Source organism: Lygodium microphyllum, chromosome 1 (assembly GCF_053477565.2).
Source record: "Lygodium microphyllum isolate KBCC chromosome 1, Lygodium_microphyllum_v1.1.10, whole genome shotgun sequence".
Lineage (NCBI taxonomy): Eukaryota > Viridiplantae > Streptophyta > Polypodiopsida > Schizaeales > Lygodiaceae > Lygodium > Lygodium microphyllum.
Genome location: NC_141135.1, coordinates 70,864,590 through 71,152,947, shown reverse-complemented (window position 1 = coordinate 71,152,947; position 288,358 = coordinate 70,864,590). Strand labels below are relative to the sequence as shown.

Here is a 288,358-nt window from a genome sequence, read left to right as displayed (position 1 = left end):
GAGGAGGCACGGCGCGTGACGCAAAGCATCACAATTGCTAAGCCACCCCCTCTTGATACCTCTATGGATCCTGAATGTGGATCAGCTCCATCAACACCTGGAAGTTTTGCATCATCACCATTATTTTCAGCCCTTGGTTCACCTAGAGGTAGCCTTATTTTAATTTATGCTGCCACTGCCACTGCAGTAGTAGCTTGCAATGATTCCTTGGAAATTGTGATTTCATGCTGGCCTTGTGATGCAGGTGGTTTGGAATCAGATCCGTCAACGCCTGGGGCTGCTTGTTCTCCATCGTCTCGATTTGCAGGCAATTATATTCTCCTATCTGCTTATTTCAATCTGATTAGGTCTTTCTGGAATGTAGTGGAATGCATACTAGGGACTGTGGTAACCTCAGTTTTATATATTACATAAACCTTAAAGCATTTCTGATTGTGTTTTGCTTGCAAATCCTTGTGACCAGCGTTACGCCCTGGAAACAAGAAAGTGTTGCAGAAATTTGCTTCAGAGAGGTTTGAAAAAACTTCTGCACCAGCGGCTAAACCAGTGCTGCAGAAAGTTGGATCAGAGAAGCTTGAGAAGGCCTCTCCCAGCTCCCCAACTGTTTATGATTGGTGAGCAAGGCATTTGCTTAGCTGAGTGTTCACACCCCAGTTCTTCAGTGCATCGCTGTAGGAGCCACTGAATCCTAAAAGAATGAACCCCTTTGAATCAAAGTGTAACCTTCTTTTCCTCACTTCCTATGCATTATCTTACATTCATATATTCAAACTTGCAGGGTATTGCTGAGTGCCTTGGACAGATGAACAAATCTGCCTGATGGTGCACCATGCAGTTGATGCTACCTGGCAATGAGTTCTTATGGTGTGTGGCTTCACATGGTTGCACCATATATGTATAGTATCCTTGATCAAAAGATGGGCAGGAGAGGCTCACTTATATCTATGTGAATGACCTATGCGAATGTTCTTATGTCTTTGTAAGATATGGATGTGTGGATATATGCCATGAGGCCTGAGCGAAGGTTACAATGAGGTGTGGATGTGGAAGTTTTGAGAGTTGATACACACTCTGGATGGTACCGCTGTGTATTATATCAGTGGCCAAAGAGCAGTTTTGTAATATAACTGAAGTATACCTGCAGTGGAGGCAGAAGCCACATAATGTCTATTCCTTCTTGAGTTCTGACCTACCAGAGGCCTGCCTGTAGTTGTGTCCATAGTCATGAAGTCTATGGTCGTGAAGTCTAATGTGATGTTGCTGGCTGCCAGCAAGTGCTGTTTTGGTCATGACGGATGCTACCAACTGCTGTTTGTTACAAGACTTTTTAGCTTCTATGCTACTTAATGCAAGACTTTTTAGCTTCTATGCTTCTTAATGCTTTTCCTTTGTCTCTGCTTCCTATGTGGAGTAAATACTTGCTCCTAATGTATAATTGAAGTCACTTGCACCTGACAAATAGTGAATTGCATTCAATTGTGGCTTCTACCGAATGTATTATACACCAACCTTTATTGCAAACTTTTTATTCAAATCTCTTGTAGCACACCTTATAATTGCGAGTTGCATTGAATGTGTGGCTTCTACCAGAATGTATGACATACCAATCTTTGTACCTTCCTGAACCTTGGTTTCTCATTTGCACTTCTTCTATTCACGTGGACATTGTACATTTTGTATTTTCTCTACTGGAGGTACTAAGATAGTACCTCACCTGAAATATGTCCCCAAATTCATCTGATGAGCTGACTTTTGTGTCTGCTACATTCAGAAATCTCTCTCTTTTCAAATCAAAGCTGCAGTCTGCACGTCCTCTTTATTATTCACATGGATATTGTACATTTTGTAAATATGTCCTCGTTTTCATCTGATGACCTGACTTTACTCCTCCTCCGTTCAGAAATCTTTCTTTTTTCTAATGCAAAAGGAAGGATATGTAATAAAGGTCCAAAGAGAGTCTCAGAATTTGCTTCTTAAGTTTGGCCCTACTCCTCATCTTTAACACAAAGACTCTACCTACAAAAACCAAGGTTGGGGCCAGCACCCCATTAATCGTGACCATTTTGCCAATTCTAGGCTGAGTGGAAGTTGGACTGATTTGCGAGATAGTGCTAATTTTAGCCCTAAGCCAATCGTTCCTTTGTTTAGAGGTGATTCCATGGCTGGGTCTCCTAGGTATCTAAACATTTCTCCCACATTCTTTTGAAGTGTTGAATCGAAGATCTCACTTTTCATCACTAATGTTGAGTGGTATTTCAGTTTTGTTTGTGATTATGACTGAGCCAGACAAAGGCTGCAAATTGAGCATAGGTTCAACATAATTACCTTCAAGGACTTCATCGGTGCTGTAACTTTTGTCTCAAGAAAGACTCTCCATCTGGGAGACCCGACATCCGTCTCAAGAAAGGCGGTGTCCATCTAGGAGTCTCCGGCCTCTGATCTCTCCTCCTGCAACGTTTGCCTCCAAATTTCTGAACAGTGGATCTGTTACCAGCACAAATAGGAGTGGACCTATGGGGCAACTCTGTTGGACAGATGGTTTTAGACTAAATGATTAATGTGAGGTGACTATTCTTTTAGATTTTCGAGGCTGCAGTGCTGGATAATGGGTCAAAGCGACAGAGCATTGTCAAAATTACGTAAGCTTTGGCTGCAAGTTTCCCAGTTGGGTTTGGAAAACTTCAAGTGACTGCCAAGGACCTCCGGTTTCACTTCTAATGAGAAGGGATGGTCCCGATTTAGGACCATGCAAGCATCTAATCTAGCATCTACACACCATATGAACTCTGCAAGCAGGGTGTCGTAATGCCGAGGCAATGTGTTCATGGAACACTGCTGCAATTTCATCAGTGTGTACCAGTTATCCATTCCTGTCTTGCACCAAGACCATTCCCTCTTTTTCTTTGCTTTCCTGTTAGTGCGTTATGGTAGAACGTGAAAGGAGAATGTGTTCATGGAACACTGCTGCAATTTCATCAGTGTGTACCAGTTATCCATTCCTGTCTTGCACCAAGACCATTCCCTCTTTTTCTTTGCTTTCCTGTTAGTGCGTTATGGTAGAACGTGAAAGGAGCATCCCCCTTCAAGTCCCAGTACGCACTCATCGAACTTTGATACCTCGAAGAAGACCAATCGATTCTCGATCCTGCAAGTGACATTCAAAGTTTTGAAGGAGCCTAAGAAGCACATCATCATGAGGAGCCAAAGCAAGAGCGAGTAGAAAGCATCGTCTTTCCTTCAGTGGCCCCAGAGATGGACATCCTCTTAGCCACCTTCCTTTTGCTATACTCCCCGGGGGCTATCCTGATTGCCTCGATCGCGGCAGCCCATTAGGCAGGCAATGCTTGCTAAATCTAGATTTCTTTGTTCTTCCACAAAGGTGGTATTTAGCTGATCAAAAAGGGGGGGTGGCCCTGCGTCAGCTTTACAGGTAGTAATGATCCTAAACAATTGTTATACTGGTGAATCCAACCTCAGGATTTGCCCGACAAAGGTGTGGCTATGTCAGCTAATTGGTGTTTTGAGGACTAATGACTCCTATCATAGCCTTGTAGATAGTGGCGTCGGATCCATGCCTCCTACTCACCCTTAGTCATTGTCATATTCCAGTCGCCCGATACGAAGGTAAGACCATAACGTACTACTAAGTCCTTCATAGCCTCCCATTTTCTAGCTCTATCCATTGACTTGTTTGAAACAATGATGATGGAATCAAGGGAGCTGTTTCCGTGGGGGCCCCACCATTGCCGAGTCTATTGAGAGGTGAGAGGTGCTTCGCTACGTCGGCCCTTGCTGCCTACTTATATATTTGTAGCGTTGCACTGGCCATCTCCAGTTTGGGGTAATTGATCCTCCATCCATCCCTGTCTCGTACATCACCATCCACAGTTCGGGATAGGTCTTGCAGCAGTGTCTGTAGATCGAGAGAGTGTCCATAGTTTGGAGAATCCTGTAAGCTTCTACTATTAATGGTAGAGCTCGTGTGATATTTGGGTCTTTCTGGGTTCATAGTTCAGGAAAATTCTTACAGTGGCATCCATAGATCGAGACATGGATCCATCTTCTTCTTCTCTGGCCTTCATTTCAACAATCTGAGAGAGAGAGAGAGAGAGAGAGAGAGAGAGCAGTTCGTTGTTCTAACAAATCGATAAAAGAAGTGAAAACGCCGTGAGAGGCCAGAGATATGCCGGTGGCTTTTTTGTGAGTTAAGGGAAAGTGACTTATTATGTTGTTTTTTGATTCGAGGGGGGTTGGGGTTTCCAAAACCCCCTATGTGGCCTAAATACTAATTCGAAAACCGGTTTCCATGCTGAAAACTATTCCCAGGTGGGCACCCTAACGGGAACAGCTCCTAAGCCTATGTAGCCCCATATGGCTATGCGGTTGCATCTCATCCATCCACCACAAAGTTGGCCGAGGTTCCTCTTTGATGAGAAGCATACATCCCTCCTCTCCTTGAACTCTTTTTTTCCCCTTAAGCTTAGCTACCTTGGTAGCTCTCTCCGGTAAATCTCCTCTCCAGTCTCATGTTCTTGTACCTAAATGTTGTTTGTGTTAGCTCCTCACAATTATCATGCATTGCAATCTCTAGTCTTTGGAGTAAAGACCCCTTCATATACTATCTATGGAGAGAGAATAAAGCATTTATCATCTTCAAAACCATGGAGAGGCACATAAACATTCCTTTCCTCCAAGGGTCTTCTAGCTAGTTTTGGGAGAGAGACCTTGGCTTTCCCTTCGTCTGTGTGTCACTTTCTTCCCTTGATACCTTGTTCTCTGTATCATTAGTGCCTTTAGCACTCTACTAGGCAAAACACTTTTTTTTTTTTTTTGGTAAACTCTCTAGTTTTTTAGATGAGGGCTAACCTTGGTGGTCTTTTCAAACCTTCTTTCCATTCATAAACTTTGGGGAATTTGTTATGCGAGGGGTCTTGATTTATGTAGTCAACATCATGTCTTTGAACATTGCTGCTAGCATAGGTAGGTCAATCTTGTTCAAAGAGAGGGGAAGAGACGAACAAGAATGGGAGCCATGAGCAGAGAGCAGTGTAATCTCTCTTCTTCCATTATTCATTCATTGTGTAACACACAAAAGATTCCAAGTCTAATTTACACATACAATGTATGCAACTAGGTCACTAATTGACCAAACATCTCTAACTTAAGTCTGACTGACTCATTATTATGCCACACATGATTGGTAAAAGCTAGCTATAGTTGTACTAAGTAGAGTCAATGTCAATACAATTGATGAGCTTGATTTTCAAAACTCCCCCCTCAAGCTCAAGTCAACTACTATACTCCAAGTAGCTCCTTGAAGTAAACAAACTTATCTCTACCAAGTGATTCGGTAAAGATGCTAGGTACTTGGTGTTCAGTCTTCACATGAAGCAAATCTATCTTTCTTGCAAGTACCATTTTCGTGATGAAGTGATAGTGAACTTTTATGTGCTTTGATCTAGCAGGGTAAACTGGGTTGCTAATGAAGTGATAATGAATTTCTATGTGCTTTGATCTAGCATGGTAAACGAGGTTGCTAACCAACAACGCACTACTCATGTTGTCACAATGCAACGTAAACTTATTGTCCATTTGTATACCCAAGTCATGTAATAGTTTCAAGAGCCAAACTGCTTCACATGCAACTAAGTCTACACCTCTATACTTTGCCTTTGTGTTAGAGGGAGCAAATGTAGGTTGCTTTTTGCTACTCTAGAGCTGACTATATTACTTCCAACAAGACTAAAAGCATAACCACTAGTTGATCATCTGTCATATGCACATCTAACCCAATCAACATCTGTATATCCTATCAAATCAAGTGGCTTTTCAAACTCATAAAACAACCCATAAACAGAAGTACCCTTCACATATCGCATAATCCTCTTAATTTCATCTAAGTGAGATTTACATGGCTCTGTATAAACTGACTAATTAGCCCCATTGAACAACTAAGATCAAGATGAGTAATGGGAAGATACATCAACTGTCGACCATCTGTCCATACATTGTAACATTCTCCATCTCACTGTCAACATCAACTCCAAGCTTTACATTCTCATCTAGCGGTGTTTCCATGGGCTTACAATCCATCATTTCATACTTGATTAGCATATTATGTGCAAACTGTTTTGGTAGCAACCAATTTCCTTTAGGTATAGTCATTATCTCAATGCCAAGGAAATATTTCAACTCTCCCAAGTCTTTCACTTTAAACTTTGCCCGTAACATGGATTTAATTTCAGCAATACTATGGTCACCATTCCCAGTAATGATCAAGTCATCTATAAAAAAAATGAAGACCACATACCTTGTCTCTGTTTGCTTCGTGAACAAACTATGATATGCATTTTTCATATGAAGTCCAGGTTACTGTAAATATGAGCTGATCCGAGCATTCATGCTCTCGGTGTCACTTTTAACCTATAAAGTATTTTTTTTCAACCTACACAAATGATTTAGATAATCAAGCTGTACATAATCCTCGGGCTATTTCATATACATTTTCTCAATCAAATCTCCATTCAAAAATGCATTTTTGACATCCATCTACCAAAGCTTCCATCCCTTAGACACTACCAAAGCAATGATAGTTCTCATGGTTGCCATTTTTGCAATTGGGCCAGGTGTGCTTTGTATCTCTCCAAAGATCCATTCGCTTTACATTTCACTTTGTAAATGCATTTACAACCAATGGGTTTTTTGCCTTCAAGCAACTTGACCAAATCCCAAGTGTCATTTTTTGCCAATGCTACTTATTTCTCATCAATGGCTGTGCACAAATTCTCATCACCAATTGCTTCATTGAACTTTGTAGGCTCTTTGTGATCCATCACTTTAGTCATGTAAGCAAAGTCTTTGGTTGAATACCCACGATAAATCAGCCTATCAATAGGCTTTCTGACTCTCTTTGACATTAATTGTAGTGCACTATGCAATTCCCTCTCATAGGTGGTACATGCTTACTTTGTTTGACTCTAGGCATAGTAACAGATGGTATACCAAGTTCACTGTCAAGACTATCATTGCCAGGTGACTCATAACTAGAAGTAAGTGGCCTATTAACATCTTCCCTTTGCCTTTATCTAATCTCTCTCTCATTGACATATTTGTTGATTGGTAAGCTAGCATGCAATCCAGCAGCAAAATTCAAGCCACTCCAAGATCTTTTAAAAGAACCAAGGTGGCAATGGGCCAAGGTGCATGACCTTAACCTTAGATACAATTGGGCCCTGGTCCCCGATCAAATACACGAGATATACCAAGACCTATGAGACGACAAGCGCTCAGACGAAGATGCTTCCAATGACGAATACAAGGATTGCCGCTACTATAGTGATGAGAGTGAGGACTAGATAGATACCATAGAATACGACACCGAATGACGAGTAATAGAACATATATGGGCAGATTCCAGGCTAAAGAGAAAGAACACCTTCAGGATAGAGCAAAGGGTCATACGCGTGGATTGTGACCGTGCTTGGTTGGAACGTGTAAGAGCCATAGATCTGGAGCAAGCAGGCTTAACCCAACCAATGTAACACGCTAATGCTTAGAACAGAGTCACCATCTGAGCTGCACCACCAGGGGAGACTACCTCATCCAGCAAAGATGGGGAGTTCGATTTCAAGTTGGAAGTGAGTTCAAAAAGTGATCTAGAAATACCGAGGCATCCAAGACTAGACGTACCAAGGGGGACCTGCCCGTCCACCTGAGGCACAGACGCTTGAAAGAAGAGAGGGTAGAACAATCTAAGGATGCAAGAGCGGACAAACAACAAAAACCACATGACCTCCCCAAGAGATTTACGAAGTTTAAAAAGGGCAATAGGGTAGTGATCCTGCTGGGTGCCAAACGTCAAGGGCAAATAAGTGAACCCATAGAGGGACCCGCCAAGGAGGTGAACCTGGCCCAGAAAGGAGAGGTACCCCGATTTGTCTTTATTGCCGATGACCTGACGGAGGAAGAGGAGACATGTTTCGTTGTCCTCTTACGAGAGTATATAGACATGTTTGCCTGGTCCTTAAAAGAACTCAAGGAGGTGGATCCAAGTGTAGTGACTCATAACATACCCATGATGCCAGATGCCACGCCAGCCAAGTAGCAACCGTACCCCATGAATCCAAAACACGCTCATGTGGTCAAGAAAGAGATTGACAAGCTGATGAGAGCGGGATTCATCTGTGAAATTGAGCACACAGATTGGGTATCACCCATAGTCATTGTAATGAAGAAGAATAGAAAGATTAGGATGTGCGTCAATTACAAGAAGGTGAATGCTGCAACTAAGAGGGACAACTACCCATTTTCGTACACCGAGCATATGCTCGAGAGAGTGGCAAGAAAAGAGGCCTACAGTTTTCTGGACGGCTTCTCTGGATACAATTAAGTGCAGGTGCATCCTGACGATAGGCACAAGACTGCATTCGCCATTGAGTGGGGTATCTTTGCCTACATAGTCATGCCCTTCGGGTTGAGGAACGCTTCAGCCACCTTTCAATGCCTTATGTGCACTATATTTAAAGACATTCTCAGGAAAGAGAGGTCTTCATAGATGACTTGTGTGTTCACTCGACTTGGAGAGAACATTTAGACTCCGAGCGGTCTTTGAACGGTGTCGCCTATATCACCTTTCTCTGAATCCCTTAAAGTGCCAGTTCTAGGTAAAGCACTGATGTATCCTAGGGCATGCGGCGTCAAAAAATGGCATTGCCACATACTTTTCAAAAGTCAGGGTCATCGTTGATCTTCCACCAACTATAAGGGAGTGCAATGCTTCTTAGGCCATACGGGATATTATCGGCGGGGTTGGTGCTGAAATATGCATTGATTGCTAGACCTTTGTACAAGCTATTGATTATATTCGAATGGATTGAGAAATGCCAACATGCATATGAAAAACTAAAAAAAACTCTGATCACAGCACCGATTCTATGAGCCCCAGATTGGACCATTACCTTCCATGTGCATATTGATGCTTCGAAATTCGCTGTAGGGGCAGTGTTGTGCCAACTTGGCGAATACAATCTCGACTATCCAATGAGCTTTGCTAGCAGACAACTCACTCAGACCGAGATGAACTATTCGACAATAGAAATAGAAGGTCTAGCCATGGTATTTTTCGTGAAGAAATTTCAATATTATTTGTTAGCCACTTCTTTCACATGCTTTGTGGACCATCAAGCCTTGCTATATTTAGTAAACAAATCTTGTGCTACAGGCCGCATAGCTCAGTGGCTCCTTTTGCTTTTGGAATTCAATTTCTCCATGGTTGTACAAAAAGGGAAACAACACTACATGGTCGACCACATGTCACACATCCCCACAAGAGAGGCTATTGGATGAGGCATCGTGGATGATTTGCCAGATGCACACTTGTTTAGCCTATCTAGCGAGAGAGATTTCTTTCGAGCCGACTTGATGCCATATTGGACAGACGACATAGTCTAAGTGCTTAAGCATGAATTACCTGAACAACCAATAGAGAAATCCCAACTTAGACGGCTCATCCTCAAGATCCATCCCTATCAATTGATAGCACGTCAACTGTATAGGCTAGGGCAAGACAGATTGTTGCACAGATGCGTATGCGAGTATGAGATGCATGGGGTGCTCTCCGAAGCACACAATGGACTCGCTGGAGAACACTTTAGCGGAGAAACAACAGCCCTCAAGGTGTTGCAGTCTCAACTGTGGTGGCCCACACTCTTTCGCAATGCGGCACAATTCGTTAAGCACTGTGACGAGTGCCAATAGACAAAGGTCTCAATTTGCAAGGATCAAATGGAGCTTACCCTGATAATTGCATGAAAACCCTTCGAGAAGTGGAGAATTGACTTTGTAGGACTTATTAGTCCTGTATGGCACAATACTCTCAAGCCAAGTATATCATTGTAGCCACTGACTAGCTGCCCCATCGAACTGGTTAGCGACCAAGGCACACACTTCATTAATGAAGTGATCGTGCATCTTCTATCCACCTTTCTAATTATCCATCGGAAATCCTTGCCATACTACCCTCAGGCAAACAGCCAGGCAGGATCCACCAATAAAATTCTAGTAAACGTCTTGACCAAGGTAGTCTCTGCTTCGCGCAGTGACTGGGATAACAAATTGATGGCAGCCTTGTGGGCTTACCGCACATCCTACAAGATTGCTGTAGACTAGACACCTTTTAGGTTGACCTATGAAACTAAAGCAATTCTACCTGTAGAGTTCTTCATTCCTAGCTTGAGGATCACACTTCATGAATGATGGGAAGGGAATGAAGCATGGACAAAATGTCTAATTGAACTCGAACGGCTCTTAGAAACTCGCCTCCTAGCTACCCATGTGCTCATATGTGAGAAAGCACAATGCAAATGCTGGTTTGACAAGCATGTCAAGTAGCACAACTTTGAACAAGGTGACTTAATGCTCCTGTACTCTATTAAGGGGCATAAACAGAAAATGAAGTTTAAAGGTCTAAGGCCCTTCAAGGTTTGTGCCATCAATCGAACCGATAATGTCGAACTCGAGACTTTGGAAGGCGAGGGCGTAGGCTTCTTCAATGGTAGTCGCATCAAGGAGTATTACCCCCCCACGCATCCCTTGCACGAACCACCAATGTTAGAACCACTGGTCAAAGTATTGGTAGCCACAATCATAGAGATTGACAACGAAAATGAGAAAACTGTAGAACTTGCCTACCTCCGCATCGCAATCACTGCAAAGCAAACATGCACTGTCAATGCCTTGATCAATGAGGGAGCATGCTTCAATGTCTTAACCCACGATCGTTGGACCCATATTGGCAAACCACAACTACAACCCACTACCGCCAAACTGAGCCCATATGAGGGTCGATCATACACGCTCCTAGGGAAATGCAAGGTCGCAATTTCTATTGCGTTTGAGAGTATACCAATGACATTTTATGTGTTACCGAACGCTGAAAATGCAGGCACCGAATCGCTATTGGGTTGAACCTTTAAAAAACAAGCTCACTGCAATGTCGATTATGAGTCGCAACATATAGCCATTGGCAATTTCCACATAGTGGCAGCTTTCAGCTAGGGTTGCGCGACTCCCACCAGAGTCGCAACACCACCGATAGACACACATTCAGCCAAGCCCAAGGAGGAGAGTTGTGATTTGCTACACCCTTCCAAGCCTCTATGCCAGCAACCTGCTGGAACCAAGGTCAATGCCCATGAACCCCAATTAAGGTGGGTGCCTAAACATCAGAGCCTACCGTCACCGAAAAGCAATCGGCCACGCCTTCGCAAGGCTAACAACACAACCTCAAAACCTAGAAGGCCAAAACAAAGCTAAAAAAACAGTGACGTGTAGTCAAAGCCGCGATGGGTTCCTAAGAGCCTATTGCAAGTGCAAGGTTATTATGAGGGTAATGCTTGGATATGGATCCCTAAGTATAAAAAAACCAAGAGCACTGATCAAATGCCACCCTCACATGTAACCATACCCCACCATACAACGTGTCAAGGCCTAACGCCGCAGAAGACTCGAGACACAAGCACATTGACTCACAACTGATTATGCACATGGAGACCGACTAGGTCTACTAGCCCAAATCTTAGCCTATTGTTCCCAAACTAGTCCTACGCAACTCAATCAAGAATGAAGAGGCCGCATCCACAAGTAGTGATGCCCCATTCGTAGTCCAGTTGTCCCAGCCCGCTGAGCAAGCGACCCAACCTCAATCTCAGGAACAACCGAACCTGCAAGGATCTATTGCCAAACTCTCTAGTTCTGTCAAACCTCAACCACCCGCAAGCCCTAGACCCTCCTATGAGCAAAAATCATTCTTGTCACTGGCTGCAGATCTCGCCAAAGACATAGGGGATGACGTCATTGCTTGCCTCAGACGCTTAGATACCACATTCATGTCGCTGGCTCTGAGCTATGACCGTTTGGACTTGGACTTGTTGCAAGAGCCCTTTGCGACAGAAGTTCGTACAATGCCTTGTTCATGGGACACACTAGAATTTGCATTCGTCAAAGCACCCCACTCAGCTGTGCAGAGTTTCTCCGCACTGAGATATCTACAGAGCAAGCCATCAAACATCGGCTCATCACGTCATACGATAAGCGAGCCTCTTCTGCTATCACTGATCGAGAATTAGAGGAGTTGAAAAAGCTTGCTGAAATCGAATCCCCATTCTTACGGAGCTGGTACGCTCTTCGATTGCAATGGGAACTCAAAGGATGCCAAATAATGACCAATGTTGAGCAGCGATGCACCATCAAGACATCGGAATACGACCTAACTTATGTCGCTCCAACTTCATATAGGGTGTTAACAACTATTTGTGGACCAACCCCTAAAAAAGCACACCAAAGGACACCCTTATCTTGACCGCCTATACTGACAGAGGAAGAGTTACATATTGCTAGTCGCATCAATTTCGGTGATGTCTTGACAGATGTCCTTACTTACATCACACACGTAGGTAACCGATCCTTCAATCTAGACCGCAACGCTTAGTTGGAGTACAATCGAGACTTCTATGCTTGGCTCATGTGAAAGTAAACACTTGACCATAAGCTGATAGCCCTGGGCCTGCTACCTTTCAATCCTAGGAAGGATTCTCCCCAAATCTGGAAGGGGAGGGGATAAGGTAAGGTGGGTGAGTCAAATCAGAACCAATCAAAATCAAGCAAATGCATAAACACATGAGAAAAAACACACCGTTGTGAAAACCTCAGTCAATATTTAAACGCAGGAAGAAAAGAAACACATTAATTTGCGATTGAGGAAAAATGCCACGAAAATGTTGAATTAAAGGGTGAAAAGTCTGAAAGGAAAGTTTATGTTGGAGCTTAAATGTTTTCATTCAACAAACACGAAGCCTATCTTTTCAGCAAATAACTCTTTCGAAAGCACTAATGGGAATGATGGTTCATGATATGAATGAAAGATGTCGCAACAAGATCACGCTCATCGACTCCCTTTCACGGAGGAGGACAGAACACAGTATGGCATTAGCTTAGAAAAATGTGCTTATAGTCAGCTGAAATTCCGCAGCATTCACAACCTTGAGAAGGTGGTAGCCAAGGAGCAGGCCACAAGAAGAGTAGTGGAATAGTGTAACCTCTCCAAGTACCTAGAGAAGTTTGCACAGAAACCTTACCACACGAAGTATATGGAATTTCTGAGAACATACAACTCCGTCCAAGAATGCGGAACGGTGACTATGGGAAGAGGGGACAATGCTCAACAGGTGCATGTGCCATTAAACTAGGCCTTGGTGGAGAAGGCACTAGGGTTGGAACCTAAGGTGGAGAAGAAATGTAAGAGAGATGTGTATGCTATGCTAAAGATGAAGAGGGAGGATGTTTTCACAAACGACGGCATCAGCATACAGGATATTCCCGATGCTGAGATCCACATGTAGGCAAAATTGATGCACTCACTTTTCTCCAGCCAACGTTATAACTCCCTCATGCACCGAATCAGTGTGCCTGTGCTGGAGAATGTGGTAGCCCACACCTTGGATGAGGTGGACTGGAATGGCTACGTGCGCAAGACTATAGACCAAGCAGCCAAAGCACTAGCCGTGGGCAACAAACAGGCAGGTGGAGAATCCCCAACCTATAAAAACACGGAGAGGAAAAAATCTTTCTCGAAAGCCTCCTTCATCGGGTATGAAAGTGTGCTGATGGCCATCATCTAAGAGGCTATGAAAGAAGCCTAACAAGGAAATGAAGGAGCAGATGAGACCCTAGATAGGTCGCCAATCCACCAAGGGAAAGATCCATCGAGCGACAGGACATAAATTGAGATAGAGAAGAAGGAGCAGGAGGTTTAATCCAGATGGAAAAAAAACAAAGAAGCTCACTAAAAAGATAGCTCAGAAAAAGAAACAAAATGGGGGCAGGAAGAAGGAAAAATAAGATATAGAGAGAGCCAAAAGGGAATCCCTAAGAGAGGCGGCAGAGAGGAAAAAGAAGGAGAAGAAAGAAGCTAAAAAGATGGCAAAAGAATCAAGGAAAACAGAGGAAGAGAGAGAAAGAAGAGCTGTGGAAAAGGAGGTGGAGTTGAGGAGACAGGAGGAGAAAGACATGGCCAAAGCAACTCGTCGGTCCATAGAACAACAAAGCTGACTCGATGGCCTAAGCGCTTTAAGTCCGCCCAGGGAGAACAGACCCAGATCAACAAGCGCTCACGTATCGAAGTCATGCCGCCCATGCAAGGGTAAGGCTCCCATCCATCCCATCCCTCTTGGTGCTCGCCAGCGAAGCAACCACTGTCACCCCAAGCATCCCGGCGAGCACCGATGTGAACAGTTTTGTGGCATGGATGCAGTATTACATCAATTAAGGAACTAACACAAGGAAAGAGTGGGAAGACTATGGCCACCGGGCAAAAAAGGCTAGCCACAAATACCGAGCCTAGGCAAGATCCGAAACGCCAAAAGGCGGAAGCTTCGACCACCCCAATCCCTACCACTATGACACCACCAGCAAACCATGATGAATATGTGGATGATTGCTCTCTCAATTAGAGAAGGCAAGGGAGGAAAGAAAAATAGCGGTGGTGGTCGAGAAGCGGAAAAGGAGTTGGTGGTAGCCTTCCAGCTTGAAAAGACGAGGAAAATGGCTATGCAATAAAAGGAAATCCTTGATTTGAAACTGGAACTAAAAGCCAAATAAGAAAGGGAGCAAAGCTAGCGGCAACAGCTCGTAGATGAAAATCAAGAGCTAGTGAAAATGCAGAGAGAGTATAAGCTTTTAATCATGCAACATGAGGATCTGGCAACAAAAATAAATTGGATCAAACGGGGCATGAAAGAGTTTGCCGCAGGGGAAGAAGGAAGGAAGCGAGAAGAGGAACAACACCATAGAGAAATGGAAACCATGACTGAAAGGCTGTCTTGAAAGAGAGGAGCAGGAGAGAATGAGTAGGGAATTGAAAGACCAGGAGTAGAGACTCATGGCCCTGGTACAAAGACAAGGAGAGGGTATGGAGGAAATGAAAAAGAGAGCTAAAGAGTGGGTAGGCCAAAATGAACGAAGAGTAAAGAACTTGGCACGTCGCCTGGCTCTCATGGAAAAAGAGAAAGTCCTAGCAGAAAGCAGAGCAGAGGTAGCCCAAGTGGCTTTCAATACTCAACCAACGAATCTTCTTGAATACCCTGATGGATGCTACTCACTCAGAGGAAGGGGAGTCCTTGGAGGTGGTAAAGAAGAAGCTGAGCATAGCACGCAGAGCTTTGCGAGTAGGGCTACACATGCCCTCCCAACCTATTGTAGTTGGGTTGAGCCTTGATGAACAACATAAATACCTGTTGTTGGCCGGCCTAACCTCCCATGAGATTGATGCTCTGGGGTTCCTAGAGAAGGTACAACATGAAGAGTGCATAGGAAGTGAAGCTGAACTGCAACTTGACCTAGGTGAATTCGAAGAAGAAGTGGTCCCACAACCCCCTTCACCCCATTTTGAAGGGCAAGGACAGCCAGCATACGCGTCTGCTGAAAGAAAAACCACCCTGAGGGAGAAGAGAAGGAAGATGTGGAAGAATCCAGACAATGATTGAGGGCTAACCCTATGGCACATCCGTATGTACCCCTCCCCCCATGCCCAAATGACCTACCAGCCAGTTTCCATGTGGAGCTCATAGTCTAGGAAAGACAAGAAATAGAGAAACAACCCTTCAACTTCAGCTTTCTCATCCCCAATGCCTTGCGTAGAGTCCCTCTCCCTAAAATAGTGCATCGAAAGCTGGCTAAGCCAACAAAGGGTGGAAGAAAGAGCGAAGAATCCCACCCTATAGGACACCGAGGATGTGGAGTACTAGCAAAATAAGGTTTTTGAAGTGCCTCGGTCCATTCCCGGATACGAGTGCCAGCAACTATGGCAGAGACGCATCTGCAACGACAATGTGTTTGCATGGATGGATTTTTGTAATACCCTCCTTACTGAGAGAAACAACCTCACCTACATGGCGTATCCTCGTAGGGTAGGGGTAGACTTTGATGCAAACACCCATGGCCGTTACACCTTTCCCGTCATATATAATCCATATACTACCACCTTAGCACAAGCCCTCACCTTCACCTCCGATAGCCTAGATGCCACCATGGCTCGCTTTATTGCTAACTTCTCCTCCTATCCAACATGCAACTATCTTAGGCTATTAAAAATCCTACTTAGGCAAGACCCCACCCCGGCAGAATGTGGCCTCCCCCCACTCTTTTTTGACCCTAATGCCATGATAACTGTGCAATGACCTGCCTAATGATGTGAGCTAGCCTTCTACCTTCCTTTTGCCTCTCTATTCTTGAAGACATGAGTGACAGCCGGTTCACCCGCTGCAACCACCCATTCCTCTCCACCACCCCTCTCCAGGTTCGATTGAACCTTAAGGGTTTCATGTAGAGCCGGCAATTTTTGAGCCACTCCATTAAATCCCCTTCACCACCACCTTCCGATGATGAGAACTAGCAATTAGCTACTGCCCGAATCCTATACCTCAGCAAGGCAAAAAAAAAATCCCGCGACATGTCCACACGCAAGTCGCGGCACATAGCTCACAGTCACTGCACCAAGGGGTCCTCAAGTTAGGCACGTTCGGTGACCTCGGTAGGCCGGCCCCGTTCCTAACCCCTAGCCCTTTGTTCCTCCCTACTTCATGCTTAGGGCACCCTAAGGGCAAGACACACCTAAGGACATAACACTCACCTATGGTTAGACCTGTCAACCTAAGCTACACACACTGTGCCACCAACTTCAGAGGCCCCCATCATCCACTCGACACACCTTGGGTTCTCCTTCCAAATCATTACCGAAGCTTCCCAATCAAACGAGTCCCCCAGCCCTAGCCCAGACTCCACCCTTCCACAACAGAGACCTCGAAGTACCATGGGACTCGCACCCGTCTCTCGAAGGGGGGTAATGTTAACCTCAGTTCAAGATGGCAGAAAAATGACGCAAAAAGCGGAAAAAGAACAAAAAAAAAAGCAAAGGCACAGAGACAGCTCTTAAAAGCTAAGCTGAGGCAAAAGCGCAATTTTAAATAGAACGTGCCTCAAAAAACTCTAAAAACTCTTGTAAAAGAGCACCAGGCTCCCTTCTGTGCCATTTGTAAAGGAATTGATGGGTGTAGGATTAAGGCATGAAGCAAGAAAATGCAAATAGGAAAAAGGACCTTGCCACAAAGGCCAGCCATGTAAAAAGGGATGGGCGCCCATGGAAATCTAGGGCTCATATAGAAAGTTCAAAAAGTGAATGGAAGCTCATTCTTTGGTGTGTGGCTAACAAGAGATCTCTCTCCTCTTCTTCTTCTCTTCTCCTTGTTTGTGTGCGTGTGATAATGAGAGAGGGAGATGGAGAGGGTGAGGGAGCGAGCATGTGGGAGTGAGGGATCAAGAGGGTGAAGCTCTTCACCATTCCTCCTCCTCTTTTTCTCTTCTTTTCCCTTTTCTTACGCGTGCACGGCTATGGTGGATGGAGCTTGATGGAGGAGGCTTGAGCTAACATCTAGGATCACGAGGCTACCGGTGTGTGTGAAGGAGGAGACAACTCATTTCAGCATTGAGGTAAGCTCATTACATTCGTAGGTTTGGAGGCACGTGAGCTATGTGAGAGGTAACCATAAGAGCTCACTTGGAACGCTTGAAACAATAAGTGGTCCGTGGGTCTTGGCAGTCGAGCGAGAGCTCCCACAGGCACACATTACAGTAGTACCTTAAGATGCTCTATCACTTTTCTAAAAACACTAGATTGAGTGTGAGAGGAGATTGATGAAATTAGAGAGTCATAGAAAGTGTTTACTATGAGATATGGGTCCTTTTTAAACATGAGTACTTCTAATAGAGGTGACTAGAGTATAGTCTCTCCTTTTATCAATTGAGAGATGTGAGGTGAGTAATAAAGGATTAAGTTTAATGAAATAAGATTTATGTATGCAAAGTGCATGGAGTAGAGTACTTTAAAGTAGGTTAGGCACATTATTTTCAATGGTATATATATATTAACATGCATTATATTCTTTGCATAGAATCTTGTCTCCAATGCATATATATTTTGCATTCATCTCTTTAAAAGAACATTGCCAATTACCTATGCGTACATTTCAATTAGATGCACAAGGATTATACAAGAACTTGTCTCTTGATTGAGTACTAGTGAAATGTTTTGGGTGCCCTTCATTGCAACAAATTAATGTTAACAAATTGTCAAATTGAGAGCACATTGCCTTCATTTGCAAAATGTGAGAATGAGAGTAGATTTTTAGTTCACATCTAGATGTATGCATATTTTTCATGTAGTTCTTGGTCCATGAATTGGTGTTCTCTATTTTTTACTTATCACTATTTAGATTATTACTATCCACATTATTTAGAGATTGGGAATGAACGACTTCCATATGGTCATGTTTGAAGAAGGGATTTAGACATAGTTGAACATTTTAGATAATGCAATGGAACAGAAATTGGATAGGAAGAAGGTAACCATTAACACTTTCCATTGTTTGGTCAGGTTAGTTAATAAAGATATAAAAATGCTATAGTCTTAGATTCTACAAAAAATTTATTGCTTGTTGTTATCAGGTTTGGACACTACTACCATAACATAGATGGACATTGACATATTACTCTGCAGTCAACATCCGGTGTGTAGAGCTTGATATAATCACAACAATGAAAATAGATACCAAATGTACTCAACAATAGAATAATGTATGTTTCTATATGAAAGCAATACAATTGTTTCAATAGAGAAGGAGTTGATGGCAATATAATACTTAGGAACAATCAATGAGGGATCACAAAACATTCATGAACCCAAGATAACCGATAAATACAAAGACGATGGCAGTACTACTGTCAAATGTTGCGACTGAGGACAATACAAGGTATAGCTCTACTTACTAGATATCACTCAGGATGCCCTAGTTGGAGGGACACACAAAATATCTAATAGTCAAGCATGGGAGCCCTTGAACCATCAAATCCTAATTTCCCTTGGATACTTGATCCCTTTTGCTCTGTTTGTTGCATGTGTGTGTGTGTCCACGTGTATGTGTGTGTGTAACCCTTGATCCCCTCCCTCCCTTATTTACATATCATGTTGCCTACTATGACATTCTCTCTGCCCATGTGTTGTGCTAAATGGTCTTCATTGCTCTTTTGCACCCATCAGCTCATTAATGCGCCATTGGCAGGCCTAGCTTTAAAGACCACTAACTACCATTGCCTTTAACACTAGCAAGCATGGTGAACTTGGACCCAAAAAATTACTCGTCGATATCGCCTTCATCCTCTTTGTTAGGTGCATTGTCCTACTTGATTTGTTCTAGGGGTGGAGGTGGGATAATTAGGGTCAAAGAAGGGATGGGAGGTAGTAAGGGGCGAGGTGGGAAAGGTGTTGCCAATTTGGGAGGTTTGTGTTAGAGCGAGAGGAGTGGGTTATATTGGAGGGGGTTCTGCTGTAGCCAAAGATTCATGTGAGTCCAAAGGAGAGGCTACATGATGTTTTGGAAGATGAGCTTGGTCGCAAGCTTCTTCATGTAGATGCCTTTGAGCCAGATTTGCTACTACAGGCAGTTGGTAATGCTCGAATGTAATCCAAACGAGATGGGCATGAACTCCTTCAAGTTTGAGTTTATACTTGGACTCATCGCTTATGTAGGCATGGATACGAGGGAGAGCTCTTCAAACTTGTTTAGGTGGGATTGGAGTTGTTTAATATTAGCTAACTTCATGATATCTTTGGTGGGAGTGAAGGGGTCTTCACAGAGTGGATTATTGGGATTAGGATCTCCACCTCGTTGATCCTTACTTGGATCAACAAGATTGGGGGATTCTTCTCCTTGATCTAGGTGTTGTTTGTTCTTAACTCTAGCTTAGGGCTAGATGCAGGCACTCTAGCACTACTTTGGTACAGGGCATGGGTCTACTCGTGAATGGGAAATACCTGTATTTTTCATATCACAGGCTACTCTAGCGTGCTATTCCTCTGGAATGTGCTACCAAAGAATGTTAGATTCTACCTTCAGGTCCTAGTGTAGGTCTAGCACTACTTGTTGTAGTACTTGGATCCTCTCATTTGCCTAGGCGTCCCAATGCTTCAGCGCTTGGCAATGCTCCACCATGATCTGCCACTTTAGATTGGCAAAACTGGTGCTGACAGAGAAGTCAAAGTAGTTCGAAAGGCAATGGTTGTGGAGAAGCATCGTCCTTGCTCATGGTATTGATGGGCTCCTCCATGGAAATCTTCTTGTCTCTACCAATGGTGGGTAGAGGGTGCTTGACCATTGTTCCTTGTTCTGTGGTGAGCAACCAATCTCTGTGAGGATTTAGAGTGTGGATAATACGATTTATGGTAGGGCGACAAGTTTGAACTTGGCCATGGAGCGTGACACAGAGTGCGAGTGAGAGGGAGGGGAGCTAGCAAGGGTGCTTTTGCCTTCCTACGATAGATTTGATGGAGTTGTGGTAGTCTGAAGATGGGCAGGGGGAGCGGACTTAGCATCGGAGTCTTGGCTCATCTAGTTTGTTAAGCAGATGTGGGAGCTCCAAGCAAGAGTTGATCATGGCAGCCAAGAGTTCACATTTGAGCTTTTCCCATTTGTTGAGCCACTCATTTTTGTAGCCATGATGGAGTTCTTCAATTATCTGCAAGTAGAGAAAGGTTGCACCATCTGAGTTCTCTACTATAGCTATATGCACTTGAAGAAAAATTCAGTTATAACTGACTCTTTCTTGGCATAGCCGAGGTCTTCCCAACAATAGACAATAATTTTCAATGGCATGCTTCATGTTCAACACAACCAAAGAAACCAAGAATTGAATTGTAGTAATTTCTAAAAGTACAAAGTGTATGTTACTAAAAGGTCTTACTCGTTTGATGGAGATGGTTCTTAATGCATCAATCCCAATTCTTGATTAGTTATCAATGTGATGATATTGATTCCAAATCCATAATTGAGAAGGACATTCTAGATGAATTTGTTCTTGCATCTAATAGGAATAATCAAAATTGTCAGATTAGACAAGGGGCTTGCTAGCACTGGCTCTTGCTAGATTTTATGAATTTTTTCCTTCAGAGTATTAATAGTCATAACTGCCACTTCAAGTTCTAGTAATATTGGGTGCTCTAGCTAAATCATCTTCAATAAGTGATCCTTGAAAGTTGGTATTGTCATGAATCGTGTGGTGTGGGGGGCTTGCTTGAGTTTGAGTTGTTTTCTTGTTGGTTTTCTCTTCTTCTTTCACACAAAATACAATGTACACAAAGTATAAATAAGATGCAACATAAAGAAAAGTGGTCTAGAAAGTCAAAGAGTACATGGAAGACCCTTTATGGCCTTAAGTATGGACCTAGGGAATGGTACCACAAGTTTGATGTTTTTATGCATTTATAGGGATATTCTCGTAGTGATATAGATCCATGTTTATACACAAAGAAGGCTCATAATGGCAGTCATATGATTTTGATTCTCTATATGGATGATATGCTGATTGTTGGGAGTTCTCATGATGAGTTACTTAATTTTACAGGTTGTCTTATGCGAATACTATTACAGAGATTGAAGATATGTTGAAAACAGAGGTGGAAAGTGGTTCCAATTTTGTGCAAGTATATTCCCTAGATATGTACCATGAGATTGTTGATTTTATGCAACAAAGAGGGTTGGGTTCTAAATTTTCTCAACAAAAAGAGTTATTTGCTTATGTATTTCAGCAAACAAAGAAGAGGGTTGAATTATCAGTCAACATCGTCCTCTCTCTTGTCTAAGCCATGATTCTCTGCCTCATAGGTGGACTACCAGAGAAAACTCCTATCTGTAGGATTAGAGATGATGTCTATACAATTGAAACAAAAGGGTTCTATGGAAACAAATTGTGTAAAGATACACTCCAAAGTTCTTTGAAGAGGGCAAATGGGACCACTGTTCAATCAGAAAAAGGTCTAGAATTGGCCACATTGAGAGTTCGAGGTTTGATACACGTACACTACCTTAACAGAATTAACAAATGTACTAGTTTGTCCAGCCACCAAACAAATCAAAAAATTCACAATACTAATTGATATGTAAACTACTTCACTTGCTGGAGCTAGAATCTACAATACTTGCCTAATGTTATTAGATAGAATTTGATGGGTGCTGTAGGGAAAGAAGTTGTTAATGACAATGACACATGTTGAGGTTATTAAAGGGGTTGATTGTGGATTACAACACAAAAAGGGACTGCAATTCAATGAGGCCAATCAATCAATAGGTTGTAGCTAAGGTGAGCCACCCTCCTTCTACACCCTCTCTGCGCAACTAGCAAGTTCTCCAAAACCTAATAGGCCTAGATTAAGGATGTGTAGCATCCAATGAACTAAACCCCTTTGGGAGAGGGGGGTGTATGGAAGTAGACTTCAATCCATATTTGTATGTCTAATGTGATAGACCATAGGTTAATGATGTGGATCTTTGAACTTGGCATATTCCATGTGATATACAAGTTATTTAAAGCCAAAGGGGATGAATTGCATGTATGTGTGTCTTCTTGGTCAACTATCCAATGAATGTTTGACCTAGTAGGAGACTAAAAAGGACAGGCATGGCTAAAATGAAGATGTCTAAAATTGTTGTGATTAGGAGAGAATTAATGGTGACCAACACATCCAGAATGGGATTTTATACCTTGGGAAGGGTCCTACAAAGTTTGATTAACATCTGAGTTCGTGTGTAGGAGATATATAGTCGCGAAGGTTGATGTCTAGCTAGGACTACATGCTATAATGAACAGTTGCAGGCTGCGCAAAAATTTTTTGGGGTTGAAATCTTCAGAATTTGGTCCAAGTATTTGTAGATTATTGTAGATCACAAGCATGCTTACACTTTTTCTTTTTAAAGCTTGGCAATTTGAGTTATGGTTCAAAAGATACGAGCAGTTTTTTGCAAGGTGGTTCTGTAGTATAGTTTTCTAGACATGATTAGACTAAATCTAATGGATGTAAAGTATTGCATGTTGTATATGCTTTGATAGAGACATTTGAGACTGACATGAGGTCCTGTAGCCCCCCTCTTGCCAATCTATCACAAAAGTGGCTCGTATAGAAGAATCCGCAACAAAGACAGCTAGCTCGATGTAGACAATACGAGTCCCGAGACTAGGAAGACCATGAATTGAGAGAAAAGAGAAGCCCAATTCAAGAACTTGTAGGGCCTCAAAAGCAGAGCTCAATGAATGGTCAAACAATAGAGGCAAGATCACTAAAGACATTACAGGAGAATACCAAAGATATAGAGATTTCGACTTTTGCTTAACAATACAAATGCATTAATGGTAGTTACATATGCAATATTAGCACATGGAGCACATGGCATGCAGGATGCAGAAAAACTTAATGATGTAGAGGAAACTATGGAAGAGCTTGTAGATGATATAGAGATTTAGGATGAAAAAAGAGCTCGAATATGACAAAGAGATGTGGATTCTACAAAGTTTGATGATGCAGATATGAAGACTAAAGATGTAGATGCTACAAAGTTTGAAGGAATGAATGATATTGAGAAAGAGAATGTGGATAATGTTAAGGGTAAACAGATAATAGAAAATGTAAGAGAGACATTGATGCAGGTTACAAAGGATACTGTTGTTCAGGATGTAAAGAAGGACGACCTAAACAGATTAAGTAGGTTAATGATGTGGATCTTTGATCTTGACATCTTCCGTGTGATATACAAGTTATTTAAAGCCAAAGGGGATGTATTGTGTGTATTTATGACTTATCGGTCGACTATCTAGTGGACGTTTAACCTAGGAGGGTGATCTGACTGTTGAAAATTGTAGTGGACGACATAGCTAAACTGAAGATGTGTAAAATGGTTTTAATTGGGAGAGGATTAATAGTGACCAATGCATCCGAAATGGGATTTGATACCTTGGGAAGGGACCTACAAATTTTGGTTAATACCCATGTTCGTATGCAAGAGATACAAAGTCGGGAAGGTTGATATCTGGCCGGGACAGCATGTTATAATGAACAGTTGCAGGTTGCAAAGAAAATTTTAGGGGCTGAAAACTTCAGAATTTGATCCCGTTGTCCTCAAAAAAGTTGTATATCATGGAGCTACATTTTTACTTTTTAAAGCTTAGTGATCTGAGTTATGGTTCAAACGATATGAGCAGTTTTCTGTAGGGTGGTCCTGTAGGACAATTTTCTAGATAAGATAAGACTACATTTGATGGATGTAAATTATTGCATGTAACATATGCTTTGGGTTTGAGACTGACATGACGGTACCAAGGATAGGAAAGAGGATCAAAATATGCGAGAGAAGAGATGGATCAAAATATGCAAGGCCAAGCCCTCAGACATGGATTTAGCTTTGTGTAGATATGAGCCACATCCTGCCTCTTTGTCAGTAGCCTAGCATACATCACTGATGAGGAGCCCCTCCACAAGGCCTTCCAAGCACACAACAAGATTATCAATTGCCATGTCATCATGGATTGCAAGACAAACATGTCAAAGGACTTTGGCTTTGTTGCCTTCCTTGAGGAGGCTCAAGCAAATGCCACACAGTAGAAAATGAATAATCAGTTCTTGGATGGGCGCATGATTAGGGTGGAACACATGACATCTCGTCTACACCCCTGCCTCCCCCTCCCCCATTGCTTGACTTGTCCCCCTAGTATCAAACTTGTTGCATGTGCCATCGGAGGATTGGGGCTCCATCTCGTCTTCAATTTCTTCGATTCCTAGAATGCATGCATGGTATATGCTTCTCCCACACCAAGGAGTTGTTCTAGCAAGGGTTTGCAAAAGGAAATAGCTTTCCAGAAGGTGCCAAGTACAAAATAGCTTTTGGCCAAAAAAACAAGGCCACATGGAGGGTTTTTTTAAAATCCCCCACCCCCTTCTAAAATATTGTTCAAAAAGCATCAAATCTATCGCCTCTTTCAGCCAACAGCATGCTCCTCTTCTTCTCCCCTTCGTTGCAACACCGATCTGTTGCCTCTTTCAGCCCAACTAACCGACAACCTACTCCTCTTCTCGTCTTCACTTCAACACTATATGGGGGTTGATCTACGGCATCCCTATTTCATTCACATCATTCACTCCAGGTAGTTTGTTAAATACACCCTATATTTACCTCTTGAGTATTCCTTTGTAAATGCATCATATTCGCAAGCACTTTCAACCCTCTTATGTGATTCCCTAGTTTCTCTAACTAGGAAATCTTCCATTTTCCCTATTATTTACTTTCCCTACTTATGTGTATTTTTATCCAAGGAATTGATAGGAAATTTCCTTTTTTTTCTTTCTTATGTGGGTAAATTTCCCCAGGTAGGGAAATTTTCCTATGTTTCCCCATACAGAGGGAAAATTCCCTACATATGATAGTTTTTCTATATAGGAAATTTCATATGTGATTCTAATTTTCTCTAAACAAGCATGAGTTTGACTTTTTGTATTTGGATGGTATCAACCAATGAAATAGTGAAAGTGATGGTATATCATAGTTCCAACAAGCACGAGTTTGACTTTTTGTATCTGGATGGTATCAACCAATGAAATAATGAAAGTGATGGTATATCATAGTTTGACTTTTTGTATCTGGATGGTATCAACCAATGAAATAGTGAAAGTGATGGTATATCATAGTTCCAACAAAATATGTGACCACATCCAACTCAAAATCTTATCATAAAATTCTTGTGCATCATCAAGGAGGCAAACTTTGGCATACATATACCACTACATGGCCGACAACTTTGTAGCATCCCTACTTTCTAAATTTCAATGTCTATTAGTTGTCAATTGTTTGTAGCTCTAATGCTGCCATAGGCTTTTCAGACATAAGCAAAGGCAAAGGTATCTAGAGAAAGGCCCTCATCTTGCATTTGGTCAAAAGAAGTCAAAGCTCTTACCTTGACCATGTTGGACATACACTGAGATAAGTATGTGTAGAAAGCTTATCAAACACTTCTTATTTCTTGTCCCTTAACTGCAGATTCTAAGCTACCACAAACTTTCAGTACATTTATTCAAAATACTGTAGTTTCTCTCCATAACCATCATGTATAGATCCTACTATTAGCATATTCCACAAAAATAGATTTGAAACAAGTGGCTGATCAAGCACTTGTGCTTTGGCAATCAAGCCAAGGTAGCACACATATCTACCAATACAATGCTAACTACTATATCATTTGTATTTCTTGGCCCTTGTATGTTGCTTCGATGCACACATATGTCTTCAAGATGCAACGAAAGACTAAGTCAACATAATCACTTTCAGTTTCATCTATTCAAAAAGTTTCAACGCTTGCTCACCGTACCCATTGTGTACATATTCTATAATTGGTACATTCTATGAGACTAGACTCCAAACTATGCATCTCAAACACCTCTTACACTTTTGCAAGTAGCCTACTTTTTGCATACATGTCTAGCAATGCATTGCCAGCTAGAATACCTTATTTTAGAAACCATTGTTTAGCAATCTCCAAATATGTTTCTTGTCCCTCAACTACAACTTTGATACAACCATAGGTTATATGTATTTGGAAAGATGCCCTCGTATCACGTTCTTCCATAACAACTTAGTACTTTCTTATCATGCGGTGATGCATATCCTGTTATTAGGGAGCTCCATAAAACCACCTCTTGGACTAGAAGTTGGTCAAAAAATTATTGTGCTACTACAAGTAAAGCACATTTCACATACCTATCAACCAGTGCAATGCCATCAATAATATCCTTTTCCTAGCACCACGTGCTTTCAAGGCACAAGCAAAGGTGAAGAGACCCTCAAGTTGCATCTATTCATAATATGTCAAGGCCTGCTGTCCACACCCAAATTTTATACATCCTACAATTCAAGCATTTCATGATGCCATACTCTTTTTTGTTTTCAAGTGAATCATATTTAGCACACATATTCTAAAGTAGTTTCCTATGTAAATGTTTATTTCCTAGGAAAACCAATATGAGAATGTCAACAAGAAATTTGCTACCCCTGTGAAGATAGATTTTCTTGCATAAGACTTTAGTATGTCCATGTACTTATATGCCCTTCTCAATTGCTCATATGCTATCACAACCTCCAAAATAGTGGGGAAAGGCCCTACCAACATGTAGCCAACAAACCATACTCTACACAACACAAAAGTTTTCTCAAACCACTTCATAAACTATATGAAGTTTACCACCTAGTATTGAGAAATGAAAGATATGCTCTAAATTTTCAAACACAATTCAATGCATGATTGGAGCAAACATACTCACTAAAAGAATTCAATAGACCACCCCTAAGCAGGAAAGTACCTAGCAATCCCAACTTGGTTACAAGTTGTCTTCATTTGCAATCGCAAGCTGAATGCCTTCTCTCTTCCTTCAAGTAGTTGTTGTGGTTTGCCTCCATAAATTGAGCCAATGATCTCTTTCTTTACCTTTTTGAAGTAGACCAGCAAAACCACCACTTTTGATGCCTATAGACATTTGACTACAAAACTTGTCCTTGCAAGAATCAACTCAATTTTGCATCTCTTCAAAATTGATCCACTACTAAAAAAACTATGTTGAAGAAAAGGACAATAACAATTCTTAAAACTCTCACCTAAGCATTTGTGGTTACTTTCTTTGTGTCATGATGCTTTGGCATTTCATATTTGATCATCTTAAGGTAGCATTCCAAAAACATCTTGTAAGCTGGAAACCAAAATTGACAGGAAATTAGTACATGTGCTTAAACATTACTTCTAATCCAACAGTTTATTATAGGCTTAGAAGCCAACTATAGACACAAGAAGATAATGGGAACCAACCATTAGTAAAATCAAAGCTATCAAGGGAAGAGCAAGTATGTGTCTAAAGCAAGTATGTATCTAGCCTAATTAAGAAACACATACGCATTTCTACCTTCCCCATAGCCTATTTTTGGTCAAGTAGGAAACCAATTGCAAATATTTGGGTTATCTTGCTCTCGTGTGGCTTTCAAATACTAGTACCTTAAGAGCAAAATAAATTTATGAAAACTGCATCAAAAGAAATTTCATTTCCCCAAGCCCATGATCTTAAAGACAATTGAACAAGGTAGCTACTCACAGTGGCATACATGGTCCCTCGACAATATACTATCCCTATTTTAGTCTAAGTAAGAGAAGGAGCATACCTGAACTTGAATATTAGCTCCACTGTGCTTCTACTCCACATACAAGTTTCTAGAGAATTTCTCAATGCACATGCATAATCAGACATTAGATGATAATCGGAGACAACGTAGCTTATGGGTAGCCCCTTTTTTATACCTGCTTGCTCATTACCAACACATGCAGAAGAAGTTTACATGTAGGAGACTTGCTCTTGATGCACACAGAGATAGAAGCAATGTGCCCTTTGGTGCTAGTATATACTGCATAGAAGGGATGTGACACTAGTATTGATGCAGTTCTGGACTTGATGTTCACAATGGCACTGTGCTTTGGGATTGAGCATGCCTGGAAGCACAATTAGCACTGTATTCACAACTGCTTCCACATTCACAAGTATGAGGTTCATAGTCAGCTTTGCATCGACCTCATGAAAGAAGTGTGCGTATGAATAACATTGCCCTGCGTTATTGATCAAGATCCCCACATCATGGATAGCGATGGTGTCCTTCACCTTGGAGAGCCTGAGTTGAGGTCAGGATCCAAAAAATCCAACACCACAAACTGCACCTGCACTGATTTGTACTTCGTCTTCAAGTGAGACGCTAGGGTTCAAGCTTCTCCTGCGAATGACCGATGAGGACATGGTTGAGGCGGCAATGATCTAGAAGCAAAAGCCACAGTCGATGTGATCCATGTAGCCTCCCGATGATGACGGCCTATTAGCCATAACAGGAGAGATGCATGCCAGGGTGAAGTGACACCACGACCAAGATGCGAGGTTTCACATAATCTTGGCACTGACATAGAAAAACAATGTCAAACAAGTTCCTTTTCAACAATTGATCTTATTTTTCAGTCTTTGGAATACATCATATAAACCAGCCCGAAGGTTATTCCATAATCTAGCCCGAAGGCTAATCCATAAATCCGCTCGAACGCAATCCAGTAATCCTCAGGGATTACTAATCCAAGTTTCCGCCCGTAGACTAGTATGCGGGCCTCAAGATCCAATCCCAAGTCACATTGGCCTCTTGTGCAGGACCCGGGGGCAAGGGATTTACGGCCAGAGCCCCCCTGGCACCCAAGCGTCCTCCTACTCCAAGCAGCACCCATGGAGAGACCTCTCATGGCGGGTTCGGTCCACGTACCCGATGCGGCTAACAACCCCCTTGGTTAGGGTCAGGCAGACAGTCGGGGGTAATTGATGCTGCCTCTCCCTCTAGGCCTTCAACCTGAAGCATTAATTATTTTTCCATCTTTAGTTCATTGAGCAAAGAAGTACAAACAGTGCTCCTAAATGTACAAGTACAATCAATCCAGTGGTCGTTTGTTTGGCCAACTGCTAAGGTGTGCATCCTTCTCTCCGAATGCATCCATCATTCGATCTGGGATCAATTGCGACTTGGCAAGATCCCCAAGGGTTTCATTGCTTGTTTACCCTTTTAACCTTGGGTTAGGGTTTATATCCTGTTAACCCAATTAACAAACACCTTAGGTTCCTTATACTAAGACAATAAATCCTGGGCAACCTTGTTGCCCCAAGTTGATTGGTCAATTGCTTGCTAGGCAATACATAACTTCCCTATATTGGCAAATCAGCCCAAGGAAGGGTGATGCAGCAGGATGTCTACTCATCCTTTTGCAAATTTGACTTGCACTAGAACCTGCTAACCTTGTTCTAAGGAGTGGCAAATCTATCTTGTGATTTAAATACAAAGCCATGAAACGTTGCAACTTGTTGCACAAGTGTCGCACCTAACTTGTGGGATCATTTCTCCCATCAAACGGCGTTTCTTGGTCAAGAAATACATTTGGTCAAGATGTAGGGTTTGGGATGTCCTCTTGACCCAACGCAACCCTAACCTTACTAGGCCAATAACGTTTGGCCCTAGGGTTTCTAAACTGAACAGAAGTCTAGTATTTGACCAAATGATCCTTAGCGTAAAAACCCTAGATCATTCTTGCATTTTAGCTAACCCTAACATTCCATGAATGTGGGTAGGATCTTTAGGATCGAAAATATTAAGTCAGTTTGCCTAGTGCGATACTAGGCAGAATTTTAACGCGGCTTAACTCTACCTAGCGCATTGAGGTGATCATCGCTTGAGTTACATCTTTGCAAGCGAATTACCTAATCGATCTAATGGTTTTGCGACAAGAGGCAATCTTCCTTAGAAGAGATGCAAATACTTTTCCTAAGAGATGTAAATGAATAAATTCAAGATACAACATTCCATGCAAGTATGCCACTAGTATTAATGTCTATAGTTTGGATAGTCTAAAAATATTAGATTTTGGGCAAAACTAGCATATTCTAGATATTATCCTAAAAAGATATGGAGATTTCTAAAAGTGGATGTTATTTAAAAGAAAAGACAAGTGATATTTTAGTTAGCTTGGAGATTCTATAAAAAGAAAAAAATAAAGAGAGGGATTTGCGAAATCGTGCATGCCGCAATTGCAGTCTACAGGTAGTAGACAGTAGTTCGAATAGAGAAAAGAATAAGGAGTGAACTGAGAGCTTTCTAAGCAAGTATCTTGGAGTTTCACCCCCCTTTCGGAGCCAATGGAACCATCAGATTTATTATCTGAGCATTAGATCATTGATCTTTCCAATATCCCCTCCACAAAGAGCTCCATTTCTCAGCTACAAGCCCTCTTCTCTAATTCACTATAAATATGAGGCATAGGGAGACACAAGGGAGCATAAGGAGACCCTGAGAGGTTGCGAGAGAGAGGTAGAGAGAAGGATGGCCCTCCAAGAGATTGTGAGAGAGAGCTTGAGAGAGAGAGAGAGAGAGAGAGAGAGAGAGAGAGAGAGAGAGAGAGAGAGAGAAGAGTTACCCCAAGTGGCTGCACAATTTCCTCTATTTTGATCCTCGACTTAACCATCTTCTCTTACACTCTCACATCTGGAATCTATTATGCCTTCTTAATCTCTTGAACCTACTTGTGGACGATGGCCTCCAAGCGAAAATGCAGATGGAAATTCCACAACCAGAAATGAAGCTTCGGGCAAAGGTATCACTGTCAATCCAACTGCGGTTCTAGTCGTAAGTAATGTATTTCCAAATTGATAGATGCTTGTTTTGATTCTCATATGAGATACGTTAGGCCCATACTATGATGCACGAGTATAGATCATTTCATCTCATATATTCGCAAGATGGAGCTTGCGAAGTGCATATATCAAGGAAAGTTAATTGCACCTAGTTTCATGTGGCTTATTCGTTAATAGAGCAATTACAAGGAAGAATAGATCAAGGGTTATGAATGGCATAATCATGACATTAAAAATTATGCATACAAGTAAGTAAATTTTACATAGAATCACTCTTTGATCCCAAGGGGAGGAACATATATACGATGGAAATGTTAACGCGAGTAATCTTGCATTGTTTGGCAAGAATACAATTGGTTTTTGTTGGTTGATTGAACAACATCCTATATGCTTTTACATTCAACTGGTTGTTAGTTTATTGTTTAGATGATTGTTCCAAGTGCTTGTGATTTATATTAAATGCATGGCAAGGGTCTGTGATGACAAGTTGCCATGAGGATAAAGGAATGTTTTCCTAGAAAATGATATTAGGGTTGAATGCCTTGTTTGTGCTTAATTCTTAAAGGATTTAATTAAGGAAGGATATTTTGGATGGGTGGATCACCTCCATGATCGCAGCGCAGATTAACCCAAAGAGGGTAGTGCTCGATTCATGGGCCGAAGGTCGAGTGGTGAAAAGGCTAACCCCACAGGAATGATGTTTTGCTCCTAGACAGCTTGCGGGTCAGTTGGAGCTCTGGATACCCCTTGCTAGGTCTAGAATGGAGTTGAAGACCTCCGTGGCTGACAACATCTGGGCATGTTGGGAGATCCTATTCTAGATAAAGGATTGAATTTGTGGTGCCATGTGATTTGGACCAGTTACTTCTGCAGGGCAGAAGAGATACTTCTGTTGGACATAAGGGATACATAATTTCTCCTATATGGGCGGGAGACAAATATTAACTTGAAGATAAGTTAAGGAACTTGTTTGAACTTGTTTGTCAATAGATTTCTTTGCTTTCTTTTTGTGTCTATGCTATAAGTTATGGGAACGAACCCTATTCCCTAAAAGGCTTAATTAATGAAGCTGACTTTAAATGTTCCACATTAATGTGGTAGGACCTAATTAGAAAGCTAAAGATATTGAGGGAAGTAGGTGGGTGGAACCATCGATGGGTCCATCCTACGGCAGGGTGGTCCCAGAGAACTGGAAGGCTTTTCATAAGATTGTTACCATCTTCGACCTTAGAAATTGCTAGGATAGAACCTCAATTCATACCGTTTTAAGGGACCGGAATGGGACTATGCCCTATGGGCAGAGAGGTTGAGCAGCGCATCCCTCTCGTTTTCCATTCTCTTTGAACCAAGTGCGGCATGGGTTTGCTTCGACTTGGGTATCTTTGTGTAAAGTAGGATGTCCAGGATCCGACACTAGAATGTTGTTGGGAGACATTGGTCACTAGAAGCCTCGATTTTAGGTTGATCCTAGTGGGTTCGACCGTGAACGTTCTGTTGCGAGGCAGACTCGAAAAACCCTAGATGATAAAAATTGAAACATTCCTTGGGAGTGCCGGGCAGCGAGCTTAGATTTATTTCTCGATAGATCGCTAAAAGTGTGCCTGGATAGCCAATGGGTGGGCACCTTACATTGATACTCGACATTGATGGTTATCATTGGCATTGATTTGTGGACTGATTTACCTCAGTCCAAAACTATTTTCCACTGTCCACAGGTAGCCACAGACAGTGTTACATCAACACTTTATGTTTATGTTTGGTTGGCATTGATATTGGTCGCTGGGTTGTTCCCGAATTGATCCTCGAATACCAGGGGAATGTATGCCTATGATGTGAGATGCTTTTGGGGTTGAATTTGCTCAGCCATTGATTGTTTTACAATCCATATGTAGTCCAAAATAGAGCAGCCCCTTGTCATTACATTTTATGCTCATGCTACTACATGGTCATTTGATGCCCGATTATGCACAATTGGTGTGTATACATATGGTAAAGTATGTATGGTTTGTCTATGGTTTTGAGCTTGGATTGAGCCACTGTTTACTTAGTTTTGGATATTTATTTGCTGCTGGAATATGCTTGTTGGATTTGGGCTATGTCTTGGATGCATACATTGATGTGGTGACTCTCGAGGATCGACATAGAGCCTGGATTTGCTATCGAATCATTGGTTGAGCTTGAGCTTGCTTCGCACAGTATTGGGGTCTTCATCTCTAGTGTACTTAGACATCTACTTTGCTTGTGTCTGACTTGTAATATTTCTATGTAATAAAAGTTAGTTGGTTAGCTTGAAAGTTAGTTAGTCAAATAATAAGTTAGTAAGATTACTAACTAAAGACTAACTAAGGTAAAAACTAACTAACATTAATAACTAATAATTTTTATTTAATTAAAAATGTATGCTAAAAAATCGAGTCATAAATCTGATATTTTTCTCGGATTGGCAAGGACCGTAGCCACCCTTCACATAAGTTACAACATGAACGAGACTTATGAGCTATATTAATCACTAGTATTAATGTGTATAGTTTGGATGGTCCAAAAATATTAGATTTTGGGCAAAACTAATATATTTTAGATATTATCCTAAAAAGATATGGAGATTTCTAGAACTGGATGTCATTTAAAAGAAAAAACAAGTGATGTTTTAGTTCATTTTGGAGATTTCATAAAAAGAAAAATAAAGAAAAGTGACTGGCAAAATTGCACACGCCGCGATCGCAGTCTACATACAAAAAATAACACTTCGAACAGAGAAAAAAAGGAGTGAACTGAGAGCTTTCTAATCAAGTGTCTTGGGGTTTTACCCCCCTTTCAGAGCCAATGGAACCATCAGATTTATGATCTGAGCATCCCCCTCCACAAAGAGCTCCACTTCTCAGCCACAAGCCCTATTCTCTAATCCACTGTAAATATGAGGCATGGGAAGGCACAAGAAGCATAAGGAGACCCTGAGAGACTGCAAAAGCGAGGTAGAGACAAGGATACCCCTCCAAGAGATTGTGAGGAAGAGCTTGAAAGGGAGCTTGAGAGAGAGAGAGAGAGAGAGAGAGAGAGAGAGAGAGAGAGAGAGAGAGAGAGAGAGAGAGAGAGAGAGAGAGAGAGAGAGAGAGAGAGAGAGAGAGAGAGAGAGAGAGAGAGAGAGGAGTTGCCCCGAGAGGCTGCACAATTTCCTCCCATCTTCTCTTACGCTCTCCTATCTCAAATCTATTCCGCCTTCTTAATCTCTTGAGTCTACTTGTAGATGATGGCCCCCAAGCAAAGAATGTCACGTGTGGATGGCAATCCTATAACCAATGACAAAGCTTCAGACAAAGGCGTCACCGTCAATCCAAATTGCGATACCGGTCATAAGTAATGTATTTCCAAATTGATAGATGCTTGTTTTTATTCTCATATGAGATATGTTAGGCCCATACTATGATGCACGAGTATAGACAATTTCATCTCACATATTCATAAGATTGAGCTTGCGAAGTGCATATATCAAGGAAAGTTAATTGCACCTAGTTGCATATGGCTTATTCATTGATAGAGCAATTACAAGGAAGAATCAGTTAAGGGTTATGAATGATATAGTCGTTAAAAGAACGACATTAAAATATTGTGCACACAAGTGATAGATTAAAGTATAGTCAAGGGTTATAAATAGCATAATTGCTAAAAGAATATGACATTAAAAATCATGAATAGAGAGTACTAGTTTAAAGTTTAGATACTTAATTTATTCTAAGTGCTTGTGATTTATGGTAAATGCATTGCAAGGGTCTGTGATGACAAGTTGCCATGGGGAAAAATGAATGTTTTCCTAGAAAATGATATTAGGGTTGAATGCCTTGTTTGTGCTTGATTCTTAAAGGATTTACTTAAGGAATGATATTTTGCATAGGTGGATCACCTCCATGATCGCACCGCGGATTAACCCAAAAAGAGCACTGCTCAATTCATGGGCAGAAGGTCGAGTGGTGAAAAGGCCAACCACAGGAATGATGTTTCGCTCCTAGACAGCTTGCGGGTCAGTTGGAGCTCTGGACACCCCTTGCTGGGTCTAGAATGGAGTTGAAGACCTGCATGGCTCCCAACATATGGGCATGTTGGGAGATCCTATTCTAGATAAAGGATTGAGTTTGTGGTGCCATGAGATTTGGACTAGTTTTTTCTGCAGGGCAGAAGGGATACTTCTGTTGGACAGAAGGGATACATAATTTCTCTTGTATGGACAGGAGACAAAGATTAACTTGAAGATAAGTTAAGGAACTTGTTTGAACTTGTTTGTCAATAGATTGCTTGCTAAGTTTTTGTGTCTGTGCTATAAATTATGGGAACAAACCATGTTTCCTTAAATGCTTAATTAATGAAGCTGATATTAAGTGTCGCACGTAAATGTGGTAGGACCTAATTAGAAAACTAAAGCTATCAAGGGAAGCGGGTGGGTAGTCCCCCGACGTGTTTGTCCTATGGCAGGGTAGTCCCAAAGAATTGGGAGGCTTCTCACAAGGTTTTACCGATGTCTGATGACCCTTACGAATTGTTAAATTAGAACCCTGATTTATGCCGTTTTAGGGGACCGGAATGGGACTATGCCCTATGGGTAGAGAGGTTGAGCAGTGCATCCCTCTCGTTTCCCATCCTCTTTGAATCAAGTGCGGCATGGGTCTGATTCGGCTTGGGTATCTCATGCGTAAAGTAGGATGTTCAAGATCCGATACTAGAATGCTATTAGGAGACCTTGGCCACTAGGAGCCCACCAATTTCAGGCCGATCCTAGTGGGTTTGACCGTGAACGTTCCATTGCGAGGCGGATTCGGGAAACCCTAGGTGACAAAACCCAAAATATTCTATGGGAGTGCCGGGCATCAACACTTAGATTCGTTTCTCGATAGACTGCTAAAAGCATGCCTAGAAAGTCGATGGGCGGACACCTTACATGACCGGTCTTGACATGCTTGGTCTATACCACTACTACATGCATGTTACATTGTTTGGAGTTGGATGCTACTGAGCCTTGCTTTTGCTTGACATTTGATTGCCCAAAGCTTACTTTGGCTATTTCTCGGCTTGCCAGAGTTACAGTTTGGATGTACTTGATGTCTATGGATGCTATCTACGGATGCTACATGGCCTATATGCTCACGAGGTCCTATTGATGCTTGATCTTAGATCTTCTAGTATTGGTGCTATCATATGTCCTTGTTGAGCTTCTTTGCTTGATATTTACGGCTTTTGTGCCAGTGGGAGCATCTTGATATGCTTGACAGACATTGAGCAGGCGGTTTATGCTACTTGAGTATTCAAATACTTGAGATTGGGATCTTCACTTGGATGTTGCATAGTTGATATGTGGTGGTTCTCACAGATGTACTTGGACTGATTTGGGCTTTGCACTCCCTGAGCATACACCTCTTTGTGTCAAGTCTTGCCAGTGTTGTGTACACTTTGCCCTATTACACCGGGGATATGCTGACTTATTGAAGGATTCATTTGACATGCTTGGGTGTTTGCTCGATGTTGGTATGACTGTCACATGCTGATTTATGCCTGGTTGATGCCGATTATTCTTTGACAATCAGTGGTTGACTTGGTGTATTCATTTTGCCTACAGTTTGCTCTCATTGTACCTGGCTATAATTTATTACAGCAATCAGTTATGCATGGAATGAAGTGAAATTTTCATGTACTTTTGATGGTATTTGGTGGGCAACATCATTAGCTATCAGTTCGTGGTCATTTTGCCTTGGTTTTGGTGGTATTTTGGTTGCTTGCAAATAGAAAACAAGCAGTTTTGAATTATCTGCACCATTTTGGACTGCAATATGGCATCTTCTTCCATTGACAGTGCTATCTTCAACATTATTAATCTTGCAATTATGCCTATTGAAAGAGCCAAGTTTGGAAGGTATTGGTGCAGAAATCACAGAAAAAACCACTAAGGATGCATGATGAGCAGCCTGAAACTATGACTGATGACAAATGGGATGAGCTTGATGAGTTATGTAAGTCCACCCTCATTTTGTCTCTCACTGAACATGTGCATTACAATGTGGTTGAGAAAGCACAGAGTGCTTTGCAGCTTTGGGACAAAATCAAGAACCTCTATGACAAGAAAAGTCCAATAAGTCAGATGTATTGACTGAAGCAACTTATGAACTTGTGCATGAAGGAGAATATGATGATGTCTACTCATTTGAACCAATTCCACGTTATTCTCAAGAACTTGACTTCGCAGGATATTACCTTCAATGATGAGGTTACTCCATTGTTTTTTCTTGGGACTCTGAGTTAGTCATAGGATGTATTTTGCATTGCCTTATGTTCCTACTACTATTTTGAACTTGCCTGATGTAGAGAGTGCTCTTCTGCAGGAAGAGATCAACCAGAGGAACTTGGATGCCTCTCATGTATCACATGCTTTGGCTGTTAGAGGTAGAGATGGTAATGGAAAAAATGATTGTGGGAATGGCTGTGGTAGAGACTTACGGAAGTCTAGATCTAAGTTATGTGGTAAGTCATGCATCAAGTCTCGTGGGAGAAATGCTAATGTCACATGTCATCATTGCAGCAAGAAGGGTCATATACACCCACAGTGTCATGAGTTGCACAATGAGAAGCGCAAAGAGAAGGGGAAATACAAAGTGCACGAAAAGTCCTCTAATCACAACATTGTGCCTGTGAAATTCAGTGTGAAAATTGAGGAGATAAATGTAATGCAGACTGACAACTCCGATGGGGAGTACATACTTACAACTAGTTCTTATGATGCTATGTCGTTGATCAAGGTTCACTCTATGTATGTGTAGTGCTAGCTTTTGGATTTTGGTGCTTCATTTCATGTTACACCATGCCGTGAGTGGTTTCATTCCTACCACACTATCTCTAGTTTAGTTCGCTTGGGTGATGACAGATCACTTGCTATTGTTGGCATTGGGGATGTACGGTTGTAGTTATCTATTGGTAGTACTTTTTTGTTATAGAATGTATGTCATATACCTACACTTACACATAATCTTATGTCTGCAAGGCAGCTTGATGATGCTGGATTTCATGTTTTATTTGGGGATTTTGCCTAGAAGATCATACGTGGTAGACTTGTGCTTGCTAGAGGTGCTAAGGCTAGTAGCCTCTATCCTCTTGTAGTTGATGGGTCCTCTGTTGACCATGTTTTGTCAGTCAGCTCCATTCCACATGTATCTCTTTGGCATGCCCGTTTGGTCCATAAGTCCTTGAAGGGAATGCAAATATTTTCTAGTTTGCATCACTTACTGCCCCTTGACTATGCATGTTTTGATTCATGTGAGCATTGTCTTTATGCCAATAGACTAGGAATATGTATAACAAGTCTGGTAGGACCCGCATGAGTGAGTCCCTGGCATAGGTGCATTTGGATGTCTGTGGGCCCATGCCCTGTCAGTCTATGGGTGGTGCAAAGTATTTTGTGATGTTCATTGACGATTTTTCGTATAAAGTCTGGGCTTACCCCATTAACCTTAAGTCAAATGTCTTGGCTGTGTTTCAGAGATGGCTTGCATTGGTTGAAAACCAAATTGGGAATAGACTGAAATGCCTTAAGACTGACAATGGGGAAGAATATGTCTCATGTGCCTTTGAGTAGCTATGTGACGAGAGGGGTATTAAGTGTCAGTTGACCGCCCCCTATACCCCACCCCAGAATGGTTTGATTGAGCGGATGAATAGAACCATCCAGGAGCATGTATGCAATATACTTAGCCATGCAGGCCTACCATAGAGTTTTTGGACTAAGGCAGTCAGTACATCTGTGTATATCATCAATAGATCACCTTCTACTGGTTTGGATTTCCAGGTTGCAGAGGAGGTATGACTGGGAAACCTCCGTCTTATGTAGATCTACGTGTCCTTGGATGTGAGGCATTTGTATTGTTTTGGTGAATTTCGCCTTGCGGTTGGACTTTGGGAATGTGCTGAGGCATGCGTTGGAGGATGACTTTGACAGAGAGGATGTGGAATTTGACTTGAAGGCTGTGGGGTTTGAGATGTTGTGGTTTAGCACCAGTAGGCCATGTTGACTCTATGACGTAGTGGCCTTATTGACATGTAGGTTGAAAACACGGAGTATGGACGCAGCGGGTGACTTGGAGATTAGGAACATGATTACGGACGGAGGGGATGTCGGTGATGAAGAAGGAGATGGGTTCGATGCTGGTTGGAGCTGAGGAAAGAAGGAGACAAAATTCGTCAAAGTCAAGCGGGGAAGGAGAAGGAGATAGAGATGGAGGCAGAGCCGAAGACGTTTGACGAGCCAGGAAATGGGGAAGAAAAGTGCGTCAATAAATTTGGGTGGCCTTAAATAGGCATGAGAGGGGAATAAGGAACATTCCAAAAATCCTAATAAAATGACCAATGAGAACATAACACATGGTGTTATAGAATCCGAGATACACACTCAAATTTCTTATATACTTAAAATATATATAGTGAATATTATGTTGGCACAGAGAGCGAGAATAGATGAGAGAAAAGAAAGATGTAGAGAGAGAGTTAGAGAATTGGCAACCCACTAGGGACTAGAAGATTGGCTAGTCCCCGCCCCCCCTGGTGGAGTTATATTATTGTGACAAAAAGCAAGCTCCTCCGTTACACATAAGCCACTTCTTACTTATAGATCTTGGAAACAAGATCACGGTTCCTTGCACGGTATACAACCGGCTAACACTTGCACAACTTGGAAGTTGGCACCTTTTGATCCTTCTTGAGTCTCCTTCTCTCCTACACAATATGTGTAGGGCTTTCCTCTTGGCGCTTGATTTCAGTAGAGCTTTCGCAGCACTTGCACCTTCTCTTCTCCTCTTGGAACTCGATTTCAACAGAGCTTCCGCAGCACATGCACCTTCTCTTCTCCTCTTGGATACATGCAAAGTCACCCCTCCCTTACACCTAAGGAGAGCCTCCTCTTTTATAGGCTTTCAAGAGCTTCGGTTGAGTTGATCTTCATGCAAGATGTGGTTGTTCCACTCTGCAGTACTAATTTTGAGATATCTCTTTATGCATATTGTTTGGATGAAAAAACGTCCAACATGAAAGTTGTTCTAGATCTTATTGTTTCCGATAACCCTCGTAGCATGTTTTTAGAGATCGTTTTTCTATTGTAAGACCAAAAAAATAGCTTTCTAAAGTATACTCTTAACTTGTGGTCCATGCAACCACCTTGAGTCATAGATAAGGAGAGTTCATTAGATTGCCTTGGGCCTCAACCTTAAGATTGAATTCCACACAAAAGCTTGTGTCATTTTAGACCTTAGAAAGAGAAAATCACTTCTCTCCTCACTTCCACAGGATCACGTCTCTTGTCTTTCTTAGTGAGAGAATTCCCTCTCTCATCTTTCTTAATGAAAGAAAAGACCTTAAACCTTGACTTGTAGGGGAGAGGATGACCCCAAATGAATGCAATGCTCATTACACACAAGTAAACATTCCCAGGCATCCCTGGATGCACACATAAATACATATACACAATGCTAATGTACTTCCTCTTCTTAGAACTCAATCCATCTTCATTTATGTGTAACTCCTTGGTTCTTGTTTACACTCTTATACTTCGCAGACACTTCTCTCTCCCTTTATAACTTATATTGTCTGTACCAGATATCCCTGTCATAGTGCTCTGATCACCCCATTAAGTGATGCACTAGGAATACTAGTCTCTAGATGGTCTCATGGCCATGCTAGATCATCATCAACACTTAAAAAAAAGTGAGTCATTACTTTATTGACATGAAGTTATTAAATCGAGAATGCGTAATAAGCAATCAATTTAGTGACATTCCTCTGGATTCTAAACAGTTGACCTCAACTGTAGAGGGGATACATAGTCGTTAAGAAGATTTGGAAAGTCTTGTAGTTCTCTCTCAGTCATAAACTAAGTGTCCAATGGGGGATAATTCTTAAACTTAACCAGATACTTTCATAATACCTTACCTAACCTTAGAGTATTGTCCTGATGGTATAAAAATCTTTTAGGCACAAGGAACTCTTTTGTTTCTTCTATGTAAGGTAGTCTTCCTTGATTGGTTCTATTGGAGGTTCTCCAATATAGGGATGTAGCAAACTTATATGGAAAGCATTATGAATGTTCCAATGACTTGGTAGATCCAAAAAAATTCACATCGTTTATCTTATCAGTGATCTTGAAATAACCATAATAGTGATTAGAAAGCTTAACCACTTTACCCTTTTGACATTTATGCTTCTTCAAGTGAGCCTTCTCAAACTTAAAAAGAACACACTATCCCAACTTAAGATCTAAATTACGATGATGCTTATCTGCTTCGCATTTATGCTTCTCTTATGTCCTTTGGATAGCAACCTTTACTTGAGTGAAAATTGTATCAATGTCTCTAATAAACTCATATGTTGCAAAGATCTTATCCTTCATAAGAATAATGGGTGGTAAATGAGGCTTACCATAGATGATCTCAAAGGGTACCTTACCAATACTAGACTGCACCATATTATTGTATGCAAACTCTACTAAAGGCAAATGCTTTTCCTATTCTCTTTGATTATCATAGACATAGGATTTCAAAAGGTTCAAATCAGTAGAATCAGCACTTTCACTCTGCCCATCCGTTTGAGGATGATAAGAGGATAAAAAATTTAAATTAGTCCCGAGGTTCTCGAAGAGAGCTTGCCAAAAGAGCTTGGTCATGCCGAGATCTTGATCACTTATAATGGACTTAGGCATGCCATGATGCTTGAAAATATGAGCAATGATGTTAACTCCAACACGAAGAAAGCAAAATGAAATAAAAAAGATGCAGGGCAAAGGCGGAAAAAAGGTAGCCTGACAGAAGAAAGAAGAAAAGAAAAGGCCAAAAGCGCAGGGGCAACCTTAAAAAGCCCAAGGCAAATGCAAAAGGGGAAAGGTGCATTTTAAAATACAACGGCACACCGTGAAATCTTGTAGAAGAGTGCCAGGCGGTGGAAGATCCGGAAAGCTAAAACAAAAGACAAAGACAAAGGCCAAGGCAAAGAGAAACGGAAGACAAAGGTGCACAAGGAAAAGCGCAAGTCAAAACTTTTGTGGAAGAGCGCAAGCGCACCATGGTTTAATTCAAGGAGCGTCGGGCTCTCACCCGTGCAATTTGTAAATGTAGACGAGCAGTGGAAAGGAAGCTAGGAAGATAGAGGGAGAATGGGAAAAGGGCCTAGGCCATGGCCGGCCATGTAAAAAAGGGAAAAAGAGGATGACCGCCCAAAAGGGATTTAGGATTTTGTATATGAAGTTGAAAAGTAAATGAGAAGCTCATTCTTGTGTGTGGCTAAAAGCAGCTCTCCTCTTCTTCTTCTTCTTCTTGTTCTTGCTTGCTTGAGCTTGTGCTTGAGAGAGGGAGTGTGAGAGTGTGAGGGAGTGAGTGTGTGAGGGTGAGGGACTGTGGGGTGGAGAAGCTCTCCATCTTCTCCTCTCTTCTATTCTCTTCTCTTCTATTCTCTTCTATTCTCTTCTCTTCTCTTCTCTTCTCTTGCTCGTGGTGATGGAGCTTGGAGCGTGGAGCTTGAGGATGGAGCTTTCTTGAATCTTGCACTTGGATCATGGAGCTATCGGAGTGTGTGGAAGAGGAGGTAGCTTGAATGGCACGGAGGTAAGCTCACTACACGCGTAGATATGGATGGCGTGTCGGCTATGTGAGAGGTAGCCATTAGTGCTTGGCTTGGAACGCTTGAAGCAATAAGCAATCCATGGGTCTTGGCGGTTGAGCAAAAGCTCCCACATTTTGGTTCCATTGCTGGGAAAAATGGATTCAAGCCTTGAGCGCTTACGCGCTTCGAATCGAGCATCGAAGTAAGAGTTTTCTCCGAACTGGTACTTGAGATAGGTAGGAAGTGAGGGGGTTGAAGATGGTATTCGATCTCCTTGGCAAGTAGGTTTTTTACTTTTTTGAGATTTATGTTGTGAGATGGAGTAGTGTAGGTATTTACTTTGTGATTTGGATACATTAGAGTAAGAGAAAACAAAGAAAAACAAAGAAAATAAGCATTAGGTTTTATTGTTGCAAAACAAGGCAAAAACAGGGTAAAAATCGTGCAAAAAATGGTAAAAAGCTCGCTTATGATGCCTAGGATCGGCAAGTGAGTGATTGGGGGCATCAATACCATACCCGGGAAGGGGTATAAGGGTCAAGAGTGGCAAGAAAGGCCACATTGTGCATTGCAGGGTTTCAGGAGAGCAAGAGAGAAGAGGAAAGCTTCGTGAGTGGATCCGCTTCGATCTTATCATCCGAGATATATTTGCCTAGCCCAGGTAATTCTACACCTTCCCTTACATGAGTAGGATGGATCTGGAGCTGCTTGACTAGGGGGAAGGCCTCCAATGCTCAGCGCGGCAAATTTCGTGAGGTCCAATAAAAAAATGCGCCGCGCTCGACGTGTCTGAGTGACAGCGATTCTTGGCCGAGTCCCAGAATCGGCCCAGCCCTCGGACTACTCGACTTGGCCTTCGGACCACCCAACTCGGCCTCGGACCACCCGACTCGGCCTCGGCCCTCTCAGACTACACGACTCGGCCTCGGTCCACTCGGCCCTCCTGACTCGGCCTCGGCCCACTCGGCCCTCGGATATCTAGGTTCGGACTAGCCGAATTTGGCATTCGGACAGTTACATACGACCCCTTCTACTCGGCCCTCGGACAGGTCTGAATTGGGCATTTGGACCCTGTAATTCGGACATGTTGGGCCAAATTTAGATTTCTTCAATTTTTTTCCTGAAGACAGTAAAATTGACCAAGACACCACATAGAGCCGAAACCCTATCACTGGTCGATCACTGGGTTGAATCTTAGAGCAAGTAGTTCAAAATTTGGCTATAAACGGTCTCTCAGATCATATATGGCATTTACCGTAATGGCCCTATGGGCCGGGGGGGACTGCCCCCCTTGGAGCCCCCCTCCGTACCTTCCCCAAGTAGGTTGGAGAGAAAACGCACGCCGTGACAGGTCCTCCAAACTAGACCCTAGTGTAGTAATGGCTCTACACGAACATGGATTCTCACTGACAAAAGAGCAACCAAAAGCTCATATCCGAACCGAGAGAAACAGAGACCCTAGAACCTCAATAGGCCAATCTAGCCAACAAGGGCAAGAAGGCCACACTGCAAAAAAACATACGTGTTGCATTCGGACTGCATCTAGTCAAAGCGAAAAGCAACAACATCAAGCTACAATGGCGAGAATGACTAGATATGACAGTCCTGACAATAGATACTCCTTGAATAGCACTACACAGACGAGCCAAGACATCAGTGGAGAATCCACATCTGGTCGTGCAGTTGGGGACTCAAGGGCATTTGCCAGAATGCTTAAATTTACAAGCCAAGACCTAGAAGATGAAGACATAGTACCACCTGCTTATCTTAGGGTCAAACTCACCGCAAAAAGAGAGCATACTATCGATGCTCTGATTGGTGAAGGAGCAGATTTTAATGTCTTGACCTATGAGGCATGGACCCTACTAGGCCAACCAAAGTTGACACCGACTAATGCAACTCCTAGCCCTTATGGGGGATCTCCACAAGCACTCATAGGGAAGTGCAATATCCTTGCAACAATCGAAATTGAGAGCTTGCCTATCCTATTTTATGTTCCTTCAAATAGTGCTAAATATGGTAAGGAGACCCTCATGGGAAGACCCTTCAAAAGGGTGACCAAATGTGAGGCTGACTATGTAGCTCAGAGGATACACCTGACACTACCGGGTGTAAGGACAGTCACAACCTTTAGCAAGGGTGACCTCAGCGAACCTCGGGGGAAAGGCAATGAAGGTGTTGACGTAACAGTCAAGCCTACTAACAAGAGTAAGGACTTGTTGGAAGAGTTGATAAAAGCACAGGTCGAACAATGAGAACCAGTGAGTGAGGCCATGCTTGAAACAAGAAGGTCAAGAGACAATGCCAAGGACGGGCTTGGGACTTACAAATATCGTAGAAGACCCCAAAGGAAGCCCAAGCCCTATAGGCGAAGGCATCGATAGAGGGCCAGCACAACACTGCAATGGATATCCAAAGTGTTGCTACATGCTCAAGGGTATTACGTAGGTAACCGATGGATTTGGGTACCAAAATCCCCTACTAAACCATCTCTATCAGTTGAAGGCAAGATTGCATCAAAAGCAACGAAGCACAGGAGGAAATCTAAGATAAACTCTAGGTCTTGAGGCGAGAGACCGAACACGAGTGTTCGAAAGAAAGAGCCTCAGCCTAGCATGCTTACTAAGCAGATGTCATATGTAGCCATTGAGCGTGCACAAAATCCATTAGTACCCAAAGGGCCTTTGATTATCCAAGAGGATAATAGGCATCATAGGCACAACATTGCTCATGGCAAGGCTGATCTCTCAACAAAGCAAATGGCACAATTGTCCAATAGCCTTGAGCAAATCATTCAGCCAGTGCCAGGTCCACCTATGAGTCCTAGATCTCCTACATCCTCTTTTTCCAAACGGACACGGGAAGCACAACAACAGTCATCAATGGTGGCTGTTCATTCCCAATCTCTATCTCCATCAAAGCTTCCAGATGTCCAAGAGGCAGGACACAACACCACCCTTAGCTCTCCACCTAAGGATTTGCCTGTGCAATCCACCATGGCTAGCTCAACTGATACTCAATCTATACAAGTGAGTGCTCTAAGGGCAACAAAAGACACTTCCAATTTCCCTAAGGACTGGACAACGCAATCCACCAATAGTAGCAAGTCCACTGAACTCGCTGCTAGTACTTCAAATCAGGGATCACAGCAGTCACAGCACTTGGCCGTGACAATGCCCCTTGCGAAACATGTCCTTAGTAGTTTACCTGTGGAGGAGGTGTCGCAACCAACTTCATTAACAACTCCTACACTTCCAAAGCGCCTAAAGCCTAGGTTGGAGGAGTTAAACACATGGGAATTGGCAGAAGAGCTAGACTCTTCCAAAGGGGAGACAGTTGTACCCTCACAACCTGGCGAGGCTAGTTAGTAAGCCACGACTACAACCCATGTGGACACCCTAGAGACAGGAAATGCTAAGGCCCAACCAAGCATAACAACGGTTGACCTAGTCCAGGGTCCTGAGATGTTGAGAGATGCACCTTCACTGACTAAGAAGAAGAGGATAAAACAACGAAAACAACAACAGTTGCAGGTGGTTGTGGACCCCAAGAACATTGAGACAAAGAGCGTTGGAGGGTTGATGAATAAAGCATCGACTCCACCCACCAATGAACCCATTGACGCCTCCCCTAATAGCGGTGAAACCTTAGACACATCCATGTGCTCTGAAAAAGCAAAGCAGTCGTCACCATCAATGGCTACTTGCAACACTCAATCCACCGATAATAGAACTTGCATTGACTAGTCAAGAGTGGATATAACGCTGTCACAACAGGGTGACCATCACATCCAAGGAAAACCATGATGCAATAACGAAGCCTCAGGAGAAACATGGAAACCCCCAGAGCGTTAGATATCCTAGTATTGATCGATCCTGCTCATCTAGGCCTGAGCCCCCAACTACGCTAAAGCCTAGGCAAACTCCTAGAACCTTGCATGAGATAGCAACCAAGCAAGCCCTCGTTGAACATAGAAGTGTCACCGAATGCTTAACTGAGTTGGATGCCAAGCTCAAGGTGTTTGCATGTGTCTATGTCCTGGCAAACATGCGCGCATTCCCTAAAGAGCAGCTTGGAGAATACGTGCCATTTCCCTTATCTTGGGAAGAGCAAGAACATCTTGACGAGCACTATAACAGGCTCCTACATGAATGCTTGCTACTCATCTCGGGCGAGAAAGCCGAGGAACTGCGCTTAACTGTCACATTCAATGATGCGCTCTGCCAACTAAATCTCTTAGAGATAGAGCAACTAAAGCGACTGTCAGAGGGCCGAAGTCAATTTGAACAGCGTTGGTGTGAAAGCCGCATTGCAATGGCCAAACTAGGAGCTCAGATCATGACAGTCTTTGAGGAACGATTGGCCAAATGGCGATCTCAAAGAGACCCAACCTATGTGGCACCAACTTCCCTTCGAGTGCTGACTACCATTCGGGGTACGGACTTGGCTGAACCTAGCCAAGAAAACTCTTTGTTTGATAAGGTTCTCAGTGAGGAGGAGTTACATGTTGCCAGTAGAATCGGGCAAGGTTCCATGCTACTCGATGTGGCAAAATATCTATCGGTATTGAGTAAGCTGCCATGTGTACTAGATGCGTGTGCCATGCTCCAATACAATCCCGAGTTCTACAATTGGTTTCTATCCTCATAAAGTGACATGGATTCGTAAATAAGTATATATATAAACAATGATTTTTGTGTCACCCTATCAACACACACAAGCAATAATAGTCAAGCGCAGGCAAAAGAGTTGGGGCCAACAGGCTAGGCTAGTCCGATCCCACTCTCACATGACCATTTCCACCTCCGGGTGAAGGGTATGCACCCCACATTGCCACCGTGGAAATCCCTGACCAACATCTCTGATGATGTAAGCAGGGTGCAGTCCCTTTCTATACACCTTTTCCTTTCCGGTCCATCCTTCCGAGGATGAGCCCTGCCCAAATCCATGACCACCAGCCAATGTAAGTCGGCATGAGCCAAGATCTACTAATGGCAGGAGGCTAAGTCAACATCATCACGGGGGCCACCCCGCTACAACAAGCACAGCACGTCCCACTCCGCCTCTTCTAGTCATATGCGTTTGATAACCCACACTATAATTCCGCCCATGCAAGCGGTCTTATTCCGTATCAAGGCCTAACCCTTGGTTTGCATATTGCAGGTCCCCCTACAAGAAAAACATGGAAAGCCTAGGGCAGCTAGCTTGCAGAGACGCTCTCCATGGACGACGGGAACATGCAGCACATGCCCCTCCACCGGTGCGCTATGTACCCACCCTCAAAAGGTATGCGAAGAAACGAGGTCCTAAGCGACACCATCTCGGATGAAGGCCAAAGAATCCCCGGGCCAAGAAAGTTGAGACTCAAAGAAACGCGCAGCATGTGGCAATGCCAGTTGCACAGACCCCCAACGTATGCTCGGGCACTAGGTGCTCATGAAAAATGTACAAGTAGCTTGACAAGTCATCATGCCATAACTTTTTATCTTTTGATGAGTAAAGGGGCAAGATCCCCACTTGTACACACTTCCTTTACTTCTCATTAATGTATGTGACCTTAACAAGCAATGAAATAGGCATCCCAATAGACATCATAGCATTCTAAAAAATTATGTCTTAACATGATTGCATTTGTTTGACGTACTTAACACAAGCAAGCATATACTCTCACGAAGTGGATGCAGGATTAGACAGGTCTTCGTGCAAACATGTTCAACGGCCAGGCCACCGCAAGACCACCAACCACACAAAGGATCGCAACAAAGCCATGCTGCTGAACGCAAAAAATCACCCTTGCGAGTGCCCACATCGCATGAACCAAAGCATAGTCATGGGCTACACTCTCTTCTTGGGCCAAGCTCTACAGTGAGCTCACGACGGATGTCACCGTAATCGCACCAATATCGCAACAACGGCTCCCCTAACAATGAGGCTAGGAAAAAATCATCACGGTCATATCCATTTCCTAAGCCTTGGAGGCTTGATATGTCCCGACCCATTGAAAGGCTCATAGCCTCCCCATATTGCAAAGGTTGTACTGTGGCCAAAAAAAAAAGGGGGACGGAAAGAAAAGAAAAGAGAATAAAACAAAAGAATGAAAAAATAAAAGGCACCCACGATCACAGCACTGCACCTAAGGGCCCTCAAATTAGGTGTGTCCAGTGCCCTTGGTTGGTTGGCTCCGCCCCTAGTCTCCTAGCCCCCTAGCACCCCCCACAATCGTTCAGGGCACCTCATGCACTCTGCCTTAATACCATTGCAATCAATTGTGGTAAGCCCTGTGTGAATGGCCATGAAAAGTCCACCATCCTCATCACATAGCCCCAATGTCCACAAGCTACTAATAGTGCAATACCCCTGTGTTCTATTATGTTAGGTCGTGCAATCACAATGTACAGGATGTCGCATACATCTCCACATGTACCTCTTCCCATCCGGGATGACTTTGCTTAATCCACATGTCATTAGGCAAAACCAGCCCGCGGTCTTCTACCTACGTAATATCTAAGTATGCATGGGCACTCACATAATATCTGCACCAAAGTATATACACAGTTTGGGTCCTCAAGTGCAGGACAATACTCCAAGCTTGCTTCGAGTTCGACTTGTCTCCCAAACTAATCAAAATCTGTCTTGTGCACGATAAGAAAACTAGCACCACCCCTTAGGGAGAGACCACATGAGAGGTTTTCCAATTGCAGGTATTAAATACTCCAATAAACGCGCTGTTAGCTCTACATCAACACTCCACTCTGACCTCTTGTCCTTTACTTCATCATGCAAACCACCAGAGAATCATCACGAGCAAAATCCACCATGAGCATCCCACGAACACCAACCCTCGTGCCAATTATGAGTGGCCATTCCCAGCAAAGAATAGCCCTATCGCCACCTACAACAATCATATCACCAGCCAATCAGAACAGCACAGTGCCACCAATGACCTTCATTTGCACCAACATCAGAACTCCCCCAAGGCAAACCACAATAGTCCCTTCCACCCACGTCTTCGGTGCAAGCTCCGTATGCTACCTTCGACGAAGAGTGCCATGGGACTGGCACTCGTCTAGGAGGGGGGTAATGTTAACCCCAACACGAAGAAAGCAAAAGAAAATAAAAAAACGTAGGGCAAAGGCCGAAAAAAGGTAGCCTGACAGAAGAAAGAAGAAAAGAAAAGGCCAAAAGTGCAGGGGCAACCTTAAAAAGCCCAAGGCAAATGCAAAAGGGGAAAGGTGTATTTTAAAATACAAAGGCGCACCCTGAAATCTTGTAGAAGAGTGCCAGGCGGTGGAAGATCCGGAAAGCTAATAGAAGACAAAGACAAAGGCCAAGGCAAAGAGAAACGGAAGACAAAGGCGCACAAGAAAAAGCGCAAGTCAAAACATTTGTGGAAGAGCGCAAGCACATCATGGTTTAATTCAAGGAGCGCCGGGCTCTCACCCGTGCAATTTGTAAATGTAGACGAGCGGTGGAAAGGAAGCTAGGAAGATAGAGGGACAATGGGAAAAGGGCATAAGCCACGGCCGGCCATGTAAAAAAGGGAAAAAGAAGATGATAGAAGAAAGAAAAGGAGAAAATGCCAAAAGAGCCGGGGCAACCTTAAAAAGCCCAAGTCAAATGCAAAAGGGGAAAGGTACATTTTAAATGGAAGATAAAGGTGCACAAGGAAAAGCGCAAGTCAAAACTTATGTGGAAGAGCGCAAGCGCATCATGGTTTAATTCAAGGAGCATCGGGCTCTCACCCGTGCAATTTGTAAATGTAGACGAGCAGTGGAAAAGAAGCTAGGAAGATAGAGGGACAATGGGAAAAGGGCCTAGGCTACGCCCGGCCATGTAAAAAAGGGGAAAAGGGGATGGCCGCCCAAAAGGGATTTATTTTTTTGTATATAAAGTTGAAAAGTGAATGAGAAGCTCATTCTTGTGTGTGGCCAAAAGTAGCTCTCCTCTTCTTCTTCTTCTTCTTCTTCTTCTTCTTCTTCTTCTTCTTCTTGCCTGCTTGAGCTTGTGCTTGAGAGAGGGAGTGTGAGAGTGTGAGGGAGTGAGTGTGTGAGGGTGAGGGACCGTGGGGTGGAGAAGCTCTCCATCTTCTCCTCTCTTCTTCTCTTCTCTTCTATTCTATTCTCTTCTCTTCTCTTCTCTTGCTCGTGATGATGGAGCTTGGAGCGTGGAGCTTGAGGATGGAGCTTGCTTGAAGCTTGCACTTGAATCGTGGAGCTACCGGAGTGCATGGGAGAGGAGGTAACTCAAACGGCACGGAGGTAAGCTCACTACACCCGTAGATATGGATGGTGCGCTGGCTATGTGAGAGGTAGCCATTAGTGATCGGCTTGGAACGCTTGAAGCAATAAGCAGTCCGTGGGTCTTGGCGGTTGAGCGAAAGCTCCCACAAATGAATAGCTTAGCAATATGATCGGCTTTGATTGTCTTTCTCACAGGTATAAAGTGAGCTTGCTTACTGAATCTATCAATGATAGTCCTCATTGCATCATTGCTTGCTTGTGTGCGAGGAAGCTCCATGATAAAGTCCATGGCTATACTTTCCCAAGGCTCATTGGGAATAGGTAATGGCTTCAGTAGACCAGATGGTTTATGCTTGTCATACTTTACTTTTGGCATATCTTGAACTCGCAGACATATCTTTCAATGTCAGCTCTAAGAGTGGGCCAAAAGAGATATATTTCCAATGCTTGAGTAGTGGGTAGAATACTCCTATGTCCAGCATATGGAGATGCATGTGGTTCATCCATTACCTTGTGTTGCAATGGTTATGCTACACAAATTGCTTGATGATGATACAAATAACCATCTCGAATTGAATAAGTTATAATCGACTGACCCGAGTTAAGCTGATCCCATATGGTTGAGAAGTCGGAATCAGTTGCAAACATTTTGGGTAAATCCATGAACTTGTTATGGTAAACAGTTGTAATTGCATTCACTTAAGGTCGCTGTGATAGAGCATCTACTACCACATTCTTAGTTCCAAATGTGTGAAGGAATTGAAAATGAAATATAGATAAGAAATTTTCCCAACGCATGTTTCTCCAAGAGCTTCTTCTAAGTGAGGAAGTATCTTAGACTTTGGTGATCTGTTTTAATAACAAAATTTGCACCAAGTAAATAGTGTTTTCATACTTGAAGAGCATGTACCACTGCCATAAGCTCTTTCTCATATACTGGAGCATGTAGCTCGTGGTCCTTGAGGCATCGGCTCTCAAAGGCTATTGCATGATGCTCTTGGTTAAGCACAGCTCCAATGCAATCCCCAGAAGCATTGCAATGAACTTCAAAGGTTTTTGAAGATCCAAAACTATGAGAACTGGTTCTTGAGTCATAAGAAACTTAATTCTTTCAAAGGCTTGTAGTTGCCTTGATCCCTACCAAAAAGGCATTCGCTTCTTAGTAAGGTCATGTAGAGGAGATGCAACATACGCAAAACCTTGTATGAACCTCTTATAGTATGAATATAGGCCCAAGAAACTTCTAACGTCATGTACAGAAGTATGTGTAGGCCATTCAACAATGGCTCGAATCTTCTCAAGATCCATTCTCACCAAATTGTGAGAAACAATATGGCCTAAATAATGAATTTCCGAAAGGAAAAATTCACTCTTCTTAGCATTGACATGTAGTCTATGCTTGCGAAGCTCTTGAAAAACAATAGATATATGTTTTCTATGCTCTTCTTCAGATCGTGAAAATATTAGAATGTCATCAAAGAAGACACCTATGAACTTTGAGTGAGGTCTGAAAATTCTCTCCATCATTCGATTGAATGTGCCGGGTGCATTAGTCAAACCAAATGGCATGAATAAGAACTCGTATAGTCCAAATGTTGTATGAAAAGTTGTCTTATGAACATCTTCAGATGCTATCTGTATTTGGTGATAGCCGCTCTTGAGATCAATGCGACTAAAGATACTAGCCCCTTGCAACTTATCCAAGATATCATATATCCTTGGGATAGGAAAACGATTCTTGATTGTGATCTTGTTCAAAGATCTGTAGTCTATGCACATACAGAAAGAACTGTCTTTCTTTTGAACAAGTAAGATTGGAGAGCAATATGGAGAAGAGCTAGGTTGAACTAACCCTTTTTCCAACAATTCTTTTACTTGTGTTAGGATCTCCTCTTGCTGACTTGCACTTACTCGGTAAGGTGGTTGGCTAGATGGTGAACTGCCTTGGATAAGATCAATTGTGTGATTTTTCGGACGCTTAGGAGGTAACTCTCCTAGGAGTGAATCACTAAAACAATCTTCATATTGTTTAACAAAATCATGTCTAGCTTGATCAATTAAAGAGAGGGGTTCTTTTAAAGTCTGAGACTTAGAAGCATTAGTTGGCATTGTGTGTTCATTAGAGGCACCAAGTGCCCTTGAATCATTAGTTTCTTTTGACTTTGTCACAAAAATCATGTACCCAGAAATAGCTTTCTTCATTTCTTTAGAAATGCTAACATGACTAACCATTGGCACATGCCAATCTCTAGCATCAGCAAAGCATACTATGTTCCAACCCTTGAATTGAAATGCAAGGGTCTTCTTAACAAAATCGGGAAGAGGTCTAATCTTGTAATGCCAAGGCATGCCTAAGATAACATCACAGTTGCCTATGGGTGCAAGTAGAAAAGATTCTTGGTCGCAGTAATCCCCAATTCTAAGATTCAACTTCCCCTGAATAGGAGTAGAATTGGTTGTAAGTCCTTCAAATGTCGAACCTAATCCAATTGGTGTTCCCAATCGATCTAGTGGAATTTATAGTCTTTCAACAGTATCTGCTGACACAAAATTATCTATGGACCCTGGATCAAAGAGTATCAAAACTCGTTGATTGTTGAGTGTCCCCCAACCCTTTAAGAGTTGTCTTTTCTTCTCATTTGAATGAGTGTTAGCTTGCACATCTGGAACAGAATTTGAGGATGGCGGAGGAGGATCTTTAACTACATTTGCTTCCTTCCTTTTGTGAGGACAATCAGGCTTCATATGCCCTAACTCACCACAAAGAAAGCACCTTCCTTCCTCTTTGTACTTTTGTATTTCAGAGAGGGTGAGAGATACTTGCGCTTCTTCTTGTTACCCTTTAGCTTTGAATATTGGTCATGGGTAAAGGTAGGTCTTCTTTGATTAGTCCTGACTCTTGGTTGATCTTAGAGCTGCTCTTGTCTAGCTCTATAAGAACTCATCTCCAACTTTCGAGATGTACCAGGTGTATGCAAACTTTCAGCTATGATGGCAGACTCCATCATGCGAGATAAGGTTTCATGTGGATACACCTTCATGGTTCTGTGTAAATGAGGGAGTAGGCCAACTTCAAACTTCCTTTCTTCTCTTCATCGTTGATCTCCATAAAAGGAGTAACCTTGAGAAGAGTAGACCAAAACTTGTCCACATAACTAGTAACCTTTTCATGCTCTTTTTGGCCTAGCCAATCCCACTCCTTCTTGACATCATTCTCAAAATCAGGAGGCAAGAACTAAGCATAAAACTTCTTCTTGAACTTCTCCCAAGTCGTAGGTTTTCTTCCCTCCAAAAGCAGTGTCTTTCAAGTGCATGCCTACATGACTTAGCTTGGACTTTTCTAAAAAATTACCATCAGAAAAAGAAACGTCAAATTACCTAACAAAGGCTAACGCCTTAGCAGGATCTCTCTTACTGGAGTAAGAGTCAAAATTTATGTCCTTATCCCCAGACTTGAAAGTCTTAGTCTTCTTAAGCTTGCTCCTCTTATGGTCCTTCTTTGTCCGTTTGCGGATTGCACGAGACTTAGAACCAAGAAAGAGTAATTAGGGGAGTAGCTGGTTGCTGAGGGAGATGACTCCCTCCTTATCCGCTTCACTCGAGGTGAGGTCTTTTTAATCTTCTTGACCCGAGAATCCTTCTTCCTTCTAGGAAGTCTCTCAGCAATTGGATGCTTTGCATCTTCACCATCAATTGGTGCAATGGTGTTTCCTCCAGTATCACCATCTTTTGGAGGATTCGGTCCTTCATAAGTACCTTCTTCCCTTGCTCTTAAGCTGTCAATCAATTGAGATACTTCGGGAATCTCCAACAAGCTACGATACTCTATCAATTGAGCCTGTAATTGCTCACTTTAGGTGCTTCATCAGTTGCCATCTTTACCTTATTCTTGCAAGGATCGCCTTTACTTTGAGAAAAGCAAAGAGACCTGCTCTGATACCACTGTCATAGAATCTGAGATACACGCTCAACTTTCTTATATACTTAAAATATATATGGCGAATATTATGTTGGCACAGAGAGAGAATATATGAAAGAAAAGAAAGATGTAAAGAGAGGTAGAGAAATTGGCAACACACTAGGGACTGGAAGATCAGCTAGTCCCCCCCCCCCTTGTGGAGTTATATTATTAACAAGGAGTAAGCTCCTCCATTACACATAAGCCAGTTCTTACTTGTAGATCTTGGAAACAAGATCACGGTTCCTTGCACGGTATACAACCGGCTAACACTTGCACAACTTGGAAGTTGACACCTTTTGATCCATCTTGAGTCTCCTTCTCTCCTACACAATATATGTAGGGCCTTCCTCTTGGTGCTTGATTTCAGCAGAGCTTCCGCAGCACTTGCACCTTCTCTTCTCCTCTTAGAACTTGATTTCAGCAGATCTTCTGCAGCACTTGCACCTTTTCTTCTCCTCTTGGATACATACAAAGTGGTGCTTCCTTCACCCCTCCCTTACACCCAAGGAGAGCCTCCTCTTTTATAGGCTTTCAAGAGCTTCTCTTCTTGGAGAGAGAGTTGAGTTGATCTTCATGCAAGATGTGGTTGTTCCACTCTGCAGCACTAATTTCGAGATATCTCTTTATGCATATTGTTTGGATGAAAAAACGTCCAACACGAAAGTTGTTGTAGACCTTGCTATTTCCGATAACCCTCGCAGCATGTTTTTAGATATCGTTTTTCTATTGCGAGATATTTTAAAAATGGATTTTCCAAAAAAATAGCTTTCTAAACTGTACTCTTAACTTGTGGTCCATGCAACCACCTTGAGTCATAGATAAGGAGAGCTCATTAGATTGCCTTGGGCCTCAACCTTAAGATTTAATTCCACACAAAAGCTTGTGTCATTTTAGACCTTAGAAAGAGAAAATCACTTATCTCCTCACTTCTAGAGGATCAGGTCTCTCGTCTTTCTTAGTGAGAGAATTCCCTCTCTCGTCTTTCTTAATGAAATAAAAGACCTTAAACCTTGACTTGTAGGGGAGAGAATAACCCCAAATGAATGCAATGCTCATTACACACAAGTAAACATTCCCAGGCATCCCTAGATACACACATGAATACATATACACAATGCTAATGCACTTCCTCTTCTTAGAACTCAATCCATCTTCATTTATGTGTAACTCCTTGGTTCTTATGTATACTCTTACACTTGGCAGAGACTTCTTTCCCCCTTCATAACTTGTATTGCCTGTACTAGATATCCCTGTCACAATGCTCTGATCACCCCATTAAGTGATGCACTAGGAATACTGGTCTCTAAATGGTCTCATAGCCATGTTAGATCATCATCAATACTCAAAGAAAAGTGAGTCATTAATTTATTGACATGAATTTATTAAATAGAGAATGTGTAATAAGCAATCAATTTAGTGACATGTGGACATAAGCACCTGCTAGTATATAAGAACTTTTGAGTTGGCATTGTTTACTGCAGCACAGAGGAACGAAAAATGGAGCAGGAGTGCGGAAAAAATGGAAGCCTGGAAATTTGAATGATTTAAACGACGGTGTTGCCTCAAGAAAAGAAAGAGTAAACGCGCGCCATTAAATATGAAGGTGCTCTCGAATCTTTGTAAAAAGAGTGCCGGGCTCACTCTTGTGCAAATTGTATGCATTAGTGGGAATAGGATGAGTTGGAATGATGGAAAATAAGAAAAGAGGGCCTAGGCTAATGGCCGGCCATGTAAAAAGTGTGGATGACCGCCCAAAAGGTAGGGCATGCATATAAAGTTCAAAAGTGAATAAGAAGCTCATTCTTGGGTATGGCTAAAGCTTCTTCTTCTTTCTCTCTGGCTTCTTATCTTCATGCTTGTGCTTGAGTGAGGGATTGAGGGAGTGTGAGGGAGTGAGGAAGTGAGTGTGTGAGAGTGAGGGATCGTGGAGAAGAAGCTCCCCATCTTCTCCCTTCATCGTTCCTTCCCTTCTCCTCTTATCTTGTCTCGTGCAGCTATGGGGGATGGAGCTTGACGGAGGGGGACTTGAGGTTGCTTGAACTTGCCACAAGGATCGTGGAGCTACCGAGTGTGAGAGAGAGGAGGTCGATCGAACATCAATGTAAGCTCACTACACCCGCAAGGTAGGTATTGCGCGTCCGCTATGTGAGAGGTAGCCATGGCCATTCGGCTTGAAACGCTTGATCAATAAGCAGTCCGTAGGTCTCGAGGTAGAGCTTCGTAGCTCCCCTACATTTTGGTTCCGTTGCCGGGACCGACAGAATCGAGCCTTGAGTGCCACGATCGTCAAATAGAGCATGGCAGTAGGGTTTGCAGCCTGAACCGGTGCTCGAGATAGTTAGGAGGATTAGGAGGTTTTAATCCCTGGAGCAAGTAAGTATTTTGATTTGCTGCTGAATGTTAGAGTAGGACCATCTGTCTTTATTTCTGTTTCTGATTTCTGTTGCAAATAGGTTAAGGGTAGGATAGGAAAAAGAAGGGAACAGAAAGGTTCTGCTACTGTTAGAGACAGGGAAGTTGGGGCGCAGATTCAGACATCTGGCTGGAGGAGTGTATGAGATTAATCTCTGAGTCTACAACAAATTGAGGGAGGTAATAAGGGGCCCATGAGACCAGGGGAGGCCACATTTGACACCCTGCCTTCTGAGAAGACTGTGAGCCTGAGAACCCGGGAGAGAGTGAGAGAGAGAGAGAGAGAGCTGCAGGAGATCGTGAAGTGCTGACCGATCGAGCGTCCCATCGCTTCGAGGTATGCTAGATGTTTCTCTCTGTTACTCGCATCTATTTGGAAAGCACGGAACGATTTGATAGAGTAGGTGTTGACCTAAGGGCACCGCGTGCGTAACTTGCGGGCCATCAGCAACACCGTCGGACCACTCCGTCCAATTTCCAAAATCGGACCATCCGATTTTGAGAGTCGGACAGTCCAACTCCCATAATCGAACCAGCCGAAAGAGAATCGGACCGTTGGTCCGATCTGACTCTTATATTTGGACCAGTTGAAAATCAGACCATTGGTCCGATCCCGTTCTTATAATCGGACCGGCCCATCAAGTCAGGCCACGTATCCTAGTCCCAGACTTGAGCCACTCGACCCATTGCAGTGGTCAGACTATCCCCGTTCGACTAAGGGAAGTCAGACCTGAGTAAGACTAGACTCGCCAGTCCGTCCGGTCAGAATCGGACCAGTCCACCAGAGTTTGAATAGAAGGTTGTTTACCTAGGCCACAGTCCTGGGTACCATGGTCACGTATCTGATCCCCCAGGGAACCTAGTTTAATCTTGGAAGCTGGAGACCAGACAAGGTGACCGAAGATTCACCCTGAATAGCTAGACATCGGGCAGACCTAATTTGGAATTGGATGTGATGTTTGGCGACCAGCCAACCAACTAACCAACCCTGAAGTAGAACATGGAATGTAGCAGGGTCTTTTTGTAAGACTTTAGATTGGCCAGGACCTGCACCTAGAGCCACATCAGGCTACAAACGTAAGTAGTAGGGTGGAGTCTACATCAGGCATTTAGTGCATCCTCACCTCACCTTCTGATTTCATCACCTAGGGTGCACTACAAGGAAAGGAAAAGCATGCTTCCACACTGAGCACTAGAAAGCACGAAGCACAAGTTGTGGATAAGATTAACGATGGTTTCCAGTAACAAGGAGCTCAACAAGAAACATAATAACATCAAGGAACCCGCTACTAGGAGAGGATCCCAAAGCACTGGCTACTAGAGAACCCCATCTGTAGGGCCCTAAGAGGACACGAAGATCTGGAAGACAACAACATAGAGAATCGGACGCTGCCAAAGTTACTCAAGTTGATCGACGACCTTGTGAAACTGGAAGTGGGAGCAATGTCAGGATCTCAAGGCGGACAAGGAGAGGACCTATTGGACTTGGGAGAATTTCCAAGCTAGTCATGGTGCAAGAGTTAGTCAATGAGTATGACTTGCTGGCCAGGACGGTAGTTCAGGGTAGGCCAGTAGAGGAAGTGGTAGCAACCCTAGAAGAGGAAAGAAAGGTGATCAGAAGGGTGGTAGAGAGCATGATCGCCTATAACCACAAGCAAAAGGCTAGGAAACTCCAACAAGACGTGGATATGTACGAGGCCCCTAGCCCTGGCTGGAGCAGCAAAAGTAGGACCAAATGTAGAGAGAGGGCGGGAAGTAGAGGCTAACTTATCATTAAGTGAACTTGTAGCCAGGCAGCTCATGGACAACATGTCCGCTGAGCAGGGCGCAGAAGGCTTAGCCACAGCCTTACTCTCAGGATTAGGGATCACACAAGGGGCAAAGGGGCAATCTAGGATCCCTGTAGTGGCAAAACAACTGGACAAGTATGAATCTAGCAATGACCCATATAGCTTTGTGGAGCAGTTCGAACAATTTTGTGAAGCAAACGGCCTCACAGACCCTACACAATGCCCCCAAGCTTTTGGGCTGTGGTTAGGTGATACGGGAATGGTGTGGTGCACTAGTCTAGATGCAGCTGAGCGCGGGAATTTTTCCCATCTTAAAGACCACTTTATCAAGAGGTTCTTTGAGGCAGGATACTCCGACAACCTCATTGTCCACATAACTAGTAACCTTTTCATGCTCTTTTTGGCCTAGCCAATCCCACTCCTTCTTGACATCATTCTCAAAATTAGGAGGCAAGAACTAAGCATAAAACTTCTTCTTGAACTTCTCCCAAGTCGTAGGTTTTCTTCCCTCCAAAAGCAGTGTCTTTCAAGTGCATGCCTACATGACTTAGCTTGGACTTTTCTAAAAAATTACCATCAGAAAAAGAAACGTCAAATTACCTAACAAAGGCTAACGCCTTAGCAGGATCTCTCTTACTGGAGTAAGAGTCAAAATTTATGTCCTTATCCCCAGACTTGAAAGTCTTAGTCTTCTTAAGCTTGCTCCTCTTATGGTCCTTCTTTGTCCGTTTGCGGATTGCACGAGACTTAGAACCAAGAAAGAGTAATTAGGGGAGTAGCTGGTTGCTGAGGGAGATGACTCCCTCCTTATCCGCTTCACTCGAGGTGAGGTCTTTTTAATCTTCTTGACCCGAGAATCCTTCTTCCTTCTAGGAAGTCTCTCAGCAATTGGATGCTTTGCATCTTCACCATCAATTGGTGCAATGGTGTTTCCTCCAGTATCACCATCTTTTGGAGGATTCGGTCCTTCATAAGTACCTTCTTCCCTTGCTCTTAAGCTGTCAATCAATTGAGATACTTCGGGAATCTCCAACAAGCTACGATACTCTATCAATTGAGCCTGTAATTGCTCACTTTAGGTGCTTCATCAGTTGCCATCTTTACCTTATTCTTGCAAGGATCGCCTTTACTTTGAGAAAAGCAAAGAGACCTGCTCTGATACCACTGTCATAGAATCTGAGATACACGCTCAACTTTCTTATATACTTAAAATATATATGGCGAATATTATGTTGGCACAGAGAGAGAATATATGAAAGAAAAGAAAGATGTAAAGAGAGGTAGAGAAATTGGCAACACACTAGGGACTGGAAGATCAGCTAGTCCCCCCCCCCCCCCCCCCCCCCTTGTGGAGTTATATTATTAACAAGGAGTAAGCTCCTCCATTACACATAAGCCAGTTCTTACTTGTAGATCTTGGAAACAAGATCACGGTTCCTTGCACGGTATACAACCGGCTAACACTTGCACAACTTGGAAGTTGACACCTTTTGATCCATCTTGAGTCTCCTTCTCTCCTACACAATATATGTAGGGCCTTCCTCTTGGTGCTTGATTTCAGCAGAGCTTCCGCAGCACTTGCACCTTCTCTTCTCCTCTTAGAACTTGATTTCAGCAGATCTTCTGCAGCACTTGCACCTTTTCTTCTCCTCTTGGATACATACAAAGTGGTGCTTCCTTCACCCCTCCCTTACACCCAAGGAGAGCCTCCTCTTTTATAGGCTTTCAAGAGCTTCTCTTCTTGGAGAGAGAGTTGAGTTGATCTTCATGCAAGATGTGGTTGTTCCACTCTGCAGCACTAATTTCGAGATATCTCTTTATGCATATTGTTTGGATGAAAAAACGTCCAACACGAAAGTTGTTGTAGACCTTGCTATTTCCGATAACCCTCGCAGCATGTTTTTAGATATCGTTTTTCTATTGAGAGATATTTTAAAAATGGATTTTCCAAAAAAATAGCTTTCTAAACTGTACTCTTAACTTGTGGTCCATGCAACCACCTTGAGTCATAGATAAGGAGAGCTCATTAGATTGCCTTGGGCCTCAACCTTAAGATTTAATTCCACACAAAAGCTTGTGTCATTTTAGACCTTAGAAAGAGAAAATCACTTATCTCCTCACTTCTAGAGGATCAGGTCTCTCGTCTTTCTTAGTGAGAGAATTCCCTCTCTCGTCTTTCTTAATGAAATAAAAGACCTTAAACCTTGACTTGTAGGGGAGAGAATAACCCCAAATGAATGCAATGCTCATTACACACAAGTAAACATTCCCAGGCATCCCTAGATACACACATGAATACATATACACAATGCTAATGCACTTCCTCTTCTTAGAACTCAATCCATCTTCATTTATGTGTAACTCCTTGGTTCTTATGTATACTCTTACACTTGGCAGAGACTTCTTTCCCCCTTCATAACTTGTATTGCCTGTACTAGATATCCCTGTCACAATGCTCTGATCACCCCATTAAGTGATGCACTAGGAATACTGGTCTCTAAATGGTCTCATAGCCATGTTAGATCATCATCAATACTCAAAGAAAAGTGAGTCATTAATTTATTGACATGAATTTATTAAATAGAGAATGTGTAATAAGCAATCAATTTAGTGACATGTGGACATAAGCACCTGCTAGTATATAAGAACTTTTGAGTTGGCATTGTTTACTGCAGCACAGAGGAACGAAAAATGGAGCAGGAGTGCGGAAAAAATGGAAGCCTGGAAATTTGAATGATTTAAACGACGGTGTTGCCTCAAGAAAAGAAAGAGTAAACACGCGCCATTAAATATGAAGGTGCTCTCGAATCTTTGTAAAAAGAGTGCCGGGCTCACTCTTGTGCAAATTGTATGCATTAGTGGGAATAGGATGAGTTGGAATGATGGAAAATAAGAAAAGAGGGCCTAGGCTAATGGCCGGCCATGTAAAAAGTGTGGATGACCGCCCAAAAGGTAGGGCATGCATATAAAGTTCAAAAGTGAATAAGAAGCTCATTCTTGGGTATGGCTAAAGCTTCTTCTTCTTTCTCTCTGGCTTCTTATCTTCATGCTTGTGCTTGAGTGAGGGATTGAGGGAGTGTGAGGGAGTGAGGAAGTGAGTGTGTGAGAGTGAGGGATCGTGGAGAAGAAGCTCCCCATCTTCTCCCTTCATCGTTCCTTCCCTTCTCCTCTTATCTTGTCTCGTGCAGCTATGGGGGATGGAGCTTGACGGAGGGGGACTTGAGGTTGCTTGAACTTGCCACAAGGATCGTGGAGCTACCGAGTGTGAGAGAGAGGAGGTCGATCGAACATCAATGTAAGCTCACTACACCCGCAAGGTAGGTATTGCGCGTCCGCTATGTGAGAGGTAGCCATGGCCATTCGGCTTGAAACGCTTGATCAATAAGCAGTCCGTAGGTCTCGAGGTAGAGCTTCGTAGCTCCCCTACATTTTGGTTCCGTTGCCGGGACCGACAGAATCGAGCCTTGAGTGCCACGATCGTCAAATAGAGCATGGCAGTAGGGTTTGCAGCCTGAACCGGTGCTCGAGATAGTTAGGAGGATTAGGAGGTTTTAATCCCTGGAGCAAGTAAGTATTTTGATTTGCTGCTGAATGTTAGAGTAGGACCATCTGTCTTTATTTCTGTTTCTGATTTCTGTTGCAAATAGGTTAAGGGTAGGATAGGAAAAAGAAGGGAACAGAAAGGTTCTGCTACTGTTAGAGACAGGGAAGTTGGGGCGCAGATTCAGACATCTGGCTGGAGGAGTGTATGAGATTAATCTCTGAGTCTACAACAAATTGAGGGAGGTAATAAGGGGCCCATGAGACCAGGGGAGGCCACATTTGACACCCTGCCTTCTGAGAAGACTGTGAGCCTGAGAACCCGGGAGAGAGTGAGAGAGAGAGAGAGAGAGCTGCAGGAGATCGTGAAGTGCTGACCGATCGAGCGTCCCATCGCTTCGAGGTATGCTAGATGTTTCTCTCTGTTACTCGCATCTATTTGGAAAGCACGGAACGATTTGATAGAGTAGGTGTTGACCTAAGGGCACCGCGTGCGTAACTTGCGGGCCATCAGCAACACCGTCGGACCACTCCGTCCAATTTCCAAAATCGGACCATCCGATTTTGAGAGTCGGACAGTCCAACTCCCATAATCGAACCAGCCGAAAGAGAATCGGACCGTTGGTCCGATCTGACTCTTATATTTGGACCAGTTGAAAATCAGACCATTGGTCCGATCCCGTTCTTATAATCGGACCGGCCCATCAAGTCAGGCCACGTATCCTAGTCCCAGACTTGAGCCACTCGACCCATTGCAGTGGTCAGACTATCCCCGTTCGACTAAGGGAAGTCAGACCTGAGTAAGACTAGACTCGCCAGTCCGTCCGGTCAGAATCGGACCAGTCCACCAGAGTTTGAATAGAAGGTTGTTTACCTAGGCCACAGTCCTGGGTACCATGGTCACGTATCTGATCCCCCAGGGAACCTAGTTTAATCTTGGAAGCTGGAGACCAGACAAGGTGACCGAAGATTCACCCTGAATAGCTAGACATCGGGCAGACCTAATTTGGAATTGGATGTGATGTTTGGCGACCAGCCAACCAACTAACCAACCCTGAAGTAGAACATGGAATGTAGCAGGGTCTTTTTGTAAGACTTTAGATTGGCCAGGACCTGCACCTAGAGCCACATCAGGCTACAAACGTAAGTAGTAGGGTGGAGTCTACATCAGGCATTTAGTGCATCCTCACCTCACCTTCTGATTTCATCACCTAGGGTGCACTACAAGGAAAGGAAAAGCATGCTTCCACACTGAGCACTAGAAAGCACGAAGCACAAGTTGTGGATAAGATTAACGATGGTTTCCAGTAACAAGGAGCTCAACAAGAAACATAATAACATCAAGGAACCCGCTACTAGGAGAGGATCCCAAAGCACTGGCTACTAGAGAACCCCATCTGTAGGGCCCTAAGAGGACACGAAGATCTGGAAGACAACAACATAGAGAATCGGACGCTGCCAAAGTTACTCAAGTTGATCGACGACCTTGTGAAACTGGAAGTGGGAGCAATGTCAGGATCTCAAGGCGGACAAGGAGAGGACCTATTGGACTTGGGAGAATTTCCAAGCTAGTCATGGTGCAAGAGTTAGTCAATGAGTATGACTTGCTGGCCAGGACGGTAGTTCAGGGTAGGCCAGTAGAGGAAGTGGTAGCAACCCTAGAAGAGGAAAGAAAGGTGATCAGAAGGGTGGTAGAGAGCATGATCGCCTATAACCACAAGCAAAAGGCTAGGAAACTCCAACAAGACGTGGATATGTACGAGGCCCCTAGCCCTGGCTGGAGCAGCAAAAGTAGGACCAAATGTAGAGAGAGGGCGGGAAGTAGAGGCTAACTTATCATTAAGTGAACTTGTAGCCAGGCAGCTCATGGACAACATGTCCGCTGAGCAGGGCGCAGAAGGCTTAGCCACAGCCTTACTCTCAGGATTAGGGATCACACAAGGGGCAAAGGGGCAATCTAGGATCCCTGTAGTGGCAAAACAACTGGACAAGTATGAATCTAGCAATGACCCATATAGCTTTGTGGAGCAGTTCGAACAATTTTGTGAAGCAAACGGCCTCACAGACCCTACACAATGCCCCCAAGCTTTTGGGCTGTGGTTAGGTGATACGGGAATGGTGTGGTGCACTAGTCTAGATGCAGCTGAGCGCGGGAATTTTTCCCATCTTAAAGACCACTTTATCAAGAGGTTCTTTGAGGCAGGATACTCCGACAACCTCATTGTCCACATAACTAGTAACCTTTTCATGCTCTTTTTGGCCTAGCCAATCCCACTCCTTCTTGACATCATTCTCAAAATTAGGAGGCAAGAACTAAGCATAAAACTTCTTCTTGAACTTCTCCCAAGTCGTAGGTTTTCTTCCCTCCAAAAGCAGTGTCTTTCAAGTGCATGCCTACATGACTTAGCTTGGACTTTTCTAAAAAATTACCATCAGAAAAAGAAACGTCAAATTACCTAACAAAGGCTAACGCCTTAGCAGGATCTCTCTTACTGGAGTAAGAGTCAAAATTTATGTCCTTATCCCCAGACTTGAAAGTCTTAGTCTTCTTAAGCTTGCTCCTCTTATGGTCCTTCTTTGTCCGTTTGCGGATTGCACGAGACTTAGAACCAAGAAAGAGTAATTAGGGGAGTAGCTGGTTGCTGAGGGAGATGACTCCCTCCTTATCCGCTTCACTCGAGGTGAGGTCTTTTTAATCTTCTTGACCCGAGAATCCTTCTTCCTTCTAGGAAGTCTCTCAGCAATTGGATGCTTTGCATCTTCACCATCAATTGGTGCAATGGTGTTTCCTCCAGTATCACCATCTTTTGGAGGATTCGGTCCTTCATAAGTACCTTCTTCCCTTGCTCTTAAGCTGTCAATCAATTGAGATACTTCGGGAATCTCCAACAAGCTACGATACTCTATCAATTGAGCCTGTAATTGCTCACTTTAGGTGCTTCATCAGTTGCCATCTTTACCTTATTCTTGCAAGGATCGCCTTTACTTTGAGAAAAGCAAAGAGACCTGCTCTGATACCACTGTCATAGAATCTGAGATACACGCTCAACTTTCTTATATACTTAAAATATATATGGCGAATATTATGTTGGCACAGAGAGAGAATATATGAAAGAAAAGAAAGATGTAAAGAGAGGTAGAGAAATTGGCAACACACTAGGGACTGGAAGATCAGCTAGTCCCCCCCCCCCCCCCCCTTGTGGAGTTATATTATTAACAAGGAGTAAGCTCCTCCATTACACATAAGCCAGTTCTTACTTGTAGATCTTGGAAACAAGATCACGGTTCCTTGCACGGTATACAACCGGCTAACACTTGCACAACTTGGAAGTTGACACCTTTTGATCCATCTTGAGTCTCCTTCTCTCCTACACAATATATGTAGGGCCTTCCTCTTGGTGCTTGATTTCAGCAGAGCTTCCGCAGCACTTGCACCTTCTCTTCTCCTCTTAGAACTTGATTTCAGCAGATCTTCTGCAGCACTTGCACCTTTTCTTCTCCTCTTGGATACATACAAAGTGGTGCTTCCTTCACCCCTCCCTTACACCCAAGGAGAGCCTCCTCTTTTATAGGCTTTCAAGAGCTTCTCTTCTTGGAGAGAGAGTTGAGTTGATCTTCATGCAAGATGTGGTTGTTCCACTCTGCAGCACTAATTTCGAGATATCTCTTTATGCATATTGTTTGGATGAAAAAACGTCCAACACGAAAGTTGTTGTAGACCTTGCTATTTCCGATAACCCTCGCAGCATGTTTTTAGATATCGTTTTTCTATTGCGAGATATTTTAAAAATGGATTTTCCAAAAAAATAGCTTTCTAAACTGTACTCTTAACTTGTGGTCCATGCAACCACCTTGAGTCATAGATAAGGAGAGCTCATTAGATTGCCTTGGGCCTCAACCTTAAGATTTAATTCCACACAAAAGCTTGTGTCATTTTAGACCTTAGAAAGAGAAAATCACTTATCTCCTCACTTCTAGAGGATCAGGTCTCTCGTCTTTCTTAGTGAGAGAATTCCCTCTCTCGTCTTTCTTAATGAAATAAAAGACCTTAAACCTTGACTTGTAGGGGAGAGAATAACCCCAAATGAATGCAATGCTCATTACACACAAGTAAACATTCCCAGGCATCCCTAGATACAACCCTCCTTACCTAGGCAACATGCCATCTAACTTCCTTGGCAGGGGAGCCCAGCTGGCACTTCTAGCACCAAACGACGCGAGACCAGCTATCCCTAGGCTAGAGATGAACCCAACAGACATACCCAGACCACCAGGACCCTACGTAACCCAACCACTGAGTGACGCTCATGTTCACTATGTGGAGGAACCTAGTGAAGAATAGAGCTACGTAAACCCATACATCTCCTATGACGAGGAAGGAAATCCAATCCTGATGGATTATCGACCGGTGCCGGTGATGGCGTTGGGCAGAGGAAGAGGCAGAGGCTTCGGAGGACCAAGCCAGGACCCAATCTCATGTTGGACCTGTGGTCATCCAGGCCATATCTCATCACGCTGCTTAGAAAGGGAACATGCAAACCAGGACAAGGCTGACCTTCGATGCGCCAAATGTGGGATCACACACTTGTTCCCTGACTGCCCTAGGCAGAAACCATTAGCCAGTCCGGCCAATGTGCCCTCCATGCCCTTGGGGCTATTTGGGGTGGAGACCTTTGGCAGGGAGGACACACCCATCCCACTGCATGTCACGACGCGAGCGCAAACAAGACGAAAATGCATCTCACTGCCTGGGCCAAGTAACTTGGATGCAACCTCACTGGGAAAGGAAAGCCATAGGAGAAGGAGAAAGAGAAGAGACGCAAGGATCACCCTTAAGACTGAGGAACCTATAACCTTAGTGGCAGGAAAGGGGGTCACAGATGCCGAGGCAGAGACCTCAGCCCCCAAGATAGCGGAACTAGGTAGTGCCAAGGTGGAGGAATACCCTCATCCCAGACAGCAACTCGAGACTATAGCCAAGGTTAAGGAGTGGGTCTCAAGGATGCCCAAGAACGCCTTAAAGATGTAGAACCTATATTGGAGGATCCGATGGAGGACCTTTCTAGTGCAAGCACACCCGACTCACCATCGTGACCTCAATCGGGGAATGCGCTCACACCACAAGAGATGCCACAAAGGCAAGACCAGGGAGAAGCTTGTCAACAAGCTAACCACGACATGTGGCCGAAGAATGGTGACCAAGGAGGAAGCCAACTACCCAGCAACCTCCTCACCACCTTAGTAACCACCCCACTGACCGTGAGCTTGGGAGACTTGCTTAGGTAGCACCCTCCATTGTGGCAAGAATTGAGGCACTGGGTGGAGGGGAAGGGGGAGCATGCTACCACAGATCTACACGAGCAGGACGCAGTCACACAAATTTCAAGCCTAATGCTGCACTCAGCTCCAAGGTCATTGCACATCATCGCTTTCAGGGAAGGCACAGAGATGCATGCAATCCTACTTGTTTTAGCCTTGGGGGATGCAACAAGAAAAGGAATTGTAGACACTAGCGCCGGGGTCAGTGTCTTGAGCCACGCAGTTCTACAGGCCTAGGGAAACCCACCTGTGGAAGCGGCTAGGTTTAATGTTACATTGGCCAACAGAATGAAGGTCAGACCATTCGGGGTCTTAAAAAACTAGCCAATGAAGGTCACAGGAGTGCAGTTTTCTGTAAATTTCATTGTCATGAAGGGTGTGGACTATGACATACTGCTAGGCTGGCCCTGGATGAGGAATGCACGAGTGGTTGAAGACTGGGGAAACAACCTCATATTCTTTGGGGATAGGACGGAAGCGGTAAGGGCTGAGATGGACACATGGAAGGCTACCCCAGCCGACCTCGGTGCTATCTCGACCATGCTAAAAGTTGATGCCCAAGCACGCAAGCCCTATGGGACACTGACCAAGTACATCCCTGCCCTGAGGACGAGGGATTGGATGCATGTCTTGGCAACTGTTGACTTGCCATTCTCAGATGAGAAAGAGTTGTATAAGCAAGCTGCTAAGTCACCAAGCATGCTTGCAGAGGGGCCCACTGTGCCATTCTACATGATGGCGAAAAGCTCACGGGATCCAGGAAGACTGGTCTCATTCCACACCCCCACTAACAAGCTCGAGCTTCAGGAAATTGTAGAGTACCTGACCACTAAACTGAAAGGCAACAAGGTAGCTACTCTAAAACCCCTAAGTGATCTCTTGGCTCAGCCTAAATGGGAATGGACCAAAGTTCACGATCTTAACCTATTATACAACTAGGCTTTAATCACCGATGAAGAGGAGATCAGAGAGGAAAACCTAGGGGATGGTGAGCAGTCGAAGGGGCAAGATTTTGGTGATGAGGGGTACGAGCACTGTTGCTTTGAGACAGACGAGAGTGAAGAAGAGTTTAACATGATAGATTATGACACTGAAGGGAAAGCAATCAAACAGATCGAGGCAAACTCTAGGCCAAAAAGGAAAAGGGCAGGCAGGAATGGAAAAGGAGTCATGTGGATGGAATGCGATAGGACCTGGCTGGAGCACGTGGGAGCCATGGATTATGAGCAGGCAAGGGTGGCGCAATCGCTGGTAGTCCCAATACTAAAGACGAATTCACCTACAGAACGACGACCCCCGAGCAAAACCCCTTCCTCAAGCGAGGGATGTGAGTTTAACTCGGAGTCTGAAGTCAATACAGAGAGTGATCCCGAAATACCCCAACCCTCTAAGGTCAGACGCACCAAAGGGGACTTGCCAGTCCACTTAAGGCACATACGGATAAAGGAGGGAGCCAGGAAGCAAACTAGAGACTCAAAAGTAGAGAGGCAAAAGAAGCCGCAGGACCTCCCCAAACGCTTCACAAAGTTTAAGAAGGGTGATAGAGTGGTGGTTTTGCTAGGAGCAAAGAGACAAGGGCAAGCTAGTGAACCAATTGAGGGACCCGCCAGGGTCAAGGAAGTCGACCTGGCAGGGGAAGGCAAGAAACCTCGACCTGTGTTCATTGCTGATGACCTGACCAAGGAGGAGGAGGCTAGACTGGCTGCTCTCCTACGAGAGTATGTCGATGTGTTTGCCTGGTCCTTGGAGGAACTGAGAGGAGTTGATCCTAGGGTTGTGACCCATAATATTCCAATGGTCCCACGAGCGGTGCCAATGAAGCAGCGACCTTACCCTATGAATCCCAAACATGCCCATGCGGTGAAGGAAGAGATCAATAAGCTCATGAAGGCGGGATTTATATATGAGATCGAGCACACAGATTGGGTATCGCCCATAGTGATCGTTATGAAAAAGAACGGCAAGATTCGAGTGTGCGTAAATTACAAGAAGGTGAATGCCGCTACGAAGAGGGATAACTATCCCTTGCCATATACCGAGCGCATGTTGGAGAGAGTGGCAAGAAAAGAAGCTTACAACTTTCTGGATGGTTTGTTTGGCTATAATCAAGTGTAAGTGCACCCTGACGACAGGCACAAGACTACCTTCGCCATGGAGTGGGGTGTATTCGCCTACATCGTTATGCCCTTTGGGCTAATGAATGCACCTACAACCTTCCAACGATTAATGTGCACAATCTTCAAGGATATGTTGCGACCCGAGCTGGAGGTGTTCATAGATAACTTGTGCATACACTCCAGTTGGACCGAAGATTTAGAGAGGTTGGGAGTTGTCTTCGAATGATGTTGGTTATACAAACTCTTGCTGAACCCCTTAAAGTGCCAATTCTGGGTGAAGCACAGATGCATCCTAGGGCATGTACTGTCAAGGAATGGCATTGCCACTGACTTCTCAAAAGTCAGGGCCATTGCCGACCTCTCGCCGCCCACCAACTACAAGGGCATCCAGTGTTTCTTAGGCCACACAGGATACTACCGACACTTTGTACTGAACTACGCGCTGATTGCTAGACCATTGTACAAGCTGCTGATTGTATTCGAGTGGACTGAGGAATGCCAACGCGCGTATGAATAGTTAAAGAAGGCTCTCACCACTGCATCAATCTTGCGAGCCCCACATTGGAGTGTAACATTCCATGTACACATAGATGCCTCCAAGTTTGCTATCGGAGCCGTTCTATGCCAGCCTGGCAAACATAGTCTTGATTACCCTGTGAGCTTTGCCAGCATGCAGCTCACCGAAATAGAAATGAACTATTCCACCAGAAAGGAAAGGGCTAGCCATGGTGTTCACTGTAAAGAAATTTAGGCATTACCTGTTGGCTACACCCTTCGTCTTTTTCGTGGACCATCAAGCCTTGTTGTACCTTGTGAATAAGCCATGCACCACATGTCACATAGCAAGATGGTTACTTCTCCTCTTGGAGTTTGATTTCTCAGTGATTGTGCGTAAAGGAAAGCAGCACTGCATGGCAGATCACATGTCCCGCATAACCACAAGGGAAGCTGCCAGTCGAGGCATACCTGATGACTTACCGGACGCGCACCTCTTTGTCCTGTCTAGAGAAGGGGACTTGTTTAGAGCCGATTTGACGCCTTATTGGGCAAACGATGTTGTCCAAGTATTAGAAAACGGCCTGCCAGAGAGACCTATTGAGAAAGCTAGACTAGGGAGACTTATCTTAAAAATCCAGCCATACCAACTAATTGCTGGCCAACTCTATAGGTTGGGACAGGACGGGCTATTATGTAGATGCGTGTGCGAGCACGAGATGCACGATGCATTGAGAGAGGCGCATTGCGGGATAGCTAGCGGGCACTTTAGTTGGGACACGACCGCTCGTAAGGTATTACAATCCCAACTCTGGTGGCCCACCCTATTCTGTGATGCCGCTAAGTTTGTCAAACACTGAAATATGTGCAAGAGGACTAAGGTGCCCATGTGCAAAGATAAGATGGAGTTAACCCCTGTAATAGCGCGACAGCCCTTCAAAAAATGGGGCATTGACTTGGTAGGGCCTATCAGTCATGTAGCTCAATACTCCCAGGCACGCTACATCATTATGGCAATGGACTACCTGACGAAGTGGGCAGAGGCACGAGCCACTAGGAGGAACGACGCTAGGACCACTGCGAATTTCGTGTGGAAACAGGTCTTTTCACGGTTTGGTTGTCCAATCGAACTAGTAAGTGATCAAGGCGCACACTTTGTTAATGAAGTAATATCCCACCTGCTCTCAACCTTCCTAATCATTCATAGAAGGTCCTCTCCCTACTACCCTCAGGCAAATGGCCAAGCGGAGTCCACAAATAAAATCCTGGTCAATGTGCTTACTAAGGTAGTATTCACATCACGAAGAGATTGGGATAATAAATTGATGGTAGTCTTCTGGGCTTATCGCATGGCTTATAAGATGGCTGTCGGATAAACGCCCTTTAGGCTGACCTACGGGACGGAGGCCATTCTACCTTTAGAGTTCTTTGTTCCTAGCTTAAGAATAGTAGCGCAGGAGCGTTGGGAGGGAAGAGAGGCTTGGACTAACTGCTTAGAGGAGCTAGAGCGTCTCACAGAGACTTGACTTTTTGCCACCCACGCTCTTATTTGTGAAAAGGCACGACGGAAGCTGTGGTTTGACAAGCATGTCAACCAGCGCAACGTTGATCCAGGGGACCTCGTCCTACTCTACTCGGTGAAAGGGCACAAACAAAAAATGAAAATTTGAGGACTGGGACCTTTCTGGGTGCGTGCAATTAGCAGAACAGGCAATGTCGAGTTGGAGACGTTCGAAGGGGAAGGAATAGGCTTCTTCAATGGCAGTCGCATGAAAAAGTACTATCCTCCTCCCCATCCGTTGTACGAGCCATCGATGCACGAAGCCCCGTCACCGTCTGCATGGCCACAATTACCGAACTAACAAATCAAGATGAGAAGTAGTAGCACCTGCCTACCTCCGAATCACGATCACTGCAGAACTGACATATTCTTTTGATGTCCTGATTGACGAAGGGGCCGACTGTAATGTCTTGACACATGACCATTGGACACGCATTGGCCAGCCTAAATTATAGCCCACAAACGCGAAACTTAGCCCATTTAGGGGCAACACTTACCCTCTCTTAGGAAAATGCGAAGCGGTTGTCTCCATCGAGTCTGGAAGTATCCCAATTGTCTTTTATGTGTTACCAAACACTAAAGGGGCCGGTGATAAATCACTACTAGGGCGCACTTTCAAAAAGCAGACAAACTGCAATGTGGACTACAACCTAGATCACATTCACCTGACCATGGGTAATGTGCGCATAGTAAATACTTTCAGAAAGGGCCATCTTGCACCTTCTACGACTGTAGAGCCACCGATAGAGACCCCACGGCCAAGCCTAAGGAGAAGGGCATGGATATCTTACCCCGTGCCCCAACTGCCAGAAGCAAACCCACCCAAACCATTCATATGGCCAGGGATCCCACACACATATGGGTGCCAAAACGGCGAGCACCACCTCCTGGTAGACTGCAGAAGCACGCTCCTAAATGCAAAAACTATCAGTCGCAGCCTAAGAGGTAGCCCAAGTGCCATTGACCTGGGTGCACCGCCACACCACGATGGATATCGAAAGATCTCTTGCGAGCACAAGGATACTATGAGGGCAACCCCTGGATACGAGTGCCTAAGCATAGACACCCAAGAAGATCAACTTTGGGCAACCCCACTCCAGTTGGATGGACTGGCACAGGCAAAGCACAAGTCATAAAGAATGTCAAACTAGCACCGGTAATGATTAGGGGCACCCAACACATTCAGTGTCCCAAACCGGATGATCCAGTACCATCCAGGACAGAGGAGGTGTGCACCCCATACCCGCTCGAATGGATTACAGCACGCCTCCTATGGCACAAGAGCCCGCTGCAACGTTTCCAAATGATCCAGAGTGCAATCTCCCATTGACGACACTTGCAAGGGAATCACCACTGTCCAGTCCAACTACAACATCGCCACCAGCAGGTCTTAAGCCTTCGTACGAAAGACGATCCTTCCTTTCAGCGGCCAAGGATCTTGCTGAGACCTCGGGGAATGATGTAGTGACATGCATCAAGGAGTTGGACGACACCTTCACTACATTCGCTAGAAGTTACAAGAGGCTTGACCTAGGACTTCTTGACAAATCCCTTGCTTCCGATGTTCGCTTGTTGCCATGCACTTGGGAAGACTACGAGTTCATGACCGTCAAATTTCCCAAAGTGGCGGCCGAGCTAATCGCTAATGGAGAAATCTCGAAGGAACAAGCTATTCTCAGATGACTAGTCACCTCGTACCGCAAACCTGCTTGCTCTACTCCTGAACAAGAACTGGGGGAGCTCGTACAGCTTGTCAGCTCCGCTTCTCCATTCCTGCAATTGTGGTATGCCCTACAACTCCAATGGGAGAAGAAAGGCCATGAGATCATGACCAATGCTGAGCAAAGGAGGGCAATCAAAACAATTGAACACTACCCCACGTACATGGCACCTCTTTCATGCAGAGTTTTGGCCATTACACGCAACTTACATCTAGAAGATTAGGTATTGGCCCATTTGTACATTGACCAGTTTCTCACAGAAGAGGAGTTGCACATTGCTAGTCGCCTCAACTCGGGGGACATCTTTCATGACGTCTTGACCTACATCACTGAAGCTTCCCTCTAGCCATGTGAACTTGATCGTCATGCCCAGCTTGAATACAATCCCAACCTTTATACTTGGCTTATGGCCAAGTAGCTCACCCCACGCAGCCCATGCGAGCCTTCCCCCTCCCCTGCAAATCCTGAAAAGGATCCCCGTACCACTTAGGAGAGAGGGGGGAAGAGCAAGTGACAAACATTGGACTAACCAAATGATGTAGCAAAAAGTGTAAAGGCTAACAGTGTTCAACTAAATTCAAATAGGAAAGAAAGCAAGGAGGAAGTACTTGTGGGTTGTTAATTATTTCTAAAAAGTTTCATCCCCTTAAATCTGCTCGGCAAACTGTCACACACATTTTTTCTTGGGAGATGCTAGGAATAAATCAAATCGTAATGCTAATGTTGACTTGGGTAATGACAGGCACCTACCATGGCGGGACAGGGTAGACTTCCATTTATGGAAGCAAAAATGACGATGTATGGAATCAGCATCGAGACGCGGGGATTTATCCAATTCACATTCAAGCATACCATGAACTTGGATGAGGCCATCTTGGAGGAGCCAGCCGTAAGAGAACTGGTGGACAAGTGCAGCCTCCAAAAGTACATAGAGAAAGTCGGGCAAGCTGTAGATTACAGCATGTGCATAGAGTTCTTAAGAAATTTTGATGAAGGACGAAGCTGTGGCATAGTCACGGTAAGGGCACGTAATCATGAAAGATGGGTACAGGTGCCCCTTAACGTAGTCACTGTCGAAAGAGCCCTGGGACTCGTGCCCAAAAAAGAAAGTCGTCCAAAAAGAGATGTGTATGCCATGCTGGGATTCAGAAAAGAAGATGCGCACACAGTCGATGGAATTAGTCTAGCTGATATCCCAGACTCGGCGACGAGGATGTAGGCTAAGATGATCCATTCTCTCTTTTCCAGCCACAGATACAACACACTCATGAATAGAATCAGCGTGCCACTGCTAGAAAGCATTGTAGCAAGAGTCCGGGAGGAGGTGGACTGGAACGGCTTTGTCCAGAAGACTATAAAGAGTTCAGCTGACCTTCTAGCTCCAGCCGTAGCCCCAGCTGGTGGGGAATCACCGGCCTCCATCACACAATCCATGAGGAAGAAACCTAGCATCAAAGCCTCTACGATCAGATACGGAGGTATCCTTACAGCAATCATTGACAAGGCTATCAAGAATGCCGGCGTGGAGGGAGAGCAAATTGAGCACCAAGGCTCACCACATTGTGAGGAGGAAGGCTCGAGTGAAAGGATGGCTAGCGATGAAGGAGAGCCTGAAGTACCACCCACGCAACCGGCCGAGCCTCAGAAGCAACTGAAGAATGGCAAGAGCCAAAAGAAGGGGAAGAGACTAAGCAAAGCGGAGCGCGCCGAGGTGAAGAGGGCTCGAAAACAGTTAAGTAGGTTGGAAGAACAACTGCAAAAGGAGGAGGAGGAAGAACTCGAAAGAGTTAAAGAGGAGTCAAAAAAGGCAGAAGAGGAATGGCAAAGAAGGGCGGAAGAGGAAGCCCACGAGATGAGCATGAAGGAACTGGCCGAGTTGGCTGAGGCCACTCACAGGTCTGTTGAAGAAACACATGGAAGAGGAGAAATCAACCCATATGGTCCTCACCATGAGGCTGAAGCAAGTGGCAGCGCGAGGGCAGCCCCGATAATCGCAAGCAAAGGAAAGTCACTGTTATACCCCCTTTCTCTCTCCTTCATGCCGGCACCAATAGACACCCCAAATGCCCCACAACCCATGCCCTCTCTGGACACAGCCCAGTTGATGAGCATGATGTAGATGCTCATCAATAAGGTGGCGGAGATTGTCCCAGAACTTGGAACGAAAAGACCTGCCATTACTGATGCTGAGTCTAGGAAAGACCCAAAACAGCAAAAACTCGAAGCATCAACCACCACAGCTCCTATCCCCATGTCACCTAGTGCAGACTACGATGCCTACGTGGCCGAGCTCCTAGCGCAACTGGATATGGCAAAGGAGGAAAAGAAGGTCGCCCTGCTGGAGCTGGAAAAGGAAAGGGAAACCTCGGCAGCCCTGAGGCTCGAAGTTTCAAAGCAAGAGGCTAATCGGCAAAGGGAGATCAAGGCGTTACAAGATCAGCTGGAGGCAAAAAAGAAAGAGGCCAAGGACAACGAAAATCGCCTGAGACAGAGGTTAGAGGACAAAGAACAAAACCTAGTGGCTGAGCAGCAGAGCTTGAAGTTGCTAGTGTAGCAATATGCTGACCTAGAGCAGAGAACAGCCAGACTGGAGGGGTATGGACTGTTGGCAACTCAGGAAGGTGATCCGATCGAGGCGCAGGGGGATACCATGGCAAAGATTGAGTATGAGCTCGAGAAACAAAATAGGCTAGAGAGGGAAATAGAGTTCCTAGCATGGGATCATCCAGCAACCCTCGCAACAGAAGCACAATAACAACAACAGGAGGCACAACGACTGCAAGGTGCATTGGAAGTTGCCAAGGAAGACACGGAGGCCCTCATGGCCATGGCCTTCATGCAACGAAGATTGCATCTTGCAGAGATCCAGAGCCATGAGCAGTTGGCGCAGGAAAGATCAGAATGAATCGCTGAGGAAGAACACAAATTCAGTATCGCAGCACAAGCAAAAGAGATCGCCGAAGAACAGCTGGCTTAGAAGTCTAGGGAGTGGCACCAATTCTAGGCCTTAACGAACAAACAGAACAGATGGTAACCACACTAGCAAGTGCGCTAGAAGAGGAAAGAAGAAAGATGGATGAAAGGGCCAACGCTTGGGAAGCGAACAACTTTGAAAGAATCAGGCAATTCACGGAGCGCTTGGAGGTGGCAGAGTGGGAGAGGGTGCTTGCCGAATCGAGAGCTGAAGCAGCCGATGTATGCACCCACGCACAAAGGCAAGCCTTCCTTAGCACCATGCTACATGTCACCCAAGCACAAGGCGATGATTCAGTGGAGAGGGTGAGAAGGAAACTAGAATTGACTACCTGGGCGCTAAGGTATGGCCTTCAGGAACGGGAGCTCCCCACCGGCATGGGACTTACCAAGGAGCAGCAATTCCACTACCTATGCAGTGTCGGCCTCTCCACCGTTGAGCTCAAGGAATTGGGGTTCGAAAGCAGCCCGCACCACCACCACAAATGACCCCAGCCATGGCCGAACAAGATACCGAGGAGGGCCCGGATTTGGAGCAAGAGGCCGACGAAGAACAAAATGTCCTCAAATAAATGAGAATTTTAATAATAGAGGATGTGGACATGGAGCTAGGCGAGGAGCAGGGCGAGGAGCTGGTCGTGGAATGGGGCAAGGAGCAGGTCGTAGAGTTGGAATCCATGCATGTGTCGTCATGCTGGAAGAAGTGGATCCAACTATGGAAGAAGAAGTCAGGAGAGGATCCATTCACGTGTTCGAGAATAATCAGGGTGCTAGATGGCAATTTTCTATCATCCAAACATCAACAAAATGTCAAAGTATTTCTTTTAGAATCCTCACTGATTGTGGCCCAACTCATTCCTTTATTTCCCCAAAATGTGCTAAGAGGTTGAAGTTAAATCCTGAGTGTGCTAGAAAACTGATAGTAGATCTAGCAAATGGTAGAGAAACAATCCCAACTCATGCCATAAACAACATACAATTTGAGTTAGATGGGAGAACCACAAAAGTAAATTTTTGGGTTATGCCTTTAGGGATATATGACTGTCTGCTAGGAATGGATTGGTTGAGTCCCAATTAGGCAAATATTCATTGTGGAGAAGGATGAGTTACATTTAAGAATCTCCTAGGTGAAATAGTCTAAGCACAAGGATGGTCAGGCAAGCTAGAAATCCAGCTAGCCAAAGCCAGTTGGATCCTGAAGGGTATTAGGAAAGGACTTCCTGTCTATATGATAAAATTAAACAAAGTGGAGGATAACAAAGATGAAGAAGAACCTTCATGGCTGATGGGCAAATTTGTTGATGCCTTCCCTGAGGAGTTAATTACTGAACTACCTCCTAAACGGGAAGTAGACCATGAAATAAAATTAATCAATGGAGCTCTAAACCAGTGGCAAGAAGGCCATACAAGATGTCGATACCCGAAGCTATTGAGCTAAAAGAGCAGTTGAAGAAACTACTAGAGCAAGGCTTCATTCGTCCCAATAATTCTCCTTGGGATGCACGTGTCCTATTCCAGAAGAAGGATGAAACCCTTAGATTATGCATTGATTATAGGGGTCTGATTCATGTTACAATAAAAAATAAGTATCCAATTCCTCGAATCAATGAATTGTTGGGGATAGATTACAAGGAGTTGTGATCTTCTCAAAAATTGACCTGAGATCAGGATATTATCAGATCTGGATAAAAGAAGAGGGCATTCCCAAAACAACTTTTAATACCAAGTATGGCCATTATGAATTCACAGTAATGTCATTCAAGCTGACAAATGCTCCTGCCACTTTCAACAAGTTGGTCCAAGGTATCTTCAATCCCTATCTAGATGAGTTTGTACTCACATTTTTTTATGACATTCTCACCTACTCCAAGGAAGAAGAAGTACATCCAGTTCATCTATGGACTCAAATTGCTTCGCGAGAACAAGCTCTTCGCTAAGAAGAAGAAGTGTTTTTTCTTCAAGAAGATGATAGAATCCTTGGGATTCATTGTCTCGAAGGAAGGAATATCCATAGATCCCGCAAAGATCAAGGATGTCCAAGATTGGCCACCACCTCAAAACGTCAGAGAAATCAAAGGATTTCTAGGTTTGACAAGGTGGAATAGGATTTTTATCAAGGATTATTCTTTGATTGCGGCACCTCTCACTAAGCTGCTCAATAAACAAGTTAAGATTGTATGGATAGAACGAGAGCAAGACAGCTTTGATAAGCTAAAAGAGTGTCTCACCACTACTCCTGTCCTAAAGTTACAGGACTTCCCAATGGAATTTGAGGCCATCACAGATGCAATTATCATGGCATTGGGGTGTGTCATTACTCAAGGAGGTCGTCCAATTGCGTATTCTTCTCGAAAGCTGAAACCTTATAAGAAGAATTATGCTACGCATGACTTGGAGCTTTTAGCAATTATCCATGCCTTGAAACTTTGGCCTCATTATCTGATGGGCAGAAGGTTCATACTTGTGACTAATCACAAAAGTCTTAAATGGATTTTCACACAACCAAATTTGAACATGAGACAGAGGAGATGGATTGAAGTGCTTCAGGAATCTGATTTTGAGATCAAGTTCCGCCCTGGAAAGGAAAATGTGGTAGTAGCTGATGCCTTGAGCAGGAAATCATCCCTCAATGCTTTATTCTTAGAATATCCTAGCAGCAGAGGATTTCTTGCTAGCCTAATTTCCATGCCAAGCAATCCCATCTTGGAAGCAGTGGCTGCAGAGATTCCCAATGACAAAGATTATCTAGAGTTATGAGAGACCATCAAAGCAGGAGGTGATGGTTCAAAATTAGAGCCCAGATACAAACATTATCTCCTTGAAGGAGAGCTGTTGTACTATTAGCATAGGCTATGTGTGCCTAACAATTGAGACCTCAAAAAGAAGATTCTTTGGGAGGCCCATGACAGTCTTATAGTTGGACACCCTGGCTATGCTAAGATTGCCAACACTGTTAGGAAAAGCTATCATTGACCAGGAATGAAAGTTGATATTTTGAGGCATGTGACTCAATGCTTGAGTTACCAGCAAATCAAGGCAGAAAGGATCAAACTTCTTGAAGAATTATATCCACTTGATATTCCACAAATGAAATGGGAATGTATAAGTATGGCCTTTGTGGTTGGCCTTCCTACAGTGCAGGGAGGTTATGATTCTATCCTAGTAGTTGTGGATTTGTTGACAAAGGTTGCTCATATCATCCCAGTAAAGACTACCTTTAAAGCATAGACATTGCTAGGTTGTTTGTCAAGGAGATCTTCCGACTACACGGACTGCCAAAGAGGATAGTCAGTGATAGAGATTCATTGTTCATGGCCAAATTCTGGACTTGTCTCTTCCAGGCTATTGGAACCCAATTGTGCCTTAGTACTGCCTATCATCCACAAACAGATGGGCAAACTGAACGGGTCAATCAAGTACTATAGGACATTTTAAGAGCTTACTACAATAGAGAGCCTAAGAAGTGGATTTGATATCTTTCCTTGGGGGAATTCATCTATAATGCCTCGTACGAGTAAAGCATTGGAATAACTCCCTTTCAGGCATTGTATGGGCAAGAGTACTTATCTCCTCTAAATTTTTTAGATTCGACCTTAAGGGTCAAAGCATTTAGGAAAATACTGGAAGAGCAGACCAAAGCGATCTGTCAAGACATTAAGGTTGCTCAAGACAGGTAAAAGGCTTATGCAGGCACCAAGAGAACTTCTCGCACATTCAAGGAGGGCGAGATGGTCTTCTTAAGGGTTCGACCTAAGAAAAGTTCTCTATCTCTTGGAAAATTCAAGAAGCCAAGCCCTAAATATTACAGCCCCTACAAAATTATCAAATGTCTTGGTAGGGATGCCTACAAATTAGAACTTCCCCTCATCTCAAAGTTCGTAATGTTTTCCATGTAAATATTCTAAAACAATATATCCCAAGTCCTAATCATATATTAGATGATGGACAAATTATAATGCCAACTCAAGAAATCCTAGAAGTCCAGTATAAGAGAATTCTAGAGATTAGAGAGAAGCCTCTAAAAAATCGTACTCTTCGTGAGTACCTTGTACAATTGAAGGACTTTATTGAAGAAGATGCCACTTGGATTGAGGAGTCCATTCTCCGGAGAGACCACCCAGAGTTTCTCTCGAGATGAGGACATCTCGATTTCTCTAAGGAGAAGAGGATGTAACAAACCGCCTCGACAACACAAAATGTACACACAAAAATTTTAAGAAATCTCCCATGGCAATTTTCTTCATCGTATAGACGAGTAAAATCGTTGATCCTTGCATGAACTCCCACCTCCCCCCTCTCCCACTAGTCAAGGGACTTAAGCCCTAAAAGTACCAAATCGGTGGGAATAAGTTATCCATGTGAACTCCTCCTTAGGCATATGTGCACACGTATTCACGTGAACACGTGCATGCACATTTTATAAATAAAGATATAATTTATGCTTGTGAACTCACTCTTGATGTACGGTTGTGCATTTACTTAAAAGCACACAAACACATACAAAAAAAAAAGTTTTTGCAAACACGGGCTAATTATTTTCAATAGTGTATATGGATTATTCCTTATTGTGAAAACTCTAATTAGTCGTCGACAAAATACGTAAGAAATTATGCATACATAAAAAAGAAAAATGAAAAGAAAAGGAAAATCATCCAGTTAGTCTAATTCTAACTAAAAGCCAAACGGTAGTTAACTAAAAGAGAGAAAGAGTTCAATTGTAAGCAGAACTTTACAAGAGAATGACACATGGTAAGAGAGAGATAAGCAATGATTAGAAAGAGTGTGTACTTTTCCTTCCATCTCTAGCCACATAAGTATTCATTCCCCTATTTTTTCAACTATCATATAAAATTACAAAATTAGTTACACACACACACACACACACACACACACACACACACACACACACACACACACATATATGAATGGGATAAAAAAGTCAAATTTAAAAAAAAGAATGATTGTTATGCTCTAGAAAAATCCTAACATAGAATGTTATACTAAAGAATAAACAAATATGCTAGAAAATTTTCTAACTTAGAATGTTATGCTAACTATTATGCTCTAGGAAATTTTACATAAAATATTAAGTCAAAAAACTTATTTAGCATCATATCTAGTTTAAGACTTATCTAAGGTAATCTATTAGAAAACTAACATTATTAGAAGATTAAAATTAGTATATATATATATATATATATATATATATAATATTTAAATTCTTTCTTTGAGCTAAACAATTACAAGAATGACATTCGTAGAATATTTAAAATTTTTAAATATTAACTAATGATAAATTAGTTAAATCCATCTCTAAAAGTTAAGTATAGTTATAGTAATAATTATTTAGATACATAGTTGAAATTTGAGTTATTCTCTTGACTAAAAATTAATGATTTTTATGAACGTTTAAACATATAGAGCTTATTTCTATGATAATGATAATTGTTAATAGAATTAAAGACTTCTTTAAATAAGAAAAGTGTTTATTGATTTGGCCATGGAAAGACTTTTGTAATCATAAACTATCCTCGACGACATACAAAATATAGATTATCACTTAGAAATGGTTTTCTTAACTCTTGGGTGGCAAAACAGATAAATACGAAAGTATAGAAAATCGTTGATTTAGTAAACTTAGAAAAAAATGTCATAGGGAAAAAAGGCTATCGAAGAAAGAAAAGAATTGGTTGCCATAATTAAAATTAGAAAATTGACAAAATAAATCAAGCAAAGTATTCACGTAGAAAATTCAATAGTCGTAAAAAGAAAGAAGCAGTGAATATAAATCCTTAGAAATTATTGGCTATCAAAATCAAAATCATTGAAAAATCTTTTCGATAAAGTTATAACCGACTTTATAAATTATTGTTTTTAGTAGCATTAATTGCTCAAGAAATATTGATTGGAAATGAGTAGATGATTGATGGTTTTTGATTTTCGAAACTTGGATGTGATTGTGATTTCTTCACTAATGGAATGAAATATTATTACCTAGATTAACGATGATTTTAGTGGTTGACTTTCCCTTGGGGTCAATTGTTGGAGCTTGAACGAGTTGGATATTTTTTTGTTGACCTAGAGCGTCTAACCAGTGCCTAGGACAAACGGTCAAGTACAGAAGGTTTCCTCCTATGGTGACTCGTAACCATGACAGGCTCTAGTCGGAACTTATTCTTAGAACATGTACTCGAGGAAAAAAAATCCGTATTGTAATCAATGCGTTTTGCATTGGAGCCTAGAAATGCAGGCTGAAAACGCTTCTCTCGTTTTTTAGGACCTCTGGTTTTGTGGGCGCAACTGAAAATATATAAATATGCTTTTATCCAATGTTTTGAAAGAATTGGCTTCACTATTTTCGTGTCATAAATTAACGAAGACGTGAAACGAACCCTATGCTAATAGGATAATTAATGAAGCTGTTTTTATGTATTCAACAATGTGGTAGTATGCTTTGTTTAGATAACTAAAGAGAACATCGTTTAAAGGGAAGCGGGCAAGCGACATTTTTTGACGAAAGGCGTTCGATGGCTAGGTGGACTTGATGAGTCAGGTGCTTTTGTGAAAGGGAAAAATAGGATAGGATCCCAGTGCGTTACTGGAAAAAAACATTGCACTCCATGAACTAAGGGTAATGTCCCCTCTCCGTTCGGATGAGAAGCCCCTCGAAGGACACCTTCGAACATGAGCTAACTAAAGATAGGAGACTGTTAGGTCGACAAGAAATACTCAGGTCGATCCTCGTGGGATGAGGCAATACGTTTCCCTGCGAGGTGGACCTTGGGTCGCCTAGACTGATCAAAGTCCAAACATTCTAGTGGAGTGTGGATAGCAACAGCTAGGAAAGACCCCATACAACCACCAAATGTTATCAAATATATTTAGTGGTCGGTATGCCATAAATGGCATGCTTCTGGTGTGTGAGAAATATTTTCCTCAGAATGAACTATCTCCATCCCCAAGAAATAAGATAACAAATCAAGGTCAGTTATCTCAAAGGTAGAACAAAGCTTGGTCTTAATCTCTACTATGGTAGCACAATCGAAGTCGGTGATAAGTAAATCATGGACATACAATATAATGTGGATGACCCCGGTACATGTAGTGCGCACATAGAGATTTGGATTATAGGGGGTAAAATGGTATCCATGAGTCTGTAAGAGCTCATCCATCCACTGGAACTAAGACCTCGACGCTTGCTTGAGCCCATAAAGAGCTTTTCGCAAACAGAATACCTTATCCAAACGGTCTGCAGAATAAAAACCGGGTGGTTGCTCCATATAGATCTCCTCCTCCAAATAACCATTCAGAAAGGCACTCTTGGCATTCATTTGGTATAGTGACCAACCATGGTGAGCGGCAAGCGCAACTAGCAAACGAAAAGATGTCATTCGAGTAGTGGGTGCAAAGGTCTCCTCTCATAATCAATACCTTGCTTCTGACAAAAACCTTATACTACAAGACAAGCCTTGTACTTGTCTAGAGTTCCATCAACCTTTAGCTTGGTCCCAAAAATCCACTTCGGTCCAATAACCTTATTGTGACTAGGACGATCCACCAAGGTTCAAGTATCATTCTAAATATTGTACAATTCCTTCTCCATAGCCTCACACCATACACGATCCTGGAGAGCCTCCTGCCAATCGTCCCACTCGAAATGTGCAATATAATCAGTCGTAAGGATTGAAGCATATAAAGCTTGAGGGGCAAGCCAAGTAGATCTTCTAGGACTCTCTAGTGGAAGAATCCCCAAATCCCGCATAGTCTGTTGGTACTAGCGAGGTAATGGGTTTGTGGAGGGGGCCTTGGAGCAAAAGAATCTACAATAAGATTAGAGCCGACAATAGACCTAGCTCAAAAGACACAATGTCTGATGATGTGGGCTAAGATAAATACTCAGAGTACAGTGCATAAGACTACACTATGTTCCTCTCATTAAAGATGACATCCCTTCTCACGATCACCTTGTTTGTCTAAGGATCAAACAAACAATAGGCTTTTTCTTTGAAAGAATAACCCACAAAGATCAACAGATCAGCTTGGGGAGTGAGCTTTTCTATCTTGTTGTCAAGTGTGTCCATATATACACAACTCTTGAAGACTCTGAAGTATGAAACAACGGGCCTCTTACCAAAGGCGGCCTCATAGGGAGTCTATAGAGGGGCTTGCATGGTCGGGCATCAATTGAGCATCAATTGAGAATGTACACTGCAATGTTAATAGCCTCAACCTAAAGACAATCAGGAAGCTCTGTTGTGAAATATCATAGAGCGTGCCGTGTTGAAAACTATCTAGTTTCTATCCTCTATGACTCCTATCTAGAAAGGGGAGTTGGTAGAGATGAGTTGCAAGCATTGTGAGTGCTGGATCTTATGCAAACGATGAAGAGAGAGAATATGCGGTAAATATAGAGTAAGGAGAGAGAACAACAAAGTGAAGAGAGAGAATATGCAATAAACGTAGAGTAAGGAGAGAAAACAACAAATGCAACTTATTAGAGCTGGGCAACAATTGAGGAGAGAAAATTGCCGAACACAGCCAGCAGAGGCCGGTAGCCGAGGAGAGAGAAAACTGTTTAGACAACTCCAAAAGCAAAATGCAAGCTGGTTGATGATGTGGCAACCTAGCAACAGCAACAAAACTTAGCAACAACAATCAGCAGACTAAAATCAACTTCAAATAATGGGCGAAAGGCTTGAAACAAGTACCACGCTATTGTAGAGAATAATGGCTAGCTTGGACTGTGATGTTCTCCACATCTGGGGTGTGGGCAGCAAGTTAAAAGACCTAAAATTTGCAAAAATGAGATTGGGAAGAGTGGAGGGCAGATTGTCTATTTAGAGAAGGTTTGGAAGTCCCCCACTATTACCAAAATAAGGGGCGCATATTGTAGATGCTAGGTACAACAAGCCATGCTCTTTATTCCGTACTCATATTTGCGTTGGTGTAGAGGTGGTGCTTCTGTGCGAGGACTTTTGGTTGTACCAACTCGTCCCTTGCAACCGTTCTACAAGCTTGATTTAAAGACATGAAATAATAATTGATCGAAGCTACGAACTCCCCACTTTCCATTCGTGTCCACAACCATGAGGATATTGCCTCTGCAATTCCAATTTGATCCCTATAAAAGAGAGAAGGACTGATATGAGAGCAACATTGACTTGTGGCTATCCAAATGGACATCATATTTTGATCTATGCCAATTCAGTGGTGCTTAGTAAATCAGATATATATAGATTGTGTTACATGAGGCCATATACTTGGTGGACAGGGCTATGTCCAAAGTTGGGGACATGGGTAGATTTTCAATCTATTATTCAAAAGCTCTTAATAATCTATGATCAGAGTAAAACCTTTCATAAATTGTTTGAACTTGACATAGGGAAGAACAACCTCTACATATATTCACAAGAATTTAAAGATTCTTCACAAAACAAAAGCCTTGAAGGATCCACAGGTATTACTCTACATATGCTATCTCTTCGGGATACCATCGAACTACCAGATCGAGGTACTCCACAACCATTACATTCTCTAAAGAATGTCTATATATATATATGCCAAACACTTTGGCAATACATGAGTTGCCAGTAGGAGTAGTTAGTCCACGGATGGATCCAATTGAGCTACCTCTACCTTCAAGTAAAAGAAAACCTCTACTCCAACAACAACTCATTGGTTGCCTTTGGAGTTGCACAAGGAGGATGGTAAGCACAAAGAGACTTGTAGCGAGGATCACTCTAAAGGACAATGTTTGCTTGCCATCAAACGAGGCACTTTAGTGAAAACAAAGTGTCCATAAAACAAAGGCAAAATTGACTTAAAAGGCTTCAATAAATGCTGTAGAAGCTCTAGGTATTTCTTCTAAATTTTTATCAAAAAGTTGCTTTGTTAATGCAAGTAGTTGGAATGGTTCTTTTGTTAATAAATTTTTGTTTGGCCCACATTGCCTTTCAAAGGTCATTGGGCATGTTAAGAATCAAACACTTACAATTTTGTTTAATAACAATTCTACTCACAATTTTCTTTCTTCTCGATTGATGTAGAGACTTTGACTCTGTGTCATACTTGCCAGTCAAGAATCTCATATCCATCATGTGAAGGGTCTACTTGTGGATCGCTAGGATTAAATGGTACCAATATTGGATATTTTGATCCCAATATACCAGTCCTTGAACTTTCGACTAATGAGCTTTGATCATGTCATCATCATTGGCGAGTGATGGTTCTTTAACAAATTTTTCTCCTAATATATTGATTATAAAAAAGTCATGTACTTTCTCTTAAACTTGATGGTTACTATCGTGTGATCGAGGGTTGTTCACCTTTCAAGATCTCTGAATCTAATGTACATATGATCTCAACTTTGAAATTTAATAAATACTCTCATGATCTAGATATTGTTACCTATGTTTGTCTTATTGAAAAGGTTGAATCCTCTTTAGTGAAATTTAACTCTACTTATTTTAATAATATCGTTCATACTAATTCAAACATGAGCAAATATTTGGATCTAATTCTACATGAGTACATTCATATCTTTCCATGTTAGACCATAGAATCAAAATGTTGCTTGGTAGTTATTCCATCTATCAACAACCTTATCAATTTAGCTTGAAAGAGGAAGAATAGATCACTAGGTAGCTTCATGATTACCTAGCCAAAGACTTTATTAAACCTAGTAAGTCTCTATTGGGTGTACCTATCCTTCTTTAAAAAAGGATAGTAAGATGCGCTTGTATGTAGATTATAAGGGTCTCAATAAGGTGATGATCATGAAAAAATATTTGTTGCCTCATATGGATGATCTTATAGATCAACTCTATGGTGCATGACATTTGACCAAGATAGACCTTAGGACCAGATACCATCAAATATAGATACCTCTGAAGGAAGCCCCAAAAACTACATTTTAGAAACAATATGGAGACTACCAATTTTTTGTCCCACCATTTGGATTAAGTAATGCTCCAACTTTCTAGTAGATGGTGAATGGTTTATTTCATTTGTTCCTTAGAAAGTGGATAGTTATAACTTGTATTTCTCAACAATACTTATTTATAGTAAGTCATTGGAGGAGCATGTGAACCACTCATATATCATCTTATATCTCTTAAGACGAATTAGAATGTTTGCAAAACTATCCCAAGTGCAAACTTTTTTACACCGAGCCTCTTTATCTTAGACACATCATCTCAATTAATGGCTTTTGTATTGATTCGAAAACGTTGGAGTAACACTAGATTACTATTCCGAGGACCATAAGATAAGTAAAACCTTTTTTGGATTTTATTGGCTGCTTTCGAAAGTTCATTAACGACTATGTTCATAGTGTTAAACCTTTAACAGATTTACGATATCCCAAGCAAGAAAAAGTATATTAGTCCATCGATTGTTTGGACCAGTGAGCTTAGTCAATGTTTTCAAGCATTGAAAGAGCTAGTTTTATTACACCAATATTGTTGACTGTACATTACCTTTATGATAAGCCCAATCTCCATGGCTATAAGACAATATTAACAGAGCTAATGTAAGAGTTTGACTTTAAGATTTGTTATTGAAAGAGCACAACTAATATGGATGTAAATTCCCTTAATGAGATCCTTGAAATTAATGCATTTTTCTTCTCCAAAATATCGATTGATTTGTATCCTTCCCTCAAGGGTTGTTATGAAAATGATCATCACTTTCAGAGGATCTAGCAACTTTGCTTGAAGCAACATATAAGATCCTTGTTAAAGTAATTAAACACAAACACTTTATTCTACCAGACAAGGTTTGTGCACAACGTAGTATCCTTGATAATATTTCTTTCTATAAAAGCCACACCTCTTGCTCACTGTAGGAGATGACCTCATTATGTTATCTATTAATTTTGAGAAGGCTTATGATAGAATTTATTGTGAATTTTTGAAGGACACCACACTGAGTATGGGTTTTCTAAGTAGTGAGATGAAGGTATAGCGGCTCTCTATGCCTTAGCTATAGCCAACTTCTCATTAGATCTCAATTGTTTCAAAGGGGGACCAATTTTGCATTCAGGTCAATGAGACAAGAAATTCCCCTACACCTCTAATTTCTCTATTTCTAGCATAGGCTACAACCCATTAGCTCTTTTCTCAAGCATATGATCTATAGGTATCCATAGCATTCGATTATTCATCTGAGAGTTCGAGTGTTGTTGAATGAAGAGTTTGCAGATGACAAAACTATTTACTTGAATGGAGATTAGGAGAAATTTAGGGTCTTTATAGTTGCAATGAAGCTTCTTTCAAGATCCATAGAATCCTTGTCAATTGGCTCAAATCCTACAGATTTTGGGTTTGTGAAGCTCAATAATCAAATTAGAGGTCCATGAGAGTTTCACTTGTGTTCCTTGTGCCACTCAAAGAAATACCTTGGTTGTCATGTGGACATTGATATCATCTCAAAGCAGCAAATAACACCCTTACTCTTGGGCATCTGATGTAATCCATTATATTGGATTGCAACGAGAATCTCTTGGAAGGAGTGGTAGTGGCAAACCTAGTTGTAATAACTACCATGTGATACATTACTTCTTGTTGGACATTCCATAGGTTATGGCATTGGTGAAGGTGAAGCATCTCATCAAGAATTTGATTTGGTCAAGTAGAGATAGGATTCCAATGAGGGATAAAGTAGCCTCCAATGTTATTAGATCTAGGGGTGGTTTAGTGATTATTAACCCAAATACTCACAATAGAGCATTGATGGTGGATCTTATTGTGAGGAGCCTTCTTCCAAGTGAGGGGCAATAGAATAAGTTATTGCTATGAAGATTAGAGAATATTGTTCTTGCTCATGGAGGACCATCGCAACCTAGCAATCACACAAGTTTTCAGCACATCCACACTACATGCCTTGGGAATGGTTTTAAGGTCAGTTTTGTTGCACTATTATCCAAGCTTCGAGATCACCATCTATAGGACTTCACTAGATTGACCCACCCACTCTTGAAGAGAAGATGAGGTTTCCTCTTCTCTTCACCCGGCTACTCAACACTAAGAGAGTCTAAACCATATGAGAGAGGATACGCTTGTCTTGAGGGAGGTTCTCTTCACAAATAGTTTGATAATGGGATTACTTGAGCTACTAGCTCAATCACAAAGTCAAAGGCTTTGCAATGTCAAAGAAGCTAGAGACATGGCAAATAACATAAGAGAGGCAGTACTCCCAAAGTGGAGGACTAACACACTTTTCAAGCATGGATTAGGCTCTAAAACAAAGGAGGCATTCTTCTCATAGTGATGGCTCTAGATGTACTTCTCAATACACGAGGATGGCAAACTCAAGTGAGAGGCTCTAGATCTATCAAAGTTCACAAGATGCTCTCTACAAAGGATTAGGGTTGTGGCTCATTGTGACAAGAGTTGATATTTAGACCTCGACACAAAGACTTGCATGATTGACAAATAGAGCTGTTGGACATTTAAGAGGAGCTCTCTTTAAAGCATAATAACATGGAATGGGGGACCGGAACCAATATGAGGATGTGAGAGAATCAAAAGCAAGGGACATGGATGGTGGGTGGATAGGGGAGGGGACGACATACATAAATAGCATTTTAAAATGTATGCATGTAATGAGGCAGATAGATGTGTGGATATTTGTATACTATCGAAGAATATATGCATGTGCATGCATGCAAATATCTCTCCTAATGTAAAAAAACTACATGTGTAGCGTGGACTGATTTTATATGGCTTCATACAAGAGTATGTTGCTTTTGTATGTGTATGTGTGACAAAAGGGGAAGTCCTTGGAAGAAATCCAAAAAACTCATGCACAAAAAAAAAAACCAACCCCCAAAAGATTCTCCACCCATCCATTCGACCAAAAATTAAAAAATGTCTCCAAATAGGGGACATAAAAGGGGATGGGGTAGGGGATAGCCAAGACAAGGGGACAACTATTGGGGATGAGATAGAGGACACCTCCCAACCATTTTGGCATCCCCTTCAACAAATCTCCCTGGGACACCATTCTCGCATTTCGAGGGCCTACAAAACGACCGTTCCCTATTACTATGCTTTAAAGACTACAATGGGACCTTGAGGAGTGGGTTTGAGGAGATCCATTTATAGAGAAACAAGGATGATCCCTTCTTTTGCATACAATAGTAGATTGAAGAGCAAGATCCAAATGAGTAGAATCAAAATGATGTCAGTGGCAACTCAATATTAGACTATCCAAGGAATCACATCGCCTTTCCTTCCTACTTTAATAGGAGAGCTATAGACAAAAAATATTTCACTTTTTCTATGGTTATTGGTCCACGTGAGCCTAGCAGTAAATACTTGGCTTGGCTATGGCAAATACCCTATCATTTGTGTCAAATATGAGTAGCTAGAGAAGAAACAAAGACATTGTATTTGAGATTGCCCGAGGCTCACAAGTTTTGGAGACGAGACCTTAGAATGTTCTTGAATAGATTCTATGATTAAGACATGGTAGATGGTTGTGTGGGTCACTAATAGAGGTCCATCCTATAAATATGAGGACACATGGGAGCATGCCTACCTTATCCCATGGCAGCCTCTTATGCAAGATTGCTATGTCAAATGTTTCACAAACACTATGAGCTCTCACACATTTTCACAAATGGGAGCTCATAGCTACAAATATTGCTTGTTACATTTGGATAATCAAGTGTAGCTATGCTAGAGATCTATTTGACATACCCAACTATGGAGACTCTAGGATTTGGACAAAGATTATCTGACTTCCTAGCAAGCGATACAAGGGCATTTGGAGACTATGAGGAGGAGAGAGGACCCAAAATTCTAGCACTTTCTTTAGCTGCCAGCCACACATGTTTTGGCAACTATAGACATAATTGGTTATTCACTCAAGCCTCAATGGACTTTCTAGTTGTATATGTTACCCTATTTCGATGATGATATATTTGAACACACTTACCACAACTGAGGCACTTATTTCCCTCTTTAAGAGGCTTTTTCCCCATGGCCTTGTATATATGCCTCTCACTTGAGGGCATGATTAGTCTTGCACATCTTCTCTATTGATACCTCTCTATGCACTTTAAGTTGTGCTCTCTCAAGCTTATTCTTCTCTAAGTTGTGTACATGGATTCTTGCAACTCTAAATCTAGTAATTGGTATCAAAGCAAGCATCGACCTCTTTGGCAGAGTTGTCAACACCTCCACTTGATTTCCTCAAATTGGGATGAGATTTGAGAAGCATTCATAGGTCGATAAATACTAGGGATAGCTATAAGGGTTTGACATTGTTAGATTTTTTATTCACATTTGTTTCGGCCTCTATTGCTAATGCTATGCAAGCTATCTCATCCTTTTGTGCTGAATTTTTTAAAACAATCAATCATGCAAGTTAGAGCCCTAACAATCTGCTTTATATTGTGCTATATAGTACAAGTCAGTTTCTCTATACATGCACCTTTTGCATCAAGTACCATCAATGGCCATGTCAAGCAACAATGATGTATTCTGTATATTATTTGTTGAGGACAAGTTGGATGGATCCAACTATCCCCCAAGGGCTTGTAAGATGCGTCACGTATTGGTTGAAAAGCGACTTTGGAATATCATGCATGGAATTCAAAAGCATCCTAGTGCTGCTTCAAAAGCTACAAGTGCATTAGAAACAACAGAAATGTACCCACTTTCTCATATTTCCCATTTCTCATATCTGATCTATACCCACTTTCTCACATTTCCATCATAAGCTGTTTATAGTTGCAAGCTAAAGTGCACGCTACAAAAGAATGAGGTTCCTTTTCTTGTGGGGAGGAATAGGATTGGGATGCATTCTTTTCTTGACAAAACAGATAAAAAGAAAGCATCATAAATTAGTAATAGAGTTCTTTTTCTGAGAATCAAATTTGCATCCACAATACATTGTACTTTGGAACAAACTAGATGGTGAACTAAAAAGGCACCATCCAGCTGTACCTTGAGGCCTTTGCAAGCACTCCTAAAAATTGAGATTCTTTTTCATCCAAGCAGCAATGCTTAGCCAACATTCATATTCTGATTGTGGCCTGCATCAACAAAAAGACAACAACTTAACAGTCTGGACTGGTGGTCCACCTAGATTAATTTGAGATTTCAAAAATGAACATATGTCATGACATAAGATGTTGGAAACTTTGGACACACGCAACTGGCATAAAAATCATTGCAAAACGGAGTGGACTTCAGCAGTAGCGTAGATAATTCACTTGATTCGTGAAGCAACTTACTGCTTGACCTATGTTTCTTGCATATTATCAGCTTCTGACTCAACCCACTACAGACTTACTGTAGCTCTGACCATTGCATCATACACAACTTTTTGACTTCCAAAGCTTGCATCCTGACAATATGATTTTTCTCTCTTTGGCATCCTATGTTCCTTTCATAGGTTCACAAGAAAACATCCTTGTATATAAACCTTCTCATGTTCAGGTCACACATGCATAAAAACTGTCTTTTTGTCTAGCATTTTCTTGTAGAGTGTACCATGTCTGTCTCACTGCTTGATATTTCAATGGAAGATTAGATCGTTAAAATGACAAGCATGCCCCTTACAAGAGCCCACAGAGAGAGGTCAAGAAGTAGCAGAACTTTTTAGTTTGAAATGTGAGAAGTCTTTAAGCATGGGAAAGATCCACTTATGAGCTTGTAAGGTTCATTTCTTCCTTAAAACAAGAACATTTTCAATTTTAGATAAAGGACAATGACCTGTCAATTGGATGTGCATCCTCTGGAAAAACGAGGACCTTGACCTTTAGACCACGTGATCGCAATGCTTGTACGTACTAAAATATCATCAATATCAACAATAAAAACCCTTGGTGAGTGCAAATTCCTTGGCACAAGCATATCCTGTTCAGGTATTTCAAGACAAAGTCAGCAATTACCTGAAAACCATTTGAGATTGGAACCCTTCGATCTTGTGCTCCCAGCAGAAATAGAGTTGGAACTTTGACCTATGAAACCAAAACCCATAATGAAAGCATCAAATTTCTTTGAGATCTTGCAAATAGAACCTTCAAAATCATCAGCTCTAACAAGTTGATTGATTTGAACTCAAGGACTATTTTCTCCATCTTTGATAAAACAAAATAAAAATATTCATTAGAAAAGGGAAACAATCACAAGATTGCTAGTAAACAAATTTCTGCTAGGATAAGGTGCTTTCTCAAGATGTTATCTTATTTTTGGTTGAGCAGATGGCATGTTTATAGTTCGAAATGTCTACATTTGTGGCTATCAAGGATGGTCATGATGACAAGTGTGTGTCCAGTTTGGAGTAATGAAATGAGTTTGGTTTGGAGACTAGCTTTTAGAGTTTTGGAGCCCTGGATGAGAGCATTTGATATGCAATGCAAGGCCAAATTACAAGTGAATGAAGAAACAATCTATTTATTTTCTTTTCTAGTTTTTTTTTTTTTTGGGGGGGTCAAGCACCTTAGACTTAGAGCCAATAAACTACAATGTGGTCTAAACTTTGGCATGAATAGCTCTATTGAACATTTTTATGTTGCAAGAAAAACCACTGAAATTGCAATTTACAATTGCATGAAGCAAACTATTGCCTGACCCAAAGCGAGGCCCCCCAAGTTCTTCTCCACATGGGATGAGATTCAGGCTATGCGCTAGCGACTAATAAGAGATTTCTTAAGATGATACGTACCCTCATGGCTTTCCCAGGTCCAGTTCATATATATTTGGTCTTGATCAATGTCTAGATAGATGGGCACCTTAGTCACTTATGATACTACTAGCTAGGTCTTGTACTATCAGCATTTAGTCTTCTTATTTACTTAATATATATTCCCCAAACAATTATATCATTTTATAGATAGTTGTAACTTATGGTATCTTAGATCATTTTTGTCTTTGATAGACAATTATAAATCATTTCTTCTTTTTTTGTAATAGGTGATTGTATTAATTATGAAAAAAAATACAAGTACAAGCTCGCAAGATGCTTGGAGTCCATCGTGCATAAAAAACACAAAGTCACAGCAAAGGAATAGCGGAGATTGCCGTATGCCAAGGAGCTAAATTATCTCTAACCAAGATATTAGCATGCTATAGAAGGTCAAGTTGCCACTAGAGAAGTCCCTTAAGCTTCCGCAACATGACGCCAAATGCCCGAGATGGCATAAAAAATGAAGGCATTGTGAGTGACCCAAATATGCCAACAATCACAAAATCTTAAAAAGTGAAACAGGATCTTCATATAAGGCTGTGGCAAACCATTGTATTTAGCTTTACTAAAAACCTAGTCAAGCGGATGCAACCTTGTGCCCACCACCACAGGACAAATGTTTGAGAGAAGGGCCCAAATCTACCACGCAAAAGCACAAGAAAAGAATCTATGACAGGAAGACTCAAACGCAGTGGTACAAAAGAAACAATTCCCATTAGAAACACCTTTGCAATGAAGGGCCAACAAATAGGGAAGCCCCCCACCAACATTCTCCAAATGAATACCTTGCATTTGAATGGCATCTTATTAATCTGTCCCTCCATTGCTGTCAATAATCTGTCCCTCCATTGCTGTCAATTTCCACTAGGCTTTACATTCATGCAATCCCAAGAAAGAATTGGCTTCCCTAGTGATCCATACATGCTGTCTGATCATGAGATGATAGACATAATTCTAGAAGAGGACTGAAGGGTAAAACGCCTTGCAAGAACCCAATCCTGCCAAGGATCATCGGAATCCAGAACAAGAAAGGGCTACAAGTCCTACAAGAGATCGGAGACTTTACCCCTAAGATCAACCTAGCCATGCAGTACCCAAAGGACTCTCCTAATGGTGTGAAATGACATCAAGGCACCTTGGGCCAAGAGAGTGGCACCAACCACCAAGGTTAACCAAGGCATGCCATGCGATTAAATTTAGGTGTCTCCTCCGATTTTCCTTCCCACAAAAGAATAGGAGAGACCACTAGAATTTCCATCAGCAATGAATTAGCCACTTGCATGTTGTTTGCTAGATGCCAACAAGCCTTGGAAATGGCAATTTTCCATGAAGACACCAAATGATTAAGAAGACTCCATGCAAGCGTGGAAAAGTGAGCCTCACCATTAAGCACATGCCACCACAAACCCTAAATCCTTGTATTGCCATGTCAAAGGCTCCGTTCTTCAAGGAAAGTATGAGCAAAAAGAGTCCACAGTTGTTGACCATTACACATGGCCTGAAACAATGACCAACAGAGGGCCGTCATATGGGTCCCCACATCCAAAATAGCCCCACCTCCCATGGGATTTCGGGGTACAAACATGATTCCATGATATCCAAGATATACGTGCTTGCATAAAATCCTTCTTCCAGAGCATGAAACAGAAGTGGTGGGTTAGATTCTTCAAGGCACCATTTTTTTAAGGCAACAATGGCAAGAAGTGGGTGAGCATGGAAAGCATAATGGTCTAGGCTACTTTTAGATACACATGGAAAAGTCTAGCTGCCAATGAAGAAGCCCTTTCGAGCGGGTTATATGACTCTGTGTGTGTGTGTGTGTGTGTGTGTGTGCACCACCCTGCCCCTGTCCTATCCCCATCCCTACCCCACCCCTGCCCTCTCCCTACTCCACCCCACCCTGCAACACTCTCTCTTGCCTTGTCTTCGCCCCGCCCTCTTCCTACCCTACCCCTACCCTCTCCCTGCCCCACCTTGCCCTACAACACCCCACCTTGCAGGACCGACCTACAACATCCATCTGTCCTTGCCCTCTGTCCTAACTCCATCCTGCCTTGGTTTCATTTGCCTTTTGCCTAGGCTGTAGTCTCGTCGCATTCCATCATCCCATCCATGGCATTCAAGTGACTACCCGCAAGAAAATAGATAGCCACGATGGGGTCCCCCAAGAGAAGCCAAGTATCTCGAACATCCAGTAGCTGCGCAAGAGAGGAGAAGAGTGAGAGATACTCAATCATTTGAAGCAATATCGACAAGGTGACGGACTTTCACATGAAGAAGCACCTAGAGGCACTCTATGACATGTGCAAAATGCAAGATTAGGATATAGGAAACATCAAAGAGATGATGGCAGCAAAGTGTGATGAGGCCATATTGCAAATCGGAGAGATGGCTAAGAAGGTGCAAGAATGGAAGAATGAAGTATACGAGGAGATTACAGCGCATTTCACCTATTCGAAGGCCGACACCAAAGCCTCTCCAAAAGAGATAGGGTGATTGAAGAGCTCCCGTATGAGATCACCGAATCTAGGAACCAGCTTGATCTCATTAAGGAGGAGGCCCAAGGGGGAAATCACTGAAGCAATGCCCAACAACATGCAAACTGAAATAGAAGAGTTGAAGACACATGACGAAGGAGATTAATACATGGGCGGCCATAGTGAAACAAGCACAAGTAGAGGTGGCTGAAAACTCCAAATGGATTGAAATGGCAAAGAAGACACCAAAAAAGGAGGAGCTTGTGAATGCAGCACTTGAAGAGGAGAAGAGAAGGAAAATTAGAGCCTTGCACGCCTGGGTGATCGGGTGGAAAGAGGAAGATCGCCCTCTAGAAGATGCCAAGAGCATATGCAAAAAAATGGGAGTGGAGAACCGCTCCAAGACCGAAAACGCATGGCACATAGGAAAGGATCTAAAAAAGAGCCAGCCGCTTATCATCAAATTTGCTGATTTGGAGTCATAACGAGCTTCTCTCTCCAAAAGGAAGGCTCTCAAAGGAGAAAAAGTATACCTTGTGGATGATCTCACACCCCCTAGGTAGCCCACTGCAGGGAGTGAATGCCACAAATTATGGAGGCCCGCAAAGCAAGCAAATGGCCAGTATATAGAGATGAGTACATCATTATCACACATAGCCACCGATGACAGGGTGTGACCTATGAGGCATACTTGAAGTTCACATTGTAGAACTACAATGGATCCATGAGGACCTATGCAAGGCTATTCCAGGAGACCTTCGCTAACAAGGACATCATCCTATATACAAAGACACACCAAAGCCCAGCCACACACTTGCCAAAGGTGATATAGATGGGAGAGTACATGTGCCCTAGATCCCGATCATGAGGGGGGACCAAAGGGTCTACAGGAGTAGCTATGTTGTATAAGGAGGAGCTACAGCACATGGTACAGGTCATATAGAGAGATAAGGAGGCTCGCTTCATGTGGATCGGATACATACAGATTGCCCCTGTGATATGTACATAGCAATGTGCCTTTGCACCAACACATTCTCCCTATGCACCGCAAGGGGGAGAGTCACCATATCTACCATTATATGAGGACATTATGCATTATTCCAACATTGGATATGTCTTGTTGATGGGGGACTTCAATGCTCGCACAACACAGAAGCCTTAGACCCCTCCATCTCAAATGTAGTCAAAAGCTCCTACACACCATTGTTGAGAAATGAAAATCTCCCTCGAAGTTTGCCAAATCTCATAACCCAGAAAGAAGTGGAGCAGACCTATATCCATCATCTCGAAAATCTCATGAGTGCCTCCTTTGTTTGCTTGACCTTCTTGGCATGTTCACCTATAAAGATGAGATCATCCACATAAATCATAAACAACGTGTGCCCTCTAGCTGAACTGTGGATATACTTGGGATTAGCAAAAGAACATCGATACCCTAACTTCTCTTAAAACGAGTCAAGCTTCTCATTCCAAGCACATGGAACCTATTTGAGGCCGTAAAGGGCCTTTTTCATATACACCTTGCCATTTGATGAGGAAAAGCTAGGAGACTACTCAACATAGATCTTCTCCTTCAAATCTCCATTAAGGAATGCAAACTTCACATCAAGCTAATAAATTGTCCATCCCCTATGGCTAGCTAAGGCAAAAACGACTCTAATGGCAGCCATGTGAGTTCTAGGTGCAAAGGCGCCATGGAATACTCCGACCTCCTACTCATTTTAGGCCTGCTATCCAACTCCATCTACACGCACTCGTCCACCCTCAAGTCTTGCCAACTCCCATCCCGCACGTCTTGTCAGCTCCAGCCCCTCGTCCCATCTGCTGTCCCTGTCCCATCTACTCCCATCTGCAACTTCATCACCTCCTCTTCTTTCTTCCTTCTTCTCCAACTTTCCACTTCCCTCTTTCTTCTTCCTCCACTTCCCTCTTCTCTCTCTTCTCCATTCTTCTCCTCTTCTCTTCTTCTCTTCTTCCTTTTCCCTTCCCTCCTTTTCCCTTCCCTCTTCTAAGTTCTCAACTTCTCCCTCACTCTTCTCCCTTCCCCGGAGTCTCTTCGCAGTGGCCATCCCTTTAAGCTTTTCTTCAGCCATTTTTATTTCAGTTTTCAGCCTGAAATGGCTTCATCTTCTTGCCTCATTCATCGTGCAGGTGGTCAAGGGAAAAGGTCTAATGGTTGGTCATAGTGGGAAGAAGTAAATGCTAACCGCCCATTGAGTGATAGAGGATCTCGACCATGGGCTTCCAAGCTTTGCCCATACAAGCAAACCAGTAGATCAAAAAAGGTAATCTATTGAACCGAGTATTTCTATTTCGATTTTTTTTTTAATTTTAATTTTTGAAAGTTACTTAAATATTAGAACATAGAATACCAATTGCCGCTTGTATAATCTTATGCATAATTAGATTGCAGCTCATCTCCTACATCAACCAAATTCAATGGTGCAATTTTGTCCCAATGTGACCTTGGAGAAAAAAAGAGAGCTTCATGACCATGTAGTAGGTCAACAAGCTTATCTTGCGTCTAGACCACGACATGTTGCAATTAACCCTACAACTTTTCTGACACCATCCCAATCAAATGTGTCTAGAGCAAGATCAATATTAGGAAGTGCTACCTTCACATCTACTACAAACATTGTATCGCCCATGGCATCAAGACCACCACATGTTGCACATAGATAGAGCACATTTGATGCTAATTGGGATCCCAAGAAGAAGGAAGAGCTTTTCTATCATGCACATTCAATTTCATGTAGCCAGAGCAGAGTATTTTAAATTGATATGCAAGAAGATTGGTGAGTATGGCCCTTTATATGTACCTCCATCATCAGAGACCTTATGCACCACTTTGCTCCACAAGGAAAAGCACCTTGTTAAGTAAGCAGTAGTGTTTAGAAAGAGCCTGTGGGCTAAAAATAGTTTCACTGATTGTTGACGGTCGGAGTGATACATGCAAGTAATCCATTCGTGGCATGGTTGCTTGAATGTGAATGCTTTATGGCATCCAAATTAAATAGCTATGATTGGGACGATTAACAATTTTAAACTTTGATAGAATTTTGAATTTGAAATCCTGTTGCCTTAATTTGAGCCACATATGGACCAAATGAGTAACCCAAAACTTAGGGTTCCACTTTTCCATGTGTGGCAAATTCTCTTTTCGATTTTTTTTGCTCCTCCTGGTAAAATGTATTTCATATCTTCACATGATGCATCAAGGACACCGAAGTTCAAAGATTGTACTTGTAGTAGAGTGGGTTACACGTACTGAGCTTTTTAGCATTGAGCATGTTGTGGGATTTGTTACAGATGGAGAGCTTGCGAAAAGAGCAATAGTTGCTATCATCTAGGGATATTATCTGTGTATCACAGTTTCATATTGTATGGCTCATTGCTTGAATAACCTACTTAAGGATATTGGTAACCTATCATGGATTACACCTGTCATAAAGCAAGGAGCTCAAATGGTTAGCTTTGTTTAGAATCACCACTTTGTTCACCATCAGTTCTCTTGGCAATCAAAGAAGATACTTTTAAAATACTTTGATACCAAGTTTGCCTTTAACTTCTTAATGATAGGCAAATTAAGAGAATGCAATAATGCCTTGAGGTAGTTATTTGTTAGTGATGAGTTCACCTCATCACCATTGCCAGATACTCCTACAGGTATCTTATGCTTAAAGAAAGCAAATAACTCCGTTTTTTGGGATAATGTAAAACAGATAGAGGCTATGGTATCACCTCTTGTGCATTTACTCAGGGTTATGAATGCTATGAGACCTTGCATTGGCAAGGTATATACGGCTATGGATAGGCTGAATGAAAAGCTGCAGGAGTTGGCACCAAATGATGAGGCATATGAGAAGATATGTCATTTAGTTGTGACAAGGTGGAACTTCTATAGCTTACCCATGCATGCAGCTGCATTTGTTGTGGATTGTGACCCACTGCAAGGGTGAAGAGAATGGCACTGAGGTTATGGATACATAGAGACTTATATTGTCTCTAACCATGGTACTAGACAAAAGATCACAGAACAACTTTCATGTTATAAGACCTTTCAGAGTTCTCTTGGTTGTGGGGATGCACACGAGGATCGCTGCAAGATTAGGGCAGCTTTGTGGTGGGAGGACTATGGTTCAACTGGTCCTGATTTGCAGCAACTAGCTATTCATAGTTTGAGTCAATCAATTAGCTCCTCTTGTTTGAAGCAATTGTGAAGTGTATACGCTCACATTGCCTCAAAGAAGAATCGTCTTGGTGTGGAGAGGGCAAAGGATCTCGTATTTGTTAGTGCTAATTTGACGATGTTATGTAAGAATACGACAACAAAGACTAATCCATTCACAGAGTGGGAGATGCAACAAAAAGGTAAGACACATGCTGATGTTGAGGGAGATGCAGCAATTCGTGGTACACATGATGATGATGCTGGTACTTCACGAGTAGCTAGAGCAACCTTAGATCATGATCATGATCTTTGATCTAGTTTGCTTATCATGACTCTCATGACACATTGACATGCTGTCACGTGCAAGATATGACAATGAAGAAGAGCTGATGGAAGAAGATGAAGCTGAAGAATCTATACTTGCTGACTTTCATTCCATGGATGCTGAAAGTACCTTTTCAGTTGCTACATATACAAACCCAAAGCTGAATCTTACAAGTGAAGCTGATCTTTTTAATAGTATAGCATTAAGTACAGTAACAATAGGAAAAGGTACTGCTGTAAATCACCATACAACAACAAAGATCAAAGATTTATCTATGAAAGAAGGGTGGTCAACTAGAAGTCAGCATGCTCATTGCATTGCTCAAGTTCTAGTTCATTCCTTGAAGAAGATTATGAAGAAGATTGGCTGAAAATTGGCCAATATTGGAGCACAATAAAGGAGGAGTCTTGGACTGATGAAGAGTTCAAGCATATAAAGAGGTAAGCTTATGGCTTTTTTCTTAAAGAAGGGCATCTATGGAAGCACGCAAAGAAGAAGAAAGGAGCGTCTGTCCGAGTTTTGGGTAACAAAAGATTGCAACAACAGGTAATGAAGGAATTTCATGAAAGCTTGTAGGCTGGCCATAGAGGCATATGGGGAACCTTTAGTAAAGTCAAAGAAAAATATTGGCAGCAAAACATGTATCGGGACATAGCACATTTTGTTGAAACCTGTTATGTGTGTCAGATGTATTCTATGGTCAAGCATCAAGATGGGTTACAACCAACTTATCCTTTGTCTATACATTACAGATGGATTATTGATCTTTTAGCTATGCCTACAAGAATATGGAATATGTGATATTTAGTGCTTGCAAGAGAGGATCTAACCAATCAAGTTGAAGGCAAAGCCTTAACAACCAAATCCACTCAAGCTGTTTGTCGTTTTTTACTTAAAGAAGTGTTTTGTAGATATGGTTGTGAGGGTAAAGTAACTGCAAATAGAGGAGAGTTGGATGTTGATGAGGCACGCAACTTCTTTGCTCAATTGGGTATTAAGTTAGCTTTAACATCAGCCTACAACCCTGAAGGCAATGAGAAAAGTGAGAGAGGGCACCAGCCTATTCTCAAAGCTTTAGCAAAGTCTTGTAGAGGAAAGATCAAAGAATGGCCTAAAATGCTATATTTTGCATTATGGGCTGACCAGACCACTCAACCAATTATGCCAATTGAAGAATCTATTCTTACATGGAGTCTTCTACCTTAGGAGGAAGGCATCAGTAGAAAAGAGTTGCTGACTTTACACATATGGCAGCTAGAAAGAAGGCTTGAAGATGTTCAAGCAACTATTGAGAAGCTAAAGACACCAAGACCAAAGAACAAAAAAAGATTTGATAAGCGACATCGACTTCGGCCAAGAGTAATTCAAGAAAATGACTAGGTGCTTGTCTATGACAGCAACCTAGACAATCAATACAGTTTTTCTAGAAAGATGGTAAAGCTTTGGTTTGGCCCGTATGTGGTAAAGGTCGTTCATGACAACGCCATATATTCATTGGCTGAATTGGATGGGACAAGCATGAAGATACTCGTAGTTGGAAAAAGAATCAAGCTCTTCAAACAAAGAGAAAGTTCACCATATGCTTTAGAAGACTTGGATGTAATTCAAGAGTATGAAGACATAGAGGAAGATGAAGACATTGACATGGCAGAAGATACTTCTTCTAACACTGCAAATCCGTAAGACTTTGGCACATGCTAGAGGATGTGCAAGTTACGAGGGGATGGATGTCGTACCGCTACGCGCACACCGTGTAAAAAAAATCTAGAATGTGGCTTTCTTATTGATTTAGAGAGCCAATGCCATCTTAGACATTAGTGTTAGTGTCCATGGTTAAAAATATTAGATTTTTGGACAAGTTTAGCCAATTTATGATATTTTAAATATTATCTCTAGTAAAAATCCATAAAACTATAGATAACTTCTAGATTAGGATGACATGTAAAAGAAAGCATGTAGCTTTCAGTCAATTTGAGAGGATTTTATATAAAAAGAGAGATTGGCAAAATTGCGCAACGTGTGATCGTTGTTTTCAATTTTTTCGAACCCCTTCTCTTCCGTCTACTCCTCTCCCAGAATCTACCTTCACCCTGCTGTCTCCTACCCCCATGGTGGATTCTCGACACCAAACGCACCGACACCCTGTTAAGGGAAGTTTATGCTATCATCAGAAGTGAATTCGAAAGATATTTGGGCTGATTTGGGACTGATATCTTCAGCCATATTCAGAGAATTAGCTACAACATTGTTCTTTTAATTTATTTCTTACTCTACAAAAGACATCTTTTCAAAATATGCAAGTATTATGTGCCCCTATGGCAGGGCAATGTTTGTAGATTATTCATAGATGCTTTGAGTTGAATTAAAAACAGCTTTTTCTCTTATTTCTTGGCTAGGGTAACTTATCCTTATCAGGAACTCAATTTGAAGCTCTCTTTAAGCAAGTCTCTTTACCCTACAAGCCTTGTAATTGACTCATAAGCTTTTGTCCCTAACAATCTACATTGAATGTAATCATGCAAAGTTGATTCATGCTATGGCATCATGTATGAATGATGGGATGCAGAGTTGTTTATGATACATGACAGCATATTGTACTTGTTTTTTAAATTGCTCTTATATCCAGGAAAACAAGCTTGATTTGAGTTAGAACTTATGAGATAATACTGTTGTGATCTCTGCTAAGAACATGCACTTGAAAGCTTTATCAATATCTTCAAGAGCTTGGCTTGAAACCTTTAACCCTTCTCTTATCTCTACCATCTCCGGAGTCTAAGAAGCTCTTGAAACCCATACATTCTTTTCTCTCAAACCCCCTATAATTGACCCTGAAGTACCTCTTAAACCTTTAAACATTCACTGTAATCTACTTATCTCTGGAAGACACATCTCCATCTATCTTGTCAAGTTTTCTTGCCAAACCCTTGTGGTAAACTTCAACCCTACGTGCTACGACAATGCAACCCTATGTGAAGCCTTGCTCAGAATTACATCTCTATGCTACTTGCCACAAAAGCAAGGTGCACATGGCAGATGACTCACCTCAATATTTGGCTACCTTTTGAAGATACTGGTAATTGAGATGGCCAAACCAAGCATGCCATAGCTTGGTTTCAATTTGAAAAGAGAGAAGAAGATAAGTAAAGGTTAATGAAGTCCGCATCTTGTAGACCCCATTCTCCTCATGACTTGCACAAAGAAACTATTGAGAACCTCCATCAAGAACTCAGAAAGGGTCTTTATCAAGCTCGACCATGAGCCCAAGAGCACAAATCTTGCTCACTAAAAGAAAATTATATCCCAAACTCGACACATAGAGAACTTTTGATGTGTGGGCACCCACCATGCCCATCCAAAATCAGTTGCATATTACCATTGCCTCTAATAGAAACCAAAGAGCTCTTACACATGAGAGTTTACCCATACATCTGATGCATACGGAACATACCATCTTTAGAAGGAGTCATGTGGTAGGAAGTGCCACTGTCCACAATCCACTTACAAGGCTCAGGGCCCAACATTGATGCATGAAAGGCTATCCAAGGAGCTTCCTTAATTACCTCCAAATGAGGGAAGGTAGCCAATGAAGGAGCAACTACCGCTCCTAAGTCCTTTGTAGTTTTCTCCTTCTTAGTATCCTTGTCCTTGTTAGGGAAATCCTTCTTCCACTCACCTCTCTTGCCACAAATATAACAAGTAGACTCTTTCGCTTTATCTTGCTTGGTCTTCTCATCCTTCTTATTGTTGTTGTTGTTCTTCCCCATCTATTGCAGAGAAAGAAGAGTTATCACCACGTCCTTGTTGAGATGGCAAGCTCAACACGTACGGACATTGATGATAGACCGCCTGGCTAGATGAGTCTGCACGTCTACACTTAGCATGTTGGTGGTCATTATGATACTCACATGGCCACTGACTCATTACTTATTATATTTAGTTTGTTACATTTACCTACAACTGACAAAGATATAGTGCCACTTTCCTTTATGTTGTATCTTATCTATACTTTGTGTACATTGTATAGTGTGTGGAAGAAAAAGAAAAACCAGCAAGAAAACGTTTTGGCCTCCATCTCTCTTCTTGTGTTCTTGAGTGAGCTTCCTCTTGCGTATACAGTGTGTGTTTGGCGCAGCAGCTCAAGCAAGTCCCCCCACCACGCGATTCTTGATATGGTATCAGACCCGCGCCACAGAGAGGTTGATTCTCAAGAGACTGAAGTGAAGGACAAGAACCAAGGTTTGAGCAAGTAAGCAACGGGTAAGCTCTCCCATTCTTCCACTCTTGACAGCCACCCTGACAGCCACCCTCCCACGACAGGAAATAAACATGAAACCAAGGTAGAAGCGTGCAAAATCTATGCACATGGCTGAGCCATTAATCTCAAAACTGAAAAGAAACCATAAATCTTCCACTTAATAATGAACTGATTCGTTATCTTCATCATCTTCATCCATAGCTTCAACCATTATACAAGAACAAAAGGGAAAAGATGAATTTTTTGCACAAAAGACAGAGGAGAGAGGAGAGAGAACAACTTTTTGCACCACCAAAAAGAGAATGTGCGATTGGACAAGAGAGAGGGAAGGGAAAGAGGCACATAACCATTCGTGCACTCCACCCCACCTCTTCCCCAAAAAGCACACCCCTTCGTATTTTTATTATTTCTTTGAAACTTTGATACATTTGATATTATAAGGCCTTTGGCCTTTAATTTTGAGTATTCCTACCCTTCACAAATGCATGCATGTAACACTTTTGTGTATACCATTTATTTATTATAGATGTGGATGTGGATGTGGTCCCCTCATGTAAGTGTGTATTTTATTGATTTTGGAACAATGTAAATGTTATCCCCTTTACAAAAGATGAAATTATGATATATGCATGGACATTTTTGTGCCTTGTTTTTATGCTTCTTTTGGGTGTCATCAACTCTCTCTCTTGGATAGTACCTGTGGAGGCATCAGAAGCAGGGTCGAGCAAAAATCTCAGATTGCTATAAGATTTGGTGTGCGAGCAGATCACTGTATATTCTATAGACAAGCCCTTTAGAGCTTATCCACAGTTATTTTGGGCGTCTGAGGCCGTTTCAGGCCCCGTTTTAGAGCCGCAAGTTTGTTGACAGCAGTTTCAGGGTACACTGTGATTTCGGCTGTATTGACCGAAAGTGGGTGCACAAGTTACAGATTGAGAATTTGTAATTTTTGAGGTGTTTGTAGGAAGAAAATATAAGGTTTATCTACAAACAGGTTGCAGATTATATGTACTATTGAGCAATCAGTAAAAAAGATTGCTTCGTGTATTGCTGTGCACGTGCTGTGAAAGATTGCAGAAGACTAGCTTGCTGTGTTGTATCCTTGTTTGTGATAATGACAGAGAATAGTGAAAATCCCATTATTGAGAAGCTCGACAAGAACAACTACCCTTCATGGAAGTTTCGTGTGACGAACTTCCTCATTGGAAAGGGCATTTATGAGTTTGTTCCAGGTGAAGAAAAGAAGCCAGAGCTGAGTATCCCTCCGACTGTAGATGAATTAAAAGCATGGAAAGAGTGGAATGCGAAAGACAAAAAGGTGATGTACTGGCTACCTACAGTCATTGATAATACTATACTGGGACATATCAGGAATGCAGAAACTTCACATGCAGCTTGGACAATTTTTGAGAGCATGTTTTCAGTAAATACAAAGGCACGAAAGATTCAACTCAAGCAAGAGTTAAATGCCTTGAAGAAAGGAAAAATGCATGTCAATGAGTATGTGTTAAGAGTAAGAAGCATTGCAGATGCTTTAGCAGCGATTGATACAATGCCGGATGATGATGATTTGGTTTCATCCACTCTGAGTGGCCTTAACAATGAGAAGCCATGGAAATCATATGTTACTTCAGTATATGTACGGAAGCCATTTCCAGATTTTGATGAGCTGATCTCTCTCATGATTACTGAAGAGATCAATATGCAGGGTGATTCGTCTGAAAGAAATTGTGAACATGTCCAAGCATTTTACTCGAGTTCAAGAAGAGGACGTGGTAGATCCTCTTCGAGAGGCCATGGTATGGGACGTGCTGGCGATAACCAGCAAAACAAGTTCATTCAACAGTTTGGTGAAATGCAAGTTTCTAAAGGCAGAGGAAACTTTAGAGACAGGGGGAGCTCTAGAGAAAAAGGGAGATGGTAGAACAAAGGCTCTGGAAATTCTGCTATTGTTTGCCATTATTATGGCAAAACAAGACATATTGCAGCCAATTGTTATGCTAAAAAGGATGATATTGACACTGGTAAATTGCAACAAGGAAACTATACATCATCTTCACGATAGAATGCAGACAAAAATGAGCGTTTGTTTGTTATACAACATATGATGAATGCAGTTACAAAAAAGGAGACATATGATGATGTATGGTATGTCGATTCAGGTGTATCTAATCATATGACTAGTCATGTTGAGTGGTTTGGAGAGATACAGAACTTACAAAATCCAGGTTATGTGCAAACGGGTGATGATTCATGCCAACCAATTTCACACATTAAAAAGGTTCCCTTGTCCTTGTATGATGGCCAGACAAAGAGTCTGACAAATGTATTACATGTGCCTTCAATTACAAAGAATCTAGTGTCTGTTGGCCAAATGCTAGACCAAGGGTTGCAGGTCCGATTCAATGCAAAAGGTTGTTTTGTAGAAGACTTTAATGATAAGTGCAAGTTGGTCGCAAAAGGAAGTAGAATTGGCCAAATGTTCACTTTAGATGTTGGAATTCTTGCAATGGATACTACTATATATGCTAAAGCAAAAGAAGTAGTTGTAGATATTGAAATATGGCATAAAGGTATTGGACATGCAAATGTGCAAAGGCCGAAATTAATACAGTCCAGAGGATTGGTTACAAAGTTGCTTTCTTTTAGAGTTGCAGAATTGCATAAAGTCTGTGAAGCATGTGAGTTTGGTAAGCAGGCAAGACAACCCTTCTCGCATGACAGAGAAGTAAGTAGAAAAATACTTGATGTCGTGCATACAGATGTTTGGGAACCTACACAGGATGTATCTCTTGGCGGCAACAAATACTTTGTCACATTTATTGATGACTGTTCAAGGAAGCTATGGGTATACATACTTCATGAAGGAAAAGAGTGATGTGTTTGAGCACTTCAAATCTTTTAAGGCAGCTCTTGAAACAAAAACAGGCTTAAAAGTGAAGTGCTTGAGATCAAATGGAGGGGAAAAGTACCTCTCTAATGAGTTCAGTGGTTTCTTGAGGACTCATGGGATAAAGAGGCAATTTACTTGCAGATATAGCCCACAACAAAATGGTGTTGCAGAAAGAAAAAACAGGCATATTGCAAAAGTTGCACGGGCATTAATGGCTGAAAAGAATACGCCCAAACATTTTTGGCCCGAGGCTGTCCATACTACCGTTTACATTATGAACATAACTCCCACAGTTGCAGTTCATGAGATGACTCCTGAAGAATGCTTTATTGACAAGAAGCCTGATGTATCGCACTTGAAGATATTTGACTGTGTTGCATACGTTCATGTACCAGATGAGCTACCGAAGAAGTTTGATCCAAAGGCAGAAAAATGTATTTTTATTGGATACTCTGTAGAGCAGAAAGGGTATCATTGTTATAACCCTGTCACAGGTGAGTTCAGAGATGAGAGAGTATCTTGTCAATATTGAATTTTGTATTTTTTATATTGATCACTTAATTTATGTGAGAAAGGGAGATGCAGGTTTGGTCATCATAGTTATCTATGTGGATAACTTGATTATTACAGGTGACAGTGACACTGGGATTGTTGAAGTTAAAGACTCCTGGAAGAAGAAATTTGAGATGAAAGGTTTAAGTGAGCTGAGATACTTTCTTGGTATTGAGGTGATCAGATGTGATGATGGTATATGGCTATCCCAAAGGCAGTATGACTTTGATAAGATGGAAAGTTGGTATACACCTGCTGGTGATGTTTTTGGATGATGATAATGATCAGGATAGCTATGCACAGAAAGATATCTTTGAGCAGGGATGTTATCTTTAATAAGATGGGAAGTTGGTATACACTTGCTGGTGATGTTTTGGATGATGATAATGATCAGGATAGCTATGCGCAGAAAGATAAACAAGAATCACGGAGTCTTAGTGGACCAGAAACATCATCTAGTACTACACCTACAGTGAGCCCTTGGTCTGGGAGACTAAGGAGTAGCCCCACATCTTCAAGTGGATCTATAATTGTTACAGAAAAGGACAAAGGAAAGAAGAAAGTGTTGGATGGTAATGATGCATCTACCAGTCATTTGGGATTTGATGGAGATTCTAGTGGTTCGGAGAGTTTGGATGATGAGCTTGGCATTCCTTCAATCAAGATACCAGGTGCATAGAGAGCTCATAGTAATGCAAAGGCTCCATTGAGTGATCCGGTGGTATGCAGATCTAGCAGAGTCAGATACCCTGTTAAAAGATTTGGTTTTGAAGGTTATGCAGCTTACCATTATGCTTATATGGTGAAACTAGGTGAGGATGTTTAGCCCACTTGTTTTGAGGATGCTGTTGGTCATACTCATTGGGATACAACAATAGATGAGGAGATGGTTGCATTAGAAGCCAATAAGACTTGGGATTTGGTATCCTTACCTAAGGGTAAAAAAGCTATTGGCTGTAAGTGGGTTTACAAAGTCAAGCATAATGCAGATGGTTCAGTTAGCAAGTATAAGACTAGGCTGGTTGCAAAAGGCTATGCTGACACCAGCCAAAGGTTGGAGTTTGCAGCAAATGGATGTTAAGAATGCCTTCTTGCATAGCGAATTGCAAGAAGAAATGTATATGGAGCAGCCAAACAGGTTATGAGGATTTAGAGCATCCCACATATGTGTGTAGGTTAAAGAAGGCGCTCTATGGGTTGAAGCAAGCACCTAGAGCATGGTCTGACAAGATTGGAAAGTATCTTGTCAATATTGGATTTTGTATTTTTTATGTTAATCATTTACTTTATGTGAGAAAGGGAGATGCAGGTTTAGTCATCATAGTCATCTATGTGGATAACTTGATTATTACAGGTGACAGTGACACTGGGATTGTTGAAGTTAAGAACTCCTTGAAGAAGAAATTTGAGATGAAAGATTTGGGTGAGCTGATATACTTTCTTGATATTAAGGTAATCAGATGTGATGATGGTATATGGCTATCCCAAAGGCATACTATGGCTTGGATATGTTATCTAAGTATGGTATGACAACATGTAAGCCTCTTTCAGTACCATTGGAGCAAAATGTAAAGTTAAGTGCTGATGTTGGGGATGAGATAGAAGACCCTACTATGTTCACGAGGATGGGAGGGAGTTTGATTTACATAACTATCAGAAGGCCAGACTTGAGCTATGTTGTTGGCCTTGTCAGTCAATTTATGCAGATGCCTAGAAAGTCTCATTTGGATGCAGTTAGACGTATATTGAGGTATGTGAAGTCCACTTTACATCATGGACTCTTTTACAAGGCAGGTAAGGACGTACAAATCTTTGGATACACAATGCAAATTGGGCTGGTAGCATATCAGACAGAAGATCTACGAGTGGATTCATGTTTTTCCTTGGTAGTGCAGCAGTTACATGGAGCAGCAAAAAGCAACTTACAGTTGCTTTATCGAGTACGGAGGTGCTGCTATGGCAACATGTGAGGTGGTATAGCTGCAAAAGTTATTAGGTGATTTGGACGTGCAGGGAGATGGTCCAGATGTCATTCATTGTGACAACATGAGCACCATAGAGCTAGCTAGGAATCCAGTGTTCCATACTAGGACAAAACACATTGAGGTGCACTACCACTTTGTGAGAGAGAAGATACTTGCAGGAGAGATTGACTTGGTATATGTCAGCACACAGGATCAGATAGCTGACATTTTCACGAAGGCATTGGGTGCATAGAAGCTTTGAAAGTTCCGAAGCTTACTTGGAGTTGCAAAGATAGAATTGAGCTTGAGGGGAAGTGTTGAGATGGCAAGCTCAACACGTGCACACATTGATGATGGACCGCCTGGCTAGATGAGTCCGCACGTCTACACTTAGCACGTTAGTGGTCAGTATGATACTCACATGGTCACTGACTCATCACTTATTATATTTAGTTTGTTACACCTACCTACAGCTGGCAAAGATATAGTGCCAGTCGATTAGTGTAGTCCATTGTATGGTGTGTGGAAGAAGAAGAAAAATCAACAAGAAAACGTTTTGGCCTCCATCTCTCTTCTTATATTCTTGAGTGAGCTTCCTCTTGTGTATATAGTGTGTATTTGGCGCAGCATCTCAAGCAAGTCCCCCTACCACGCGATTCTTGATAGTCCTCCTAAGTAATCATCTTCCCTACAATTAGCACTTGCAGCTTCTTGACATGCTCCTGCGTAGTAGCGGACTTGGATGGATTAAACATCTGCATGTATAACCCCGAAGACACATGTTTCATAATGGTCATGCGGTCACAACTAAGACCACAAGTCAAAGTAGAGACTGATAAAGAAAAGTGCTGAAAACACACAAAAATGACCTATTGTGGATGCAAATGCAAATCAGGTTTATGCTGAAAATGGAAGGGCAGGAAGTTGGAAACCAAAATGCAGCAATCTCTGTGGCTCGAACTGGTAAACGCAGCAATGTTACCACCTAAAGATGACGGCAGCTTATCACTCATAGCAATGGGAGGCTATGTGACAGTTGTAAACCAAGTAGCAGCAATTGTTGGGGACTCGACAGCTAGTCGAATAGGGCTGATGGCCAAAATCTCAAAGACAAGGGCTGAATGGTGAAATGTGTCTATTTATAGATATGGAAGAATCCTCCCAAATTAGGGTTTCGCTTATGCGATACAAAAATTCTCTAGGACCGCGTACCATTTAATGAAACTTTTGGTAATATACATGTTTTGAGATTGTTTTAAAGAGCTAATCAATTTGTAATGAATTTTTATGCCAACACTAGATTGGAGGGCACATGAGGATTCACTTGGGTCCTCTACAACACTTTAGTGAGATACTTAGGTTGCCATGTAAGCATTGATATTTCTTTTGAGCAATAGTTGGCAGCCCTACTACTCAGCATAAGGCAACAGGTATTATATTGGAGCACAAGGAGACTATCTCTAGCAAGCACAATGATAATGGCAAACCAAGTTTTATTAGCTACTATGTGTTACATAATTTGTTGCTAGGCCTTCTCTAGGTCATACATTGGCCAATCGAAGAGGCTCATCAGGAATTTCATTTGGTCTAGTGGAGATGGTAGACCTGCAAGGGCTAAGATAGCTTGGGATGTTATCATTCAACCAAAATCTAGGGGCAAATTGGGGATATAATTGACCTAGATGATTAGAGCAGAGCATTGATCGTGAAGCTCATTGTTAGGGGCCTCCTTTCAAGCAAGGAGCCATGGAAAAAGCTACTGCTATGGAGATTAGAGACCATTGCTCTTGATGAGGGAGAACCATGGCAGCCTAGCATACATTGGATATTTTAGCACATTCAAGCCACATAGCTTGGGAATAGTTTTCAGGTCAAATTTGTTGCATCTATTATATGGGCATGGAGATCAATATTTGCAAGACTTCAGATTGGCACAGCCCACTGTCGATTCAATCAACTACTCATGATAGTGAGAGGTCATGCCATTGGAAAGAGGGTCCCCCTATTTTGGGGTAAGTTCTCTTCATAGATTAACTTCTATAGTCCGCGAGTGGTTTGTCTTTCTCGAGCTTCCAATTCATATACAAAGTGAGAGACTTCAATGAATCAAGGGGCAAAAGCCACAATGGAGAACATCAGGAAGGTGATACCCCCAAAATGGAGAACTCATGCAAACATGGATTGGGCTCTTTACCAAAGGAGAGATCCTTCTTGCAATGGTAGCCACAAGCTAAGAGAGTGTGTTTACTTTCTTGGTACAAAAGAATGGCACACTTACATGAGAGGAACTAAATTAGTCCAAGCTCATAGGATGCTCTTGAAAAAGGATTAGAGTTGTGGCTCATTATGACAAGACTTGGTACATAGAACCAAATCCTCACTCGTGTATGATAGATGGATGGAGACATTGGGCATACTGGAGGAGGCCACAACAAAAACTTAAATGGAACCTCAAAGAGTGGGTATGCAGAGATCAATTTGCATAGATGCCTCGAGATGTGCCCTTCAGGTATACCACTAAGCTAGGGAGGAGCATACACATGAGAAGGATTAGAGTGGTGCCAACTATAGCTCAACATTGGACTACCCTAGCTATATTGTACCCCTTTCTTGAATCCTTCTAGAGGAGATTGGAGAACAGTTTTAGACCAAGAAAGATCACACTTTTTGTTTGGTTGCTAGCACACGAGTTTAGCAATTGCCACATGGCTTGGCTATGGCACAGACCTTGTCCTTTTGCCTAGATGTGGGCAACAGGAGGAGATAGAGGCATTGCATATGGGATTTCCCAAGGGCTCATAAAATTTAGGGGAGAGCGCTTAAGATGGTGTTTCATGGTATTGTAGACTGTATGATCCCTACATGGAGGACCCTTGCTTGGATCATAGACAAGGGCCCAACTTGTGGATATGATCATGTATAAGGGAGTCATGCCTAGGGTAGCTAGTGAGCAGAATTAGTGTTTAACTCAAATAACCATTACATGCTGAATTAGCCTCTTGAACAAGCCCAAAAATGCTTGATTACTGAAAAACCCTAAAACGGGGAGTGGTTCAAGAGAGTTAAAACGGGGAGAGGTCCGAGGTTTCGAAACTTTCTATAAATAGGCAAGCTGCCCTCCATTCAGCCCAATCTCGTTTTTGCATGTTACATGCCTTCTAGCTTCGCTACCCACATCCCATTCATGAAGGACATCTCAGCAGAGGCTGTGCGACCTTGTCTAGACCCATCTAGGGCCTGTTTCCAGCCTTCATCACACAGTCCACACCTTCTAAAGCTGCTGTCCACCCCAACTATTGCAACTATTCACTCCTCTACTGTCACCAGGTGCCACATGGCATTCTACTACTGTGTTTGTACTTGCTAGCTGCTGCCCTACCCCAAATGTTTGCAAAAATTCTGCATTTGCCTCAGCAAGCTGCTGTATAGGCTGCCACATCACCATCTCCATCTGCATTCACACTACAGGCTGCCATATCATCAACTCCTGCTGCATTGTCTGTTTTTCTCTCTCCTCAGCAGCCCGACACTAATCCAACACATCATCTGCTGTCTTTGGGGGGGGTGGGGGGTGGGGGGGGGGGGGGGGGCTGCGGTGTTTATAGTTTTCATTTCCTGCATGGTTTGTTTGCTACATGAGCATCATGTTATATTATTCCTTCACTCTGCTCATTGTCTCTAAGTTACCCTAACCCTAACTGTGTTATGCCGAGTTTATGTTTTGTCATACACTTTCATTTATGTTTCTACATTAGGGTATTTCTTTAGAATTTGCATGATATTTAGAGACAATGTGGACTCAAGGGACATTGCCACACGTGGGAGCTCAAAGCTAGCATTATTGCTTGGTACACATACACATCGACAGCCAAATGTGGTCAGGCCATTGATCTTTTACACATATCTATTTCAGAGACTCTCACCAAGATTTGGACAAAGATAGTGCATACTCTTTGTGGGAGATGAAAGAAAATACAATGCAGTTCAAAGACTATGAGGAGGAAGAGAGATGCTTTTCTCATGACTTAGGATTCTGGCAATTTCTTTCTCTTCCAAACCCACATTGTCTGGCATTATAGGCCTCCTGATTGGCTATTTATTCCACCTTTGTGATAGACTTTCCCTTACATATTTGATATGGAAGTCCCTTATAGGGATGCTTTGTAATTTGCACTTTACCAAGGGATATTTTGTTCCAAGAAGTCTTATGAATAGAATTTTCTCTTTTCTATTCAAGAAAAACGTCATAACTAACATAATTACACACAAGCTTAAGGGCCTTCTGAATACGGGATTACATCTAGCTCGTTCTGACTAATAGTGCACCACCAGCAATAGTCGTAATCAATATGTAAGTACAAATTACTCTAGGAACACTCCACAAGCTCAGGTTTTGCCATATTGAATTGTGTGATTGATTCACTATCTTAACAAACAATTGCCAGACGTCACCAACATATGTGCTATTTTTTTGTTCTTAGGGACAATGGCCAAATCCGCTCAGTTTCCACTTCATGCATAACTGCCAAATGCAATGGACAGACCCACCAATCAGGCCAGTAAGGAGATAACATTATGGAGATTCCCCAAGGAGTTTCCAGCAAAAAGGACCATAGATGCCCATTGACCCTCCTATAGAACTACACTCTCTCTTTCTTGAACAGATAAGACCATAAAGGCTCCTCCCCTAGGTTTTCATGGCACACATTTTGTATGCCTTATTTACTAAAGAGCAGTACTGAAGAAAAAGATCAGTACTTTTGTTATGGGGAGTTCTACTTCATAATTTGGGGGCAAATTTGAGCTTCTCGTCATCATATTATTTTCAGATTGATGAAGTGAAAAACAAGAGACATTCAGATATTACAGATATATAAAGAAAATAACTATTTTAAACATACTAACAATAACGCACATATCCAAACTATTTCAACCTTATGAAACATATTTTCAATCCTAAGCTCTTTATTGTTGTACCTTTAATGTAACCTTTCTTTTTAAAAGCATCTCTAAAGAACATTCTGAAAGTCAAACTTCAACCATTAAGATTATACCTTGTTAATATGGTACATTGGTGATGCTTGATAGAAGGTCTTTAAGTGCTCAGCAGATGGGGAATCAGAATAGGAAGAAAAGCAAGCTTCTCCATACGTCTCTACATAACACCAATCTGGAATATCTGTTACACCAATCATTGACGAGATGTTGCATACAGGATTTATAACTGCTGCAGTCACAAAGCGGTCAGGTGCCTGCAAAGACATTCAAAAGTAGTCACATGTCAGCTGTAACCATTTTCAACACATAGAGAGTCTACAAAATCACCAGATACGTTGAATCTTAGCAGCCAGCTGCATATAGACCTATTTTACACGGATGTATACCACCAAATATATGTAAACAAGCTATACAACCATAAAAATCTTGTATTGCTTGTAAAGATGTGTTTATATGCATCCAGGTCTATGTCAGTGTATGTGCATGCATGCAAGATGTGTATATATGCATCCAAGGTATATGTCAGTGTATGTGCATGGATGCATGCACATGTACATGCCTGCATGAATGTTTGCATAGATGTGCGAGTGCATGTGTGCATGCGCGCGCGCGTGTGTGTGTGTGTGTGTGTGTGTGGATTGTGTGCGGTGCACACATGCACGTGCAGGCATGCATGTGCATTATGTGTGCATGCACACATGCATAGGTGGTTGGGCAGGTGGATGGGTGGGTGGTTGGGTGCGTGCATGTGTGAAGGTTTTCAAGCACGTGTGCATGAGTTGCTCTAGTCTCTTCAAAATACCCTTTCCCTTGAAGACCTTCCACAGTTGAATTTGAAGTGTTTTTCCATTGCTTTTAGGCCTTTGATCTGAATTGCTCCACACTTGGTCAACTAAGGATGTACATTTTACATTAATGAAATGGTGCATTCCTCAAAAAAGTGTCTTACTATGGATATCTAATTGTATGGATATTTGAAGGTGGTCAATGTCAGCCATTTGGTTCTTTACTTATGATGCAATTTACAAGGCAAGCTTCCAATGTGTAGCCTCATGCGATACATCGCTCTGTCAGAATTTGCCAATTCTAGGCAATGCCCAATGTAATTTGTGTGGTGTGGACACTTGTTAAAGTGTCAATGTAGGGTGTGTACATGTAGTGTGTTAGGATATTAAAGTAGAGAAACTAGGCTCTATAGTAAATAAACCTAACTCTAGTTAGTTGGTGGAAGCGTGCATAGTTGTCATGTACGAAAAGTACGGTACGATAAAATACGGTACTAAATGGTACTTTAAGATTTTATAAGGTACGGTACAATATTAGTATGAAAAAAAAAATAACTTCATTATTTTGAACTATAGATGATAGAACAGATGTTAAGAGTCTAAATAGCAATGCTATTGGAGTATATAAGATGAATACTTGAGGGTAACACACCAAAACCTCTATGGCATATGCCGCATGCGCAACATGCACTACAACTTACAAGTACATACATAGGAGTGGATACATCATATATGAATGATTATACAAATAACAGGCATGTATGCTTGAGAGAGAGAGAGAGAGAGAGAGGCGCAGCGTGCGTGCAGCCTGGTCGTCGCCTGTGCCTCTTGCCCTACTGCCGCCCGTCTGACCTATGCACCACGGCCCCTGACATCGCCCAGTCCTGCGCGACCTGCTACCGTCGCCCGTTTGGCCTGTGGACCGCGGCCCCTGCCATCGCCCTAACCTGCACCCTCTGTCGAAAGGCTCCGTTGACGCCCGTCGTCTGCTCGCCAGATTTGCTGCTGGTCGCTGGTTCTGCGCCAGCGTGCAGCGCCCTTCACATCTGCCCCCTCGACGCCTCCCTATGCCTGACCCCTTGTCGCCTACCCTGTCGACGTGACCTGTGCAGAGAGCTCCGCCTGTGGTCGACTGCTCTGCGTCAGCGTGCAGGGCTGATGCAACCGCGTGGACGCCTCACCTATGTCTGACCTATTACCTTGCGCCCCGATTCATCTGCGCGTGTCTGTCCTGTTCTCCACAGGAGCCCCATTGCAGTCATATTGCTGCAGCTGGGTGGTTCCCTGATTTTGCAGGTCTGCGGGACCTGCAGAGCGAGAGAGAGAGAGAGAGAGAGAGCGAGAGAAGCATGGTTGGCCTGGACATGGCTTTTATAGAACAAACGGTGGCCGCTCTTGGTCCAGATTCTAATGCAGACGAACCGGAAGATATGGTGCCGTGTACAGAGAAGATCCCGCCTGCTCCTGACTTGCAGCCTGCGGCTAAACGCTCCAAGCCTACGCCCGAAGAGACCATCGGTCATCAGGATCGTTCTTATGCTCAGGTGGCCTCTGATGCTATGGATTCCTAGGAGATTGACTGGGAGCATTTGCTGGAGTTTGCCAATACGTTGCTTGGCGACTATGTCCGGCATAATCATGAAGCTTTTTCTGACGCGGGAACTGAAGAGGTTCTAGAGGCAACGGTGGATCCGAAAACTGTCCTGCGCTCTTTTTCAGTGTTTTATGACCGTGCAATTATACTCTTCTTCACCGGCAGGATCCCAGTACTTTCCCATATTCGCCAATGGCTGCACCATTTACTGCAAGGGGCGTGTGTTGAGGAGATTTTTGTTGGGCCTCGAGGCTTCTATGAGGTGCTGCTAGACTCGTAGAAGCATCGGGCTGAGCTCCTGTCCAAACTACCATTGTTCTTTGATCGCCGTTTGGTCCATGTTGTGCCCTAGAGCCCTATGGCAGCCTTTCAGCGCCTGCTTCAATGTGAATGCCCGGTGTGGGTTGAGGTGGAAAATTGCCCAGCTGTCTATTGGCCATTGTTAAAGGGTGCCACGGCCGTTGTGGAAACAGTGCTGGTCCCCCCAAGCCTAAGGGCAATGAATAGAAATCGTTTGTGTATGTTATGGGACACTGCCAGGAAGAGGCCTGCATGGCTGCGCCTTAATTGCTCTGGCATGCATCCTTTGCATTTTCGCTTGAAATGGGGCAACTTTGCAGACATTGCTTTTCGTGTGGTAAATTGGAGCAATTTATGGCCGAATGCCCAGAGAGGCAACCATCTTCAGATACTATGCATGTTGTCCTGCCCATGGATGACATGGTGCTTGATGCTCCGTCATAGGAGGAAACCCAGCCAGCCAGTGTTTTGGATAAAGGTAAACAACAGGTTTTGGGTTTGGATTCACGTAGCAATGACTGGATAGAGGCACGTCCCAAAAAAGGTAAACACTTGGATGCTGCTCTGCCGGATTCTGGGCCTACTGTGTCACAGGACTCAATGCGCACGTATATGCACAGGAAAGAAATGTTCTCTTCACAGCATGCTGTGCGTACTATGGCTCCTGCTCCCTGTAATTAGTCTACAAGAAAAGTATATACAGACGGTCCCAAGGGCCCGCCTGCTAAGTTGGCATTTGATTCTAGAAGCAATGTGATTACACCCTGGGATCGTCATTATCCCCGTTCCATCCCCAAGACAATGGATATCCCATCTACCTCTAAAGCTGGCTCGCAGAATTCTTTTGCAGTGTTAGCTGATTTTCTGGATGACGGTGTCCTTGACATTCTAGCAGACAAGGTTAAATCGAGGCAAGCGGTGCCTCGTTCTTGATTTTCTTTTTACAGATATATGAAGATACTCACGTGGAATGTGTGAGGCATTTGTTCTCGCCATAAGCAACATGCCATGTGGACTGTCTTGCATGAGAATCAGTGGGATGTCTTGTGTGCGGTGGAGCACAAGAGTCACGGTGAAGCAGGAAAAGTGGTGGATTGCCATGGTTTTCGCTTGTTTTATGCAGGGACACATGCTATGCATTATTCGGGTGTGCTTATGATTGTTCATGAGAAATATCAGCCTGTTCTTACTAAAAACAATGTACAGGGCCGCTTTGTGGTAATTGAAATTTTATTTGAAGGAGAGATCTTATGGTTGCTGGGCCTCTATGCTCCGAACGATCCTTTATCACGCCGGGATCTTTGGAAGACTTTGCAAAGCTCCATGTCGCTTGGCAGAAGGGGTTTCTTGATGGGAGATTTCAATATGTGTGTTGACTCTTCACAGTCCACTTTAGGACATTCGGTGATGGATGCTCCGGAAAGTCGGGCATGGAATGCCTTTGCTCTTGCGGCACTTAAGCAAGATCTATGGTCTTGGTTACAACCTTCATCTCCAGGGTTTACGTTCCATTCCACACAGTATGCATCTACATGGCCGCGGCTGGATCGAATGTACATCATGCAGGATGATGATTTTCTTCCTGAGATGCTAGAAATGAAAGTTTTGCAGCAATATGCCTTGTCCGACCATTTCCCTCTCCAGCTTGAGATACTAGCACATCCCATTGCACCTTCTATGCAGTTGTTGGATAGACTCCCATTACGTTTCAACTCCTCTTATTTGAATCATTCTATCTTTCAGGGCTATATGCAGCAATTGATTGAGAGATTTTTATTGGACTTTGCCTCTGAGGGCACAGTTTCTTTTGAACGACTGCTCTCTAATGTGCAACGGGTCGCTCGCCAGTATGGGATACATCATGCCTCTCTTTGTCGGCGGCGTCGACATGCAGCGGAAGTCTTACTCGCTTTGGTTCATTCGCTATTGGTGGATACCCCAGATGATGATTTTATGTTATCTCTGGCGCAGCGTTTGGCTGATCGTACTAAAGAATTTCAGTTGAAATCCTATCAGCAGGCCAAATTGCACAATTTGACTGACAATTTGCAAGATAATGCTTGTCAGACTCATAAGTTCTTTCGCGCCTTGCATGCTTCTCCTCCTCGGGAAAATATGACCAGACTTCAAGATTCAGAGGGTCGCATGGTCACTGATCCGCACACCATTGTCTATATCTGCAGGAATTATTTTCGGGATCTTCTTGGTTCTTCTCCGTCGCCTTCTGACCAGGTTACGTATGCACGTTCAGTCTTCTATGATCTGGTCGGCCATCAGGTTCCACTTGATATGCGAGCTACTTTGGAGGCAGATATTTGCGAGGAGGAGGTTATGGATGTTTTGTTACATCTGCCTAAGGATAAAAGCCCTAGCTGGGATGGTCTCACCAATGAATTCTTTGAGAGCTCGGCTACCCTACTGGTGCAGCCATTGGTGGCTATGTTTCAGCAAGTTTGGGAAACAGGGGTCATGCCTTCCTCATGGAAAGAAGGCCTTATCAAACTGCTTCCAAAGGTTCCTTCGCTGTCAATGTTGCAACACTGGAGGCCAATTTCATTGATGGGCTCGATGTATAAAATCTTTTCCAAAGTCCTAGCGAATAGGCTCCACAAGCACCTTCCAGCTATTGTGCATCCTCTTCAATATGGTTTCATTAAGGGCCGCAACATTCTGCATAATATCTTAAATGTGCAAATGGCCATTGACTATGCAAGGCACTCTAGTCAGGAAGTGGTATTGATTCAATTGGATCTGGAAAAGGCCTTTGACTACTTAGATTGGTCTTTCATTGCAGAACTTATGTCTGCTATGGGTTTTGGTACTCGGATGTCCCGATTGATCTACACCATTAGTGCTGAGGCTTCTTCGCGTGTTATGCTCAATGGTGGGGTTACAGAGCCATTTGTCCTTGCACGCTCGGTGAGACAGGGTTGCTCTTTGAGTCCTCTCTTCTTTGCCCTGGCGACCCACCCGGTTCTTTCAATGTTATCTTCAATGGCAGCTTCGGATCAGCTGGCCGGATTGTCTCTTCCTTTGGGGCAGCACTTCATTAGCCAATCTTTGGCTGATGATAGCTTTATGATTTTGCGTGCAGACAAGGACAACATTCGCAAGGCATTAGATGTTTGGACACTCTTTGGTCATGCTTCGGGACTTCGCATCAATACCTTCAAATCAGCCATTCTCAGCTGCACGGAGTCGGATTTACAATCGTTGGGCTGGCAGGGTCAGGTGGTTTCCCGTGGCTCCATTGTCAGGCATCTTGGGTACCCGTTGGGTATTGATGTTCGGCCAAAGAAACTATTGGAGTGGATTTCACAGAAACTGGCAACTAAGTTTATGTATTGGAAGTCGCAAGCGTGGCCCTTTCATGTCCGCCTCAAAGTTGCGCAGACAATTATGCTGCCAATGCTCACATATTTCTTGCCATTGCTGCCCTGGTCCCCTACTACTTTGATGGCTCTCACTCGCCCTATTCGTTTCATGTTATGGAAGAAGGATTCATTGCACGCAGGTATTTCGTGGATTTCGTGGTTGCATACGTGTACCCCCAAACGCCTGGGTGGTGGGGCTATTTTGGATGCTGAAACTCATATGCTGGCTCTTCGTTGGTCTCTTTTTCGCACTATGTGCATGGATCATCACCTATGGACCATTATAGCCCGTTATTTTTTGGAGGACAGCGGGCTTCGGCATGGTAATACACAAATTCCGGGCTCCTGGTGGCATGTCCTCAATGCAGACTCTCGATTTTCCAGCCCCGCCTCTTCTCTATTATTGCATTTGGTCGGCTCCTGGAAAGTGGTACTCCAAAAGGCGAGTTGGCATCCAGCGAAGGACCGCTTGCATACTAACTCTTTTCAACTGGAATTGTTGGCAGTCTCAAGATTACTTTCATGGGAAGACAAACATGAGCTTCGCCCAAAATTTAACCGCATGGCCCGTCTGGGTGTGACTTCAGTTGCGGATGCCACTCTTGCCAGTCGTAATGTCTTCGCATCGTTTCGTACGGCCAGGAGACTTTTCAGAATCCCGCGTGGATACCATGACTTATGGGAGCAGCTTTGGTTGGTACTTCAGGGCAGGCAACCTTTTCCTTCCCTTGCGGTGGATCGGCCTTGGCAAGACTGGGACCTGGCAGGCCGGTTGAGCCTGGAAAAGGCCTCTACTAATCAGGTGTATCATCTTCTGATTACAGATCATCAATGGCTGGGTGTTAAAGCTAATTCTGTATGGGGATTGCGGAAAGTTCAGTCATGGTGAAAGGCAATGGTGATGGAAGGCTGGTTGAATAAGACACCGTTCAAATGTAAGGTCTTTCTTTGGTGGGTGATGATTAGTGGTCTTCCTCTTGCCTCGGCCCTTTCCAAGCGCCGAATCTCCAATGGCAATTGTTTCTTCTGTACCACTACTGTGGAATCTGCACGGCATCGATTTATTTCTTGCCCGCTGGCCAAGAAGATCTGGTCGTTCTTGTCACAGGTTTGGCGTACAGTGGTGGGGTCCTCTCTAACCCCTTTTGACTGGGTTTTTGTGCGGCCAAAATACCCCACACCGCCACAGTTGCATATGAAGATCTTGTTTCACTTTTTCAGATTCTGGGGATGCTGGCACAATTGGACCACTCGGAATGCCTTTCTTTTTGATTCCGCCTCTAATGTACCGAAACACATTGCCCGGCTTAAAGGTCTCTTGCATTGGCAGATAGATCTCCTTCGGCACTCGGACTTGCTCCCTCGGGAGGACTTGCTTCCCTGGCACATGGCAATTTCCTATGGGTCTTTGCCATGACCTGTGTAACTTTTGTGTGGCTTAGTATTGGGATCTTACACATGTTGGCCTAGAGCCCTCGTGTATCTTGTAATCATGAAAACTTGTACCTTTTTTCGTAATTAATAGAATTACCTTTTACGAAAAAAAAAGAAAATGACACGAGATGCTTTATTAACATTTACAAGAGGCCAAAATGACCTGTGAGACCAACAATTACCAAACAAACCACCAAAGGTTTTGGTAAAAGATTTATGAATTTTGTTATGGTTTTGTTTGGCATTGCTAAGGCTAAAGCAGCTACCGATGGTACATTCACTAATTCGTGTACTCTCAGAAGGTACATTAGGCCAAGCCTAGTTTTATTAGCAATGTGTACTAATGCTTTGGGTTGGGTGGTGCAAAATGAGCTGTGAACAAAGGTAAAATCAATAGGATTAAGCTACTTGATGATTCTCAAATGGTGCTGAATTTATTTATTGATGACACTAACATATTGTGAAAAATGATGGGACATCAATTAGAAACGTTTGAAACTGCTTAAATACCTTATGTATGGCCTTTGGCTCTAGGATAAATCATAACAAAACATGTATGAGAAGTCTAATCAAGCTTCCACCCCCTTTCTTGGTTGATCGATCAAGGCTACAAAATCACCACCACCACCACAACAACAACAGTCAACAACCCAAACCACCACCAACAACAACCACCACGCAAAAAAAAAAGTGCTTGTTTTTTGGTACGAATTCGTACGGTACGGTACGGTACAAACCGTATAGTACAAACTAGTTCGTACTACGTACGAGTGCAACTATGGAAGCGTGGTTAGGTCCAAGGTTGTCTCCGTACGTAGTTCAGACTAATCCGTACAATACGATACGGTACGTATCCATACAATTTAGTACGAAAAAAAAAACTCTTTTTGGCCACTCTTCTTCAAGCCTACAACTTTCTTTTTTTCTTTCACCTTTCTTTTTTTTTTCTTCTTTCTTTCTTATTTCTCTTCCCTAAGCCTCTCTCTCTCTCTCTTTTTTTTTCGTAAAAGGTAATTGTATTAATTACGAAAAAAATACAAGATTACTGGATTACAAGATTACAAGATACATGATGACACAAAGCCATCATGTGAAGAGGTTTTCTCTTTCTTTCTCTTTCTCTTTTTTCTGATTACAAGATACACGAGGGCCCTAGGCCAACGTGTGGGGAAGCCCCATAGTAATGCACTGAAAAGGTTACACCAATCATGGCAACGACCCAGAGGCAATTGCCATATGCCACGGATGCAAATCCTCCCGAGGGAGCAAGTCGGAGTGTCGGATGAGATCTAGCTGCCAATGCAAGAGCCCTTTAAGCCTGGCAATATGTCGCGGTACATTAGAGGCCGAATCAAAGAGAAAAGCATTGCGCGTGGTCCAAATGTGCCAGCATCCCCAATATCTGAAAAAGTGAAATAAGATCTTCTCATGCAACTGTGGCGGTGCGGGATACTTCGGGCGCACAAAAACCCAGTCGAAAGGAGTTAGCGAGGACCCCACCACCGCGCGCCAAATGTGCGACAAGAGTGACCAGATATTCTTGGCGAGCGGGCAAGAGACAAAACGATGTCGAGCCGATTCCGCCAGTGTGGTACAGAAGAAACAATTGCCATTCGAGATGCGACGCTTGGCAAGGGCCGAGGCCAGAGGAAGACCACCAATCATGACCCGCCAAAGAAAAACCTTGCATTTGAAAGGTGTCTTATTTAGCCAGCCCTCCATCAGCGTTTTCTGCCACCATGACAGCGATTTCCGCAGTCCCCAAACAGTATTAGCTTTCTCTCCCAGCCATTGGTGATCTTGAACAAGAAGATGATACACCTGATTAGTAGAGGCCTTTTCCAAACTCAGGCGGCCTGCAAGGTCCCAATCCTGCCAAGGGCGATCCACAGCCAAGGCTGAAAAGGGTTGCCTACCCTGAAGCTCCGACGAAAGCTGCTCCCATAAATCACGGTATCCACGCGGGATCTTGAAGAGTCGCCGAGCAGTCCGAAACGATACGAGGACATTGCGAGTGGCAAGGGTAGCATCCGCAACCGACGTCACACCTAAACGGGCCATGCGATTAAATCTTGGTCTGAGCTGATGTTTATCTTCCCATGAAAGGAGTCTCGATACTGCCAACAATTCCAGCTGAAAGGAATTAGTCTGCAAGCGGTCCACTACTGGGTGCCAATGGGCCTTTTGGAGCACCACTTTCCAAGAGCCGACCAAGTGCAGTAACAAAGAGGAAGAGGGACTGGAAACACGAGAGTCAGCATTAAGGACATGCCACCAGGAGGTCCGAAGCCGTGTGTTGCCATGGCGGAGCCCGCTGTCCTCAAGAAAATAACGGGCTATGATGGTCCATGGGTGGTGATCCACACACATGGCACGGAAAAGGGACCAACGAAGAGCTAACATATGAGTGTGTGCATCCAAAATAGCTCCACCACCCATGCGCTTAGGGGTACATGCATGTGACCATGAAATCCACGAAATGCCTGCCTGCAGTGAATCCTTCTTCCACAGCATGAAACGGATGGGATGAGTGAGGGCCTTCAAAGTAGTAGGCGTCCATGGCAGCAAAGGCAGGAAATACGTTAGCATTGGTAGCATGATTGTTTGGGCCACTTTGAGGCGGACATGGAATGGCCACGCTTGCGACTTCCAGTACATAAACTTCACCGCCAGTTTTTGTGAAATCCACTCCAGCAGGTCTTTTGGCCGTACATCCACCCCCAATGGGTATCCAAGATGCCTGACAATGGAGCCACGGGAAACCACCTGTCCTTGCCAGCCTAGGGACTGTAAATCAGTCTCCATACAACTGAGAATGGCTGACTTAAGGGCATTGATGCGAAGCCCAGAGGCCTGACCAAAGAGTGTCCAAACATCTAATGCCCTTCGAATGTTGTCCCTGTCCGCCTGCAAAATCATAAAGGTGTCATCAGCCAAAGATTGGCTAACGAAGTGTTGACCCAACGGAAGAGACAGCCCGGCCAACTGAGCAGAGGCTGCCATGGAGGATAACATTGAAAGGACCGGGTGAGTCGCCAGGGCAAAGAAGAGAGGGCTCAAAGGACAACCCTGTCTGACCGAGCGTGCAAGGACAAATGGCTCTGTAACCCCACCATTAAGCATAACTCTGGAGGAAGCCTCAGCACTAATGGTGTAGATCAATCGGGACATTCGGGTACCAAAGCCCATAGCCGACATGAGGTCTGCAATGAAAGACCAGTCCACATAATCAAACGCCTTTTCCAAGTCCAATTGAATCAATACCACTTCCTGACCGAAGTGCCGCGCATAGTCAATAGCTATTTGCATATTTAAGATATTATGCAGAATGTTGCGGCCCTTAATGAAGCCATATTGGAGAGGATGCACAATAGCTGGAAGGTGCTTGTGAAGCCGATTCGCCAGCACTTTGGAGTAGATTTTATACATGGAGCCCATCAAAGAGATTGGTCTCCAATGTTGCAACTTTGACGGCGAAGGGACCTTTGGAATTAGTTTGATAAGGCCTTCTTTCCATGAGGAGGGCATGACCTCCGTTTCCCACACCTGCTGAAACATAGCCACCAATGGCTTCACCAACTGCGTGGCCGAGGTCTGAAAGAATTCATTAGTGAGACCATCCCAGCCAGGACTTTTATCCTTCGGCAAGTGCAACAAGACGTCCATAACCTCTTCCTCGCAAATATCCGTCTCCAACGTGGCTTGCATATCAACTGGAACCTGCTGGCGGACCAGATGATAGAAGACCGAGCGGGCATGCGTAACCTGGCTAGAAGGCGAGGAAGAAGAACCAAGAAGTTCCATAAAATAGTTTCTGCACATAGTGACAATGGTCTGCGGATCCGTAACCATGCGACCTTCCGAATCCTGAAGTCTGGTCATATTTTCGCGAGCCAGAGACGCATGCAAGGCGCGAAAGAACTTATGAGACTGGCAGGCGCTATCTTGCAATGTGTCCGTCAAGTTGTGCAGCTTGGCCTGTTGATAAGATTTCAACTGAAATACTTGAATAAGATGGGCCAACCGCCTCTCCAGAGACAGCAGAAAATCATCATCAGGGGAATCCAGAAGCAAGGAACGGACCAAAGCCAGTAAGTCTTCTGCTGCATGTCGACGTTGGCGGCAAAGCGAGGCATGATGGATCCCATACTGGCGAGCAACCCGCTGCACATTAGAGAGCAGCCGTGCAAATGAAGGCAAGCCCTCAGAGGCGAAGTCCAATAAGAATCTCTCAATCAGCTGCTGCATATAGCCCTGGAAAATTGAATGCTTCAAATAAGAGGAGTTGAAACGTAAAGGGAGCCTATCCAGCAATTGCACAAAAGGTGCAATAGAGTGTGCCCGCATCTCAAGCTGGAGGGGGAAATGATCCGACAACGCATATTGCTGCAAGACCTTCATTTCCAGCATCTCGGGAAGAAAATCATCGCCCTGCATGATATACATTCTGTCCAGTCGCGACCAGGTAGTTGCATATTGTGCGGAATGAAAAGTAAACCCTGAAAAAGAAGGGTGAAGCCACGACCAAAGATCTTGCTTGAGTACGTGCAAAGCAAAGGAACTCCACACCCGGCTTTCCGACGTATCCATTACCGAATGCCCTGAAGTGGACTGAGAAGAGTCAACACACATATTGAAATCTCCCATCAAAAACCCCCTTCGGCCGAGTGACATGGAGCCCTGCAAAGTGGACCAAAGATCCCGTCGGGATGCGGGATCATTCGGAGCATAGAGGCCCAACAGCCATAAAATCTCTCCTTCAAATAAGACTTCGATCACCAGAGAGCGGCCGTGCACATCATTTTTGACAAGGACAGGCTGATATTTCTCATGGACAATCATCAGCACGCCCGAATAGTGCGTAGCAGGGGTTCCTGCATAAAATAGACAGAATCCTGGGAAGCGGGAGGCCCACGATCCGCCAGGCCTGCATCCAACTTTTTACCTTTTTTGGGACGTGCCTCAATCCAGTCAGTGCGACGGGAATCCACACTCAGGACCTGTTGTTTGCCTTTATCCATGACATGAGGAGACTGAAGGGCTTCCTGGGGCGTGGCATCAAGCACCATGTCGTCCTTGGGCAGCACAGCCTGCGCATCCTCCGAAGACGATTGCTTTTCAGGGCATTCGGCCATGAAATGCCCCAATTTACCACATGAAAAGCAGTGGCCCGCAAAGTTGCCCCATTTTAAGCGAAAATACAAAGGATGCATGCCCGAACAATTGAGGCGAAGCCACGCGGGCCTTTTCCTGGCCGTGTCCCATAGCATGCATAAACGGTTGCGGTTCATCGCCCTGAGGCTTGGGGGAACCAGCACTGTTCCCACAACTGCCATCGCATCCTTCAACATGGGCCAATAGACCGCCGGACAGTTTTCCACCTCCACCCACACCGGGCATTCGCGTTGAAGCAGACGCTGGAAGTCGGCCATGGGGCGCCATGGCACAACATGGACCAAGCGGCGATCAAAGAATAGCGGCAACTTGGACAGGAGCTCAGCGCGATGCGTTTCCGATTTCAGCAGGACCTCATAAAAGCCGCGAGGTCCAAGGAAGATCTCCTCAACAGACTCCCCTTGCAATAGATGGTGCAACCACTGGCGAATATGCGAAATCACTGGGATCCTGCCAGTGAAGAAAAGTATAACTGCACGGTCATAGAACACCGAGAAGGATCGCAAGACTGATTTGGGGTCCACCGTGGCTTCCAGCACATCATCCGTTCCCGCAACAGAAAAAGATTCGGTATTATGCTGGACATACTCGCCGAGCAGAGTATTGGCGAAGTCCAGCAAATGCTCCCAGTCAATTTCCTGCGAATCCACAGGATCAGAGGCCACTTGCACATAGGAGCGTTCCGGAGGACTCATTGCCTCATCAGGCGTATGCTTGGAGCGTTTGCCGGCAGGCGGCAGTTCAGAACTCGGCAGCAACTCTTCCGTGCATGGCACCATATCTTCCGGCTCCTCTGCATCAGAATCAGGGCCAAGGGCTGCCACCGTCCGGTCAAGAAAATCCAAGTCCAGGCCAGCCATACTGCTGTCTTCACACGCGGTGTCAAGGGGTCAGGCACAGGCGGTGCAGAGTTGCAGGGCGCTGCAGGTACCGGCGACGGGCAGCGTTGGACCGGCGGGGCAGACGTCAGGCGTGAGGCGGGCAGACATCAGCCATCAGATGTCAGACGTCAAGTGCAGCAGGTAGAGGCGACGGGGAGCGTTCGACAGGCGTGGCGGACGTCAACGTCTGACGAAGGCGGGCAAACGCTAGGTGTGGACGAAAGCGAGCGCAGGTACAGACGACGTGGCAAGCGTGACAGGCGCAGGTACAGACGGGCGACGGCTGCTGCGACAGGCGTACGAAGGACAGGTGCAGACGGGCGCAAGGACAAACGGGCGCAGCGACGATGGACAGGTTCAGCGGCTGGCAGCTGGCGTGGGGGAAGAAGATCCATAGACGACACGATCGACGCCGCGCTTTTCCGCGTCTTCAGCCATGGAAAGAGGTTGGCGACGGAGCAGGACGAGAAATGTTAGGGTTCAGAGATGGTGGACTGTCAAGACCTGCGGGGCGTCGGCCTCTCTCCCTCTCTCTCTCTCTCTCTCTCTCTCTCTCTCTCTCTCTCTCTCTCTCTCTCTCCGTAATGGATCTCTCTCTCTCTCTCTCTCTCTCTCTCTCTCTCTCTCTCTCTCTCTCTCTCTCTCACACCCTCTTTTTTCAGCACCAACTGGACGCACTACAGGCCTTCTGCCAAGACAAAGACCTAACTGTGAACCTGGGGAAAACCAAGGTCATGGTGTTCAACACGTCAACCCAATGGCTCCGACGGTCGGTAGCCCCCTTCACATACGGCGGAGAGACCGTGGACGTGGTCCAAAGATACATCTATTTGGGGATTACATTCTCTGGACCAAGATTTACCCTGAGAAAAGTAGCAGAAGATAGACTAACCCGAGGCTATGCAGCCCTCGGGTCAATGGAGAACCAATGTGCCCCCATACAGTTCCAGGAACCCCGGACAAAGCTCTGGCTTTTTGACACCTTGGTCACACCAGCCCTCCTGTATGGGGCTCCCATATGGGGGTCCAGTCTCTACCACACACGGAGGGCCCCACAGGATCAACCACTGCCTAAGGAGGAGGCCACCTATGAGGGACATAGCATAAATGTTAGCTTCACTGGGACTTTTGAAATCTCCCAGATATTTTATATGCAACATTTTGGTCTCACAGGCCAACTTGGTCTGTTGTAGACGTTAATATAACTTTCTTTCTTTCTTCTTTCTCAAGCCTCTCCTCTCTCTCTTTTTTTCATAAAAGGTAATTGTATTAATTACGAAAAAAAGGTACAAGTTTACATGATTACAAGATACACGAGGGCTCTAAGCCAACGTGTGTAAAATCCCAGTACGAAGCCACGAAAAAGTTACACAGGTCATGACAAAGACCCAGAGGAAATTGCCATATGCCAGGGAAGAAAGTCCTCCGGAGGGAACAAGTCCGAGTGCCGAATGAGATCTATCTGCCAATGCAAGAGACCTTTAAGCCTGACAATGTGTCTCAGTACATTAGAGGCCGAGTCAAAAAGAAAGGCATTCCAAGTGGTCCAATTGTGCCAGCATCCCCAGTATCTAAAAAAGTGGAATAAGATCTTCATATGCAACTGTGGCGGTGTGGGGTATTTTGGGCACCCAAAAACCCAATCGAAAGGGGTTAGTGAGGACCCCACCACCGCGCGCCAAACCTGTGACAAGAGCAACCAAATATTCTTAGCGAGCGGGCAAGAAATGAATCGATATCGGGCCGATTCCACAGTAGTGGTGCAGAAGAAACAATTGCCATTCGAGATTCGACGCTTGGAAAAGGCCGAGGCAAGAGGAAGACCACCAATCATCACCCGCCAAAGAAAGACCTTACATTTGAAAGGTGTCTTATTCAACCAGCCCTCCATCACAATTGCCTTCCACCATGATTGAGATTTCCGCAATCCCCATACAGTATTAGCTTTAACACCCAGCCATTGATGATCTTTAATCATAAGATGATACACCTAATTAGCAGAGGCCTTTTCCAGACTCAACCGGCCTGCAAGGTCCTAGTCCTGCCAAGGACGATCCACAGCAAGGGCAGGAAAGGGTTGCCTGCTCTAAAGCACTAACAAAAGCTGTTCCCATAAATCATGGTATCCATGCGGGATTCTCAAAAGTCTCCTGGTAGTACGAAACGATGCAAAGACATTATGACTGGCAAGGGTGGCATCAGCAACTGAAGTCACACCCAAACGGGCCATGCAGTTGAATTTTGGTCTGAGCTTCCCATGATAGATCTCGAGACTGCCAACAATTCCAGTTGAAAAGAGTTAGTATGCAAGCGGTCCTCCGCTGGATGCCAACGCGCTTTTTGGAGCACCCCTTTCCAGGAGTTGACCAAATGCAGTAACAGAGAGGAGAACGGACTGGAAAACCGAGAGTCTGCATTAAGGACATGCCACCAGGAGCTCTGAAGTTGAGTATTGCCATGCCAAAGTCCGCTGTCCTCAAGAAAATAACAGGCTATAATGGCCCACGGGTGATGATCCACATACATGGCTCAAAAAAGAGACCAACGAAGTGCCAGCATATGAGTTTCGGCATCCAAAATAGCTCCACCACCCAGGCGTTTGGGGTTACATGTATGTGACCACGAAATACCTGCGTGCAATGAATCCTTCTTCCATAACATGAAACGAATGGGGTGAGTGAGAGCCTTCAAAGTAGTAGGAGTCCACGGCAGCAACGGCAAGAAATATGTGAGCATTGGCAGCATAATTGTCTGAGCCACTTTGAGGCAGACATGAAAGGGACACGCTTGAGACTTCCAATACATAAACTTAGCTACAAATTTCTGTGAGATCCACTCCAATAGTTGCTTTGGCCGAACATCAACACCCAACGGGTACCCAAGATGCCTGACAATGGAACCATGGGGAACCAACTGACCCTGCCAGCCCAATGACTATAAATCAGATTCCGTGCAACTAAGAATGGCTGATTTGAAGGCATTGATGCGAAGACCAGAAGCATGACCAAAGAGCGTCCAAACATCTAATGCCTTGCGAATGTTGTCCTTGTCCGTACCCAAAATCATAAAGCTATCATCAGCCAAAGACTGGCTAATGAAGTGCTGTCCCAAAGGAAAAGACAATCCGGCCAGCTGAATAGAAGCTGCCATTGAAGATAACATTGAAAGAACCGGGTGGGTCGCTAGGGCAAAGAAGAGCGGACTCAAAGGGCAACCCTGTCTCACCGAGCGAGCAAGGACAAATGGCTCTGTAACCCCACCATTGAGCATAACGCGAGAAGAAGCCGCAGCACTAATGGTGTAGATCGATCAGGACATCCGAGTACCAAAACCCATAGCAGACATAAGTTCTGCAATGAAAGACCAGTCTAAATAGTCAAAAGCCTTTTCCAGATCCAATTGAATCAATACCACTTCTTGACTAGAGTGCCTTGCATAGTCAATAGCCATTTGCACATTTAAGATATTATGCAGAATGTTGCGGCCCTTAATGAAACCATATTGAAGAGGATGCACAATAGTTGGAAGGTGCTTGTGGAGCCGATTCGCCAGCACTTTGGAAAAGATTTTGTACATCGAACCCATCAAAGAAATTGGTCTCCAATGTTGCAACATTGACGGCGAAGGAACCTTTGAAAGCAATTTGATAAGGCCTTCTTTCCATGAGGAAGGCATGACCCCTGTTTCCCAAACCTGCTGAAACATAGCCGCCAATGGCTTCACCACTTGGGTAGCCGAGCTCTCAAAGAATTCATTGGTGAGACGGTCCCAACCAGGGCTTTTATCCTTAGGTAGGTGTAACAAAACATCCATAACCTCCTCCTTACAAATATCTACCTCCACAGTAGCTTGCATATCAAGTGGAACCTGATGGCGGACCAGATCATAGAAGACTGAGCGTGCATGCGTAACCTGGTTAGACGGCGACGGAGAAGAACCAAAAAGATCCAAAAAATAATTCTTGCACATATTGACAATGGTCTGCGGATCACTGACCATGCGACCTTTTAAATCTTGGAGTCTAGTCATATTTTCTCGAGCAGGAGAAACATGCAAGGCACGAAAGAACTTATGAGTCTGACAAGCACTATCGTGCAAATTGTCAGTCAAGTTGTGCAATTTGGCCTGCTGATACAATTTCAACTGAAATTCTTTAATAAGATCAACCAAACGCATTGCCAGTGACAGCAGAAAATCATCATCTGGGGTGTCCACCAGCAACGAACAAACCAAAGCCAGTAAATCCTCCGCTGCATGTCGACGCCGCCGACAAATAGAGGCATGATGGATCCCATACTGCCGAGCAACCCGCTGCACATTAGAGATCAGTCGTGCAAAGGAAGCCAAGCCCTTAGAGGTGAAGTCCAATAAAAACCTCTCAATCAATTGCTGCATATAGCCCTGAAAGATTGGATGCTGCAAATAAGACAAGTTGAAACGTAAAGGGAGTATATCCAGCAACTGCATAAAAGGTGTAATGGGTTGTGCAAGTATCTCAAGCTGGAGAGGGAAATGGTCCGACAAGGCATATGGCTGCAAGACTTTCATTTCCAACATCTCAAGAAGAAAATCATCATCCTACATGATGTACATTCGGTCCAACCGCAACCATGTAGTTGCATATTGTGCGGAATGAAAAGTAAACCCTATAGAAGAAGGGTGGAGCCAAGACCAGAGATCTTGCTTAAGTACCTCAAGAGCAAAGGCATTCCACACCCGACTTTCTGGAGCATCCACCTCCGAATGCCCTGAAGTGGGCTGAGAAGAGCCAACACACATATTGAAATCCCCCATCAAAAAACCCCTTCTGCCAAGTGACATGGAACTCTGCAAAACTTTCCAAAGATCTCGTCAGGATGAAGGGTCATTCGGAGCATAGAGGCCCAGCAGCCATAAGATCTCTCCTTCAAATAAAACTTCAATGACCAGAAAGCGGCACTGTACATCATTTTTAATAAGGACAGGCTGGTATTTCTCATGGACAATCATAAGCACGCCAGAATAGTGCATAGCATGTGTCCCTGCATGAAACAAGCGAAACCCATGGCAATCCACCACTTTTCCTGCTTCACCGTGACTCTTGTGCTCAACCGCACACAATACATTCCACTGATTCTCATGCAAGATAGTCCACATGGCATGTTGCTTATGGCGAGAACAAATGCCTCGCACATTCCACATGGCTATCTTCATATAACTTCAAAAAGAGAATCAGGAACAAGGCATTGCTTGCCTCGATTTAACCTTTTCCGCTAGAATGTCAAGGACACCCTCATCCAGAAAATCAACTAAGACTGCAGAAGAATTCTGACGGCCCGCTTTAGAGGTAGATGGAATATCCACTACCTTGGGAGTGGAACAGGGATAACGACGATCCCAGGGTGTAATCACATTACCTCTAGTATCAAACACTAACTTAGCAAGTGGACCCTTTGGTCCGTCTGTATATACTTTCCTCGGAGACTGATTACGGGGAGCAGAAGGAGCCATAGTACGCGCAGCATGCTGTGAAGAGAACATTTCTTTCCTGCGCATATACGTGCGCACAGAATCCTGTGAAACATTAGGCCCAGAATCCGCCAGGCCAGCATCCAACTTTTTACCTTTTTTGGGACGTGCCTCTAGCCAATCATTGCTACGGGAATCCAAACCCAAGACGTGTTGTTTACCTTTATCCAAAACATTAGGTGGCTGGGTGGCCTCTTGTGACGGAGCATCAAGCACCATGTCATCCATAGGCAGCACAAAATGCGCATCATCTGAAGACGGATGCTTCTTTGGGCATTCGGCCATAAAATGCCCCAATTTTCCACACCAAAAACAGTGTCCTGCAAAGTTGCCCCATTTCAAGCAAAAGTGCAAAGAATGCATGCCAGAGCAATTAAGGCGCAGCCACGCAAGCCTTTTCCTAGCAGTGTCCCATAACATACACAAACGGTTTCGATTCATGGCTCTTAGGCTTGGGGAAAGCAACACCGTTCCCACAACGGCCATGGCATCCTTTAACAATGGCCAATAGACAGCCGGACAATTTTCCACTTCATCCCACATCGGGCATTCACGTTCAAGCAGGCGCTGAAAGTCTGCCATAGGGCACCATGGCACCACATGGACCAAACGGCGATCAAAGAACAATGGCAGTTTGGACAGTAGCTCAGCCCGATGCTTTTCCGATTTCAGCAGCACCTCATAGAAGCCTCGGGGCCCAACAAAGATCTCCTCAACACACTCCCCTTGTAGTAAATGGTGCAGCCACTGGCGAATATGTGAAAGCACTGGGATCCTGCCAGTGAACAAGAGTATAACCACATGGTCATAAAACACCGAAAAAGAGTGCAAGACAGTTTTCGGGTCCATCGTGGCTTCCAAAACTTCTTCAGTTCCCGAGTCAGAAAAAGCTTCATGATTATGCTGGACATAATTGCCAAGCAGAGTATTGGCAAACTCCAGTAAATGCTCCCAATCAATCTCCTGCGAATCCACAGAATCAGAAGCAACCTGCGCATAGGAACGTTCCTGGGGTGCTTGGAGCGTTTGCCCGCAGGCTGAAAGTCAGAACCGGATGGCATCTCCTCTGTGCAAGGAACCATATCCTCCGGTTCCTCTGTATCAGAATCTAGACCAAGAGCTGCCACTGTGTGGTCGATGAAAGCCATATCCACCCCAGCCATGGTGTTGTCCTCGCTCTCGGTCTCTCTCTCTCTTGCTCTTGCACTGTCGCTAGAGAACACGTAGGGCTGGGCGCAACCCTAACCGTGCAGATGCAGGAGGGTGAAACACGTGGGGCTGGGCGCAATCCTAAACGCGCAGGTCCAGGTGCTAGCAGATGGCGGCAGGGAGCAGGTAACGGCCACAGGGCACATATCTATTAGCGACGTCAGGAGCGTTGACCCACACGGCGGACGCGCAACGAGCAGGAGCTGAAGATGAAGTCGCAGCCGAAATGGATGTTGCAGGTCAGGCGCACGACAGCAGGGCGGGGCAGCAAGGCAAGGCAGGCGCGAGCGCTCGGCAACGGGGCAAGTCACGCGACGGGCCAGACGGGCGCAGGAAGAGTCGGAGTGCAAAGGCGGGGTAGGAGGAGGCGAGATGACCAGGACTGACGAGCAGGTCAGGCAACCGACGACAGGCCACGCGACGGGCCAGACGGGAGCAGGAAGAGTCCGAGTGTAAAGGCGGAGCAGGAGGCGGCGAGACGACCAGGACTAACGGGCAGAGCCGACAGGTCAAACGACCAACGGCAGGGCGGAACGAGCAGGCGGCGCTCTCTCTCTCTCTCTCTCTCTCTCTCTCTCTCTCTCCCTTTTTTTTTTGTAAAAGGTAATTGTATTAATTACGAAAAAAATGTACAAGTTTACATGATTACAAGATACACGAGAGCTCTAAGCCAACGTGTGTAAAATCCCAGTACAAAGCCACGAAAAAGTTACACAAGTCATGGCAAAGACGCAGAGGAAATTGCCATATGCCAAGGAAATAAGTCCTCCCAAGGAAGCAAGTCCGAGTGCCGAATGAGATCTATCTACCAATGCAAGAGACCTTTAAGCCTGGCAATGTGTCTCGGTACATTAGAGGCCGAATCAAAAAGAAAGGCATTCCGAGTGGTCCAAGTGTGCCAGCATCCCCAGTTCGAGAATTGCCATTCGAGATTCGGCGCTTGGAAAGGGCCAAGGCAAGAGGAAGACCACCAATCATCACCCGCCAAAGAAAGACCTTACATTTGAACGGTGTCTTATTCAACGAGCCCTCCATCACAATTGCCTTCCACCATGACTGAGATTTCCGCAATCCCCATACAGTATTAGCTTTAACACCCAACCATTGATGATCTTTAATCAGAAGATAATACACCTGATTAGCAGAGGCCTTTTCCAAACTCAACTGACCTGCAAGGGCCCAGTCCTGCCACGAACGATCCAGAGCAAGGGTAGGAAAGGGTTGCCTGCTCTGAAGCACTACCAAAAGCTGTTCCCATAAATCACGGTATCCACGCGGGATTCTGAAAAGCCTCCTGGTAGTACGAAAAGATGTGAGGACATTACGACTGGCAAGGGTGGCATCCACAACTTGTGAGAACAGAGGATCGAGGTACAGCTGGGATTCAGTAGACAATGTAAGAGTGAGAGACAGAGTTGAAGCACGACACCCAAGAGAATAGACTGAATCAGTGTAACCTGAAAGTACAAAGTACAACCCTTAAACCTTAGGGTTGTAGGGGGTGTTCATACCCGACACACACTAAGTGCCCAAATGTGTGTAACATAAGCACATAAGTACATACGACAATAAGACCATAAGTCTGGGGGAAAAACCTCTCCTACCGAGAGTAAAAAGTGCCCTAGTGTCCTACTGATCACCGACACTCCCATATGAGCGTAGGCGTAAGTAAGGCGTGAATCAAATACCCAACAAACCCCCCTGGAGTGAAGAGTGATCAAGAGTACAAGGATCATCCGCCACCAAAGGATATCAAATTTAAAGCATCTCGAAATGCTTCAAATTTGTCAAAAGGAAGAGCTTTGGTGAAGATGTCTGCCACATTACTGGTGGTAGGACAATAGATAAGGTTGATATCACCTGCATGTAACCTCTCTCTGACAAAGTGATAGTGAATCTCAATGTGTTTCGTGCGAGCATGAAACACTGGGTTCCGTGCCATTACAATGGCACTCTGACTGTCAGTGAACAAAGAAGTAGGCTCAGTAACAGATATATCCAAATCAGCTAGCAAGCGTCTAAGCCATACACATTCAACTGTGGTAGTGAAAGTTGCCTTGTATTCAGCTTCACATGACGATGTGGCAACAGTGGATTGTTTCTTGCTAATATGTGCTGAATCATGCAAACGAGTTTGCCTTCTAGTACGACCAGCCATGGGTGCATCCAAAGGACTATCTTGCATAGTCTGCAAATACCATCTAGGTAGCTGTCTAGCATCCTGGCTGTGTGCAAGCTCTTGCTGAATTTCAGTTTCAGCATGATGCTGAATATTCCAATCAGCCAATGGCTGAATTTCTGCACTTTCCATAGGAGCAGCTGGCTGAACATTAGGTTCATTTTCTGAACCTCCAGCTGAATCACCAAAAGTAATGGGCAGCAGCCCTTCAAAAACATCACAGGCAGCCTGATATGTATCCAAACTAGCCAAGGATAATTCTGATTTTTCATCAAAAACAACATCCCTGCTAACAAAAACCTTCTTCGTAACGGGATCATAGAGTCTATAGCCTTTGCTCTCATTGCTATATCCCATAAAAATGCACTTAACAGCCTTGTTGTCCAATTTTTTTCTAAGTACCTGTGGAATATGGGCATAGGCAAGACACCCAAAGGTACGAAAGTGACCAACAGAAGGTTTACGGCTGTTCCAAGCCTCAAATGGTGTGATGGTCTTCAAGGCTTTGGTAGGGCATCTGTTCAAAATATGGCAAGCACACATGACTGCTTCCATCCAAAAACTATGAGGCAAGCTCTTTGCCTTCAGCATACATCTGGCCATCTCCATGAGTGACCGATTCTTCCTCTCTGCTACCCCATTTTGTTGTGGAGTATAAGCTGTAGTATACTGATGGACTATGCCCTTCTGCTGCAAAAAAGAATTCAGCATAGAGGACATGTATTCCCCCCCTCGGTCCGAACGGAGAGTCTTAATCTTGCAGCCAGACTGATTTTCAACAAGTGCACTGAAAGCCAAAAATGCATCATACACTTCTGACTTCTTTTTCAAACAGTAGACCCAACAAAAACGTGTAAAGTCATCAATGAATGTCACAAAATAATAACAACCGCCCAATGACATGGTCTACATAGGCCCACAAACATCTGAATGTACCAACTGCAATCTGGTTGTTGCTCTGAAAGCAACATCACGAGGAAATGAGAACCGATGCATTTTTCCCAAAATGCATCCCTCGCATAAGTGCTCAGGAGGTCTCTCCAAGGGAGGTAAGCCATCCAACATCTGAGTACGCTGTAAAAGCATCAAGCTGCCAAAGTTTACATGCCCCAAACGAGCATGCCATAACTCCGCCTGTATCATAGCAGGAGTAAGAGTGGATGTCAAGTATGCTGACTGATCTACTGAAAGAGCATCCAACTCATATAAACCATGACACAAAGATCCTGTCAAGACCAAAGTCATGCATTCTTTTTCTCTAACCATGCAACGGTCATCATCAAAGGTGACCTGCAAACCACAACGTGCCAAAGAAGAAATAGAAAGCAAATTCTTCTTGATTCCAGGCACAAATAAAGCATCCTGCAGGCGGAGAATAGAGCCATCAATGGCTGTGAGCTGAATCTCCCCAATACCACGAACAGGGTATGATGCATGATTGGCACACTGTACCGATTTCCCAACGGGAGGTGCACTAACTGAAGCAAACAAATCTCTGCGAGATGTAATATGTCTAGAAGCACCACTGTCAAAGAACCAAGTGTCAGCATCCTCTGTAGAGCTAAGTGCTCTATCAGCCCAAGAGATGTCATAACTGCAAGTGTAAAAGCAATAGTCCCTGCCCACAACAAAGGACGCGGACTCACTAGTAGTGGAAGGAGTAGTAGAAACAGACATTCCTGACTCCTCTTTGGCAATGCGCTTTCTGCACTCAGTGATATAGTGGCCGGGCTTCTTACAATAATGACATTTTCCTTTCTTTGCTTGCGTCCCCCCTTGTGACTGATTTTGCGATGTGCCCGAAGTGCCAGAACTCTGTGGAGCATTTTTCACCTTGTTGTTCTTGGCTTTCTGTCTTGCCACAAAAGCCTGCTCAGAGACTATAGCATCCACACCACTATTTTTCCATGTTTGCTCCTCCTCTAGAAGCAAACTAACCAGCTGAATAAAAGTGAGTGGGTACTCAGAAATCCTCATGGTGAGGTTCAATGCAGTATGAAAAGACAAGTACGAAGGAGGTAAGGAATTCAAGGTGGTGGATATCAACTGTGCATCCGAAAAATACTCATCTACATTCATGAGCTGCTCCCTCAAGTCCTGAATCTTATTTAAGTGATCCTGCATAGAATCACCTTCATGCATCTTCAAAGTTTCCAACTCTTTCTTCAAGAAAGAGATCCGATTCTTTCCTGCAAACATATGCTCCAAAGTCAACCATGCATCTCGTGAAGAAGATGCCGAACGGATATGAGGTATGATGGACCGCTGAACTGCCAGAGCAATCAGCGACAAGGCCTGTGCATCACGTGTATCCTAAGCTTTTTGAGCTGCAATTCTTGGAGAAAGTGGCTGAGGTGGAGCGGGCTGAGGTCCCCGTTGTCCACGTGCGCCATGGGGAGGAGTAACGGGAGCTACAACTCCCGGTCGAGTTTCCTCTCCACCGACATAATCCCATAAATTCTTGGCTACTAATACATTCTTCATCATGAATGACCAAAGGGAATAGTTGTTTCCATCCAATCTGTCTTCCTTGGATACATACGTAAAGACATCACCTCCCTGATTTGCCATGATGACAAATTTCCAAAGACAAAATGAGCAATGTCAAAGCAGTATGAACTGGAAACCTGCAAATTTCCAGAAATTGCAGCAAACACGTTTCTGCAATTAATGTGCAAGGGCGTACTCTGTCAGAAAACTGTCTTTTAATGCACGCTTCCCAAGGTGCAAACAATGCACTACAACACTGTTATCTCAAAATCCCCAAAATTTTTGCCAAAATTTCTGTCAAAACAGTCTTTCTGTGACTGTACCAGCAGTTCAAATGCAACTGTCCACAAAATACACAAAAGCCCCAAAATTTCTGATGATCCAGTCCAGAAATTTGCATGAAATTTATCCCCCACTTGTTCTGTGCTTGCCGCATGTGAACCTCCTCTTCTAGAGCTGTGTTCTGGGCTGAAATTTAAAAAAAATTGTTTAAAATTTTACCTGACGTAGAGCAGGCTGGCGAGCAGAGGCAGGTCGCTGGTCAAACGTGCAAACGAAACGCAGGTTGCTGACGTGGACACATCAGACTGTGGGAGAACTGTTGCGAGCTGCAGGCGGGTGTCAAGCGGCGGACTGGTTGACGTGGAGCAGACCAACGTCTGACTGATAGGACGACAGGCGGACAGTCGAACGAAGGCAGCGCTGACGAACAGCGCGCTGGCGGGCTGTAACGCAGCTGGTGACTGACGATGAGACTGACGTTGCGGACTGACGCTGACATGGAGCTGGAGCTGGCGTCGCCCTTCAGACTGGTGGCGACTGGCGAACGTGCTGGAGGCAGACGTGCTGGAGCGCCCAGACAAGCTGGCGACCGCCCAGGCAGTTTAGGGAGAACCTGACGGGGACTGGCGAGCAGTGTCAGGCGGTGCTGGAGCAGAACTGGCGTGGACTGCAGACTGCAGACTGCAGGCAGAAGCTGAGTTCAGAGCTGTGCTATGATACCAAATGTGAGAACAGAGGATCGAGGTACAGCTGGGATTCAGTAGACAGTGTGAGAGTGAGAGACAGAGTTGAAGCACGACACCCAAGAGAATAGACTGAATCAGTGTAACCTGAAAGTACAAAGTACAACCCTTAAACCTTAGGGTTGTAGGGGGTGTTCACACCCGTCACACACTAAGTGCCCAAATGTGTGTAACATAAGCACATAAGTACATACGACAATAAGACCATAAGTCTGGGGGAAAAAACCTCTCCTACCGAGAGTAAAAAGTGCCACAGTGTCCTACTGATCACCGACACTCCCATATGAGCGTAGGCGTAAGTAAGGCGTGAGTCAAATACCCAACACAACTGAAGTCACACCCAAATGGGCCATGCGGTTGAATTTTGGTCTGAGCTCATGTTTGTCTTCCGATGATAGTAATCTCGAGACTGCCAACAATTCCAGTTGAAAAGAGTTAGTATGCAAGCGGTCCTTCGCTGGATGCCAACGCGCTTTTTGGAGCACCCCTTCCCAGGAGTTGACCAAATGCAGTAGCAGAGAGGAGAACGGACTGGAAAACCGAGAGTCTGCATTAAGGACATGCCACCACGAGCTCCGAAGTTGGGAATTGCCATGCCGAAGCACGCTGTCCTCAAGAAAATAACGGGCTATAATGGACCACGGGTGATGATCCACACACATGGTGCAAAAAAGAGACCAACGAAGTGCCAGCATATAAGTTTCGGCATCCAAAAAAGCTCGACCACCCAGGCATTTGGGGGTACATGTATGTGACCACGAAATACCTGCGTGCAATGAATCCTTCTTCCATAACATGAAACGAATGGGGCGAGTGAGAGCCTTCAAAGTAGTAGGAGTCCACAGCAGCAACGGCAAGAAATATGTAAGCATTGGCAGCATAATTGTCTGAGCCACTTTGAGGCGGACATGGAAGGGCCACGCTTGAGACTTCCAATACATAAACTTAGCTGCCAGTTTCTGTGAGATCCACTCCAATAGTTGCTTTGGCCAAACATCAACACCCAACGGGTACCCAAGATGCCTGACAATGGAACCACGGGGAACCACCTGACCCTGCCATCCCAATGACTGTAAATCAGACTCCGTGCAACTGAGAATGGCTGATTTGAAGGCATCTCTCTCTCTCTCTCTCTCTCTCTCTCTCAACCATAGTTGCACTAGTACCACGTACGAAAGGTTTCATACTATACCATACTCTAGGTACCGTACCTTACCTATTAGTACCATAAAGTACCAACTTAATGGATACATCTTTTCCATTCGAACTGCATTTTGGAACTAGCTAAATGCTCCTTATATTAATATGATTCTCCCATGAGATTCGGTTATTTGAGATTCAAACAATTTCTCTCAACCTTCTCTCTCTCAAGCCCACACTTCTCTGATTTGAATGATCATGCATATATGATGTATCCACTCCCATCTATGTAGTTATAAGTTGTAGGTAGCATTAGCACATGTTGCGCATGCAGCATTAGGTTTTGGCATGCTATCCTCAAGTACTCATCTTATATACTCTAATAGCATTGCTATTTAGACTTGAAATATCTATTCTATTATCTTTAGTCCAAAATCATCAAGTTATTTTTTTTCGTACTAATATCATACCATACCTTATAAAATCTTAAGGTACCATTTAGTACCATATTTTATCGTACCGTACCCTATCATATTTTTCGTACCTGACAACTATGGTTAGGTCAACCTTAGACCTAAACCTTAGTTGCACTCTCATCAATCTTTTCATTTGAGAAAGAAAGCCCATTCTCGTTCAGCTCACACTGTCTACTTCACAGTCTACTCTCTTGTTTCTCTCTCCTCCATAGTTAGCACCTTGTTCTCACATTTGGTGTCAAAGCAAAGTTCCCTCACCACCACAAGCTCCATACATTGAGAAAAAAGAGCTTCTGTCTACCTCAACTGCAATGATTGCACACCTGCTCGCTCCACCTCTGCTGCCACCAATAGCACAAGTTGCTTCCACCCACCTACTGTATAGCTGCCAACGTCGCTTGTAATGCCTCAATTGCCCGCCACCCAAGCCAACATCTCTACCAGCAGCATGCCTACTACTTGCGCCCACCTCCACCTATGTTGCACCCCCGCCTTGCTCAAAACACCACCACCTCCAATCTACCTTCTACTTGGTATCTGCCCAACACCACTCTTGCAGCACCACCCAGCAGCTCCAGAGTGCTGCCTGCATAGTTTTGCCTACTCCGGTGAACACTAGGTTGGGCTACCTTACTACTCTTGCAGTGCTTCCCCAAAAGTATACTTAGCACACCTGCCCTCTTGCCACCATAGCGCTGCCCCAACAGCACTACCAATACAGCCACCAACCGGTCCTCTGCACCACCACTCCAACCATTGGATTGACCGATACACTTCCCGAGACACCCAAAAATTCAGGTCTTTTGCGAGCTTCCATGCACACTTCTTCATTAAAATTGCCAACATTGCGCAATTTCTTTGATATTTGCGAAAAATTTGGGGCTTTTCCAATTTTTTAGTCAAGCACGCATCTCGAGGTGAAGTCTAGTTGGTGATTGCTATCTTTGCGCATCCCAATGTGACATTTCACCGAACCCTAAGGCTATGAGTATAAATTAATTCAATTTCTTGAAATTTCATCAAGAAAATTTTTGGTTTTGCTTCGCACTCATCCCAACGCAGCAAACAAGTGTGGCAACAACATTCAATTGCTGTTTGGATCAGATTTGGCAGAAAATTTTCTAGAAATTGGGAGATTTACAGAATTAAATTGATGAAATTTGTACTTGGCACACATTCCAAGGCAAGTGCAGTGGTACAGCCGTGTATTGAAAATTTTGTATTGTTTTGTGCAATCAAAGGATGCACAAGCCTTATCTTTGATTGCTCTATCAATCAAGGGGATAATTGTACTTGATATCTGCTTATGTAAGACCTCAAAGGCTGCTTGGGATATCCTTAAGGAGATGTTTGTTTGCAGCATGCAATGAGGCCGGAATCTCTTACTTGAGAAGAGAATTGGCAAATGCACACATGGATGAGGGTGCTGCTAGGACAAATCACCTCACATTCAAGATTTGAGAGAGCGATGAGGTGCTAATCAATGACAAGATGATCAACATTACCCTGAACTCTCTTCCAGAGTCTTATCTTGGGTTTCACACTTCACCAAATTTGTCTTTGAGGGGGGCATAGCAACCCCTCACATTCGTGGAGTTGATGGGCCTCCTGTTGCAAGAGGAATGGACTTGAAAGGATGTTGTTATGCAATCCGATGATATAGCCATGATCTCCAAATACAAAGGTAGATGCAAAGCAAAGCCACCCATTAAAAAATCAGCCAAAGGCTAATGTGGAGCAACCATCTGGCAAGGCTGCCCATGATTCACATAAAGAGAAAAAGAAGGAAAAATGCCACTCCTATAAAAAGCCCGCCCATTACATTGAAGGATGCAAAAATCTGAAAAAGATTGGCCAAGGAGAAGAAGAAAGACTCCGATTTGGCTATCCAAGAGACATCAACCACTCGCTCTTTAGATGGTGATGCTACAACCAACTTCATTGAGGAGAACAATGCATTTTTGACATGTAGCTATGACACCTCTATGGCTCTGCATTTAATGCTGTTGAAACACAAAACATGTGGTACTTTGACAATGGGGCATCCAAGCACATCACATCACAAAAGTGTTTGTTTACATCTATGCATTTAGCCCCTGCACGGAAGAGAGTTACATGAGCAAATAACTCTAGCTATGATGTCTCTGGCACTAGTTCGATGCTAATTGCTACTACAAATGGATCACACTTCATGCTTGTGGATGTATTGTTTGTGCCTTAGATTTATAAAAATCTCATCAATTTCAGCATTCAAATAAGCAAGCCTTCCATGTCATCTTTTTAGATGATAAGTGCATTGTCAAAGACAAAGAGCTTGATTATACTCTTTGATTGTCAAGCACCTTGTATAAGGCCTTTTCTTATCGGAAACATATGAGAGGAGTTCCCATGATGCTCTAGCAATTAGCACACTCATGCCCACTATGCAGAATGCTTAGGTATGGCATGTATGTTATGATCACATGAGTTTTAGCAGTCTGATAACACTTCAACATTGTCAAAATGTGGATGCCTTGCCTCCTATTGAGACCCGACCTCCCCATGCATGTGATGTATTTTGGGAAAAATGTATTGTTTTGCCCTTAAAAAGGATGGTGCGGTATGTGTTGTCTGTAAGTTGCAACTTATACACTCTAATGTGTGTGGTCCCATGTGAACACAAGCTCTTGGGGATCATCTATATTTTGTCACCTTCATAGATGACTACTCTCAATACACAAGTGTATGATCTCAAGGCAAAATCCAATGTATTCATATACTTTAAACATTTGGTTGCAAAGTTAGATGCTAAAACAAGTTTAAAAATGCAAACAGTATTGCATTTGAGACATTCTTGCTTGAGAATGGTATCACACATCAAGCCACTATGAGGATGACACCTCAACAAAATCGCATTTGTACAAGAAAGAATCGGACACTCGTGGAGATTACTAGATGTATGCTGAAAAGTAAGAGGCTGCCACATAAATTTTGACTTGAGGGCCTTCAATGTGCTAATCATGTGCTGAATTAGGCTCCAACAACGGCACTTAAAACTATCACTCCTGTTGAGGCTTGGCATGAGAAGAAACCGAAGGTTGACTACTTTCATGTGTTTGGATGCATAGTCTATGCTCGTCTGCCAAAAGAGCTTCGTGGAAAGCTCTATGATAAGACCTCAAAATGTGTCCCTATTGGCTACAATTTGGAAAGCAAAGGCTATCAATTATACAATCCATACACTCGCAAAGGTTTTGTCAATAGGGATGTTATCTTTGATGAAAATGCAGCAATCTCACATGACCAATTTGAAATGCTAACCATATGATTCAGGTGATGTTTTCGAAGGTCTCCTACTACTTGCTTTGGAATCCGAGTCTGCCTGAACAGATGTATTACAGCACGCTGCTACTGCTCCACATGCCCCCAATCAGCAACTGACTGATCATGGTTTTCCTCCAACAATGGAACATGAAATTGAGCAAGAAACTGCTGTGAATGCAGCTAAAACAGTCCCTCAATGGCAATTACAGACTCTCCAAGAGAGCTTACCTCACTGCACTATAAGGGCTGCTAGACACACAGCACATAATGCAAAGGGGGCACATTTGGTTGACAATACCACAGTAGAGGCTCCTTTTGATGAGCATGTGTTTACGAGCTTATTGTCTAATGATGATGAGCCTACTTCCTTTGATGAAGCCCAGCAAGATGCACATTTTGCAGACCATACAAGAAGAGTTGGACACTATTGCCACTAGCGGGACTTGAGATCTTATATAGTTGCTGCCTGGCAAGAAATCTATTGGCACAAATCGTTTTTTTAACTCAAGCACAACACTAATGGCACCATTGATAGGTATAAGGCACATTTGGTAGCAAAAGGCTATACCCATAAGAAAGGCATCGGCTATGAGGAAATATTTCCTCCTACATCCCGCATGAGTACAACAAGGTGTGTTATTGCTATGGCTCTGCATTATGGTTGGAACATGCATCAACTGGACATACAAACAGCATTCTTAAATCCCGACCTTCATGAGGATGTCTATCATAGAAACATGGAATGGTTGTTCTAGCCTGTAGGAACAACCTAACGCATTCGAAATCCTCAGAGGAGCTGAAATGGCCAAGGAACATTCCCTGCCGTTCCCAAGGCCATTACCTACCGTTCCTTGCTGTTCCCTGTTTGGAACTAGGCTGCTGACCAAAAATTGACGTTTTTTCTATTTTGCTATTCTAGCTTGTGTAACACTCCTACCACATGGTCACCCATCTCCATTGCCTAATGTGCACGTTCTAATCTCTCTCTCTTTTTTTCGTAAAAGGTAATTGTATTAATTACGAAAAAAATACAATATTACTTGATTACAAGATACATGACGACAATCCAAGCCATCATGTGAAGAGGTTCTAAGTACTACAAGTTACAATGTCATGGCAAGGATGCGGAGGAAAGTGCCATATGCCAAAGACGGAAGTCCTCCGTAGAGAGTAAATCACAACGATGGAGAAGAGCTAACTGCCAATACAAGAGGCCCTTAAGCCTCACAATATGCCGCTGAACATTATAGGCGGAGTCAAACAGAAAAGCATTCCGAATGGTCCAGTCATGCCAACAGCCCCAATATCGAAGAAAGTGATACATGAGCTTCATATGTGGCTGTGCGGGAGTAGGGTATTTGGGCTGGCCAAAAACCCAATCAAAGGGGCGCAGGGTGATACCAACCACCCCTCGCCAAACAGCCGACAAAAATAACTAGACTTTCTTAGCGACGGGGCAAGAAATAAATCGGTGGCAGGCGGATTCCATAGTAGTGGTGCAAAAGAAACAGGTGCCATTGGAGATTCGTCGCTTGGAAAGAGCCGAAGCAAGCGGAAGACCCCCAATCATCACTCTCCAAAGAAAGACTTTATATTTAAAGGGTGTCTTGTTCAACCAGCCCTCCATCACAGTTGCCCTCCACCATGACCGGGATTTACGCAATCCCCATAAAGCATTCGCTTTAGTAACTAGCCATTGATGATCTTTAATCAGAAGATGATACACTTGGTTAGCAGAAGCTTTGCTCAAATTCAGCCGGCCTTGTAGGTCCCAATCCTGCCAGGGATGATCTGAAGCAAGGGCAGGAAAGGGTTGTCTGCTCTGGAGCACCGTCACAAGCTGTTCCCATAAAGGCCTATATCCACGAGGGATCCTGAAAAGTCTCCTAGCTGTACGAAACGATATAAGCACATTGCGACTGGCAAGGGTGGCATCCGCAATCGAAGACAAGCCCAAACGTGCCATCCGGTTGAATTGTGGTCTAAGCTCATGTTTACCTTCCCACAAAAGTAAACGCGAGACTGCCAGTAATTCCAATTGAAAAGAGTTAGTAGCCAAGCGATCCTCAGTTGGATACCACTGAGCCTTTTGAAGGATGTGTTTCCAGGAACATACCAAATGAGTAAGCAGTGATGAAGAAGAACTGGAGAACCGCGAATCAGCATTAAGAACATGCCACCAAGAACTCCGGATTTGGGTATTGCCATGCAGAAGCCCATGGCCCTCAAGGAAATAACGGGCTATAGCGACCCACAGATGATGATCCGAGCACATGGCGCGGAAAAGAGACCAACGGAGTGCCTGCATGTGAGTTTGGGCATCTAAAATAGCTCCGCCACCGCAAAGGAAATTGTCATATGCCAGGGAAGTAAGTCCTCCCGAGAGAGTAAGTCAAAGTGCCGAATGAGACCTATCTGCCAATGCAAGAGACCTTTAAGCCTAGCAATATGTCCCTAAACATTAGAGTCGGAATCAAAAAGAAAAGCATTCCGAATGGTCCAATTGTGCCAATAGCCCCAGTATCTAAGAAAGTGAAACAAGATCTTCATATGCGACTGTGCCAGTGTGGGGTATTTCGGCCGCCCAAAAACCCAATCAAAAGGGCTTAGCGAGAAAACAACCATTGCTCACCAAATCGCTGACAAGAGTGACCAGATTTTCTTACCGAGAGGGCAAGAAATAAATCAATGACGGGCCGATTCCACACTGGTGGTGCAAAAGAAATAATTGCCGTTGGAGATTCGACGCTTGGAAAGGGCTGAAGCAAGAGGAAGACCACCAATCATCACCCTCCAAAGAAAGACCTTGCATTTGAAAGGTGTCTTGTTCAACCAGCCCTCCATCACAGTTACCTTTCACCATGACTGAGATTTACACAATCCCCATACAGTATTAGCCTTAGTAACCAGCCATTAATGATCTTTAATCAGAAGATGATACACCCGGTTAGTTGAGGCCTTTTCCAAATTCAACCGGCCTGCAAGGTCCCAGTCCTGCCAGGGACGATCCAAAGCAAGGGCACAAAAGGGTTGTTTGCTCTGGAGCACCATCAAAAGTTATCCCCATGAATCACGGTATCCATGAGGGATCCTGACAAGCCTCCTTGCTGTACGAAACAATATCAACACATCGCGACTGGCAAGGGTGGCATCTGCAAACTGAAGTCAAGCCCAAGCGTGCCATGCGGTTAAATTTTGGTCTGAGCTCATGTTTGCCTTCCCAAGAAAGTAATCGCGAGGCTGCCAATAATTCCAGTTGAAAAGAGTTAGTAGCTAAGTGGTCCTCCACTGGATGCCACTGAGCCTTCTGGAGAACCAATTTCCAGGAACATACCAAATGAGCAAGCACGGATGATGAAGGACTAGAAAACCGAGAGTCTGCATTAAGAACATGCCACCAGGAGCTCCGAATTTGGATATTACCATGCACAAGCCCATGATCCTCAAGAAAATTGCATTCTTTATGTTTATCATTCTTTATGTGGATGATATGCTACTAGCCAACCTACAACGGATAAAATTGCAGATTGTAAGGCCAATTTGAAACATGCTTCTATTATGTCAGATATGGGCTTCTTACAGTACTATTTGGGGATTCAATTCACCCAAAATCAACACGGTATCACCATGTCATAGTCATAATATGTGGACAAGATTTTGCATATGTTCAACATGCAAGACACTAAACCTAGAAACACTTTTATGGAGCCAAGGTTAAAGTTGTCCGTGCATGATCATAGTGAGATATCTAATGTTATAATTTACAGCGAGGCTGTTGGCTATCTTATTTATCTTTGCAACACATGCCCTGACATACAGTTTGCAGTATCTCAAGTAAGCAGGTTTATGCACAATCCATGGACAATATATTGGCCAGCTGTTAAATGAATATTTTACTATTTGCAAGGTAATCAAACATATATATGCCCCCATCCCTCCCAGACCGCCTTGAGAGGCTTGTATACATGATGTAGTTGTGACTTTGCATCAGCTCCAGCTAGTCTGTCGAGCATGAGCACACCATTGTAATAAGTTTTTTGAGTAATATAATCAGCCACATTTTACTTGCAAAAAAAAAAAAATCAAACATATGCATTACTGTTTCCCACAGGGGGAGACTTGCAACTACAAACTTACAACGATGCAGATTGGGCTCATGACTCAAACGCTGGGCAATTAGTGGATACTATTTCTTTTTGGGCCATTCATGCATTTCATGGCTTAGCAGGAAAACAAATATACAGTGGCTACCTCATCTTGTGAGGCTAAGTACAAGGCAGCTTTCACACCAACAATGGAATGTTTATGGCTGCACGAATTGTTGGCTGATCTACAAATCTCATTGGAGGGTCCTACATCCATTTTTTCTAACAGTTAAGAGTATAGTTGCAGTAGAACGAAATCATGTGTTTCATGCTGAGGATCGCTATCATTATGTTTTTTTTTTTTTGAACCGAGTGCCTAATCATACTCAAAACCGAAACCCTATGCCACTAGCTTATGATTTCGCTACTTCCTTCAAGAATATTTTCCTTGGAAGACTCCGCTTACCACCCAAATGACGGAGAGTGGGTAGGCACCTAGCACCTGGTTCAAGGGTCCAGGCAGTGTTGTACTCTCACTAGCTAAAACCGCCAATCCCGAAGGATTCCTCTAAAGAGATGCCATAATCCAAGGTTGAGCATTGGCTCAAAACTATCATTATGTCAAAGAAAGATGTTATGCAAGAGATATCACATTGATGTGTGTTCCTACACACTAAAATGTTGCAAACATTTTAACCAAAGCATTACCACATGAGAAGTTTGAGGCTTCTCAAAAATCCTTGAACTTAGTACCCTTTGGTGATTGATCATCCTTGTACCTCATCACATTGGCACTACATAGGGGTGTTAGAATTTACCAATTTTGGGCATTGCCCAATGTAATTTGTGTGGTGTGGACACTTATTGCAATATCAGTGTAGGGTGTGTACACCTAGTGTATTAGGATATAAAGTAGCAACACGAGGCTCTAGAGTAAATAAACCTAACCCTAGTTAGTTGGTAGAAGTGTGGTCAGGTCAACCTTATATATAAACCTTAGTTGTACTATCATCTATCTTTTCAGTTCAGCAAGAAAGTACTCTTGTTCAGCTCACACTATCTATTGTTGACTGTCTACTCTCTTGTTTCTCTCTCCTCCATAGCTGAAAGCTTGTCTCAAACAATCTTTTAGGTCAGGGTGCTTGTAAGCTCAATCATATGACTGACCTGAAGGTTATTATAAAAATTCCCAGTTTATGCCAGAGCAGATGAGAGGCAGTCATTATTTGTAACCCTAAACACAAATATTATACTGCATGATAAATGGCCGACCAAAAGAATTTATGGCTTAAAGAGTACTCACTAAAATAGACAGAGAACTACCCAAACCCCATCGCCCTTCCAATCATCTCTTACTACACTTAAAACATCCAATATTCCAAAACAGAGGTATTTTGGTGGGACTAGGTTTTGATTCTAGATCTATATTGAGGCTGTATAGAATTGGAGAATAAACTTAAAGAGAAAAGGTCACTCTCTCACCCAAAGCTCATCACCCTTCCAATCATCTCTTACTACACTTAAACGTCCAATATTCCAAAACAGAGGTATTTTGGTGGGATTAGGTTTTGATTCCAGATCTATATGGAGGCGGTATAGAATTGGAGAATAACCTTAAGAGAAAAGGTCACTCTCTCACCCACTAACTTTTCAATCATCTCTTACTACATTAAATCCCAACTAAGACCTCCAAGATGGTAGCACTCTTACCCACCAGGTCTTGAATCATCTCTTACTAAATTTAATCTCAACTTAAGATCTCCAATATTCCAAAGCAGAGGCATTTTGATGGGACTAGGTTTTGATTCTACATCTGAAATTTGTGTTCAGGTTAGAAGTCTAGAATCTGCTAATGGTATGGAAGCTAACACTAAACTTGAGCTTGCAGAACAATGAACTGAGGGGAGTCCAAATAGGGAAAATCGGAGAAGAACCAAGGTGAAAGAACTGCTACTGAAGCAGAAAATCTATTGCTACTGCTTTGTTCTCTAAACTACGGTCTGCTGAGTTGCTTGAAGGACATTTGGAAGAACTGCTGACATCAGAGAAAGGCCTCACACCTCCATGCACTGTCAGTCACACTGTAATCTTTCCCGACTTCCTCTGCGCCTATGAACTATCTCTATCCATATCTGCATGAAAGTCTCAGAAGTAAAGATATGCTACTGCTCTATAGACTCACTACATCTTGCTGTCCATATGTTCCAAACAACGACACTGCTATCACCTCCCATTTGACAACGTGTTGTGGCCTCAAAGATATCAACAGTAGGGTGCTAAGTTATGGAAGGCAATGCTCCCCTGAAAGTCCTCATACCCACAAGCTGTTTGTCTTTCTGTGGTCCATGCTACTGCTCCCCAGCTCACTGTCATCTTTGGGTGGGATCCCCAAAAGACCATTCTGAGCACTGTCCACCAAACCTTCTGGGCCCCAGCATTTAAAAGGAGATGAGACTGCCTCTTCTTTTCGAACCTCCCCCCCCAAACAAGAAACCAAAAAGGTAAGGATAAAAATAAACAAAAATCCTCCTCTCTCTCCTCTTCCAGCCCTGCCCCTCTCTCATTCCCCTAAACCACCCTGAGAGGCCTTGGGTATTATATTTAATCTGCTCCAACTTTTGAGCCTGTTCTGTATTGTTTAGCTCCAGCCCCATGCTGTCAAGCCTTGCACGCCGCAGGTTTCTGTTGGTGTCATTAGCCACTTTTCTTCACACCACTCATCGGATTTCCTTTGATGAATGTTGCCTGGGTTGGATTTTGCCTCATTATTCAGTTTCAATGCAGTGTATTTCTTCAAAACTGTCACCAGAACGTTTCCAAAGAGACCACATCATCCTACCAATTGCGTCAAGTCATAGTCCTGTCCTATTGCATCTTCCATCTCACTTAGCTTAACAACACCTGTTCTCTTGACTTGTAAGCAAGTATGCACTTTGTAACTTTGAAGAGAACCATTGTAGGCTGAAATGAGAAAAAGCTGGAGAAAGATAGAACATTGTTCACTAAAAGCCTCAACTCATCTCCCTATTAAGTTTTCAATTTTCCTAACTCTCACCAGGAACTCTGCCAAACAAACCACATCGTCCCACACATTATGCCAAATCATAACTTTATTATATTGTGTCTTCTGTGTCATTTCACCTAGCAACACCTATTTATGACTTTGTGAGCAAGTATGTACTTAGTAACTTTGAAAAGACAATCACTGTAAGCTGAAATCAGAAAAAGCTGGAGAAGTAAAATCCTTGCCTGCCCAATCAAGTGTGTTGAGAGAAACCCCCCGTGAGACCCACCAAGAACTGCAACCTTGCGTGGGTCCACCAAACCTTGTGAAACAGCATGATCTAGAGCTGCCAAAACATCGGCCACATCCTGTACAAAATCAGGGGTTATATTAAACACCTTATATAACACAAATGCTTACTGTGTGCAAGCATCAGTTAACTTGATGGTACAACCTGGCATCCTGCATTTCCAGGGAGAGACTGCAGTGACTCCTCCCCAAAGCCCAAAGAGCCTCTGTATACAGAAATTTAGTTTACCAATGGAAAAACACATCATTAGGAAACAGTCAACATATCCTGGATCTTTGGGTTGAAAAAGGACCTGTAGTTCACTAGTAGTAAATTAAGGCCTAATCCAGCAAGAAAAGCATAGGCCCTTGAAAACCCTGTTGTATATACAGAATGTGGACCGCCATGTACCACCACCACTAGAGGATACTTCATTGGTTCTTCAGTTCCCTTTGATGAGATAAAAATTGCTTCAAAAGACTGCTCTGAACCTACAATCATGTGTTCAGATGTCAATACATCAACTGTACACATGAAAAATTACACGTGTTTACATTCAGTACGAACTTCCCATGCTTGATCCTCCAACCATTTCCAAACATCAAGGGTAAAACTTCTCTTTAAACGTATCAAACTTTATTGTAGTTACAGTTGCCACAGCAGAAACTCAATTTACGCAAAAATAAGAATAAGGCAGAGTCTTCAGTGTGATACCTTTTCCCTTGTTTTCAAGGTTTCGTATAGGAATATTCATAATATTGTAATTTATAGAAGACAAGATTTCATCAACCTGACAGAAAGTGAGAACTAAAATTACACAAAAACGAGACGTACAGTTGGGGTTTGATTATCTCAACAGGCATTTGAACAACAGAATAAGCACAAACAGTGTAGTACAACCTTAGTCACATACTGCAAACTGGGATTGCATATATCCATCCAGTCAAATGATGCACTATTATCGAGGCCTGATGCTGTGAGACAAAATCCCAGCTTCAAGCTAGGCGGTTTTCCAAACGTGCTTCTGGCTGACAAAATCAAACAAGAATTTCTTGGTGAGCGTACCATCAGATCCAATGAAAAATATGCAAAGATTTCATGCATAACTAGAGATAATTGTAAGAACATTCACTTGAAGAGCATACCTGCCAACACATAATTTTCCCGAATTGATAACAAACTCCAAGACCCAGTATCATTTGAGGGAGTGATTCTTGAGACCTCCCCACTTTATCAAGCCAATAATAATGGTTTGCTTATCCCCCTTCCTCCTCCTTTCCTTACCCCTCTCCCTCCCTCACAACATAAGACAACGTAAAGTTAATAGAGACAATCAGCACAGGCACAGCAGTGAGGAGGAAAACTCACAACAGGAATAAACTCCTCAGCTCTGTAGGATAGAAAATAAACTCATGCCAGAATTTTCAACAGAAGGTACGAGAAAGCAGCTACTGTGCCAGAATTCTTCATTTTAGTGTGCACCTGAATTCTCTCTACCATACTCCCCCGAGAATCGAATACAACGATATTGATGGTCCATGGCCCAAATGGTGCGCCCATACTCCACAGTAAAGCACCAAATTAACTCGTGTTATCTTGCATTGTCATTTAAAAGCCTTTAAAAAATGTTCACGCCCTTGAGGCTCAAGATAAATGACCCTTCATCATAGTCACAAGTGACGCAAAATGGGACAAGGGATGGGGAGGAATTGCCGCCACTTGTAACTATACATAGTATAGTCACATGGAATGGGACATAGGATTTCTCAAGTCCAAAAATGACCGTCACTTGTGACTATGCCTTCATGACCATTGGCCATGCATTGTTGAAAAGTTTCAATGGTTCAGATTATACAACTAAATTATTATCCATTTTGTTTTAGTTCAAATCAAGAGTGAGCTCCAAGGCATCATAGCTTGGAAGCAACAAGACAGAAAACCTTGACACATGATTCTCCTTTTAATGTCATCTTGCCTACAGTTAAATAACAGGCAGGAATTAAAGAAGCACCTAGAAAAGCACAATGAACAACACCAACCATAAGGAGTATGAAAGGAAGCAAGGCAAACCATTTTCCTTTCTAAGGAAAATAAAGAAGCAAAAAGTTCTCTCTCTGAAAAAACCCCTCGGAAAATACTCTAAAACTTTGTCCACCTTGCCACACACAGATTCTTATGCCCATCATACTCTCCGTTCTCTCACCCTCCAGCACCCCTTGTGATGGCAAATCTTGAAATACATCATTTCAATCAACAATGGGAGTCCCTTGGCTTGTAGCAAGAAAAGAGCATTTTGTGCTACCACATGCAACTATTGACACAGGTAGATAAGTTCCCTTCAATATTTGCTTCCCAACCCCCGCATGAATCCAGCTCGCATGTGGCTCCATTGAAGCATTGTAACTCTTGGTAGAGTATCAATATTCAGGTCTGCTCCATTTAGGTATGCAAAATTGAGCTGTAGATCTTGATTAACAATAGACCCAGAGCATCTCTGATCGCCTTCATGCCTGCAGGCTTCATGGTGAGCTGATCAGCTGATGCTGCTTGACTTGTAATATACGCTTACACCTTGGCTTGAAAGGTTTCTCCCTTCATCCTGTTTGGCCTTTCAACCAATAGTGGTTCATGATACATGCATCATAGTCACATGCAATGGAAACGACATCCCAAATGATGTATCTATAGAAAATGGCAATGGCTGAAATTTAACGAAACTGAAATGCCTAAGCAGCCAAGGATGATTGTATATTTTTCAACACTTCAAGAAAATCAGTATGTAGTCAAATCTCTAAGAAGCAAGCAATCTAATTTGAAATAATTATTGAGAAAGCTTGTAAGGAAAAAGCTTAGCAAACACGAAAAGAGAAATTTAAAGTGTTGCAAATGATCAATGATAAGCTACCTAATCATTGGAAGATTCACAACACTTTTCATACGAGCCTTCTCAAGCCTTTCCGTGTTGATATGCCTAAGGATATTGCAGGGTTGTCAAGTACGAAAGGTACAGTACGGTATGGTACGATAAAATACGGTACTAATTGGTACCTTATAATTTTATAAGGTACAGTACGGTATTAGTATGGACAAAAATAAAAACAAAAACTTGGTTATTTATAGATAATAGAACACATGTTTAGAGCTAAAATAGCAATGTCACTTGAGTTAATAGGATGAATACATGAGGATAACAAGGAAAAACCTCAGGCACAACATGCGCAATGCGCTATTAGAAGACAGATGGGAGTGTATATGTAATACATCAAAGAACAAAGCAAAGTTTAGGGTGGATGGAGAAACAGGCTCTTCATTCTTTTTTTTTGTGTGTGTGTGTGTGTGTGTGTGTGTGTGTGTGTGTGTGTGAGAGAGAGAGAGAGAGAGTGGCTAACCTCCTTCGGGAGGATCTTACACCAGAGTGTGGCGACCTGACCTTTGCGTTGACTCTGTCGAGGCCTGAACGCCTGCGCAATCCAGCGTGGAGAGAAGGCCTGCATACATATCTACCTGTCTGCGCACGCATTTCCCCTGACCTACGCAACTGTTCACCTGCTTTGCATGCCACCTGAGTTCCTGCCACAGACTAGCGCAGGGTCCCGTCTTCCCTGCCCGACACTTCGAATTCTGCCCTTGTCTTCCAGAGGTCCATTTTGTCCTGCTCGCACTCTGTCCCAGCACACCTGTGTATCATCATCAACCTGATCTGCATCCTTACATTCCGCTGGCACCCTGCCCTGTGTCTGACTCCGAGGATCTATCTATGACGGCCTGCTCTAATCCCAGAAGGAGACAGATTGTGTTAAAGTCTGTACAAACAGTACCGCAAAGTATAGATTTGTGCAGAGGACGTAAGGCACAACGACCTGCACAGAGAGAGAGAGAGAGAGAGCGCCCTGTAAATAGCTCCAGATCTCTTGTTAAAGTGGTGATACAACATGACTGGTCTGGACATGGCGTTTATTGACCAAACGGTGGCAGCCCTTGGTCCGGATTCTGAAATAGAGAAACCAAAGGATATGGTTCCTTGCACAGAGGAGATGCCACCTGGTCCTGACTTCCAGCCTGTGGGCAAACGCACCAAGCATACTTCCGAAGACACAATGGATCATCAGGAACGTTGTTCTTATGCTAAGGTTGCTTCTGATTCTGTGGATTCTCAGGATGTTGACTGGGAGCATTTGTTGGAGTTTGCCAACACTCTGCTTGGTGATTATATTCAACATAATCATGAAGCGTTTTCAGGCTCTGAAACTGAAGATGTTCTGGAAGCCACTACGGATCCTAAAAATGTCTTGCGCTCATTCTCAGTGTTTTATGAACGTGTTGTTATACTCTTCTTCACTGGTAGGATCCCAGTGCTTTCCTATATTTGCCAGTGGCTGCAAAGTTTACTATAAGGGAAGTGTGTTCAAGAGATTTTTGTTGTGCCCCGAGGCTTTTATGAGGCGCTGTTGAAATCCGAGCAGCATCGTGCCGATCTACTGACTAAACTGCCATTGTTCTTTGATCGCCGTTTGGTCCATGTTGTGCCATGGCGCCCAATGGCAGATTTTCAGCGTTTGCTTCAACGTGAATGCCCGGTGTGGGTTGAAGTGGAAAATTGTCTGGTTGTCTACTGGCCACTGTTAAAGGATGCCATGGCCGTTGTGGGCACTGTTTTGGTTCCCCCGGGCCTAAGGGCCACGAATCGTAACCATTTGTGTATGTTATGGGACACTACTTGGAAAAGGCCTACTTGGTTACGTCTTAATTGCTCTAGCATGCATCCTTTGCACTTTCGTTTGAAATGGGGTAACTTTGCAGGGCATTGTTTTTCATGTGGAAAATTGGGGCATTTTATGGCCGAATGTCCACTGAAGCAACTGACTTCAGATGCTGAGCATGTTTTGCCTCCCATGAAAGATATGGTGCTTGATGCTCCGTCGCAGGATGCAACCCAGCCACTTAAAGTTTTGGATAAAGGCAAACAATATGTTTCCGGTTTGGATTCCCGTGACAATGACTGGGTAGATGTACGTGCCAAAAAAGGTAAAAGGTTTGATGCTGGTGGCGGATACTGTGCCTAATGCTTCACAAGATTCCTTGCGTACTTATATGCGCAGGAAAGACATGTTGTCTTCAGAGCACACTACTCATGCTATGGTTTCTTCTGTTCCTCGCAATCAGCCCACTAGGAAAGTATATACGGATGGTCCGAAGGGCCCACCTGCTACGTTGGCTTTTGATGCTAGAGGTTACGTGATTACCCCATGGCATCGTCGTTATCCCCGTTCCATCCCCAAGACAATGGATACACCTGTCTACCTCTAAATCTGGTCCTCGGAACTCTTTTGCCGTGTCAGCTGATTTTTTGGATGAGGGAGTCCTTGACATTCTAGCAAAAAAGATTAAATCGAGGCAAGCTTTGCCTCGTTCCTGATTTTCTTTTTGAATACACATGAAGATAGCCACGTGGAATGTGCGAGGCATTTGTTCTCACAATAAGCAACATGCTATGTGGAGTTTATTGGATGAGAATCTGTGGGATATCTTGTGTGTTGTTGAGCACAAGAGTCACGGTGAAGCAGGAAAAGTTGTGGATTGCCATGGGTTTCGCTTGTTTTATGCAGGGACACATGCCATGCATTATTCTCGTGTGCTTATGATTATACATGAGAAATATCAACTTGTTCTTATTAAAAATGATATACATGGTCGTTTTGTGGTGATTGAAGTTCTATTTGAAGGAGAGATCTTATGGTTACTTGGACTCTATGCTCCAAATGACTCTTTATCCCGCCGGGATCTTTGGAATACTTTGCAGATCTCCTTGTCACTTAGCATACGGGGTTTTTTATGGGGGATTTTAATATGTGTGTTGATCCTTCATAGTCCACATCAGAGCATTCGGTGATGGACGCTCCGGTACACCCTTCTTCTACAAGGCTTACTTTTCATTCTGCGCAGTATACAACTACATGGTCGCGGTTGGACCGCATGTACATCATGCAGGATGATGCTTTTCTTCCTGAGATGCTGGAAATGAAAGTGTTGCAGCAATATGCCTTGTTGGACCATTTTCCTCTACAGCTTGAGATGCTTGCACAACCCATTGCACCTTTTAAGCAATTTCTGGATAGACTCCCTTTGCATTTCAACTCATCTTATTTGAAGCATTCAATCTTTCAGGGTTATATGCAGCAATTGATTGATAGATTTTTATTGGAGTTCTCCTCTAAGGGCAATGCTTCTTTTGAACGATTGCTCTCTAATGTGCAGCAGGTTGCTCGGCAGTATGGGATCCATCATGCCTCTCTTTGTTGGCGGCGTCAACAAGCAGCGGAGGAATTACTGGCTTTGGTTCGTCCTCTACTGGTGGAGACTCCAGATGATGTATTTCTACTGCCGTTGGCTATGCGTTTGGCTGATCTTATTAAAGAGTTTCAGTTGAAATCTTATCAACATGCCAAATTGCAAAATTTGACTGAGAATTTGCAAGATAGTGCTTGTCAGACTCGTAAGTTCTTTCGAGCTCTCCATGCATCGCCTGCTCGAGAGAATATGACTAGAATCCAGGATGCAGACGATCAAATGGTCATTGATCCTCAGACTATTGTGAATATGTGTAGGAATTATTTTCTAGACCTTCTTGGTTCTACTCCTTTACCTTCTGACCAAATTACTCATGCCCGCTCACTTTTCTATGATTTGGTCCGCAATCAGGTTCCGCATGACATGCAAACTACATTGGAGACAGATATTCGTGAGGAGGAGGTTATAGATGTTTTGTTACACTTGCCCAAGGATAAAAGTCCCGATTGGGATGGTCTCACCAATGAATTTTTTGAGGTTTTTGCTACCCGACTGGTAAAACCATTGACGGCTATGTTTCAGCAGGTTTGGGAAACGGGGTTCATGCCTTCCTCATGGAAAGAATGACTTATCAAACTGCTTCCAAAAGTTCCTTCGCCGTCTATGTTGAAACATTGGCGACCAATTTCTTTGATGGGTTTTATGTATAAAATCTTTTCCAAAGTGATGGCGAATCAACTCCATAAGCATCTTCCTGCCATTGTGCATCCTCTTCAATATTGTTTCATTAAGGGCCGAAACATTCTGCATAATTTCTTAAATGTGCAAATAGCTATTGACTATGCAAGGCACTCTAATCAAGAGGTGGTATTGATCCGATTTGACCTAGAAAAGGCTTTTGATTATTTAGACTGGTCTTTCATTGCAGAACTTATGTCTTTTATGGGCTTTGGTACTCGGATGTCTCGTTTGATCTACACCATTAGTGCTGCAGCTTCTTCGCGAGTTATGCTGAATGGTGGTGTTACCAAGCCATTTCTCCTTCCATGCTCTATGAGACAGGGTTTCCCTTTGAGTCCTCTTTTTTTTGCCATTGCGACTCATCCAGTTCTTTCGATGTTATCCCATATGGCAGCTTCTAATTAGTTGCCTGGATTGTCTCTTCCTTTTGGATAGTACTTCATTAGTCAATCCTTGGCTGATGACAGCTTTATGATATTGCGTGCGGACAAGGATAATCTTCGCAAAGCATTAGATGTTTGGACTCTCTTTGGTCATGCTTCTGGTCTTCATATCAATGCTTTCAAATCAACCATTCTCAGTTGCACGGAGTCAGATTCGCAGCAATTGGACTGGCAGAGAATGGTTGTTCCCCGTGGTTCCATTGTTAGGCATCTTGGGTACCCTTTGGGTGTTGATGTCCGGCCAAAGCAACTACTAGAGTGGATTTCACAAAAACTGGCAGCTAAGTTTCTGTATTGGAAGTCACAGGCGTGGCCCTTCCATGTTCGCCTCAAAGTGGCTCAGACAATTTTGTTGCCAATGCTCACATATTTCTTGCCATTGTTGCCTTGAACTACTACTACATTGAATGCTCTTACTCAGTACATTAGTTTCATGTTATGAAAGAAGGATTCCTTGCATGCAGGCATTTCATGGATTTCTTGGTCGCATGCATGTACCCCCAAACGCATGGGTGGTGGGGCTATTTTGGATGCTGAAACTCATATGTTGGCACTCTGTTAGTCTCTTTTTCGTGCCATGTGCTTGGATCATCACCCGTGGGTCTTTATAGCCCGTTATTTTCTTAAGGATCACGGGCTTGTACATGGTAATACCCAAATTCGGAGCTCCTGGTGGCATGTTCTTAATGCAGACTCTCGGTTTTCTAGTCCTTCATCATCCCTGCTTGCTCATCTGGTATGTTCCTGGAAATTGGTTCTCCAGAAGGCTCTGTGGCATCCTACGGAGGACCGCTTAGCTACTAACTCTTTTCAACTGGAATTGTTGGCAGCCTCGCGATTCCTTTCTTGGGAAGACAAACATAAGCTCAGACCAAAATTTAACCGCATGGCACGCTTGGGCTTGACTTCAATTGTAGATGCCACCCTTGCCAGTCGCAATGTGTTGATATCGTTTCGTACAGCCAGGAGGCTTTTCAGGATCCCTCGTGGATACGGTGATTTATGGGGACAGCTTTTAATGGTGCTCCAGAGCAGACAACCGTTTCCTGCCCTTGCTTCCGATCGTCCCTGGCAGGACTGGGACCTTGCAGGCCGGCTGAATTATTTAGCATTGCAGTTGCTAGTTACCAATCACAAATGGCATTACACATGTCACATGCACATGATAATATCATGATTGTTCATTGATGTTGATAGTTATTACTTAGTAGTCACTTGTACTCAGTGCTCACTGGACTTTAGACAAATTATTCACATATACACTTACGTGTATCTTGATTTCACTTATGATGCATCTTGGCTCCACCGTTCTTGATATCAATCTTTAGATGATTCACAAGTCATAAATTATACTTTATTTTGTTGCTTAAAGTTTTAAAATTTGTATCTTAATTGTATTAAATTGTCTTAACCATTGAGTCTGCACTCATGACACATGTAACAAATCATGATTTCGATCATATACAATGAAGACTCAAAAGTTTTGTACAGAATTTGGGTACATGTTATTGTAGGATTAATATATTTACATATCCATGTAATAACATATTTATTTTAGTGTACAATCCAAAACGATGTTTTCCTGTTTCCAAAATTTGACCGAAACTCCAAAACTCCGGTTTTTCCCGTTTCTATTTCTCCCATTTCCAAAACTCCCCTGTACTATGAATATAAGAAAAGGAAGGTCAAGGATAAAGTAAGTTTTAGAATGCAAAATGGATGGAGGAGGATGATTTGGTAAAATCACCTCATTTGTTACAACTTTACTTTGATACTTTTCAGTTGGAGGCGAGTTCAATCCGAGCTGAGTCAAGCTCCGCAAAGCGCAAATATAGAGCATTACATGATACTCAAGAGAGAGATGTATGTGCTCATGTGTCTAGAGGCTGTTTAGAGATCTTTAAAATTCCATACATCTACTTCTATGATCAGCCTACTAGATACTTGTGTTTCTACAGTTATGCTTGGTTATTTACTAGCTATGTGAATACCATTATGATAGCTATGGATTTGTAGAATTGTGATTGGTTGTATACTAGTGTAGCAACTACCATCTTGCAAAATGTACATTGCCAATACATGGATGTTTTGCCACATGCATTGCATATTTTTCCTTTGAACTAGGACTAATGCTTTATGTGGATGTCTTCTTTCCTTTCATTTTGCTCTCTGTTACTTGCTACCTAAAAAAGGTACTACCTCCACCTTTTGTAGCTTCTGTTCCAAATTGTAAGGGTTACAGCTACTAATTCATTACTTTTGCCTTTGTCCACAAAATTAAAGACTGCAACAGCTTCATCTTCAATGTCCTTGCCAATACTAGGAAGCAACACTTTGGCTTTCAAATATGTATATTAGTAAAGTTCAAGCATCAAGTGATGACGATCCAACTTATAGAAGTTAGGGGAATGGCCTAAAAGTTTCTCACTCGAAGCAGCCCCAAATAGTAATGCCTAGAGCCTCCCCATTTCTTCCCATCTGCATCCTTGGTTAAACTGACATAAATCCCTTCTCCATCTTCCTCGGCAACCCTTAGATCCTTAAGGTGATCTCAAAGGTCCCTTCCTCATCAATCGAAACATGGTTTCACTGTCCATGTATGAAACTCTTTCTCCATTAATTTGGTAACACTATCAATAACCAGTTTTCAACATTGCAACAAAGAGGATTTTACCAATCTTTGATTTGTTCTACAAGAGGGCAGTGTCTACCCTTTACAAATGATATTTAGAGTTAATGCAAACCTATCAAACAAGATAGAAAACCCTAGTCAAATAGACAGCAAGAATGGCCCATTTTTTGGACAGCTAAATGTCCAACCTTTGCTATTCCAGATGTTTCCAACATTTTCCTCATCAATTACTGGGCTTTTTAATTATAAATGAAGCTCATTCATTATGTTGCAAAATTTAATTCTCTGCTTTCAACAAATATCATATTCAATGGTGCAAGCTGCCATACAGCATTGACTTGCTAAAGATCCTCCTGTGCGATGGCTTCCACAATCTTAAGATTTGAATCCTCAGTGACTGTCACAGTCTGCAGCAACAGATTTAGTTTCAAGGCAGTTCAAGTGCGCTTCTTGATTGAGTGCTTACATAAGGGGAAAAAAAATCATGATGAATATGTCGTGAACTTGATAGTTGCACTTAAATAAACTAGCTGAGGTAATTAGTCACAGGCAATAAGCACATGATTAAGCACTAGTGATAGTGAGATTCGACAGTACTTGTACTTGGATAAACTAGCTCTGGTGGGAAGTAGTGATGAGTTCAAGAACTAAAAATACCTTTGACGCAAAGAGAGATGTGTTCCATTATTCATAGATGCCTTGTATATAGACAAAGATACAAGGTACCTGAAGACTTCAAGAAACTCAACCCATTAATTTCCTTGAATGACTTTTTGGCTGCTATAGGATGACCCAACATCTTGATTTAATGACCTCATTCATGACCTTGAGTGCCATTTTACATATTAATTGATCCCTTCAACCTTGGGAGTCCTCTTCAGTATGTTCCAATTCAAAATACTTGAACAGTAACGAGCATTGAAGCAAGTGAACCATTTCATCAGTGCTATCGTAGTCCTTTAGTCTATGTTCTTGTACAAAATATTTGAGCTATAATGTGCATTTGAGCAACATTTCATCAGTTTTATCATGGATTTACTCTACCAAAAGCACCTGCAAGTAGGGAAAGAAACCCATCCAAAGGGCAGGTGTAGATGCTTCCAAGAGGAAGGTATGATTGCCCCTATATCAGCCACCATGTGGCATATATTTCAGCTGCTAGAAGCTGGTGAACTTGGTCTTGTAGAGATAGCTGACCAAATGTATGAAAACTCGCTCAGAAGAAAATTAGATAATGCAAACCCAAGCCATTTTAGCCCAAGCAAGCTGTCATATCCCCACTCTGTATCAGGCACTTTACTGCCATAACAGTTTTAAGCAAATCTCTATACCACTTCACCACTGTCAGCCACAATCATGCATTACTTGTAAATTTGTTCAAAATGAAAACTCTTAAAAGAGGTCAAACATAATAACAGTAAGAAACAATACTGATAAAATGTTTTGCATAGCTGACCTCTTAACGTTGATTGCCAAGATCACTTGGGAGCTATGCCAAGGAGAGGAAAGTAAGAGAGTAGTCTTATCCAATAACCATGGAGATGTGATCAAACTTTGGCAATATAACCCAGGTAAATCTCCAGCTGGCTTTATGGCTGATACCTAGCAATATTATCACGTGCATTTACCTAGCAATAAAAATTTATTTCAAATAGGCAGAAGCCACTATATGTTTGTCATAACATGTCCACGTACCACCTCTCTAATGGTCAGTCCTGAAGTCTCAGCTTCACTAACTGGCCACTGTAGAACATGAAGAGAGTTTGTCGCATTGTGTAGTCCAGTTCTAACAGCTTGGTGGGCCGATAGAAATAACAGAATATCTCCATCTGGGCTGCATTTAAAGAAGTCTGAAAATCAAATGATGGTTGTTCCAAAAACAAGATCTATTTAATCTTTCACAAATAAACAGCAATAATTTCATGTGACACAGCAGACATTGATATGCTTCAGAAAAATCTTAACAAGGGCTATCCTTCTGATAAACATGTAGAATAAGCTTGCCATATTAAAACACAATAGAATTTGCTGAACCTGCAAAACTTATGACTAGGAGAGCAATGAGCCACTACTTTCAGACTAGAAACGCAGAAATCCCCATGATTCTACTTCCTACAATAACATCATAAACCTTATCATTTCAAGGTCGTCGAGGTTCTCCTCCAATAAATGCCATTATAACCTATATGATGCTTAGTCTTACGAGTCACAATTTCAACTCACACTGGAATGATATTCTACATGCATTGACTAAAGAAAGGACAAAGGCATAGGCTTCAACCTGTATGCTGCCAGCATGCATATTCTACTGGTCAAAGTAAAAGACAAAGGCCAGTTCTTGTGCCTCATGACCAAGTTGTGAGTTCCTTGGCATCATCTATTCCCTCGGGCTAGCTTCTTGGCAAATACCAATAGCTTGTGCTACATGCAGAACGCCAAAGGAAACACAGAAGCATTTCAGAGAGCTCAAAGAGACAGAGGCATTGCTTATGGGACTGCCCCATGGACAATGAAGAGTGAGGGAGAGCCCTCAGGTGTTTTAAATGGTACAATTGAGACTATGATAATGACTGGGAGAGCAGTCGCTTGAGTCTTTAACAGAGGCTTGGCATGCAGCTATGAGGATTCCCACACCAGACTTCTCACAGATAGTGTGGACTGTGTGAGGATGAGGGAGCTAACAAAATGCACAGAATAATGACCTCCTTGATTCCAAATGAATGATCAAATGAATGGAATGAAAATGAACATATATACACATGCTCAAGGAGTGGTGATGAAATGGGCCAACTGCAGTAGTGCTAGCAGGTGTTATGTATTTCATTCTTTTCTACATTTCACATTCTATTTCTGAGATTTGGTCTAAGCCAAATGGCTGTGTTTTCTGCTTTGTTTCATCTTCATGTGAAGGCTCACATCCTGGTGGTGTCACAGCCAGCAAATCAATATCCTTTCACAGGACTCCCTTGCACACTTCAAGATACAACACGATGGAACATCAAAGCAATCACGTGGATCCCCAAGAGGGGCAGCCCTCTCCCTCCCATTGCCTTCTCTTCCCCTTCCTTCAGAGACGTCTATTCATCCTCCCCCTTACGGCACCCTCCATTCAAGTCCCTATCCTCTCCCTTATGGCACCCTCAATTGAACTGCCCATGCTTCTCGACCTATACCCAAAAGCTGACTGGAGCAGACTTTTCGGTTTGAAAGTACAAAGCCAAGGCCATCCTCGCCATATTTGACCTTTGGGTGTTTGTCACTACTCCCATTCCCTGACCCACTATGGATCTAATCACATGTAAACTTACAGATCAAATGGCTCTAGAGCCCACTTAATGCTTTTGCTCATTCTTTCTTCTTCTTGAACTGCACTAAAATGGTTCTTGTGCATATACAACATATCTGTGATGCCTCTAAGATCAGGATCAGGTTGTGGAAGCTTTATGCATCAGATGACCCTACAAATGCAATTGAGATATGTTTATGTCTCAAAGTACCCGACGTGAAAGATCGCATCAACAAGATGTAAGAGATTTGGGATGCATTCACATCCCTTGGGAAAATTGTACATCCTTGGACATCCAAATGGGCATTCGTAGCATTGATCACAATGGTCATAAAGTGACCTAGTGAAAATGCACTAGAGGGACTTTAGGCTTCGGGCAGCCAAGTCCTATTTATAGGACTAAAGGCATTGTTGTGCAGTTCATTTTTTGATCGCCACTCATGGACTTAAGGTCTGTGGTCGTGCAACTGGTATGGGACACGCTCTTGGGATATGGTCTCAATACCCTCCTGGCTCCCAAGCTCCAGGGTGAGCTCATTTGGCTCTATGGCTAGGGGGTGACCTGATGTCCACTCCCTTTATGTTCTGTGTTCTAGGTAGGGCATGTGTCATGTCTCATGTGCAGATTGGATCTTAGCAAGATGTCTCATTGCCATGATGGGACTACATGGCACACTCAAGGGTTGACCATGTAACCCAACATGTGGACCACAATAAATCCCATGTGGGTGCTCAATTAGGTCTTGGCTTTGATTGAGTATTAATGGATAAGGCATTTTCTAAATATACCCTTTTTTTTAAAAAAAAATTGCAAGTGTGGCTAATTATATTACTTCAAAAAAGACCCTGAATACAAGGAAGTGCTCATGCTCAACAGACTAGCTCGAGCTGATGCAAAGACACAGAAATATCAGATGTACAAGCCTCTCACGGCAGTCTAGGGGGGATGGGGGCAAGAAGTCATGGAAAGGGGGGGGGGGACGCGGGGGGGGTGTGTATCCCCATCTGGGGCTGCCTGCCAGCATCATGAAAAACAGGTCCTGGCCGCCCCAAGTGTGCATTAAATGACAACGGAGCTCTTGACGAGCCCTAGACTCGCCCTGCACCTAGTTCCATCAGTCGCGGAGGGAGTGGATGATGGAGGTCCAAAGCTCTGCTAGGGTCACTTGTACTGAAAGTCTCTCTCTGCCAAAAGCCTCCTGACACCGCGCCTTCCAAATATGCCATCTAGTAAGACTCCCTATGATCTCCCATACCTCAGAGCGGTCTACTATGGGCTCCACTACTTGGTAGATGGGTAGAGCCACCAAACCGACCATTGCGCACGACCCTGCCTCAATAATGAATATCGTGTCCTACATCCCAGCCTCATACAAAAGATGATGGCCCTAGCTGACTGCCAACCAGCAAAAAGCTCCCCATGAGATACATCCAAGGTTGGGTGCTATACGGCAGAGGATGCGGCATCCTCCTCTCCACACAAGCTACGCCGTCTCACACAACCAAAGGCAATCCTTTTGGGTTTCCAGAGGCTACTGTGTGCAACACTTACAACCTCCCTCCTTCTGCATCTGGCCTAGCCAACTTCCCACCACCAAGCCTCCATGTGCCACCACCCATAAGAAATACAATACCCTCCTCGGCCTCCAGCTATCCCATAAGCGGCGCCAGAAATTCCCTCAGAAAGCCTCCATGATGTCGTGCTCCGCCCAGTGCTTGCTACATGACGGCGCCCAATCCATGTCCTGCATTAATACACGTCTACCAATCCTGGCTGTATACTGCAGGAACCTCGGTGGCTTCTTGGCGACCGCAAAGGCCGGCCATAGCCGCTCTCCCGAATCCCACTCCACCTCATCAAGTGGCCTGCCCTCCCAAATCCAAAGAAGCAGCTCCTTGAGCTCCGCCCAGAAGACATAACGGTCCAGTCACCATATGTCTTCCCCTGATGGCAAACCACCCGAACCCTCCTCCATGAAAGGATAGCTATCCCCTCGTCCTGCTACCCCCCCCCTGCATGGTGAAGAAGGTCTCATGTGGAGCACCGCCCACTCTACCTACCACCTGTAGGGGGATACCTGCTAGTGAAAACCTAGCGGCCCATACCTCCTCGGGCCCTACCGGCTCTCGCATCGGGGAAGCAAGCCACTCCTAAGGTATTGCTGCATCTATCTCCCTTCTCCTCAACTCAACTTCTCTTTAGCATCCTGATACTCACTGCAGCACCTCCTCGTCCACCATCCTGTACACCTCCTGCCATATCCTGATGGTACGAGCCACATTGGCCTCCCAACCTGCCCACTGGATGTGGGGGCCCTTGCCAATCTGTGCCCCATCCCAATCTCTAACTTGGGGGTTCCAAATCACAACCTGAAGGTCTATCTCCTCCTAGTAGCATGGGGGGCTCTCGATTAGGGAGAGCCTCCACTCACCACCGAGCCTTGGTCTACAATCCCAAAGACCCTCCTACAATAGGGCCTTCAAAGTCTGCCCTCCTAGTGTGAGGACGCGGACTACTAGCTTGCCCAAGTGGACCATACTCTAATACTTTGGGTCTATGATCCCAAGCCCTCCCTCTGACCGATGCTGAATGATGGTCGCCCACACCACCTTGGCCTGGGAATCCCTAGAACTGTCTGACCTGAACCAAAGAAAGTTTCGCACTAGGCGGCGAAGCTAAACTACGCAGGATAAGGAGAAGCACCAACATGAGGCAATGTACCAAGCCTTCACTAGGAGGACCTAGTTAACTACCAGGGCTCAGCCTACTCAGGAGAGGCGAGCATTATTCCAATAGGTCAGCTTCCTCCAAATAGAGTCAAGGATTGGGAGAAGCTGCTGGGCGAGAGTGATGTCGAATCCCACCTAGAACCCTAGGTAACAGACGGTGCTCTCTGCTCACCCATCTAAATCCCAAGTGGACGCCCAACTCCGTGCTAGTGTCCAGGTCTATAAGGAATCCAACTTACAGAACACCTCAAGAGCCAGTCACACTCTTTCCAGCATTAACTCATTGTCCTCTATGTAGAGTGTTGTATCATCTGCATACTCTAAGTCTAACAACTCCATCTCCTCTCTCACTGGAAGTCGGAGGCCACGTAACCCGCTCACATGTGACCTAAAAAGTGAGGCATTGCCTCTACAAAGAGTAAGAACAGGTACGGGGCTATGGGGCAGCCCTGCCGAACCAATCTCTCCATTCGAAACTCCTCCCCTCGCCTACCACCTATGAGGATCCTACTAGTAGCCGATCTGTAAAGTGCGGAGACCCCACGGATCCATGCATGGGGGAAGCCCAACCTCAACATGGTGCCCTCTAGGAAATTCCAATCCACCCTTTCATAGGCTTTCTCGAAGTCCACTATAGTACTGCCAGTCCTTTCCCACTGTGTTGAGCCCACTCAGTCGCCTCAAAGAAGGTGAATACATTGTCTAGGATGCTCCTATCCTAGACAAAGCCTGACTGTGTGTCATGAATGATGTCTAGAAGCATAGGGCGGAGTTCCCTACCAATCATCTTTGCCAGTGCCTTATAGGCCACTGACAATAAGGTGATCGGTCTCCACTAGGAAAGCTCCAACCGGTCTCCCTCTTTCGGGAGAAGACTAATGAGGCCTGCCGAAAGACTCCCTGGCATCTATCCTGAAGTGAAAATCTCCTGGAAGGCCATTAGTGAGGGATCCTTCACCACCTCCCAATAGGTAGCGAAGGCGGCCTTAGAAAGGCCATCCTCTCCCATGCATTTCTGCCCATCCTGTGTGTCGAAAGCCTCCTCTAATTCCTTCTTTGTCAAGGGGTCTAGGAGGGAGTGTCCCATCTCCTCTATAACGAGGGATGGGATGTGATCCCAAACCTGTTGTTTGCATCGCTCTCCTTTGGCTGAGTTTTTCTCCTGCTGGAAAAGGCGTCTGTAGTAGTCGGTCGCAATCCCATCACCTCGTCTAGGCTAGAGCAAGTCTCCCATATTGATCCTGAAGGCTGCATAACTGCTCTCCTGAGGTACGAGGCTGATGTGCCTGGAAAAACTCCCTGCACATCGTGTCTCCCTTCCGCGCCCAGAAGTTGTTGAGGTGAGGAATGAGAACTCCGAGCGCCTATCGGGGATCGTTGCTCGTGCGCGCACCTCCTGTGCATGGAGGGTAGGATCCCCTGGTGACTCCTGTAATAATCTCTGTGTGGCTGCAAGGACCCGCCACAGTGCTCTCTCCTCCTCCCAATTCTTTTGCCTGGCCTGTATTGTTGCATCCTGGCAGATACTGCTCAACTCAGCTATGACCTCTGCAACCTCCTCTGCGATACTATCCCTCCTGCCCCCCTCCCTGGTCCAAATCTGCTCAATCTGTCTCTTCACCTCCTCCCCCCTATAGATCACGTCAGGGATTCGACACGATCGTGCGTCTAGGGCTTGAAAGATTACAATGGGATCAAAGAGGGTGGATGTGGAGGGATCCATTTCTTGATAGGCCATGTAATATGGGCTTCTTTGGTTACACTACTAGGCTTGCGAGGAGGATTCAAATGAGCACACACCACAACCACCAACCACCTATTGGCACAAAGAGGGCATCTCAAACCAGTTCTTATCTAATTTTTGAAGATGGCTACAAGACAACTTTAGGCCTAGGAAGATCTCTCTCTCCCTATGGCTTTGAACTCATAGGAGCTTAGCGGTTGGACTTGGCTTCAATACAACATGGACCGAGCGGTATGCATGAGTTGCAAGAAGACACAAAGATATTGCCTATGGAATTGCCCTAAAGCTTACAAGGTACAAAGAGAAGCCCTCAAGATGATATTCCATAGCACAACAAAGACCATAGTGACAACCTGGGGTGGTGTAGCTTGGGTCACAAAGGACCAACATGTGGCTATGAGGTGTTCTAGGGAGTCTCTCCTCATCATTAGACAACATCTGAGTAATATTCCCACTCCACATTACTCAGAAACAAAGTGGATCACCAATACCGGAGCGGCTATCTCTTGTGAAGAAACAACTAGGGTTTGCACTGAGGAAATACAATGTGTATGGATCACAACAGAAATACAAAGACACAGATAGTGACGTGCAAAACTCAAACCCTGAATGCAAAACGAAAAACGCAAAACGCAAATACACAAACACAAATAGAGAGAGAATGAGAACTCTGAAGTAAATGAATCAATGTAGTAAATGAATGTAAGAGTATATAGAATGCTCAAGGGCTGAGAAGTGAGTGTCGAAGTGTGACATCCACCGAAGACAGCTCCCGAGTGTTGTAACCACCAATCGGAGTGTGTTGGAGGGTGCAGAAAGCCAAAATGTAAATCACTCTAAGTAGAAAAATGCCTTGCGACAAAAGTGGCGATGCAAAAGGATGTCGGCGATGGCTGAAATTGCCAAACCACAGCAGAAGAGGTATTGATTGGGGCTAGTGATGGCTCTTTGGAGGGCCAAGCACAGCAATGAAGGAAGCACCAAGAATAGCAAGTGGCAACAGGAAGGGTGGTTGCGAAAGGCTGGAGCAGCAAACAAAGTGTTGGCAGAAGTCACAAAGGATATTAAGGTACTAGTATTTGAAAGCCACACGAGAGCAAGATAACCCAAATATTTGCAATTGGTTTCCCTAATATAGTTAATATTTGGCACATGATCAAGTCTTGTCCCCTTACTTGAAAGTGGAGTCTACCCTAATTACTATCCCTTGCCTTCCAAGCTCTGCACAAGAGGCCAACGTGACTTGGGATTGGATCTCGAGGCCCGCATACTAGTCTACGGGCGGAATCTTGGATGAGTAATCCCTGAGGATTGCTGGATAGCCTTTGGGCGGATTATGGATTGCCTTTCAGGCGGATTATGGATTAGCCTATGGGCTAGACTTTATGGATGTATTCCAAAGATGAATGGGAACATAACTATTTTTAGATGTGGATGAACCCTCGCAAATTAGGGTTTCACGAAAACTCTCCCAAACTGAGCACTGATTTAGTGTTTTTCATTAAATAAGCATGTTTTGGGGCTGTTTAAGAGGCATTTCTTAGCTCAACACTCACTCTCATGCCCAAAATAGGGCTAGAAAGCAAGGCTAACCCAGGCTTACCCAAGGCACCCCACCCCAAAGCAACCAAGGCATTGGACAAAGGGTGCATGGTGGCTACCCAGTGGCCTACCAAGACTACAAAGGCGATGGATATCTTACCAAGGGAGTTCATGTAATCACCCCAAAGAGAACGAGGCATTGGACAAAGGGTGCTCATCCGTTGCCTAGTGGCCTAGTAGATCTTGCAAAGGTGGATAGAAGCACAATGAATTATGTGGTTTTTTTTTGTTTAATAAATAAATATAAAGATGTTTGAAGAGATGGTTGGCGATCGATTAATTGTATGATATGGAAGAATGAGAAGGGATGGTGAGATCCAACCCATAATAAAATAGACAAGCTACCCACTCACTCGAGGTATTAATGAAAAGGAAAAGGGTGATGAAAAAGTGGTGGTGTGGTGTAAGAAATTCCGGTGGAGACAACTTCGCCCAAGACTGCTCTACACGATGAGATGCATAGTATGCTACATGCTCAGAATGCTCATGTAACAAGTGTCACTTGGACAATGTCCCTTGTGGAGAAATTGTATACTTATCCAAGCGCCCTTTACAAAGGTAATGAAATCATGCAATGCAAAGGAGCAAGTACAATGGCGGGGGGAAGGCCGATGTCAAAGACAAGTGCCGAAACCTAGAGAATACCAAGAAGGGTAGCAACACCCTCTCAACCATGGATGTCTATGCCAAAAGAGAAAGAGGAGCCAGATGTCAGTCTTCTTGTGGTGCCAACAACCATAATGTGGAGAAGCACCCCAACTCCAAGAACAAGATAAAAGTCGCTACCATGATAGCATCAAGAGAGATGTTGCACGATCCACCTCGAGACGGAAAGCCTCCACACTGGTAGATGAGCAAAATTCCTAGGATACTGAAACAATGAATGAAACAGTGTGTATCTGAAGTCTCCAGCCCATGCAAGTTCAATGCAAACCTACATGTTCGACACTAAAACAAAACTCTGCAAAAGAGATTATGACCTACAAGTACAGAGGTTAGTAGTGAGATGCTCCCAAAAAAAAAAAAAAAAAAAAAAACTGAAATGAAAAGCTAGTTGAATGAACAATGCAATGATGCAAATGTGTGTGTGTGTGTAAGCAAAACACTTAAGAAGAAAAATCTAAGAACAAAATCCTATGGGCCCAACTCAATAGCCTAAGAATCTAAGAGTTCGAAGATGGAGTAAATCTCACGATGTCACCAGCATCGCATACGCCCACAAGCAAGGCTCTACCAATGAAACGATGGACAAGGTAGTGAGGTAGTCCTAGATGGAGGTAAATGTGAACTGGATACATAAAGTGCAATGGGATCGGTACTAGCAAATTAATCAGCTAATCCATCAAGAGTCGTGAAAGCTATATGCTGCTGAGGCTGTCCACATGCCACGTCTAGTAGCCACTAGGGCAGATGGAGCAGATGGTGCAACAATAGGCGGCGTATTCCCACTAGACTAGCCAGCCGTCACAAAAACCTGCAGTTGTTTCTAGGTGGAAGACCCTAGGCCTTAGTATGACACTCCTCATCCATATGCCCCACCTCTATCAATGTGTGCAAAACCTATTTTTCTTAGGGAGTTATTGCCAAATGGATTTCATTTCTTTGGTGTCATCTAAGGAAGAGACATCGCCCTTTGATTGGCTTGCCTTTGCATCCAGCAAGTTCTTGCCATTGTTGGTTTTCCCTCCCGAAGAAGAGGCAGTCAATCCCCTCTGCTCAAAGTAAGGATATGATGGAAACTTTCTTGTGGACTTGATCATGTAGCCATAGTTTCCATGCGTTTCTGAAACGAGAGTTTCAAAAACTGGAAGAAACCAAGTTTCGGAGTTTCGGCCATTTGAAATTTTGGTGGAAACGGCGTTTCAGAGAAACCAATAAATTATGATTAAATATACATATATACACACATACTAAATATACTAGAGACTAGAGTCACTGGCGACTGAACAATCTTAACTTTTAGCATAAGAATCCAACTTCCAAGACCCATGATTTAAATTTCACAAATCACATTGCACAGCAATTTCACATAGTTATCAATTTCGCAAGCTGCAAATCACAAGATTGAAGAAATCTTAAATCACCCAAAATAACTTACAATATTTTGAAACAAAAGTGTAACATGCTAACATCATAACATCTGTCATCCAAGAATTATGATCAGAACTTAAAAGTTAAAAGTCAAGTTCATCATTCATGAGACTCATCACTCGTCACTCATGATAATACGAGTAGTCATCGGTGACAGATCATAATGCTAAGTAGATACATGATACATCAAGATTCATCATTCATCATTCAAATTTCAAAAGAACGCTACCTAGATTCTAGAATCTAGATACATCTAACATCAACAAAAGCCGATTTAAAGACTCAAGAGTCAAGACTACAAGCTATAGCAATGATCACATGATGTATCATGTGAGTCGTGACATGTCTCAAGAGTCAAATATCAAAGTAAGATAATAGATCTATGAGATCTCAAAGAACTAATAACTTCAAAATTCAAACAACAGCCACTGGCCAGCCATGGAAAAACACATAAGCAACTGACAACTGTCAACAATGCTCAACATCAACAATAAAATCAAGACTCAAGGCTCAAGCATCTGTAGCAACATCATCTAAGCCAATAGAGATGCTGTCATCTTGATCCTCCTCTGGCTCATCGCTATCCACATCAGCTGATGAGCCAGAACTATTAGAAGCCCCTGAATCTGCTAGAGCAACTGAAGTGCTAGCTCCATCTATGACTCTCTGACGTTGTGAAGTAGTCCTGCTACGCATGGTGTGACTCGGGGCTATCATCTCCTGGTAGAGCATGGTATATATGTTTCACTCCTTTGGAGTGATGTCTGGAACAAACCTCACATTCTCTATATCAATCTTGTCAATAATTACCTGTGTTTATTTGACATAGAGATTTAAAAAAGTTATCATCTTTAGATTCTAGAATTGGCATTCAAGAGTCAAACTTCAAAGACCATGAGCTATTAGCAAAATATAAATATAATCACATGTGCATGCTCGCGATGAATATCGTTTTTCTCAAGCAATTGGAGGTTGCAATGGCAAAAGACCAACCTCTCTAACTGAGCAGTGGTAAGTTTATTCATTTTCTTTGTATGGAAAAGGACCCAAGTACTCCAATTTCTCTCACAAAGTAAGATTCAACTTTCAAGAATCAAACTATGCAGTGAATGCCAGTGATAATAATTTACAAATATGTGATTATGTATAATTATTAAAAGAAATCTTGGGGTTGTAAATTACCAATGTGGGCGCACAATTTCCATACTTTTTCCACCATGAGACAGGCTGAAGTTAAGTCTCTCTCAACTTCGCAATCTCTCTACCAAAATGCAAGCTCTCATTGTGGAATATCAAAAGATCATCCTCAATCCTTTGAAGCATTGACACATCGCCACCTGTCAGCTTTGTCATATACTCCATGAATCCCTCCTCTAGCTCCTCACACTCACTCTGCTCATCATCTCGCCAAAGAGAATGCAAGACATGGGCCACTGCATGAATTGGTCTATGAAACCAATTTCATCTCCTCTCCCACACAGCTACGATTTGAGCAATCCTTAAGATGTCAACATTGAAGAAATGTCAATTCAAGTCTCAAGAATACTTATTCAAATTTAAAATTCACACATATAATATCAATTTGTAAAATAAAGACTCAAGAGTTACTTATCTGAGGACAAAATGTTTTTTTTTTAAAAGCCTCTTCTATCTTATCCATATGCTCATAAAGAAGGCCCATAGTGCTACACTCCATATCGGTAAGGCATAGCACTGTGTAGATAGGATTGAGAGTTCTCACCATAGCCTCCACATCTTTTCACCAAGTATCATTCATGACATTACACCGAAATACCATGGTCTTTAAATAATCATACTCATCCCACTGTATGAACTCATCAGACCATATAGAGCGCACCAACTCCTTGTGAACGTACACCAATCTCTCAAGCATAATGAAGATGTAGGCAAATCTGGTGGTGGAGGGTTTTAGGAGCTCAAGGTGGCTAAATGAGATAAATATGGTAAGAACCTTGAGTCTCCTCCTCACAAAATTGACCATACTTATGGCCATGCTGAATATAGCTTCAACCCATTGAATTTTGCCTATATCCTCGATCAAAAGATCAATGGAATGAGAAGCACATGGTGTCCATACAATGCTTGGAAACTCCTCCTCTAACATGCTGCCCATGGAGACACAATTGCTTCCATTATCGGTCACAACCTGCACAACATATTCATGCCCGATTTTCAAGATGACATCCCGCAAATGCTGCCATATAAATGCACCTGTCACTACAAGGTCTGGCAAAGAGACATCAATGGCCTTCACAAATGTAGTGCCCTAACAGCATGAGACCATGACATTATACACATTTCTCCTACAGGTGTCAAAACCATCCATCACACAAAACGGTGCACCATACTTCTTTCATGCATCTTTCATGCATTTTCCTTCTTGAGCTCCCATGTCCCGTGTGCGTAGTGCTTATGAGGATGAGCCCTCCCATTCACATCCAATGTGGCTGATGGCTTTTATGGTTGGCCTCCATTGCTTTGTTTTAGCCACATGTAAGGGAATAGCACATCTAACGAACAATCTCATCAACTCTCGAGTTGCCTCAGGTATGGCTTTCTTTTGCATAGCAGCATGTATGCTAGCCCTCTATAATGAATCTCTAGGAGCACCTGAAACATCAGGCTGAGACAAAGGAGTCCTCGTTGCACATGAATCAAAGACCGAGGCTGAAACGGATGCACTTGCAACAGGATTTGATGCAACCCTACTTCTCTTTAACCGTCCAACCACACTTGTGCTACCCTCTTGTTGCTGAGCTGTGGCAAGTCTTGGTCCTGTTCTGCACCAACTATCGAAAGACCAAGCCGTTGCCTCCTCCATAAATCAAGAGAAAGCTTCACATCTCTTGGCACATTTGCACGTGGAGCTGTGTCTCTTCTTGGCACATGAGCAAGATGGTCTTTGAGCCTAGTGACACTCCCTGTTTTCACCATGCCACAATAAATACATTTCCACTTTTTAGATCCATCTGACCCCTTATATGGGTTATGAGAGTAACATGGCGCCAATTAGAATTATGAGCTATGGTATTTTCTTGGCTGCATGCTGTCCAAACATCAAACAAATAACACATAAGGCTGAAATAATGTACACATGACTAGCAAGACAAAAATTTTCTTATATCTTGGATGAAATTTGCAAAAATTCAGTTCTGAAATCTACATGTGCCATGAAAACAGGTTGAATGTTCACAAACAAATGACACACAAGGCTGAAATCTGTGCACACAATTGGCAAGACAAAAAATTTCATATATCTTGGCTAAAAATTGATTATTGCAGACATTCAGGTCTGAAATCTGCATGAAACAGGCTGAATGTTCACAAACAAATGACACAAGGCTGAAATAGTGTGCACACAACTGGCAAGACAAAAAATTTCATATATCTTGGCTGAAATTTGATTATTGAAGACATTCAGGTTTGAAATCTGCATGAAACAGGCTGAATGTTCACAAACAAATGACACACAAGGCTGAAATAGTTCACATACAACTGGCACGACAAAAAATTTCAGATATCTTGGCTGAAAATTGCAGACATTCAGGTCTGAAATATACAGGAAAACAAGCTGAATGTTCACAGCTGAAGGTTGCCTTTCGAGAAGAGAGCTTTCAGCGTTACTGAGTGACCACAAGCTGATGTGCAACAGTTCAGGCACGATTGCTTCAGTTCGAGCAGGTGCAGCAATAGGAGAGTCCAAAACGAGCAGGGGGAGAGATGAAATATACAGGCAACGAAGAAACGCAGCCTGTTTTGGGGGTTTTACCTTGCCCGTCCCCTGTCTGGCAAAAATGCCGTTTCCCACAAACGGAAACGGCCAGAAACGGCCGACCTGTTTCTGGGCACCAGAAACGCCGTTTCTGAAAAACTATGCATGTAGCTATACATAATGCAAGAACTTACACTCAAACTCATAGAAGCTCGACAATCTAGATAGTGAGATAATGTGTTGAATACAATGGAAGTATTTGTTGGGCAACTGATTTAAGAAGATCATGACATGATCATCATTTGACTTCGGGGAGCCAATACTGGCAAACTCAACAAGCAACAGACGATACTCGGCAAACTTGAATTTCAGATCATCGCCTTCCTTAATGGAAAACTCCTAAAGCTCAAAATCAAGATTAATACATTGAATGCGATCTCGCGCCGCATACCAGTCAATGAGATGACTCCACCACTCAGATGTGAGGGAAAAATGTCGTAACTAAGAATGAAACTCGAGACAACCCTTACACTAACTCAACATTGGCTATGGCATTGCACGCTCTCCATTGACGAATAAGATTAGGGTGAGCTAATCGAGGGTCTAGCATAGGCTCTAGACCAATGATGAGGTCCCAAAGTCCCTTAGATTCAAGTACTTGTTGCATGAAGTTCGACCAAGTGGTGAAATTCGACCCGTTAAAACAAGTCTTATCTGTGAAGGCATTCTTGGCTGTTCCAACAAGAATAGTAGTGCTAGAAGATGAATAAGGTGTATAATGGGGATAGGGTGGGGGAGCGGAGAACACTTTGGAAGTAATCCCAAAGTGCCTACCATGCATATGAGAAGTGTGCATGGTGGATCCAAATGTGGGCATGCATTGACTAGGAATAGGCATGGTAACTGCATGAGGAGCCCATGGTGGAGGGATACGGACACGTGGAGTAGAGGATGGGAATTCCTTCATAGGAGTGACCCAAGAAATGTGACATGACACACCATGGATAGATGATGGAAATCCTTGAATCTGAGAGGTCAAAGGAGGTGGATGACTTGGGGTAGTGAGGGGGTTGCCATCACAACCATCCCAGTGAAAAATGATGTGCAGATTAACAGAAAGGTGGAGGGAACTATGATAAAGGGTGGACTGCCCTGTAACAAGGTCCCAATGTGCGTAGAGACTCAAAGGTAAGTGGAGGGTATAATGTTAAAGTGTGGCAGTCCTCCTAACAATGTAATGTGATGTGAAGGGGTAGGAAAGTGTGAGTATGAAACAAAGAATGAGAATGTGCTAGGAGCAAAAACAAAGGTTCCAACTCCCAGTGTGGAGGATGCGGACGTGGAGTGTAATCCAAGGGTTTGGAATGAAGAAGTGAGAAAACCAATCTATGGGCTAGAAGAGGTGGGTGGGATGGAAGGGATTTGAGAAGAGTGGCTTATATACTCAAATGAAACAGAAGATGTAGATATACTTGATGAAGGATGCATGCTTCAAGAGCCCCCATATTGACGTTTATATGCAAAAAATCGTCCAGATTTTGCACAACAAAAGCAAAAACAAGAGAGGGTTTTGATTCATACGACTCAAAGGATTATATGAACTTGACACTGGGCCTAGCTGAAATGAAGAAGATGGGTCACCACTCATCCCAAATATTGTATGTCCTCCATGATCACAGAGAGATGGCCATCTCATCAACCAATCTGGATGGTGTAGCAACACTGGTAGGAGGGGTGTAAGATTGACTATACGTGATACACAAGTACTCTTCAAACTCCTCCTCAGTCATAACGTCAAGTCAATGATGCCTCCTCAAGGCCTCCACTAATGGAGAGGTTTGATGAGACATCATGGGGTCCAAAAGAAGGTGACTAAGACATTGTGATCTGGTTACCAGTCCTTCGTGAAGCTAACACTCCACAATATCCACAAGATACTCTTTACAAGAGCACCAGTTCTAATATCATGTGAAGAAATTGCTAGTGTTTGCCCTAAGCAAACACCGAGTAAACGACCACAACAAGAACACAAAGACACGGACAATGACATGTAAAACTCCAAGGCTAACTGCAAAACGCAAAACGTAAAACGCGAAACTCAAAAACGCAAAAACACAAACACAAATAGAGAGAGAAGGAGAACCCTGAAGTGAATGAATCAATGCAGTAAATGAATGTAAGAGTGTAGAGAATGCTCAAGGGTAGAGCGGTGAGTATCAAAGTGTGATATCCACCAAAGATGAATTGGGTGTAGAAGATCAAGACACAGATCACCGGAAGCAGGAGGATGCCTGGCAACAGCAGTGGAGATGCAGGAGGATGCCGGCAACAGCTGAAACTACCAAACACATCAGAAGAGGTGTCAATCAGGGCTGGTGATGGCTGTCTAGAGCCAAATGCAGCAGTGGAAGAACTGCCAAGCAGTAGGCAGCAGCTGGAAGGGCAGTCACCAGGGGCTGGAACATGTTTTCATTAAATAAACATGTTTTGGGGCTGTTTAAGAGTCTAATCAGCATGGAATGCATTTCTTAGCTCAACATCTCCCACAGCAAATGCAGCACCCAAGGGGCAGGTGACAAGTGCAGTAGCTCCATGAAGCCAGCAGCAGCAGCAAAAACATAGGTGTGTCACCTGTTGATCAGCACATGCAGGTATGATGGAGCTAGACGCAGGCTGGAACAGTAGAGTGGCAGTCTCCAAGGTGCAGGCAGCAGCTGGCAGTGGCAGCAGCATACAGGGAAGGGCAGAAGCACCAGCTGGCTGGGCAGCCACCTGATAACTAAGTCCCCTTTAATAGAACAGTCTGAGCCAGTTGACCTACTGAAAAGTCTCAATGTGTGAACCAAAATAAATATTGCTTTACAGGCTGCTTTAAGAGCGAGAAAAATAGGATAATTTAATGATCAATTCTAGATAGCTTAAGATAGAGATCATCCACACACTCCGTTGGAGATGGGAGAGATTACAAGGACTTTGAGTGCATGAGGATCAGGAGAGAGGGTATTCTTCATTCACATCAAAGCTTGATAAAAATAACAACAAGAAGTTATTTCAGTAAGATGAAGAAGACTTGAAAGCTTTACTCAAGCATCTGAACCTCCCCACACGTCTAATATGCTGGTACCAAACATGCCATTATGTCAACATGTTTAAAATGCTAGGGTGCCCTTTGAACCCAGTGTCTATAAAGGACCTCATGAGAACTGTACGGTTTCCCTGATCTTGCCCCTAAACACGTCCCCCTTCCCCTCCTGCTACCTCCAAGCCCCACCCCAAAAGTAAAGCAGGCCCTGACCCAAATTTAAGAAACACCAAGAAGGCAGTGATGGAAAAAATGTCCCGCAAATCAATCCAGACTTTAGAATACGCTGCAAGTTTCAAAATGCACAGATATATAAATGTGAGGGAAAGTGGTACCCTCATTCACATTAAGAGCCTACACAGTAGCAGATCAGCATCAAGCTCCAACAGATGCTAACAGGCCAAGAAATTTGTCATGCAAGCTAAAGAATAATAAATTTAACTAAGAAATAAAGAAAAACTAAAGACTAGTAAATGGCATAAAGAAACCAGGCACTGCAAAGATAAATCTAGCTTTTAGTGTGAATACCAATAGGATAAGCTTTGTCCTAACCTATAAGAAATTTAAATTCTCATCATGCAACAAGAAACCAGCTTTAGCATGAGACTACCTGAAACGTGGCATAAAAGCACTGCTTATGGAATTCGTCAATTTCCAGAAACTGGGTGTATGATTTTCAAGACTGCCATAGACAATATGAAAAGTATGTGAAAAGAGTAAACCAAATCATCAGATGTAAAGGCACAAAGAACAGGAACTAAACATATTCATAAAACACAACCACAGGCCAAATTCAGCTTGGAAAAAGCTAATCCAGTTTTGAAATGAAGAACCTTTGTTCTACTCTATAAAAAGAGGCAATGGAATTAGAACTGCATAGAGCAGGGTCATGGTACCAAAAAAGAATGATGATGCTTGTATTGTGAAAAGGAACAAAATTCAACTCTATGGATATCAAAACAGAATTGCATGTGCACCAATAAACCATCACCCAAGATGCAAAAATATACACACATTCTAGGAGGCATCTTGTATATACGAATCACATTTTCACTCCCCTTCCACTCAGTTGAAGGCATTTGACTCTCTAAACAAACTATTCTCACTCCGCTTGTAATAGTAGATAGATATACACACATTCTAGGAGGCATCTTATATATACGAATCACATTTTCAACAAATTTTCACTCCCCTTCCACTCAGTTGAAAGCATTTGACTCTCTAAACAAACTATTCTCACTCCCCTTGTAATAGTAGATGAGTGTTTCAGAAACTGATTTCACTTTGCCATAAGGTGAAGGCATTAACTTTCTTAACACAAACAAGTCGAATGAATCTGAGAAACCAAACCTTCAGTGACAGATGGTAACTGGAGAACACACAGAAGCATGTGTAATAGAGCCAAATAAAACTTGCAAATATCATAATTTTCGAAAGGGAAAGAAGGCCCGCAAGGAAAGAGTTGGGGGGGGGAAAGAAACAAAGAAATATTAACGTCTACATAAGGCCAATGTGGCCTATGAGACATAATCCAGAGTACATCCATGTCTAATGTCATCTCATCAATACAAGAAAAGATAACATTACAAATAAGTGGGTGGCCCATGAAACAATACTGAAAATAACTATACAATCGGACTATACTAGGGTTGAACCATGTCTAGTGTTGTTCCATCAATAGAAAAGAAAAGGAAAGGAAAGGAGAACCAGATCTGATAGAACCATGTACAAAAGTGTGGTGGGGCCTATGGGCTGTAGCTGATCTCAAAATCTGCACATGATCTCAGCTATGATGCGGTCCCTAGCTGCTTCACTAATATGCCCGGTGGTGAGTCTACAGTGTCTCATGATAATGGCTCTAATCCCACTCTGGCGTGACCTCTTCGGACGTGGTCCTGGTAGACGGGGTCGTCGTGCTCGACGAAGGGAAATGGCTCTATCCATTGTGACTCCGCAGTGTGGCTTGTAAGGTGTCTGTCGGGGTGGCTCTATCTCTACTAGGCTGGTAGTGTCAATAGGGTCGGCTCTGTAAAAGAAGTCTGTCACTGCTCTTTGTGAGTGTCCCTCTGGGTGAGCTGGCCTCCTGTCTCGCAATAGTGCGTTTCGGCGCCTCTCGAACTCCAGGAGGAGGAGACCTAGGCATCTCTGGTCCTCGTACTCAATGACACAACCAAGAGGTCCAAATCCATCACGGAAGAGGCAGTGGTACCGTCCTCATATGTCATAGCATACTGTGCATCTGCATATGTAGTGCTCCTCTGTCTTAGGCTCTCAACCACAAGCTGGAAAGTCCTATCCTTTGCTAGGGTATTTCTCCATCTGCCTATCTCCATCTCAAGCCTATGTGAGGAGATGTGAATCTATCCGATAGCAACCCGTACGCTACGGGAGAGATGGGTGTCCATATATGCTGGCCGAATAGTGAAATCATCATCAGAGAGACAAGAAATGACTCCTGTAGAACTCCATTCTTAATCCTAGAGGGAGTGGCGGATGGATCCATGTCCTTGCTGTCTCAATCCTCAAGATATTAACTCTGATCACCTAGTTCAACTCTGATCGGCTGACAGAAAGAGTAGGGCTGTCAAGGCTATAATCCAAAGGTGGAAGACAGTCAATATCCAAACCATGTAGGCTCATCCAAATAGTCATCTGTGAAAACCAACAATCCTTCTCGCCTCCTGTTGCTAGTTGTCTAGATGAGGTTAGTGCCAATCTAGAGTATCTATGGCATGGAAGTTCCCATAGTCTATGCCAAAAGGTCACTGCCCTAAAGAGTGCCTCCGGAACTATAGGTGCTGCCCCTAGCTTTGCTCTGACAATGGGATGTGGAATGGAGGGCTTACTCCTAACCATACGTGCTATCATCATGATCAATGGCCTTTCCATGCTATCCCAACCATCATAATAATCACTCTCTACTCCAATCTGATCCGTGAGTGGGCTAAGACGCCTGTGGTACAAGCTGCAACCCCATACCTCTGCTCCATGTAGTAATGCACGTGTGACTAGGGTGTCAAACAAGCAGAGTTTGGTGCGGGACTCCTGGAACTGTATGTGAGCACATTGACTCTCGAGTGCCCCTAGTGTTGCGTATCCACGTGCCAGACGTGCCTCTGATGCCCCTCTCAACGAAATACGTGAGCCAGAGAAGGTGACACCCAAATAGACATATTTCCTCACATGCTCTAGTATGTCTCCCCCAAATGTGAACTGGTACATAGATCTAGTCACACATGCTGCTGAAGTATTGAAAACCATGGTTTTGGTCTTCCCAAGGTTCACTATGAGGTCTTTATCTCTACAGAAGATGTGCAAAGTATCTAGATGGCACTGCCATCCCTCCGGTGAATCTGAAATGAGAACAATATCATCTGCATACAGTAATATTAGTATCAGCACCCTTGCCAGGCTAGCTCCAGCTCCTCCTCCTCGGTCTATGTAATCAAACACTTCATCTATGTATAGACTAAACAATGTGGGTGAAAGTGGACATCCTTGTTTCACTCCTATGGTAGTGTCAATCCTCTCTGATAGCCCCCCAAGTGCTCGTACATGACCTGTCACTACCTCATATAATGCATAGACACCCCATCGTATACCCTGTGGTACTCCAATGTCGTGCAATCTCTGCATGATGCGCGTGCACACTGTATCAAAAGCTTTGCGAAAATCTACAAAGCAACAATAGATCCTCCTCAGACCCTCCTCAATAACGGCTCTAAGTGTGAGAATATGGTCCAACATGGTATATCCTCCTCTGAAACCTACCTAACCTTGTACTCTCTTGCCTTGCATTTCAGCCCACTCATCACTGAGTTCATGTTCCAATATAGATCCATATATCTTGGCCAGAGTATGACCGATCATGATAGTCCTGTAGTTGCTAGGAATCACGGGATCAACACTTTTAAACAACGAAATTATAGTATTGTCTGACCAACTCATAGGGAAACCTTCACATACTGCTCTATTGAACATATGTGCTAATATGGACGCTAATATGTCACAAGCATGTGAGAAATGTTCTGCTACTAGTCCATCTTCATCCTGTGCCCTCCCATTTTGTAATCTATAAATTGCATCCCTAGCCATTTTCCATGTGAAGAATGACCACTGCATTGGCCTACAAGCTTGTGGGGGCTGCATAGGTGGCTATCCTGGCAGGTCATACAACTGTCTCCCATAGTCAAGCCAAGCATCTGGTGATGTGATCTATGTGGGGGGCTGTCTTTCATGAAACATCTTCCATGTGCTTTTGCTATCCCGCCCCAAAAATATTTGATATATCTTTGCTTCTGCTTTCGCTAAGTAGTCTCATTTCTTCTTCCGCACAAGACGTTTGAAGAATACCTTTGCTTAGCCATGTGTCTGAGTGCCTGGCTCCACTTTCCTCTGTAAGCGAGCTCGAGTAACTCTACACTCATCATCATACCAGCTATTTTGGGGAGCACTAGATCGTGTGGGTCTACATCGGGGTAAGGTGTGTGGGAATGCATACATGGCTGATCCATGTATGGCCTCTGCTAAATCCCTTGTACATTCTTCCAACGATCTACTAAAGTCCAATATATGTAAACTCGTCTGCAGAGAACCACTGTAGATGTGTGAGGTATCTTCTGTAATGTAGTATTTGGGATGTTTAGGGAGGTGCATCCTTATAGGAATATATATACTAATAAGCACAATTGCTTCCTTTGACATGGTCTCCACAAAGCAATAGATTTGGTCACATCTCAAATCCCATACTTCTTTCACATCAAGTAGTAATCCCATTGGCATTATCATGTTGTCTTTTTTGTTGCCTTGGATACCACATATTGTTGGATACATCCAACAAACACTTCACCAAATACTAGAATGTTCTCCTCTATCAGTATACCTTGGAGCTCTTTGATAAACACATCCTACACACAGTACTTGCCCCTCCTTTGTGATTGCAACATGTCAAATTGTCAGATCCTGGCCATTGTGGCAAACTATTAAAGATGGCTAGTCTATGTGCACTTCCCAAAGTCAATAGGTGTGTCCCATAGGTACTCACTTCTTTATCCTTGGCTCTCCTGCGTAGGCCTATTTTATCTATGTTGATCTCCTTGAACACGGCATTATCATGCATATAAAAGTCACTGTGTCTATCTCCAATGCGTGCATTGAAATCTCCTACTAATAATATGTCCCCAATGCTAGCATATCTCATGATATCCTCATAAAATACATCAAAGGGAGATCCATCTCGTGTGGCATAGGTAGAATTTGCAGGAGGAAAGTAGCATATTGCGATGAATATATCCCGTGGTCTTCGTGCATGTATCCTAATCCATAAATATTGTGCATCATCATCTCTTTTCATTACTTGCAATATTTCTTTGAGGTCTTCCCAGTATAGTATGGCCACATCTCCCACATGTATCCCCGCACGTCGGGTAGTCGGCTACCTTTACATTGGTGTGTTTTTGTGAACATTGCTATATCTATGTTTCGAAAGCTATCTTCAAAGTAACCAGCATCCAAGCATAGGGCTCCATTACAATTCCATATTGACATCCGAAGTATCTCATAGGCCTCGTACCGTCATGAAGTCCTTTTGTCAGTGATGATGACTCGTCCATCCCTATAAACAGCCCACTTTCCCTCTTTGCGAGCCTCCAATACCTTGGGCATGTGTTCTCTGTGATGCGCTATTTGTGTTGGGATAAGGTCCTCATCCAAGTAAATCTTCTCACCCTTGAGGGCTCTCCTCTTGGAGAGGAAGGCCTTTTTTTTCTCTATGTCTTCCAAGCGAAGAATGAGAGCCTTGGACTTGGAGTCCTCTTTCCCCACTCTCCACACACTAACGATAGGTACATCTGAACCCCCAATTTTGTCAGCAAGTGTCTTAGCATCTTCCTGTGGGCTGCTCTTCTCCTCCCATCCTACTACCCGTACATGTAAAACCCTAGCCCGTTTCCTAGCCTCTTCTTCCAAGGTAGCATTCATTACTTCAGTTTTGTTCACTAATGTTCCCTTATTCTTTTTTACTATCTCAATCCATGGGCTGGCTTCTTCTATCTGCTTCTGTGTTGTCTTTGCCACTTCTGCCCATGAGTGAACCTCCCTTTCACATGCCTTCAAAGCCTCTTTCTCTTTTTGTAATTCTTCTTGCACATTCATTTCTTTTTTCTTAAATGTACTCAATTCTTCCCTCAGTTCTAAGATTTCTGATTTGTGGGCATCTACAACTTTCAATATTTCAGTTTTCAGCGTGTGCATTTCAGACAGCATTTGTACCTGTAAGTCATTCTTAATCTTTATCTACATGTCTTACATTTCTGCCCCTTGATTTACCATTAGTTCGGAATTGACCTGCTCTCGTATTTCTTTCTCCAATTATTGTCTCATAATTCGTAATTCAGAGCGAATCATGAGATGAATTTCTTCGTATTTCTTTTCATTCATGGTGCGTGAGGCCTTTCCATGCCTGTCAGATGCTGGGGAGACAATCCAATCACGGACCCTACGGCCATAAGTTTTGTACCGTGTGTTCTTAGAAGGGGTGTTGAACATTGCTTCCATGGACGGTTGTGTTAGTTCTTGATCAGATTCATCTCCCAGATATTCATTTTCCACGGTTTGATGCTTGCATTTGTCTACATTATCCATCTCTCACACACTGTGAGCAAAGCCACTCAACTTGTACTTTGTACTGTCAAATCAGAGTAATTTCTATGATTCCTACAAATTTCCAGGGTTTCCGTAACCCCTCACTAAATTTTTGTAGACCCAGTAATCTTTTACGAGCCCAAATGCCTTCACACTGTCTATAGTCACTGCAGAAATACAGATTGTAGCCCTAGTCAGTGCATTACTGCATACTCTAGGACCTGATCAAAATCATAGTCAATGCATCATTGCCTAGTCCACAAGCCAGTGCATCAGTGCATTCACCCAGGTCTTCATTCATGTCATTCTGAGTACATTCGTATCATATCAATCTGATTACGTCTGCCGTCTCAGTACATTGGCATTTGGGTCTGGGTCTGTGTCAGTACCTTGCTATGTTAGTACATTACTGCATACAGTATGTCTGCGTCAATGCATTCAGTACATCTCTGCAACACTATAGTGCTAACAACAGGTTTGCCTCACGCCAGGTACATTCTTGCGCACGACAAGTCTGCATCACGCCAGAGAGGTCTGACGTCACACCAGGTACGTCACCTCAAGTCCTCACGACACATCCGTCAATAGTCATTACAAGCGTCCCCATCACGCTAGACATGTACAAGCGTCCGCAACCCGCCAGACACATCCTCGACACACCAGACACGTATGCCAACGTCACGCCTGTCTCATCCGCATCCGTCCTGTCACGCCAATCTCGTTAGCATCCTTCATGCCAGCGTCACGCCTATCTCGTCAGCATCCGACATGCTCAGAGACAGAGAGAGAGAGAGAGAGAGAGAGAGAGAGAGAGAGAGAGGGGAGTGACACGATGGCAGGAGAGCAACCGAGATCTGGCATTGTCGTGTCATGTGCACCGTTTGCGATGCTGCTTCATCGGGATTAATCGGATCTGCCCCAGTGCCATCGCCTTCTGCCTGTCATTAAATGGGTAAACCCTAATCATCCCCTGCAACTCTGCATCTTCTGTGTCTCCACAGGCTTGCGCCTCGGATCAGCAACGTCGCTGTCTGAGGAGGGTCACATGCAGTCTTCTTGGCCCCCCTTTTCTGATCCGCAGTGGGTCATGCCTACCCGCCCTGTCAAAAGCCCGGTAAATCGCGACCTGCTCCTGCATTCCCTGTACGTATACTCTTCTGCTCGACCTACAGATTTGGCATCCCTTCTTCCTGCAGCGTCTGCGTGAACAACTGAGGGAGCAAAGACACCTTTCGCACTTACTATTCCTGCGCAGAGTGTTTCCACACAGGGCCTGCAGAAGTCAGTCCCAGCCCAGATCTGGTGGGACACAGCCTGTTAGTGTTCAGCGACACATCTTATGATCACCATCTACTTCTATAATGGCGAATCTGCAGGTATCAAATGGCATTGATATGGCCTTCCTTGATCAGCATATAGGGCAAGGGAATGACCAAGACCTGGAGGGTCCGGATGGTGATTTCTCGGCTGAAGACTCTGGGTCGTTGATAGATGGGGATGAAATGTGCAAATATCGTAGGATGTGGCCTTAAGCCCCCCAAATTTGTCTCAGCCAGAGGTTAATGCTTCTTCTTCACAGATTGATGGGTCTCTTCAGTTCATGATGGATACCGCTAATCATCTTATGTCGGACTATGTCCATGCTAATGAGGGTAAAGCTAACGCTTTCCCGGATGGGCATCAGGTGGTTGCGATCATGGGAACTGATCTGGTATTAAAGCAGATTGCTGCTTTTCATGACAGGGCTACCATCTTTTACTTTACACAGGAAGTTCTCCCTTGATCACTAGAATTCGTGCTTGGTTGCAGTCCATGTTAGTCAATGTTGAACAGTGCCATGATGATGCTTCAAGGCATATGCAGGCCCCTCTTGTTGAAGAGATATATGATGGACCCACGGGTATTTGAGATTCTTTTTAGTTCCTCGAAAGTGCGGGCTTTCATTATGCAACGCATTCCTTTGTTTTTGGATGGGCAGCTGGTTCATATGGTCCCTTGGAGGCCTATGGCCAAGTTTCAGGAGGTGCTGAGGCAAGCATGCCCAATTTGGGTGGAGGTGGTTGATTTTCCTTCGCATCTTTGGAGCTTCTCCCTCTCATACTGAGAACCCTTGGTGAGGTTTTGGTGGAACCTCAGTTGGCTTCCCACAATAGGAATAGGGCATGTATGATGTGGGATACAGGAAAACCTCGCCCGACAAAAGTTCGTTTTGAAGTTCTAGGCTTACAAACGTTGGTGTATGAGTTGAAATGGGATACTTTTGCGAGACACTATTTCAAATGTGGCCAATTGGGCCATTTCATTTCAAAATGCAACAAAAATATGGAGGTAGTATAGGGCCCTATGGATCAAGTTATGGAAATGCAAGACCACCTTCCTCAGCAAATGATTCATCAACCAGTAGCTGATCCAGAGCACCTTCCCCAACATGGTCATGAGGAAGGCAAGAAGGATGTTCCTCACGTGGGTGGGGAACGTCCTTCGATTGCAGTTGGGTGGAATTTGTGTCCTAGGGAGGATTCTTGGGTCACTGTGGTTCGTCGTAATGCTAGGCAAGATTCTCACTTGACTCTTGCCCATTCTCCGCCGCCCCTAATCACTCAGACCTTTCAACGCAGAGGTAAGGGATTTTATATGAAACCTCAAACTTTGGGTGCTCCGGCAATGGAAGATACAAGGACTTCTGATGCAGCTTTGCAATTCGATGCTCGTGGAAGGCTTGTGCCTCCTTGAGATGTTTTCCACTCCCACCAACTGCAATTTCCTTCCCGACCTTTGATTGCAAGTTTGCAAAGGGCTGATCTTGTAGATGTTATCCATAGTGAAATGGAGAGATTCCAGGCTGCCAAGGCTATTGATGTAAAAGGGAAAGGGAAAGGGAAAGCGATAGCTCACTAGTTTTCTCGCTTGTGATTTCATCATGAAAATTGCTTTGTGGAATGTGAAAGGTATTTCTTTGGCCAGCAAGCAGTATCGGCTATGGAAAGTTGTGTTAGCTGGAAATTGGGATGTTTTTGTGCTGTGGAGCACAAACAGCATGCTTTGGCTGGATCTTCTTATGTGTATATGGATTATGCAGTCTTCTTTAGTAGTCACGCTCCGCATAGATCGAGGGTTATGTTGGTTGTCAAATCCTCCCTGCAACCAGCATTGGTTTCTCAAGATACCCGCGACCAATTTGTGATCCTGGAAATATGTTATGAGAGAGAGGTTTTGTGGATGGTAGGCGTGTATGCTCCTTCTAATGCAAGGGAACGTCGTCAGCTTTGGGATGACCTGCACTGCCTTGCCATGGCTCGTCAAGGCTTTGTTATGGGTGATTTTAATGCGTGTGTCTCTACAGCAGATTAGGCGACCTCGCCGCATTCGATTATGGATGGCCCTGAGCGATAGGCTTGGGATGCTCTTGCAACAGCATCTTTGAAATAGGACATGTGGTCGTGGATGTATCCATCACAAGCCGGATATACTTATCGTTCTTTTCAGCATCGAAATACTTGGGCCAGACTGGATAGGATCTACATTTGCCAAAGTGACTCTTTTCTTCCCGAAGTCATTGATGTGCGGGTGGAAAGACAACATGTTTTGTCATATCATTACCCTTTGGTCCAAGAAATGAGCCACAGACCTATTCACGCATTTAAGACTCTCCTTGCCCATTTGCCTCTTGGGTCTAATCAATCTTTTTTAAAGCATAATCAGTTTTTAAAAGGTGTTCAACAGTTGATAGCTTCTTTTAGCTCGAAGGTCCTATCTACAAGGATGGAAGCATGGGCGGATTTTAGGGATAATGCGTGAGCGTTATCCCGACAATATGAAATTCAGCATGCTTCCTCATTTCAAGCTGAATTGCAACATGCTCAATCTTTATTAGCTCATTTCTTGTCTCTGTGTCAAACTCGGGATTCCAATCATGACTTGCTCACTTGCACTGAATGGCTGAAAGGCAAGGTCCAATCTCTTCACAAAGAGGAATATGCAAAATACAAACTGTTGGCCAAAGCCGAAGCTTTACATGATAACAACTATCAAACTCATCAATTTTTTGTTCATCTGCATCAGAAATATGCCCACGAAAATATTGTGTTTAAATGATGGGCAAGGTGATATGGTGACTTATCTTGCCTCCATTATTCGCATGATTCTTGACTTCCATAGGGCCTTGTTGGGTCTCCAAGAGATTCTTTCAGATGCCGTTCTCCTCTCGGACATATATTTGTGACCTGGTTAGTAATCAGGTCAAACCAAAATGGGTGAATTTAATGGAGGCTGATATTTCTGAAGATGAAGTGGAAGAAGTGTTGTCTCACTTGCCTCAAAGGAAAAGTCCAAGCTGGGATGGCCTTTCTAATGAGCTGTTTTCAGCCCATGTGCAACTACTTAAGGATCCATTAACTTGCTTGTGTCAGCGGGTGTGGAACTCTAGTATGATGCCTTCAAATTTGGAAGATTGCTATCATCACGTTGTTGTCCAAGGTTCCCTCTCCAACCTCATTGAAACAATGGAGACCCATTTCAATTATGGGATCGTTATATAAAATCTTCTCCAAAATTATTGCCAACAGATTGCAGAAAGTTTTTCTGCACCTCATTCATCCACATCAATACAATTTCATTAAAGGCCGGAATATAATGCACAACATTTTGAATGTTCAGCTTGGAATTGATGATGCCAAAGCTTCTAGCCAGCAAGTTGCTATGCTTCAGTTGGATATCGAGAAGGCATTTGATCATGTTAGCTAGTCATTTTTGTAGCAATTAATGTCTACAATGGGTTTTGGGCCCCGTATGATTTCTCTAGTTGATACCATTAGTCAGGGGGTTGTGGCTCGTATTGCTCTTAATGGAGGGATTACAGAGGAAATTGCCTTATCTCGGTCTATTCGGCAAGGCTATCCTCTCAGCCCTTTGCTGTTTGCTTTGGTAATGCACCCCATGCTCTCATTATTGGATAAGTTAGCAGCTCAAGGGAAGATAGTTGGCTTATCTCTTCTAGGTGGTGATCAGCTTGTGGGCCAATCTTTGGCGAATGATTCTTTTATGTTCCTTAAAGCGGATCGTATTAATGTTAATCGGGCAATGGTGGCATGGAATCTTTTTGGTTTGGCATCGGGTCTTCACATTAATACTCAGAAATCCACCCTTCTCTCCTGTAGGGAGAATGATATGCACGCCTTGGCCTGAAATGGCATTGTGATCCCAAGGGGCAATATAACCAGACACTTGGGATATCCTATTGGTGTGGAGATTGCTCCCCGTGCCTTGCTGGATTGGATGGCCACCCGAATTCATGACAGGTTCATGTACTAGAAATCTCAGAGTTGGCCTCTACATGTTAGATTGAAAGTGGCTCAATGCATTATGATCAGTATGATTTCGTTCTATCCGCCATTGCTTCCTTCGACTAAGAAGTCCCTTTTGGATTTGGTCCAGCCTATCAGATTTATGTTGTGGAAAAAGAAAGGCAATTGTTTGGGGCAGGTATGGATTTCCTAGCAACATGTGACCACTCCCAAAAGGATGGGGGGTGCAGCTTTGTTGGATGTTAATTTGCATATAGCTGCTTTGAGGCTATCCTTTTTGTAGAGTCTATGTATTTACCGTCATCCTTGGTCAGATATTGCCAAATTCTTCATAGAAAAGACTGGCATCTCTCATGGTAGCACGGTTATTCATGCTTCCTAGTGGCATGCTACAAGGCCTATAAAGGTCTCCCAGTCTTTTCTCCTTTCTCATTTGACTACTTCCTGGCAGGAGTTGCTTCATTTTGCAGTTTGACGTCCTCCGGATATTCGTAAGGAGAAAATTTTGCTGCAAGGACAAATGCTGGCTACCTCAAGGTTGTTGGATTGGCCACAAAAAGATTTGCAGCGAGACAAGTTTAATCGAATGGCTAGGTTGGGGTTGAAGACTGTCTGTGATGGAGTATTCCTAGGCAGCCCCGCCTTTATTCTTTTAGGCATATTCGTCAGTACTTTAGGGTGCCTCCCGCATACAGGAATATTTGGTCATCCATGCAGGACGGTCTTTAGAGGTTCTCTCCTTTGCTTACGTTACAGCCATTGAATCCATGGCGTGACTAGATGTTTGTGCTTCCTAATGATTTTGAGAAAAGGTCGGCTAATCAAATATATCATCACATGGTGGAAGCTAAGAGATGGGTCGTAGGGAAAGTTAATAAGTTATGGAATCTTAGGGATAGCAAAAAGAAGTGGCAGGAAAGATCTATTCAGCTCTAGAAGTCTAAGGTTCCGTATCAAGGAAAGGTGTTCATGTGGAGACTGCTCATTGGGGGTCTTCCAACGGGAGAAGTACTTTGTGCCCGAAAGATCTGTGCAAGTCGTATTTTTTGTACTACATGTGATGAGACATTGCTTCACATCTTTGTCTCTTGCCCAGTTGCACGACAGATTTGGAATTTCATTTCCCGTGTGTGGTCCTCGATGACTCAGCACCGCATACCAATTCGTTCCTGGATTATGGGGAACATGTCCTCTATGCCCTCTTTGAGTTCAGATTGTTCCTGTCTATTCCATTTCCTTAGATGGACAGCCCTGTGGCATATATGGCGTACTCGCAATGCCTTTATTTTTTATTCAACTTAAGGCATCTATGGGCATGTGGCCCGTGTGCATGGATTAGTGTTATGGAAAATCTCTTCTATGATGTCTACTGACCTGGTTCTTCCGGATATTGCTGCTCCCCGGCTGGCAATTGTTCGATCTAGTCCAGTTGTTTCTTCTGTGTGATTTATTAGTATTGTTCATGTATAGGTTGTTCTGGTTGTTCTGAGAGCCTGCAAGCCTCATGTAAATATTAGACTAAGAGAGTGTGAGAGAGATACAAAGACAATGTTTGACCTGATGGTCTGATGTAAATATTTTCTACTTAATTCAAGTGTCTTCACAAAAAAAAGAAAGAGAGAGGGAGGGAGGGAAGGAGGGAGGAGAGTCATATTCATAAAAGCAAAAATGACCTATCAAACCACAGAGTTGAATATAACAGATCAATGGTATATCTTGTTCTAGAGAAACAAAAACAAAATAAGCAAAAAGGTAGTGCCATCATGCCGAGGTCAATCTTATTAGAGAAGTATAAGGATTAATGAGAGATGACTACCTTAATCCTCAAGTACTCCCATGGACATCAACTGGCATGAGGAGCATCACAAAGCCCATAAAGCAAGGAGAAAAAGTTGTACAAAACGTACAAAAACCATGCGCTACGTCAAACATATTGACACTCAGTGATAATAGAATCTCTCACTTTTCTCCTTCTTCTTCCTCAAAGCCACTAACTCTTGATAATCCTTGTGCAAATGTCTCTTCTTACCACAATGATAACACTAGGCCTTCGACCCTTTCTTTCTGTCACCCCTCTCTAAAGTTGTAAAGGCCTCATTCGAGCCATGAGACTGCAATGGAAGCCTCCCCTGTAGCCGCTACGATGTCCCATGCTCAAGCATCATGGAGGACATCTATAGAAAACTCATGGGTGTCGATGACATCTGAAACTCCAAAGCATTGGCCACTCCATCAAACTTTGGAGGAAGCTTGTAGAGCACAGTTCCCAAAAGATGAGCCTCTGGAAGGGCGGACTGCATGTGTTGAAGTTGATCCTCTACCTATGTGGCATGATGTAAGAAAGACTGAATAGTGTTCTTCGACTTCAACTTCATTTGTGTTGGGAGGTAAAGGTCCTTTATTCACCTACGTGTATTGTACACATGTATTATTATATTGTACATGTGAATGCATCCTTACGTGCCCTAAGTATAAATACATTTTATTCTTTGTGTACCAACACATTGTTGGCACACCAAAAATCATATCGTACTTTCTCTCTGTCACTCTCACTCACCTGTTCACTCTTTTGTTGCTGGTGAAGATCTTCACGCTTCCCCATAGCCACTCACAACAACTAGTATCAGAGCTGACGGTACAAGCCGACAGTCACTCCACACAGTGTAGTCGTCATTGAGATCAACAAGTCAAACGGACTGCTCGCGATCAGGACTAGTCATGGGGGTCCAACAGCTAACAAGTCAATGGGGCTGCTCGCGCACGGGACAAAGGTCCCACTAGCTAACGGGTCAATGGGGCGGCAAGCATACGCGGGAACTAGCGTGGAGTCCTGGCAACTGCTATAGGGAGTCGTGGCCACCAGCAGGACAATGCTGTGCGTGGCAATAGGGGTCCAGTAAGCGACCAGGCATACAGGTCGACGTCACAACCAAGCGACGTGACGGGCAATTGACGGGACGGGTCGAGCGGGCCAATGCCAGTGGACAGTCGACGAGCCATTAGACATGATGGCGGGTCAGCGACCACCCACCCCCGGCCTCCCCCAATTTGAAAACAAAAATTAAACAAAATTTCAATCTCACTTATCTTCTTGGCTCTCACAAGGGTTCACACGTGGAAGCACAATTTTCAAGCTTGTGCAAATTTGAGCCCGGAAATTTGGGGGTTTTCCCATATTTGATGTTGTTTATGCCTGACACTAACATTTGTGTAAAAAATTGCAGACATTGTCTGTGTTGACCTCAATTAAATTGGGAATTTTGCAAAATTTTACGGAATTTTGCTCATCAGAGTAAAATTTCCTAACATTGAACTTGGAAAATTTGTGATTTTCATGTATTGATGAAATTTTGCTCAATTGCTCAAATTGACTGACATTTACGCACTGTTGGACCTGGAAATTCGGGATTTTCTGTAGATTTTGGTAAATTTCTGCAGTATTTTTCCATATGGGGGCTGGTTTATGTAAAAACACCAAAGGTTTATTGTTGGTTGGGCAAGAAGAAGAATGCAGGAGACAAAAAGAAGAAAGAGGATATGACAAATGTATCTGAGGCAGCCAAAGCAAGGAAAAGCCCAATGTGGCCTCCTATGTTTCCATAACCCCCCGGTGTGATGTGCGGTGCGACATACGGTGTCTCAAATAAAAAAGTGAATGGTGTGAATGGAAGTGGAGAAGCAATGGATGAATGTGGTGAGATTGGTGGGTTTTGAAAATGAGGTGTATGAGGTGCAGATGCATTTTGTTCATTTTTATCATTTAATGATTGCAAATGAAAATGTGAAGATGATGATGCACCATGCAATGAAAAAAAAGAAACACAAAATTCATTCTGATTTTGTAAAGTAGACTGAAAAGAAGGAAGGTAAAAAAAAAGAGATACCTGGCTTTTTCTTATAATCCCCAGGACGTGTGTTAACATACAAGAATTGATCCTCAAGAGAACATTTTTTGTAGTCAACAGACTGTACTCTTTCTTCCACGTGATCTTTACCAAAATATTGCAAAGCAGAAGAAGTAAAAGAAGAAGGCATAAAAGATGATTTAACGTACCCTACACCAGAGTGAATGGAAGTGGATGAAATAAAGAAACATACTCCACGGCTTGTTTTCCAATAGGGGGCCCCATCCTTGATGGAGGTCTCGACGGCCCTACAACATCATCAGACTTAACGCACAAAATCCGAAGAGAGAAATTCATGCATACCTTCATTTAGGAGATTTTCTTAAAGGGCAATTCTTCGATCGAGCTCCTCAATCTTCTTTTGTCTATAAGCTATCATCAGTTTATATTCTTCAGAGGTCAGCTTGCCTAGTTGTTCTTCCACGTAAGCATAAGTGTCATCGACCATGTCGAAACTTTGTGGAGCAAGCTGATCAGCCCACTCTTGCTTGGTTCTTAGCATAGTTTGTTTTGGAGACTGAATCGGTGTTGTTGTGTTCGAAGTCATTTGAACCTACTGTTGTTCTTGCTTCTTGTGTAGAGCTTTCAAATTAAAGGCCTATGTTTCTCAAAGAATACTAGACTCTGATACCATGTTAAGAAATACCCTAACACAGAAACATAAACAGAAACAATACGACAAAGCACAGACCGATAAAAGAACACAATTAGGGTTAGGTTAACTCAAAGACAATGAACATAGTGAATAAATGAAGTGATATAACTACTGAATAATACGATGCTCATGCAGCAAACACCCTATGCAATGAATGAATACTCAACCTCGAACTCCTGTATCTCAAGGATCAGGGCAAGGGTAATGAGCTGGAGAGTGTGTCGTACTCCGAACGGATCCCGAATTGCAGCAAGGGAGCCTTCCGATGTCGAGCACCAACAAATATAGTAGTGAGAAGCTGGATCTCATGCACACAGTAGTGAGGAGAGAGAAAGACTAAAAACGCAAGTAGCAAGTGAGAGAAAGACTAAAAACGCAGGCAGGACAACCCGCAGGAGAGAAAAATACTAAAAACGTAGACAACATGTGAGAGAAAGACTAAAAACGCATGCAAGACAACCTGCAGGAGGAAAAAAGACTGAAAACGTAGGCAGCAGGACTGTGATGATGTGGCAGGCTGTACAGTAGCAGGTTTGCATAGGAACAGCAGTCGCATGACTGAAATCAGCTCCAAACTGTGTGAAGAGGACTGGAAATCAAGTGCCAACTACTGGAGACAGCAATGGACAGCTTCCGCTGAGATGTCCTCCGCGAACGGGGTGTGGGCAGCAAGCTAAAACACCTGAAATCTGCAAAAATGCGATTAAGAGAAGAGTGGAGGGCTGGCTGCCAATTTATAGAAAATTAGGGTTCTAAATCCTCTCCCACTTAACTCTCTCGATCCGCTCCCCATTTTAGGGTTTTGGCTAAAATAAGCCTAAAATAAGCATGTTTTGGGGCTGTTTAAGTGACTAAGTACATTTCTTAGCACAACAATGGGGGGGTGGGGGGGTGGCGGAGGAGGGGAGGGGAGGGCACAACAGGGGGGGGATTGATGAGGGAAAAGATAGGGTGGGAGCGGGCGGCCAGGGGCAAAGGTGGAGCGGGAGAGGGCAAGACAGGTGCAGTGGGCGAGGCCGGCACGACAAAGGTAGGTCAGGCGCAGGCAAGTCGGGGGGCATATGCGGAGCGGCAAGTTGGGCGTAGGCGAGCTACAGCCAAGAGCAGGCAAGGACCTCCCAATTGACGCGATGATACAAGCGGAGGCGAGGGTAGCGGTCGCAACACGACAACCTAACTATGTTCTGTTATTATCAGTTTGTGCTATGTCGTACAATTGTATTTGTGTTTCTATGTTAGGGCATTTCTTTACAGTTATGCAAATAGACAACACAAGTGCCTCATTATGTACTAGATGGAGAGAAGCTAGGGTCTCCCATGCTTATTTGGCCGTAGTGCATGACCAAACATGTAGAATAACCTGCTTCCTGAATGGCAATGCGATTAAGGCATGTGCTTAAGCATACCTCCCTTTGCATTTTAGATGAATAGCATTGGGATGAGCAAAAGCTCAAGTTGATGAACCATTACTAATAGTGGATAAACGAGCTGATTTTGCATTTATTTCTTTGAACCATCGGGCGACTTGCTAGACTAATCTCAATACCAGATACATAACCCCGTGACTGCTTAGCAAGTATATATCCCATCATATATGCCCACATTGGGTACTTGGTTCATCCAACTTACCGAAGTCCTAAAACATGCTTAGTAAGTCATTTTGAGTTTTCCTTGCTTGGTGAGTATAATTGATCATTCCAACCAGCTACATCCCAAAGAACTTACAATTTCCAAAAGGAATGATGATGTCAAATCTGAAGGTGGGAGAAGTTGACGAGGAAGAAGGAGTGCCAATAGATAACCAAGAAAGAAGGGGTGAAGCCGATGGTAGGGAGAGGTGATCAATCCATGATAAAGAACCTCCTACACAAGCAACACTATCAATGGGATCATCAAAGGCTGACACGTAATCAAAGATCACATCCCTACTCACATCAATATTTTATGTTGATGAATCATAGAGCCTATAGCCCTTTGTGGTCGTGTGCAACCTACAAAGATAAGCTTCTTTGACATCGAGTGAAGTTTATTCCACATGGACATAAGCTCACACCCAAAAATGTGAAAGTGGGACATACAAGGCTTCTTCCCAAAGAAAGTCTCATATGGAGTTATGTCCTGCAATGCAGAATCAGAGACGTATTACAAATATGCACCACTGTAGCAACCTCCTCATCCCAAAGGGAACAAGGTAGATTCCGATACTCCAGCATCAATTGGGCCATCTCAAGCATGGTCCAATTAGCACAATCTACTACACCATTCTTTGATGGTGAGTTCAAATGGGAATAATCCACCTGAATGCTCTGATCCCTGCAAAACATAGAAAAAACATTGGATCAAAACTCGCTGCAGTAGTCAACCTACACAGCTCGAACTTTGAAAGACGTTTGTGCTTCAACAAACACCTTCTACTTGCAAAAGTTGGAATACCCCTCAATCTTGTATTCCAAGAAGTACAGTCACACATATCTGCTAAAATCATCAACAATCAGTATCAAATACTTGGCCTCCCAAGGGAGTTCATGTACATAGGTCCACACAAGCCAATGTGGACCAACTCTATCAATGAAGTAGCCCTCCAGCAAGCAACATGTGGATGACGCTGCCTACGTTGGTTGCCCCATTTGCAACTAAGACACGAGGTGTGAATAGAATGAAATTTTGGGAGAACCTTCACTAACATATTTTGAGAAGCCATTCGTATGGAGTCAAAGTTTATAATCCCATAACAAGCATGCCAAAGGAGCCCAAGCTCATGAGAAATCTATACACCGAGGGTAGTGCACTTATAAAGACCATGTAGAAGAGTCCTTAACCGTCACAATATCTTGGATAAAGACCATGCAAGTACCTAGCTGCATTAAACCATGGACAGAAAGGAGGTTAAAGCCCAAATCTGGAAAAGGACTTTGGTTATGATTCCCAATCCATGCACTAGCACGAAGGAGTTGTTACGAATGGTCACAAAACCCTTGTTGAGGTAAAACACACTTTATAGCTGATTAGCAATTTTTAACAGCCCCAAAACACGCTTAATTATAGAAAAATGCAAATTTGGTGCATGGTTTGAAAGAGTTTCAATGCTTCCCCAAAACCCTAATTTTTTGGGGCACCCTTCAACATCTATAAATAGCAAGGTTGCCCATCATTCAACCTTATCCTTTGGTGCAGGTTTCTCACTCTACCATGCAAATACTTGGCCTCCCAAGGGAGTTCATGTACATAGGTCCACACAAGCCAATGTGGACCAACTCTATCAATGAAGTAGCCCTCCAGCAAGCAACATGTGGATGACGCTGCCTACGTTGGTTGCCCCATTTGCAACTAAGACACGAGGTGTGAATAGAATGAAATTTTGGGAGACCCTTCACTAACATATTTTGAGAAGCCATTCGTATGGAGTCAAAGTTTATAATCCCATAACAAGCATGCCAAAGGAGCCCAAGCTCATGAGAAATCTATACACCGAGGGTAGTGCACTTATAAAGACCATGTAGAAGAGTCCTTAACCGTCACAATATCTTGGATAAAGACCATGCAAGTACCTAGCTGCATTAAACCATGGACAGAAAGGAGGTTAAAGCCCAAATCTGGAAAAGGACTTTGGTTATGATTCCCAATCCATGCACTAGCACGAAGGAGTTGTTACGAATGGTCACAAAACCCTTGTTGAGGTAAAACACACTTTATAGCTGATTAGCAATTTTTAACAGCCCCAAAACACGCTTAATTATAGAAAAATGCAAATTTGGTGCATGGTTTGAAAGAGTTTCAATGCTTCCCCAAAACCCTAATTTTTTGGGGCACCCTTCAACATCTATAAATAGCAAGGTTGCCCATCATTCAACCTTATCCTTTGGTGCAGGTTTCTCACTCTACCATGCAGATTTCAGCCATCAGTCACCTATCACCTGTTGTGCAACCATCACGGATTGCAGCCCATCACTATCTAGCCCTAGCGGCCTATTTTCAGTCATTGCCCTGCTGTTTGGAGGCCTCCATCTACTATGTCATTATAGCACCTGATCAGCTTGCGTTTTCAGTAGTTGGCACCAAGTGACAAACTGTTGCCATCTCTCCTACTAGACGACTACTACAGTACATGCGTTTTTGTTGTCCAGTAAGCCTTCTACATCAACAAACGCCTCTCTATTGTCACCTGACAGTTCTCTACCTCGGCATTATCTCACCTCCGACTTGTGGTTACTGCACTTGGGATCCATCTCTAGTGGATGTCACTCTCTCACATTGCATTGCTCTGCCCTTGGGTATTCTGTACACTCTTATATTCATTTAAAACATTCATTCGCTTCAGAGTTTCTTCTCTATACGTTTGTCTCTGTATTTGAGTTTTGAGTTTTTGCATTTTTCGTTTTGTGTTTAGCGTTTAGGGTTTGAGTTTTGCTTGTCTCTGTCTGAGTCTTTGTGTTTCAGTCTTGGTCATACATGTTGTGTTTCCTTAGTGCAAACTCTAGCATATCTTCACATGGTATCAGAGCCGATGCTCTTCTAAAGAGTATCCTACAATGATTCTGGAGGCTAGTCTTTGTGTAAGACTCACACACGACTCAATTCTGACTCATAATATCTCAGGCACCTTCTTCTTCAGATCCTATGATGCCCTATCAAGGTTCTCCATCATTAGAAGCTCTAACAAGGCATTATGATCTCAAGGAGGAGGTAGACACAACTTCACCTTTACCATCTTCTTCTCGTTTTGGTCATCTTACAGATGAAGATTTTGAGGAGTACTTGCACATCACGTACAATTCGGTTTACACTCCTCCAACCAGTGCTATGATTTCGTCTAGAACGATTGGTAAGACTGGCCACCTCTTTGATCTTGGAGGGACCACGACGTTCAACGCGTCTAGCGGTCCATCTCCTTCATCACACCTAGACCTTGTGTCAGGTTGGTATAACACTTTTGAGTCATATAAGTCAAAACCCTCTTCTATTTCTGCTTTTGTTGTGTAGGATTTGGATGATTTTCAGTATATTAACTCTAATAGCGAAGGCTCATGAAGCAAATACCCTTCATCAGGTATATCTCTACCATTGGTTTCATTTGAGCGAGCAAACCAAACTTTTCAACTCCCTCCTATCCCACCTCTATCTTCTCCACATTCTAATCTAGTCACACCTTCATTCCAAAATCTTAGATTACACTCTAATTCCACTCAAAGCACACTAGGGATTTGGATGGAATACATCGGGATTTCTTGAATCTCTTATGCTCTACAATTGCCTCTTGCTCTCAAGAATGACAAACAAGATGTCAAACCAATTCGCCCCTTAGTTTGCTAAGGGATTGGCCCTCAATTGTGCTCCTTGGGTGACAAATTCAACCCCAAATGTCTATTGCTAAATGGCCACTTGAATCTCCGAAACTTACTCCAATTTCAATTATTGAAATTGAAGTAGGCCTTATTTTTTAGCATGCTTCCCAAGGTGACTATCAAACCCTAATTTATGCTGTAAATTAGGGTTTATGGCAAAGATTAGTCAATATCTCTAACTCCAATGGTTGATTTTACTGGAAATTGTGAGGGAGAATGGGAATAGGCTAGAGGAAGAGAGAGAATGCTGAGGAGAGAGAAATCTTTTATTTATATCATGAGAAACTAGAGAAGATCAGTTGCTGCCCTGTTTAGACAGCCATGGAAGCTGTCACAGACTGCCAAAACCTCCCAAATCTGTTGTCACCTAGAGCCAAATTCTGTTATCTGCATCCATATAGCCTTGAACTGCAGTTACCTAGTCCATAGGCCTCCCTTAATGACTGCAAATGGTCTCCAATGGTAGGTGACCTAATCACACAGCCTCTCTCCACCTGGTGCACTAGAAAATTACCCTTTCTCTCCCTCTCCCAACCTCCAAAAACGGTTTTTCCACTTGCATTGGAAGGCTTTGCCAAGTTGCACAATTGCAAAAACAATTTCCAGCATTATCCAACTTTATTGAAATAGTTTTCAAAATACTAATTCTGAAAATTAATTTAACAATTATTTATGGCTCAAATAAATAATCTAACTGGCTAAGCCAATTTATTATTCAAGTGATCCTGACTACTCATTAGCCTAGAATTGGCATTAATTATTTAATTAAAGCCCATTCTCTAGTGTCACCATTGACACTTGTCAAAAGATGACGTACTAGCAAGACAGTAGGGTTTGCAAGGAGGAACACAAAGTGAACTCGGTAAACACTTAGAAGAGAAGAGAAGAGAGAAGAAACTCTGATGAATGAAATGATGAAGTTCTGAATCATAGAGTGAATGTGATACAAGGGAACAAGGGTGTCATAACACAAGGAAGATGATGAGGACAGCCACGAACCATGAACTGCAATGTCCTCCTGAAGGGGTGTAAGGGTAGTAGAGAGGTTGGAGAGAAGAGGTGACAGACTAAAAGAATCAGCTGTAAGGAATGAATGAGAGAGTGGCCTATAAATAAGCAAAGTCAGTCTAGGATGGCACCCCTTTTTGGAGCTGCGAACCCTAAACGCAAAAAGCAGAAACGCAAACTACAAGTGAAGGGTTTCTCAACACCCCCTCTCACACCCAAAAAGGGGAAGAAGAGAAGAGTGAGGTGGAGATGGAATGCTACATGCTGAAGAATGCTCATGCAGTAGGTGCCACTTGGACAGTGTCCCTCGTGGAAAAATTGTTCACTTGCCCAGGTGCCCTAGTACAAAGATGATGAAATCATGCAATGCATAAGAGGAATGTCGGACTTTGTGTGGTGCCGAGAACCATAAGGATATGCATGTACTCGATATCGAGAGTTGGCTCCATACTGACCAAGTGACCAAGGCAAGAAGAAGAGGAAGAAGAAGATGTAGAGGATCCCTAAGATCCAAGATTTCCACTTGAAAGGTATGTTAAATGATGCGGATCTAGAACATGACACAAGCTATGGTGGATCAAAGATCAAGACCAAGTTCATAATGACATGGACAAGTAGAGATAAACTATTACACAAGTGAATTAGGTTCCAATATAGATTAGCTTGGACTCATAAACACAATCTTGTGTAGAATTGACAATGACAAACACTTAACTGAAAGTACAAAGCATCATGATATTGTATTCATTTCATAGTCAAGTACAATGCTTTATAGGCTTTGAGTTGTTCCACTCTCCTCACTGTGCATATGGGATTCAGGACAGCTCCTCTTGGAGCATACATCATTTGTCTATTTCTCAACACCCCCCCTCAAATGATGAGTCCCTACGCTTGCTGGCTTTTGCCCCCCCTACATGATAACATAGCCCGAAAGACTAGCTCATAGGCAGCCTAGTCAAGTTAAAGCTTGAGACTTTACAGCTTGGCAAGGGTTTTACAAATCAAATCCACTAAGGAAAAACATATGAAAGATACAATGAAAGTTCTTCAAAACAATCTGTCAGAGTTGTTGATGGTAGCGGAAGCATATTCTTCTTCTTCTTCTTCTTCCATGAATTGGTTCTGGTGATGATCACTTTGCAATTGTTGGGCTCTTTTCTTGTGGAAACATTCACTGGCTACATGGCCAGTCTTACCACAATAGTGACATGTAACCCAATCCTTGTTGTTGTTGTTGATGAATCCTCGACCTCTTCCTTTAGGTCCAGCAGCTCCTTTGGTGTACAAAAGATTGTCCCTAGATGATGAGACATTGTCTTTTGCATTCTTGGTTTTTACTTTGCCTTCTTCATCGAGTAGTGAGTGCTCAATATCTTTAAGTGTGAGGCTTGGAACATTACTCAAAGTGGACACAAGATTTTCATATGGATCCTTGTTTACACTTGCAAGTAGTACGGCTATTGCTTCATCTTCCTCAATATTCTTTTTAAGAGATGAAAGTTGAGTTTTTAAACTCTTAAACTTATTAATGTGTATGGTCATAGAAGCACTGTCTTTGATATCCAGTTTATAAAACTGCATCAGAAGTTTTACCTTTGAATTTTTTGCTTGAGTACCAAACATTTTATCAAGTTCCTCCCAGGCGGTTCTAGCATTTCTAATGCCAGATATATGATGTAACACGTCATCACTTAGTCACTAGGCAATGATGCCTAGTGCCTTATTATTCATCTTCTTCCATTCTTTGGATTTGAACTGTTCTTCTTCAACGAACCCGTCTTCATCATCTTCCTTCTTGTTATCTGCATCATCTTCAAACAGGTTCCACAAGTCTTTCCGCATTAGGTGATACATGGTCTTTTCCTTCCAGGCATGGAAGCCTTCTCCATTGAACTTTGCTATTTGCTCCAGCTCTGCCATGTTGCTAATCTTCAGTTAACCAGCAAAAAACTATATTTTAATGTGTCAAGAGACACAAGAGAATCAGTGTCAAATTGACACTAGTTGAGTGTTAATGGATACTAGTCGGTACTTGATCTGCTTCCTCTTAGGAACTTCATGGGTGGCTTCTGAGCTTCCTTGGACACTTCCAGACTAGTAATGAGCTTCAGAGAGTATTCCTCAGTGATCAAAATCACTGTTGATGATGGTAATGAGAAAGAGGAATAAGGTTTCCAAGCTTCCAACTTTCTGGATATGGCTTCCTGGATTAGGGTTTCTGTAGCAGCCTGGTTTTTTGGTCTGTGTGCATTACACACTTGATCATTCTCAGAAATTTTTACATGGCCATGAAGCTTATTTCATGGGCTACAAAAGCCCTATGGTTGCTGCGTCGATTGCGCTGCGTGTTGTGCGTGCAGCTGTACGAACCGTCACGCAGTTTCAGACTGCGCCGTTTCTGGAAATCGCGCAATGCTGCCTGCTGTGGATGCTAATGTTACTGTCCGATGTGATAGGCTGAAGCGCTGGAGCAAGGGAAGATACTTCCAGAAGGATTCACTTGAAGATATGGCCCGTAGAGAGAGATCCAAGTGCTCCAAGGTGGGTAGGTGCAGTCTGGCTATGGCTACCACAAGGTCCAACTGAGATTTGAAGTTGACACTGAAGGTATGAGCTGAATGTAGGCTGGTTAGAGATTACCAGAGGTGAAGGGAGACTAGAGATTCAGAGTATGAGCTGTGCCATGCCCAACTGGGCTCTGATACCATGTTAAATGATGCGGATCTAGGACATGACACAAGCTATGGTGGATCAAAGATGAAGACCAAGTTCATAATGACATGGACAAGTAGAGATAAACTATTACACAAGTGAATTAGGTTCCAAGATAGATTAGCTTGGACTCATAAACACAATCTTGTGTAGAATTGACAATGACAGACACTTAACTCAAAGTACAAAGCATCATGATATTGTATTCATTTCATAGTCAAGTACAATGCTTTATAGGCTTTGAGTTGTTCCACCCTCCTCACTGTGCATATGGGATTCAGGACAGCTCCTCTTGGAGCATACATCATTTGTCTATTTCTCAACAAGGTAACCTGCAGTAAAGAACAGTAGACAGGGTAAACTGGAGAACCCGAAACTCAACCTCTGGAGAGAAGTCACTAGCTCCGTGCATCCATGCAAGAAGGAATACAAAGGCCTCATAACCAAGTCGCGGTTGAACCTCCAAGGCCTCCATCTAGATAGATCCTCGAGATCCTGGGTATTAATAGGTGAGATGACCGTTGGAAGAAAGCCACCCTATCCAAGGGTAGAAGAAGAAGATAAAAGGCCTCCGCCAAAGTGTGCGAAGGATTGAGCAGTGGGTGGGGACCCCCTATGAAACTGGAGGAATAAAAGTCTCCCTCTGAAGTCGCAGTAGATGTAGATGCCCCCTCGGAGGGCAAAGAAAGATCAACCCCCTTTGAATCCCCCTCTAAGGTAGATAGGGAATCAAGAAACTCATGGATCACGGACTCCGAAATGTCTGAGAATGAAAGAAGTGCCATCAGTTGTGCCGAAGAAGGGTATCTAGGGTGGTGAAGAATTCCCAGAGGTGGCCTCTCGAACCTGAGTAGGCGAGAGTGAAGGGTGGGGCTCAGACTAAGCAATGAGCGGGCAACAGTCATTGCTTCTCAATGGAATGGACCGACAAGACAAATAAGAGGAAGGAGTCGAGTAGCCACTGTCTCTCAAAGGAGCAGACTGATGAGCAAATTGTATCAAACAATCACTATCTCTCGATGGAGCAGACTGCAGAACCGCGGGCCATGGTAGCCATTGTACCCAAAAATAGCTGGGACAAGATTGCCACTGGCATTGCGACGATCTCCAAGAGGTCATAGCGCCAATTGATCCTCCATGTGCTCGAAAGGACTTAGTGCGCATCGGATGCGTCTTATTGCCTTGAGCATAGTACTCAAATAGCCGATACAAAATGGTCTCTGTGGCCCATAAAGGAGAGGTGGCACAAGGAGTGCCTAGTGGAAGACGCATATACTCTGGGGGGTGGGGAGCAAAGGTCGAAGTCGACAAGCATTGGTGGTGTGTCCGGTGATGCCACAGTAGAAGCACCCAGTAGTCTAGTCATCTCTTGGTAAAGAAGTCATGGGTACCATTATGCCTTGCTGAAGAAGGAAGAGGTTAGCCACGAACCATGAATTGCAATGTCCGCCTCAAGGGGTGTGAGGGCAGCGTGAAGCACGAACTGCAATGTCCACTGCAAGGGGTGGAAGGGCTGGAATTGAGTTGCCAGTGGGAGAAGAATGCTACCAGTAGTAAGAGGTTGCAACCAGTAGAAAAACGCAGGTGGGGAGAGAGAAAGACTAAAAACGCAAGAAAAACCAATAGTAACAGTCAGCATGCTAAAATCAGTTGTGTGTAATAAACTGGAAATAGACACCAGACTGTTGTAGACAGCAATGGCCAGCTTGGACCGCGATGTCCTCCACGTCCTGGGTGTGGACAGCAAGCTGAAATGCCTAAAATCTACAAAAACGAGATTGTTTTCTAAAAGGAGAGTGATCAGCAACAGTCGCTTTGCTCTAAACAGCTGCTGCAAACTGCGGGTGGAAGGCTGGAAATAGGCGCCAAATTGTAGATGACAGCAAGGGACAATTGAGACTATGACGTCTTCCGCGAAAGGGATGTGGGCAGCAAGCTGAAAACACCTAAAACCTACAAAAACGAGAATTTGATACAACGGAAGAAGAAGAGAAGTGGATGCCGAATCCACCGCCGGTCTTTGTTGTCACTAGAGTGGAGGATCTTTGCCGTCATTGGAATGGTACAACTTTTGCCTTTGGTACTAAATGATATCTCTAGGTCCCAAGTCCCACCTTATGAAATAATTAACCTGCACCTCACAGGTGCAAGTCACATTTACACATTTGATTAAGTTTTAATCAAATGCTGAGCAAAGCATCAAAATTTCATGTCCTTGTGACATGAACCATAGCCATTACTTCTATCTATATAGTGAGTAGAATCATGTTCAGCTTCTTTTGTTCTAGTGCTTTTTCATACTGCACTGCTAGACCTCACTATCCCCTAACATGTCTAACACACTACCAAACACTAAACACCATTTAACCTACTACACCAAGTCTTTATGGGCCACCTAGTGACCTTATCCTACCCACCTTGATTATGATAATCAAGTCACATTCACCAATTGATTCTGCTTGCCCAGAACATATCCACACCAAATTAACATGGAAAGAAAGTGCCAATATCGAAGGTGTCTAATGATCCATCTTCAACAAAAGCTAATTCCTAGAAGGAAAAGTCTCACCTTTTGCTTGCATGCACTATAGGAAGCAACCCCTTGATCATAACTGAAATAAACTTGGAATATGATAAGCCTTCTTGAAGACCACTAGCTTGTCATATTAAACCCTTCCTAAAAACATAGGTAGGAACCATAATGTGTCCACAACTACACTGGATCATGCATTTCTGCCATCTTGTTCGTTAAATTTGGATGTGGTCACTTCTTTTTGGACTGTAGAAAGGGCTGGCTTTTCTGATTTTCAGTTTGGTCACTTACTTTTAACGGTAGAGCATGGACCACGAATGAGGTCAGTCATCTGGCATTCTTGTTGGACCCACCTTTTCAAGTGATCATCGTCTCTTCTCTTCCCTAGAGATTGTCCTCCTCTTTTAACTTGCATTTTCGAAATGAAGAGAACAACATAATTGCAGTTTATTGTTCTTGGTCTTTTTCCCCGGCTCTCCAGATATGCAAGGTACTGATGGTGATATTTAACTGCTATGAAGGCATACTAAAAGAAATGGTTACATCCTCATGCTGATAATGAAGTGTCATAGTTTCGGTAAGAACTTGCATCCTTGCTACATATCAAGTTCAAGCAACTAAATTGTACCAGCATATGTAACTTGCTTCCCTAAAAGCCAAATCATACCAACACTTGCAACTATTCCATGCCAACAAAGAAAGGGCATTCTTCTAGATCAACTTTAAAGGGCTATAATTTTTCCACTCTTGCAAAAAAAAGTACCTTTCAGTATGAGGGGCCTCCACAATATAAAGGGCACAAGGTCTGTTGAAGCAATATTTGATCCCTAACTTTCTTGAGGTTTTAAAATTCTCCGAAGCCGAAGGCCAACCAACAAAAACCAGCATTCTAGGTTTTCCTGGTAGCTCGGGAGCCCACACGACTTGACCTACACTGAGATGTCCTGGGATGCCTTTCACAGCCTGCACAATACCACTACCACACATCCAAACTAGCCATTATTGGAAAGAATGATGTTAAGCAACAAACAATTGATATAAAGAACATACTAATTCATAGGCTTACCTTTGTAAGCTTGCAACAAAGAGATGTGGTCTTCTCTTTCCTGTGTATGATTCCCCCCAATCCTCTTGCCAGTCTCCCTGACCTTTCCAACTATAGGGGTCATTTTCTTTTTCTTTTTCCTCAGAATTGTAAGATTTCCCAAAGGTTGGCCTACTAGGAGCAGGCTCTTCAGCAACATATGCAACATACAGCTCATCTTGACTCCAGGATGCACCTTCAAACCTGGAAAATTCATGAACATATTAGATGTGACATAAGAATATTATTGCTACAAGTGAATTTAGAAACTGGCTGAGAATCTGATGGAACTATTAAAAGTTTCAGATGTGAATATTGTTCAATTTGTACCAACAGTAACATCCTCAACCTTTCCCATTGCTGAGATATAACAGTTATAACAGTTACAAAAGGAAGATTCTGTTGCAAAGTGATGTCTTAACAGTGACCCACATGTAATGCAGTTGTTGTGTGTGGGGTAGTATGGAAATGTTTAAACTGATTGGTGAATTGCATGATTCAATTACAAGAATGCTTTTCATGAAAGGATATTTGCTTTAAAGACTACCATCCATCTGCATAAACAGCACCATGGATTGTTGAAGGTATAATTATTTCCTTCAGAAGCTGAGCTGAACTCCATACTTCAATCTTCGTCGAGCTGGAATTATCCTTTGCCTTAGGCTCACTATTCTTTATTATGAGAAGCTTTTTTCCAGAGTTGGAAGGCACTACCAAAGTAGCACCATGGAGCTCAAATGGGAAAGCTGACCAATTACATTCTTCATCCCCGAATGATTTTGGAATCTGTACAAAGGACATGTATTTCTTCTTTGAATTGGCAAGAAGATCAACCTGACTCATGGTCACCATTGCTTCCAAGTTTTTCCCTGCAAGTTGGACACACTGCATCAGCCCCAGCATGTCTGATTTTACCAATCCCGAGAAAGAAAGTCATTATCTACTCAAACTATTGAAGATGAACATTTCTAACTAATGCTTTGCTAAAAAGGCTATTTCTATGTCCAAAAGCTATGTTTGTACTAACTTGTATTAACTTGTGACATAAACAAAAAACTGTTGCATTAAACCTGATATGCAAGAGTGCTTGAATAGCAGTGATGCCAAAACTCTGCACACTGGACTACTCGGAAGCACTAAATGCTAGAGCCCGGGTCATGTGGACAAGGACTGTCATTCCAAGGCCCATAGTAACTCTCATAAATGTGCTCCCAATTCCCATCAGATCTCAAGCATACCCAAGTGCAGGCAACCAGAGGATTCCTTCTCCCATTCTTTCTACACCTCCTAGTGCCCACATGACCCAATGGTGACCCGCTATTAATGAGGATTAAATGGACAGGCCCCTCAATCAGCACCTTCCGCAACACTTAAAGCCATGGTTGAGTAGAATTGAGGGCATTGTCCGACCAAAAGCCTATTTGATAGGCATGCCCCTTAGTGCATTCCTTTTGGATAGCCTTGTGTTTTTTGATTTGGGCACTTGGAGCGATTGTGGGCATCCCTCTAAGTGAAAACCATGCATTTATGTAGCATGTTCTCTTTTACCTCATCAAGCAAAGCATCATAAGCTCCCATTGTTCACCTCAAGATCCCAAGGAACTATCGCGCTCCTTGTGGCATTTTCCCCTTTACCTCATCATACTTCTAAATCAAAATCCTTGACAGTGGTTTTGCACTTTGCTTTCAACTTTGTATGAACTAAAAGGCCAAATCAAACACCATTTTTAAAAACAAAATGAAACAAAGACTTAAGTCACATAGGAGGGTTCATCACGCTCACAGACCACTGCAAACCTCTTGGCAATCTTGGCCCAATGTCTTGATTTCGCTAGGGTGGCTTCTTGGGCGACTCAAAAAAAGATATTCATCGCTTCTATGATCCTCATAAGCCCCTCTGTGGCCTACATGAAGTTGACCCAACTATGAACTAATTATGCACCATAGATGAGAAGAAGAGAGAAAATTGAAGCACAATAATACTCAATCACAAATGAAAGCAAGTGTACTAATGAATGATTAAACATACAATGCTGAAAGACCACAGTGAATAATGCCATACTTCCTATGCTAGGGTTGCACAAAGTGTCTTTTTATAGATAAACATAACCGTAAAATGGCTCAACCGTCATAAGAAACCCTAACCCTCGTGATACTTGAGTCCTAGATGATTGGGGGTAACAACTATTGTGAATGAGGATTTAATCACACTAAGGAGCCCCAAACATGGAATAAAGCGCATCAATGTAGTACTAATGAGATAGGCTACCTCCCCTCCATGCTATGTGTAAACTAGAGGTTCAAGCAAGAGAAAGCAAGACAATGTGTGAAAATTCCAATAGTCATAATGTGTGACCTACCTTCCCTTATTCTATTGTCATGGAGAGAATAAAGAATAGTTGTGCAGGCAATAAGTACAAGTAACAATGACAGGTGGCAACCACCTGCAGTGTATAGTTGTGCAGGTAATCAGTACAAGTAAATGTACGCAGCTAGGTATAGGTGGCCTTTAACCCCCAACCACCTCCTACATAAAGGAAAATGTGCTTGAGTAGATAAAACAAGAAAAAAGTAACAAAGTACAATGTATAAATAGAAATACAACAGGATGAGAAATAGATGTTATCTCATCCTACGCCCATCATCTTCCTAAAGAAGGCATAATGTTCTATTGGAAGACTTTTAGTGAGCAAATCTACAAGATTCTCGTTAGTCAAGATCTTAACAAGCTCTATCTTATCCTCAATCACCTCTCTGATGAAGTGATAACAAACCTCAATGTGCTTGGTCTTCGCATGAAAGACCGGATTATGTGCCAACTGGATGGCAATCATAGAGTTTGAATGCAATGTAGGAGTCATAGTCATACCAAGGTCTATCACCATACAGCCGAACCACAAGGCTTCCTTACAAGCCTCAATAGAGGTTGCAATATATCAACCTTGGTAGTAGACCAGGCAGTGCATTTCTACACCTTGGACATCCAAGAAACAACACCTCTAGCAAAAGTGAAGACATAACTAGAGATGGACTTCTACATATCCTGCATAATCAATCTCTGTAGCCCACAATGCCAATATCCTAGCCACTATAACAAATGCATATATCTACAGTGCCCTTAAGATACCTCATGATACCCTTCATAGTATCCCAATGTTGCTTGCTAAGTGCCGCTATATAATAAGCCACAACTCCTAGTACAAATGCTATGTTAGGTCTAGTGGCTATCATGGCATATATCAAGCTGCCCATTGCGGATGCGTATGGAATCTTGGCCATCTCAACCTTCTCATCATCTAACTGGGGATAATTTGCTTGACTGGCCTTCATGTGAGAAGGTGATAGGCAACCAATAGACTTACCACCTTGCATATAGAATTGCTCAAGGACATGTCCCATGTCCTTCATCTCAAAGCTATTTTTAAGCTAAGTCTTCAAAGCATCCAGCTCATCATGAGATTAAAGCGGTAAAGTGTGTATTTTTACTTTATGTTTATTTGTTGATTGCTGTAATTAAGTGCTTAATTGGGGAATTACTACCCTCTCCAAGAAGGAAGGTTGGTTTCAACATGGCGAAGAAGGAAATGTAATGCTTGATCTTTGACAAGGCTCATAGCATGGACAATGAGCTGAAAATGTTGTTGTTGGTCAAGATGCAGGATCTTAATGGCAAAATGATGTTGATGACCAGCAAGGGGAAGAGGAATATGATGATCAATTTAAAATCGAATGAGAATAATAGTAAATCTCTTTGTTGAATCGGCAGAAATTGCTTAGTTCGCTCAATTCTTGAATGCTCCAATGAAGGATTGCAAGGGCAAGAATAAGAAGTCATCTTTTACACCTTTGGGATAGCATGATGTACTGAAGAAAATGCCAAAGTCTTCTCATGAAGCTTCTAATGATAGTAATGAAGAAAAGAGTTGGTATGAATGGGGCAAAGTGTGCAAATGCAAAATGTGCATAGTGGTTCCAAGTGTGGGTATGTGTGGACCGGGTATGGGTATGGTAATTGCATGAGGAGCCCAAGGTGGAGGGATAGGGACGCTGGGAGCAGAGAATGATAATACTGTCAAAGATCCAAAGATGTTAGATATACGGATGCAAATCCAAATAAGCATGTACCTAAGCCAACTGCAATGGAGATCCGCCAATTTGCAACTAACTCATTGCATATAAACAATGAATCTCAAGTCTATAACTAAGAATATATCCAAAGTTTACAAACCCGTCTTATAGGAGGAAGTACCATGTGTACAAACCAAAGCTAAATCAGCCTACAATCATCAATTTTTGCATGAACAATGTAGACCATAACCAGCTGAGCATATATATATATATAGGCAAGTAAGAGTCTCCCAATGACTCAAGAGTCCAAGGTTTGCAATTAAAATATCAAAGTGCTCCCACGGAAGCAAACATTGGAATGTCTAAGAGTAAAGCAAAGTCCAATACTGAGAGTTGTTGCATACCTTAAATGGACTGAAGTGGGGTTGCCTTGGAAGCTCGGTTGAAGCTCTCTTCTTGGGCTGAAGTGAATGTTGATGAAGCTCCTTGCATGCTCGCTTTGATATCACTTGAAAGGTGGAGTAAAAGTGGAAGCACGAGCGAAAGCAAGAGCTATGGAGATTCAAGCAAGAGAGGGTAAGTTTGTGGGTGGAAACTCCAACGGTCGCAATATGTGACTTGCCTTTCCTTATTCTATTAACATAAAAAGAATAGACTTTAAAAGATAAAGTGATAGTGGATGGGCAGCCACCACCTGCAGTGTATAGGTGCGCAGAGAATAAATACAAGTGTAGGTGGCTAGGCATAGGTGGCCTTTAACCCCCAATAACAAGTGTCCCTACACTTGTCATTTTAAGCAAACACTTGTCATCTGTAGACTTTACTTTCCACCCTTGATCACCAACGCCCACACCTATATATTGGAGATCTCTCTCTTCATTTGAAATAAGCTCTCATGCTGAAATTTCAATCACATGCTTTGTATTCCCCTATCTATCACTAATCCAAGAAGCGCTTTCTACTTAGCTTGATTTAGTTCAAACACTAAAGAAGACAATCAACTTGCTACCTAGAGTATACAAAAATTAGGGTTTCAAAACCCTAATTTTCAGAATTGCAGCAAATCAACCCTTTGTATATGGTTCAAACACTTGGTTACCATATTAGAAGTGGGTGCAATGATGGAGGTAAAAAACACTATTGTAACAGATCGCACAACCCAAGAGAAAAGAGAAAATAGAGAATAGAAGGACACTACAAAGGGAGAACTTAGATATATGGAATGGAATCCATACGCCAAACATGAGATAGTTGCAACCGATAGTGAGTCACCAGCTGATGTGGGCACTGGCACTAGCTCCCTCTCTCCACAAGACTTGCATGTGATGAATGTCTGAGGAGGGAGCGCGGCTTTAAATAGCCCTAAATCTGAGAAAAGTTGGCTAGCTGAATAAAATAATAATAATATATCCTGGTCGGCCAAATCAATAAATGATCAGAAAAACACTTAGTTGGCTAAAAAAGAAATGCACAATAATGTTGTGTCAAACCCAAAAAAACACACCTAAACTCACTCATGAGCTAACTAATCTAACAACACTTCATGAGAGTTTCAAGCATTCAGCTATCTCTATGAGAGTGCACAATGGAAGAAGAACATGAACACATAGAGAGAAGGAAAGAGAGATTGATATAAACATAGAAAATATAAGGAAAGAACTACACTAATCCAAAATAGAATGTTGAATGCGATGTGGACTAATTAGTCCTTGCATGGAGCTCGAAGTGTTAGAGAGGCCACCTAATCAGCTTGAAGTGTCAGTGAGGGCACCAAAGAATACATTGGATGACGGAGAGTGTGTTGTACATGCAAGGAGAGAATGAAGAATGACTAGCCATACTGAACAGACCCATAGGGGCCAAAGTAGATACATCTGAAGTTCAAGAAATTGTCATGTTTCCACGTAGAATAATGAAACCATAATCTAAAAACACCTAGGTCAGAAACAGTAAATAACAGATAATACTAAAAAGCATTTAGGGATTGAATATAATGTGAAACTAATATGGAGATCAATATCATCTCACGATATCGCTTCTCTCTTGCTTCTGCTCGCACCTCCACTCTTGCTCCACCTTTGACTTGTCGCTTTGAAATAACACATATCTTATTCTAAATGGCATATGTCACTTTTCTAGAGAAAAAAGCTTTTAGATTTTCTACTCTAAGAATCTCTCAAATGGTTAAGAGCTACCGAAGTCAAAATTATTCTTTGAGGACTTGTTCTTTGAGAAATTCCGGAGCGTTTGACGCGAACAGAGCAACTTCAAAAAATAGTAACCTTCTAAATTTTCAAAGTTGCCAAATTTAGATTCTCGAGACTTTCATTATATAGATTCAATGGTTCATGATTTGTTTCTTTGATCATAAGCATCCAGTTTCACTTTTTGAAACCACTCATTATTTGGACTTCTAGTCAATGTGACTACCCAAGTATAAAAGCCTTAGTCATCTAATCTTTCTAGTCAATTTAACAACCTGACTAAACTTTAAATTTCCCAAGCATCTCGTCAATGACGACCCAAGTATAATTTCAAGGTGTACTAGCCATTGGCCACCCTTGAATAGAAAGATGAATTTTCAATCGTATTTTCAAACACTCAAATAGTACAAATCACCTTTCAAAGTATATGAGCCAATGGAAGCATCAGATCGGCAGTCTCAGGAACATAGAGGAAGGTATTATTTTATGCACGTTTTTGTATACAAGAGATTTATCTTCTCATAATGTAGAAATAAATTGGCAAGCTTCACCTATGTGAGTTCTCTTCTCTACATCTATTTCTTCGAACCCCCTTCTCTTCTGTCTACTCCTCTCCCTGAATCTCCCTTCACCTTGCTATCTCTTACCCCCGTGGTAGACTTTCGACCCCAAACGCTCTGACACCGTGATAGCCCATATAGAGCACTTGACGGTGGCTCGAGAGATATGGCTAAAGCTTGACCAAATGTACAACTGGATGACCCTTATGAAGAGGGTTTCTTTGGAGATGCAGATGCGGACCATATCCGTGAATAAGTCTTCTTCGCTTTGGGAACACATCAATAAGCTTCAACAGCTTCAGATGCAAGTTCAAAATGTGGGGAAGCCGATTTCCTCCAAAGATATAGCAATCACTTTATTGTCCTAGTTGCCGCCACGATTCGGTGCCTTTTATTCCGCTCTTATTGCTTCCAGGTGAGATTCGACTCTTCGTTGGAAAGAGTTAGTTTCTATGGTCCTGGACCAAGAGAAACAATTGAAGGGACAAAATGCTTCCAAATCAGAGGCATTGACTAATCAAGCCTCTCAAAAGAAGGGAATGGACCAAAAAAAGAAGGACAATAAACCCAAGGACAAAGAGAAAGAATCGACATGCCATATTTGTGGTAAGACTGGCCATTGGAAGAAGGATTGCCTCTCTCTCTATGTTCACTGTACTCTCTCAGTCTTGGTTCCATGCTTCCACATCGCTACACTCTGACAAGAAGCTGCGGATCTCATGCACATTTCTCAAAGGTGGTCATGATCATATTGCCCCAACCTTTGCAGGGTCCATGCAAAATCCATCAACTGATACAATATGCCCCAAAAAGTGAATTTTATGCAAGAAAATTTTACTTTTCTTGTCATTGATAACTAGTCTATGCTTATGCAGTTCATTGAACACAATGTCCAAGTGTCTTCTATGCTCTACCTCGTTCTTTGAATAGACAATCATGTCATCAAAGAAAGTGCCCACAAATCCTTTATGTGACTTGAAGATGCGATCCATTATCCAATTAAAAGTAGCAGGAGCATTCGTAGGTCCAAAAAGCGTAACAAGAGACTCATACAATCCAAAAGATAGCTTGAAAGCTATCTTAGGCATATCTTCTGGTCCAATGCGTATCTGATGATACCCACTTTTCAAATCTATATGACTAAATATAGCTGCCCCTTGCAATCTATCCATAACATCATCGATCCCGGAAATTGAAAAGCAATTCTTTATCATGATCTTGTTCAAAGCACGATAATCAATGCACATATGCCATGACCCTTCTTTTTTCTACATCAAAAGCAATAAAGAACATAAAGAAAATGAGCTGGGGTAAATTAGCCTTTTTTCTAACAGCTCATTCACCTGACTCATCATATCCTCATGTTGGGTTGCACTAACTCTGTAGGGTAGCTTATTAGGTGAGCTAATTCCACGGATAAGATCTATGCTATGATCTTCTGGCCTTCCATGCGGTAGCTACCTTGAAAGTGATTGAGAAAAGCAGTCAACATACATTTTCAAAAACTACATGCGATCCTTCTCGAACTTAGACATGTTCCCAACATTCTCACTATCATCTTTATCCTTAAGTACGCTGAAAGATGATTTTTCATTACTTTAAAAATGGCATCTACAAATACAATAGGGACAGATTCACCTTTCAACTTTACATCAAGTGTGAGTACCTTTCCCTTACAATGAATAGTGATCTTTTTTGCAGAAGAATCAATCACTACATGCATACAATGAACCAAGGCATACCAAGCAATACATCACAGCCCTCAAGTGGAGCAATAAAGAACTCTTTTTTGTCCACATATCCCTGTATATGCAGCCGAAGCTTTGCAATGAGCTATGTGATGGGCTCTGCATGGCCTTTACATGCCATTCAAACTTCCCCCAAGGGTCCCATCTCATCCTCTTTGATGTCTAGATGGGTTGCCATGTCAACAAATATGAAGTTGGCTCGTGCACCAATATCAAAGAAAATCAATGCATTTAGTCCTCAATTTTGCCCCATGCTTTGCACAATTGAGTCCTTTTTCTTAACCTTAAACAGCTTTTTATTCAGCTTCTCCCCACTCTTTAGAAAGCCCGAATCCTTTCCACGTAGCAAAGCATCAACTGTAGCAATTGTCTCTATGAGTTGAGACATGCTAGATATGATGGGTTTAATGTAAAAATCCTTGATTCTTTTGGGCAGCCCACAAACATATTTTCCCACTTGCTCATAAAGGGGTACAGAGCGATAAGAAGTAACAAGCACCAATGCATCCCAAACCTATTGCTCCAAATTCTTACATTTCTTAACATCTAGCATATTCCAAGCTATCATGATGTCCACCTCAAAGATACTTGTCAACCAATTCGATGCAAACATTTGCTTGAATTGTACCCACATTGATGATACTCTACCTTACATCAAAAGAGTGGACCACCATTGCAATGCACTCCCTTTCAAGAAAGTGGTTGCCTTTTGAATCTTCAAGGGCTCAATGAAGTTACCCCTGAATAGGTTGCATCAAATTGCTGAATGAAAGTCAAAGCTTTCAATCTATCTTGTACACCACTGAAAGACTCAAACTTCACTGCTTTTCCACCCTCATCATAGTTTTTTGTTGCCCCTTTAGGTATCAAGTTATCATACACTGGCTGCTACAAAAAGGGTGCATTTGCTGAATTTACATGAAAAGTAACACCAAACAAAGCATTTGCATTATCAACATTCGTTCCTTGAGCCACATAAGCATTTGAAGGTGCAGATGCATTACCAAATATGCTACTTTGTGCCCCAGGTATCAAATCAATGCTACCATATATAGAGTTTTGCAAATTTCCAGCCATACCCAAACGCATTGGGCCTTGTACACTATGCATTGGCTGCTGCATACCATAGGGATTTGTGCCATACATTGGGCCTTACACACCATGCATTGGTTGTTGCATACCATAGGGATTTGTGCCATATGTTCCCGTATGTGGTCCTTGTCCAACCATAGCATAAATATCGTGCTTCCACCCAAATATCCTAGCTGCCCCATCATAGCATGCATACCCGGCTATCCAAAATCCATTGGATTGGCACTTTCATGATGGCCTTGCATTTGTATTCCTTGCCTTGTATGTACCAACTATTTTGTTTCATTAGCATCATTGGGAGCTTCAAATGAAGTGTTTGGCATTACCTTCAGTGCACCTTGTTGTCACGAAGATATAGAAGATGTCTTCTTCCTCTTGCCTTTGTTGTTGTTCTTCGGAGCATCCAAAAATAGGGTCCATTGAGGATCCTTTGCCAATTCAACGAAGAGATTTGCTACTGTTCTCATCCAATTCTTGAACTGGTTATCAAATTCCTCTTCATTTTGTTGGTCATTAGTCTCCTTATGCCTTGAAGGCCATGCATCTTGCCCAACAGCAACATTTTCAGCTTGCTGCCCATAGTCTGAGCCTTGTCCAAGGTCAGACATTGTGTTTCCTTCATTCCTATACGAATGTTCATACTGAGAGGCATCATCACTGCTTGAGTCCATCTTACTATATGAAGACATATTGCTGTAATTTCTCAACTGAGAGTAAAAATCAGCACTAGCACAAACCTTTGGCTTGCAATCAGGTGCCTCGAGCCTAACAAATCAAGGGATTAAGTGGTATCCCAGCAATGGAACCATGAAACCTGCCTTTGTTTTATGGATGGGTGGTAATTCCCCGATTACAACTTAGTTACAGCAGTAACATTTACTACAAAACTGAGATATGCAAATTAACTTACAATCTTGGACAAATGGACACCCTGTTAGCCCCAAAACTGACACCCCTTTCTGTGTTTCTTAACTTAATTGAAAAAAAAGTTGATGTACAATGGGATTCTTCCAATCCCTTTTGGTATTCCAATTTCCCTTGCTATCCAAAATGACCAATAAGTCTTCAACCTGATTTTCCCCTTGATTCGAGTAGTCAATTGGCCTTCACCCGCTTTGATGGAGATAAAAAATGTTCCAAATTCATTGATTTGATGGACCCTCCACTTGAATTTGACTGAAAACAGCATCAACCTTGTTAAATCCAAGTCTGGGAGCTTTCAATTTCTGGCCCGCTACTCGAGGCTACTAAACCCTAATTTCTATCATAGGTTAGGGTTTACATCAAAGAAATCTGAAATTTCTCAGTCTTCGATGATCTCAATGCTGTAATCTTCAGAGCAAGGCTGTAGAAAGGCTAGGAGATGAGAGAGAATGCTAAGGAAAGAGAACATTCAAACTTTATTCACGAAGAACTGAAGAAAATCAGTCACTTACTGCTCCCCCCTATCTCAACAACCTGTAGATACTATTTCCTACTGTTGATTAGTCTTCTCCTATCCCTCGCCACCTCAAAAGGTCTTCCAATGGCTATAAATCAGACCAGCAGCATCTCCTCTCTCTCCTGCAGTCTGAATGCACTAAAATACCTCTCTCCACTCTCTAAAGACGTTTTTCAGTCTTGCATGGGTATTTTGACAAGTAACAATCTTCGTAAATAGTTTTTCCAGTATTATTCATAATGAAATATTAATTTTTAATCTTTAAATACTAAAAATTAATCTAATACTTATTTCGAAGCCCAAAAAAATAAACTGATTAGCCAATATTAAAGTGGCTAGGCAACTTTCATTCCCAAGTGTCTCTACACCATCTTTGACCATCATGATACAAGTTATGCTATATGGAAAAAGCTTAAGGACACTGATGAAAATACAACTCCTGTGAATCAAGTGCATCTTATGCGTAAACTTATGAATATGGAGTTGGATGAGTCTAAGCCAGTAACTAAGCATTTGAGTACTTTCACAGGGGTTTTAAGTCAGTCGCAGGACTCTGGTTTAACGGCTTTTGATGATAAATTGAAAGCTATTTTCTTATTGATGACTTTGCCTGACAGCTGAAAATCTTTGGTTGTGTCACTTAGCAATAACCCCACTTTGACTTTTAATGGTGTTAGAGGTTCAATCCTCAATGAAGAAATCAGAAGAAAGTCTAGTGGTGAAAGCAGTGGCTCAGCTTACCATATAAGAGGCAGGTCTGAAAAGAGGGGTAATGCAGCTAGTAGAGGTAAAAGTAGAAGCAAAAGCAAGGGCAAACAGCAAGATGTCACATGCTATCAGTGTGGGCATAAAGGCAATAAAAATCCTGATTGCTGGTACTTCAAGAAAGAACAAGAAAGAAAGAAACAACAGGGTAAGAAAAAAAAAGATGACGACAGCTCTTCCTCAAAAGAAGTTGTAAAGGCAAATGTTGCATCCAGTGTGGTCATTGAAGAGCTTCCTCACACCGAAGAGATACTTGTTGTAGCCTCATCTAATGATGCAGATATTATGGCAGCAACACGCGATATGCACATCACCAGAAAGGAGGTAATTGATGCCTTACTTTCAGCTCATGATGGGCTGTCACAATCATGGATAGTGGACAGCGGTGCTTCTTTTCATGTTACCTCCTCTTTGGAGTCATTTTCTGAATACACTGCAGGTTGCCTAGGCAAGGTATACTTGGGTAATAACTATGCATGTGAGATAGAGGGATTTGGCACCATTCACTTGGCTCTTGAAAATGGCCAAGAACTGATTTTGTAGAATGTCAGATTTGTACCTGGCATAAAGAAGAGTCTACTATCAACTAGGCAGCTTGATGCTAAAGGGTACTTTACTACATTTGGTGGTGGATCTTCGAAGGTCCATAAGGGCTCTATGCTGATTGTTAAAGGCAACAAAAGGGGGACTTTATATTACTTGCATTGTAAAGCATTATCTGGCAAGTTCTTGGCTGTGGCTGAAGTCCATTACAGATGGAGCTTTGGCACAAAAGACTTGGTCATATGAGCCAAAAAAGCCTTCACGTTCTCTCTTCTTTAGGGAGATTTGATGTAAAAGGCTCTAGTCTCGAATTTTGTAATGATTTCTTATATGGAAAACAAGTGAAGTCTCCTTATTACTCTGGTGTCCTTAAGAAGTCTAATACTCTTGACCTAGTACACTCTGATGTGTGCACTATGCCTGTTAATTTGTATGGGAGTACACGGTACTTTGTTACTTTCATTGATGATTTCAGTAGAAAGTCATGGGTGTATCCACTTAAGAGTAAAAAGGAAGTGTTGGATTCTTTTAAAAAGTTTCATGCTTTTGTTACCACACAAAAAGGGCTTAAGTTGAAAGCCATAAGAACACATAATGGGAGTGAGTATGTCTCAAAAGAATTTAACAAGTTTTGTGAGATGCATGGCATTAAGAGGGAGTTGACAACCCCTTATAATCCTGCATCAAATGGCGTGGCTGAAAGATTTAACCGCACACTTTTTGAGAGAGTCAAATGCATGCTGTCCACAGCTAATCTCCCGCAACAGTTTTGGGGAGAGGCTCTTAAATCTGCAGTTCATGTATGCAATCGCTCTCCCAATCGTGCATTGGAAAATGACATTCCTGAAGAGGTTTGGTCTGGCAAACCTGCTTCATATGACCATTTGCGTGTGTTTGGTTGTGATGGCTTTGTGCATGTACCTGTAGAACAGAGGACCAAACTAGACATGAAATCCATCAAGGGCATCTTCATGGGATATGGAGATGAGGAAGAGATGGGTTATAGAGTTTGGCTTCCTCAGGATAGGAAGATAATACGCAGCCGAGATGTAGTATTTAATGAGGCAAAGTTGCTGAAAAATGCTACACATGGTAATCTTGATAAAAAGAATGTCAAATTTCAGCATGAACAGCCAGCCATTCAGCAGCCATTAGCTGAAAATTCTGTCCCTTTTGATGCTGAAAATGAGCAGCAACCTATTGTGCTACAGCCAGAAGATCATGGACAACAAATAGATGCACAGGATGAAATAGGACAGCAAGAAGAACATGCTGAAAACAGATTACAGCAGCAAGAAAATGTTGAAAATAAGCCACCTGGTGATGGTGTGCACATTCCTCAGGATGTAGGCCCACTGCCTGATAATACAGGTCATTGGGTAAGACGGTCTACACGTGTCAAAAGGCAGCCACAGAGGTTTCAGCCATCTTTGGATTGCATTTTGTTGACTAATGAGGGTGAGCCTCTAACATTTAAAGAGGCACAGTCATGTGAAAACAAGAGAAAGTGGGAGCTTGCTATGCAAGAAGAGATGAAGTCTCTATATGCAAATAACACATGGGAGCTTGTACCTTTACCCAAGGATAGGAAAGCTATTCCTAATAAATGGGTTTACAAAGTGAAATGTATTGATGGGAAGCCCAAGTATAAGGCACGGCTGGTTGCTAAGGGCTATACACAAAAGGAAGGCATAGACTTCCAGGAGGTCTTTTCACCAGTGGTGAAGATGACTACGCTCCATGTTTTGTTTGCTCTCACTACATCCTTGGATTTAGAGTTGGATCAGATGGATGTGAAGACTGCTTTTCTTCATGGTGACTTGGATGAAGAGTTGTACATGAAACAACCAGAAGGATTTGCTATTCCAGGAAAGGAGCATTTGGTTTGTAAGCTGAAACGCAGCTTATATGAGCTGAAACAAGCCCCTAGACAATGGTACAAAAAATTTGATACCTTTATGCTCAGTCATGGATTTAAACACAGTCATGCAAATCACTGCTTATACACTAAAAAGGCTGATCATGGCAGCCTTATTGTGCTGGTTTTATATATGGATGACATGCTAATTGCAGAACAGCATAAGAGTACTTTGAATGCTCTTAAAAGGCAGCTGAGTTCAGCCTTCTCTATGAAAGATTTGGGGGCAACTGAACACATTTTGGGCATATGCATTAAAAGAGACAGAGGGCAGCATTTGTTATTTAGAGGAGTGGACCTCTAAGATGGAATCCTACTTTGACATATTCCCTAAAACTGATGACATGAAGATTCATTTTGCTTCTTTGCATTTGGAGGGATTTGCCCATACGTGGTGGAGGTATATCAGAAAGAAAAACATACTTGTAGAGAATTGGGAAGCTTTCAAGGCACTTATGACTGAAGTATTTGTCTCCCCTCTTGGAAAAGAGAAATTGGCACGGAGATGGTATGGTTTGGAACAAAGAGGCCTAAATGTGAGTGCGTACACTAACCAATTTCTCAACCTAACCATGTATGTAGAAAGCATCAGTGATGAGGCTAAGCTCCACAAGTACATGTATGGTTTAGAGCCTACTTCCCTCTTTAAGGCTATTGAGCTTGCAGAGCACTATGGAAAAAAATATAAAAGAGAATCTTCATTTCAGGCTGCTTTGGACAGTCAAGGACTGTTTTTAAACAAGGGCAAGTTGGTAACACTTATGGCAGAAATCATGTGCCAAATGGGAGCTTAAGGGTGCCAACTAGTTAAAACATATCCACTGGTAGATTTCCTAGTGTCAAGATCTCCTGCCATGTCCGAATCACAAAATCCCTGTAACTCTAGTGTATCCTTTCCATAGCATATACACTTTTCTTTTGTGCCTTTCAAGTATCTGAAGATACATTTCAGTGCTTTCCAATGTGGCTTGCCAGGGTTAGACATAAATATGCTAACAAGTCCCACTGCATGAGCAATGTCAGGGCAAGTTGCAACCATGGCATACACCAAAGATCCACAAGCTGATGCATAAGGTATACCCTTAATGGCACTAGCAGCTGCATCATCCTTAGGGCAATCAGCTTTGCTAAGCTTTGTATGTGGCGGTAAAGGCACACCAAGAGGCTTAGCATCAGCCATATTAAACCTGTCAAGTACTTTGCTGATGTATTTGTCCTGTGAAGATCCTTCTTCTTTAAGAAATACTCATTGACAATGTAAAACTTACGACCTTTTCCTTTGATCCTTGAGTCTTCAAAACGGATATCTTCACATGAACTAATGAGATAAAATTTCTTCGTGAAAAACTCCGCCCTCAGGTTCACAGTGGTGGACTCGTAGCGTCACCACATCGCCTTGGTCAATATATTTGCAAAATTGTTTGATGAAGGCACAAACTCTAGGCAAGTGATGCCTAAATCAACTTGCACTCTAGTGAAGTGGAAGTGGATCCCTACATGTTGTGCCCAAGGTATAATGATTGGATTTTCTGTAAGGACAATGGCACTCTCGTTGTCATAGTAGACAACGGTGGTGGGAGAGTCTCAAGGAAATTGAAGTGCCGCAAGTAAGCTCCTTAAGTAGATACCGTGGTGTACCATCAAAAAGATTCCTATATTTAGCATTGATTGTGGAAGACGCCACTCTCATGGTTGGTGCTAGAGATGGGTGCCGTATCATAGGTTGAGAGATAGCTACCATGGGAATGCTAGGTGTCAGGACCTCATATTTAGTTTGAGTCAATGTACCCATACAAAACAGCTGGGCGACAGCCTACAGGAAGCAAACGCAGGGCTGCATTGACATGGCAAGCTGTACGGCAGCAAGTTTGTGCAAGAACAGAAGTCGTCTGGCTGGGATCAGCTCCAAACTACGTGAAGAGGGCTGAAAATCAGGTGCCAATTGTGAAGAAAACTACTAGGGTTTGCACTGAGGACACACAAAGTATACGACCACGACAGAAACACAAAGATACAGACACAGACATAGAGGGCAAAACTCAAACCCTAAACGCAAAACTCAAAACTCAAACACTAAACCCAAAACTCAAAACTCAAACCCTAAATGCAAAACTCAAAACTCAAACACAAACAGAAGAAGGGAGAGAGAGAACACAACTTTGAAGTAAATGAATGCTGTAAATGAATGTAAGAGTGTACAGTGTGCTCAAGGGCAGAGCAATGTCGGAGTGTGACATCCACCGAAGACGGATCCCAAGTCTGAGAGCACCAGTCGGAGTGTAGGAGTGCTGAATAGTAAATGGCAGCAAGCTGATCATCAAAACGCAGCAGTTTGGAGGCTGGAAACTAGTACACGCAGTAGTGTACCACCGATCGGAGGCTGGAAACTATGCACAGTCTGCTGTAAACAATAGGCTGAAATAGTGTCTGAGAGTATCAGGGCCTGCAATGCTGAAAACGCAAGCTGGCTGACCCTGGAGATGATGGACAGTTGGATGAATAGCAGTCTGGGACAGCCTAGAGCAGTCGCCACCAGCTGAGAGCTGTTGCCTACAGCAATGGATAGGCTGAAGATAATGTGGCTGCAGTCGATGATGACTAGACATCTGATAGAGGCGGGCTGCAGGTTGGAATTGGGCGCCAACAACAACAGAGGGTGTGTAGGTTGGTGTAACCTGCAAACAAGGAATATAGCTGAATAGGGGTAGCCTGTCTATTTATAGATGTGCAAGGGTGCCCAAAAAATTAGGGCTTTCACTAAACTCTCTCAAACCACTCCCCGTTTAAGGGTTTCCATTGAACTCTCTCGAACCGCTCCCCATTTTAGGGTTTTACCCTAAAAGAGCATTTTTAGTGTGTTTTGGGGCTGTTTAAAAGGCTAATCAGCAAGTAATGCATATTTTAGCTCAACATCCCCTCTCATGCCCAAAACTAAGCTAAAAGGTTAGGCCAGCCATTGTGATGTTTATGTACCCCAAAGCATCCCACACAAAAGCAGTCAACGCATCCAACAAAGGGTGCCCGTCGGCTGCCCAATGGCCTACCAAGACTACAGAGGCAATGGTTATCTTACCAAGGGAATCCAAGTAATCACCCCAAAGAGGATAGGGCAACGGACAAAGGGTGCACGTCGGCTACCCAGTGGCCTATCAAGCCCTACGAAGTCGGATGGAACTACATGGATTTTTTTTTTTAATAAGTGAAGTAAATTTGATGGGATGAGGCCGATTGAGTAAAAGTGACCCAGAAGACAAGACTAGGGAGGATACACCCAACACATCACAAAACAGTACAAGCTAACCCATCCACTCAGGGTATCGATGATAAGGAAAAATAGGTGATAAGGTATCCATGTGATGAAGAAGAATGGTTGTGTGGTAAAAACAGCCGCCAGTGGAAACAGCTTACGATCCATGCAAGTGGTACTCTACACAATGAGATGCAAAGTATGCTACATACTAAAGAATGCTCATGCAACAGATACCACTTGGACAGTGTCCCTCGTGGAAAAATTGTTCACTTGCCCAAGCACCCTAGTACAAGGATAATGTAATCATACAATGCAAAGGGTAAGGTACAACAAGGGAAAGAAGCTGATGTCGAAGACAATGCTGAAGTGTAGAATAACAAGAAGGATAGGAACCCCCTCTCAACCTAGATGTAGATGCCAAAGAAGAAAGAGGAGCCTGATGTCGGTCTTCATATGGTGTCGAGAACCATAAGGAATGAAAGAAGATGAAGTGGATGAAGCACCCCGCTAGAAGAGTAAGGTAGAAGTCACCGCCATGATAGCATCCAATAGATGATGCACGATCCACCTTGGGAGGGGAAACCCCCATGCTAGAAGAAGAGCAAGCACTCCTAGGATGATGAAACCATGAAAGAAACGGTGTGCATCCTCGCGTCTCTAGCCCAGGTAGGACCAAAGCAATCTGCAAGTTAGACCTACACTGAAAGACAAAACCCTGCAAAAGAGATAAGAATCTGCAAACACAGAGGTTAGTGATGAGATGCTCCAAAACAAAACAAAACAAAACAGAAAGAAAATCTAACTCAAAATAAATGCAATGAATGTGTATGTGTGGCAGTAAATGCAGTGGAAGACAAAAAAAATGAAAAAACTAAGGATAATGAATCCTATGGGCCCAACTCTAAGAGTGCAAAAAATGAGTACTAAACTGACCTCGGATATCCGAAAGAACCTAGAGACATGCTAGTTTAAGAAGGTGGCCATCATCGCGTACGTCCAATAGCAAGGATCTGCCAAGGGAATGCCTGATGAGGAGGGGAGGAAGGTAAGATAGATGCATGAAGTGCAACAGGATAGGAACCTGCACACCAATTAGCCAATCCCGCAAGGGAAATGAAAGAGATGGGCCGCTGAGGCTGTACTCGAGCCACATGTCCAACAGCAGCAACAACGGGTGCTAAAGGAGGAGATGAAGGTCGAGCGGAGGGCGTAGCCCCACTAGACTGTACAGTCGCAGCGGTCTCCTAAGGCTTTTTAGGTGGAAGACCGTGGGCCTTGGAGTGACACTCCTCATCCACATGGTCTGCTCTCTGGCAATGTGTGCAAAACCGGTTTTTTCTTAGGGAGTTGCTGCTAGATATGTCTAGATTCTTTGGTTCCATCTGAGAAAGAGAAGACACCCTTTGATTAGCTTGCCTTCGTATTTAGTGGGTTCTTGCTACTAGTGGTTGTCCCTCCCGAAGAAGAGCCAACCAACCCCCTCTGCACTGAATAAGGCTATGATGAGGATTTGTTGTGGACTTGATCATACAGCCTCGCGTAACACAAAAACTTGCACTCAAACTCGTAGAAGGTTGACAATCTAGGTTGAGAGATGATGTGTTGAATGAAATTGAAGTACTTGTTGGGCAACTTATTCAAGAAAAATGTAACCTGATCGTCATCTCACTTTGAAGAGCCAATAGTGGCGAACTCGACAAGTAACCGCCTATATTCAACCAGCTTCACTTTTAGATCATCCCCTTCCTTAATAGAGAACTCTTGAAGCTCAAATTCAAGATTGATACCTCGAGTACGATCACGAGCCGCTTAGTGGTCGAGAAGGTGACTCCAACGCTCTAACACGAGCGGAAAGTGTTGCAACTAAGAGCGAAACTCAGGAAGCAATACCAAAATCAGCTCAACATTGGTTGTGGCATGGCGGACTCTCCATTGACGGATATAATCAAGATGAGCTAGTCGAGGGTCCAACATAGGCTCTAGACCAATGACGAGGTTCCAAAGACTCTGAGACTCAAGCACTTATTGCATGAAATTAGACCAAGTGGTGAAATTTGACCCGTTAAAACGTGTCTTATCTGTGAAGGCATTCTTGGCCATTGCAACAGGAGTGGTAGTGCTCGAAGATGGATAGTGTGAAAAAGTGTAGTGTGGGTAGGATGGGGGAGTGGAGTACACTTGGGAATGAGTCCCAAAGTGCCCACTAGGCATGCGTGTAGTGTGCAAGGTGGATCCATAGGTAGGGATGGGTTGACTAGGTATAGGCATGGTAGCCACCTGAGAAACCCAAAGAGGTGGGACGGGAAAACGGTGAGGAGAAGACGAGAATCCCCGCATACGTGTAACCCAAGGAGAGTGTGAAGACGTACCATAAGTTGAGGATGGAAACCCCTGCGTATAAGTGGTCATGAGAGATGTGAAGCTGGGGATAGTGAGCGGGATGCCTATCACAGTCGTCCCAAGAGTTATGGGTGTGCTCATTTGTTGAAAGGTGAGAGGCACTATGTTAAAGGGTGGCATTCCCCCTAACGAAGTAACATGGTGCAAAGAGATAGAGAATGGAGTGGAGAAGGAAAAGGTGCTAGGAGCGGAGATGGAAGATCCAACCCCTAAGGTGTGTGATGCAGATGTGGAGTATAATCCAAGGTTTTTGAAAGATGATGAGAGGTGTGATATAAAACAGGGTGGGATGGGAGGGAAGTGAGAAGAGTGTGTGATATACTCAAATGAAACAGAAGCTATAGAAGTACCTGAATTTCGTCTCCTTCGTGAGCTCCCTCTATTGAAGTTCACATACGCAAAGCCATCCGGATCCTATACCTCAAAAGAAGAAACAGGCGAGGGTTTTGATTCATGAAACACAAAAGAATTGTGCAAGCCTAACATTGGATCTGGCTAAGATGATGAAGGTAGATCGCCAAACGTTCTGAATGCCGTATGTCCTCCGTGATCGGAGAGGTGGCTAGCCTCACCAACCGGTCCGGATGTGGTAGCAAAACTGGTAGGAGGGGTGTAAACATCACCATGCTTGTTGCGATAGTACTCCTCAAAGTTCTCCTCTATCATGTTACTGAAATCTGGTGAAGATTGAGTATCATCCTCCTCACCGAGTCCATAATGCTGTCTCAGGGCCTCCAATGATGGAAAAGCCTTGTAAGACATCATAGGAACTAGAGAAGGTGTCTAGGACATTGTGATTCGGTTACGAGTGGTATCGTGTGCCTCGCACAAAGACTAGCTCTCCACAATAGCCGCAGGATACTCTTTACAAGAGCATCGGCTCTGATACCATGTGAAGGAAACTGCTAGGGTTTGCACTGAGAACACACAGTGTACAACCACGGCAAAAACACAAAGAGACAGACACAGACACAAAGGGTAACACTCAAACCCTAAATGCAAAACTCAAAACTCAAACACAAAAACTCAAACACAAACACAAGAAGGGAGAGAGAGAACACAACTCTGAAGTGAATGAATGCTGTAAATGAATGTAAGAGTGTACAGTGTGCTCAAGGGCAGAGCAATGTCGGAGTGTGACATCCACCGAAGACAGATCCCAAGTCTGTGACCACCAATCCAAGTGTAGGAGTGCTAAGTAGTGAATGGCAGCAGGCTGGTCACCAAAATGCAGCACTCTGGAGGCTAGAAACTGGTAAACGCAGCAGTGTTCCACCAATCAGAGGCTGGAAACTGTGCACAGTCTGCTGTAAACAGCAGGCTGAAACAGTATCTGAGAGTGTCAAGGACTGCAATGTTGAAAACGCAGCCTAGCTGACCCTGGAGATGATGGGCAGCAGGCTGAGTAGGAGTCTGGAGCAGTCGCCAGTAGCTGAGAGCTGTCGCCTACAGCAATGGATAGGCTGAAGATAATGTGGCTGCAGTGGGGAGTCATCCCCTGGACAGGCTGAGTTAGGGTTTTTGCACAATTAGGGTTTGGTACAGCAGACAGACTACAAAGCCACGCCAGCAGGCAGACAGAGTACAATGCCATGTCAGCAGCCAGCCACGTCAGCAGACTCGCAGGTGCCACATGGCAGTCGGACAATTTTTTTGGCATTATTTTATTGCAGTCAGCTGCATTTTATGCCTTTTATTTCTGCTTTATATAGCAGTCCTCCAACACATTGTTGGTACATTATTCAATGCTTTCAGATTCTGATCTTGAGATCTATTGGCTAAGACAAACTGTGCTCAGGCTGATGGAGATCGAGGTCATCAAGTCGGAGACATATGCAGATATTTCCTCTGCCCCCTTGTGTATTTCTACACTCTTATACAGCATACTACATTGCAGATTTTCTGCGTTTACACTGTCTCCATGATGGATCCCATACTGGCAAGCAACCCGTTGCACATTAGAGAGCAATTGTTCAAAAGAAACTGTGCCCTCAGAGGCAAAGTCCAATAAAAATCTCTCAATCAATTGCTGCATATAGCCCTGAAAGATTGAATGCTTCAAATAAGACGAGTTGAAACGTACAGGGAGTCTATCCAGCAACTGCAGTATCTCAAGCTAGAGAGGGAAATGGTCTGACAAGGCTTATTGCTGCAAGACTTTCATTTCCAGCATCTCAGGAAGAAAATCATCATCCTGCATGATGTACATTCGGTCCAACCGCGACCATGTAGATGCATACAGTGCGGAATGAAAAGTAAACCCTGGAGATGAAGGTTGTAACCAAGACCATAGATCTTGCTTAAGTGCCGCAAGAGCAAAGGCATTCCACGCCCGACTTTCTAGAGCATCCATCACCGAATGCCCTGAAGTGGACTGTGAAGAGTCAACACACATATTGAAATCCCCTATCAAGAAACCCCTTCTGCCAAGTGACATGGAGCTCTGCAAAGTCTTCCAAAGATCCCGACGTGATAAAGGGTCATTCGAAGCATAGAGGCCCAGCAACCATAAGATCTCTCCTTCAAATAAAATTTCAATTACCACAAAGCGGCCCTATACATCATTTTTAATAAGAATAGGCTGATATTTCTCATGGACAATCATAAGCACACCAGAATAATGCACAGCATGTGTCCCTGCATAAAACAAGCGAAACCATGGCAATCCACAACTTTTCCTACTTCACCGTGACTCTTGTGCTCCACCGCACACAAGACATCCCACTGATTCTCATGCAAGACAGTCCACATGGCATGTTGCTTATGGCGAGAACAAATGCCTCGCACATTCCACGTGAGTATCTTCATATATCTGTAAAAAGAAAATCAAGAACAAGACACCGCTTGCATCGATTTAACCTTGTCTGCTAGAATGTCAAGGACACCGTCATCCAGAAAATCAGCTAACACTGCAAAAGAATTCTGCCAGCCAGCTTTAGAGGTAGATGGGATATCCACTGTCTTGGGGATGGAACGGGGATAACGACAATCCCAGGGTGTAATCACATTGCCTCTAGAATCAAATGCCAACTTAGCAGGCGGGCCCTTGGGACCATCTGTAAATACTTTCCCCGTAGAGTGATTACGGGGAGCAGAAGGAACCATAGTGCGCGCAGCATGCTGTGAAGAATACATTTATTTCCTGCGCATATACGTGTGCATGGAATCCTATGACACAATAGGCCCAGAATCCAGCAGGCTAGCATCCAACTTTTTACCTTTTTTGGGACGTGCCTCTATCCAGTCATTGCTACAGGAATCCAAACCCAAAACCTGTTGTTTACCTTTATCCAAAACACTAGATGGCTGGGTTTCCTCCTATGACGGAGCATCAAGCACCATGTCATCCATGGGCAGCACAACATGCATATTATCTGAAGATGGTTGCCTCTCTGGGCATTCGGCCATAAAGTGCTCCAATTTACCACACGAAAAGCAATGTCCTGCAAAGTTGCCCCATTTCAAGCGAAAATGCAAAGGATGCATGCCAGAGCAATTAAGGCGCAGCCATGCAGGCCTCTTCCTGGCAGTGTCCCATAACATACACAAACGGTTTCTATTCATTGCCCTTAGGCTTGGGGGGACCAGTACCGTTCCCACAACGGCCATGGCATCCTTTAACAATGGCCAATAGACAGCCGGGCAATTTTCCACCTCAACCCACACCGGGCATTCACGTTGAAGCAGGTGCTGAAAGTCTGCCATAGGGCGCCATGGCACAACATGGACCAAACGGTGATCAAAGAACATTGGTAGTTTGGACAGGAGCTCAGTCCGATGCTTCTCAGATTTCAGCAACACCTCATAGAAGCCTCGAGGCCCAACAAAAATCTCCTCAACACACTCCCCTTGTAGTAAATGGTGCAGCCACTGGCGAATATGGGAAAGCACTGGGATCCTGCCAGTGAAGAAGAGTATAATTGCACGGTCATAAAACACGGAAAAAGAGCACAGGACAGTTTTCGGATCCACCGTTGCCTCCAGAACCTCTTCAGTTTCCGCGTCAAAAAAAAGCTTCATGATTATGCTGGACATAGTCGCCAAGCAACGTATTGGCAAACTCCAATAAATGCTCCCAGTCAATCTCCTGCGAATCCACAGAATCAGAGGCCACCTGAGCATAAGAACGATCCTGATGACCGATTGTCTCTTCGGGCTGAAAGTTAGGAGCAAGAGGCATCTCCTCTGTGTAAGGAACCATATCCTCCGGTTCCTCTGTATCAGAATCTGGACCAAGGGCGGCCACCGTTTGGTCAAAAAAAGCCATATCCAAGCCAGCCATGCTTCTCTCTGAGCTGAGGCGGAACTACGACAAAGGTGAAGGGGCAGGTCTGGACTCTCTCTCTCTCTCTCTCTCTCTCTCTCTCTCTCTCTCTCTCTCTCTCTCTCTCTCTCTCTCTCTCTCTCTCTCTCTCTCTCTCTCTCCCTCCTCCGTGTTCACTCTCTCTCAGTCTTACGCTTCCGCATCGCTGCACTCTAACATGGTATTAGAGTGGTGAAGATGGACTGACTGAGGGCTGAACCTATCTGAAGAGGAGATTTCAGCACGACACAAGGCTGCGTTTCCAGGATTCGAGGGCGAGCGGGAGGGCTACGCATCGGATCAAGGCTGAAGTGAGCGTGGGCGTGTGGGAAAGGAGTCTAATTAGTAAATTTGCTGCAGGATATTGTTGTTCGAAGGGGAGGAAGGCTGCGTTTGAGGCCTTACAGTGAAGATTTTACCTTTTCATCGCCTCCGGCGGGTGAAGAAGGTTTGGGCAGTGGAGGAATCAGTCCTAAAAGGCTGTGTTTTCACAGTCAAAGGGGGCTGCTATTGCGCTTGTGCAGATATTGCAGGTTAACATGTCTACAAAGACTGATTTGGAGTTCCAGGCGATCATGGACAAGTCCTACCGGCTCTTTCAACAGATCAAAAGCTTGATGGTGACAATTACCGCATCTGGCGGGTGATGATGTTGGCCATTTTAGAGTCTTATGATTTGGCAGAACTGGTGATGGAGGAGATTAACAAGCCCTCGATGAGGGATGAGTCCAAACTCTCTTCCAATGCTCGTGCAGAGTTGACCAAAGCCCACTCACATTGGGACAAACTGAATACCAGGATTCGATCTTTTCTATTTCTGTCTTGCACCACAGCGCACCACAGCCGTGATCGCTCACATCGAGCACTTGACGGTGGCTCGTGAGATATGGCTGGAGCTCGACCAAATGTACAACCGGATGACCCTGATGAAGAGGGTTTCTTTGGAGGTGCAGATGCGGACTTTGTCTGTGAATAAGTCTTCTTCGCTTCAGGAACACATCAACAAGCTTTAGCGGCTTCAGATGCAGGTTCAAAATGCGGGGAAGCCTAATTCCTCTGAAGACATGGCGATCACTTTACTATCCCAGTTGTTGCCACAATTCGGTACCTTTTATTCCGTCTTATTGCATTAGGGCGGGAGTCGACTCTTCGGTGGGAAGAGTTGGTTCCTATGGTTTTGGACCATGAGGAACAATTGAAGAGACAGAATGCTTCCAAATTGGAGGCATTGGTTGGTCAAGCCTCTCAGAAGAAGGGGAAGGACCAAAAGAAGAAGAAGGAGGACAACAAATCCAAGAAGGACAAGGAGAGGGAATCAACTTGCCATATTTGTGGAAGACCGGTCACTAGAAGAAGGATTGCCCCGACAAAGACAATAAGGATACCAAGAAGAAGGACACGAAGGACTCTGAAGCGGTGGCTACACCCTCATCAACTGCTTTTCTACACTTAGTAATTGTTGAGGACTCTACACCGACAACTTTTGATGCTACGATGACAGCTCCCTAGGCTCGAGAGTGGATTATGGACAGTGGTGCCTCATGGCACATGACTCCTTCTTCCGTTGGTGTTGCCCATTTGCGACCTTCGCATGGGCAGATTCTCATTGGAGACAGCTCTTCTATGTCTATTGCTGCGCGGGGTGAGATTTAGCTTATTCTAGATGGACGTGGTGGTACCCACACCTCTGAGGTGTTGCATGTGCCACGATTGGGGTATCATTTACTTTCGGTTCATAAGATTTATGCTCTTGGCCTCTTGGTGGAATTTGACAGTGAGACTGTTCAAGTTCTTGATCGTGGATCAAGAAAGGTTCTCTCTACATGGTATGAGGAGAATGGAGTCTACAAATTGAAGTCTTCTTCAGCTCTTACTCCTCTTCTTCTTACTTCTCAGACGCAGTCCGAGCTATGGCATACTCTATTTGGCCACCTGAACTACGAGTACCTTCAGAAGGCGTCGCGACGGTCGTTTGTCAGAGGCTTGCCGAACATAGTGGTGAGCCATCAGCCATGTGTCTCCTACATTCATGGGAAACTGCATCGGGATGCGATTCCCAACAAATCTTCTAGGAGGTCTACTTCACCCATGGAGCTTGTATCTACGGATCTTTGTGGCCTGATGAGGACCGAGTCCCTAAAGGGAAGCTTGTACTTCATGTTGATCATAGATGACTACAGCAGGATGACTTGGGCCTATTTCTTGACTTTGAAGTCGAAGGCTTTCTCTCATTTCAAGGATTGGCTTCTCTTTGAGGAGAACCGTTCTGACCGGCAACTGAAGACCTTGAGTTCAGACAAGGGAGGTGAATTTATGTCTAATGAGTTTGCTCATTTTTGTGCAAATAGGGGCATTCACCAGGAGTTTGCTAACACCAACACTCCCCAAGACAATGGCATTTTGGAGCAGAAGAACCGAAGTGTGATCGAGATGGCACGCACCATGATGGAGCACCGACAGACACCTCGGTTTCTGTGGGCCGAGGCAGTGACTACCGAGGTTCACATCCTTAATCGATCTTTCACTTCGGCTGTTGATAGGATGACACCTTTTGAGGCTTATCTCGGGACTAAGCCTGATGTCTCTTATTTCAGGATCTTTGGGTATGATGCTTATGTGCACATTCCAAAGACATAGCGTGATAAGCTCGAGGCGGCTTCCCGACGACAGGTTTTTCTTGCCTATAGCTCCCAATCCCTAGGTTATCGTTTGTTTGATCCCATCAAGCGAGATGTCTACACGAGCCGAGATGTGCGGTTCGTGGAAGTACCGGCCACAGAGGGGGGTGAGGAGCACCCCGTCCTTGGAGATCCAGGGGAGAGTTAGGCTCCCGAGACAGTTCCTTTGGAGCCAAGGCCTCTTGATGGAGATTCCTCCTCCTTGTTGGGCCCGTGACACCCTCCGAGATTCACGGATCGAGGGGGTCCCTGAGGATTGGGAACCGCAGGATGAACTGCGGAGGTCACGGAGGAACCAGGCACATTCTTCGGAGCTTGTCTGCTCCAACTATTGTTTACTGACTCGTGTTATGCAGGATCGAGAGCCCACTTCAATGAAGGAGACTTTGCAGTCTGATCATTGGCGGAAGGCTATGGGCTATGAAAGCCGAGTTGGAGGCTATTGACAAGAATGGCACTTGGTCTCTTGTGCCTCATCCCTCTCACAAGAAGGTAATTAGTGTCAAGTGGGTCTTCAAAACCAAGTGCCTTAGCGATGGTTCTTTGGACAAGCACAAGGCTCGTCTTGTTACTAAAGGTTTTGCTCAGCGCCCAGGCATTGATTTCCATGATACTTTTTCTCCCATTGCTCGTATGGCAACTATTTAAGCTATTATTGCCTTGGCTAGCCATAGGAGATGGCCTATTTATTAGTTGGATGTGAAGTTGGCCTTTCTGAATGGTGACTTGCAGAAGGAGATCTATGTTGAGCAGCCTCCTGGCTTTAGATCCTCAGATGGGAAAGTTTACAGGTTGAAGAAGGCCTTGTATGGCCTCCAACACATTGTTGGTACATTATTCAATGATTTTAGATTCTGATCTTGAGATTTGTTGGCTGAGACAAACTGTGCTCGGGCTGACGGAGATCGAGGTCATCAAGTTGGAGACATACGAAAATATTTCCTCTACCCCCTTGTGTATTTCTGTACTCTTATACAGCATACTATACCGCAGATTTTCTACGTTTACACTGTCTCCTTTTCTCTCTCTCTCTCTTCTCTCTGTGTTCACTCTCTCTCCATCTTTGTCCTACGCTTCCGCATCGCTGCACTCTAACAAGCTACAGGTTGGAAACTGGGCGCCAACAACAGCAGAGGGTGTATGAGCTGGTGTAACTTGTAAACAAGGATAATAGCTGAATGGGGGTAGCCTGTCTATTTATAGATGTGGAAGGGCACCCCCAAAATTAGGGTTTCCACTAAACTCTCTCGAACCACTCCCCGTTTTAGGGTTTTCACTAAACTCTCTCGAACTGCTCCCCGTTTTAGGGTTTTACTCTAAAAGAGAATTTTTAGTATGTTTTGGGACTATTTAAGAGGCTAATCAGCAAGTAATGCATATTTTAGCTCAACACCCCCTCTCAAGCCCAAAATTAAGCTGAAAGGTTAGGCCAATCATTGTGATATTTATGTATCCCAAGGCATCCCACCCCAAAGCAGCCAAGGCATCGGACAAAGGGTATACGTCGGCTCCCCAGTGGCCTATCAAGACTACAGAGGAAATGGTTATCTTACCAAGGGAATCCAAGTAGTCACCCCATAGAGAACAGAGCATCAGACAAAGAGTGCAAGTCACCTCCCCAATGACCTACCAAGCCCTACAAAGGCGGATGGAACTACATGGATTTTTCTTTCTTTTAATAAGTAAAGTAAATTTGATGGGATGCGACCGATTGAGTAAAAGTGACCCAGAAGACGAGAGTAGGAAGGGTACACCCAACACATTACAAAACAGTACAAGCTAACCCATCCACTCAAGGTGTCGATGATGAGGAAAAATAGGTGATGAGGTATCCATGTGATGAAGAAGGATAGTGGTGTGGTAACAACAACCGCCGATGGAAACAGCTTAGGATCCGCACAAGTAGTGCTCTGTACAATGAGATGCAAAGTATGCTACATGCTGAAGAATGCTCATGCAGCAGGTGCCACTTGGACAGTGTCCCTCGTGGGAAAATTGTTCACTTGCCCAAGCGCCCTAGTACAAGGAAGATATAATCATACAATGCAAAGGGTAAGATACAACAGGAGGAATAAGTCGATGTCGAAGACAAAGTGCTGAAGCCTGTAAAATACCAAGAAGGATAGAAACCCCCTCTCAACCTGGATATAGATGTCAAAGAAGGAAGAGGAGCCTGATGTCGGTCTTCATATGGTGCCGAGAACCATAAGGAATGAAAGAAGATGAAGTGGATGAAGCACCCCGCTAGAAGAGCAAGCTAGAAGTCACCGCCATGATAGCATCCAATAGATGCTGCACGATCCGCCTTGGAAGGGGAAACCCCCATGCTAGAAGAAGAGCAAGCACTCCTAGGATGATGAAACCATGAAAGGAACGGTGTGCATCCTCGTTGTTAACCCTCAAACGAATGAAGGTGGAAAATCCGGAAAAGCTAAATAAGAAGACAAAGACAGAGGCCAAGGCAAAGAGAAATGGAAGACAAAGACGCACAAGGAGAAGAGTCCTAAATAAGGGAGAAAGGCGCACAAGGAAAAGCCCAAGTCAAAACTTTTGTAAAAGAGCACAAGCGCATCATGGTTTAATTCAAGGACCGTCGGACTCTCACCCGTGCAATTTGTAAATGTAGATGGGCGGTGGAAAGGAAGCTAGGAAAATAGAAGGACAATGGGAAAAAGAGCCTAGGCTACGGCCGGCCATGTAAAAAGGGGAAAAGGGGATGACCGCCCAAAAAGGATTTAGGGTTTTGTATATAAAGTTGAAAAGTGAATGAAAAGCTCATTCTTGTGTGTGGCCAAAAGTAGCTCTCCTCTTCTTCTTCTTCTTCTTCTTCTTGCTTGCTTGAGCTTGTGCTTGAGAGAGGGAGTGTGAGAGTGTGAGGGAGTGAGTGTGTGAGGGTGAGGGACCGAGGAGGAGAAGCTCCCCATCTTCTCCTCTCTTCTTCTCTTCTCTTCTCTTCTCTTCTCTTCTCTTCTCTTCTCGTCTTGCTCGCGGCAATGGAGCTTGGAGCGTGGAGCTTGAGGATGAAGCTTGCTTGAAGCTTGCACTTGGATCGTGGAGCCACCGGAGTGTACGGGAGAGGAGGTAACTCGAACGGCACGGAGGTAAGCTCACTACACCCGTAGATATGGATGGCGCGTCGGTTATGTGAGAGGTAGCCATTAGTGCTCCGCTTGGAACGCTTGAAACAATAAGCGGTCCGTGGGTCTTGGCGGTTGAGCGAAAGCTCCCACATTTTGGTTCCGTTGCCGGGACCAACGGATTCAAGCCTTGAGCGCTTGCACGCTTCGAATCGAGCATCAAAGTAAGGGGTTTCCCCCGAACCGGTCCTTGAGGTAGATAGGTAGGAAGCGAGGGGATTGAAGATGGTATTCGATCTCCTTGGCAAGTAGGTTTGTTGCTTTCTTGAGATTTATGTGGTGGAATGAAGTAGTGTAGGTATTTACTTTATGAATTGGGTGCATTAGGGTAGGAAAAAACAAAGAAAAAGAAGAAAAAACAAGCAAATAGTAGGGTTTTCTGTTGCTATATAACAGGCTAAAACAGGGAAACAAGGAACCAGATTCAAGTTTTTGGGTGAGACAGTGACAGGGAACTAGCTGTAAGGTTTCTGCAGTGCTGGGAAAGGACCTTAAGAGACCTGGGAGGCCAGGACAGACCTCAGTTCCTTGGTTTGCCTTGTGTGTGTGAGAGAGAGAGAGAGAGAGAACTTCTGGTTCACAGGACGAGGAAGCGCTACTCCGATTTCTAGGCGCCGGCGATTCGTGTTGCTCCAAGTGAGTCTGGTGTTTTCCAACAAGTGCCCTAATCAAATCTAGAAAGTCTGTGGTGATCGTGTGCAGCAGACAGTGAGGAGGGGTCGAACGTGCGGGAATAGCCCCCGCCGCCGACGCAGTCGGACCAACTCGCGGACCACCCGAGTTTTGGAGTCGGACAGTCCGATTTCCAGAATCGGACCGCCCGGCTGAGAGTGAGTCGGACCAGTCTGGTCCGATTCCCAGAATCGGACGTGCCACGTGGCACTCGGACCACTCTGATTCGGACCAACCCATCCGACTCGGACACTCTGACGCTCGGACCAACCTGTCCGACTCGGACACTCGGACCAATCCATAATCGGACCACTTAGAATCGGACCAGGCCATCCGAGTCCCAGAATCGGACCAGCTCAGAATCGGACCTACCAGAATCGGACCACCCTGTCCGATCCGATTCCCAGAATCGGACCACTTTGAAAATCAGACCACTTTTTGATCCGACTCCCAGAATTGGACGTGACTAAAATCGGACCACTAGCCCGATTAGACCAACCCAAAATCGGACGTCCGATTCTGATAATCGGACTCCTGAAAATCAGACATCTTAGAATCAGACCAAAAACTGTCAAAATCGGACAGTTATCTTGAACACAAATTCTGACGCATCTAAACCCCAAAGTTGACCCAGGACCACGTAGAGCTAAAGGCACCTCACAGATCCATCACTGGGCTAAAATTTAGAGCACGTAGTTCAAAATTGGCTATAAACGGTCCTCCAAATTGCATATGGCGTCTACCGTAACGGCCCTGCGGGCCGGGGGGGACTGCCCCCCCCCCGGACCCCCGTAGAGCGCCCCCTCCGCACCTCCCCCAAGTAGGTTGGAGAGAAAACGCGCGCCGTGACAGATCCCCCAAATTGGACCCTAGTGAAGTAATGCCTCTACACGAGCATGGATTCTCACTTGCAAACGAGCAGCCAAAAGCCCATATCCGAACAGAGAGAAACAGAGACCCTAGAACATCAATGGGCCAATCTAGCCATCAAGGGCAAAAAGGCCACACCACGAGAACACGAAGACATTGTGTTCATACCATGTCTAGTCAGAGATTGCTCAAGGCAAGGCTGATCGCTCAACAAAGCAAATGGCACAATCATCTAATAGCCTCGAGCAAATCATTCAGCGAGTACCAAGTCCACCTAAGAGTCCTAGATCTCCTACATCCTCTTTTTCCAAACGGACACAGGAAGCACAACAGCAGTTGTCAAGGGAAACTGCTCAATTCCAATCTCTATCTCCATCTAAGCTTCAAAATGTCCAAGAGGTGGGACATGGCTCCATCTGTAGCTCTCGACCCAAGGATATGCATGAGCAACCTAATGTGACTAGATCTGCTCATGTTCGATCTACACAGATGAGTGCTCAAAGGCCAACAAAAGACAACCACTTCTGATCGCCCTAACAACTTGACACCGCAATCCACCAAGGGTAGCCAGCCCACTAAACTAGTTGCTACTACTTCCAATCAAGGATCACAGCAGTCACAGCCCTTGGCCGTGACAATGCCCCTTGTGAAACATGTCCTTAGAAGTTTACCTGTGGAGGAGGTGTCGCAACCAACTTCCTCGACAACGCCAGCGCTTTCAAAGTGCCTAAAGCCTAGGCTGGAGGAGTTACACGCAAGGGAGTTGGCTGAAGAGCTAGACTCCCTGAAAAGGGAGGCAGTTGTGCCCTCACAGCTTGGTAAAGCAATTCAGCAGGCCACGACTGTGTCCCATGAGGACACACTAGAGAAGGGAAATCCTGAGGCCCAGCCAAGCACATCAGCGGTCGACCTAGCCCAAGGGCCTGAGCCATTAGATGCGCCTGCGCTGACCAAGAAAAAGAGGAGAAAGCAACGAAGACAACAACAATCACAGGTGGTTGTGGACCCCAAGAACAGTGAGACGAAGAGCGCCGGAGAGCCGATAAATAACGCATCGAGTCCATCCACCAATGAATCCATTAATGCCTCTCCTAATAGCAGTGAAACCTCAGATACATCCGCGTGTTCTGAAAAATCAAAGCAGCTGTTACCATCAATAGTTGCTTGCAGCACTCTATCCACTGAGAATAGAACTCGCATTGACCAATCAAGGGTGGATACAACGTCGTCACAACAGGGTGACAAATCTATATCAGTCACATCCGAGAAGAACCGTGACAAAATAGCAACAAAACCTCAAGAGAAACGTGAGAACCCCAAGAGCATAAGAAATCCTAGCGTTGACCAATCTTGCTCATCTAGGCCTGAGCCCCCAGCCATGCTAAAGCCTAAGGAAACTCTTAGAACTTTGCATGAGATAGCAACCGAGCAAGCCCTCGTTGAACATAGAAGTGTGCAAAATGCTTAACTGAGTTGGAGGCTAAGCTCAAAGTGGTCGCGCGTGCCTACGTCCTTGCGGACATGGGCACAATCCCCAAGGAGCAGCTTGGAGATTACTTGACCTTTCCTCTATCATGGGAAGAACAAGAACATCTTAACGGGTACTACGACAGGCTCCTGCATGAACACATGCGACTCGTCCCTGACGAGGAGGCTGACGAACTGCGCTTAACCGTCACGTTCAATGAAGTGCTTTGCCGACCGAATCTCGTAGACATAGAGCTACTAAAGCGACTGTCAGCAGGCCAGAGTCAATTTGAGCAGCGTTGGTGCGAAAGCCGCGTTGTAATGGCCGAACTAGGGGCTCAGATCATGACGGTCTCAGAAGAGCGATTGGCCAAATGGCGGTCTCAAAGAGACCCAACCTACGTGGCACCAACTTCCCTTCGAGTGCTCACTGACATTCGGGGTACGGACTTAACTGGGACTAGGCTACAAGGCCCTTTGATTGATAAGGTTCTCACTGAGGAGGAGTTACATATTGCCAGTAGACTCGGTCAAGGTTCCATGCTACTCGACGTGGCAAAATATCTATCAGTATTAAGTCAGCTGCCACGAATACTAGATGCGTGTGCCACGCTCCGGTACAACCCCGAGTTCTACACTTGGTTCTTATCCTCGTGAAGTGACATGGATTCATGAATATGTATATAAATAAACACTGATTCTTGTGTCACCTTGTATAAACAATATCAACACACGCAAGCAATGATAGTCAAGCGCAAGCAGAAGAGTTGGGTCTGATAGGCTAAGCTCCTCAAGTCCTCTTCTCATCACACATTTAAAAGCTGTGTGATCATTCCCACCCCCAAGTGAAGGGCATGCAACCCACATTACCGCCATAGGAGGCCTTGACCAACAACACTGATGTTGTAGACAGGGTGCAGTCCCTTTCTATACACCTTCTTCCCGTTTTGGTCTACCCTTCCGAGGATGTGCCCTATCCCACTCCATGACAACCAGTCCACGCGACTTAGCATAAATTAATATCCGCTAATGACTGGAGGCAACGCGAACATCAACATGGGGGCCATTCCTCTACAACAAACACCGCATGCCTCACCCCTTTCCTCCTTGTCATATGCGCTTCATGAACCACACTAAAATCCCTTCCATGCAAACAATTGTATCCTATCTCCAGGTCTAACCCTTGGATTGCATCTTGCAGGCTTCCTTTTGTGGCGGAACGCATGGAGAATCATGGAGAGCTGGCATGCAAAGACGCTCTTCGCAAAAGACGGGAGCAGTGGCACGCGCCCCTCCACCAGAGCGATATGTGCCCACCATCAAGAGGTATGCCAAGAAGTGAGGCCCTAAGCGACACTGCCCAGGGCGAAGGCCGAAGAATCCTCGAGTCAAGAAAGTTGAGACTCGAAACGCGCAACAGGTGGCAGCACTAGTGGCACGAACTCCCAGCTCCCGCTCGGGCCCCAGATGCTCAAAGGCAGAAAGGGCAGCTCGGGAAAGAAAAGAATTTAATGAATTATTTAAAGACATTCTGGAGACGGTAGCGGGCCGGGATTACACCATTCATGTCCCAGCCGACATGTTCCCTGCTCACCCCCACAGGAGCCCCACATCAGCAGAGCCCCAATCACCTGGCCACCCAGACTTGCCCCGCCTCGTACAAATCGAGTAGCCCTTGATGCATAAAGGGCTTATCAAATGATAACTGGCCATAACTTTTTGTTTTTTAATGGTTAAGTGTTCCCGACTTGTAAAGTGTTGACATGTTCCCGACTTGTATGAACTTTTCATATCTGCGTTTAATATATTTTACGCCTTTAGGAAAGAAAAAGCTAATCAAGCGCAGGTGATAAATGTCTAAGTCAACACCGTAGAATTCCGATAAGTGATGTCTCCTTGCATTGCACTGGTTTATTATAGTTGCGGCATATACAATGTATGTACTCTCATGAAGCGACAAGTGGATGCAGGATAATACAGGTCCTTATGCGAAAATGTTCAATGCCCAATCACCACAACACCAACAACCCCACAACGAGCCGCGGCAAAGCCACGCTGCCGAAAGTACCCTTGCCAACCGCCCCCATCGCATGGTCCAAAGCACATTCATGGGACACGCTCTCTTTCTGGGTAAAACTCTATAGTTGGCTCACGACAGTCGTTACCTCACTTGTACCAACATCGAGTGTGTCGCAAGGAGGTTTGCAAAATCTCAAGTGTGTCTCTTCATCTCAACAACAGTTCCTCTAGCATCAAGGCTGGTGATGCGATCATCTCTGTAATATCCATCCTTCATAGCCTTTGGATCCCAACATTTCTCAATCCAAATGAAAGGCTAACAGCCTCAATGTATGACATTGATTGTATTCATTTTTCCCACCAAAAAAAAAAAAGAGAGAGAAAGAATGAATGAATGAAAAAAAAAGGGGGAGAAAAAAATAAAAAGAAAAAAGCACACATGATCACGGCACCGCACCTAGGGGTCCTCAAATTAGGTAAGTCTAGTGACCTTGGTCGGCTGGCTCCGTCCCTAATCCCCTAGCCCTTTGTACATCCCCCACAATTGTTCAGGGCACATTAAGGGCAGGACATACCTAGAGAGCTCGCCTCGCCTATGGTTAGACCTATCACCCTGAATCACTTGCACAATTCTTTTGCACTAATCTCAATGCCATTACAATCCACAGTGGTAAGCAAGGCATGAAAAACAATGGAAAAGTACACCATACCTTTCACGCACTATAGGTAGTCACTAGCTACCAAGCGCTAGACATCAAGGAGCTCACTTATGCTACATGGCCTTGACAAGACCATAATGATGTCTCAAGCAATCTTCAAGTGTACTCCCCGTCTTCATCGACAAATTTTTCCATCAACTTAGCCCCTTGCTTCACTGATTGCTATACAAGGAACTAGGCCGATAGTCTTCTAACTAAGTAATACCTAAATATGCACGTGTACACACTTAATATTCACACTATAACCTATACACGGTTTGGGTCCTCAAGTGCAGGACAATACTCCAGGCTTGCTTAGAGTTTGACATGTCTCCCAAACTAATCAAAATATGTCTTGTGCACGATGAGAAGACTAGCACTACCCCTTAAGGAGAGACCACATGCGAGGTTTTCCAATTGCAGGTATAAGGTGTTGTTCGCTCTTCATCAAACTCTGACTACTTATCCCTTACTATCCGACAAGCCCGCAAAGAATCGTCATGTGCAAAATCCCCAATAAACTACCACTGGTGTTGGCCATCAATGCAATCCCCAACACAAAATAGCCCTACCGCCAACTCCAACAACCTTCCACCAGCCACCTTGGCCACCAACAGGCCCCCAGGACCTTCTACCACACCACCACCAACACTCCTCCACGAAAACCACCGGCGTCCTTGTCACCCACGTCTTCGGTGCATGCTACAGCCTGCTACCTACGACAGTGAGTGCCATGGGACTGGCACTCGTCTAGGAGGGGGGTAATGTTAACCCTCAAATGAATGAAGGTGGAAAATCCGGAAAAGCTAAATAAGAAGACAAAGACAGAGGCCAAGGCAAAGAGAAATGGAAGACAAAGGCGCACAAGGAGAAGAGTCCTAAATAAGGGAGAAAGGCGCACAAGGAAAAGCGCAAGTCAAAACTTTTGTAAAAGAGCGCAAGCGCATCATGGTTTAATTCAAGGAGCGCCGGGCTCTCACCCGTGCAATTTGTAAATGTAGATGGGCGGTGGAAAGGAAGCTAGGAAGATAGAAGGACAATGGGAAAAAGGGCCTAGGCTACGGCCGGCCATGTAAAAAGGGGAAAAGGGGATGACCGCCCAAAAGGGATTTAGGATTTTGTATATAAAGTTGAAAAGTGAATGAGAAGCTCATTCTTGTGTGTGGCCAAAAGTAGCTCTCCTCTTCTTCTTCTTCTTCTTGTTCTTGCTTGCTTGAGCTTGTGCTTGAGAGAGGGAGTGTGAGAGTGTGAGGGAGTGAGTGTGTGAGAGTGAGGGACCGAGGAGGAGAAGCTCCCCATCTTCTCCTCTCTTCTTCTCTTCTCTTCTCTTCTCTTGTCTTGCTCGCGGCAATGGAGCTTGGAGCGTAGAGCTTGAGGATGGAGCTTGCTTGAAGCTTGCACTTGGATCGTGGAGCCACCGGAGTGTGCGGGAGAGGAGGTAACTCGAATGGCACGGAGATAAGCTCACTACACCCGTAGATATGGATAGCGCGTCGGTTATGTGAGAGGTAGCCATTAGTGCTCGGCTTGGAACGCTTGAAACAATAAGCGGTCCGTGGGTCTTGGCGGTTGAGCGAAAGCTCCCACACTCGCGTCTCTAGCCCAGGTAGGACCAAAGCAATCTGCAAATTGGCCCTACACTGAAAGACAAAACCCTGCAAAAGAGATGAGAATCTGCAAACACAGAGATTAGTGGTGAGATGCTCCAAAACAAAACAGAACAGAAAGAAAATCTAACTCAAAATAAATGCAATGAATGTGTATGTGCGTGAGTAAATGCAACGGAAGACAAAGAAATGAAAAAACTAAGGATAATGAATCCTATGGGCCCAACTCTAAGAGTGCAAAAAATGAGTACTAAACTGGCCTCGGATATCCGAAAGAACCTAGAGACATGCTAGTTTAAGAAGGTGGCCATCATTGCGTACGTCCAATAGCAAGGATCTGCCAAGGGAATGCCTGATGAGGAGGGGAGGAAGGTAAGATAGATGCGTGAAGTGCAACAGGATAGGAACCTGCAAACCAATTAGCCAATCCCACAAGGGTAGTGAAAGAGATGGGCCGCTGAGGCTGTACTCGAGCCACATGTCCAACAGCAGCAACAACGGGTGCTAAAGGAGGAGATGAAGGTCGAGCGGAGGGCGTAGCCCCACTGGACTGTGCAATCACAGCGGTCTACTGAGGCTTTTTAGGTGGAAGACCTTGGGCCGTGGAGTGACACTCCTCATCCACATGGTCTGCTCTCTGGTAATGTGTGCAAAACCGGTTTTTCTTAGGGAGTTGCTGCTAGATAGGTCTAGATTCTTTGGTTCCATTTGAGGAAGAGGAGTCACCCTTTGATTGGCTTGCCTTCGCATTTAGCGAGTTCTTGCTACTAGTGGTTGTCCCTCCCAAAGAAGAGCCAACCAACCCCCTCTGCTCTGAATAAGGCTGTGATGAGGATTTGTTGTGGACTTGATCATACAGCCTTGCGTAACGCAAAAACTTGCACTCAAACTCGTAGAAGGTTGGCAATCTAGGTTGGGAGATGATGTGTTGAATGAAATTGAAGTATTTGTCAGGCAACTTGTTCAAGAAGAATGTAACCTGATCGTCATCTGACTTTGGAGAGCCAATAGTGGCGAACTCGGCAGGTAACCACCTCTATTCAGCCAACTTCACTTTTAGATCATCCCCTTCCTTAATAAAGAACTCTTGAAGCTCAAAGTCGAGATTGATGCGCCGAGTACGATGAACAGCCGCTTAGTGGTCGAGAAGGTGACTCCAACGCTCTGACGCTAGCGGAAAGTGCTGCAACTAAGAGTGAAACTCAAGAAGCAATACCTACATCAGCTCAACATTGGTTGTGGCATGGCGGACTCTCCATTGACGGATCTAATCAGGGTGAGCTAGTCGAGGGTCCAACATAGGCTCTAGACCAATGACGAGGTTCCAAAGACCCTAAGACTCAAGCACTTATTGCATGAAATTAGACCAAGTGGTGAAATTTGACCCATTAAAACGTGTCTTATCTGTGAAGGCATTCTTGGCCATTGCAACAGGAGTGGTAGTGCTCGAAGATGGATAGTGTGAAAAAGTGTAGTGTGGGTAGGATGGGGCAGTGGAGTACACTTGGGAATGAGTCCCAGAGTGCCCACCAGGCATGCGTGTAGTGTGCAAGGTGGATCCATAGGTAGGGATGGGTTGACTAGGCATAGGCATGGTAGCCACATGAGAAACCCAAAGAGGTGGGACGGGAACACAGTGAGAAGATGGAAATCCCTGCGTAGGTGTAACCCAAGGAGAGTGTGAAGATGCACCATAAGCTGAGGATGGAAACCCTTGCGTATGAGTGGTCATGGGAGATGTGAAGCTGGGGATAGTGAGGGGGGTGCCAATCACAGTCGTCCCAAGAGTTATGGGTGTGCTCATTTACTAAAAGGTGAGAGGCAGTGTTAAAGGGTGGCATTCCCCCTAACGAAGTACCATGGTGCAAAGAGATAGAGAATAGGGTGAAGAAGGAAAAGATGCTAGGAGCGGAGATGAAAGATCCAACCCCTAGGGTGTGTGATGCAGATGAGTATAATCCAAGGTTTTCGAAAGATGATGAGAGATGTGATATAAAACAGGGTGGGATGGGAGGGAAGTGAAAAAAGTGTGTGATATAGTCAAATGAAACAGAAGCTGTAGATGTACCTGAATTTCATCTCCTTCGTGAGCTCCCTCTATTGAAGTTCACATACGCAAAGCCATCCGGATCCTATACCTCAAAAGAAGAAACACGCGAGGATTTTGATTCATGCAACACAAAAGAATTGTACAAACCTATGATCAGAGAGGTGGCCAGCCTCACCAACCGGTCCGGATATGGTAGCAAAACTGGTAGAAGGGGTGTAAACATTACCATACTTGTTGCGATAATACTCCTCAAAGTTCTCCTCTGTCATGTTAGTGAAATCTGGTGAAGTGGAGTATGGTCCTCCTCACCGAGTCCATAATGCCGTCTCAGGGCCTCCAATGATGGAGAAGCCTTATAAGACATCATAGGAACTAGAGAAGAAGGTGTCTAGGACATTGTGATTCGGTTACGAGCCGTATTGTGTACCGCACATAAAGACTAGCTCTCCACAATATCTGCAGGATACTCTTTACAAGAGCACCGGCTCTGATACTATGTGAAGGAAACTACTAGGGTTTGCACTAAGGACACACAAAGTGTACGACCACGACAAAAACACAAAGAGACAGACACAAACACAGAGGGGCAAAACTCAAACCCTAAACGCAAAACTCAAAACTCAAACACAAACAGAAGAAGGGAGAGAGAGAGCACAACTCTGAAGTGAAAGAATGCTGTAAATGAATGTAAGAGTGGACAGTGTGCTCAAGGGTAGAGCAATGTAGGAGTGTGACGTCCACCGAAGACGGATTCCAAGTCTTTGACCACCAGTCCGAGTGTAGGAGTGATGAATAGTGAATGGCAGCAAGCTGGTCACCAAAAGCAGCACTCTGGAGGCTGGAAACTAGTAAAGGCAGCAATGTACCACCAATCAGAAGCTGGAAACTATGCACTATCTGCTGTAAACAACAGGCTGAAACAGTATCTAAGAGTGTCAAGGCCTGCAATGTTGAAAACGCAGACTGGCTAACCCTGGAGATGATGGACAGCAGGCTGAGCAACAATCTGGAGCAGTCTGGAGCAGTCGCCAGCAACTGAGAGCTGTTGCATACAGCAATGGATAGGCTGAAGATAATGTGGCTGCAGTCGATGATTATTGGACAGCAGATGGAGGCGGGCTGCAAGCTGGAAGCTGGGCGCCAACAACAGCAGAGGGTGTGTGGGCTGGTGTAACTTGCACACAAGGATAATAGCTGAATGGGGGCAGCCTATCTATTTATAGATGTGGAAGGGCACCCCAAAAATTAGGGTTTCCACTAAACTCTCTCAAACCACTCCCCGTTTTAGGGTTTCCGCTGAACTCTCTCGAACTGCTCCCCGTTTTAGGGTTTTACTCTAAAATAGCATTTTTAGTGTGTTTTGGGGCTGTTTAACAGGCTAATCAGCAAGTAATGCATATTTTAGCTCAACACTAACTGATGTAGACAGCAACGGACAGCTTCGGCTGAGATGTCCTCCGTGAACGAGGTGTGGGCAGCAAGCTGAAACACCTAAAATCTACAAAAACGAGATTGTATCTTGAATGGAGGGTAGCATACATATTTATAGAAAGTTTGGGCCCTCCCAAGTCGGCAGTTTGTGCTTATGGGACACAGAAACTCTCTAGGATCACGTTTTTTTTTTAAATAAACTAGGTTTCTTCATTAATTAAGCAAGTTTTGGGGTTGTTTAAGTAAAGCTAATGCATTTTTAGCTCAACAAACACTATAGCAAATCTTGCTATTGTGATTGATTCTAGTAAGATGAGAGTCCACTCATCTGAGAATGGCATTGATATAACCTTAATACAAGGACATCCTCACATGATTATAGCTACAACTATAGGTGATAATGACAATACCAAATACAGTGTCATGAACAACAATACATTATAGGCAAGCTGAAATCCACATAATAGAGTGAGAAACCTACAGGAAAGGGATGGATTGAATGGTGGGCAGCTTGTCTATTTATAAATGTAGAAGGATCCTCCCAAATTAGGGTGCTACTTATGGGACAAAAAACTTTCTAGGACCATGCCCCATTCAATGAAACTTTTGGTAATTTACATGTTTTGGGCCGGTTTTAAAGAGCTAATCAATTTGTAATGCATTTTTAACTCAACATCCCCTCATCAGTCTCAAAGTCAGGTCCAAAGCCTCCACTACCTGATCAAGGCACTATTCAATTGAAACATAGTGATCAGCTTCCCATCTACATTCGGTAACCTGGCTAAGCTCAATCTCAAATGGTCTCTCGCTAGACTTCAAGGCTGTGCATTCTGGGACTATGTGCACAAATTGCACATGCCGGACAGCAGGTCTTTTGGAGTGCGTACTCTTTTTTTTTCGTGAAGATAATTGAATTAAGTAGAAAGTATTTTTACATCAGACCATCAGGTCAGTAAAGAAAATGGAGTGTGTATCTCTCTCTCTCTCTCTCTCTCTCTCTCTCTCTCTCTCTCTCTCTCTCTCGGGTGGGGGAGGTTGGGGGGTTTTAGCTAAAGCCCGATAAGCAAGAGGTTATGCAGCACTTGGAGGCCTCAAAAGTCAGTGCACTCATGTACAATTTCAAGAACCCCGCACCAAATTGTCATTGTTTCACACCTTAGTCACTCCTACCCTCTTGTATGGGGTTATAGATCACACCGGCCCAAAGAGAGAACACTATGATGGTTAGGATTGCATAGAGAGGCCATTGATAATGATGATATCACGTATGATCAGGAGTAAGGCCTCTACACCACATCCTATCATCAAAGTGAAGCTAGGGCAACACCCATGGTTGTACAAACACTCTTTAAAGCAACGACATTCCTACATAAGATATGGGAGCTCCCATGCCAAAGATGCTCTAGATTGGCATTGGTCTCTTCCAAACAATTAGCAAAGGGGAGAAACTATTGGTACCCACAAATGACAACATGGATGAGCCTACATGGACTAGGCATCAATCAGCTCCCCCATTTGACTATAGTTTGGATTGCCCTAAACTCCCCCTTACTCGACGTGAGCTGGATTCAATCATTAGCGCTAACAGTTTGAGAGTGAAAACAGGGAGAACTTGGATCCAGCCACCTCTCCCTCTAGGATCAAGGATGGAGTATTACCTTAGGCCAGTCCTACAACCTAGAGTTAGCCAACACTTCTCCTTGCAGCGAGTTCTCCTCCTTATGAAGATCAAGAGGGCACCAAATTGCAAAACGCAAAATCTCTTGCCAAGATGCAATCAAATGAGAGAGGAGAAAAGACTGGGAAACCTTAATAGGCCTCGTGGAATTCAGCACATGCCACCAAGAAACTTGAATAACCGTGCAACCATGTGAGATACCAAGCAAACGTTAAAATCTCTCTCTCTCTCTCTCTCTCTCTCTCTCTCTCTCTCTCTCTCTCTCAAATTACATCACCAGATGCTTGGCTTGACTATGGGAGACAGCTGTATGGCTTGCCAAGACAGCCACCTATGCAGCCCCCACAAGCTTGGGCCAACACAGTGGTCTTTCTTCACATGGAAAATGGTTAGGGATGCAATTTATAGATTACAAAATGGGAGGGCATAGGATGAGGATGGACTATTAGCAGAATATTTCTCACATGCTTGTGACATATTAGCACCCATATTAGCACATATGTTCAATAGAGTAGTATGTGAAGGTTTCCCTTTGAGTTGGTCAGACAATACTATAATTCTACTATTTAAAAGTGGTGATCCCCTGATTCCTAGCAACTACAAGACGATCATGATCGGTCATACTTTGGCCAAGATATATGGATCTATATTGGAGCATGAACTCAGTGAGTGGGCTGAAATGCAAGGCAAGAGAGCACAAGGACAGGCAGGTTTCAGACAAGGATATACCACGCTGGACCATATTCTCACACTTAGAGCCATTATTGAGGAGGGTCGAGCCCGAGACAAGAGGATCTATTGTTGCTTTGTAGACTTTCGCAAAGCTTTTGATACAGTACCTCATACACGCATCATGCAAAGATTGCAGGACATTAGAGTACCAAAGGGTATACGATGGGGTGTCTATGCATTATATGAGACAGTGACACGTCATGTGCACCTGGGGGGCTATCAGAGAGGATTGACACTACCATTGGAGTGAAACAAGGATGTCCACTTTCACCCACATTGTTTGGTCTATACATTGATGAAGTGTCTGATTACATAGACCGAGGAGGAGGAGCCGGAGCCAGCCTGGCAAGGGTGCTGATACTGATATTACTATATTCAGATGATATTGTTCTCATTTCAGATTCACCGGAGGGATTGCAGTGCCATTTAGATGCTTTGCACATCTTTTGTAGAGATAAAGACCTCACAATGACCCTTGGGAAGACCAAAACCATGGTTTTCAATACTTCAACAGCATGGGTGACTAAATCTATGTACCAATTCACATTTGGGGGGAGACATACTAGAGCATATGAGGGAATATGTCTATTTGGGAGTCACCTTCTCTGGCACACGTTTTTCGTTGAGAGGGGCATCAGAGGCACATCTGGCACGTGGATACGCAAGGAATTCTTATGTGCTTTCTTCTTCTTCTTTCCTCATCTCCTCCTCCTTCTTTGCTTCTAACTTCTTCTACAGTATTAGCTTTAGTAACCAGCCATTGATGGTCTTTAATCAGAAGATGATACACCTGGTTAGCTGAGGCCTTTTCCAAATTCAACCGACCCGCAAGGTCCCAGTCTTGCCAAGGACAATCCAAAGCAAGGGCAGGAAAGGGTTGCCTACTTTGAAGCATTGACAAAAGCTGTTCCCATAAATCACGGTTTCCACGAGGGATTCTGAAAAGCCTCTTGGCAATACGAAAGGATATCAAGACGTTACGACTGGCAAGGTGGCATTTGCAACTGAAGTCAAGCCCAAACGTGACATGCGGTTAAATTTTGGCTTGAGCTCATGTTTGCCTTCCCAAGAAAGTAATTGCGAGGCTGCCAACAATTCCAGTTGAAAAGAGTTAATATGTAAGCAGTCCTCCACTGGATGCCAACGCGCCTTCTGGAGAACCAATTTCCAGGAGCAGACCAAATGAACAAGCAGGGATGAGGAAGGACTAGAAAATCGAGAGTCTGCATTAAGAACATGCCACCAGGAGCTCCGAATTTGTGTATTACCATGCAAAAGCCCGTGATCCTCAAGAAAATAACGGGCTATAACGACCCACAGGTGATGATCCACGCACATGGCACGAAAAAGAGACCAACGAAGTGCCAGCATATGAGTTTCAGCATCCAAAATAGCCCCACCACCCATGCGTTTGGGGATACATGTATACGACCAAGAAATCCATGAAATGTCTACTTGCAAGGAATCCTTCTTCCATAACATGAAACAAATGTGCTGAGTGAGAGCATTCAAAGTAGTAGTAGTCCAAGGCAACAATGGCAAGAAATATGTGAGCATTGGCAACATAATTGTCTGAGCCACTTTGAGACGAACATGGAAGGGCCAAGCCTGCGACTTCCAATACAGAAACTTAGCTGCCAGTTTCTATGAAATCCACTCGAGAAAAGTTGCTTTGGCCGAACATCAACACCCAAAGGGTACCCAAGATGCTTGACAATGGAACCACGAGAACAAACTATCCCTGCCAGCCCAATGACTGTAAATCAGACTCCGTGCAACTAAGAATGGCTGATTTGAAAGCATTGATATGAGACCAGAAGCATGACCAAAGAGCGTCCAAACATCTAATGCTTTGCGAAGATTGTCCTTGTCCACACGCAAAATCATAAAGCTATCATCAGCCAAAGATTGAGTAATGAAGTACTGTCCAAAAGGAAGGGACAATCCAGCCAACTGAGTAGAAGCTGCCATAGAAGATAACATCGAAAGAACCGGATGAGTCGCAAGGGCAAAGAAGAGAGGACTCAAAGGGCAACCTTGTCTCACAGAGCGTGCAAGGACAAATGGCTCGATAACACCACCATTTAGTATAACTCGCGAAGAAGCTGCAGTACTAATGGTGTAGATCAAGCGGGACATCCGAGTACCAAAGCCCATAGTAGACATAAGTTCTGCAATGAAAGACCAGTCTAAATAATCAAAAGCCTTTTCCAGATCCAATTGAATCAATACCACTTGCTGATTAGAGTGCCTTGCATAGTCAATAGCCATTTGCACATTTAAGATATTGTGTAGAATGTTTCGGCCCTTAATGAAACCATATTGAAGAGAATGCACAATGGCCGGAAGATGCTTGTGGAGCCAATTCGCCATCACTTTGGAAAAGATTTTATACATCGAACCCATCAAAGAAATTGGTCTCCAATGTTTCAACATTGACGGCGAAGGGACTTTTGGAAGCAGTTTGATAAGACCTTCTTTCCATGAGGAAGGCATGAACCCTGTTTCCCAAACCTGCTGAAACATAGCCGTTAATTGTTGCACCAATTGGGTAGCAGAAATCTCAAAGAATTCATTGGTGAGACCATCCCAACCGGGACTTTTATCCTTGGGCAGGTGTAATAGAACATCCATAACCTCCGCCTCACAAATATCTGTCTCCAAAGTAGTTTGCATATCAAGTGGAACCTGATTGCAGACCAAATCATAGAAAACTGAACGTGCATGAGTAACTTGGTCAAAAGGGGAAGGAGAAGAACCAAAAATGTTCCTGATGATCCATTGTCGCTTCCGAAGTATGCTTGGTGCGTTTGCCCGCAAGCTGGAAATTAGAACCAAGGTGCATCTCCTCTGTGCAAGGAACCATATCCTCTGGTTCCTCTGTATCAGAATCCGGACCAAGGACTGCCACCGTTTGGTCGATAAAAGCCATATCCAGACCAACCATGTTGAATCACCACTTGTGCAGGTCAGATGCAGGGCCAGGAGCTCTCGGGTAGTAGAAACGAGCGCAGGCCGCTCTCCCTCCCTCCCTCCCTCCCTCCCTCCCTCCCTCCCTCCCTCCCTCTCTCTCTCTCTCTCTCTCTCTCTCTCTCTCTCTCTCTCTCTCTCTCTCTCTCTCTCTCTCTCTCTCTCTCTCTCTCTCTCTCTCTGTCTGTGTGTGTGCAAAGGCAAGGCTGCTCTGTCTCCGTGCACCGGACTAGATTGCACGTGCGAGGCACGAACGCAGGTAGCAGAATCCAGGGGCGCAGGCTCGAACGGTGGATGCTGACTCTCGCTGGGACGAAGGAGAGATTTGTGTGCCCTGTGAAAAACTGTCACAGACAAGCTGCTACCTAGGGCGAGCGGACTGTCGGCTGACAGGCGATGGCGGGCAGGTTGGACAGCAGGCCGGGTCTGATGGCCGGCAAGTTGGACGGCAGGCGGGTCTGATGGCGAGCAGGACCGACGGGCACCGACGGCAACCAAGACCCTCACATCAGACAGCCAACGGTGGGCAGGTCCGACGGGCAATGAAGACTCGCAGGTCAGACGACCGACAGCAGTGCGGAGCACTCAGGCGGCGACATCACATTCTCTCTCTCTCTCTCTCTCTCTCTCTCTCTCTCTCTCTCTCTCTCTCTCTCTCTCTCTCTCTCTCTCTCTCTCTCTCTCTCTCTCTCTCTCTCTCTCTCTCTCTCTCTCTCTCTCTCCATCGATTGCACTTTGTGATTAGGTCACATAGACCTTTTGCAAACATTAAAGTAGGCTCAAAGACAAGTAGAAAACAATATATGGAGCCAAAAGGCTATAGCCTATAAAAAACATAAGTCTACAAGCATAGAAAAAGGAGATCATGAAGTGGGCACAACCATGGTGGTGTGGATGATATCCATTCATGGAGCAGCCACCTCTCTTAGGATCACACTAGCCAAAACCATGGAACTAACTTGCCACAGTAATAATCCTTGAACATGACCTACATGACCACAGATACTTGAGACCGATCTAAAATGAATGCATTTAGTGTCCACCAAATGTGCCAAAGACCAATCCACTGCAAAAAATGAAAAAGACAAGGATGCTTTGACAGTAAAGTAGTTGTGGACAGCATCTTGCCTAAAATCCAAGAACGGATGATTGTCTCCTAACATGTCATTGAAGTCCATACTCAAGAAATGGAATCCCAAACCTATCTAGCAACTAGGCAGAAAAGAAAAAGATGAACAAGAGTTTCATCACATGTAGTACAAAAGGCACATCTATCACCCACACAACATATTCCATGTGGGAAGATCCCTGAATAAGAAGACTCCGTTACAAAACTTTCCCCTAGTAAGGACACTAAGACCTCCATGATTGCCTTACCACATAGACCTCCACAATTGAAGCAATCGATCATACCACTTAGCTTTACTATCCTGAGTAAACCAAACTTTAATTGCTTTCTCGATTACCCATCTTTTTTCCTCCCCATCTTTTTTCCTCAACCATCCTATCATAAACCTAATCTAGTTGATTGTTTCAAAAATCGTCCGAGCAAAAGCCCCATCCAACTATGGGAATTAAGAAATGCAAGCAAAGGGGAATGTCATTGAAGCCATTCCTCCAAGTTCGAACAAGTCAGCCTGTAACCCTAAAGAACCCAAAGTATTGACAAGTAAGCACAAAAGGATAGACCCGAGACTAACTTGGAATGTCAAGAACTTGTATAGTCCTTAAATCTAGTTGTGCCATCCTATTAAGCTTTTCATGTTCCATGTTCTTATCAAGCCAATAAAGCAACTTGGATGTGGCCAAAACGTCAATTTACAATGCACTAGCCTCCCTTCTAGAGTTAGGGGGACGTGAAGAAGTGAAGCGGAGGATGTAGTCAGCTGAAGGATCTCCTGCCAGGAAGCAATCAAGTGTGAAAGAAGAAAAGACTCATGTTTTTACATGAATCAAATTCAGAATATGCCACCAGGAAGCCTTGACTCTAGTGCAAACATGTAAGATTCTCTCTTTTTTTTCGTAAATGTAAGATTCTCTCTCTCTCTCTCTCTCTCTCTCTCTCTCTCTCTCTCATCTGCCAACTGAGTATAACCAAAAAGAATGCCGAAAACAGTTGGAGACAACTCAAGAAGTGATAGAAATCGATGGGTCGCTGCAGGAAATGGTTGAGAAACGATGAAAGTACCAAACAATTGTGCATGAAAGACTGCATGATCTCGCACTGTCCGAGCAGACAAGAGAGACCAAAATCTTGAAAAGGGCCTACAAAATGAAGATGCTCAGGCTTGCCCGGTGGCGCAAGCACGGAATGGGACTTCAGAAGTTTCATGGAGCTACCTGTCTTTGATGGAAGGAGCCATGCTGTGTCAATGGCAGGGATTTTATAGAAGGACTCCAGTAATTCAGAATGTTCACTGAGGTTGAGTTCGTCCGCCTGAGAAGAGACGGAAGTTTCCGAGCAAGCGGCCAAGGTCTTGCTTGCTGATGACATCCTGGAGCTTGCTACTAGTGTTGTCTTCGCGCTCAAACTGCCTCACAGCAGAACATATACAAAAACGGGACAGCATTAGCAACAGGATGCCTGGCTTTCATGGAGTTGATTGTGATTGCTTGTGTTGGATGATAGGAGCGGCACTTACAGTGGAATAGAGGATGAAGAGATGGAAACCCGAGCTGAACAGTAGACGAGAGGGTGGGGAATAAGGTGCTCGCAGTATAGCATCTCTTCCCAGTTTGTGCGCCGTTCCACAATGGAATTTTATACCCCATGTTGTCTCGTTTTTCTTCTGCAAGACAAGGATATGTATTCATTATATAGAGCACGTCACATGTTTCTTTGGTCGGAGCGGGTGCCGTGCCATGCTCGAACTTGGCTGCAGTTTCATGGAGTCCATCCAGTAGTGTGGTGTTGTAGCCCACCACGTTGGTTGTTCACACAATCATTGTATTTATTAAGTACTTAGCATCCTTATATAGGGTGCTTTGTCCTTGTATTTTACCTAATGAACTTTCTCCAATGTATTGTTAATTGAATTTTCTTTTATTCGAAAAAAAAGGTTGGTAAATTGATCCCCAATATTTTTATGGGTAATTGACAATAAATATGAAACACAAATATTTACATCATAGCACGATGAGTCTTAGAAAAGACTAAAACCCTTCTTAGCACTTAGAAAGATGCTTCAAGGCCACCTTAAATGCTTGCTCTTTCTTACTAGGGACTTCAAAAATTGCTAGGCTTTTGGCACTTGAAATCCTAACTAGAAGAATATCTATGGAAATTTCGTGTTCTTTCCTACTAGCTACTTTATTCTTATTTCTACATAGGTGGTTGTAAATCACAACCTTGGAGATATTCCAAGCTTACCTTGTCTCTGAATAGAGATGTCCTTGTTTTGGCTGAGGCATTTGGGATTGTGTAGTGGAACCAATCTTTCATCTTTGCCTATAATATACTTGCTTATTTACAATGCCAAAATAGATGGAAACTGAAATCTAACACATGCATAGTGGGCAAAAGCCAAAAATTATCCTTAGTAGGGAGCTTCTTCATAACTATCTTCAAAAGCACCAAGTTCAATTGTTGACTTAGGGGGCTAACCAAGTGATTAACAAATCTAGATTCCCATATATGCACTATTGAGAGGGTAGTCCTTACCAAATTTTCTTGATCGTGAGTGTTGCCCAAACTCGTATTGAAAAATAATCACATGGGCTTGATAGGTTTGCAAGAACTAGCTTGCAAACTCTCTCTCTACTAGGATCCTTCCATGAAGTAAGATCACATGTTGAGAACTTTGCATATCTCTTCCTGATCCTCTACAATGGGAATACCACGAATCTTTAAAGATTCTTATTGTATTCTTTGCATCCATGTTTTCCCTCCTTTCATTAAATTATTTGATGCCATTTTGTAGGGGCTTTTTTATATTTACATATCTAGCTAGCCATGCTTTGCAGCAATGAGGAAGACAAGTTGTTTATTGGAGTAATTGGCTTCTCCCCTTTACTCTTCTCACTTGTCACCTCATTCCTCACTACAATGTATGCCATCATATACATCATTTTTTAGGTTATTCGATCCCCTATATAGATAGTTTAGGGCCCTAAATCTTAAATAAATGAAATTTGAACATGTGCCACATGAGGTTTACTAATTATATTTCAAAACAAGTCAAGTCAACCCCTACCTCTAGACCCATCGCCTAGATAATCTTACCCTCATAAACTACACACATGGGCTATATATTACTGATGCACAATAGGATTTCTAAAGTGCCAATAACTTTTCCACCAAAAACCATTGACATTGAAAATAAAGAAAAGGACTCATTCATAAGGACTATGAGTCCATTAGCTAGTGTCTCATCCCAACAATGGTTAAATGATTTATCTTCATTGTCCTTTGCAAGTTAAAGTAGTCAATAATGTGTTATCATGAGTGTTTCACATTATGTTTTCAAAGTCACATAATCATTTTCTCCACAATTGAGTAAATGAGTTATGAGTGATCTATCAATCAAACTCCTTATCCACACCTTAGTGAACAAAATACATGTTCTAAGATCCGAGATACACGCTCGACTTTCTTATATACTTAAAAGATATATGGTAAAGAGAGAACATATGAGAGAAAAGAAAGATGTAGAGAGAGAGAGAGAGAGAGAGAGAGAGAGAGAGAGAGAGAGAGAGAGAGATTGACAACACACTAGGGATTGGAAGATGGGCCAATCCCTCCCCCCCCCCCTTTGTGGAGTTATATTATCGACAAGGAGTAAGCTCCTCCGTTACATATAAACTAGTTCTTAACTTGTAGATCTTGGGAACAAGATCACGGTTTCTTGCACGGTATATAACTGGCTAACACTTGCACAACTTGGAAGTTGACACCTTTTGATCCTTCTTGAGTCTCTCCTTCTTTTCTACACAATATGTGTAGGGCTTTCCTCTTGGAGCTTTATTTTAGCAGAGCTTCCGTAGTACTTGCACATTCTCTCCTCCTCTTGGATGCATGCAAAGTGAGGCTTCTTTCACCTCCCCCACACCCAAGGAGAGCCTTCTCTTTTATAAGCTTTCAAGAGCTTCTCTTCTTAGAGAGAGACTTGAGTGCCAAGATTAGAAAAATTGATCTTCATGCAAGATGTGGTTGTTCTAGGACCTACTTTGCAGTACTAATTTCAAGATATCTCTTTGTGCGTTGTTCGAATGAAAAAATGTCAAACATAAAAGTTGTAGATATCGTTTTCGATAACCCTCCCTGGCCGTTTTTAGAGATCAACTTTGTATTGCAAGATATTTTAAAAATGGATTCACCATGTCTATTTTATTTTAAAAAAACTTTTAAAACTCTACTCTTAACTTGTGGTCCATGCAACCACCTCGAGCCATAGATAAGGAGAGCTCATTAGATTGCCTTGGGCCTTAACCTTAAGATTGACTTCCCACAAAAGCTTGTGTCATCTTAGACCTTAGAAAGAGAAAATCACTTCTCTCCTCACTTCCAAAGGATCACATCTCTCATTTTTCTTAGTGAGAGAATTACCACTCTCGTTTTTCTTAGTGAAAGAATTATTTCTCTTCTTAATTCATTAAGAGAAAAAAGACCTTAAACCTTGACTTGTAAGGGAGAGGATGACCCCAAATGAATGCAATGCTCATTACACATAAGTAAACGTTCCGAGGCATCCTTGAATGCACACATAGATACATATACACAATGCTAATGCACTTCCTCTTCTTAGAACTCAATCCATCTTCATTTATGTGTAACTCCTTGGTTCTTGTGTACACTCTTACACTTGGCAAACACTTACTTTCCCCTTCATAACTTGTATTGCATGTACCGGATATCCTCGTCACAGTGCTCTGATCACCCCATTAAGTGATGCATTAGGAATATTGGTCTTTAAATGGTCTCATGTCCATGCCAGATCATCGTCAATACTTAAAGAAAAGTGAGTCAATTTATTGACATAAATTTACTAAATAGAGAATGCATAGTAAGCAATCAAATTAGTGACAATACCAAAAGAAGTTACCACATGGCCTAAGCAAGGAAAACATTTTATTTAAGACTTTACACTTATCCTACTCATATCTCATGCACATGAGGATGTTGGAGGTTATGCTCATTTGTGTGAGAGGTATTATGAGTTAACCATCTTGCATACACGAATGTTTTGATCATCATGCTTATTTGGTTCACGAGAGATGAAAGATTTGTTAATATGTGTAATGAAAACTATTGTTACTCTTTCCATGTCTACCACCAATGTAGGTTTCTCATATTCTTCTATTTCTTTAAGGGTCACACCAACAACCTTTCCCTTGCCTTTAAGATTTTGATTGATTGTGAAAGTACCCATTCATTCATCTCACCAAAGTGTGCAAAAAGGTTAGGGATAGATAGTTTACTTGCATCAAAGCTATTAGTAGAATTAGCAATGGAAAAGAAGTGATTTATGTTTAGCAAACTAGTAAAGTGGAATTTAATCTAAAAAGTAAACTTTTCAACATGGGGTTCAAATTTATGAACTTGGGAGCCTACAAGTGCTTGTGACGAATGGATTGGACTAGTTGATCCCCAATGATGCTCTTATTCATTGTGGTAGAGGCAAAATCACATTCAAGAATCTAAAGGGAGAGCAAGTAACTACTCAAGGGGAAGTACCAAAAACAAAAACCTAACTAGCAAATGCTTCACGAGAATTTTCCATCATCAAGAAACAATTGATTGACTAACACATGGACACACAAAGCTTCAACATAAGGCAAGTGCCTATCATAGTAAAACAACAAAGATATACTCAAACACAAAGCAACACCAAAAAAGTAGTGTAATTGACAAGCATATTGATTATAGTTAAAAGAATTGAATGGTAGGAGATAGAACCAAAGAGGCCTTTTAGAGCTTGTTTGAGGAACCCACAAATGCTTGATCTTTCTCGAGCAAATAATAGATTTCTGTCGACATAACAACCATCTCGTAGGGCAAGTGCATGGGCAGACCTAGAAGAGTGATAGGCAGGGAGAGCGAGACTCCAATGGATTCCACGTGAACACCTGCGACTGCTGGAAGAGTAACGGTCAACCGCCAGCCTTTCCATGTATGAGGAACAAGCCCCCCTCTCTCTCTCTCTCTCTCTCTCTCTCATGTATTCATGGGAAGGATCATACGGGCTTGCATCCGCAGATTCGAGCGTGACTTCCCAAAGTCCGTTTCTCCAACCGTATCGAGGCTCGGACAGACAAGACTCTGCTCCCCTCCATTGCTACACAGTGAGCGCACGGGTACGGAGCTCAAGCAAACCCTAACCCTAATCTCTCTGCTCGGTAAAACCCTAGTGACTGTTGACTGTCGCCACCACCTCATCATCACCCGCAGGGCCACTCCCCCGAGTGCACAGGCCCGCTCCATCTCTTCTTCAACCCAAGGGCGTGCCAGGCCAGCCGAAGAAAACGAGGACTCTGTCTTTCGCCGGACACTGTACGACCATGCCGAGTGGCTCCGGCACCGCAGCAGCGGCCGGCATGGCCGCCACATGCTCGCTATTCCATCCTCCCGCGTTGTCACCGGCCTGCTCCCCCCTTTGGTCAGCCTGACACTCTTCTCCGTTGCCATCTCAGCCTTCAATTCAGTCATTGTGTCGGGTCTCATTCTGCCGGATTGGGTGCCCTTGCTGCGGGTTGCCCCCCTGCCTTTCCAGATCACAGCCCCGGCAATTGCATTGCTGCTTATTTTCAGAACAAACACATCGTATTCGAGGTTCGATGAGGCCAGAAAGCTGTGGGCCTCTGTTGTCAACAGAATCAGAGATGTGGTTAGGCAAGCTGCCACATTCATGCAGCACCCTGAAGACAATCGGAAAGTCAAAGAGATGGTTCGCTATCTTGTGAGTATTCTCACGACAGTCAAATTTGCCTGCTATCTATTCTTCTTAATATTCACGCACAATTTTGGGTCCATAAAGTATAAGATTGCATTGTATATGTGGGCATGTGCACGAATGAAAGTGGATGATGATGATGATCATGAGTATAGATGTGATGATGATTTTTCTGTTGTCGATGATGATGATAGCAATGTCAATGATGACAGTGACAAAGAGGACGAGGAAGAAGGATAACAGTCTCTCTCCTGGCTGGGATTCTTGTTTCATTGAAAAATATTCTACCATAAGATATCTCAAGGTGAGATTATCTTATAGTAAAAACATTCAGAAAACAGTTCTAGCTAAATGTGAGGTCTCGAGGTCAAAGGAGATATTAAGAAAGAGTATCTGAAGTATACAACAAAAGAAAATCAGGAAAAATCAATGGTCTTGTGCAATATAGATAATCAACAAAGCCAAAAACCCGCTCTGAGCAAAGAAGAGTGAGAAAACTGGCAATGGAGGAGAAATAAGCCAAAATTTCAAATTTCTTGCTACAGCTATCGCTTGGAGTAGATGAGATTTAAGCCAAAGCTTCAAAATCTTTCCAAATGTTCTCTTGGAGATCAGATTCTAAAGAAACCCCACAATGATGCTCATTGGGTTATGCATTGATTTAAAACGTGTTCTGACCGAGATTGTGTTTGTTCTAATTCTCCTACCTCAACCTCTGTCAAACATTCAGAAGATAAGATTCACTGTAACCATAAGAGTTTTATGGTGTTGGCATTACCATCTTCCTTATGTAGAAAGTAAATAGTGCTTCCATGCAGCAACAGAAAGTGATCTAGAAGATGCATGCAGCTGTTCTAAAAAAAGCCTCAATGCACGTTGCAAGTCCAAGAGATTCTGCAAGCCATTGGTGTACCGAAGCCCATGGTTATGGGTCTTAGATGAATGCAAAATTCTCAGATTAAGTTGTTCATCAGAGCAAACATCACATAAAACTCAGAAATCAAGAGAGTTGGAACTTCATGAAAGTAGGGAGTTTTAATCTCAACCAAGGCTGCTACATCTAGGCTGTGTTCCATAGATTGTTATTCCAGCCCAAAGCTTAAAATATCTCTACATTACGCACATGATACAAGGGCTAAAAGCAGTGGTGATAGAATGTGTAGTTAGAGACATCGCACAATTCAAATATCAATTCAAATCTACATGCACAGCGTCCACCAGCACTGTTTACACAGTGAGCACTGCCGGCTAGAAAATATGACAATCTGTTTTTGCTGAAACCTTGTGCAGGTAGCCTTCCCGTATTGCCTAAAAGATCACATAACTCATGAAGATGACTTAAGAAAGGAACTGAGTTATATAGTGAACAAGCAAGAGCTGGAAGCTATAATGAGTTCCCCTCACAGGCCCAACTACATTTTGCAGGAAATTACACGACTTGTTCATGATTCGCATATCAGTGGCACACATAAGGCTATAATGGTAAGTCTGTTCTTCTCACACAGATGCTGGTTCGTTATTCCATTCCTCGCATTATGACTTCAATTGTTTGGGCTTGAGCAGGACTCCAATGTGACAAAATTCTATGACTATGTTGGAGGATGCGAGCGCATATTCACAACTCCTATTCCTGTATCATTTACTAGGTTGACCTCAAGACTCCTTGTGATATGGCACATGTTACTTCCATTGGCTCTTTGGGAGGAATGTGATTGGATCACAATCCCTGCAACATTTCTGAGTACCACTGTTCTTTTCTGCATCGAGCAGGCAAGTTTCACACACACCCACGCCCACACAAAGAGAGAGAGAGAGAGAGAGAGAGAGAGAGAGAGAGAGAGAGAGAGAAGTTGTGTATTTTGCACTACATGTGATGAAACATTGCTTCATCTTTTTGCCTCTTGTCCAGTTGCGCGATAGACCTAGTCTTTTATTTCTTGCGAGTGGCTCTCGGCAACTCACCTCCGGATAACAGCCTGGTCATGGATTATGGGAAAGCTGCCCTCCATGCCTTCTTTGCATTCTGATTATTCCTACCTGTTCGAGTTCCTTAGATGGACTGCCTTGTGGCATATTTGGCATACTCGGAATGCCTTTATTTTTGATTCGGTCTCGGGCATCCATGGTCATGTGGCCCGTATTCGAGGTTTAGTGCTATGGCAGATTTCCTCTATGATATCAGCTGACTTGGTTCTTCCTGACATTGCTGCCCCTGGCTGGCTATTGTTCGCTCTACAACTAGCAGTGTGATTTTCTCTTTGTGATAAAGTCCTGATAGTCTTTTGTAACTTTCTTTGAAGATCTGATGGTTTAATGTAACAGAATGTAAAGAGAGAGAGAGAGAGAGAGAGAGAGAGAGAGAGAATTTCTCTGATGACCTGATGGTCTGATGTAATAGAAAGTAAGAGATATAGAGAGAATGGTGACCTGACGGTCTGATGTAAATTTTTACTCCTTAATTCAATTATCTTCACGAAAAAAAAAGAAGAGGAGAGGATTAGATTAGATTTCAGATCAGAGCAGAGCAGATCTCAGATTAGAGATCAGAGATCAGATGATTTGGCAAACATAACCTGTGTACTTTCCTGCTACAGCAGTCATGTCTGAATTGAACACCACTTTTATTGATCAGATGGTGGAGGCTTTTATGAAAGAGGGGTTACCTTTTTCTATGCAGGCCGAATCCTGGTGCTTTCCTAGATTTGCCACTGATTGAATTCCCTTTTGTTGGGTGATTGTGTGGAAGAGATACTTGTGGGACCATGGGGCTTTTATGAAGTAATGTTAAAGTCAGCCATGCTCCGTGATAATCCCCTAGCTAAAGTGCCTTTGCTTTTTGATCGCTACCTTGTTCATGTTGTGCCTTGGCGACTGTTGATTGATTCCTAGTGCTTGCTTCAACAGGAGTGCCCCTTGCCCTACTATGTACTGGCCTTTGCTAAAGGAAGCTATGGTAGCTATTGGTACAATCTTGGTGCCTCCTAGTTTAAGGGCCACAAATCGTGACCACATGTGTATGTTATGGGATATCCCTTGTAAGAGGCCTAACTAGCTGTAGCTAAATTGCCTTGGCATGCCATCATTGCATTTTCGTTTGAAATGGGGCACTTTTGTTGGCCATTGTTTCTTGGGGCATTTATTAGTTGAATATCTAGAAAAACTTATAGCTTCAAAGACTGGGAGTGTCCCAACTATTAATGAGGATCTTATGGTTGATAGTCTTTCGGATGATGAGGCAGGCCCCTACTGTGATCAATGTAGACAAGGGAGAAAAGCCTATGTAGTCTTTGGATTGCTCGGATCAAGGTTGGGTGGATGTACGTCCTAAAAGAAGCAAGAAGAGTAGTGTTGACTTTTCAGCTACTATGCCTAGCCCTACTCAAGACTCTCTATATACCTATGTTTGACAAAAAGATAAGGCCCCCACGGCATGTCCAAATAATAACATGATCTCTTCTGTCCCTTGTATACCTTCTATAGTGAAAGGTTCTACAGATTGTTTTAAAGGTCCGCCAGTAAGACTTGCCTTTGACACACGTGGTAAGGTGATTGCACCATGGGATTGCCGTTATCCAAGGTCCACCCCAAAAAAGGAAGAGGATTCCTCTACCTCAAAGGCGGCAAATCAGAGGATGAACTCGTTTCTAGTTCTATTTGATTTTCTTGATGAGGGAACTCTTGGATTCCTATCACAAAAAAGTTAAATCGAGGCAAAACCAACCTCGGGTTTGATCTTCTTTCTTTGAATAAATATGAAAGTATCACTTGGAACGTGTGTGTGGTGCATGATAATTAGTGGGATGTTTTATGTGTTGTTGAGTATAGGAGTTGTGATGATGAAGGTAAGATTGTGAATTGCCATGGGTTTCACTTGTTTTATGTTGGAGGCTTTGCTCATGAGAGATTTCAGCTAGTCCTGATCAAGAATGATGTGTGTGCTCGTTTTCTAGTGGTTGAAATAATGTTCAAAGGGGAGGTCCTATGGCTGGTGGGCCAACATGCCCCAAATGATCCCTTGTCTAGACTTGGTTTGTGAGACAGACTAGCAGCCTGTTTGGCACTTGGTAGACTAGGTTTGTTGGTGGGAGATGTCGATATGTGTACTAATGCATCATAGTCTACCTTTGAGCATTCAGTGATGGATGCTCCCAAGAGTTGTGTTTTGGTAGGAGCTTGATGCCAAGCACTCTAACTAGGAGGTGGTATTAATGTAGTTGGATTTGGAGAAAGCTTTTGATTATTTGGACTTGTTCTTTCTTGCAGAATTGATGCGTACCATGGGTTTTGGGCCGCGTATGTCCCACTTGATCTATACCATTAGTAGTGATGCTTCTTTCATGGTTATATTAAATGATGGTGTTACTAACCCCTTCCCCCTTGTATGCTCGGTTTGACAGGGCTGTCCATTGAGTCCTTTTTGTTGCACAATCTCTAGTAGACGACACCTTCATGAACTTGCATGTAGAGAAGGACAATCTTTGCAAGGCATTGGATGCTTGGACATTGTTTGGGCAAGCTTCTAGTCACCATGTTAATGTTGCAAAATCATCCCTTATCAGTTGCACTAAATCTGACATTGAGTCCTTGGGATGGTAGGGGGTGGTGACTTTTGAATTTGTTAATATTCATAGTCATTGAAGTGTTGTTTTTTATGTCAAGCTTATAGAACTGCATTAACAACTTGACCTTAAGAGTTTTTGGCTTGACTTCCAAAGATCCCGTCAAGCTCATCTCAAGCCTTTTTAGCATCTCTGATGCCAGAGATATGGTGCAATACATCATCAGATAGTTCCCAGGCAATGATGCCTAGAGCCTTGTTGTTCATCTTTTTCCACTCCTTTGTCTTGAGTTGGTCTTCTTTAACGAACCCGTCTTCATCATCTTCCTTCTTGCTATATGCATCTCTTGCATCATCCTCAAACAGGTCCCACAAGTCCTTTTATATAAGGTGGTACATGGTCTTGTTAGATATGCTCAATGCCCCACCCTCATAAGGTGCCACCAATGATCCATGGTGTTCAAAGTTGTAAGGCCCCCATTATGAGGAGAAGCCATATGTGGGAGGATATTGGTTGAGTCCTAACTTGTATGTCAGATGAGGTTTGTATGACCATATGGCAAAAAGGTGACCGTTGTGGGTCTAATCTTTGGGTTAGACGGAGTAGTTAAGCTGGTAGCAACTCGAGGCACATTGCATAGAGTTGTGGGGTAAGGGAGTTATTAGGGGGCTCTATTTTGGGGTTCGAGGGCAACGCCCTTGGCCCGATGGTAAAGGGAATATTCCCTGGCCGACTAGTGGAGGCTCATATGGTAGGTTGGTCAGGCCGATCTAACCACCTTTGCAGGCTATAAAAGCTAAACCTCTTCATAGCCATCCATGATCTATCTTTCACCCAATCAGAGTTGTTCCAGCTAGCCTTAAGCTCTTCACCTAGCTTCTGTCTAGATCGCCATCTAAGCTTCATAGTATAAGCGCAGGGTGGACAGAGCCATCTTTGTATCAGTTGTTTGAAGTTAAAGAAAAATTTTTAATTATCCTCTTATGTGCTGTATACTCTCTATCTCTTTCTCAGATTCTGTTCGCTGCGCCGTGTAATTTTTACAATCTTCTCCTTCCAGGCATGAAAGCCTTCTCCATTGAACTTGGCTATTTGCTCAAGTTATGCCATGTTGATTGGCTTTAAATAGTTGAGTTAATACCAGAAAGTGAGTTGCCCAAGAACACAAGTAGATTAGTACCAAGTAACACTAGTTGAGTATCAATAGATACTATGCTTGAAGATTTGAAGTTTTTTATGTTGAGCTTGATGTTGCTGTTGATTTCTCTCATTCTTTCTGATTTGATGGGAAAGAACTTGTCGAAAACTGAGTGAATCACCAAATCAGAGTTGCAGGAACTTCCTTGAGCTAAGAGAGATTTGAAAATGAAGTGAAAAGAAAGCTAGAGGTGAAATGGGTATGGAGTCTTGGTCTTCTCTTGAATCTTTGTGGATGACTTCTAAGCTTACTCAGGCACTTCCAGATCTGTAGTGAGCTCCAGAGATTGTAGCTTAGTGATTAAAATCACTGTTGATGAGCTTTCAGGTTTTTGGTTATGGCTACCAATAGACAGACAGCTAGGGTTTTTCTCTGTGTGAGCAGCAGAGGAAGTTTTTGGGGAATCCTGTTTGGTGAGGTTAGCCCACTTGGGGGGCTACCAAAGCCCTATGGTGGCAGCAAGGATTGCGTCATGTATTGGTCGGGATGATTTACGAACTACTGCATAGCAAAAATTGTGCCAGATCTTGAAGAACAACAATGCCGGCCATTGCCGTCAGCTATGTTAGGCTTTGAGGCGTTGAGAGGGTGCGCCTTGACCTGTATAAGAAGTCTCTAGAAGGATGTAGAACTTGAAATGACCTGGTTTTCTCACACTACCTCCTCCAAGGTCAGTAGGTATGATATTTTACAGGCACACACAGGGACAACAATCAATAATTTGTGCAATGCTGGGCAATAGAGATCCCAATGTTCTAATGTAAAGTGACATAGAGATCCTTATTGAGTCAGGGAACACTTCTTTAGAAGGATGCTTGAAGAGATTTGGCTTGTGGAAGAAGATCCAGGAGCTCAAAGCAGGGTAGATGTAGTTTAGCTATTGTAGACATGAAGGTCAAGATGAAGTTGAAGTTGAAAATGGAGTCATAAGTTGGATGTAAACTGAACAAAGATGACGAGAAGTGAAGAGAGACTAGGGAAGCAATGTATGGAGCTATGCCATGCTCAACTGAGCTCTGATACCATGTGAAAAGCATGGATCTAGAGCATGGTAGGAGCTATGAAGGATGGAAGATGAATACACAACTCATGATGACATAGACTTAGATAGACTAATTGTTACACAAGTGAATTAGGTTCCAAGTTGGAAACTTGGACTCATAAATACATTCTTGTGTAAGATGGACAATGACTCTAACTGATAGTTCCATTACTTCGAAATGAGTGTCAAATATATGCCTTTATAGCTTTTTGGATAGTACCACTGTACCTCATTGCGCTTATGGGATTCTGCCATCTTTTCCTAGAGCATGCATCATATGTCATCTTCCAGTCTCTTTTGGGCACACATCCAACCTCTATGGACATACATATCAAGTATCATTTGCTATTCTCAACAGGATTGCCCTTGGCAAGATTGGGATCTTGCTAGTCATCTGTTTTCAGAAGGCTTCATCTAACCAGGTGTATCATCTCTTAATTAAGGACAAGAATTGATTGGTTACTAAAGCCAATGTGATTTGGGCCATGCATAAATCCAAGGCTTGGTGGAAAATGACAGTGATGGAAGGATGGTTGAACAAGACCCCATTCAAATGCAAGGTCTTTCGTTTGAGAGTGATCATTGGTGGGCTTTCCCTTGCTTCAGCTCTTTCTAAGTGCCGAATCTTAAATGGTTGTTACTTCTTTTTGTACAACCAACATGGAATCTTCACATCATAGATTTATTTCCTGCCTTGTGGCTAGGAAAAATTGGGCCTGGGTTTTTGCCAGGGCCAAATATCCCACCCCGGTGCAGCCACATATAAAGGTCTTGAGAGAGATTAACATCTCCAAAAGGCCAATGTGGCCTATGAGACAAAACCAAGGTACATCTTTATTTGATGTCATCTCATCATGAAAGTGGAAAAAATGCATCCTACTATGAGGTGAACATCTAAAGATCTCAAGTCTAAGAATTGTATGCACAAAATATCTAGATACTACAGCTGCCTCTATGAATCTCAAAGTTCTCTCTCTCTCTCTCTCTCTCTCTCTCTCTCTTTATATATATATATATATATATGGGAAGTAGGCCACTCAAGGCTTGGCTCTCCAAGGTGCGTCGCGGCATGGGGCTGTAGTGGTGTCATGCTTGGGTACTGTCAAGTGGCTTGGGGCTTCCCCATAATATCTAGAGTGGGGATGGTTAGTGCATTGAGTGACTAGAAAGGGGGAGGGCTTCCAATTTTGTTGGGGTGAGGGGGGTAGAGTGGCCCGGTGAAGGTTTTCTTGTAGCTGCACTTGTGTGGGGATTATGGTGACGTGTTGGAGTCTCCCGTTTGGGGGGGGGGTGTCAAGGAGGACTGTCGTGACGCATTGGCGCCGTGTTTTGGTCATGTGGGCCACTCCTAGCCCAATGCGGCAGCTGTGACGTGTTGGTGCCGTGTCGTGTTCATGGCGCCATGCCGTGTTCTGAGAGAGAGAGAGAGAGAGAGAGCGCTTATTTGTCTGTTTTGTCTGCCAACATGAAGCTTTACTGTGTGTTAGTTTTGTCCTGCATTATTCACAAGAGATTACAAGCCCTATGATAAAACAATATTGACTTTCCTAACGTTATCCTGCATGAACTTCCCATAGAGATGTCGGTCTGTATATGTCTTTTTCCAGCTCTTTCATGGCCTGAATAGTCATTCTATGAATCAATCAGGTTGGTGTGGTGATAGAAGAGCCATTCTCCATCTTACCTTTGGGACTTCTATGCGAAAAAGTTCAGAAGAATGTAGAGAGCATCATACAAGAACATGAAAGTACATCTCGCTTCTTTTTCCAAGTAATTCATGTGTGCTTGGCTTGTATGAATAGAATAGGGTTTTAATCCAATGACTTTCATGCCGCATCTGCTTGATAAATTCCGAGGGCTCAGTGACGTGACGAAGTGAAACAATCCTTAATATGATACTTTATGAAAATGTCTCACTAGTGTGTTTCATCTTTTTTCATTAAGGCGCATGCATCATTTCAAGTATGGACTACTACTCTTCACTTGCATCTTGGGTGTTAATTAGAGCTGGAAAATAATCCCATGCGTTTTATGGCTATTGCAGAGTTGATGGAAAAGCCAGGTTGTGGCATGAATGGTTTGCATGAAACTCCAAACTCTTGAAATTATCATTGGGACAAGTCATATTATCAGCACGCTATTGCTAGTGTATACATGACTTCATACACACATCCATACATGAGGAAAGTGGAAGCTCTCTTTGTGATGTTCCATGAAGAAGTATTGGCTATGGTTAGCAGAGAGCTCCCAACCGGCATTTTGCTTTGTAATATAACATTTCCCAAGCTTAGAGAAACAATTTAAATACATTTAGCAAAGTGGGTCAACTCACATCTTCACTTTTAACAAATTCCTCCAATGCTTGGATTGGCTATACTCAAAGATATCACATGAAAAATAGAAATAAAGGCACATTTAATTTATAATTGTTGGATTGCTTCCTATCTTATATTCAAGAATCTAAGAACTAACATGTTTTTTAGAACATAGTATATGTTCTTGTGAGGGGAGGAAGTCTGCTTGAACATATATAGCTCCATGAATTGAGCAAATCTCATTACTATATAGTGGCTCACAAAAATCCATTAGTTAGATCTTTATAGCCCACACTTTAGACTATATATTACACAATAAGTATTTAAGCACCATCATAGGTTCACAGCCACCGCACGAAAGCTAATGGCAAAAAAGAAATAAAAAACTCAGATGCAAATTTGCATTTCCTTAGTCTATCTTATGTATGTCTCCCTTTTTTAATTTAAAAAAAAAAGGTAAGGCTTATGAGACATCATAGTTGTTGTGATAATAGGTTATGGAGATGGCTAGAAAGGGTGCAATCTCTCTTACCTCCTAGCTCTTTTGACACCATTTGGCAACATCTAGTGAAAAAGGCACTCAGGCTCTTGTGCCATGTGTTATCATGCAAATCACCTTGAGCTGACTTGTTTAAATTGAAAACTCTACTTGGTCTTGCAATTTGCACCTCCTCCTAAGCATTAGATTCAGAGCTTTTGAACATTGGTGGTAATAGGTGTCTTGATAGCATCGAACAACTTCTCCTATAATTTGATATCTAATCTTGAGGTAATTCATACTATTGTCATCAATGATACTAAGGTCTAACAAAGGGTTGTGGCACATTAGTTTCATTCCATGGGAGCTTTGTCAGTAGCTTTGGCAAATTTATTCTTCTTAAAGTGGAGCCTATGTGACATAAGATCTTGAATAAGTCTAGGCCAAGGCTAATCCTTTTACCATTAAAGACCATTACATGCTTGTCAATCCATACACATGCCATTTGCTTATTACTTATTAATGATGCTAAAAGTCATGTTGTTGTCCTTACAATTGTTAAACAACGGATAATGGGTTTAGCAATGGAACGACATGAAGGAAAAATGTTATTATTGACATATACTTTGAGGGTTCCTAGATTAGTCTAGTAACCTTTGTGAAGAACCATAGGAGACAAAAGAGCTTAGGAGCAATGACATGGGACCAAATTATTTAGAACCTGTAGTTCCATTGATGACTATGTTCCATATTCTATTGAGAATTCTAGGGAGGTTATTAGTGTTTGCTTGGAGGAAGGGATAGATAAGGGGGATTGCCAATTTGCCAAGTGAGGGCTCTATAATTATAGCAAAGGTTCATCTCTAGAGCCAAAGGATAAGTGTGGGTACAAAGGGTTTGATGAAGTGTATGAAGCATGCCAATTTGGTAAGCATGTAAGACAACCCTTTTCACATGACAGAGATGTGAGCAAAAATATACTTAATGTTATACATACATATGTTTGGGAGCCTACACAGAATATATCTCTTAGTGGCAATAAATACTTTGTCACATTTATTGATGATTGTTCAAGGAAGCTATGGGTATATTTCATGAAGGAAAAGAGTGACGTATGTAAGCACTTCAAATTTAAGGCAGTTGTTGAAACAAAAACATGCTTAAAAATTAAGTACATGAGATCAGATAGAGGGGAAGAGTACCTCTCTAATGAGTTTATGGCTCCTTGAGGTCTCATGGGATAAAGAGACAATTTATTTGTAGGTAAACCCCATAGCAAAATGGGATTGCAAAAAGAAAAATAGGCATATTAAAGAAGTTACATGGGCATTGATCTGAAAAGAATATGCCAAACCATTTTTTGCCCAAAGGTTGCGAGTAATGGAATATTGAAGCATGATGCCGAGAGTAAGAGGTTGCTCAAATATAAAAGAGCCCAACCATATTTAAGGTGGAAAAAAGGAAATGAAATGATTTTGGTGGTTTTATTTTCTCTATTAAGCTTTTTGTGCACTTCAAGCTTGCATGTCAAGTCACATGTTGCTCTTGAAGGTATTGGAGTGAGTGGGATGTCTTCCCTGCTTATTATATAATGATGAGAGCTAATATACAAATGGCAAAAGGTGCTAAAATCTCAAGTAAAGGGACGGAAAAGACTAAGGAAGTTTCTACATAACTGAAACACTACAATCCATGTGAAGAGCTTAGAAAGGCCAAGGCATAGGCATCCATGGCAAATGAAAAAATTGTAAAATAGGTTGGATCAAGTCATGGAGGCTTACCTAGAGTTCTTGAGATACACTGTCTAACAATAGCAAGATGTCCACGACTAGTTTTTGGGGAGTAAGGATAAAGAGTTAGAAATGGCAGTTAAAAAAAAAGAATAATTGGTGCAAAAGTAGAAGGATGAAGCCAAGATATAGGTGGCTAACTACAGGCCCAAGTCAAGTAATAAGAGCAAAATGTGGAGCCTAAGTGGAAGTATGAGCAAGCGAAAGCAAGAGAGATGTGAGCTATGGTGGATGGAGCAAGAGAGAGAGATACAGGATGTAGGAACTCCAACAATCACAATGTGTGACTAGCTTTCCTTTATTTTAGGAAAAAACCAAATCCAAGAAAAAATTTTCCTACGAATATGATGAGTTCAACAATATTTTTATTGACCTAATTAAATTATTCTGCACAATGGCTTGTTTTTAGAAGATGCAATGTATAAAAAATAGTCTTATTGTAACATAATATTGATAGGATGATAAAATACACTTATATTGTAATATCTTTTTGTAAAGCATAATCAATGACTTTGGAGTTTCTTGTGAATCTCGACAAATGCTAAATTTTGAAGATACACAAGTTGAAGAGACTAGCCTATGCTAAAGACATAACAATCATTGCTCCACTTTCCCCACTTGGTGTACAATTAGAAAAGGAAATTTGGTGACTAGTAATAGCTGAGGTGCCTAAGGAGATGTATAATGTGATGTCATAGAAGTTTTAATGAACTCCTAATCCCATCATAATTGCCATGCAAGCAATGTGAAAAGCTCTATGTGGAAGGAGTCAAAGAATCTAATGTCAACTCGCACTTGGGTGGTGATCTCAAGACACTCAAGTGTATATTGAATTGTGACACTAAGGCATTAGCATCACTATTTTTTCCATGGTATATAAAAACAAACAATTGTTCTAAGTTCTTCGAGCATGCCATGTGCAATGGAGGAGCATTGGCATGCCATAAAAAGGCGCCATCCAATTGGTTGCATTGATTTCTTCACTTTACATTGTCTCATGTGCATCTTTGACAAGTTTTTTAAAGTTAGATATCAATTATGTGTATACAATAAAACCTCCTTTCAATTGTCATGTGGCTATAGAGAAAATTGAGGAGTTAATGAATTTCATAAGTATATGTGGAGACAACACTAATATCCAAAATACCAAAAGATATCAAATCCAAGTCATGATATAGCATTAAAAATATATATAAGCATGACAAAGGCCAAGAGTTTCTTGACTAACATGATTTGAAAGTCCTCTAAGTTGAAGTAGGAGCTTTGGAAATATCTATGCAAATGCAATATGTGCTTGGAAAGAGGCCTCAATGTTGAGAGTACTCATGCCAAAGTTTGATATTTCTTTGATAAGATGGTATACAATTTTGAAACCCTCATCAAATCCTTCAACACAATTTGAATTCCATCAAGTAGTTGGATATGTTGCAAAATTAGTTGTCAATGCATGGGGAGAAATGAGCACCACCCATTACATGATATTGTATCAAGTTCACTTCTAATGTTTTATTTTTTGTATACAATTTAGTGTTGCAAATCTGAATGTCAATAGGCTATATTTTTGCAATATACATTGTACACCCATGGATCATACTTTTAAAATAAGTATAGGTTTTAAAAATGTGGAGTACACACAAGGTATGGAGAAATCACATTACTATGCTCATGGCGCATATTTCAAGAATACTTGCCATGAAGGAGGCCACAAAAAAAGAAGCTACAATGTTGCAATATTCAATTGGTTCTATAAGTGCACTTCTAGTCGTTCAATTACATTGGAAAATCCAAGGGCCATTGCAAAATCTAATAAAAACAAAATGCGAGCTCACAATAGTAAAAGATGGTAGACTACTATGTGCTAAATCCACATGTTGCACAATGCAATAGCAAATAGTGCCATGGCTTTAAAGGGTCTTCTATTTAAACCTTGTAAAAAATATTTTCCCATGCACGAACCCCCTTGAACTAACTCACCCTTTAAATAGAAAGTACGTAGTTCATTTCCTACTTCAATCCTTATTCATCTCTAGTGCTTTAAACTTTCTCTCTCCACAAGAATGGCTTATACAAAGCAAATCCCATTACCCCATTTGCTTCCTAGGCAAACATCAAAGTTTCCACCATGGCAGGGGAAAAATATATTGAATTTCTACCTCTATCCAAGGTCATCCACCAATGAGAGAGAAGACTGTGCTAGATAGGCTCAAAGGGAAGAGGCTGTGAGAGGATGATGCTAAGGACACATGTGCCAATGAGATCTACATGCCATCCGATTAGGGTAGAGATACAAGGTGTACTACTGAGAAGAGTGAATAATACAATAGTTGAGATGAGAAGGGTGGAGACAAGGGGATCAAGCTCAAAACCACACTTCTAAGAGTGCAAAAATCCACTTAGATACGTAGCACATGAACGAAAGGCAACAACACAAATATGGCAAAGGGCCTATGGCACTCACCATCGAAGGCCTCATACCTCCACAATGACTTTTTGCTCCTCTTCCACAAAGCATTAACCCCAAGCAACACAACCATCCAACCACCTACACCCACCCACAGGCCACATAAGAAGCATAGCCTCACCAAGGGGGCTAATGAAAACCACCTCTCACAACACAAGTGCCAAGCAAAGGATTCAAGAGAAATAAGGAAGCATCAATACAACACAAAGCTATTGATTCAAAAAGCATCATTTGCTCGAATAATTAAGGAGCTCGTGGAAGTAGGACAGAATTTAGAGGTCGGGAAGACATCGTCTAGGCTGTAAACCCTTAGATCACATACAATGATATGCTTCTCAGCCACAAAGGATCCATCAAATATATGAAAAACCATCTTCGGGAATAAGTGGTATCATTTGAGGGATCCGATGAGGATTTGGTCCCTTGTCACCTCCTAACACACATCAATAAAGATTACGCCTTTGGAATCTTTATGATTGTAAAAAACCTCTCCTGTCTTTTATAGGAAAATTACCAAAGCAAGATACCAAAGAAATTGGGTATGGCATGTACGGCTCCTAATACCTCTCTTGCACAACCATTTTTATCCTCCTATTGAATGAGTTTGAAGATCCCCTTTCCATCTAAATCAATTCAAAAGGTCAAGTTGGTGGCTTACTAAAATATGTCCTAGACCCCAAGCCAGAGCTGCTCAACAAAGCACAGAAAGAGGAGGCAGTAAAGAAAGAGCTTTCCATATTACTTGGTCCCCCTTGAAGTCTCATCTATGACTACTAGTGAGAGGGAGCTTCTGAGAGTCCTCCCTTCAAAGTGTGCTGTGAGTTCACTCCATATCTTGCAAAGAGGTGGATGAGAGGGTGAATGCAAACTCGAGATCAACTCGAGGGTGTCTAGTTTGGCTAAAATCTTTGTTGCCTTGTAGAGTTTGTCTTTCTCCACGATATGGAAAATATGTTTAGTGTATGAGAGGACAAGGCACTCTTCATTGTCAAGAATCACATGGTGGGGGGACTTACTTAAGTTGTTGTGCCAAAGACACAAAGTATAGATAAGAGGAAGCTCACTCAAGAACACAAGAAGAGAGATGGAGGCCAAAACATTTTCTTGCTTGTTTCTTCTTCTTCTTTCACCCACAATACAATGTACAAAAAGTATAGATAAGATAGAATATAAAGGAAAGTGGCCTACCGAGTCAAAAAATGCATAACTAACTATACTAATCAACTAGTGCTATAGCTATGCCAACTGTAGGTAGGTGCAACAAACTAAATATAATAAGTGATAAGTTAATGGCCATGTGAGGATCATAATGACCATCAACATGCTAAGTGTAGACGTGCAGACCCATCTAGCTAGGTGCTCCATCATCAATGTTTGTAATATTGAGCTTGCCATCTCAACACTCTCCCTCAAGCTCAACTCTATCTCTGCAACTCCAAGTAAGCTTTGAAACTTTTAAAGCTTCTCTATACCCAATGCCTTTGTGAAAATGTTAGCTATCTGATCTTGTGTGTTGACATATACTAAGTCAAACTCTCCTACAAGTACCTTCTCTCTCACAAAGTGGTAGTGCACCTCAATGTATTTTGTCCTAGCATGGAACAATGGGTTCCTAGCTAGCTATATGCTACTCATGTTGTCAGAATGAATGACAACTAGACCATCTCCATGTACATCCAAGTCACCCAATAACTTTTGTAGCCATACCATCTCTCATGCTGCCATAGGAACACCTCTATATTCAGCCTCTGTACTCGATAAAGCAACTGTACATTGCTTTTTACAACTCCATGTAACTGCTGCGCTACCAAGGGAAAATATGAATCCACTTGCAGATCTTCTATCTGACATGCTACCAACCCAATCTACATCTGTGTATCCAAATACTTGTATATCCTTACCTTCCTCATAAAAAAATCCATAATGTAAAGTGGACTTTACATACCTCAATATGCATCTAAGTGCATCCAAACGAGGCTTTCTAAGCATCTACATAAACTGACTAGCAAGGCCAATAGCATAGCTAAAGTCTCGGTCGTGTGATAGTCATGTAAATTAGACTCCCTACTATCCTCCTGACCATAGTAGGGTCTTCTATCTCATCCCCAATGTTAGCACTCAACTTCACATTTTGCTTCAATGGTATTGAAAGAGGCTTACATGCTGTCATACCATACTTGGATAACATATCCAAGCCATACTGCCTTTGGGATAGCCATATACTATCATCACATTTGATCACCTCAATACCAAGAAAGAATCTCAACTCACCCAAATTCTTTATCTTAAACTTCTTCTTCAAAAAGTCATTGACTTTAGCAATCCCATTGTCACCGTCACTTGTAATAATCAAGTCGTCCAATAGATGACTATGCTGACCAAACCTACATCTCCCTTTCTCACATAAAGTGAGTGATCAACATAAGAAATATAAAAGCCAATATTAATAAGATACTCTTCAATCTTATTAGACCATGCTCTATGTGCTTGCTTCAGCCCATAGAGCATATTCTTTAATCTGTACGCATATGTGGGATGCTCTAAATCCTCATATCTTGCTGGCTGCTCTATATATACCTATTCTTGCAATTCACTATGCAAGAAGGCATTCTTAACATCCATTTGCTGTAAACTCCAACCTTTGGCTACTGCCAATGCAATCACATATCTAACAATTGCCATCCTAGCAACTAAACTGAATGTCTCTTTATATTATATGCCATATGTTTGAGCATAGCCTTTTGCAACCAGCCTAGCCTTATACTTCTAACCAAACCATTTGCATTATGCTTGATTTTGTAAACCCACTTACAACCAATAGCTTTATTACACTTAGGCAAGGGTACCAAATCCCATAGCTTCTAATGCAACCATCTCCTCATCCATTGTTGCATCCCAATGAGCATGTCCAACTCAACATCCTCAACTACCTTCACCAATATATAAGCATAATGGTGAGTTGCACAACCTTCAAAATCAAATCTTTTAATAGGGTATTGGAGCCTGCTAAACCTGCGTACCATTAGATCACTCAGTGGAGCCTTAACATTACTATGTGCTCTCTATACACCTGGTGTCTTGACTAAAGGAATACCAAGCTCATAATCCAAACTCTTCAAACCACTAGAATCTCCATTAAATCCCAAATGACTAGTAGTTGCATCATTACCATGCAACACTTTATTCTTCCCTTTGTCTTTATTTGCAATGCTTGTAGATCCACTTGAAGATGTGGGGCTACTCCTTAGTCTCCTAGACCAAGGGTTAATTGTAGGTGTAGTACTAGATGATGTTTCTGGTCCACTAAGGCTCCATCACTCAGTGGAGCCTTTACATTCCTATGTACTCTCTATACACCTAGTGTCCTGACTAACGGAATACCAAGCTCATCATCCAAACTCTTTGAACCACTAGAATCTCCATTAAATCCCAAATGACTAGTAGTTGCATCATTACCATGCAACACTTTATTCGTCCCTTTGTCTTTATCTGCAATGCTTGTAGATCTAGTTGAAGATGTGGGTAGACCAAGGCTTAATTGTAGGTATAGTACTAGATCATGTTTTTGGTCCACTAAGGCTCCATGATTCTTGCTTTTCTATCTGTACATAGCTATCATTATCATTGTCATCATCTAATACATCACTAGTAGATGCATACCAACTACTTATCTCATAAATAACAACATCCTTGCTCACTTTGAACTCATCTATGATAGGGTTATAACAACAATACCCTTTTTCTGCTCTAAAGAGTATCCAATAAGAATACATTTTTCAGCCTTTGAATCAAGCTTTTTTTGTAGCTTATCTGGCACATGAACATATGCAATATAGCCAAACAATTTTAAGTTTGATACATCGGGCTTCTTGCTTGTAAAGCAATCTTGGAGTGCAACACTAGAGAATTATTTTACAATAAATGCTCAAGGTTCATAGGTATTAAATCTAATTTCATAATTTGTCTAGGAGATGCTACTTTTAGCTTTTTTGCATTTTAAGATACACTTTCAGGTTCGTGTGTGTGTGTGTGTGTGTGTGTGTGTGGCAATGTATTCTCGCAATCGTGTTTTGGATTTTGCTTTAAATTTGGCCTTCATATGCCCATGACCTTGAATTCTTTGTAGTTGACCTTGAAAAGGTTAACACTTCCAATCCATGTTCAACTCTTGGTAAAGGCCTTTGGACTACCTAGTTTAAATTGAAGCCCCAAATCTTGTTTGAAATTTCCCAACCTTACCTTTCATGGATCACCTTGCTTTAGCCTAATCAATTTACCCTAGATAAGTAGCAATGCAGCAAGGTTGTTAATACCTAGTTTGATCTTTGGGACCCCATCTTACCTTCCATTTAGCCCTATCGTTTACCCTAGATAAATAGCAATGCTACAAGGGTATAATACCCAGTTTGCTCTTTGGTACCCCCACCTCAAAGATTGGGTCTTTGATCACAATCTTAAACAAAATTCTAGACTCTTTCTTTAGTAATTTGTCTTACTCAAATGTAGGTCATTGTTCATGAAAACAATTGTTGTGCATCTAGGATGATGCTATATGTTGCATGCAATGCAATTGCATATGATTTATAGTGCAACAATTTTTCCAACAACAACTAGCATTGTGAAGGTGCAAAACCATTTCTTTTCATGCTTTTACTTTAAACGAGATTGATGTGTTGTATAGGGCCAGCACCGAGCATGCTCATGCTACTGGACCCTCTTAATTTTTAAACCACACGTCCTATATGCCGTGTACCAGAAAAAAATTAAAATTCAGTGTATTATCAGCCCTTAACACCCCCCTTCCCCCTACTGCTTAAGATTGTGCATTCTATGTGGTAGGTTTAGAGAGCATTTTTTATGTATTATTTCCTTTATAAAAGTAGTAAATATTCACTTTAACATAAAGATAGCAATGAGTTGAGGCTCACCCTCATGCCTCAGCCTTATCATACATTCACAAACACAATTGTGATTTTTTCCTATTTTTTGGATGCAAAAAAGTTATTTATTCTCTCATTTTCTATTTTTCTCTATTTATTTATTGATAAATATTGATTTTTTTATTTACTAATTTGGAATGATTGAGCTTGCTGAGAATTATTTTTATATCACATTCCATCCCATATGAAATACCATATACACAACAAAATCCCAAAATCTCATGATTTTCCTTAAAATCACAATGTTGCGGGTTTTGCATGTTTATAAAGAAATTATTAGATGACTGATTTTTCTTTATTTTCTTAAGATTTCTGATAGATCACAACATTAACAACCAAGTATAACCATTGCCAACCATTTACCAACTGAATTTATCATAAAACGATTAAATTTACGACTTACTCATAGGACCATGCTTTATATTATATGCATCTCATGATTGGAGGCCCATTGATGCTTCCCAACAAGCACTAATGCTCCTTCCACCTTGATCTATCCTCCTTCACACTCCAGCATCATCCCATGATCCATATCTCTCACCATGATCCATCCCCCTCTCTCATAGATTATGCATAGGAATGGGTTGCAAAGAGAAGAGAGAAAGACGAGAAATCAGCAATTTCATTCGTTGCACCATATCTCGCAGGAGTACAATCAAAATGGGGGTCTCTCTCTGCATAGATCAGGGCCATGGCATCATTTCTTAACCATCCCAATGCCTTGGAAGAGACAAAATTGAGACATGAGAAGGTGCAAAAAAAATTGCACCCCCTCTCCTATTAGCTGCAATTGTCAGCTTTTTATTCATGTCATTTCATTTTCATTCATTTACATATCATTTATCAAATATCAAGTTCACTTCTCGCATGTTCACACTACCTGCCAAGTGATTCTTTCTTCGCTGAGGGTGCAAATGGCCTCATAATTGCAATCTAACTAGATAGCTAGCTTCGTGGTGTCAAAATCTATCAACTTGGCCTCCGTCGTGCTCTTTCTGGTTCCTGGATCACATAGCTTCTTTAAAATCCCAAACCTTGCAGAGATTCAATGGAGGGTCAAATGACCTCCGATTGACGAATTAAGACTTGCATTGCGTTCTTGGCATCGAATTCTATCTAGGAAAACTCCAACTCATCAATTCACAATCATTTCATTTTCCGTGAAAATTTGGTCTTTTACACCTCCCGACCACTTTTTCGCATTGAATTAGGCTCCAAATATCCGCTCTCATTGGCAACCAAGGGATACGGCAACTCAATCCTCAAATCCCACAAATTGATCTACACAAAAAAAACCATAAAAAGCATCAATCTGCCACAAAATAGAATACTCAACAAAGCACAAACGTAGCTCTCACCCTACCCCTTGACAAAATCAAGGCATGAAAACCCTCAAGGGATAGGCCTAGCATAATCTAACAGAAGTCCAAAGCAGGTCACTAACCAACTACTCCAACACAGATTGACTAAAAAGGACTATCAAAGAAGTCATCCTAGGTGGTGGCTTGAACTATCTACCCAACTTAGGACAACTAGACCAAGAACTCCTACTAGGTGAGGACTCATATGGCCCAATCAGCATATATTTTCTTTTAACACATTTTTCTTTCAAAGTTTCCATAATTTTGCACATAAAAAGGAGGAAGTTGAGTGTAGTGACCCAAGGAGAACAAGGTATTGGTCTTGGGTCCTAACTCGGTACCCAAGAACCTATCAAGCTCAGCGCTAAAACAAAACCCATTAGCTGCACTCACACTAAATAGACACATGGCCCTCTTGACCTAATGAAATGTGACATTTCACTACAAAATGGCTGGCCCTCTTAGCCTAATGAGGTATTTCACAAAACGGCCATGCAATGTAAATGAAGTACCAATAGTAAACTAAAAAATGAACATCACCGATGCCAATGTTACAAACCATGCCATAGCAGAAGAGAAATAGGAGATTGAGAAGGAAGAAGAATAACGAAAATGAGACTATAATGAAATGGAGAAGAATTTGATTGATTCATAGTTGAACAAGTACATATCTTTATAGGTTTTCAGCTCAGATACACATTGCTCTCTTTGCTTATGGGATTTGGTTGCATGTGCCTCTAGTACCACATGCATTCCCCTCCCCCCCAATTTGGTGCTAGCTCACCCTCTAAATAATTGCACCTAAGGATATAGGTTGCCCCCTTTGAATTCCTATAAGGCCTCTAGTTCATGCAATGTCAAACAAAGTGTATGAAATTTAGAAAAGAGTTTCAGTAAATTCTTCAAAGTTTTTTTTTTTTACAAAATTTGCCTTCTAGCCCCAAATTCTTTGTAGTGTGTCCAAACTTGTTGTAGCTTTTGCACCTTGGTTTTCTTTTGTTCCAAGAGTCTCTCGTTGTGTCCATTTCTCTCACGGATCTTGCAAACAATTCTTGAAGAAGAGCCTTTATTGTAAAGTATAGTTACTATAGAGCTCAATGTAGAGTCTTGGACTTTCTCCTTAGGTTTACATTCTTGCTCCTATAATGTGGCTTCAACTGCATTCAGTTTTCTATTAGGTACATTCCTTAGACTTGCTACCACTTATCCATAACCTTTGTTAGGTTTATCCACACTATTGATGAGTAGTATTGTTATTGTTTCATCCTCTTCTATATCTTTGGCTATAATTGCAGACAACCACACTTTCAGTTTTTATATTTGTTTATTAAAAGATATCAATGGATCATACTGGTTTAGATCAAGCTTGAAAATTTCCATTAATAGATTTTTTTTAGAGTTCTTTGCTTGAGAGTTGAAGGTCTTATCTAGCTCTTTCTATGCCTTCTTTGCAAAATATGGTGTAGAACATCATCAGATAAACCCCATGCTATTATCTTCAAGGCTTTGTTATTTTTCAGCTTCCACATTGGTTCATTAGGATCTTTAGGATCTTCGAAAATTTCCCAAATGTCTTTCCTCTTTAGATGATACATGGTTTTCATTTTTTAGGCATGGAAACCATTACCATTTAATTTTTCCAATGTTTCAATTTTAAACATTAAGGGAATGGAGAAGTCTTATCAGTGACTCACATGCCAGTGTCTAACTCCTTACAAAGAAGGATGTAATTTTTCAATTTCAAAAATCCCACAAAAGAATATCCTTGTCTTTTTGCTACTCGGATTCAACCTTAGGATAGTGCGAATAGTCTTTTGTACGTACGCTAAATTAGTATATTTGCAATGGAAGTACAAGTTCCAAATTTTATAATTTAGTCCAGTCAACCAGTGTGAATTGGGAGTTAATCGCACTAGTTCCAAAGGAGTACGCGTACACATGGCTTTATGTTGAATCGGCTTAGAAATGT

The 288,358-nt window shown here is 43.1% G+C and overlaps 4 protein-coding genes across 8 annotated transcripts in view; 2 read left to right on the top strand and 2 right to left on the bottom strand.

Moving 5' to 3' along the window:
• Positions 1 to 1,366, top strand: part of LOC148041242 (uncharacterized) — a 3,021-nt gene extending 1,655 nt beyond the window's left edge. Inside the window, exons 2-5 of the mRNA XM_087678320.1 lie at positions 1 to 148; positions 245 to 307; positions 464 to 614; positions 779 to 1,366. The exon at positions 1 to 148 is cut by the window's left edge and continues 68 nt beyond it. Coding sequence (XP_087534446.1) covers positions 1 to 148; positions 245 to 307; positions 464 to 614; positions 779 to 806 — 390 coding nt within the window. The 3' untranslated portion in view covers positions 807 to 1,366. The remainder of the gene's footprint in view (positions 149 to 244; positions 308 to 463; positions 615 to 778) is intronic.
• Positions 1,367 to 92,740: 91,374 nt separating this feature from the next.
• On the bottom strand, positions 92,741 to 261,285 carry AARE (acylaminoacyl-peptidase-like protein). Of its 2 annotated transcripts, XM_087678302.1 has the most exons (18): positions 260,999 to 261,284; positions 260,697 to 260,887; positions 212,603 to 212,924; positions 212,038 to 212,259; positions 211,735 to 211,947; positions 183,482 to 183,553; positions 166,299 to 166,437; positions 166,060 to 166,205; positions 155,645 to 155,727; positions 155,400 to 155,527; positions 155,214 to 155,289; positions 154,813 to 154,990; positions 154,665 to 154,725; positions 154,456 to 154,578; positions 116,305 to 116,502; positions 93,814 to 93,882; positions 93,635 to 93,711; positions 92,741 to 92,952 (listed from the first exon to the last, which is right to left on the bottom strand). In XM_087678302.1, the coding sequence occupies exons 1-18, from the start codon at positions 261,079 to 261,081 to the stop codon at positions 92,886 to 92,888; spliced, it is 2,448 nt and encodes an 815-aa protein (XP_087534428.1). In that variant the 5' UTR covers positions 261,082 to 261,284; the 3' UTR covers positions 92,741 to 92,885. The 2 variants fall into 2 exon arrangements, with proteins under 2 accessions (XP_087534428.1, XP_087534434.1); XM_087678308.1 differs by lacking the exon at positions 93,635 to 93,711 and having other exon boundaries at positions 260,999 to 261,285.
• Positions 188,446 to 189,426, bottom strand: LOC148041241 (uncharacterized). The gene is made up of 3 exons (XM_087685857.1): positions 189,367 to 189,426; positions 189,045 to 189,141; positions 188,446 to 188,948 (listed from the first exon to the last, which is right to left on the bottom strand). Exons 1-3 carry the CDS (start codon positions 189,424 to 189,426, stop codon positions 188,446 to 188,448), a joined length of 660 nt encoding a protein of 219 aa, XP_087541983.1.
• A 4,045-nt stretch (positions 261,286 to 265,330) lies between the features above and the next one.
• Positions 265,331 to 275,470, top strand: LOC148041239 (voltage-dependent chloride channel 2, chloroplastic-like). Of its 4 annotated transcripts, none has more exons than XM_087678284.1 (5): positions 265,331 to 266,251; positions 267,671 to 267,727; positions 267,809 to 268,015; positions 274,692 to 274,791; positions 275,089 to 275,470. In XM_087678284.1, the coding sequence occupies exons 1-5, from the start codon at positions 265,520 to 265,522 to the stop codon at positions 275,145 to 275,147; spliced, it is 1,155 nt and encodes a 384-aa protein (XP_087534410.1). In that variant the 5' UTR covers positions 265,331 to 265,519; the 3' UTR covers positions 275,148 to 275,470. The 4 variants fall into 4 exon arrangements, with proteins under 4 accessions (XP_087534410.1, XP_087534391.1, XP_087534401.1 ...); XM_087678265.1 differs by having other exon boundaries at positions 265,333 to 266,251; positions 267,536 to 267,727; XM_087678275.1 differs by lacking the exons at positions 274,692 to 274,791; positions 275,089 to 275,470 and adding an exon at positions 268,155 to 270,895 and having other exon boundaries at positions 265,333 to 266,251; positions 267,536 to 267,727.
• Positions 275,471 to 288,358: the final 12,888 nt, after the last annotated feature.

What these genes read in the sequence shown, in the direction of transcription:
- LOC148041241 (XM_087685857.1), bottom strand. Translation starts at nt 189,426, where the DNA reads ATGGAAGCAATGTTCAACACCCCTTCTAAGAACACACGGTACAAAACT. An exon ending in ACAAAACTTATGGCCGTAGG is followed by an intron (nt 189,142 to 189,366) that starts GTCCGTGATTGG and finishes AATGACTTACAG; the next exon opens with GTACAAATGCTGTCTGAAAT. An exon ending in AGAACTGAGGGAAGAATTGA is followed by an intron (nt 188,949 to 189,044) that starts GTACATTTAAGA and finishes ACTCATGGGCAG; the next exon opens with AAGTGGCAAAGACAACACAG.
- AARE (XM_087678302.1), bottom strand. Translation starts at nt 261,081, where the DNA reads ATGCTATACTGCGAGCACCTTATTCCCCACCCTCTCGTCTACTGTTCA. An exon ending in GGAAAATTATGTGTTGGCAG is followed by an intron (nt 155,528 to 155,644) that starts GTATGCTCTTCA and finishes TGATTTTGTCAG; the next exon opens with CCAGAAGCACGTTTGGAAAA. An exon ending in CTGGAAATGCAGGATGCCAG is followed by an intron (nt 154,579 to 154,664) that starts GTTGTACCATCA and finishes GATTTTGTACAG; the next exon opens with GATGTGGCCGATGTTTTGGC.
- LOC148041239 (XM_087678265.1), top strand. Translation starts at nt 265,520, where the DNA reads ATGGGAAGGATCATACGGGCTTGCATCCGCAGATTCGAGCGTGACTTC. An exon ending in AAGAGATGGTTCGCTATCTT is followed by an intron (nt 266,252 to 267,535) that starts GTGAGTATTCTC and finishes AACCTTGTGCAG; the next exon opens with GTAGCCTTCCCGTATTGCCT. An exon ending in GCACACATAAGGCTATAATG is followed by an intron (nt 267,728 to 267,808) that starts GTAAGTCTGTTC and finishes GGGCTTGAGCAG; the next exon opens with GACTCCAATGTGACAAAATT.